Source organism: Calonectris borealis, chromosome 9 (genome assembly GCF_964195595.1).
Source record: "Calonectris borealis chromosome 9, bCalBor7.hap1.2, whole genome shotgun sequence".
Lineage (NCBI taxonomy): Eukaryota > Metazoa > Chordata > Aves > Procellariiformes > Procellariidae > Calonectris > Calonectris borealis.
The window spans coordinates 10,432,680-10,721,037 of NC_134320.1; the positions used below are offsets into that span (position 1 = coordinate 10,432,680).

Here is a 288,358-nt window from a genome sequence, read left to right on the forward strand (position 1 = left end):
TTTCATAAGTATGTAGCATAAATAAGGTACTCCGAAGGGTACACATCTATTTGCTGATGATTTGCATCATGCCTAAAGTTAATAAAAATAGATATGAATGAAGCTGGAAAAAATCCAATCTTTTCTTATGCACCCATTCACCGAAGGAGCATTTGTTAATGCTCTTTCCCAATACAATATCAGGTAATAACAGCAAACGGCAGCTACTAATACAGCCTATATGATAAAGAGGAATAGAGTGTCTCAATTTCTTTTAAGAAATTAAATCTCTCTATATATGCTTATATATTAAGTACCATATATAAGCATATAAGCCAAAAACATTATATATTGTGAAAATCTGCAGGAAGTCTAATTAACAGTAAGTTTACCAGTACAAGAAACTGGTGACCTGCAATATACAAAGCAAGTTGGTGGTATCACAATGATGATTTTTCAGAAATCAAAAGGCATTTAATAATACTGGCTTCTTCTAAGTAGATCGCACAAGTTTTTACAATGCAATAACATTTTCTCCCTAGAGGCATAAAATGACTTCCTGAAAGTATTTGACCATGCCTGTAGTAAAACAAAGATGCATTATGCACAAGCACTGCTCCTACTGCTAGCCACAACAAAAAAGCCAAAGACTGAATAGGAATGAAAATTATCATTGTCAATCGTAAGGAAAGCATAGAGGGTGAAAGTATGGTGAAGTTGCTGCAGACTATAGCGGGTCAGAACATACTGCTCTTTTCAAGCCATGCTGTTCAGAAGGCTGTTGTGAAAGAGAAAAGTTTTCACATATGACAGCCTTTTGAAGACTAGATGTAGGGCTTTAAGTCCCTTTTTGGCCTGACTCATTATGAACCACACAGAGCTCAATTTTCTATGCACCTCCAAGTCAAAAAAGGTCTTGACTAAAGATTTTTTGTAACCATACCATTCAAAACAATGCTTAACAGTTTCTATTTTCGTTTCAAAGAAAAAGAAATGGATATAAAAAAATATTAAAAGCACTTTAAAAGGAAACACAATTGTTATCCCAGTCCTCTATAAGAGTTAAATCTTCAGACCTGCTTCATGAATTTTTGGGTGCTTTCATTTCCCCGCAAGTGGCTTGAAAATCCCACTCTGTTTACAACTATAAATCTGTCACCTTTCATAAGCACTAAATTCACTTTAAAAATAATTATAAAGAATGCTGTCACAAGACAGGCAGCAATATGTCCCACATGTCATAAAAACTGATCAGCCAATTTTTAAGCAGCATGGACAGGCATGAGCCAAAATGCTTGATTAAAATGTTCTACATCTCTCTCAGAGACAAATTCCTCATCCCCAAGACCCTTTCACAGAAAAAAGTCTTTTTCTGAGAACCTGCCTTACAGCAAGAGTACTGAATAGGATTCAAAGGAAGACATTTTGCACATTGTGATACCCATGATCTTTTTGTCTTTTTGCAAAGGTAAAGTTACGGTTTAAGAGAATGAATTCCAAGTCTAATACAATAATTTATTCTGTCTGTATGGTGCATGAGGGGATTCTCTTTCGACATGTTTCCTTTAAGAGGCCTTCCTGTATAAATAAATAACAACTGGAAACATTCCCCTTAAGTGCTTTGTGTTTATATACTTGTAAAAGAAGGTTACTGACTACATGAGTAACTAGAATCTTCAGGTAAGTTGCTATGTGTGAAATGCTTTGACAAGCCTATTGCTTCTGTCATCAGGTGAATAGTAAGTTTACACTCTTCATAACTCCATTCAAAGAAACTCACACTTTGTCAATAGAAAGGAAGTGGACTTGCCCAGTTTGAGCCTAAAGTGAGAGTCCTGACCATCGCATCTCAGGCTGTCCAAACCCCTTTATATCAGCAATAATTCCTGTTGTCCACAATAATAGTTTTTTTTATTAGCACATGGAAAACATACTATTCTTGAGGTTCCCGTTATGCTATATTTGTCATTTATACCTAATCATTTCTGTTACAGCTGCTTAAAAAAATATGTGCTACAGAGCCAAAAAAACCCCTATTTTTACTTAAACTAGTGCTCCACATTTTCAATTTCCCCAAGAAATCAAGACAAAGTAACAAGCTTGTTCCCTTTCACTCATGATTACCAAACCTTTCAATTGCATTTATTGCAACTTCTGCATTTTTAAACACATTGAAATACTGACTCCGCAGTCCAGCCCACAGCTGCTTACAGGAAAGCAGCGTTACATCTGAAGCAGAAAACAAAGCTAATCTTCTCCACCTTAACCTCTATGGAGAAGCCAAGCAAGTGGGGTTCTCAAAAAAAGGAGGTCAGAATCATCCATTATGCCACCAAAAACAGTATAAAAATACATAAAAGAACGGTTACTGCAACACCAATGGGAAGGAAACATGAAAACAATTGCACAGCCCTAGCCTGTATTCTTTTGTCAATGAATATCCTCAAACGGTCCCAAGAAATGAAGCAGAAAAAACCCTTAGAGAAATATAACACTCATTAAGCAACTCCATTTTCAGTAGCGAGTGAGGGGCTGTCGCAAGTGAATTGTTCTTTGTATTCACTCTTGGGACATTCACCACCTGTTCATTTCCTCCTTCTTTAAGCCAGAGGAAGGCTTGGAGTCACTATAAAAGCAGCAGCCTACTGGTATTACAGCCTGCAGCCATACAACCTCAAGCTGTGATCCCATAAACCGCGCGGGGTGAGGCTGGGTCACGGCAGGCCATGGCCAGGGAAGTCCCCGCCAGCAGCAGGCGATGCTCACTGCCCAGTCGACTCAGGCCTGCAGAAGAGGTGCGCAACAGCCAGGCCTTGGGTCTGGGTACCCGTGAACACTCCCAGCTGCCCCCACAAAAGCGGAAATTACCAGCCAGTACCTAGCTGGCACCTTTGTGCAGCCATTACAAAGCGCGCATGTGAAGCCATGGCTAATGGGCACGCAAACGCACAGACTCCTCACAAACAGGCCTCAGCTATCCCATGGTGTTTTTCAGAGGGAGAGACACGACAATTCTGCTGCCTGCGCACCCAGCTAACTGCACACTGCCGAATGAAAACTCCTGCTTCCAAGTGTCTTTTACCGATCGCTTTCCTTTTTTCCCAAGGCCTGCTCTGCACTGGTAAATACCTCTGCTTCCAGGTCTCCTGTTTCCACCCTGTTCTCACACACGACACAGCGGCAGGGACACTGAATTGGGAGGAACGGCATACGTACCTAAAAGCTTCTCCATTTCTTTCAGGTCATTAGTTTAATCAGAGTCACAACCTCTCTGCAAACCTTGTCTCCCTGATTCCCACACACGCTTCCTGCTTCTCAGTGATAGCTCCCGCTGGACGTGGAGCCCCTTGCAAACAGACAAGCAGCAACACAGGACCGTCGTCTTCCCCATCAGCCGGGCCCTGCAAGCTACACCCAGCTACAACCTCTCCCCAGCCAAGGGCTGTAGGCAGGAATGAGACCGCCCAGGCTGAGGCAGGGCTCGGCGCACGTGTAAGTAGGGTCCCCGCACAAGGCAGCGGCAGCTCCTTACCTGGCTTTTCCTCAGGCAGAATCTCCCGAGGAGGGTGCTCGGCCAGCGCCCGTCCCGCCCTGAGGCGGAGACCCGCGCAGCGAACAGCTGCCACGGCCCGGCGAGGCGAGGCGAGGCGAGGCGACGCCGGCAGCCCGTGCCCCGCTTCCCGCCGCCGCGTGCCCGCCCGTCGCGGGCGGAGCGGCACTTACCACCTCGCTCCTGCCCGGCGCAGGCACAGCCGCACCCCTGCAGGGGCAGGGCCAGCGCCGGGGCCGCCTCTTGCGGGCCGCGCAGCTGCCCTGAGAGTTTAAGCGCCGATGGCTGAAAAGATGGCAGCTGGCGGCGTGAGGCGGGCTGCGGCGGGTTGCTTGAGGCGTGGAGGTAGGTTGGGGCGCCGGGCTGGGGTGTCGGTAGGGCTTGGGGGTGGCTGGAGAGGCTTGTCCGGCTTGAAAGCCGTCGAGGTGTGGCGAGAGGGTGGCCTGTGGCGCACGGAGCGGGGCTGTTCAGGGCTACTGGAGGCTTGGAGGGAAAGCCCCGCGCGGGGCGGGTGCTGCGGCGGGCGCTCTTCTGAGGGGGCGCGGCCGGGCGGTGGTGTCCTCCAGCCAGGGTTTGCTGGAGTCGGCATTACTGTGTGCCTCCCAGTTTACTCTGTCCTGTTTGGTACGTCTTACGTTTACACAAGTAGCGTGTTTGGGGGAGGGAGAGGCTTGCGATGAAAAATCCCTGCACCCAGACCAGCAGAATAGCACTGGTGCTGGGATAGCTTCAGGTATGGAAGTGCAAATAGTTGCCACTTTACAGGAAGCGCTTTTGCTGGTCCAAACTCTAACCTGCTTTTCTGGACTGTGGTTTTTGGTAGTTTTTAGGATCAAAAGATTCGGTTTAGATGCTAGCAATTTCCTTTTGTTGGAAGAGACTCCACCCTCTTTCATGAGAAACCATTTTGTGCTTGATGAGCATTCAGGGATGAATGTGCTGTCTTTTATACTGTCAACGTGATCACCTTTTTTGTGTGTGTGCTGCTCTGTCTTTCACTTTTTTCCGTGCAGCACATCATTATTCCCGCTGCCGTTCAGCCTGTCGCCTGAGTAGCGGGCAGCGGGCCCGGGGCGCGGGCAGTGGGTGGAGGCCGAGGCCTGCCACCAGAGCTGGGGCTTTGCTCTCAGGAACGGCCTCTTCTCCTCGCTGGCAGTGGCTCACGGCAGGGGACCCTGGAATAAGGTGTTAGCAGCTTTTGTGAAAGAGCGTCTCTGACGGCTTTAACCGTGGGTTTTGCAATTTGTTAGTTTTCCCTTGTAAGACTTCAGAGTACCTGGGGGGTCTGGACAACATCACTGCTTATTGCTCTCACTCTGGTGTCTCGAGAAGCAGTGGGAAGTCTGTGATATTATTGTCCTTTCAACTTGTTCTTCATGTGTCCTTGACACACACATCTCTGGTTTTGCCAGGAAGGACATGATACCAAATAAGCTTAAAAAAAAAATAAAAAAAGTTGTAAGGGGGAGTAGGTTATGTCTAGGGTTTTTTTCTTCCTTCTCTCTGATTCTGATGGGCAGGAAAATGGCTTTCTATTGACTACAAAGGGAATTTGCTTCATCCTGTGGGATGAAGTAGAATAATCAAGCTTTAAAGTGAGTTTGGACTAGAATTAAGGATTTGACCTTCTTTGAGAAAACATAAAGGAAGACCACAGCACCTACATTTCCTGGGTCAGAAGCAATTTCCTTATGTAAAGGTCTTTGTAAGGGAACATGTCTCCCAAGCCTCTTACAAGTCCAAACTTTTGCACTGCATCCGCATCCCTGACGGTGACTTGCCTGGGAAGGATCCAGGATAGGTATTCTTATGCTCTAATTAAGCTAAGTGCTTAAACAAACTGTTTCTAATCCTGTATTTATCATACTGACCTGAGGCCTTCATGGAGATGCTTAGTGAAAACATTGCCAGTTTTCTACACTGTGCTTCTTTTTCAGTAGTTCTGAACATCATGCTGTGTTTCTCTTGCCTCAGGTCTGTGAATTACTCATTGTAAACACCATTTTTCTGTCCATTTTTTCCCTTTGGTGCCCTGCCCTTCTTCTTTTCAATATTTCTCAAAGACCATGCTGCTATGTGTTACTGCATTTTATAAAAAACAGCAGTAGTCATTGCTGGCTGAAATACCAGGTAAATCTTGAAAAGGGACCAGAAATCCAGACTGGAGTAAGACATCAAATCGGTTTGCTGTAGGTCACAGAGGTTTAATGAGGAAATTGCCTGTCCGATACAAAAAGATAGAGCAGAAGTGTACCATCTGGAGGTGACATGCTGGTGAGCATGCATTTGTGCATTACATTTAAATGGGAGCAGGAGGGAAATGCCGAAATGCACTATTTAGGGAGCAGCAGGGGGCCCGGTCCTCCCACCTCTCCAGATGCAGAGCTCCCTCTGGAAGCTGATGAGGGAGCATCTTGGAGAGCAGATCCTAACTGTGTGAATTCCTTTTTCCTGCCTTTTCTCTGACTTCACTATTCAGAAATTTCTGTTACTGCTTTTCATGCTGTGTCATAGACCTAGTGTCTGACACTTCATGTCAAGGCCAAATTCTCAGTCTTGAGAGGCTACCATCAAAAACAGGTGTGAAAGGGTGAAAGGCTGGGGAAGGTGAGAACTTCAGAGGTGCTTTTTGTGGTTCAGCTGTGTTGTCTTTGTATTTATGAACACACCCATACTGTTTCTTTAAATCTGTAGCAGGAGGTGGGCAGATTTGATGTAGGAGCAAGTGAGATTGAAATTTTGCAGTGAAAAAGAGGAAACCTGACTTCCCAGAGGAGGCCATTTCCAAACTTTTGCTGTGTAAGCTTGTTGCTATGATATACTTTCCGGAGCCGAGCGCCCGGAACCTTCTCAATTCTTGTTGCTCTGGAATAATTCGTAATTGTGCCTCAAAAAATTTATAAAATATGGGTAAGTTGGACACTTTCCATGATTGGAAAAATATCAGGAGAAAAAGAGACTGGTTGGCCGTATTGTTCCATTGCTTTCCTGAATATTAAATTTCATTAAAGAGGATCTATGGGTTAATGCTCTCAGGGTACAGTCCATGCCACTGGAGGAAAATTCTCCAGAGTAGTTTAAGCCTAAAATTCAAGTTAGAGTTTCAAGGAGAGTCTTGGTAGCCAAAGAGTTCAACTCCCCTTTTTTTTTTTTTTTTGAGGCACTGCAACATAATGATAGGCAAAGGGCTTAGGAGTAAGGCTTTGGCTGTTGGGCTGCAGTCTATTTTTGTTTTTTTTGTATGTGGTGCTGTTACTGTTGGCATGATTTCCTTGCTCAGCAGCTCAGGTTGAGATGCATTATGGGTAAATGAAGATGAAGAGCTGGAGTTAAGAATTGAAAAGACCTTTGTTTCCTCAGAGACCACCCTTTAAAGGTTGATGAGGTTGGAGCCAAAGGCAGGACATAGGCAGGACCTGTGAAGCCAATACAGCTGTCAACTGAAGTAGTAACAGTAAGAGAATTAATTTCACTAGATGAAGTTGGCAGTTGTTCTCTCCAGTAAATTGCAAGTCATTGAAATGTTTTGGTAGTGCAGCCAAATTTATTTTCAGCGTATGTTGCATATTTTTTCTGCAGTTTCTATATTCCTTTCATGTTTGTACTGAGTTTCAAATGAGAAAACTACTCTTCATTCTGAAGGAATAAATATCTTCTAATTAATAAATGATAGCCATAATGTATTAACCTTAAAGTATACTTTATGTGTGACATGCTAATGCAGTGTACTGTAATTGGTAATATATGGATTCATCAGACTACACTGACCCTTACAAGCTATCTGGCCATGTCTATCGGTAGAAAATGAAAAATAAATCATGCAAGAGGAACCCTTTTTCAGAGTTCAAATGCAGAATATACTGTAGAGATATATATATTTATAAAAAAGCCTTGCACTGATTAATTGCTTCTTCTTTGTTTATATAATACATCCTCTTAAACAAGTTTCAGGAATACAGGAGTATAACATTATTAACACATGCAATGTAAATGTTTTCTGTTGGACTCTTGTAGTGCTCTGAGTATGTGAAATACTTGACCTTTATAGAGTAACATGCTTATGCTTTTCCAACTGGCAGATAAATGGTGAAGTGAAACTCAGGAATCCCTTGGTCACTGGAGTTTCTTCCTGGCTTTTTAAAGCCTAGAGGGGTAGAATGAATCTCTGCCCTGTGCTGCTTTCAATCTTTCACTCTGATTGTGAGTTGGCATCCTCAGAGTTTCATCTCTTCTCATTTGAAGAGCTTGCCAGTCTGTTATTGTTCCTGCATCCACTGTGAGTTATCCTCCCTAAAGTCCAATGACTGGAAGGTTGGAAATTGCAGAGACCTAGCAGCTCACAGTAAGAAGTGCTGCATTCCAGACCCACATTTTGAACTTTTTCCTTTTTAGACAGGTGGTCGTGGACTGACATACTTAGTTTCAGAACAGCCAAATACTCTTGTTTCCAGCTTCGTTCACTCTGATCCTTTACTGGATCCTTTTCAAGCTTATACAATCTTCTCTGGATTTTTGCTGCCCAGTTAGCCTCCCTGTTACCAGCTGTAGTTACAGCACTCTGCTTTGGGACTTCTGAAGAAACATACAAGATGTTGTATCCTTGAAGGCTGCATGAACTGACACAAACAGGGTGATGTTATGAGCTCTACAAGCACTGTTTTTCCTCCGGAGATGTAAATGACCCCTCTGTGATAGTTGACCTATACCAGGGCAGGAAATAACATAATGTAACGCCTTTTTGTTTCCAAGGGATAGTATTGAGAGTTTGAGGAGGTTTTTGCTTGGCAGGTATAGTTTTCTTAAATCTGGCACTGGAAATATAGAGTTTCTTACAATGGGACAGATATAGCAAGAATAGCAAGTCAGTACATTTCCATGTATTTGTGTATGTTACTCTAAATTACATCTTGTTCTAAAACCCTGTTTAAAGAAATATCAAAGTGTAATTTTCTTTTTTTTTTGCTAGGTGTGCACTGTTTTACATTACACAGCTGGTAAGTTTAGGAGAGAAGCATTCTTGTCCTCATCAGAGACATCAGATAGGTATGGGAAGACAGGAGTCATATTCTGTGCAGATGTGTATCACTTTTGAAATCACATATGCAGGTATCATGCTTGCAATGTGAAGGGGATATATTCATCTCTAATGAATATGGCTCTAAGGCTGCAATTAAAACTCTGACTTGTGTTCATTTCTATTAACCGCTTCAGCTGTGCTGTTGTTGTTCCTAATAGGCAATAATACTTAAAATGACGTTAGGAAATCTGAAGCATGCTGCATTTGCAATTGCTTGCTTTAAAGTAAATTTTGCTTCATTGTAAGTGTCCAATGTGATTATGTGGGAGTCACTGCTGATAATGGAATGCTTAGAGCTGTTATGAAATAGGAGCTAATCAGCTTTAAGGAACAGATTCATGGTGAGATAGTAAAATATTTTCCTGTTCTGGCCAACTAAAGAAGTTTCATTTAGCGATAATGATCAAAAGAATCATTTTGAAAAGATTTTTAAACCAAATGAACTTGGAAAAAAGCTGCTGAGAAGAAGTTCATGTAAATTCTTTCATCTGTAAGGTTCAGAGCAACCTCTAGGTCAATCACTTTGCAGTAATTTGCAGAAATATAAATGCCTTAATTAAGCAAGCTTTAAATAAAAAGGGGAGCTAGAAATTGTTGGCTTTAATGTATTTATACATCTATACTTTTCAGCAGTTCGGGGGGAAAAAAGTGTGTTAATTTCAAGAGTCAAAATGAGATTGCCATTATATCCTCAAAATTTCTGTAGAAATTTTCACAAATTCATCTGCTTCATAACTGCTGCCACATGGTGTTAGTATAACTAGCTAACCTAATGGAAGCAGATACTCTTATCTGAGGCAATTTAATCAATCCTTATGATTGTTATCAAATATAATGTTTTCAAGGGACCATGTATTAGCCCAGATTGTACACTGATGGGCAAGCAATTGCCTAATGGAATATGTTGCATACATTTAGTAAGTGAAAGGAATGATCCCAGCTGGGACCAAGATGTAAGTCTTAGATGTTTCAGGTGAGTGCTTTGTCTGTTAAATGAAGCCACTAAGAAATAGTACTACAAAATATACAACTAGTTACTGTTTACAATTTCTTTTTACTTTAAAAGATAAATACTCAGGAGTACTGTTCTGCCCTGATTTTTTTGATTGCTAGACTATCTTAAATACCTCCCTTCTCAATTCTCTTACCCCACAAACTGGCAAAGGTCCTGGAATAATTGTGGAGGATGTTTGAATCTAAAGCATGAGCTTAGATCTAGATATAAAAGTTCACAGAGCAGCAAGATAACCAGATAACCAGGCTGCTATTCTCATGGTGTTTGCGAGAATATAAATGAACTGAGGTGTTGTGGGTGAATGTGTTCTTGTAAAACAAACAATCCTCCCCGCCGCCCTGAAGTTCTGAAGCAGCCTTTGCTACAGATAGAGGAATATGTAACCAGCATGGGCTATTGGACACAAACGTTCACTGCCAACTGTGCTACATACCTTCAATTGTTCGTTGAAGTGCCATATTACAGGCAGCAAAGCAAATATTTGGACCTCTACTGTGTCATCTCTGCAATGAGGAGCCAGATCATCCTGTTTTATGGTCCTATTTGACTCCATGTAAGCTAACAATATCATCGGAAATGTAATAGACTGGGTCTTCTCAAAATCTGTAATGATGCTGTGGGGATGTATAACTCAGTAGCTACAGTGAAGTGTAAAATGCATCCTTTCTTTTCTGTTCATATAGGTCTAAATCACATTCCCTGATTTGAATACGTTTGAGATCCCTTCTGGTGTCTTTTTTTAAAGGACTCCATGAAGCTTCCAAATTTCAACACCTGTGTCAGCAGTCAGCATCGATTTACTTGAGATCTAAATGCAACTCCAGAACAGTGATTTATTTTTCTGTATTTGGGGGAGAAGGGAGGAGGAGGAAACTGCGCTGCTTTATGGCTTCGGTCAAAAGAGGCCGATGTTGTGCCCTAGCCAGGTGGGGTCCTGCGCCTTTTCTTGGTTAAAGCCGGCCAAGGTCTGTAGTTGGCAGAAGCCACAGAAGTACTGTAGTTAACATCACTTCCAGTCACTTTTCATTTTCTATTTTGAAAGACCTCTCATAAGCGGGTTGAAAGGGGAAGATTTTCAGTGCAAGGCTTGAATTCACATGTCCCTGCTAGGATACTTTCACCCCCTTGCAGTTGATGGTCTTCAGGCCTCCACCACAGCAATATGAAGTGATTAGGCAGTGTGAATGAGCCAAGTTTGTCCTCTGGTAAATCTTCTATAAAGCTTCTGGTTCTTGCCCAATGGGAAAATCAAAGCTGTTTTTATGTTTGAGGCTTCTGCATGGATGCCACTTTGTTGACTTAACTAGTCTGGTTGTATACACAAATGTAATTAATTGACTCCGATGGACTCTTCTCTCAATTTGAACAGTGTATACCCAGAGTTACTCCCCTCTGGAGAACAGAAGTGATAGAAAATAAATGCAGTATTTCCTTTTTGTGATTATCCCAGAATATGGTTTATAACTCTTAGAACTGCCAGCCCTGGCCTTATCACTTCATGTGTCCTCACCGTCTGCTCAGGGTTCTATTGGCAAAGAACTGAAGCTAATTGGTGCTTAATATCAATCGAACAGTAATAATGAACGAAAAGTCATTACTAAGGCTGATGTGAATTAGTAGTAAAGCTATTGTGGCAACAGCTATTACTGCTGTTTACTTGGTTGTCTGGACCATTGGCTTCCGATATAAAGTGGGCTATTTGTGTAAACGACCTATTTACAAGAATGGTAATTTCCCACACAACATTAAAAAGGGAACCAGTGAGCAATGATGACACGTCTGCCAGATTCACCCAAGCTCACCCAGGTGATGCTGTATATAAGAAGAAAAAGGCAGATTAATGATCAAATACAGAATGGGGAAAAATTGGGTAGGCAGCAGTACTGCTGAAAATACTCGTTAGCAGACCACCAACTGAACATAAAGCTTCAGTACCATGCTGCTGCTTGAAAAAGGCAAATAAATTGCTGTTGGGTGAATGAATAGGGTCATCATATGCAAGACATTATTACAGTCCTGGAAGTTCTCTTTTGGGAGCCGTGTTTTGAGAAAGATGTAGACAAAAACTCTAGCTCTCTGTTTTATCGTTGTTCTCTTTTAGATAACACAAGCTATGAGGAGAAGTTGAGGTGATTAATTTACAGCATGTGAAAGTTTGTTGTAAACAGAAAAGTGACCTGTTATTCTCTGTCTCCCACTGAGAGCAGAGTAAGGAGTTGTTAGCTGAATTTTCAGGCTGGAGTAGGTTTCACAAGGAGATGGTCTGTGCTCCATCATTGGAAGCCTTTAATGATAGGTTAAAAGCACCTGTGTGGGTTGGATTATGCATCCCTCTCTTGACTTGGAGCAGGGCAATGGATGACATAGCTTTTCTAGGCATATTTTCTGTGAATCATGTGGCATGTGGAATCTTTTAATGTGATGATCTTAATGAATTGTTCGTGCAGGTTTTCAAATCTTAGTTATAATTTTATTAAAATAGACTTCAGGATTAAGAAGCATCCTGGGTTTCCTCCCAAAGATTAGATCTCTTTGACACAAACAGAAAAAAACAGTCCAGATTTTGCATTATCTACACTTTGATTTCTGGCTTCATTGCCTGAGCAGATGTGATCAGTCCCATCTCAGTATGCTGCAAGGAGAATAATGGTGATTGCAACTCTCTGTTGAGGTACTCAGAATATTTCTCATTCAGGGCTTAAATTAGTTTGAAATTGTGTGTAAAATTAGTGCATGTTATGCTTATGTACAGCTGAAGGCATGTTAATTGAATGAGCAAGAAGATTTGATCCTATATATTTGTTATTATTGTGGTTTTTTTCCTCAACTCAGCAAATATGAACGGAATAAATCCTGTCCTGTTAAAATCTGGAAAGTACACACACTGACTTCAGGTGCACCAGGATTTCAAAGTCACTTCCTCCCTCATATAAATGCTAAAATCTTGAGAGCTAAATTTAGCCTAAGGCATTTTTATGTTTTTTAAAGCTGGGAAGATCTATAAACTCCTAAAATAGCAACTTCTTTTGGTACTGATGACACAGTAGTTCCATAATATTGTTGCTGTAAAATCCAAGATTTTTTTAGGAGAAAAATTACAGAAAGTAAAAATACACAAATTCTAGTAAGTGTTTTAACAGAAATAAGAGAGTTTGTTGATTTCAGCATGTTAACTGAAATATAGGATTTTTGTTCTCTTTCTAAACAGAACTCTGCCATGACATCCAGAAATACTTCCCATTAATCATTTTGTTAAGGCTTTGCCAGCATCTAAATCTTGCCACAACTGGAAAAAATCAGTACCCAAAAAGAAATGGAAATCAGAAGCACTGCAATAGCAATATATGATGTGTTGAGCATTCAAAACGCTGAGCTATTGTCAAAGGTCTAAAAGGCAGGGTGGCCAGCAAACGAGCTGGTGTGCCAGGCTGTCACCGAAGAGCCCTGACAAAAGTAGCTTGCTGCTTGATTAAATTGGTACAGCACAAAAACGTGTGGAGATCAGAAAAGCTGGTTTTTGTGTCTGCATACAGAGCCCAGATGCTCACCTCCTTTGTCGCATAGGGCTGTTAGCATGCTTTTGTATGGGGTGGCAACGGGGCTGGGGAAGGCCATGGTGAGAAAATGGGAAGTGCCTGAGAGCCTCTGCCGCTCCGTGGAGTAGGAGGAGATGTTACGGACCAAGCCCCTTCAAAAGTATGGCTTGAGTTGCATGTCTTTTTTCCTTGGAAATACTGAGCACTGCACAACCACCAGAAACACCTTTTGGGTCAATAATTCGGTCTTTAAGGATCAGGGATCCAGTTGAGCAAAATACTGGAGTTTTTCCCTTGCCTCCTAATCCCCTCTAAATCATTACAGCCTTAAATGTTTGTTGAAACTTGTGTTGAATCTGGACAAAAATACATCCTTTTAAGTATTCATCTAGTTTTTCATGGAGTGAGTTTTGTTTTGCTATGCTGCAGCTTGTTTCAGTCCTTCCTAAATGATCAGTGTAAGCTGTGACTGTCTCTTTGCTTTGGATTTCTGCAGCACCAAGCACAGTGCAGGCACTCTATACAACATCACACCTTGGATGACCCTGAAAAGCAAATACTCGTGTGTATGAGCAATGGTTTTCATTTCTTCTCAGTTCATATTAAATTTCATACATGCTTTGATATCTTAGTAGTAACCTCTTTGCAAAGTTCTATATGGAAATACCTACTGAAAGAATATTTCTATTTTCTTTGTCCTCTCACCTGACACCTTTTTGAGAGAAGAGGTACAGCCATAGTGCTTAGATTGCTATGGGAGATTGGGTGCCTAGCAAGCCTTCTAGGTTCTCACAATGTTGGTGTTTGGAAGAGTTTGTAAAATCTCTAGGTGCCTACATTTCCACTTACAAGCTTAGTGTTTCTTAAGGATTTTCAAGGGCGGTGGCTAGTAAAATAGTAAGAAAGAGCAATCTGCAGAGTTGGGGGGGGGGGAACCCACCCCCAGAAAACCAAACCCACCTCATATCTGTTTTTCTAGTAAATGCAAAAACTGGCCAGAAATTCTGTTGCTCTTGACCAGGACTGAATTGGAAGTAACAGCTTGGTGTTGAAAGCATTTATATCTTATTACTTGTCCTTTGAGTTGTGCAGTTCTTCTGCCATCAGGGTTTCACAAAAGCAAACCTTTCAAAGCAAATAAATAAATAAAATCCCAGCTGACAAGCTAGTATAAATGGTATGAAACAGAAGGGTAAATGGGGAAAAAAAAGTCTGATTTGACATAAACAAATTAGAGCTGTTGACAGTGTGGGTGATTTTGAGAAGTGCAGTTCCATTAAATTCACAGATATGAATCCTAACAAATAACAAGCCATGGTAATTTATATAAACAAGGAAAGGAAGTAATGACTGGATGTGGAAATCTAACAAGATTTTGGTGGTTAGTACAGCAGGAAACATTGTGGCAGTACCGATAGCGACAGCTGAGAGCCCCTGCCCTGATGAGGCAGTGCTAATGTGCAGTGCCCCACTGGAAAGGGTCACAAGACTGTGGCGGTGTGAGAAGGTTGGAGGAATGACTGTAGTTCTGTCTTTCACACTTCTTATATCAAAAATAGAAAGCACATTTAATCAGCATGGTTAGATTGTGAAGTCACATAAAAACTGAGGTCTCTTGGTGCTGTGCTGTAGACTAATGTTTGGGTGCAGATGTCTCCAAGGCTAATTCAAGCTAGCAGAACCCCTGTACAAGCAGTAGGTCTGTGGTTTGTTTGTTGCCTGGAACTCCTTTTCATTCATCCAGCATTTTATCTGCTTTACGCTGAAGTTTCCATGCAGGTATGCAGTGCTTGTGCAGTGTGAATGGTCAATATCACATACAACCTACTGGTTCCTGCCTGCAGGCACCTCATGAAGTTCGTATCCCTCTGTTCTTATTTTAGAAGGAGCTTTTTTTCACCTTTCATTGAGGGTTCTTAATGGACAAACCTATTAAAAATTCAAAGCACTGTATTTATTTAGATAAAAGCTGTTAATTATAAATGTCCAGCCATATGGCCATTAAGACTAACATTTAGTAGGATAAAGAGGGAATGAATATTTTAGATAATAAAGAACTGGTTTAGAAAATAGAAACTTTCTTGATGTTATGTTTCATGTAGGTTTAACAATGGAATGGTGGTTGGTAGCCTGCAGTGGTTCACACTAAAGAACTTGGTTTTCTTTTCTTTTATATTTCCAATAACTTGCTATGGAAGAGTATCTATTAAAAAAAAGCAACCACAAAAGAAATGCCTCAAGGAAAGCCAGATGGCTGAATATTGGCATCTGAAATGAAAATAAAATATTCAGCCATACATATGTGCCTTAAATACACTTAGCTGCAGTCCTTTGTTTATGAGCCAGACTCTCTTCTCTATTGCTTTTGCATTAGTAATTTTGAACTTGTTTTGCATATGTTTTAGTAGATCAAAGTTGAGCAAAAATGTGGTTAAGGAAATTCTTGTGCTTATTGGTTCTAGTCCCAAATCAAACATACAAGGTCAGGTTTTGGCCAGATATCATACACTGAAGTAGTGGAGGTTATTTTGGACATGAGAAGAAATGAGTTTGTTTCTGTATTTGTACGTCTCAGTCTGGCAGGTTTTTTTTAAAGTGCTAAATGTGGACAGGGATATCATTAGCAACTTTTTGAAAGTGTCGCAGCATTTCCTGATAACACTGCCGTTGCATGTAGTTTTGCTTATACTGAAAATCTTTCAACTTCATCTGTAGCAGTGGTGTCCTTGTTGCCTGGAACCATGTTGTGCAAAATGAGCATCAGTTCAGGAAAGCACGTGTGTAGATAAGCAGACACCACCAAGAACTGAAAAGCATAGTGGAGACATGAAAACTCAGTTCTTCTGTAGAAGCCTAGCCAACTCCTGGAGCAATCTACAAAATTCCCTGCAGGTATCCAGCATTTTTCATCTGATATTTAAAAGGATAACCATTGTATTGTTACTGCATTGCCAACCCCCTGCTCTCGTGGAAAAACTTCCTTTTAATATTTCTTGTACTTTATTGTCCTAATAGTCAGGACACACATTTGAAGGCAGTGATTGAAGACTAGGGTATCATTAATTACTGCCGTCAAAAATGCAATTTTGGAAAATGGGTCCATCAAACATCCAGTGTTGTGAAAAGTGCCTAAACAGAACTTGCCATTTCCTTTGTATTGTCTTGGTTCAAAAGGCCCTCGATAGAAATGTGCATGGTGTATATTTCTCTGAGTTGGGTGAGAAAGCTGAAGAGATTACAGTTTGTTCCACTCACACCTGTTTACTTTTTGCCTATCTCCATCTCCATTTGGAGATGAAGTTGTGAGCTCTGTTTTTTGTGTAATCCTAGCCAGGACTTGCTTGCAGAGTCACTTTGCTACTGTCAGAAACTTGTCACTCCTTCCTGTCTTGAGACTAATAAATAAGTTTAAAGTACCAAACTGTTGGTCCTTGAGATTCAAAATGTGGGAAGAAAATTATATGGTGTAAATTAAAACTGGCATGGATTACTGTTGTGTGTCCCTCTGCGCAGTCGCTTTCAGGCTTTCTTAGCACGTTCACCTTTTAGCCGATCTGCTCAAGAGTGCTATGAACTTTTGTGGCATGTGAGACAGTGTAAATTCCATTTTGGCAAGTCAGTGTATCTAAGGAAGGCTGTGAGTGGGTGCAGTTCTATATACCTTGCTCCTGTTGATGTAGAGAGCAAAGAAGGCATGATCAGAAATGAGATGTGACGGGGGCTGGACTGGTGCCTTTCCATCAGGTCTTCACTGTCAGAGTTGCTGCCTACAGCAATATATTTTTAGAGCAGTTATATATTACAGCAATGCTAGATAGCACTTTGGGTCTGAAGGAAGATCAGGAAAGTGAAAAACTGATTAAGGTTTATTGTAAAATTGCGAAATCTCTGTGAAGACATGGAAGATCTGATTCTTGTTCTTCAGTACAAGAATGATTCACAACTCTGAGAAAATATTTGGAAAGAAAGAGGCCCATCTAACAGCTTTAGATTTATGCTTCAAATAGATAAAGGGTTATTAAAAATTGTTCAACTTTGAAACTACTTTTAAATCAGCATAAACAGAGTTTTCTCTAGCTCTTAGTTCTTAACCTGCTGCCAGTTGTCTCACCCAGCAGCAGTAGCCAGCAGAGATTTCCAGAAGTGTTCTGTAGTCACGAATGCCACTTGTCCAGTAAATGAATGGGAAGTTCAGTTTAAGTTTGTATCTGACACCTGACTGACAGAAACACCTAGTACAAGGTCAGACATCTGACCTACTATGTCAAGTTTGAAATATTAATGAACAGCAGAATTATAGATGTTAAGAGTGTTCAAATATTGGTAGTATTTAATAACTGTGTGACTTAATTCAGCCACTAGACATTTTGGTCTATTCTGGTTACCTCTAGCTGCAGAAGCCATGTACAATTACTGAATATATAAAATAAAATGAAAAAGACTGGATTCTGCTGCTGGGACAACAGAAGATAAAGAAAAGCTGTTGTTACAGGTGTTACCATAGGTTAGGGAAACTGTACTACACATACTTGAAGTTCCACAGATAATTAGATTAGGTGCCCTCTGAGCAACACTACTCCAAATAATAAACAACTCTTATTTGTCCAAGGAATCTGAAGCTCCTTGGGTGAAGGCAGCAATTTGGGATAATTTTGTGCCACAGCTAAGGTCTTGTTTCTGGGTTGGCAGGTTACAGTTCTGAAGGGTCTTTCTTGAATCCAGTAAAAGCACCTGTCTGATCTGAGACAAGCTCAGACTAGATTAATTTCTATAGGAATCATTGTAGTCCTAATGTTGGCAGTGATCATACTACCCTTCATGATGAGTGCTTGTACTCTGCATGGGGTGTAGCACAGTGTGTCTGTTAGCAGCCTCATCCTTTTCTCAATCCCTTTTGATTTAAGAGTTTCTCTCGGGGATCTGCTGGAAGAGTAGAGTTCTTCCTACCTAGCCTGTCACAAAAAAAAACTGACCAAAACCTGGGTCCAGCAGAGAGACCCCCTCACTTTCCTAGTGGTACCCTTTCTTTCTTCCAAGCCTCTGCAATTTGTTCCACAACAAGAATGAAAAATCTCCAGGAAGGTTATTAGGAATGTCTCGCTGTTCCTTATGTTTTGGTTTATTGTACAGGTGAAGGAGAACCTCAAGAGGTTATCTGCAAGATCAGCAGTGGAGGGTCATGTAGAGAGTTATATTCCAATATACACTCTTCTGCTCCTCGTGGAATATGCAGTTAAGGCAGTGAGTGAGTCTCCTTGAGGGCTGAGCAAGGTGGTCAGGCTCAGCAGAAACAAAGCTCTTAAGATCGTCATAGAATCACAGAATAGTTTGAATTGGAAGGGACCTTTAAAGATTATCTAGTCCAACGCCCCTGCCGTGGGCAGAGACATCTTCAACCAGATCAGGTTGCAGATAAAAGCAGAAGACTAACAGGAACTGCCAGATACAATAGTTAGAGCCATTCATTCTTCATCCTAATGAAGGACCCACTTCATCCTTTATCCTTCACTCTAAACATAGTCAAGGTTTGTTCATTTTGGGCTGGGCTGTAACTGAGGCTTCTAAGTTTCAGTTACAGTACTACTAAGTCTTCACAAGGGAAGACAACCATTACTGAGCTTCTGTGTCAAAAAGCAAATGAGGGGCAGCGCAAAGAGGAGGAAGGCTAAAGGAAGGACTCTCAGTCTGCTTGGAAATGTCTTCTCTATACAGGGAGAACTATTCCAGAGCATAGTAGTCAGCCATCTGGGATATTTACATCACGAATTAATTATTCCTCTACACACAGAAGAGACAACTGATCTCCCTACCTGCTGCACCACAGTATTTCACTTCAAAGCAGGTAAAATAGCATCCAACTTCAGTTAGATTTTAGTCCTTTAACATCTCATTTGGGGGAGGGATTTATTGGGGGGCAGGTGTTTTGTTTTTAAACTTTGTATTACTGCATAACTTAATTTAAAATGACTAAATCAAAACAAGAGAATCATCTTCAAGATGTGGACGGACAGTCATTTCTTTTCTGAAGGAGGACACTAAGCATCACTCTTTCAGAATGATTTCAAGTTATTTTAGTTGTACATGTTATTTTCAGCTTCATAGCTCTCCAAGTAGTTTGCAAAGATCCTTTTCAGTAGAGATTAGTTTAGCATTTTTCAAACATACAGATTTCCCTGTGAATAACAATTAAGTTCTGAGGTCCTCAGTACTTGAAAAAGTACATTAGTTACACACGCCTGCTGTTCCGTGACCATTCTTCAATAGCAGCCTGCGCAACATTGGTATGATCCAGACAGTCCATGCAGTTAACTCGAAAAATTCCTTCCTGTTTACAAATCACACCAGCTTGGTCAACCCACCACCACTTCATGTCAAGAATAGTATCATGAATGGCATCAGTCAGTGTTTGAACATTTTCAAACATCATTCCTCGGCAGTGCTCATGGAAGTTAAGATGGGGATCCCAGGATTTTGCACATGATAGAAGATGCTTTGTGCTAGAGTGCAAAGGGACATGTGTTTCATCCCTGTTAGGATGCCTGTGAGATGATTGTCGTATGCCTGTATGCCGACTAGGGGGTTTAAGGTGTTATAATGGATATTCAAATCATGCATTATTGTTCAGAGGGAAGGAAGCTTAGTGGGAAATCCATAGCAGGGAAAGGATTTCTGTGCTCTTCAGGTGAGTCAACGCTATCATGATCCATACAAGTTGATTTGGGTCAGTCACATTAGACTGTTTACTGCGCTTAGGGAGCAGAGTATGGTAGGAACTCCACATCAAACACTGATGTCCATGTATCATCCCATGTATAGCTTTTTAAGTGGCTAGTAGTAGTACTTGAGTACATCGTACTGACCAGCAGTAGAATAAAAGGGGCTTTCTCGAGTTGGCTGTTAATATTTCTGCATTAATCCATCATGTAACTTTCAGTTCATTTCCACTGCTCAGGTTTAATCTAGATGCAGAGTTTTTTGCTGTATTCCTCCGTTTGTTGAGACCATTTTTTGGGAATCTTCTTGTATTCTCATTTATATTTGGAAAACCCTTCCACTTTAGCAGATGTACATGCATTCAGTGACTATCTTATTTAATGTGAAAGTCAGTCTATTTCAAAGCATGTGTCCCTTATTATTTGGAATGACATCTTTGTAACCATAAAAATTGGGAGCTGGACACATAATCTGCACTGGTTACGTTAACCTTTATCACACTGACCTTCATCAGCTAGAGATCAGGAAACAGTCAAGTCTGTTTTCAATCCTTTGTGTCACCCTCCCAGTTAATGTGTTTTAAATTGTACAGCAACATTTACTGTTTAAACAAAAATCCCTTAACCCATGTCTGTCTGTATTGCCTTTTTTTCTCCTCCCTTGAAGCTATTTGCAATTAAGCCTCAGTAAAATATGAAGCATCAGAAATGTTAAACTATCTTGGCAATGAAGGAGCATGAAACAGATGAATAATGAGAAGCAGAAGGTAAGAAGCAGTAATGCCGCTTTCATTCTGGCAGAGACTTCACATCACCTTTTACTATTTCATATCCTATTTATGAGTCAGAGGAATGATTAAGAAAAAAATAATCCCACCAAAGAATAGTCCTGAGATTTGTTTAAATTATGGAAATGAGAAACTTCAAGGCCTCTTTTGCTAAAGATTAAGAAGTGTCCATCTGAGATTGCCAGTGCACTTTAACTTAGAGAGGTGTGGGGGTAAAGGAAGGAGAGGGGGAGACTCTCATGTATTTTTCTTGGATGTGCCCATTTTGAGCAGTGCATGAGTATAGCTGACAAAACATCATAAGCTTCTTCCTTTTTATTTCTTCCCAGATGCTGGCCTGGGATAATTCTGTGTTCATGGATAACGCACATTTGTGATAAATATAAAAGCAAAGCTCAGTGAACAATGAGTATGAGGTCACAGGGATCTGGAGACTTCCCAGCTTTCTTAGCCCTTGCATTATTTTTCTATGTGAGAAAAACATGTTGGAGCTATAGAACTCGATGGACCTGTTTCTCTTCTTGTTTACACAATTTTTTTAGGGATTTCTCTCCTTTGCTTTCAGTGAAATTTGCTGATCATTCTCACTACTGCGAGAGATTTGAGCCCTGTGGTGTTTGGCAACTTATAAAGGCTCACAAAATTTTCTGGTTTGTCTGGATAACAAAGATCCTAGCCACTATTTTGGGGGTGCTCCTATACATGAATATGTGGTATTATTAATTTTGTGCTATTTACTTAGCCTTGCTTTTAACAATCTGGAAAGCAGGAATAAAAATCCTATTAAATATTTCTGCATGGCGCGCTGAAGTGGACAGAGAAGCAGTGAGAGAGAAACGTGGAGGCATTAGATCTGACTTCTCAACACTATGGACAATTGGGGTAGTGCAGAGATATTCAGCAAAACTTTCTGGAGGACAAACAATCTAAAGGTATAATGCAGAGGACCAAAAGCAACAGGGTAGTCTTATGCAGAGGAAGATGTAATCACTTGATAAGTTCCTCAAGGTGTTTGAAGGATGTAGCACAATGCTGATCACTCATGCAGAGTGCTGAAACTTGATGTCGTCCTCTTCCTACCAGTTAAGCATGGCATGGGATTAGCTTTGTGTCTTTATTCTTTACAGCATGCTGTGGCATTGAGGAGATAATTGGGACTTAGTTTGATCCAAGTGCCATGTTTACTGTGAATGGCTATATAGCAGCCTAGAAGGTTTCTGGTGATCTTTGTAATAGAAGACGTGGGAGCCCTAAAAGAGTCCCTTAAATTGTGTGGTAGTAGGCTTGATAATTTGTCATGGACCCTAAAGCTGGTGTTTCAAGGGTCTGAGTTCCCCTATTGCTTGCCACTAATCTGGCAGGTTTCTGTCATAAAAAATTCAGTGCCCATTGCCAGTTGTTTGCATAGCTTACAGTAGGGCAATAACTTTTGAATTTTCCGTGCCCAGGAAGGCTTTTTTATTTTGACTGCATGTTACAGTTTGAGTAACTGGAATATGGGAGACCTATGTAATGGAACCTTTTTAAGAGCTATGCTATTGCTGCTGTTCTTGGGTTAGAGTAGAAGCAAAACCTTCCTCCCCTCCCCTGCTTTTTTTTTTTCTTTAGAAGAGAATTTTGGCAAAACATTCATTTATTTGAATTTCTCTTTGGTCACTAGAAGGCCTTGAAATAGTACTAATATGAGATTCTCCTGATAATGGAGGAAAATTATTGCCATTACATTCCTGCAAAATGTGTAAGTTGGGATGAAATTTCCGTTAAGAAAAGCATACTCTGAGTCTTGAATCAGAATTGATCTATGTAGATTTGTAGGTAGAGGCACGCAATGCCATCTGTTTTGAAAGGATTTTGGATGCTTAATCTAGATTTAAAAAAAGGGCTAAATATCACAGTCTAATTTGTGGACTGTGCTGCTTATTTAAGAATTGGTTTTGATCTCTTAATGGTCCAAAATGGTTAATGGCATCTGAGAATAAAAAGCTCAAACACCTGTAACTTCTGCCCACTGCTCCGCAGTCACCATCTTTATTTTAAGTGAAAGATGTCCCTCGGACGTGGTTTTGTCCTGATCAAGAGATTTTTCTGGCTTCCCATGCTTCACTTAAGTTGGATCTGATTGCGTTTTTAATTAAATGCTTTTTCAGTTGGAAAACGTTGATTCATGGAAGCCAAAACATTTTGCGGAAATGTGCTGATTTGTAATTTCTTTCATCAGGGTGACTGTCTGGCTTTCAAAAAAGATTCTATTTTGGATTTTAGAAACCAGAAATAAGTTCAGGCAAACCACAAGTCTACTTCACGTGGTTCCTTTTGATCATCTTTCCCAGGGATTACAGAAAGGATTAATTATTTAAGGTTAATGTCTAGTCTTTGAAATGTCTCATTGCTGTGTTTAGGTGACATCTGTTCTGTCTCAAGTCAACAAATACTCCAAACTGTGCTTTCCCAGCCCTCTCCCCTCCCTTTCCAGGGCAGAAGCTTAATCTCTTCTTTCCTTTTACAAATTGCATATCAAGAAAGGTGGGAAAACTGAGTCAAGTGTGCAATAACATGAACTCTGCATTTCACTTCCAGCCTGTTAGCACACTCCTTCTGGAAATGTTGGTGCCTCCTTACACTTTTTTTTTTAGCTTAGAAAGAGAGTGAGGCAGGGCCATTTCCCACTTAGCAAGTTTCCCATATGGAATCTCTCCTTGATCTGATTCGGTTTCATGCCCCCTTAACATTCATTTGACCTTTCACTTGTTCTCGCAAATAAGGTTGTGTTGCAGTTTCTTCATACCTGGATGGGTAACAGCAGTTGCATCAAATTTTTATTCTTAATGCCACCTACAGTTTATTCATCCCACACTCACAATAAATAAAATGCCACTGATAGCAGGAAAAAAGTCTGAATCCTATTCAGAGTTTATCTTTGGCTCTATGCATGATGGAGTCAATAGAAACATCCTTTTTTTTCCTTCCTCCCCCCTCCCCCCCCACTCCTCCTTCCATAGCCTATGTCTTAGTTGTTTGGTAGGTTTTTGCTTTGAAATATTTCCAAAAAATAAGCGTAACTGGCCTTTAATGTGTAAACTCAAGGCAGACAAGGTTGTTCCCACTTACTTCTCGTGTTTACCCTGAAACAATGCTAGACACCATTACTGATACTATGTGTAATGCCAAGTATGTATGAAAAAAATAATTTACTTTTCTTATTGGTATGGCTGGGCAAAAAGCTAGTTGGTGTTTTGGGGCTGTTCTACAAACAGATGATTGATCTACAGAAATATGTAATTCTGTGGTTGGCCTTTAGTGGTGCCAGGCCCATTTTCCAGGAAATTGAGGACGTTCCGTTTTACAGGAGTTGGAAGATGTGAACTGTAACTTCCATTGCACTGTTGCTTATTATTTTCTGGATAAGATTAGTTTAGCAAGTACTTGATGCAGTTGAGATGATAAAGAAAAACACTTTAATGTTAAAGACAAATAATAGAATTCTTAAATATAGATTGAGCAAATTTGGTATTACAAATGTACAAAAGGCCTGATCTTACAAGCAGTTCTGTCTGTTTCTGACTTCACGAACTGGAGTAACCTCATGAATTCAAGGAACTGTAAATTCAACCAGTCTCTAAAACTAAGGACATCTTTGCAGGACTGCCAGAAAGCAGTATTTCTGGCACTTATGTATGTGGTGGCATTGGTTTGTATACCTACAGCCTTGAATATGAAAAACATAGTTTTTCCAACCAGTGTTTTATCAGCTGTAATATATAAAATGTGAGTCATTTTCAGTTGGTCTAATTAGAGTTTGCAAATAGTACTTCCAAACAAAAGCCAGTCACACTGTATTAAACACTTAACTCTGGTGAGCAGAGTGCAGTTTTTGTTTCTGAAGGGTAGACTGTGTACAGGATGTGTTTAATTGGTTTTCATCAGAGCTATGGATCCTCTATTTGAGGATTATAAACAAGCCAGGAAAACCTGGCATAGCTGAATTGCTGTGTGCAAGCTCAGTGCTCAAAATGGTGCCAAGGTGCATATGGATACCAAACAATACGACTGTAAATTTACTGAGAAATCTTGTGGTGAAATTAAGGGTTAAACTATAGCTTAGGATTCATGTTGTATACTTCTCCCTTTTTCCATCTGGGTATCGGCTACAGAGTTCTTATTCTCCCTAGTATGCTAGCACTTTAACTGAGGATGGTTGATGATAAGCATACTATAAAATGCTTAACTGTATTTTGAGAGTTGAAAGGACTAACAAATGCAATATATATGAATGTGATACATTTGTAATGAATTTGACACACACAAAAATACATTACAGTAGTGTGGAGAGTGTGGTTTGACCATAAGGATGCCAGGGGATCTTAAGCTATTAAGGCTGAAGCTTTGTCCTTAATTCACGCTGTCATTTCTAGATACTACAGTACATGGCACCAAAAGTAACCCACTGTCTCACATCTAGTGTAAAAAAAAAAAAAAGGATGGTATAATGTGAAGTATATTGGGCAGAAGGAATCTGCTGTGAAGAGAGCTTCACTCTACAATTTTCACAGTGTATATTTAGGATAGGTCTTTTCAATTACTTGGGTTTTTTTGTACATAAAGTATTTGTAACACTGAAAAAAAATTGTCCTGCAAAATTATTCAGTGTAGCTGGAGTACAGAGTATTTAGAATGATACATTAGAAAACAGGTACTTAGGAGAATGTAATGGCTCAAGATAACAGAAATCTGTATTTTGCCTCATTTGAGCTGTGTATATGCATTCTGTAAATCCATAGAGGTATATTCAAGGTGATTAGCTAGGATTTAGTTCTGTGTGGGAGCAGGGGGAAAAGGTCTAATGGAAATGTTGACAGACCATTAACTAGAGTATCACTAATGGGTGCTATAATAGATAGAGATATTTTTAATTGTAAAGGGGTTAATTGGTATTCCTCATTTGCATTCCTTTCTTCCTGAGTGGTGGCAATTTGAGCTCATCCGTTGATAGGAATGGCTATTATACTGAGAAAATATAAAGGATCACAATATTTTCTCCAAGAAAATAAGCAGGAGGGAAAACCAGAAATATGTTAACTGACATATGATGATTAGCCAGCTATAGCTGTGGAGAAGACTGGTTTTCCTAAGGGTTTATTTAGGGAGTGCCTGCAGGAAATTATTGTTTCCATAGTAAATAGAAGACTTTGATTTTTTTTTTTTTTTTAATGGCTTTATATCTGAGCACGGGAAAAATAGCTCACATTGGTCAAAGTGTTTACCATGACTTACATGTTGTTGCAAACTTCAACCCTTTTCTCTGTGGAGACAAGGATTTCCTGAGTGTGAGAGAGGAGCTACTGCTTCTTCCTTTTGCTCAATGTGAGGTGGTGAGGGAAGTGTTTACACAGCCTATATCTAGACACCCAGACACCTAAAATGAGGCTTATCTCCCTAAATTGATGGGAACAAATGGGGCTTCTGCTCCCCATTGCCCTCATGGGAGCTTAATTGGTCCATGACCAGAGGAACTGGTCAGCTGATGCCAACCGAGGCTACCAGGTTACCTCTCGCCTTGTCACCAGCCTGTTCTGTCGAAAAGGTATTCGCCTCATGCTTTTTAACCTTGGATCATTGCGCAGGGTTTAAGCCAGGAGCAGCTAGCTAATGGGGGCTGGAGGAGCCTGGCCACGTGCTGCTGGGGCAAGCTGCTGGCAGCAACTTTTGACTGTGTGACAGCCAGTCTCCATCGTCTGCCCACAGCTCTCCACGCTTGGATTGGGCTCCAGGGGCTGATCGTTTCCTAACGCTGGCCGCCTGCAGACCCTAAGGAAGCTTAGAGCCTACCCAGTACCGTACGTAGTTACTGCCTCTCTGAGTGTGGCTCATTCATTTGGATGATACGAACAGCACGAGGTCACCAGCCTCCCTTGCCACTTAACACCCCACTCCCCCCACCCCAAAGCCTTCCTCTTCCACCAAAGGTCAATGTTTCTTCAACTGTAGAGTTAATGAGACAATCTTTTTCTTGTTAAGAAAAGTAAACAAAGAAACAAACACACATCCATGCCCTCAGTTTCTTCTTTGCTGCTGTGGCTGTCTCTTTTTTTTGGCTTGGTTGCCTTCCCCACATTCTCAAATTTCTTTCTTTTTTTTTTTTTGCCTATTGCTCCTCCATTTTTTTTCCCTAGCCTTTACCGAGCTGTGCATGCTTTCTGTAGGGGTCTAACAGCTTTTTCATCCAAACTTCACTTGCTCTCCTGTCCCGTCCTGAAGTGTGTAGCAACATGTATTTCATGCAGATTTTTATTAAGTACTGAAACCAAACATTTGAAAAATACATTATATAGTTACGTTGCTTATAAAGCTTATGCATATTTTACTGAACAAATAGCATCTTTTAGTTTCTTTATAAAGTTAACTCCTTAATGAATTTAGCCAACAGCAACAATTTACTCTCAAATACCGTCTTAATGTACACAGCAGAACTATATTATTGGAGGAATTTGCCAGTTTTTCAGTCCTGAAGTACAAACTCCAATTTCTTCTGAGTCTTTCCAGTCTTTAAGTATTTACCATGCCTTTATTTAGTGGCCCAGATGCTTTTTTGGTGGAAGTGAGCAACTCTGACTTTCCCCATCTTTGCGCATTTCCTAACTATATAGGACTGACTTAGCTGTAGTGCTGGAAAAAAATTGTAGATTATATTAATGAGTGCAGATAGGAGACTTCAAATTTCAAGAATGTTTCTCAACTCCCATTCCTAGACCTCTTGCTCTAGACTTCATCGTGGGTCGCTTTTACAGATTTTGTGCTCTGTGGGCTTCCAGGCACTTTTTTTGCAGAGTTCAGAAATGCCGTGGAGCTCACTGGAGCTCCTTGTTCATAGCTGAGTCTCTGAGTGGCTTGGATGAAAGCAAGAAGTTGGCTGCTCCTGAATGAGACCCAACTGGCCTGCCTTCCATCTGCTGGGCCGCGCTGGCTCTCTGCTGCCTACTGGTTACATAGGCAGGGTGGTCCTCTCACAAATAATAACATCCATGTGGTGCCAAAATCCCAGGCTAGTTCTCAGCTTGATCGGTTTCCCAATCTGCTTCGCCACACGGCCAAGCAGCATTTGTGCCAGTATAAGGCCAGAGGAGTAGCTGGGGGTGGGAGGAAAGCAGAGCTGCATTCTTGATTCAGTTTTTTTAGCTGCAGTGCTGGCTTACACAAATTTGAAATGCCTGGAGATTGTCGAGTGCTCTGGTAAAGCACTTTGCGGCTTATATACATGGTCACATTTGTATACTGTGTACATACCCTTCTCTGCCTGCCTTAAAGTAATCGAGTGGTTGCATGTGCTTGTCAGAGTTGTGCAGTTTCTAGGGCAGGGAGGGCTGCCTGTCAGCTCTCCGACTGCCTGCAGGATTTTCTTTGCTCCTGTAGGCTTCAGCAGGCCAAGTCTCAGTGCAAGAGCTTTGGCATGTGTGCTGCTTGGGCACTGGAGTCATTCAGATAGAAGCTTAAAGCACACTAGTGTCTGTAGCATAAGGACTTTTCACTTTAAAAGTCACCGACCACTTTGGCAGGGGTACCATTCTCACGCTGTGAAGTGCCCTCTGCATTGTGTAGTGCAAGGAAGTGATTTGGTTGAAAAGAACACCCTCCTCTTTGTTTTTTTGGATTCCCCCTCATTCCCACCCAAAATTATTTCTGTTCTGGATCATTTCCATGACCCAGTTCCCTGCAAGGCCACACAAATGGGAATAAGCAGCAGGGTGGGGGGGTGACAAGCAAGCTTAAACTTTATACTCCATAGGTTAAAGAGTGCTTCTTTGGGGCTAGAAAATCAAGACTGCTATAGCAGAAATAGAGCATAGTGTGCGTGCAACCATACTGACACAGCTGAATTTATTCCTGAATAATAAAACCACCTACTAACCTCTGTATGAGCTATACAGTAAAAGCACAGTTTTGCTAGTACAACTGCATCTATGTTGGAGGATTTTGCCAGTATCCACTATGCTATAAATACAGATGTCTGTATTTGGGATGTGACCACAGAAATGTATCTTTACCAGCTTTAATTGATTTTAGCTAGGAGCTAACTGGCTCCAGAAGAACTACTTATAGCTTAACATTTCTCTTGAAAATGTACCATTTAGTAATTAATGGGTTTGGAAAGCAGCCAGAATCTTTCAATCTAATCCAGTTTAAGAAAAAAGAATCAATTGACTCTTTTTTTGAATGGTAAATATAATGAAATATTTTACAACAAATCATGGTTAAAAATAGCCCAGTTGCACCAGCTGTCATGTAGGATAAATCACTTGCATCAGGACATGATCTTTGTGATTTGTGGTCTATGCAAATAAGTGCAGGGTTTTGCTCCACATTTTGTATTCAGGCAAAGTTCCCTGTGGACTTCAATGGGAATTTTGCCTAAGCAATAACAGCAAAATTGGTCCCATGTGAAAAAAATTGATCACTGGGGAAAATTAAGAGATTTTTCTTAAAGGCACAGATGGCAGTTAAGCATTTAACTTTAATTGGTTTTTTACATGAGTGGGGACCCCTCTACTGTTGTACCTTTAGAAGAATCCTCGTCAGTACTCTGAAAAGAGAAATGTGTGTGATGGTTGTGGATAGTCAGTTGCTGGGAGGGATAGAGCCAGTGTGCTCCAGGGATGTGAAAGGGTGCTACAGAGGGATGTGAAATAGCTGAAACAAATGCCAAGATGGAGCAATGAGAGCTTCCTTTACTCTTGCTGTGTGTGTAGTTTTACTTGTTGTGGAAGCACTGTATGTGTGAGGAGGGAGAGAGGGGCAAAAGGAGCCAAATACGGCTGGGAGAAGGAGCAACCGCGGAACTTCCAGGGTTTTAAGAATGCTTAAGGGGAAAAGACATGAATGTTAAAGCTTATCTGGGGCATGCAATGAAATAATTTAGGAAAAGTGGCCTCGAAGGCTCAATTTAGTATTTCAGCGTATCATGTTGAAAACTAATTGCAAATAGATCATTAGGTTTTCACTTTGCTTAGCATGATCATAAGTGGATACTAAGAGCATGAACAAACCAAATGTGAGAAAGTTGCTTAAGGTCAAGGTTATGGTGAGCACTGTGCTTGGTTTTGGATGTAGTTTGTTTTCTATGCATTTTCCTCGAATTAACCTGCTGCCATTTTAAAATGTTTATTAACTCAGGTTTAAATCCAAATAAAAATCTAAGCAGCTTTTTTCATGCATGCACACTTGGTGCTAAAGGCATATCACTGTGATTGCCAAACCAAGATTTAGGATGCAGCACAGGTAACATTCTGATTGAAAATTTCACTTGCCTCACTCATACATGAGAATGATGATAGTCTCTGTGAGGAAACTATTGTTTTATCATGAAATTAAGACTTAGTTCTAACGGTTGGGACTGATTAAAACCAGGTACCAGGTGTTGGAGTCAAGAAATGCCAAATGCAAGTGCTGGAAAGGTTAAGGATAGTAGCAAGGCCTAGGTTAAGAGATGTGGCCAGAGATCAGGCAAGGAATCCATACTGCAAGGGGCATGAAGTGGCTAGAGCAATTGCAGACTGGCAGCAATAGAATCTAAGAATCAGGACTAAGCACAGAGGAGACAGGAAAAAGTAATTGAAGCTAAGGAGGCAGGTTGAAGGAGAAAGACGTAAACCAGGTTTAGCTTAGCTTAGCCAAGGGACATGTTAATCAGCCAAAGCCAGCATCTTGATGGCCTTGTATTTGTAAGTGTGGGTAAACTGCCAAGCCTTAGCTTCCCCTATGAGATGAGTCTGGCTTGGTAAGCCTTTGGTCTTGGCAAAATCTGACTGATAGGAACTGTGTCTCATTTTGTTGCTGCATGGCCAGGTCTTGTTCAGTAGCCTCTCTCTTCCCATTCACTGGGATGCAGAGTTTGGGTACAGGGATGTAGGTTCATACCACACTCCCCTTGGTTAGGTGTCAGGAATTTCCAGGTTTAAGTTCTCCACTTCTGGTTTTGATTTCAGGTTTTTTAGCTCTTATGGAGTCTCCATTCATGGAAGTCTTCATCTATGGCCTGGAGGTCAGATATAAAAATCTGTCATGGGACTGCTTTCTCAGGAGAAGCTTTAGATGACCTGGGGGATGGTGCATTCAAAGTGAAGAAACCTGTCCTTTTTGACTCTCGTAAATAACTACATAAAGGTCCCTGCATCAAGTCAGGTATTTCCAGGTTCAGACTTTGAAACAATGGAGTTTCCTTTTCTTGGAGAGCCTTACTTCTCCATTCACCAACCAAGCAGAAACTGAGTCAATGGCACTGAACTCTAATCCATTTGTCCTCAAGTTTCCCTTACTTCAGGGACAGGCAGACAGTCTTTCTCAGTCACTAAGTGGCCAGTTAGCATCTTAAATTGAATATTCTCTTTCTCTTGAAAGCCCTTTGTCTCTCGGCTGCCTGCAGTCTTCAGGCCTTGCAAATCTACTTGTCTCTGAGCCTGAAAGGGCTTGTCATCCACTTGGCAAAGAAGCGTCCTGCAGAGGTCTGCCTTCTCCCTATTATATAGCGTGTGCTTCCAGCCTACTTCCAGCATGGCCAGGCAGAGGCTGTGGTATCCCGCAACTATTGTAAGACTGAGTAGTTGCCAGCGTGCATTTCCACAGCAGATTGTTCATCTCCTGTTTTCTCAGTGTGCAAATGCCAACCACAGGTCAAGTGACATCCCTCCCTGTCTTTATGTGTATGTACACACACACACATAATATAAATACACATAAATAGACAAATAAAATGGATTTATCTGTGTGCTATGTAATGAAGCCTTGCACAAGTTTTTAAGAAATTCAAAGCAAGTGCAAATAATCTACATCTGCCAGAATTCTGTGTGGTTGTAAACTCCAGGAAGGATATGGAGCAAAGGAGATGGGGAGAGGGGGTTGACAGCTACTATGAGGGATGAATGGTTCTCCACTGCTAGCTGTCTGGAGACCAGGAAGCCAGGTATAGACCTCTGCAACGTGAGAACACAGGTAGTAATTTGTGGTTGTGCATATATTTGTACTGATTGGGCCTCTTTTATAACTAAGGAGTGAAAGCCAGTCAGCTTCATTAAGGTTGTCATTAAACATGTTTAAAGATGATCATAGCACTGTTCTGTAAGAAACTTGGGGAAAAAAGCCGCAAAACAGGTTACCTGAGTTTTGATCCAGCCCTTCTGCCATCCACACAGAAAGTCCCATGACTGATTCTGTAGGTGCTGTTTCCTGGGTTGATGCTATCTGTCTGTGGAGGCAGATGAGAGACTTGTCTGTGCTTTAACCAGGAGTGGAACTGCCAGCCTTGCAGAGGTCACAGTATTTCCCCCAGTGCCCTTCCCACAGTGCTACTGGAAGGAAAAATTGACATTTCCTGATGGAGTTACAGTCCCCAGGAACCTTGGTGCAAGAATGATAAGATGTGGAAGCTGCCAAAAGGTGCAATAACATAGTAGTCTGGAAGATGATTGTATCTGGGTTAGTTCAATTACTGGGATGAGCCATGTGGTGAAGACATAGCCAAGTGTTTCATGTTTATGGATTAAAATTTGTAGTTCTTCAAATTGCTTATGAAGTTAGTGATTTAACCCCAGTCGGCAGCTATGCACCACACAGCTGCTTGCTCACCCTCACCCCACCCACCCCACGCACCCCCGGTGGGATGGGGGAGAGAATCGGAAGGGCAGAAGTAAGAAAACTCATGGGTTGAGATAAGAACAGTTTAATACTTGAAATAAAATAATAATAATAACAGCAGCAACAATAACAAAAGAGAAAGAGAGAGGAAAAAAACCCAGGAAAAAGAAGTGATGCAACCACTCACCACCCGCTGACCGATGCCCAGCCAGTCCCTGAGCAGCGATCACTGTCCGCCAGCCAACTCCCCCCCAGCTTGTATACTGAGCATGACATCATATGATATGGAATATCCTTTGGTCAGTTTGGGTTAGCTGTCTTGGCTATGCTCCCTCCCAGCTTCTTGTGCACCTGGCAGAGCATGGGAAGCTGAAAAGTCCTTCATAGTGTAAACACCACTTAGCAACAACTAAAACATCAGCAACATTATTCTCATACTAAATCCAATATAACACTATACTAGCTACTAGGAAGAAAATTAACTCTATCCCAGCTGAAACCAGGACAAAGTTGTAATGACTTTACAGTGGTATCTTTGTTAAAGTAACACGGAAAGAAACCTGACTGGGAATTTCTCTGTTTTCAGTGCATGACTTGGGGCAGAGATGGGGAAGGTCTTAAATTCTGGAGGAATATTGGAAATAAGAGGCTATTCTGTGACAGAAATCTCCAGTTGATGGAAATCAAAGAATTCCACAGTTACTGCACAGTCACAGCTCTTCTTAAGGTATTCTTTAAGGAAGGAAAAAATCAGAAGCAGAACTGTGGGCTAGCCTCTGGGCTAGGGAAAGAACTCTCCTTCCAGGACCGCCTCCAGTTCTTCTACACTGTAGGTACTTCCTTTCCAGATCTTTTTCCCTGACAAAAAGAAAAACCCTCCACATCTTCAAACCCTGTTCTTCTGCCTTTGTAACCCTTCTTAAAGCATGCTTTTGAAATGGTCTCTTGGAGATGTCATGTGGAAGCTTCACTGCCCTGTTTCTCAGGGTTGCAAGAGGTGTGCTGGGACATGCACTGTTACAGTGAGCAGTGAGTGAGTTACTAGTGAGCATGAGAGAAAGTTTTAGGAGCGGGCTTTTTTCAGACTACGGTTCCAATGTTAGTATTGGCCACTGCTGCATGAAGGAGGTCACCATGTTTTGCAGTGTGTCTAGGTGGCTATCTTGAGTGCTCTTGAATGTGAGGTAATATTGATATTCCAGTTGGGGGTAGTAAATCTGCAGGAAGTTCTCCTGCACTCTGTAGGCGAGGTCTTATTTGTGTATTAGCACTGCTTTTCATGTCAACATGTGTTACTTTGAAAGGACTTTATTCCATGACCATAATTTCTGTTATTAGTTTTAGAAATTAATTCAACTGTTTTTGTGACATCAGAATCAAGATTTATGCAAGAGAAAAATATGCCTGTTACTTAAGAAAGGAGGAAGAATGAAGTGGCGTTTAACAATGGGGTAACGCATTCTGCGCACATTCAGACATCTCCCCTTTTACTGGCTTTTGCGCAGGGAGTGAATGCTTTTGCTTTGTGTCCAGGCTGCAGGTTTGGGGGAGAGAAAGCAAAACTGCACATATTCTGCAAGGAGGAGCTATACCACAGATAGATCCAGTTCAGAAAAAAGGAAATGTTTTCTTCCAAACCATTACATTCACAAATTCTGGATGAGCATAAACCTGTGTAGTTTCACCCTGAATGCTTTTCAAACAGAATGCTTCTTTCCAGAGCGCGCATCTCATATCAATGCAAGTAAAAGAGCGTAAATATCACGCTCGTTCTGTCCGAGTAGCATAGTTTTGTTCTCGTGCAATGGGAGCAGGTGGTGGGAGGTTGTTTTGATGAGGTGAAGAAGCTCCTCCCCTCTTTCCCCGAGCAGCAGTCTGATCTGCGTCAGCAGTAATTGTGTGCCTTGCACTGCTTTTCAGTGAGGGTGAGTGCAAAAGATACATCAATATGAGGTATCAAACTGAGGCTTAGATGTTCCTTTTAAGTGGCTGCTCATTTCCTTGAGCCATAACACGGGCTAAAGGTTAACTTACACATTCTCCGTGGAAGAACAATTTCTTTTTTGGGAAGGGAGAAGAAGGAGGGGGGGGAGGGCGTTGTTTCATATTCTTTCCTACCTATAGACTAAATGCTCTTCATGCAGATTTTTTTTTTTTTCCACTGGATTATTTGCTAATCAGACTTCAGTGCAGTGGAGATAAGAGACTGTTGCCTAGCTAGGAGGCTCTGCCGAGCGCCCGAGCCCCTGGAGCCGAGGACCGAAGCAGCTGCCGCTCTCCGGCTCCCGGCGCCTCCGCTCCCGCCTTCTGGCCGCCTTCAATGGGCCTGGCGCGGGGGAGCTGTCCGAGGTGCTAGGATGCCGGCTGCGCGGGGGGTCAGGGCAGCCGGATTGCAGCAGGAGAGGAGCCCCACAGTCCTGCTGGCACCCGAAGGTAGGCTTGCTCTTTGTTTGAGAATCCCTGATTAATCAACAGCAGCATCCACAGACTAAGGCAGCTGGAGAGAGCAAGCCTGCCTGTAGTCACGGGGGAGAGAGAGAGAAAGAGACGATGCCACAAGCTAGACTGCCTCAGACCTTCTGTATCTAAGTGGCAATGAGAGAGCGAGCGTCTTTCCTGCTGCAAGAAGCCATTTGGATAGGATGTTTTCTATTCCTTATATTCCTTTCTTTTTGTCTCCACAGAACATATTCAAATGAGGCACCTTAGAAATCTCTGTGTTAGTGCATATGATGGTGCTGTAATCTTCTATGTTGTAAAGTGGGTAAAAATCATCCAGTTTCTTCTCTGCTGGACCTCAAAGCAGGGTGTTGTTTATACCCTCCCATTATCCGTACCCTCTCTTCTCTGAATGTGGATTTAAAGAAGCAAGCACCTGTCTTCTCTTGCCACTGCATTTTTTAAAAACCAAACTTTCCATACCATTTTGATCGTATGTTAAGAAGATCTGTAACGTAACACACTGACTTACAGTGATGTCGAATTCTACAATCTGGGCAATTTTGCCAACAAGATTTAATGCACTTTAACTGAAGAAAACACTGAGCCTAACTGCAAGTCTGTTTCTTATGGTGCTGAACTATCCCTTCCGACTGCACTGAGATAACCACAGGAAAGGGCTTTTACAGGCAAAAGTCACCTTTGATTATTGCACTTAGCAGTCCCCGTGGACTTAAATTTTGGTACGTACATATTTTAATACATTATATGAGCATGCTAATAAAATACAGTGCTAATTAGAATGAAAAAAAAATTACAAAATGAAATAATGAGTAGTCAGAATGCATAATGATGAAGTTGCATGTATTTTTAGGAGGTATTAATCAAGCCATTGCTAAACTAAAAGCTGAAGTCTATTTGACTGTTTTTGTGTACTTCACATGTTGATTGTGCTTGTAATAGAGACACTTTGCAGCTGGATTTTTTTTGTTTGTAAAAAGCACTGTGAAATAATTAAAACATTCTTTGCTATTTTCTGATGAATAAATTGAAATAATTCCTAACATCTCTGTTAGTTACTTATCAGACCTGCTGCATCATTAATATTTTACAGTATCTTAACATGATGCTGTGGTAGTGAAATCTCCATTTCATTTTCTTAAGGAGGAGGAAAAAAAATACATACATCAGCAAGAAGCTCATTCTTTCTTCTGAGTTCAAATGCACTCCTGTTTGCATACAGAATGTGTGTGTATATGTCTGTGTGTTGTATGGTTTTATTTCTTCTTGTTGTTCATAAGTCTTCCGCATAATATTGGGATGATAAAATGTCATAATTGCACTTAAGTGCTGGCCATTCTGAATCTAGATTTGTAATTGTCCAACATCCGTGTGGTTAGGAGGAAGCATTATTTTCCTCAGGGGATAAAAGTGATAAAAGTGTTGCTGTATTGCAAAGTAAACAACAGCTCTTTACATTCTGGAGTCATAGTGGAGTCATTGTTGCAAAGACCTTTCCCCTTTACAAAAGGCACTAGCAAGGGAGCCAAAATTCAAGGCTCAGGGTATTTTTTTAGTTCTTAAAACTACAGGGAGCATAACTTTCCCCTATGAAGGGTGGGGACGTCTATAGAAATGGACTATTCCTTTAAACACATGCAGTAGCATTCTTATTCTACTGAAGGAGCCACTTTTAACCTCTTTAAGTGAAGGGCTTAGCACTACTTAGCTTCAGTGATTTCACCCAGGTGCTAGAGCTCATGCTGTGCAGTATAATGAGGACAAGGTATATAATCTGTAATCCCAGTCAAAATACAAAGTATATTTTGTACTTCCAAATGAGTGTAGTTGTTCTTTTTCTTTAAATATCTGCATAAAAATTGTCAATACGTAGTAGGAAACTTGCAACCTATTTTAGAAGGTTTTTCCTCTTTGACATTAGAATTTAATATATCACTGTGTATGAAAACAGTAATGCCAGCTCATTGTTAAGAATGAGCAGGGAATGCAACTCTAAAAAGCATGTCTTAGCAATTTGTCCCATCACATGGGTATTTCAAAGCTCACTTGGTATAAGGCACAGTTACGATACGAGACAGAGTTCTGCAAAGTACTTTCTAGTATATTTTTCCATCACTGAATTTTTCTTGGTTGCAGTGAAAGTATTCTTTGTACACCCAATACTGTTAGGTCTTTATTAGTGCTGCTGTGGTCAGCAGTTTGTGAAAATTGGATATGGCTGGCCTGTCTACTTTGCTTTTACTGCCTTGCAAGCAACTAGAATGCAACAGCTCAAACTCAAGGGTTGAATGGCTGATTAGCATCCTTGATTTGTGCAGAATCCTTCTGATATACTGAATTTACTGGAGGGAATTAACAGGTAATGTGAAAGCAGATGTGCTCTCAAAGAGAGGAGGCAGTATTTGGAGGGGAGACAGACAGGAGTGGAGAGGTGTGTAGACCTTTATAAATTAGGGGTTGGACCAGGACTTTGGGCAACCCCACTCTTGTGTTTCCAAGCTCTGTTCTCCTATGTTAAAATTTAAAAAAAAAAAAAATATCCTTCTGGTTTGGAAGAAGGCAATCAGTGCCTTTGTCATTCAAAAAGCTCCTTCAGTTTAATGTCAGCATTGCCAATTTTCAGTGCAGCACAGCTGCAGCTTATGGCTGTCAAGCATGCTGAAAAGCACTGATATTTTGGGGATCCTCATGTGAATAAGAGGGAGAACTGCATGTCTGAATATTAATGTATAGCATTGCTTTGATACTGTGATATTGGGTTGATTACTCCTCATATTCTGAATTCAATATTTTTGCACACTGATCATATGAAAAGGAGGTACTTTGGGGTTTGACCAAGAATGCTGTATGTTTGGCATCAGAGCAAATAGTTAAATTAGAAGTAAGGTATGCAACAGTCTTGTGAAGCACAATGCATTATTCTCCTATAAAAATTGTGTCTGAATCAATACAAAGAGCTTGAATTTAGTTATGTAAATATTTCTAGGCAAACCAGTAAGGGGACTGCTTGCCCTTGCCAGTAAACCAGATGCACTGGCAGGGAGGAGAAAAAAAAAAATCTTGCTTGCTTTACTCCTCCCATGCTGACAGCTGATTGCATGGGCCACGACAGTGCGAGCTGCTCTGTGCTCCTTTGCCAATGTCCCTCTGATTTGGGGATACCTGGAGAGGCAGGTGCTGGTGAGCATGATTGTTTGGTGGTGTTTTTTTTTTTATTTTCTTTCTTCTCAGTGAGGTTTCACATAGTGTTAGTTTGACCTTTAAGAGTCAAAGTGAGCATGTTGGAGAACTTTCTTTGTGTCCTTGCATTCAGGTGAATTTCCAAAAATGTGTGTGTTCAGTGAACACTCGCAACAAAGTTCCTCCAATCGATTTCTGTTGACTTCTCAGTATGTTGGCTTCAATAGCTGAAATCCAGGGCTTTTCCTCCTCCCCACTGTCTCCTCCGGTTCCTTCACAATGAGGAGGGGAAGAGAAAGGAGTGTCAAAAGAATTTCCCTAACAGAGCAACTCCCAGTTAAAATTTTCCAGGGCTGCTTAGTTTCAGAAAAGAAAATGCACTGAAAACAATTGGATTGCAAATACACAGGTGATTCTGTATGGTCCTCATTAGCAGCTAACAAAATACCTGACCACAGTGTGCATGTTAGGGGTACCAAAAGGGTGATGCCTCACCTACAGCTTACATTACTTATTAAATAACTTGCATTTGCATATTTTTAATCAAATATAAATGTACTCAAACAGAACACTTGCTTGTACTTGTATCTGCCCTGGCAGATGGTTAGGAATTGCTCACTGCCTGAGTTTCCCAGTCAGCAGAACCTTTGATCAGTGCTGTCCACACGTTTTTCCAAGGAGGGCGACAAGCAAGGAATGCATGGGACTCCATGGGCCACATGTATTGGTTGCAGCCTATTGCAGTTATAAAGCAGATTTATTAAAGTAACGTAGTATCTCTGAAGTGGCATTAATACCTGTAAATAAAATTAGTCCTAGTGTGCTGTAGAAGGAATACTAATACTGTAAAAATGTTTACAGTAATTAGTTAAGCTTTTTGCCCCAGCTGCTTGCATTTTTATTCCCTGTTTAAGCGTAGCATGCACAACTGTCCAATATTAGTAAATGCAATGAGGCTGTAAAATACCGTGCATGCAGGAGATACACAGGTTTTGATCCAGAAAATGCTTGCTACTTGTATAGATGCTTTTCAGAATTGGTGCCACAATTGCTGATTCAAGGTTTTGAAATATCTGGGAGTCCCCCAACCCCCTCCAGGAGTACCCCAAACTGAATTTGGTGTCATAAGCATGCAAGCATCAACAGTCACAGGAGGAATTCAGTAGCTACAGTTATTCAGTATTGCTGCAGGATTGGACCCCTGTTAGGACAAAGAATATATCTTGATCTATTTATTAAATATCGTGTAAATTGTTGTCATTCTGCATGAGTTTAGTAATAGAAAACATCAGTGACAAACCAGTATATAAAGTATCTGGTCATTGCATGCAGCAGAATAAAGGCTTTTTATTTCAGGCTTTTTGGAATTGGAATGACTTTATTCTCTTGTATGAAAAATAAATATCATAATAAAAGGAGATTCATTATATCCTTAAGTGTCAGTTCATTTTTGACCTCCAAAAAGAAAGGGAAACAAGGAGGAAAAAAAATGCTGTATTGTTGTCATAAAAGAGAGTGTGAAGCAGATCAAGTTCTATATGTCTCGGGGAAAAATGGATCAGAACTGCATTTATCGAAAGCCTGCTTGAAGTTATCTTCAGTATGAAATTTCATATTATATTTCAAGTGTAAAATCTGGAGAAATCAATGGCAAAAATTGCCATTGAGGTCGCTAGGGTGGGGTTTCTCTGTTGTGCAGATTTATCTGAATTTAATTCAACATATGCAGAAACTAGGCTTTACTAGAAGTCCAAAATGGAAGATATAGTGAAATAGCCATCTACTGGGGAAATGGCCCAGACTTTAACTATTAAAAAGCAGGTACCGTTTGAGAAGTTTGGAGACAGTGGAGTTAGAGCCATCTATGCTGTTAGCATTGTTTTTAATCAGGTAGGCTTCATGCTGTAGACAGAGACTCCCGGGAAGGGGCTATGGTATCTGGACTTACTTTTCTTAATCAGAAAGGTTAGGAATTGGTCTAAAATGATGTCTACTGAAGCATCAGTAACATTGATAGTCTGTTTAGCTTATTGTTAGCTTTCCAATGCACTTCTTTGCAGATACTATGCCACTTATGGTGAATATATAGAATGGCTCAATGCATATTCCAACCCAGTGGAGTTCTAGCCACTTCCAATGTGAAAGCTGTGTGAAATTGCATGCATGCATGTTGGGCTGCACTAAGACCTCCTTCACAGGTTTTACCCTGCAGAGACTGGTAGGAAATACCTATACCCATGCCTGAAAATACTTTAATTTCAATTTAGTGACCCTGAATAGAGCCTTATGCTCATGTTCAGGCTTTGTTGATAGAAAAGGTTGTCTTGGGAGGTAGAAGAAGTGATAGGAGCAGACCCTTTGCATCCTCTGAATCTATGACTTTAACATTCAGGTTACCATTGTACAGAAATAATTTTGATATAGAGACACAGAGAACAAAGGAAAAAAATTATTGGTGTGATTTTTAAGTAATAACTGCCTGAAACCAGCTGCTTGTTGCCATTGCTACTTCAAGTGATCAAAAACAGGGAAAAAAAATTAAAGGGTGGAAAAATATTTCTCTTTTCTTTTCATCCCTTGCAGATTGCTTACTCCGTGGATGTAAAAGCATTTTGTTCTCATGTTCAGGGCTGTGCCTGAAGGTCCAGAGTGGGTTGCTAGAATCTATAAGAGCTCTTAATTTATTTATTTTAGAATCAGTGCCTACCCTGATCAGAATTTTGCTTGTCCAGCAGTGTAATAAAGATTAGAAATATGGCAGTGTATTAGGAAATGGAGGAAAGATTTTTCTCACTGATTACACAGGGACTCTGCCCCTAAAATCTGTGTGCAGACAGGATACTCGTTGCCTATTCAATAAGATCACTTCAGTGCTGGCATGGTTCTCGGGCTGATTCCAAGAAGTCACACCATCCTTCTTCAGGGAAGGGAGGGATGCTCTAGTGGTGAAGAAGCAAACATGCCTTAGAGAGCTGAGTTCAGCTGCCAGGTCTGCTAGTGTGTCACTCAGTCACTCTCTGCATCGACTCCTTGTTTCTAAGATGAGGACCCCCCTCGCAGGGCTGTGTGAGGACAATGCCACTCAAGATCGTAATGTCTCAGGACCTTACAGTAATCAGTCTTTAAAATAAGAAGATGGCACAATTCTCTTTTATGAAAGTTCTATGTTACTTGTTTAATATGTAGTTAATCCAGTTGTATAGAATTTAGATAGCCAGTATGTTTCTTGAAATTATACCTTGCCTTTAGTCACCTGTAGTATTTACTGATGTGTCTATACATCAGAGTTCTCGTGACTCCCAGGGTGTCTGCTGCTGAGTGGAGAACCTTTGGGGCCTTTCTGAGAGCTTTTAGGTTGCCTGCCATGGAGCCAGGAGTGACCTAGGGATCTGAGCGTGTCTGTGCTCCATGCTGCTTACCTGGAGGTGCTGTAAATCCAAGTGTCTGTCATACCTGTGGAAGAAATATGGAAGCTTGGAGAATTCAAGGGCTTTAGAGTTCTGCAGGTCCCATCTCAGCTGGGATTTCTTGTCTGCTCTTGGAGCTTCAAGCTAACAAGCTGTTGAGCAACAAATGACCAGGGCTTATGGGCTCATATGTATGTGACTGAGAAATATAGGAAACTATTTCACAGTATTTCTTTCCAGATTTTGAACCTGAAGAAAATTTTGAACTTTTTTGTTCCAAAAAGTGGAACAGTATTTTTCACCTGAACTTTGGAATATCCTGCAGAATAGGAATGTGTCTGGTGATTTGCTCTGGTGCAGCTTTATCTAAATTGCAAAAAGCACCTGTTGTCCTGGGATGGAAGCCTTTTCAGTCCAATTCAAACTGAGATCCAGGGAGGTCAGTGTCGTTGCAACTGAAGGGCGTTAGGAAAAGGGAAGAGGTGGGAAGAAACCTTTTTGGGATTTGAACAGTGTATAACTCGATGGATCTGCGTCGCTTGAAAGAAGAGACTCTTGGTTTTTATCTCCTCTTGTCTCGAGTAATGTTGTTCTGGGTTCTGAATTGCTTTGTGTATTATCCTTTAGACAGGACAAAGTCTGAAAAATTGTCTCTTACAGAGATGTTAATTACAATTGACACAATCTCGTTGTCATAAACCATAAGCTATTTTCCTACTGATTAAGGTATTATGTGTTTTTCAACCTGCAGGAAACGTTGCTTTCCTTTGTTCATTATCTCCTGCAAGATGATGAGTTCTAATCAGGAGGAGGTCACTTTGGGCGCTTTTCTCCAGTATATTGAAGATATGGGGATGAAGGCCTATGATGGCTTGGTTATACAGAATGCATCAGACATTGCTCGAGAGAATGATCGCATGAGGAATGAAACAAACCTGGCTTACTTGAAAGAAAAGAGTGAAAAACGCCGAAAACAAGAAGAAGCAATAAAACGGTAAATATTTTGATAAAAAGATGACTGGTCTGGCAGAGTGAATGAACAGTAAGGGGCTTAGTCTCAGATATGGTAAATATGTGTAGACCAGTTGATTTCTAAGCAGCTTGCTGGTAAAAGCAGTACAGACCATTGGCCCATGTCGGGCTGCTAGTTGCACGTGTTTTACATTGTGTAGACCTCCCTCAATCGAAGAGAGTATTCCCATCCAAATGTATTCAGTTTGAGCATGTGTGGCATCTTCAGAAGGTGTGATCTGTAACAAGCAGTTTAGGTGTTTGGAATAGGAGATGTAGATCTAACGGAAAGTAGGTCCTCATCCACTCAGTGCTTTTAGATGGACAGTATGTACTTCGTGCAAAGATATGTTGGTGTGTGAGCTCTTGCAAGACAGGGACAGCCTCACAGATCAAAATAGACTCTCCTTGAGCTGATGTTTTAAATCTTAACTTTTCAAAGCTCTCTAATTGCTGTCTGAGGTTTTACAAAAAAAAGTGTCTGTTATTTATGATTTCCTCACCATTCTGCATGCTCTGAAGTCAGTAAAAATATTGCAATCATTTAAAGGAAAATGGATCAATCCCCTGATGGGCAGAACCCTGTAATGGCTCTTCTTGAACAATTCCATTGATTTTAATTGACAATTAATGAGAGGAGCACTCACATGACCTGGCCTCTTGTGCCAATGGATGGCAATGAAATCTTTGCAGCCTCTTGGAAAGGAAAAGAAGTTTGAATGGGATAGATATAAATATTTATTATACATACATTTGCATATAAAAAAATTGCATTTTCTTGAGGAGAGGGACAAATTGTGTAATACAGGTAAATCATCCATCCAAATGCTAAACTTTTATATGCAAATGGTTGGCTTGAGCACAAACTGATAGGTCCTTTGAATTTTTCCTCCCAGCGTGAATCTTCTGTATTTCAGTTTAAGTGATTAAATTTTATGCTATGTCTTGGGTACTGTACATCCAGGTATAACAGCCATGCTGTGCTGTGAACATTCCAGTAATGCCTCGGTAGTCTGGTAATTTTGATGGAATGTTTAAAGCAAAAGAGCAGCACATACAGTTTGACTGAGGAGGGAGAAGCAGCAACGTAAAGCAAAATTATGGCTGCTTTACGTTCCAGGAAGTAGAATTTTTTGGATTGTCACTAATTTGGCTGGGGGAATAAGACTAATGTGAAATTAAGGTGAATAATGAGAGCCATGCAATGTGTATTTTGCCACCTTCTGGACTATTATCTTGTCAGCTCAACTTTTGGGTGATGTTTAGGGGGCTTCAAACTATTGGGGAGTCAAAGGCATAGGCTGCTTGTAGCAGGAGCTATACTATGCACAAATTCATGAGAGAAAATGTTTTCCCTTGCAGCAGATTAATGTAGGAGGGGTTTTTTTCTTTGTTTTGATTTATGCTGGATACGCATTTTGTTTCATTCTTGCCATGTTTGTTTAGTGTTCATCTCTTTCTTTTGATTACTGAATACCTACATAAACTGCAAAATTTCCAAGAGGAAAGGGTAGGGAGACCCACGTAAAAATATTTCTTAATATGATGGAGAGGGAAGTTAAGTTGTAGGTACATGAAGCAGAGGAAGAATTTGAATCTGTCTCACCTGCTAAGTGAGCGCGTACAAAAGTGCTAGTCAATAAATTGCTAGTTAAAGTAGTGAGATGAAGAGTGCTTTCTCATCTTACATTGCTGGCTCTTCCCTGCTGAGGAAAATAATAAAAAATAATAAAAGAAAATTTGTAAATATTTTGCATTTATTGAAACGTCACTATTTGATTAATTTAGAATTGGCTGGAAAAATAAATTCCTCAGTCCTTGTGGCAACTTCTTCATTTGATGATAAGCTATGTTAAACTGCTAATGTATACAGATTTATTTAGAATATGGTCTTCAGAGTTGACAGCTAATTAGGCTGTGCTCTGGCTAACCTGTTTACATGCTCTTTAGTTGTGTGACCATAAAGGTCACTAAGTGCCAGAACAGATTTTGTTATGAATAAGTTTCTTGGGGCATGACAGAGTAAGTTGTGGAGCTACCTGGTTCTTTATAGTCCTCTAGCCAAGCTTCTCTACCTAATTTGAATGGCGGTAACAGTATTTTATACCTTGTGGTTGGTTTGTGTGGTTTTATTTATTGATCTTGGCAAAGTGATTTGATGAAGAGCTCTGGATAAGTGCAGATGATTTAGGGCTGAGCCAAATCATGAAACTCTTGCTCATGCTAAACTGAGATAACTGAGAACAGTGCTGTGCTCTGTTCAGAGTCAGATACAGAGTCAGAAGACACAAGGAAGGTTACCAGCAAGGTAGTGGGTTTATCAGAGGAACAGCATGTATATGTATGTGGATTGGAGGCATCAACATTTCTCGGATATAGTGCTCTTCTGTGGGAAACCATGTTTGCGGTGGTTCCCACTTGGCTTATCTCAGTAGCATTGAGGGGGTAAACAATATCCGTCTGAGGAAACAAAGTAGGAAAAACACCTTAGAAAATCTTGGAAAATGCTGTCTTTGAGTCTTTTTCTCTTTTTCCTGTGTAAACTTGGAGAGGGAAAATGAGATATTTGTGATCAACCCTTGATTAGGAAAACTAAAAGCAATGGCAGACCAAGGGAGAACATCTGACTTGACTAAAGGAAGCATGATGTCTGAAGTCACTTAGGCTGATCGCAATTGAGTCTGCTCCCTGTAGGAACCTCCAGAGATTCATCCAAGATCATGTTGTCTATTGAAACACAGCAGTCAGGAAAGGTAAAGTAGGATTATTGATTTCTTCTTTGTTCTATACTATTTTCCTTATATCTTTACCTTATCTTGGTGGGTATTTATATTATCCCTAATTCATGGTAGCGTGGCCTAGATAGCAAGTGGTGCACATGTGCAGTGATAACAGTGCTACCAGTCTGGAGACTACCAACAGCTGAAAACAATCTCCTTAGCAACAAGGGAGTCATCCCCTGTGATTAACTGCAGGTACATTCTGAGCAGGAGAGGGGGTTCCAGCAAACACTCTCCTTTTGCTTGTGGGAATCAAAATAAAGCAGCTGTAAGTCTTTGGTACCTACTGGAAAATTAACTAATAAACTGATTATTGAATTTTTGAAAGGCTATTCAATTTTAGTGTTCAGATGGTCTCTTTTAGAAGAAGGCTGATCTTCTATATTAACAACATAGTTATGAGTAATTTATTATCTAATAAAGTGGTGATATTCATACACAACACTACTTGGAAGCAGCTGTTATTTACCTAAATTATCTCATAACCATGCTGAATGACTTAAAAGTTCATTGAAATGCATTAGTCTGCGCAGTTTGGAAACAAGATCTGAAAAATGACCTAAAAAAAAAAACGCTGTTTGATTGTGCGTTTTGCCTTCCTAAGGATACATTGTATTGTGTTTCTTCAGTAGCACTGGTGTACCTTCAGTGTGATTGCTATCTCATCGTGTGTGGTTCTGATAGGTTAATTGTGGGGAAAAATGTATAGATCTATTGTATATTGCAGGGGATAAAACACATCGTATTGGATTGGGAAAAAAAGCAACTAGTCTTTGTCTGATCTTGCTGGGCTGAGTCAGCTGATCTGATCTGAATTTCTGACCTAATTTTAGTATGGTACTTAGTGATCATGCAGAGAAAATAAGGTTAATGTGCTGATCAGTAGCTGACAGTAAGCCACAATAAATATGTTAGTGTGTGTGTGTGTATATATATATGGCCTAATTTTCAGACCTTTTTTCTTCCATCTTTTATTTGTCTGGTCTCACTGCTTGATCATTCACTACTTGTCTGTTCAGGTGGCTCTGTCCAGACCAAGAGAACATACTGGCATATTGCCCACAGAGCTTATAAATTGCAAATAAAGTTATGAAGCAGTATCATTTTCACTGGCAATAAAGTTGCAGTACTGCGAGATGTACATTTGCCATGATATAATAGCTGCCGTAGGCAGTGTTTCTGGGAACAGAAGGTAGATTTGCCTCAGCTGTTACGGGTGCCAGGGAAAAGGTGAGTATTCTGAGTTTACATAGGACATCTGTTAGAATCAGCAGTTGCATTGTGACTCATCCGTAATTGAAATACATATATTTAGGTACTTCATCTCTATTACACATAGTCTTGTATGGATACTTCACCAGTGCTTTTTTTTTGGTTGTATAAATACAAAATCTTGGTAAGAAACAAATAATGAACCCTCCTTCTCGGAAGGCTGAGGCACATTGCATTAATCATAGGGAGTGGCTGGGGTTGTACACTTGCACAGGAGATGTATGCTTTCAAAGTTTTGGCTTCTAGTTTTTAGGTGTCATTTAAGCTACTGTTTCTGTTGGGGATGTTGTCATTTTGATTTGAACACTATGAAGATGTGACTGCTCTGGTGTAAAGCTGACGGTGTTAGTGGGCATGAATTTCTACCTGCCAAATCCTGGACTTAGCCATCAAAATACTTATTTCTACTTCTAATGGTTTCCCTTACTTGTAGCTCATTCCCAGCACCTGAATGGCTCTGTGGAAAGTCTTGTTTCTGCTTGTCGAGGGAAGTATCCAGACAGATGCTGTCAAGAGGAGGAGCTTTTAGGAGCACTGTTCTGTGCTAAAGCTAGCAGAAATGGGCCAGCCAGCCAGTGGCAGAGTTAAGCTCTTGTAATAAAGAAGGAATTGTAATGAACAGCTGTGATCCTAACCTCTCCTTCCTTTGGCAAATCAAATATTGAAGACTAACTCATCGGCAAAAGTAAGATCGTATTTTTCTCTTGCTCTCTATTTTTTTTTTTTAAGGTTGTGGAAGTAATTGAATTCAGGTATTATCTATCTGTAGTTTTCTGTAGTTTCTGTCCGTAGGTTCCTTCATAAACAAGACATAAGTTATGTGTCCTTCAGCTAAAAGTTAAGTGTTATCAAGCATGGGTGACAGCAAGCAAATATAAAAATATTTCTATGCATGGGATTATTCACTGCCAAAAGCTCCGTTCAGATGAGAAAATATGTGTAACCTTAGAGTATATAGACATGTTGAGGTGTTTCTACCAAAAGATTTCTACCAGAATCAAAAATACCCTAAGTAAAATAATTTCATTATGAACTTACCGTTTATAATAATGTCTTGAAATCAGAAAAATACTTTATGTAAAAGAATGTTTAAAGTACTGTTTCTTCTTTTTCTGAACATTTATCTGTAGTTGAAATTTTGTGTAGTGAACTACACATTTCTAAATTTGCAGGAATACTTATGCTTACTAGATTACAATATGATTGCAGCCAGACCTCAAGAAAAATGTGGAGCAAGTGCAATAAATATTTCAGATCATGGTGAGGGGCTCGGCTGAAGTACCTGCAAGCACATTATTGAGATGTTACAAATTACAAGCTTGTGAACTTCTTGTTATTGGTTAGGTGTGTCAGTGTGGGTTTTTGTGGGGTTTTGTTTGGTTTTTTTTAATTCAAATCTAAGTTCACTTGGTGAATGTGATTTTTGGATATGAGGTCAGTGATACGTGCTCCTTTAATCAAAGGGTATATGTTATGAGGAAGCTTAACTGTGGCACTGGTTGTTTTCCTTATCTTCCTCCTGGACATATTGCATACTCATTTCACCCTAGATTAAATTGTTGCTGTGATACTACCTTTATGGTGGAAATGGCCGATGAGATGTGATAAGAGACAAATTTTAGTATGACGTCAAAACCTTTTTCTCATGAAAATACCATAGGGTCTCTTTTGAAGTTGGGTTGACATAGAAAGAGTAGCACTGGTAGGTTGGGGTTTTTTTTTATAAAGAATACTTAAATATATACTTTTTTTATAAAGAATACTGGTTGTGCAGTCAGTGACCTCCAAATGTATTTTTGTTGCATTTATAAGTAAACAGATGTGATGATCTAGCCAACAAATCCTCCCTTCCAAATGCTCATATCCATATGGCCGCCTGTATTATTGCCACACAAAATAAACAACAGACACAATGCAAACTATATTACATTGCTGTTGCTCGTATTCTGAGAAGTTTTATTTTAGGACAGTCATGCAACAAATGTCATTTAAAATTTACCATAGAGACTGATAGTCTGCTTTGGTAATCCCAAGTACCAAAGAAATAAAGCAGAAATCATTATCACTTTGGTATCTAAATCTTGATGTTATTTTCAATAAATCTTGCATTATTTTAGGGCTTCTGCCTACAACTTTTACTCTTTTTTGGGGAAGTTGTATGATCTTTTCCCCTTCATCATTTCACAAATTGCTCAGATGTATACTGGCCCACCATGTAAGTGAATGAATTTTTGCTCAGGATTCATTTGCTATATTTAAAAGCATAATTGGAAGTGTGGGGTCATAGAGAGCCCAGAGGACTTCTAAATGGGTTACAGACCCCTTTTCTTCTTGTAAAAATTCAGTCTAAGTGGCTCTGTGCTATTGGTATTCACAGGCTGTCTGACCACCTGTGTAAATGAGAGAACTGGCCTTGCTCCAATTCCATTTGGGCGCGTGTTCCCATACAAGCTACAGGCTGGTGCCTCCTCGGCAGACTGAGTCATTCTGGAGGAGGTCTGCTGTACCACTGGGGGACAGTCCTTGACATACCATTGCTGAAAGATGCTGAAAGATCTTAATGTCCAGGTTTTCAGTCATTCGTTCCCATTCTACTTCTATTTCTAGGTTTTTTCTCACTATCTCTTTATTACTCTTTAACTATAGGGTGTGGGATTGTAATTTTAACCTGATAGTTAAAATTATCCAGCACTGCCTCTAACCAAAAAGCCCCCCCTTAGCAAGACAGAGATGCATGTAGAACTGTGGGGAAGTAGATATTTTGCACAACCCTCTAGGGTTCTGTTGATGCTGCTATTTCTAGTCAAAGGTTTGCATTTGCTTGGAAAATATCTTCAAGTATATTATGGAATTGCATAGAGTAGAGCAGAAATTAAAAACTGTTATTGTGAAGACTGGTTTTAAAAAAAGGAAGACTGTTTTGAAGCATGCCCAGATAGAGTCTTTACAACAAATCTAGGTTGGACTTCATTAATGGAGAAATACATTCAGTAAAACAGCACAATTAATATGCCATGCAACATTAATGAAGTCTAGCCCAGGACTGCTGGCAAAATTGAAGCATTGATCTGTTCTGTTTCAAGGCTTCCAGTAACCAAAAAGTACTCCATGCTGAAGTTCACTGACACCTGACAAATGTTGTAATTGCCTGTGACCTGAATTAAGAACTCATGTTACAACCTGACGGACAGATACGTGTACAGAAGACATGCAGAAAGTAGTCTCATGACTCATTAAGTAGCAAAATTGCAGCTAGCCACACTCCTACACGTGCGCACATGCAGGTTCAGCCACATGGACTTTGGAAATTCTGCCAAAACTGTCTGTAATAAACACTGGGGACACCAGTCCGAGAACCCAGCAGAACTGAAGGTCTGTGCTAGCATTAGAATAATACAAGTGAATCTTTCTGTGCCTTCAGGAAAATCCATTGTTTAACAATACCTGTTCATAAAGTTGAAGAAAAACAAACATGTTCTTTGAGCGAAACAGCTCACTGCGTTGCTCTTTCCAGGGCCATAAATCACAGCTGTATTTTGCTGTCATTAGTAATAATAAAGATTACTTCATGCCCCACCCAGCTGGCAGGCATTTGTTCCCTTTGCATATTCTTCTTCTCAGCACTCTTCTGACAGGCTATACATGCTTTTATTTATTCATTTATTTTCCTCCACAGGAAAGCACAAACATAGTATGATGCTTGATAATTTAATTGGGATGTTTATTTTCTTAGCCTGAAGAAGAGAGTCTGCTCTTGGGTATACTCCTGAAAGCAGAGAATGTCAATACAGACTACCTCTGCAACAAAAGCATCTGGTGATGGGCATCTTGTTGCCGAGTTATGCTAGATCAGTGGCTAAAATTTGTATGAAAACAGGAATGTGCATGTGCACTGATTAGATTTTTATGCAATTGGATTAAAATGGGAGTAAGGAGAGATTAGAGAAGAAATGGATCGCAGAGACATTACTAGCTGTAAGTTTTATAGTTAATTTGAGACTCCTTTTATTTTTCCTTCTGGCTTTCCACTCTAATTAGACTTGTAATTCCAAGTGAAGTCAGTTTAAAAATATTAAACAAACAAACAAACAAAAAACAAACAAAAAAAACCCCAAACAAACAAAAAACCAAAACCACAAACAAAACAAAACAAACAAACAAAAAACCCCACCATGTGGAGCGTGTCCTCAGCACAGGGCCTTCATCAACCATACAGAGCCAGCAGCCGTCTCCGGTGCCGAGAGGCCGTGGCGGAGCTGGCCGGGGTGGGGGCCGCTCAGCCCTGGGCAGCCCCCGCTCAGCCGGGGGTTGCGGTGCCGCTGTGCTCCCCGTGCGAGCTGCCGGGAGCCCGCAAATGAGCAAAGTGAGCTTGTTTGGTCCCACAGAAGGCAGTCGTAAGTGGAATTGGTTTTTATTTTACTTTTTATTGCACGTACCCAAGGACCCCGAATGGAAATTAGATTCCTCTGAAACGCTAACCCAGTGCAGGCAGGCAGCACAAAGACAGCTTCACAGCATGAGCTGGAATTGTACCCAACAGGTGACTAAAGGGACAGCTGAAGAGTTAGGGGACCGCTCATTTCCTTCCCTGTATTAGTACAGCAAAGAATAAACTGAAGTGTATCCCCAGTGGTTGTGATGAATTACATCCAGCAGTACTCTCTGAAAGCTGGAGAGAAACAAACGCTTCCAATAGACTCCAGCAGATGCTTCTGGAACGTGTCAAGATTGAGAGGGCCACAGCCAGCTAAAACCCACAGACATATTCCTGCCAACAAGCGTGTTACTTGACAAAATTGTAACATTTTAAAAGATCAAAAATGAGAGTAACTGTAGGGTTTACCATAAATTAATAAGATTTACCTGAATTTAATCCATTTCTCCTTTTGGTGGATTATATAGGGCGTATCTCACCAGTAGATCCTCTGCTAGCTGAGGGCACTTTAGTTATTAAGTTGAGATCACATGTTAGGAGCCATTAAGTGAATTGCTTTGTACAGCCTTTCCCTGAATGCTAGGGCAAATGCAGTATTTCATACCCTTAGCTAATTTCATGCTGTAATTTAATTTCTGAAACATACTTTTAATTGAATCTTTAAAGACAAAAGGAAACTGCTGAGTCCTTTAGTATTGCAAAAGAGATTGTTTAAAAATGTAGCCCATCTAGAGAATAATCTTCTATAATTAAATGTAAAGTTTGTTTTGCTTCTCTGCATGCAGCTATGGAGAAGCAAATTCCTGCTGTCTGCAGAAAGCTCAGGGCTGAAAGAGAGGTATTGGGGAATGTGAGAAGTTATTATCTTATGCTCAGCTTTGTAACTCTGACATAAGACAATCCTGCAGCCCTCCACAATGTGCAAGTCTGAATAAGTAAACAAAGAGAGGCTAATTAAAAAATTAGTCTGCTAACTCCAAAATCACATTAATAGGAGCTCTGACTACGGATCTCATTTTTCTAATTTTTGGTAATGAGATGAACTTGAGAGAGATGTCAACAATTTTGTCATAAACAAAACTGAGTAGCACAACAGAATCAGTTATTTGCATCTTGAAACCGCATCCAGTATTTTAGTGGTTACATTTTGATATTCATCTTCCATAAGCAGAGAGATTCAAGGTAGTTTCAGTAAAAGTCCATATAATCTGTTATGCAATTTCGTTACGGGAGAAACATCTTGATTGGTTCAGTAGTGATGCAGGTCTTCAATTTTATGGGCATCTGATTAAAAATAATAACAATCAATGCTAAATGCAGCCTGCTGTAATGCAGAGGAAATCCTGGAGCGTTGCTTTGTGTTTTGGTATTCTGATTCCTTTAAATCAGCAAGTGATTTGCAATGGAGACTTTCCCTTTTTTTGCTGTTGGAGAAAAACCTATGATATACAGTGGAAGTGAGATGTGTATCGGGACATGAAAAATGTAAGTAGACTAAGAAGCATAAGGTTGAAAAAGAGAAGGATCTGAAATTAACCCATGAAGCCCCAACATAGTATTTTCTAATAAAGGGAAAGAACAAAAGCAACTTCTTGTTCTTTCTGTGCTGGGAGAGCTCTGCACTTCCAGATGTCTTGAGTTGGTAGTAATTGCAGGCATGAATGGTGCCATTGGTTTTGAGACCAGCCCCATGTAAGTGATGGAAGAGTTTGGAAGCCAGTGTAGGGGTGGGGGGAATCCATTTGGCTTCCACTCAAATTTAATTTTTATTTAGTTTTCTTGCTGGAAGGAAATACTGAGAATCCATTGTCTTTTCAATACAGGTTAGCTCTTTTCAAGCACTTCTTCGAAAAGCACAGAGACAAAGGGCTAACTTTTATTAAAAATTCCAGTTGCATTGAGGTCTCCCTGCTTTTAAATAATTGCTCAGAGGCTCAGGCACTCACTCTTTATGGTTAGGCTCCTTGTAATTTTTTGCTTGAAGGTTGTTCTGTAGTATCAGAAATTATTTCAGGTCTTGGCTATCTTTTCTCTTGGACCAGTAGCACACATGAGAATCACCTGAACATGTATTAAACACTGAAGGACAAGGTATGCCAAAGGTCTTTGGGCATTTCATGGTAGATCCTTGGCACCATAGTGAGATTCCTAAAAGGGCAGGAACAGTGTGCCTCGCTGGAACTGACCTCAGTCAGGTAAAACAGTCCTATGGCTGCCCCTACAGGAGCAGAATCGTCTCTATAAACCTGGCTTTAGGTTGCAAGTAGCTCCAGCCGTATCCTGTAACCGTGTTAGGAATGGCAGCCTGTACGATACAGGTCTTCATCAGCCTGTTGTATTAGCAAGCTGCTTAATTTTAGTATCAGATGTTAAAACTCTGATGATATGTTTTCTACCTCAGTGTCAGGAATCTCTTGTGTTGACTGTCTGCCTGTGGATTACCACATTAAAAAAAGCAATGACTGAATTTTAGAGTTGGTTTGACATGTTTTTTGTTATTTCAGTGGAACAGTTGTCGCCCGTTCCTTTCTCTACCAGTTATACATGGTGTTTTGAGGGCTGAAGCAGAAATGCAATTTTCTGTGTATTTAAATGGAAAAGTATACTGAAATTCATGTACTGCAACATATGCCAGATATACAGCTGCTTTCAACGACTGAACTGATAGCGTTTGTGTTACATAGCTATTGTTTTGAGATTAAAAGTTTTTAATCAGCATATCACAAATACCATAAAAGATAATTTAAATTGTTTCAGCTTTACAGCTGAACTGTTAGGCTAAGCAAAGCGCAGCTTTTTTTTTCCTAGGAAATCATATTCCTGCATTGTTAATCTAAATCCTGCTACGTCTGTGATGAAGCAGATCAAGAACTGCATATGTACTTGCCATGGCAACCCCTGTATCACATGACACACGCTAGTTCAGCCAAAGAGCTTCATGGCTTATTAAACAGGCACGCGCGGACCCGGGCACACACCATTTTGCCATGTGACTGCTCTAGCCCTGTCAGCTATTTAAGGGGAAACTGTATTGGAGCATCACAGTGTTTTCATCAGCATCATCTTGCCCGAGTTCCTTCCTCTCCTCTTAGATTCTGTGTTGAGTTTTTAGAAAAATGGATGAAGGTTGACAAGACTCTGCTTATAAGTATTTTCTTTTGTTTGTCTTTCATTTGGAAAAAATCTATGTGCGAAGATAAAATAGCGGGGGTTTTTTTAATTCATTTTTTTTAAATTAGAAATTAAGGGGCTCTTTGGTGCAGTTGAGTGAACAATATACTGCTTTTTTGGACACATTTGCTGCTCTCACCTCCTGTGGGCTTTTACTAGATTTCAGGAGAGTAAATGAGGACAGAGCAAAAAAAACCCTGGTCCATTCCAGTATCGACAAACCATTCCCAAAACATTTACCAGAAAACACCTTTGCTTCTTGCTGCTTAACACACTTCCTCTTAGACATGATGATGATAATGACTGTGAACTCCTCACCCAGCAAAATGTAGCCTGATACAAATTTTTCCTAACTTTGCTTGTTTAAGAGAAGTTGTGTGGCACTTGATTAGCCCATCTGAGGGGTTGCAACCTCAAGGGAATGAGTGGTGGTGAGCAAAGACAAGTTAAGAGGTGGGGCTGGAGTTGAGCAAGTATGTCTGTCTGCACCTTAATGTCCCCGAAGGGAAGCAGAACAGCAGAAATGCAGTCTTGCCCTGATTCCATTGCTAAAGGGCAGGTGCACTGTATGCTGCTGCTGGTGTCATCTCTGCTGCCCACGGGCACTGTTCTTGAGGAGCAGCACACTTGTATACTCAGAGATGAGCTGCTGGAAGGATGATTCTTTACCAGAACAACACGCAATGGAGAGGAATCCCTTTCCCATTTTGTTTGCCTTTCCTCTATCGGATGCCTGACTGAAGTGGCACGGTTTTTCTTTCTCATCTAGTTGGAACCTGAGGTTTTTGTGGCAAGCACTTAATTTGAGCCCAGATACATCGCCAGGTGCCTGACTAAAATGGAGAACAGCACTGCACAGCAACAAAACATTGTGAAAATACTGTATTAGTCTTAATTGGTAATTGCCCCCCAAAAACCCTAGGTTATTTAGTCTCCTATGTTTGCTGTGCAGATGCAATTTACCAAGAGTTACGGGGAGACCAACTCTTAAGTCCATGTGCTGAAATTAATAATTTTTGTGATTTATGTTGTTGCTTTTGAACTTCAAGAAAATCTGTTTTCAATGTCCGGTTCCAGTCTGTCAGATTTTCATCTTCATTTCCCAAGTAATCAGTCAAGGTGCAAATACTTACAATTAATGCTATTCAGTGAGAGACCGATGGTTTCTTGTGTTCTGTTTCAAATGAGTTTATTGTTTGGTTACCATTTTGGAGATGATCCACGATAAGGGAGCAATAACCTGCTTTGGGAATTAATTCAGAGAGGTACGTGCACATAAATTGACCATTAAACAGAGAAGCAGTTTTATGTTTGTTATTAGGGACACAGATAAGAAAGGTGCTCTCTTCTGAAGTGTGTATCTGTGCATCTCTGCCAGCGATTGTACAAGGATTCTAATGCAAAATCAGCGTTTGAGTAAGGAGACATTTTAAGATGGTGTGTAATAAAAGGTCTTTTGGAAGGATAAGGTATCTTAGGTTACTGTTTTAATTGTATTTGATGACAGTTCTGATTTTTCAGCATCTTTGACTACTGTGTGATTAATACCTGCTCTGATACTATTAAGAGGGAAGGAGAACTTAGAGATCATTTCTTTCCTCGGCGGGCACTGAACAAAGGCCCTGCCCACTCCACTGAAATGTGGTGAAGATTTTTGCAACCGCTCCTAGCAGTCTGCTGCCGCTGATAGTCCTAGGTCGGCAGAAGCGGAGTAGTGGCAGCAATATTTCCCCTTTCGTGTGCAGTGGAAGAACTGGCTTTTCAGAATTCCTTCATGCCTACAAGTGGGATTGCATTTTCAAAAGACATTACCAAAATCAAATCTTTTCTGAAAAAACTGGCCCAAACCTTTCTTCTATCCCAGAATTTCAGATTTCATTTCTTCAATTAAATAATCGGGAGTTTTGCTATGCAAAGGTTTGTATTTAAACCACAAGTTTTTGTATTGTGTTTGTTTGCAATTACAGCAGTGGAAAAGGCTATTTAGGCTCATGACAAAATATTTTGACTAGCTTCTTTCTACTTACGCATTTGTTTGTCCTCAGTATATGTTTATTGTGAATTGTCTTCCCAAGAGATTATAATAAACAAGATGGTAGCTTTCACTAGCTGATCTTTGCTGTCATTTAATGATGGGCTGATCCAGGAGGTTCTGTACAAAAGGGGTTTGTCAGACTGGGTTTAAAATTTGTGGAAATAATGTCATTACCAAAATACATCAGAAAAAAAAGCCCAATAACTTCATTGCAAGACAGTTAAGGTTGCTAAGAGACGGAATGTAATTACCTGCCAATTTGTTTACCATTCCCAAACACTTAGAAGGGTGAGAGCTGTGGGTTGCCCTGAATTCTAAGCTATGAGCAAAATAAGCCAAATGCATTTTGTTGTCAAATGCAGTTTTAAGAAGGGCATTTGAAAATGACTAGAGTGCTTTAAGTTTGACCTGTGTTTTCTTTCTAAATGTACAATACCAGTTATTTTCATTTCCCTCTCACTCCTGAAATCTACACACATTGCATGTATTTTAACTGATAATACAGAAAATATGAAAAAATGAAATATATATAAACATATGATTTTTCTAGTAAAAGACTTACAGCTACGCTTTCTTGAAAATGATACGTTCTTACTTTAATAGTAGCAGTGTTCAGTGTTCCTGTATTATGATTCCATTATTGATGTATGCTAATGTTAATTTAAGGTTGACCAGCATGAGTCATTGACTCATTTTATGTTTCTTTTTCTGAAATGTTTCGTGTTGTGCTTGCACTTTGAGATAAGTACTGCAATTTATTTTGGGTGCAAACTAAGTTTGTGCCACAATGGAGTTTACATTTCTCTGTGTCACTGTGGCTATTATCTAGACAGTATAAGATTTATGCCATCCTAAGCTATTCATTTTCTTGGTTTTAAGGGCATGCATCTGGTAAGTTAAGTACAGGCAGTAAAAAGAGAGAAGCAGAGGTTTCTCTGTTTTCAGAATGGTAACATCTTCCATTGCTTTTTCTTTAATGGAAATAAAGATTCATTTTTAGCTGATGTGAAACACTAGCTGTAAAATTGAAGAACTCACCACAATACTGAAGGAATAAGTACTTCTGATCAGCCTAATAGTAAGCTCAAATCCTAAATGGTATTTAGGCAGTAGCTCTGACATTGTAGTGCTAAAGTATGTCCATACTGCATTACTGTTTTGTGGGACGTTGCTCAGGGATGGTTGGGGCAGAGGGTTGTCCTGGAGTCTGGTCTTTGGCCTCTGCACCTTGCCCCAGTGAGGGCTCTGAATCCTTCCGTTCACTGAAGTTCATCAGGACGGACGAAAATAGATGTTTTCACCAAGCTTCAGCATAGCCAAACTGCAGGTCACTTCTCCAGAACATTTGTCCCAGAAACACTTTACCTGCCAAGAACTTTTTTTGTAGATGTGCCTCCTAACCACCTCTTCAGGGAAGCACATCAGAGTTTTAGGGAGATATTATCAGCCCCTCAATGTCACTCTAGCTCATTCTCTGATCCTTGTGCCTGCAAAAGGAGTCTTGGTTAAGTTCTGATGAAACATCTTTTGAAGACTGCATCAGAAAAAACAGCTGTAGGCACATTGGCCTGTTTCACAGATGATCATTCTTTTAACTTCCACTGGTAGCAATCCAACAGTGGAAGTCGGCATTGGGTAGCCAAAGGACTAAGTCCCAGCTGCCCTGTTAAAAATGACACCTGCTGACTGCTCTGGAAAGCTGTCTCCTAGGCCATAGGAGCACAGAAAGGGCTTTCTGGTGGTTGCTCCTTTTCATTTTGGGGTCCCAGTGATCCACTGTTGGCTCCCATGTGTAACATAGACAAAATGGCATGCTGCCTTAAGAAAAGGAGCTGAGCCTTTGCCGCTGAAGGGGAGAGGGCAAAGCTTTGTCGCTGGGTGATCTCTTTTGACTGCAGCATCACCACTCATGGGCTGTGTCTGGATGCAGAAAGCCCTAAGAGTAAGGAGATGCCATTCCATGAAGGGGTTTGCGGCAACTTTTTTTTTGTTGTTGTTGTGTGTTGAATTTTTTTCTACTCCACACTAAACGTGTAGTCAGGGGGAAAAAAAAAAATCATTTAAATAATATTCCTTTACACATTTCAATGTCCAGATGCACAATTGTCAAGATGAGAAAGAATTGAATCTGAAACTTTTCCCCCTCTTTCAACAGCAGTCTGAATCTCCTAACTTTTTTTCTCTTTTTCATTTTTCAGAATCACTTTGGGGTGTTCTTTGAGAGCAAATGAAATGCAGTGACAAAAAGCAGAAAGGGAGGTTGGTTATTTTCAACCTTTTTTGCCCCTTTCATGCAAATGAGGGGGAAGAAAAGCTTTTTTCAGAATTAATGGCAAGGTCATAAGAACTGCTATTTATTGTAGATCTCATATTATAAAGTGCTTTGTAAAAGACTGGGATAAACACTCCAGTGATGTTGTTGACACTCTGAATAAGGTGATGCTACGTGTACCTTGCTGTTTCTTTGCCACACAGCTTTTCCTACACTATTTCCAATTTTGCTGTCTGTAATCACCAACTCTCCACCCTCATCTTGCAATATGGAGATAACATAAGTAAAATCGAAAAAAGGAACTAAATGTCTTTGACACTGAAATTCTTGGAATGACTGATGCAAAAGGGTCTTTCCCTTGCATGTTTTCTGTTTTGAGATATTGGTGATAATCGTGCCTTTTATAATTTTATTATGAGGACCAGCCATTTTAGTTGATACTTATTTGCAAAAGAGACCTTAAATTTTTTTTATGGAATATATGGCTGTATATATTTTTATTTAATTAAAGAAATGCAAATAATTGTTCCATGCACATTAGCAGTTAGTTTACAGATATGCGTGTTAACTACAGTAGTCTAGTTCATGAGATAATGCATAATTTAAGTAGCGTCGTCTTCTAGCGTGTCCCCTAGTGCTGTACACCGTCATGCTAAACCTCCTACTGCAAGGTCAATTCCATGTTTAAATGGAATAGTACGTCTTCTGTGTTGGTTAAAATAAATAATATTTTGCCATTACTTTTTTGTATCATTTAAAAAAAATCTTTTATCCTTCAGTATGTTCATTTATAACATGATATTTTGCATTAAGACAGAATAAAATGCTTCTGGTTTTGCTGGAAAAAGCTGTCAGTATACCTGATGGCCTTTAATATGCTGGACTCTTTTGGTAATTAGTTGTATCTGTTTGGTTTCACAAAGTTGCACTAACCTGTGTTGAGCGTTTCTATGGCTTCTGGTCAAATTCCGCATGATCTGCAGAGGTGCTTTCCTGAGCTCAAGCCTTCGTGCTCACTGTATCTGACAGTCATTCTTCTGAGTACATTAAGTTTTACTGGGCAGAGCAACCACAAGCTGCTCCGTACTTGCATTTACTGCTTAGGCAGTAGCCGGTTTGTATATAAATAGTGTTGCGGTGCCTCTTGCTCCCCGAGCCAGAAAGGAGGGGGGCCAGGGGACTGCAGGAGGCAGGGAGACGGTGTCACGAGGAGGTGGCTTGGGTGGAGCTGCAAGTCCCATCTGAGCATGAACTCGGGGCACAAGACAGAGCTGTTTTTCTCAGTGCGATAGCCACCCTTTTGCACCTGTGTGCACAGAAGAGAGCTGCTGTCACCTAGCATGGGCCTGCAGCCCCCGAGGAAGGGGATTTGTACAAATAAGAAAGTAACTGCAGGAGCTTTCTTTGGATGCTTATTAACTGTGTTTAGAACAGGAGTTGCAAATAAGTCCAGGTGTCTGTCGGAGGCCACTAGGTTTTACTTTAACTACGTAAAAATATCTTCTGCAGGAGTTGGGGGTTTTGTTGTGGTTGGAACAGAACTCTGACTACCTACAGTAGTGTTCGTACACAGGTTGTACACAGTCATCTTTACTTTGTTTAACATGATGGCTCTCAGCGTGTTAGCCTTTGAAGACATTGAATTCAGCTACCATGTAAAAGGAAAAGAAACTCAAATCTGCTTGTTGTATAAAGGACCGGTATTCACAGAAGGTTACGGCTTGTTCAAATTCTGTTCTTTTATGCTTTGATACCTGATGGAAAGCTGAAGATGAGAACATTAGGGAATCCAGCTGAGGGTAGGTAAATGCCTCTTGTGCTCACCTAGTGGAGTTCTAGGTGATGAGCAAAAATGCAAGTGCCGCTTTCCATTTCAGATCCATTTGGTCTTTCTGGCTGGTGTAGATTTCAAAGTAATGGATTCATGGCCTTGATTTTTACAGTAACAATAATATTTCCCAAATGTAATCAGAGATCTTAGGGAAGGTGATTATGTTTTCCTGTACTGTGATACAACAAGAACACAGTATTTTAGTTCTTCAAAACAAATACTGCTTGAAACACTTCTTACAGTGTCTGAATTAGTCCAGTGACTTTACAAGTCATAAGCAGAGCCAAATACTGGAGCAGGAAATTGCATGTGAAGACAATTCCATTTTGAAGCCAACATATCAAGAAAATATATGCTGAATAAAGTAGCGGATTCCTCGGATTGAGCTCTGCTTCTTTATCACGGCTCCTTCTGAAGTCAATGACAGGAAGCATTCCTATTAACATATCCACTCTGCTTCACTTACAGGCCCTAAAGTTTGCCCAAACTCACCAGCAGCGTGGTGCATCATTACAGATGGCTAGACCAGCCCTCTGCCCAAATTAGTGTCCGGAGACCATTTGCTTTCCTCCTGTTGATAAAGGAGGAAAGATTGGGTTAGTGGCAACTGATATATGCCTGTATGTTGCAGTGCAGGCACAAGGTTGTGAAGGCTGGGCTAATTTTTCTCTTCTTCTCTTAGTTTCTTGTTTGTCTGAAAAATTATCTTCTGTCAGCCTATCTGCTGCTTGTTTATCAGTCCTGAAAAGTGGATTAGGCCCATGGGTATTCTTGTCAACTATGGCAAAAATATTGCATAATGTTGCTTTTTCCATTCCTTTTTTTTTTTTTTTTTTATTCACACCCCCTGCTTTACACTGCTTCAGCTGACCTCATTCTAATCTGAACAGCACAGCAAGAGCATGCTGATAGTTAGGAACTGTGTGCTTTGAAAGCTGCGGGTAGAGATCCCCACAACTTTTCCTTCTCACTGAACAGAGCTCAAGAATGATGAGAAGAGGGTGGTTTGAAGAAGATTACATCAAAGCAAGGCAAAGAAACACATAGGAGAAATCATGCAAAAGTAAAAATATTTCAAGTGTTTGGAATTCTCCTGGTCCACTATCACCAAATGTAGCAAATAATAACCTAGCATCTATTGTCTTTCTGTGCTTTATCACTCTACAGATCATTAGTTAATATTGTCTGCCATGAGAAATCTTTTTCTCAAGTCCACATTTTTCATGTTTTTCTCCTACAAAACGAATTGTGATCAATTGAAAAAGTGTTAAGTAGACTTTAAAAATTCTGTTCTGTAGGAAATTCTACATCTTCCAAATTTTTCTTTCAAACTAAAACCAAAAGGAGTTTTTTTTTTCCCTGTGAAGTGAATTTAAAAGGCAAGGTCCACGTTTTTCTTTTTCTAGATGTAATTTTAAAATACTGAAATTAAAGGTCACTTCATGTTGAAACATCTACATCTTAAAAACTTCAAATGTCACCACTGAATACTGATTCACTGGATATGCTCACTTTTAAGTTGCTGTTTTTCAGCATAAAACACTATCAAAACTGGCATAGGCTGCAGAAAGTCTTGTTTGCAGCAAAATCCTTCATAATTTTCTCACATAAGTATCCTGTCAGAAGATTCCATATAAGCTGTGGTACAAATGTGTGAGTGATACTTTGGAGATAAAAAAAAAAGAAACCACCACCACCACTGAAAACATTCATTCTGCTTGCTTAAAATGATCACCTGTATTTGTTCTCCCTGCAAGGCAGCACAGCTGTTAATCTGCCAGATCACTTTGATGCTTGTTCTGTCCTGTGGGTTTGCTGTGGTTCCTATGCTGTTGACAGCAAAAAAATGTGACCGTAGTAGGCTTTCAGTGAAGTGCATAAGGGGCAATTGAGCAGCATTTCTTAGACTGATCCAATACAAAAGTCTAGAGGCAGCAAAAGGGGGCCTGAATTAGTGTACACCTAGCAGACTAAGATCTGTGAAGGCCAACAGTGGTTGATCCATGTTTATTTCAATGTGCTTTATGAACCAGCAGTGATACAAGGTGCCGTTTGTTTCATAGTACTTGTTACCAGTCTCGTGAAAGAAACTCTCCACCACCAGAGCCAATGAAGTAGAAATCGGAGAACAAAGAGAGCCAGCAGAGGAACTGAAATGCTCAGCTGTTTCCTGCCAAAACAAAAGGAACAGAGTGGTCAGATATGATTATGTGCTGTTGGCGATTTGCAGTCCCACAACCCACCCTTTCCATTTCTTGGTTTGGGAACTAGAAGTCCTTTCTCCCATGTCCTCTGTAGTTTACGCAAACCTTCTATCAGCTTTCAGCAAAGAAGAAAAGGTAAGGTCTCTACAAAATGACCACAGAAAAGTAACACATAAAGATTAATTTAGGTGTATTCTTGCAATATAATCTTTCTCTAGCAAATTACAGTGCTAGGCTGTGCATTGAAGAAGGCCTTTTGATTTCATTGGAAGAGCAAATTGAACTTTTGTTTCACTTAAAACATTTAATTTTCTATGCTTTGCCTTTTTTTCCTCACTTAAGTCCAAGACTGTTAATATTACTGTTATTATTTGCACACCTGACTGTTCATTTTTCCCATTTTTTGGTCAGGTAGATCAAAGCAGGAGAGCAGATGTACACATGAAGAAAACTGAGGTGCTTGTTTGCTAATGGTAGCCATTTCCTAGACAGGCTGTTTTTGGGCAATCCCAGTACTTCAAGAGACCTGCAGCCTGGACTGCAAAGATTAGACTCCACCCGTAAAAGTCAAAACATGGCAAATATTCCATGTTTAGTGTCCCTGTGAACTGATTGTTGTGTTGACAGTTTTATGTGTGTTGCAGTTCCAGTGAGTGCAAGGTTATACAGTACTCAGCAGTCACCTTTTGGTTTGTGAAGTTGGGCCTCTGTTGGCTTTGCAAACCATAGCTGCGTTCATGAGCAGATGGTGCTCAGATTCAGCCATTTTCAGGTTTAATTTTGCACTGTATCCCAATGTAAATGCCTCCACCTATATAACCCAGGTGTTAAAGTTGTAACAGAAGGTGCCTGGATGAGCAGGATTGTCTGAACGTTTACTGTGTGTTTGTAAGTAACTTAGTGTTAGAATTTGCAAGGGGATGCAAGTCTCAGTATGGTGCAGGCTTGCCAGAGCTTTTGGTTTAAAAGGCTGCAGTAGCCTTAGGGTAGCTGAGGTGAGTGGAACTTGTTCAGAAGGGTGAGCATGAAATGACAGCTTGAGAAAGAAATATACTGCCTGCTATTTTTCTCTCCTTCTCCATGAAGTCAAAACATTAATCTTTTTTTAATTTGAACTAAAACAGGTTTCAGGGTGGTTGATCAAAATTGATTCTTTGCTTCCTCAGTGGTGTCTTCAATTTGCAAGAATTTTCAGTTTCTTCGTTGTGGTTATGAGACCACAGGATATAAAGATATCTAATCTTGCTGTTTTACCACTGCGTTTTTTTAAAGTTTGGGATATTTATTAGAACCAGTCAAATACCAGCAGAAGTAATTTGATGAATAATTTGTTTGACAAGCAGTGGCAAAGTTCCTTAGATGATTCATACTTTCCAATTGCCTCACCTAAAGCTTTGTAGTTGCTTTGCTTTCACTGCTATGTCCTCGTTTGTCTCTGCAATACTTTCTGCTGAAAGTGATGCAAATCACTTTTCCCAGTTCTTTTCATCTCTCTCTCTATGTGCGCAAGAAACAGTGAAACATATCCTAATCTGAGCATTTTTGAGCCTGTGGTGGCCAAGGCTTTTACAGCATGCACTCAGACTGCACTCTGAGCCCACTGATTTGAACATAGAAGGGGAACATGAGATCCAGTTGTGCATTCTTTTGAACAAATGTTCCTTATAAGCTGATGAAGCATTCAGGAGCGAATTGAGCTTAATCTTAAAAGTAGCCAGTTTTCTCCCACTGGAGTTGTAGAACCTCATTGCATAGATGATTAAAAATTTAGTTTTCAGCCTGGAGTAGAGGTTTCTGGAGTAGAGTTTTCAGTCTCTGGCATTTCCCTTTTTTTTTTTTTTTTTTTTTTTTAAAATTTATTAAGTGCCTCAAAGCAACAGAAGGAGAGAGGTCTTCTCAACAAGGCATGATCTGTGACCATTTTTCTTAAGATGGAGTTTCCACTTCTTGTAAGAGCTGTGTTGCTATTCATTTAGGTTCTTTATGCCTACTCGTGAAGGAAACGGTTAAGACAGTTTAGTCTTTATCCTCTTCCTTGCAGACTGATGCTTTTGATAGGCTTTTTGTTGCTTTTTAATGTGAATGTGTGATGGGTCTGTGGTCAGTCATACTATACCCACACTGGAAAAAAAACCTGGGTGGTCAAAAACCCTCACAATTTTGTACTTATAATGAAGGCTTGTATGTCTGTTCTCCTAATTGCCTCAAGTGAACCATTTCCTGACCATGCTAATAATACATCCTATTACAATAACCACGTGTCAATCATATTAGAATACCTGTTGATTGGGATGGTAGTTGTAAACAAAAAGAGAATGAAGCACCTCTGCAGAATATGTTAAATTTGCTTCCACTTTGATTTCATTGTATTTGTCCAGATGAGAAGCCAGAAATCGATTCCATCTGTTTCCAAGAATCTTTAATTAATACCTTCTTCCACTTTTCCTAAACCCGCAATTTGTCCTGAAGCAGTGAGGGCTAACATCAGATCTAATGCAGCTTGCTTTATTTACTGGAGTAAGATTTGGGAATTTGGGATGAACTAATTCTTGAAGTTTATTTGCAATAAACCATTGGTGAAATGCTATTTTTTCATCTCTGTATGATTTATTTGTGAGTGGCCTGTTGCATTTTGATGCTATTAAAGTAAGAATGCTGATGTAGGGATCCTGATTCAGCTCCTATTCATTATTCATTTGTACTCCAAATAAATAGTTCAGTACTTGCTGCTTGCTATAACCATCATGCTGCTGAAACTGTCAGAGATTGCAGTAAGCAAAACAAAAGGTCAGGGCACTCCAGGTCTTTTAGCAATACTGCAGCAATCCTTCCTTACAATTGCATAAGCAAGCAACAAATACAGTACAATCAAGTTGCCTTTCTCATCTCAGCACTGCGTGATCATTAGTGGCTTTCCACCATGTGGAGTTGTTCCACCCCAAGGGAGATGAAATCCCACCTGAGAAGTTGTTCCTTCTTAAGCTGATGCATACGCCAGCTGTTTCATGTCTCCTTTCTTTGAAGGTGTGACAGGCTGTGAAGGAACAACCGAAGTGGCTGCTGACATCGCGTGCGATGGCTAGCAGGCTCTCTGCATCCTGGTGTTCACTCAGCAAATCAAGAGCATTAAATTAAGGCAGTAGGCCCCGCATGCCATTTGACAGTAATGGTGTGTTCAACCCGCTGCTGCCTGTACATTAGAGGGATTACTCATAAAATCACAATGCTTTTTGAAAGGATGTTCCCTGACTCGCCCTCAGCCAAGTTTTTCCTGGCTCTGTGGGGATGCTTGGGAAAAGAGGACACTGAGAGGAGTCTCATTCTGCCTCGCGACGGCTGTGAAAGGGCCAGAGATAAGCAGTGCCTGAGATCTGGAGGGATGCAGTGATAGCACCTCCTGTGTGCCTCTGGCACCAAAAAGGAATTGGACCAAGAGGAGCATCTTGCTCTTCTGATTTTTATGAGCATGATGGAGATCTTTCTTCTTACTGCAGTTTTTTTTACAGCTTTCTGTAAACTTTCGGTGCGATCAAAGCGAACAGGCTAGCTAGACTTTGGGTCTGATCCAGTAGGACAGTTTCTATGTACCGGTGCTACCTAGCATGTGGAAGTCTTTTGTATATACCAATAAATTACTTTCAGATTCCTTGGTTAAATTGGCTATAGAGCAAAATTTTCAAGAGGCTATGTTATAAACTGTCAAGGTTGAGTTAATTTCCTAGGCATTTTAAAATACTTCAAAATTAAATATTTTAAATTTCTGGTCATGTTCATTCACTTGCTGTGGTTGTTTTAGTTATTCTTTCTCTCCCAGACAATTCACTCAAAAATAATGACTCCTTTTAAAGGTAATGTGATTGGCAGGACTATTCCTAGTCTATAAAGTATTCTGTGATAGGTAATTTCCAGCCATATTCTCTTTGCGGACTTGGGATTGATAGGGTAGGTGCCAAACTGTCACGTTACAGCCTTTGGTAATTAAAATATAGGATGGCATTAGTTTTGATTCTGGATAATTACTTTGTTTTCAGCAAAGCTTTGACAGATAATATTATGGAGGGTTTCCAGAAATTTGGTTTAAAAAGCTCTTCTCATGCCACAGAAAGCAGAGATTATATTTTGCAGGTAGGGCTATTTGGAAACCAGTTGGTACCATTTAATGTAAGAGATGGTTGAGTGATTTGTGGAAAATAAGGTTATCTGACAAATTCAGCCCACATTTCAGTTCATAAATCATTCATAAGCTGATCGTGATTTCCACAATGCATTCATTATTCATAAGTGCTCACTGAATAATTTGTGCAAACAAATTTCAGCCTATAGAGTACCTGTGAGTTGTTTTGTGTGTGCTATTCTTAGTATGTGATCATGGTGTTTGGTTTTATTTTCTTATTGTATGCAACTTTTAACTCAGAGGGTAGTTGATAACATTGAATAGTTCCCAAAGCAAATGGGCATTAAAGGCATTAAACCCGTTTTCCTTTCTCTCTCCCCTCTTTACCAGCTTCCTCTATTCTCACTATGAACTACTTAGAGAAGGGACTAGGTCTGATTGTGGCTGTGCTGTACATACGATGGGGCCATGGTGGCATGTGAGGGATGCTGGAGACAGCAGCACTGGGGTGTCCTGCCTACAGGTCCTTTCACTTAGCTTCTGTGGCAGTGGTGTGGTGTGTCCTGTGTACCTCCTGAGTCATGCTCATTTAATTTTTTTTCTTCATCATTTTAAGCTGAAAGCTGCTGGCTCAGAGGCCATTGATCATTTCAGGAGTCTCAAACTGTTTTCCTTTCTTTGTCTTGCCATGCTTGTTTTTAACAATGGAAAACCTCTAAATAAAATGGAGGGTACCATTCCTTGATTGAGGATTCTGAGACAAAATTCAGAAGACATTTAATTCCATTGGTCTATAGGAAAACAACTGGAAACAAGTTTTCAGTTTTCTCTTCATTAGAGAAAGTAGATGAGTTATGAAAATGAGTTGATAAGGTATTCCTTAAGCAGCTGTTGAGATGTAAATTTTGAAGCAACAAACCTTTTTATCAGTAGTTTGGGTTAACAGACTGTTAATCCTGGTCAAAGTGATACTGAGCTGTTTTATTGTGAGGGGAAAGTAGTTACTGCTACTGCTAGTTACATCTGTATGTTTAATGTCCCAGGTTTTTTGTTATTGTGGGCATCAGATGTCCTGTGCACCAGACATCTGGAGTGATAAGCAAACCCCATCTTTTGTGTATAGACACATAGGTACACGTGGTAGAGTCTTGGAGTTACTAATATCCATCTTGATGAGAAAAACAGCCACACACATCCTAATTATTCCTGTTTGGAAAGCAATAAATACTAAGGTTGTCTGATATTTGTACAACTGCACCACCCAGAAGCTCTAAGGAAGATTAAAAACAGCCTCACGCTTCATGCTAGAAGGCATTTCTGAAGGCCTGGGCATTGAGTACGGTTTATGAGAAAATCTGAGTCACTGGCTATTTGAGATTGTGTTTGGATGCTAGAATGAAATCGGAGAGAAAGGATACAGCCCAGAACTCCTGTGAGATGTGTGACGTTGTTCAAGTTGCATTCCTCAGCCAGTGTCTCTGTTTCTATGTAGTATTTGTATGTCGAGAGGAGAGTCTGGACAAGTTGTTCAGGAGGTTGATGCCTCTAACCTACTAGGATGAAAGTTGGAGACTTTCAGATACCAGGTAAAGGTGTAATTTTGTGATGACAATACCTACTTGGTGTCAGACCACAACATGGTGACCTGTTACCATCATTGCATCAGACAGCAATTCTTGCCGATCTGTTTAGAAATAGTTCCCTTATTTACACCTGCTGGTTCTTCACTGGGAAGGAGAGTAGAAATGAGCATCCCCATTGCCATCATTGGCCGTTAGCCCAGTTTCTGAATTAGAAACATGTCCCATATGTGAGGTTAGGCATTGAACCTTGGTGTTTGGCCTTCAGTCATAATTCCCTAAATCCCGACAGCTCTCAAAAATTTGGGAAAATTTAACTGAAGATCTAATTCTGGATTCAAATTCCACTTCCTATTAGATGGTCTCATAAGCTTTGCCAGTCTCTGAGCCACAGAAACGAAGCTGTGTTTTCCAAGTAAGATGCAACCAGTTGTTCTGCTGGAGTGGGATTGGACAGTTATGAGAATTATTTTCTCATGTTTAGAAGTAAGCCTTCCAAGGTAGGAACAGAGCACACTTGAAGCAGTATGTTTACAGAGAAGAAATTTCTGTTGTGCCTCCAAGTAAAAGGGTTGTGTGAAGGAAGAAAAGGGCAGGTAGAACTTCTTAAGCCAGTTTTGCTGCCAAAACTAATGCTTCCTAAAGCTGCACCCTCAACTGTAAAATGACGAATAATGTACCACCTTTTGTAGTACTGATTTTGTTTGAAACAAAAAAGCAAGCATCTATATTAAAGGACTCATCTTTTACAAGCCCTCAGTTCACCTTCAATACTTTAATAAGTACCACTAATAATGATTACAGTTGAAGAGACGCCATTATGCCATATGCCCTTTCATTGGTCTCTAGGGAGCATTTGCAAATACACAGAGATAAATGTAAGTTATTGCTATGATAATGAAACCATGTGTGTCATATGGCACATAGAAATTATATACTATTTAATAAAAAAGCTTGCTTTATTTAATTAAGCAACATTTCATTTGAAAACATGTATAGGCATTTATCTTGTATATAAGATTAAATAAATATGTGTCATGGAAAGGGCCAAAATTCTCTAAGCAGTAGCTGAAGATTACTTGATCAGGTCTGGAGACCTCAAGAAAAGGTATCACTTTTTTTATGTCCTCTTACATATTGTGCCTAAATGATCTTTCCCTTCTCCCTCTGCTTTACTGGGTACTAATCAGCTGTGTAATTGAATTGGCAACACTTTCATTGCTTAGGTTACCAGTCCATATTTTTTACTAAATTCAGCCATCCTTATGTCTAAAAAATATATGAGCTTTTGAACAGAGAAATTCACAGCTGGAGATTTTCAATCACTCAGTAAATAACAGAGACAGTGGAATTAATTTCATTTCTTCTTCATGTTCTTGCTCTAGATTTTCTTTCTTTTCTAAAGATTTGGTTTAAAGTTTATAGTTTGCCTATTGAGAATACACATTTCTAAAGGATTTCAGTAGAAGGAAAAAATGCTGTCAGTGTACTCTGCCTTCCCTGATCAAGAAGTTATCCATCTAAAATGTATCCTTTTTTGTTTTGCCAGATTTGATCAGCTCAAGACACTTGCGGAATCTTCCCACCTACTCTTAAATATTTTCATAGCTGAAAAAGAGAATCTTTCTGTAGCTAGCAGGAGGGGTATACCTGCCTACCCCAAACCAGAATATCCTCCTTAAAACAAGAAATCCCTAATGAAAGAACATCGGGTCCTAATCCTGGAGAGGGAAGAAGGAATCACTATTTGGCTAAAAATTAGATTCTAACTATGCATGAGCTGAATAAAGTAGGAATTGGTTAATTGACACTGACACAAAGAATTGCAGAAAACAACCCAGGGCTAGCTCTTGCTGCATCCAGTTGATGGAAGGATTCTCACCCACTGAAATAGAAACAGCATCAAATTCCAAATAACACATTTTAGCTGCTGTTTGTTTGGGTTTTTGTGATCTTTCTTTCTTTTCTCTATTCCTGACAACCTAGCTGTCAGGAAACTAACCTGCTATTTAATCTAATGATGTGTTTACATTTATTAATCATTTTGAATATATATCTTCCTCAATGTGACATTCTTCCCCCTTGTCTCCTCCCCCAGATCTAAGCTGGCAGCATTCAAAGTGATGAGTTATCTTTCTTCCTTTTTCACTTGAGAAAGTGGCGCAGAAGTTAAAGCACTTCAAAGAGATTGTTATGTCTCCGTAGCTATTGTATAATTAAACAACAACTTCCCCATACCAACGTACATTCTCCTTGATCTTTAAGTACGAAAACAAAAAGAAGAGGCATCTCCTATGTTTCTCTCATCTAACAGATGAGTATTAGCTTTTCACCTTTCTGCTATAAACTGGCTTGGCTTTGTTGGAAAGAAGCTGAACTAGGGCAAAAAGATTTGCGTGCTGCTTTAGCAGACTACTAATATAATCTCTACCAATTGATTAAATTGTGTGGATGTGTGATTAATGATAGCTTGTTCAAATGTGACCTTTTAAATATAGGACAGGATGTGTGCAATGACTTGCAAGATTTAATGTGGAGTTTTAAGCTACGGACAAGGGGACACTTTGCTTGTCCCTTTTGCTCAGCATGTCTCAAATAGGTTTTAGCTGTAGCAAATTAGGTAGAGCTAGATGAAATGAGAGCCACGTCCAGCTGAATTATCCAACTTAAAACTGCTTTAGCATGCTATTTTTAGATTTAAATATTCCTGCTTCATGGTGGGAGATGCCAAAGTTAATCTGCTTATGAAGATTCAGACTTTTAAAGTTTCCACATGGGGTCTGTTCAAGAAGAAAATAGATTTTCTGGTTTTTTTAAATTTTAAACAAATTTAACTTTGGTTTTTTAATTTAGCTGGAGGAAGCAAATTGCTATCCAGGATTGCTGCCATTTTGGTATGGTAGATAAATCCTTACCGAGCCAAATTTTTAAGCATGCAAATTCACCTTGTGCCACCGATTTTGATGAAGGTACAGGATTTTTGCCATCAGCCAAGGAATTCGCTTCTCTGGAATCAGTCAGTGCGAGTGGTAGGAGAGGGGACAGGATGACATGACACCAGACACTCCTTATTTTTAGCTGTTTCCACAATAAAAGCCTGATCAAAGGTATTTTAAAATATCTCTCCTATTACTGTAAATGACAGTAGACTGACTGTATGGAACACTAAAAGTCAACTCAAATGAGACAGGTGACAGCATTTTACTTGGTTTCAGACTCACTGCGGTATGGTTTCATGAAAGCATCTTCTAAAAGCTAGTTTATGTTTGAGCTCTAATTCATAGTTATATATAACATTATGATAACTATTAGTGTTGCTGATCTACGGTAGAGGGCTGAATGGGCAAATAGCTTTTCCTATAGTCTGGAACTGAATGTTACTAGCCTGGCTGCAATCCCAGCTGGCTGGTTAAAGAAATGTGTCAAGGGATCACAGGAATATAGACATCAGTGGTGCGTTTGGAATTAAAGCTTGCTCTGAGCTCTTGATTCCTTTGCTCTCCTTAAAGATTTCCAGCACAGTGCAATGTGGGTAACTCTTTTTAGCACAAAGCACCTGTCCAAGCAAGTGTCTGAAGTATGGTTTCAGATGAGTTTTCTCTAAGGAAAATATTTGTCTTTAAATCTTTTCAGCTCTAATTAGGCCCACATACCTACATTTCATGTCTGTAATTCATGAGCTGTAATTGTTAACGTTTGCACAGAGGAGCGAACGAGGAGCTGCCATGGCTGCTTTGTAAAATGCAAGCAAGCAGAATCCAGCGGTCAGGCCCAGTCAGTTTTAATGACTGACTGACTGGTTCTTGTGAAAAAGGATGCAGCTCCACTGCATTTGGAGCCTGCTTCAAATAACTATACCTTCTTTTCAGAACTGGGGATTGAAAACTCTTCCTCCCTTCAGGATTAGACTGCTTTGTGGCAGCACTGCCAGGGAAAAGGCTGCTGCAGGCCAGGAGAAGCTCGGGGAAGGGCTGTGCTTGGGGGAGGTTCTGCAGCCACACGGCAGAGGTGCCTTGGCTTCCCTCCCAATCCATGAGGTAGTTACCAAAAGCACAAGGCTAGGCTAGCAGCTTAGGATAACAGCTACAGAAATAAGGAAGGGAGGGAGGAGAAGTAGTTGTAGCTGGCTGGGTAGAGGAGAACCAATTCATCTCTTGGCTCTGGTCCCGCTGTGCCCCAGTCCTGCCTGTCCTGCTGGTGCAGCAGGTAGATGTGGGTGTGATGGAGTTGTCTCATCCCCCCTTTTCTTCTTCCCTTGAGGCAGTAGGAGCTGCTTGCTAATATGCCCGTGGCAGAGAGGATGGATCTTAGCTCATTATGCTGTGGATCCAAGCACAAAGGAGAACACTTCATTTCTTCTCTTTGTGGGTTTGCTTGTTGTGAATGAATGGACTGAAATGATTCTTTCTGCAGAGAATGGGTATGTGGGAGGTACGTGTGTTTCTGTCTCCAGGCAATAGCTACCTTGCTTCTGGAATTGTTCTTTTGGCCTGATTTTTCACCTTGCCCGGCTATCACTGTAAGTCAAGACATAGTTTCAGAGATTGAATTATACTACTGAAATGTTACTGATGTGTTAAACTGGTGTGAAATCAGAGTCTAGCTACTCATGTCAGCTCCCTGGGAGTACAGAAGGAGCTGCACGCTTCGTTCCAACAGAAAGAGTCACTGCATGCAAATCCATACCTTGTCTGAGACTTCAGCAAGGACTTCACTGTCCTCAGGTGAGGTACATTAATCTCTGCTAGTTAACCAAAACCACAAGTCTATTGCATCAGCTTTTATTTACCAGAGTTAACATGGAGTTTATTCTCTGGGGTTATTACTGTCACTCATTATTAAAAGTCTAATTAATGCTGCTGAGTCTTTATTATTGGTTTAGAATTAATTTCTTATTTCCCACTTCATGAATGTTAGCTGTGTAAAAATAAAGGCTTTAATTAATTGACTGAGTTAACTTTTCCAATATACATCAGTCCTATTCCTTCCCACACATGTATCCAGAAGGGCAGAATAAAAGTGACATATGGTAAAAGGAAGCAGAATGTCTAAACTCAGGTCATTAAAGTGGTAATAATAAAAGCTTCACCAAATGGAAAATACTACCAGTCTACTCCAAACTGTCTTGATCAACATTCAATTCATTTTTATTGTTTATAGTGTTAATTATTTTTTGAAAAAAATTCCGTATAAATTTAATTCATAGCATAGTTGTTAAATTGTAAATAACTGAAACTGCTGAAGCATTTCCTCTAATAAAATTGTAATTGGCCTTTTAAAGTAACTACACTAATAAATTCCCCTTCTCCCTCCTCCTCATACTGAACAAAGCAGAGATCATTAGGTGCCATAAGTCAGTGTCGTTCCTTTAGTCCTGTGAAGTTTTGCTAGCCTACACCAGCTGAGAATCTGGCCCAAAGCAGGGCTGAGACAAGGGAAGAGAAACATCATCTACAAGATATTTGTGTATAGGATTGTTACTCTGGGGGAATGCTTTGCCACTTACAGAGGAGCACAACAGGGCATTAAAATTATTTATACTCATTGAGATGTTTTACACACAGTGATAGAAATTTGGAGTTAAAAATATGGTTCTGTTTTGCCGTTGCTGCTAGTTACATATTAAACTGATTCTCTTAACATACTAAACAAATGATAGCTGGAATGCACCACTTCTCAGTATATCTGAAGTACCTATATGTTGGCTGTTGTTGTAGCACCTCTGCACCTTCTGTTCCATAGTGTACCTGATCTCAACAGTGTGGTTGTAAAATGGGGCAAAAACCTAGATTCATCCCATTTTAGTCCCATGGCTTGAATCACCAGAACTACGTGTTTGAACTGGCTGGACATCTGCTGTGGAAGGACAAGAGCCTTCAAAGGGTGAATGCTTTCATAAATGATGATATGAATGATTGAGCCAGGCTGCTCAGGCAATGTGTCGTGAAGTAGAGAGATGAATGGAGGTCTTCCAAATTCTGAATGGCCTGTGACTTTAGGAATGTCCTCTCCTTCGCAGCAAACTTAGAGATACTGTTCTAATATTTTGTTCTTACGCCCTATGCCATTTCTGATAGCAGCCTTGCCTAGAGATCATTTATTTCTTAAATCACCTTGGATAAAGTAGGTTTTTTGTGCACAAGACTCACAAGAGTGCTTCAGGTTTCTCTGCTTACTACTGTCAATATATTTCTGGGTTTTGGATGTGAAGCTTCTCTCTCGCTGGTTAGTGTATTTCCAGGTCGCTTCATTTGCAGATTCTGCATTAAATATTGAGGCTTGTACGTGCAACCTTTGCAGTTTTGCATGTGTACAGAAGGTTTTATACATGGCAATACACAATTTCAAGTGCAGTGATCCCATTTTTTTGGGTTTATACCTACAGATTTGGTGTACCTTTGCATTCATACAGCAGGTATGTGATATTCTGGCATCAATTTGCCCTGCACGGGAGTGTGGCAGAAGCCCCAGGGAGGAGCACAGTCCTGGAACTTGACTCTGGCTTCGGGTGCTGGGTTGTGCAAGCACATATCCATGTTTCTCCGCAGGATGCAGGGCAAGGCTCTCCCCCTTACTGCCAGCAGCCCCCCCAGCCTCCATAGTCCCTTTAAGGTCTAGAGAAAGGAAGCCACCCAAGATGTCATTTAATGATACTGTTGTCTCCCAGTTGTACACGGAGAACTATTGGTCCTGTTACAGATCTGGGAGTGTGTACACACACCAGAAATTGGCGCTTACGTGTCAGATTGCAAGAAACCTGCACTGGTGACTAATTATCCTGAGTCTGCAGGGTGGCTTGCTGATTCCCTGTAAATAGCACTTAGCCTAGTCTCAACCTGTTAAAAGCGTATGACGATTAACGTTTTTTTCCCAAGTATTTCATTTTGACAGCACTATAAACCAAAGCACTTCTATGCGTCTTTCTTTGCTGAATTATTTATTTGAATGTAGATATGAATCATTCTTTATTGCGGAATACAGTGCAGTCAGGCCCTAGTACTAAAACATCAGTGCTAATTAGCTGGAAATAAAATTGTCAAAAATACTTGATCCTAATTAGGGTCTTTTTAATGTTTATACACTGTGGACTTGATCTTCCTCCCAATGACTGTGTAAATCTGGAATACTTCCATGGATTCTAGTATGGTATTCATGCAAATAAGATAACTTTATGGCTTGTTCTTATGGTTATTATATGCTGTTAACTAAATAGAAAGCCGTTCAAACTTTAAATTGTTTAAGTAAAATCTGTCCACATGTTTCGAGCTGCGTATCTAAAGCATAGAAATTTTAGCAGCTATGCAATTCAAGTATAGGTCTGACCATACTCTGAAAAATAACTACATACTCTTATCTATTTTACATAGGAATATGCATTGATAATTAACTGACTCCTTTTTATATTAGCTGGAATTGTTCAGTTCGTATGGCTAAAGTGTTAGAGTTGATCTGCACAACAAGCGATGCTGAGTCATACGTGTTTAAAGTTATTCAGGTCCTCTGAGGTTTCCCCATGATGTTCTTTTTACCACTCTGTCTCCTTCTCTTTGAAATCCATTATCTGTCTGTCTTTTTCTTAAGTGAAGCTCAGCTACTTATCGATGTAATTCCTCAGCTATTCCCCATCCATTTTCCCAATCTCCATGTTCATCAAAACACTCAATCCTATAATACTGCCTCAGCTTTGTACTTCTGTCCCAAGAGTTTTCTAGAATAACCTTTTGAGGGTTGGGCCCAAAACCAAGATTTAACCAGATGTGAAATAGGTTTGGATTTAGTATTTTACTTCATGTCTTCGCAATCGAGAGAAAGTTTAGATTTGTATCTGAACCTCATTGAACTTTGAAATAGGTCACATTTAGTGAACTTGTAGGATCTCCTCCTTGACAAGCAGGAATTTTTGAATCCTGAGTTGTCTCTCATTGACTCCTAGTCAATCTTCCCGGGACCTCCAGAGGCACTTCTGCAATTCCTCCAGTCCAGGCTTTCTATGCTGTAGGCTATTCTCTCTAAGGTCCATGCCCTGTACTTTATAAGCGTAAAGACGAAAAAAAGTGTATATTCTTTGTTTTTCTGAAATGAAAGTGGACTTAAAAAATCATAACTGCTTTTTGTTAAGAGTTAAATTCAAATGCAGTTATGCCAAAACAACATGGTTGCGAACTGTTTATTTTTGCAGCTACATAAGTAGAAGCTAAAAATAGAAGACATTTTTTTACAGCAAATAATTGACATGTTATTTTTCTCCTTTATAAATTGCTTAAGGGGGCCTATGATTTTATTCATATATTTATAAATTTGTTATAACTGTTTGGATAATTCTGTAGCTAATACTTGAGCTGTTAAATACTTTATGAACAATTTATTTTGAGGATTTTTAATTTGGAATTCAGGGGTTATCAGTAGCTGGTTTCCTGAGTTCATGACTAGCTCTGGGTTCTTGCTTTTTCATGGTGTGTAGGATGAGTATTGGGTCCCTGTGTGGGACCTTTAAAGGCAATTGCAGTAGAAAAGAAATAATAGTGACTTTAACTGGGCTAATTTAGCAGTGCAGCATATTAGGTTTCTGGTATGACCATCCCTCTTTGAATCTTGCTGTTTGGGAGTATTCTTTAATGTTTAGCCCTAAATTGAGCCAGGTCTGAACCGATCCCAGATCAGGGTGAATGTACCCTCTTACCTCAGACATTTACTCGGGGATTTGCTCACCCCAGGATCTCTTAGCTCAGGTAAGAATAGAAACTGCTTTGCTATTTAGCTGAGAATTAAATTAGAGAGGTCTTCTGAAGAAATGGATCGCTTCTTTTCCATATGGGTCCTGAATGAATACCCAGACGAGACTGTTTCCCTGTGCCAGCCTCCCTTGCTGTCCTGAGTTCTGCTTCATGGGGGCTTGAGCCGGGTTCTGTCCTGCTGCAGCCCCATTAGCACAATCTGGAGAGGACATCTAGGGAGTGCACAGATGTATAGTGACATCAATATTTTATATATTGATGGAATATGATCCAATAAATGGAGAGATTGCATTTATCACCTGTCTGAGGAGGCTGAGTAGGAAACACAGGAGATGCCCAGGAAAGGACCGTTCAGCGTGCTTTAGGTTGTATCTCATTTCATTCCAGAAACTCCAACTCAGTCAATTCTGCTGTATTTAAGATGACTGTAATGAGGGATGTAATGTCTCTGTGAATTATCTGAAAATCTTTTAAAAGCTCTGTCACTATTCTTTCCCTTGAGATTAAAGACTAATCTTGGATATTTGCCATCTAGAAATCTACCTAATTACCTGAGGTTATATGCTGGTCAGTGAGAGATACTTTATGAAGGACAGGGGAATTGTTCTAGTGTTTGAAAAGTCAGTAATTGGGCACATCATTCCCCTGGAGATTGGTTTGAGGAGAAGGAGCTAGGAAGTCCTGATGTCCTAACAGGAAACTCCTATTTTATGAGATGAGCCATCTCCTGAAGTGGGTCATCTCCCCACCCCTGGGACTTTCCCACAAAGTGGCTGGGTTGCATGAGGACTTCAGACTGGGCAGAAGACAAGGCTCAAAGCATGTATTGCTGCATCCAAGAAAGTCAGTGGCTGTTCATAGATCCAAAGGTATTTCCCCTAGTTACAAAGCAAAATTCCCTTTCTAGTCTAGTGAGTAAAAAGTATAAGGATACTACCAGCCCTTCCCCTCACAGAGACAGTCTCATGCACTACTGCAGCAGCTCTGCAGCCCCGTTTGCTTCATCGCTTTCCCTGTCTTTTCCAGGCTGCACTGGACTCTACTCCCTGACCAGCTCCCAACTCCTCCAGAGCATTTTAACTTGCAAAACATAGTTGCTCATATGGAGCAAGTACTTTTGTCATTCCTTGGAGATCCATTCTCTCTGTTTGGCTTTTCTCATCGACATTGCTCACTGGCTAGTTCTCCTGGGTCTCATATTGTGCAGACTGGAAGGAAGGGGTCTCGTTTGGTCAAAAGCAAGATGAGGGCTGTGGCTTGTGTTTGCAGGCTTGAGTGAGTTATTGCTCCCAGCTGTCCTCCTTACCTTCCTGTTGGAGATGGCTAAATGAGATGTATCCCCTCCCTAATCACTGCAGTATGCAATCAGACCTCATGTTGATATGCTGGGCTTTACAAGACAGTTGGACTACTGCTTGATCTCTCTGCTGTGGGATCAGACATGAGGAGGATAGTCACTTCGTAGTGCCAGCTGAATTTGCTTTTCATCCCAAGTCAGAACCCACTTGCCTTGGGGGAATGGGATGAGGAACAGAGTTCCAGCTAGATGGAGAGCAGTAAGAGCCCAACCTTGCCCTGATTTGGCATTAGTCCTTCAATGGGAAGGCCTCACAATGGTTGATACCCATTGTGAGAATTGTGAGGTGATTAATAGTTACTGAAGACGGTTTGTTTCTCCCACTGAGCTCTTTTTAAATTTGTGCTGTGAAGCCTGCTCAGCAGTGTAGTATAGAAGCAGAATAAATAGTCTTTTACTTAGATCATACTCTACTAATGTAGTCTTTTTCCTGACCAGCTCAGGCCAGCAGTAATACGGATGCTTCAAACCAGGATCACCCAGCTTCTGGCCATCCCTGGGCCAACAGCTCTTCAGGTTGACCTTGAAGTAGAGACAGTTAAAGTGCTGTCTGCAATAGCACTAGAAAGCCTTTAAAGCCCCGTGGCCTGGGTCTGGCTTGGAGCTTATTGGTAGCCTGCACTCGCAGGCTGATCGGTAGGCACTCCCTGCTTATACTTGTTTAGCCAACATTACCAGGAACATTATTATTCTCCAGTTTCTTTCCACTGATGAGGAAATATTTTATTAGTAACTTTCTATCCTAAGCAAGAGCAGCAAGGGAAGCCCACAGTGGAAGCCAAAATTCAGACTTAATTCAGAGAGTAAAATCCTAGTGCTGTTGAACTTGGAGGTAGAATACATCATTGGTGCAAGGTGCTCACATTCATGGTGCTCAGATCCAGGACAAACATAGTACAGGCTCGGGAAAGGACGGCAATCTTAATTCCTTCTCACATGATGTAAGTTTAAATTGGGTCCCTAGGTATAGTTCAATAATAAATATGTAATAAACTCCTGAACTTTTGAAAGTTTTCCCTGAAAAGTTATAAAATATGCCAAGTGTTGCCTGAGAGACTGAAATGGATTCTTTACAGTCGTGTTTACCCAGTAGATCATACGTGTTTGGTAAATATGTTAAATCCTTTATTAGGGTTACCCAAAAGGGTTATTTTGTTCTAGCAAAATCAATATTTAGGCAGGTTTAAGCTACTTAAATTTTTTTTTTTTTTCCAAGGCACTGGAATGGCTTATTGCGCTTTAGTCTATCCTAAAAGAACACATTTAGGAAGTATTTTTAAGTACTTTGAAGAAATATTATGACACTTTGTTGACAAGGTAACTCCATCTAGACAGCAACATGAGGAAAAACTGGAAAGACAGGGATTACTTGACTTGGAAAAAAGAGTAAAGAACATTCTTCTAACATACTTCCATGACTCTCCTCTGAGCTGAAACTGATGGATAGAAAGTTATAAGGGTTGTGGATTTTGATGCTTTTTACATCTTCTCCTAGGATCACGAGTTCTACCAATGCATGATGTTAATACTAAGTACTACTTTTTGTGTGTTGTGCACAATAATGCTTTATTAAGTGTTGGGAAAATAGGCAGTTGCTTGATGGTTTCTGCTAAGTAATATTTTATATCATGCTTCTAGAAAGTAATTTTCTCCTTGGAAGTTGCTAAAACACAGCTTATCAAGCCTTGGTTTTATTTTTAAGCTATAGAAAACTGTTTAAAACATAGTTGCTATCCAAAAACTTTCCATCTCAACATGGCAAGTGCGTATAGCAAAAATAAATTGATTTTCAAACTGAATTGGCTGAACCATATTTCACACATTATAAGGTGCATAAACACATACTAGTAGAAAAGACTTGGCCTTGAAAATACTTTGCTTATATACATAGGAATCTACAGGATGAGGTTCTTCATTTATTGCATAAGATGGCCAACACAGAATTGGAGGAATTTCTTTATAGTAATTAAACAAATTACCTGAGAGAGAATGTAGATGTTAATTTTAACATTTCATTTAATACTTCCCTGGGTCTTCTGTATCTAAGTAAACTGGAACTGGGATTTTTGTTTGAATCATTGAAATACTCCCACTTGTTGTTTGTTCTCAGTGGTAGTATCACACTCCTGTCCCATGTTTTTAGGGTAAAATAGAACGTCCAAGTTAATGATCAGACTTTTATTTCTATCACAGAAAATAATTATTTGACTTCAGCCATCTTGTAAACATCCTGGTGCATAGGAATCAAGCAGAGAAATACATGACATCTTTATTGATTTATACATACAGTGACATTTACAGTGTGTGGTTGCAACATACAGTTTGATCTGAGCATGGATATAAGTTCAAGAATAAACAAAATGGCAAAACTGGAATTCAAGGAAGTGATCACAGACTGAATCTTCTAAATTAGTTCTAACTCATTTTGCATGTTGTTCAACTTAAATCATCAGATCATATTTCTATATCAAAATGGCAATTTTTGTTTCGGAAAGCTGCTTGCTGTAGATGAGAGTTTTGTGAGGGAATGAAGGTCACCACAAAAAACTCAGCAGTTACATGATATGGTATCTGAAACACTGGCATGATTTCCCTACTCCAAACAAATTTTGAAGTATATCATTGCTGTGCCAGCAATGAGAGCCATGTCAGCAGATATAAATCCAAACTTTGGATTTGTTTGTGAATTCAGGACTCTCATCAAGTCACGTGCAAAGGTGGGCCTATATCAAAATAGAGTAGGTAAGTATATTTGATTCTGGTGTAGATCAAACATGTTGCGTGCTCCTGTACCATCAATGGGCTTTACCAAATACAATGCAAAATCTTATATCTGAGTTGGACCTGAGCATTATAACATCTACTCAAATAGTGTCATTGGATTGTCATTGTACTCGTGGTCACTTTGGTGATTCTGGAGACATACAGAAGGCAAACATGGTTTTATGCCTTTATTTAGTAGTGGAGTTGAGAGTTAGAAGAGGGTTTGCTCTCTTCAACAGATGGGGTTTATATCCAGTCCAGAGAGAGAACAAATGTCCTCCTATATGGAACATTGCCAGTTTGAATCTTGATGAAAGGGTTAGTGCCTTTGGATCTGGGCCCTGGAAATGGCTGATTTAATACTATGTCTTTTATCATTTATCTTGGCAGTTGATGTTTTACCAGTGGCACCATGTGTTTATATACAGGGTTATCCAAAGAGAAGAATAAACGGAATGAGGGATGCCCATGACTTGTGTAGGTCATGTTGTTGTAGTAATGTATTCCCAGTGCCAAACTGGACAGCTACTTCCCCTAAAACCTCTGTCTGTCATCAGTTTGTATTTCAATTTCCCTGCAGTGTATTTGGACTGTGTTTTAGGCCACATATTTTTAAAGTGGCTATTGGTAATTTCAAAAGCTTTTACTATCTCCACTTCACCAGACTTTGATACCAAGGCCGGTGGATTAGAAGAGCTGGAAGCCATATCCAGTAGCACTTCCACGGACAATGTCTTCTGCAGGCGGCGTGCTGCTTTTTGAAACACCCCCATGGTTAACCTCTTAAGACTGTTATTTGTGAAAGAGAGAACTGAATATGACTGTCACATCTTGAGGTCTGACTTTTGACAGCTCTGCTCTTCATTTCCAACCAAGGAATTACTGTTGTTTATTCCTTTCTCAAAGAGATTCAAGTGGACTGGAAATAGGCTGAGGATGGATCACTGCAGAGTCTCTCCTTGTATGGCTTCTCTTCACCTGCCATCATGAGGCTAAAGGTGCTGTTGCTACCAGCTCATCTTTGTTTTAAGTCCTCCATGAATGACATGTTAGGCTGCTGGGAAAATATTACAACCAAAGTACAGTCCCAAGAGCTCCCTCTGAGTTTACCAGATGAAGTATTCTAAATTTAATGGGCAACTGAAATCGTATTCATGGCTTTCACTGTAGCATATTTTCAGTTAAAGGGATCTCATTGCAGGATATGTGTCACAGGAAAACATAGATTTTTGCATTGCTTTATTAGAAAGCATTGGACTGTCCCCATTTAAATGTACTGTACTAGGGATGTTATTGTTAACTGTGCATTGACACAGTATATTGTGTGAGTGATCCAAGTTTTAATGGCTTTATACTCTCCGTCAACATGATGTATCATAATTGCTTTTTTGGACCAGTTACAAGCTGAGCGTAAATATTTAGTATTAATGAATTCAGGTTTATTATGTGTAAGTGTATCTGCAGTGCAGCAAATATGCATCCATCCATGAAGCATCTTAGCATGCTCAGGGCAGGACTTCCCCTTTCTTTCTCATCTTCCTGCTTATCTGCCTTCTGAAAGGCACAATAACCTACCTGTGTTTTTCTCCAGTTGTTGCTGGTCCCCTCAGCCTTGGCACTTCACCACGTTTACTGGACACATCTCTTGCATTTCTGTCTGTCATGTCTTTTGTTATGAGCAGATTGCCCAAATAGTCAAATCCATTCACAGGTTGCTAGCCGAGGGCTATTCATATTAACAACATGAGGTACTTTATTTTATCCTTTTTGTATATATCTTGTATTTTACATATCATCAGACTTTTGCTTCTCCTGCCAGCATGCTGGGAAGCTTTGGAAAGCAACCTGGGAAAGAATGAAATGACAGCTGTAGGTAAGCCAAAAGCACATTCTGCCCTTGCTTTCCAGGTCTGAGGCGTCACTGCAAACCCCTTCCGTGCTCTCAGGCCAAAGGCTTGACCTTCTCCTGAGAGACTGCCATTGTCAATTGTGTCAAAGGAGAGTGAGTTGGGGGGGTCTTCGTCGTGTCAACAGCTTCTTCCTGAATTAAAGTGATCTGTGATGGCTTGTGATGCACCCCTCTCTGAAGGCTCTGGGGCTGTGTTCTGGCATGCTGCACTGCATTCAGACCAGTATTTGTTGTGTATTTCAGAGGTGAAATTCTAACCACTAGAGAAAAGCAGAAGCACGACAGAGGGGACGGGTGGTTCTGGGTTTGAGGTTGCAGCCTGGGAATTATGGGATGTGGGTTCAGGCTTTTGCTCGGCTGTATGTTCTGCATCATCTTCCAACCTTTGAAATGGGGCAATAGCAGTTATCCCACAGAGATAAGTAAGCGATTAGGAGATGCTCAGTCTCAGTCTATGAGACTATATAAATATGCAAGGCAGCTGTACAGACTGAACCACGCTTTCTCAGTGGGTCTTCTGAAGTTCTTGCCATCCTCCTGCCGCGCGGCTCCGTCTGTAGGCCTTGCTCCTCTTTGTCAAAACAAACTGCATCTACCTGTGTAGACTCAAGGGTGGTCCCTGCTTTCCTCAGTGCTCCTCATGCTCTTCCTTTCCTCTTGTCCCTAGATTAAGATCAAGGGTTGTAAAGCGTTGTCGGAAGAACAGGCATACAGCTGACTTCAGCTGTGGTGGTGCTGGACGTTTGCACAGCAGCTCCCTCAGTGTGTAGCATGGAGAGCACAGGGCGATTGGTGGTCCTGCAGTGCAGGGGGCATACAGAAGGGGGAAGAAAGGATTGTGAAAAGATGAGACTAAAATCAAAGGCTGAGAGAAATGAGAAAGAGAGCAGTGGATGTTTCTCTCCAGGAAGTCCTCGTGAATCTTTAGGTTTCCTGCTGCCTTCTCACATTTTATAAATGGACTGAACAGAGAGTTTATATTCCTAAACCTAACGAGATGCTGCTAGTCTTCTGTGAAATTGTTTGGATACCTAGTGATAAGCTAATACTTAGTAGCAGTTTTCCCCCTCGTGACAGTGTGAGTCCTAAATACCCAGTTTTATTTGATGTCTTTTGTAATAAGGCAGATGATCTTCTCGTTAAGGCGTGACTGGAGTGGAGCCAGGCTCCCTCTGCACTGCCTTGCTAGTCTGACGAGGTGCTCCTCATCTGTTACAGCTCTTGGGGGACAAGAGTCTTCTGGGGGCCAGGGCTGGCTGTGATGGTGCTGCCTGATGGACACACGCCCACCTGCCTGCCTCAGGAGATGGTGTAGATAAAATAAATGCGGGGGAAGGGGAAAGAGGGTGTTGAGGCCACCTTGTTCCAGTAGGGTAGCTGGCCAGTGGCTTGGTCTGCTTCTCTCAGTCCCGAGCCTCTGTTGGCCTGTGGCTTTAATCTTTGGTAACCAAAGAGAACACACGGTTCTTCTGCAACAGTTGTATAATTGCTCTGGGTCTGAGATGCCTGTCCTGTGGTTAATAATGTACACATATTTCACAGAACTGCCCAGAAAGTGGTAGGCATTTTTGGAGATTGGGATGACTACATCTCTAATGCCAGCAATAAAATTGCCATTTATATTAAAAGCCCCAGAGTGCTTAAAATTTAGTTGGAAGTCGTAGATGAGACATTGCTTAATTTTCTCCTGCCCTTGCAAAATCACAGTCAATTTTTGCTGCTGCTTTTAATAATAAATTGGGGAAAATGTGCATGCTGTAAACCTTTTAGCTATGATTATTTAAACTCAGTTTTCTTTCTTTTTCCTTTTTTTTTCTCTCTTTCTCCCCCCCTTTTTTCTCTCTTTCTCCCCCCCTTTTTTCTCTCTTTCTCCCCCCCTTTTTTCTCTCTTTCTCCCCCCCTTTTTTCTCTCTTTCTCCCCCCCTTTTTTCTCTCTTTCTCCCCCCCTTTTTTCTCTTTCTCTCCCCCTTTTTTCTCTTCCCCCCCCTTTTTTCTCTCTTTCTCCCCCCCTTTTTTCTCTCTTTCTCCCCCCCTTTTCTCTCTCTTCCCCCCCTTTTTTCTCTCTTTCTCCCCCCCTTTTTCCTCTCTTTCTCCCCCCTTTTTTCTCTTTCTCCCCCCTTTTTTCTCTTTCTCCCCCCTTTTTTCTCTTTCTCCCCCCTTTTTTCTTTCTCCCCCCTTTTTTCTCTTTCTCCCCCCTTTTTTCTCTTTCTCCCCCCTTTTTTCTTTCTCCCCCCCTTTTTTCTCTCTTTCTCCCCCCCTTTTTTTCTCTCTCTCTCCCCCCCTTTTCTCTCTCTCTCCCCCCTTTTCCTCTCCCCCCCCCTTTTCCTCTCCCCCCCCCTTTTCCTCTCCCCCCCCCTTTTCCTCTCCCCCCCCCTTTTCCTCTCCCCCCCCCTTTTCCTCTCCCCCCCCCTTTTCCTCTCTCCCCCCCTTTCCTCTCTCCCCCCCTTTCCTCTCTCCCCCCCTTTCCTCTCTCCCCCCCTTTCCTCTCTCCCCCCCTTTCCTCTCTCCCCCCCTTTCCTCTCTCCCCCCCTTTCCTCTCTCCCCCCCTTTCCTCTCTCCCCCCCTTTCCTCTCTCCCCCCCTTTCCTCTCTCCCCCCCTTTCCTCTCTCCCCCCCTTTCCTCTCTCCCCCCCTTTCCTCTCTCCCCCCCTTTCCTCTCTCCCCCCCTTTCCTCTCCCCCCCCCTTTTTCCCCTCTCTCCCCCCCTTTTTCCCCTCTCTCCCCCCCTTTTTCCCCTCTCTCCCCCCCTTTTTCCCCTCTCTCCCCCCCTTTTTCCCCTCTCTCCCCCCCTTTTTCCCCTCTCCCCCCCTTTTTCCCCTCTCTCCCCCCCTTTTTCCCCTCTCTCCCCCCCTTTTTCCCCTCTCTCCCCCCCTTTTTCCCCTCTCTCCCCCCCTTTTTCCCCTCTCTCCCCCCCTTTTTCCCCTCTCTCCCCCCCTTTTTCCCCTCTCTCCCCCCCTTTTTCCCCTCTCTCCCCCCCTTCCCCCCCCTTTTTTTCTCTCTTTCTCCCCCCCCTCCTTTTTCCTCTCTTTCTTCCCCCCCTTTTTTCTCTTTTCATTTAAGTGTTAGTAAATAACTTTAACATGAGTTTTTTAAAAAGTGGAGACAAGTAATAAGGCCTGTTTTGGATAGCTTGGAGGCCCAGCTGTTAGCTGATGGAAGGCCTTTCTCATGTAATCTCTTGTAATTTGCTTAACATTGCTAATATTTTATAGTCATAACTGCAGTGGAATAAGAACTCTACAATTCTGTAGGGAACTCAGCTCTCAAATTGCATATAAAACCTCTGTGTTGCCAGAGCTTGCTGTAGGTTCAACTCACTGAGCTGCTCAGTGGTTTTATTAGCAATATTAACTAAGATCATGTGTACACCTGTTCTTGGAAATTTTAAAGTTGCTTTGGAGAATTCCAAAGTGGGTTTCCATTGTGAAAGAGTCATCGGAACAAGCTTGTATTGCTAGTTCCCATATATCCCTCTCATATGTCTAGAAAGAAACTCTCCAACTTATTTTGCCCATTGACCTTCTAGTCACTTTAAAGCCCAGTGGAGGCAAGCTTCTTTGAGGGTCTAGAATTACTTATTTTTTGTTCAGCCTTTCAAGTATAAAGTTAAAACTGTATAGATTAATTTCCCTTTGCCTTAATACAACAAGATTCAGAGTCTATCAAACACATCACTGCAAGCTCACCGTAATAATAATCTGAGCTTATAGACCACTCAGCCTGAAAATAATTTGAAAGGTGCTAGAATTAGTTTCTTGCAGGAACATTTTCTGTCACAGAAATTCTAATGAGCAGGAAATGGACAGACTTGGCAAGGACCATAGTAATAATAAAACACATTAGGAATGGAAGCTAACAAAAAAATAGAAAATGCAAAACAAGAAGGATCAACATTGGTCATTATTCCCAAAGAATACCCATGGAGTTATTAAATTACATATTGGAGCATTGTCATGGGAAAATGGCACTCGTTGAGACTGAAGCTTTCTGCATAAGATGTGTAAATTGTATGTGTGAGAGGTATATGCATGTGTGTAACTCTGTCTCTAAAGGAAATTTTGGGGAGCTTGAGTCTCAAGAACTTTATTTTGTGGGTGATTTAGTCCCTGATGCGTCTCTTAATTACCTTGCACGTTGCAGTTAAAAGGTAGGACAGAGGAACAGTCCTGAGGTGACCAAGTGAGTGGGGAGACCTGTCTGACTCGCGCTCCTCCTTGCTGAGCCACAAGACGCAGCAGGGCAGAGAGTCCTTCTCCCCAGGGACAACCTTAGCCATTTGTCCAGCCATTCATGTGCACTATAGTCTTGACTTGTATGAAAAAAAGGTGACATTTGTTTATTTCCATAGAAAATAGAACTGTTTGTTGATACCCAGCTCTAACCCTGTAGTCCTGACAGAGCGTAAAAAGTATTAGTGGGAAGGGTCCAAGCCTGGCTTTGACAAAGGATGTGATGTGACCGTCTGTGATAGTGGGACAGAGGGGACTGGGGAATGTAGTCCTGCTCAGGTTTCTCAGTTCTGTAGTGTTTTTTCCAAACTTGAGACATCATGTCGAATTTGACCCTCTGGTCTCAAAAGCAAGATGCTACTGATTGGATCAGCTTAGATGTTTGCTTCCTACAAGCCTGCCTCTATGACAGCTTCATGACTTTGCAATCAGGCACTTCCCAGCTGAAATAGGTAGTCAGTTCATATTCTGACAACTGATATAAACCTTTTGTGGAAGTAATATCGATGTCTTTTAAATGGGATCTTTAACTGCTCTCATTGTACATCAGTATTAATACAGGAATTCAGTCTTTCATTTCCTGACTGTATTCCTGTTTTGTTTCATCATTTAAAAAAAAAAAAATCCATAGACTTTCTTTTTTCTTTTCAGTTCATCAGCCAAATTTAATGTTTATGTCATGAGAGTGAAAAATGCAGGAAAATAGTTGATTTCTAGCTGTCATTCCTATACTATTTGTGGTGTGTGCAAGTGGAGAGGTCTAATAACAGACTTAGGGATATGTCTGGCTTTCCTTTTTTGGGTATGCATTACTCAATTCTGCTGGAAGTGAGGAATAAATTAGTGCTGTTCATTTTCCTATAATTTGAAGCAATCCATTTTCTCCTAGCCTGAAATTCAGGTTATTTCCCAATCCCATTGTGTTCAGAACAAGAAGGGAACACTCATCTGTTCAGTCCTAAAAAAGAAAATTCAAATTCAGCTTTAACATGTCTCTTTGCTGATGTGGGCTTTCTTTGACGCACATTGATTGTCTGTCATACTCTGTAAATCAAAGTTATATATCTACATGCCCCATACTACTACTGCTGAAAAAGGATCTAATTGTTTCTCTATTTAGCTTGAAGGGCAATAAACACAGATTAATAAGCATATGCATAAATAACTCATGTATTATGAGAGATTATAATTTTCATTTATTATCATCTGCATTTCAAGAATTATAGATGCTAGCATCTACTAGACAACCCAGTTTTGTCACTTTCACAGTAGGGAATCTCTCTCTGGGAGATATTTTCTTTCCTTGACGCTGTTCTTTCATGAGCCCCCTTGAAGTTGATCTGGGTCTTGAATCAAAGCTATCCTAAAGATTTTACTGAATACACCTGTGAAGTATGAACTCCCTTTTAATATCTGAGGGTTGGTTAAAAACTTCAGCTTGGATCACTCACAAACATCTGCAAAGCTCCATAGTTTTGTCTTCCCAAGTTTTTTCTCTAGTGTCTTGCAATCCTTAGATTGTGTTTAGTTTTCCCTTCCAAAATCCAACAGCAGGATTACAAAAGAGCCTTGGCTCTCATTTTAAGAGTGTGTTGTTACTCGTGGATATAAAGCAAAACTTGAAAACATGACCACAGGTAACCATATAACTCAAAACCCGCAATGGGAAATAGTTTTACCCTTTATCTCCATACAGATTGTAGAAGGCACTTTTTAGAGCTGCAGTAATGTGATTGTGCTGCTTCTATCTTTTCTTATGTCTAATCATCTGCTTTTGTTGTAAAGCAATGCATCCGCTGGCTAAATAATTAGGTGCTGATAGGCTTTATTTAACAATTGTTATCTTTCACTTCTTACTGAGTAAAAAATAAAATACTAAGAGATTCTAGAGACCAGAATAATGGTCATCACCAGAAACGTTAACATTTCTGAATGCCGTTCTAGGTAGCCTAGAAAACCATTTCACAGAAGTGTGTGTGTGAAGTCCAGGGCGGTTCATCCTTCGAACTCAGTAGCCCTTTACTGCATTTAGTAAGTGAGTGACAGTGCCTATTAAAAGATATGTTGCCATAAGCTCTCTGTAGGACTTGAAAGCCTGCCTGATCCAGTACTATACATAATGGCCCAAATGTTTGAGTCAAGGCTGCTCTGGTTTAAGGTTTTATCGTGAGATCATCTTGAAGGAATTTTTTTTTGGCTGAGCATTACAAAACTTGAAATCCTGGGATAGCCAGTGCAGTAAGCCTGCACGGATAGCCCTTTGTGTTGCCTAGTCTGCAGACTAGCTGGTTTGGGCTGCAGTGCTTGATGCATATATACAAGGTATGTAACCCAGTCCCTTGCTGGCTTAAGTTGTTTTGAGGTAGACTGCTGCCTGCAATGTAGCATTGGGAGATGGAAAAACAGTTCGTGCTATGTCAGGGTTACGGTTTCTAGATAGACTTTTCGTAGGGGCTTAAGTGACCTAGAAATGTACATATACTAAAATTTACTACCAGCAGCTTTGCAGATTTTAATAGTAATTCTTAGTGCAAAGAAAAGCAGCAACACATTGGTTTTGGTTTGTCATCTTTTTGTAAAATGAGGTCCAGACTTTTTGTAACCCCAGTTGCCACAGCTCACCACCTCAATGCACAGAAAGCACTATTTCTTGCAAGCTCAGATACTTCCAACATGCCACTCAATGAATGACAGCTTCAAAGAGTTACCTGAGGAATAAAGGGAGTTTATACCCTTTTAATATGAACAGCAGTGAGCTGATCACCTCTCATGCAGGGAACTAAACCCGTATGTTCCCCACTTAATTTACCATTATACCATTGAATGCAGGTTACAAGGGTGTTTGCTCTTTGTTTTAATGTTTTAACTCCCTAAAAATCCTCACACAGATTTTCACAGCTTGGAAAACATACTGTTGCTTTAGCAAAATTTCATCTCACTGCAGCTTCGTGGGCTTTAGTGATGATCCTTTGGGCAATGTAAGTATATATCACCAAAGGAGCATTTAAGTACTACCTTCCTTCAATGTCAGAGCTTGTTGGATGTAGTTTTTGCTCAACTATTTGGCAAAAAGCTAATCCTGCAAGAAAAAAACACCCACAACACAGCAGTGACCAAAAAATAATAATTAGCTGAACATCCCCATTTGCAAAAGTAATTCTGAGAGTGACGAAAATCAGCATGTGCTGATTTTTGGTAGCTTTGGCAGTTTATTGGCAGCTTTTATTGTAGCCGGTTGTCTCTGGTGTTAAATTCCCATCTATGTAGAGACCTTTTGGTAGTCTGCTAGCGTTACTGGATCTGGCCCATTAGCTCTGTGCATGGATACAGAGCAGAAAAGAATTTCTGTACTTTGCATTTGGACAATTCACCTTGATTTCTAAAGGGAATGCATGGACATGCCATGAACGTATTGGAAGACTTAAGTGTGGAATTGGTTCAGGGGCACTCTGGATACATATATGCATAGGACAAGCTATACTTTTGCTGGCTAGTCTCTTTCAGTGTCCTGACTGAAATCACTAAGCCTTAACCACCTATATGCTCATTACACTTGCTTTTCACACACTCTGACAAGCAATATTAAATCAACTGTGTTTCTGAAAATATGTCCTTTTTTATTTATTTCTCTGAACAAATAACCAGTTTCTGACAACCCTGGCTAAGAAACGGACATCCATCAAGACACGGAAAGAGTTGTTTTATATTATTATTTCTAAATTTAGGTGTGAAGCACATTAATATTCTGTTGTGGCAATAATGGTCACTTTGCTGTGGATAAAAAAGTGATATAAGCAGAGAGATTTTCAAAGCGACTTTGTATCTTAGTGAGCAAGCCTCTCCAGGCTTTGATGCTGAGAGCTGTCGATAATTATGTACAGGATTTCGTGTGGTTTTATTTACCAGATTGAGACTGTCCAGGGAAGAAGGGAAGAGAGAGACCAGTGTACATGTCTGTGTGGAGTGATTTCCTTTCCTGCAAAAATTTATCACACCTGTGAGAAATGTTCCACTTAGTTTTGGGAGTCTTTGTTGCATTTTGCAAGGCACAGACAGATATTCATGCTGTCCAGTTAAATCACAAAGTGGTGATCAACAAATGAGCTGAAACCTTCCCTCTAGAAGTCAGAAGGAACAGAAAGATGGTAATATGTATACTCAATAGCACAAGGTTAGTAATGCTAGCTGTAAACTCAAGGCAATGGACTCCAGCAGGGCTGTTCTAGTGCAAAAACGGATTTTCTGGTGATGATTTCTATGGGTTCCAGCACCTGTGACAGTAAGGTGATGTATCCTGCAGAACGTTTAAGTAGTTAGGGTGGGGTAAGCTGCAGTAAGTTAAATTTTTTTTGTTTCCTGTGCAAAGACCAGTTCAGCACACAGAAACATTGTAAGTGCGGAAAATACCCAAGTAAGCCTTGCGCTGTTTTGTAGGAACTTGCACTGTGCATTCTCCTTAAATAAAAATTTAAAAATACAATTTGTAGATTAAAATTGATTTAGTCCCATTTAAATTGCTAATGTGCAGATGCTTTTTTAGTAACCACAAACTGACCCTGAATATCTATGCAAGCAGTACTTAAAATTGTATCTGGAATATTTGGATATATGCCTGTTCAAGAGAATGCAAATCCCTGAGTTTTGCCGTGTGCTGAGATGTCTGGAAGCAAAATTGCCCTATTTGAATATAACAGATCTGGAGTGGTGAGCTGCCAAAAGACAAGCATTTGCATAAAACTGTCCCTTCAGTGGAGCCTGCATCCCTGTCGCATCCCTACTGTGACTGCGCTACTGAGACCTCCTCCCAGGCTCTGTACGCCAGGCAGTGCCTCCCCCTTTCTTAGCTACTCTCATGGCATTTATAAAAGAAAACGGAAAGACAAGCCAGCCCAGGGAATATATTTTGAAGTGAGAGTTATGAATGACAATATTATCAGAAGAATTATGTGAATAACTGGAGTTTTAGGGCATAGCTGAACAAAAAAAAATCTGTATGTTTTGCTATGGTTCACACTGAAGTGGAATTTTTGAGGGGTTTTCCTCCAAAACGAAATGTTCTTCTTCCTGTTCACTGCCAGGTCAGGATTGAACTCCGTTCTCTTTGGGGCTGGAGGCCGTAGGAAGCATTTATTTAAAACCTTAATTTCCTTGTATTTGAGCTTGAATTTTAAAAGGAAAGTAGAGTCATGTTTGCTCGAGGGACTCAGAAGAGCATCTGTACAATCACTGTTTGGAATAAGCCTGAATCTGGAAAGGTTAGACACAGTGTAGTATCTCGGCAGGCACAGCACACTTGGTTTACAAATCGCCGTTCTTAGAGTGTCGGCACGTTTCATTCATTTGTCCAGGTTTGAACTTTTCCCAGCATCTGATCCACGAAAAGGCTTTTTTACTTTTTACAGATTTTCCTTCCATTACAACTCTTCGACTCAAAACCAAAGAAACATTTCATTACAAAAATCCACAAAAATTATTTTATATGTTAATTTATTCCCGTATCTCATTGAAATATTTACTTAGCCACAGTTGCTCAGGCAGAGTCGAGTCTGCGCCATGTAGTTTTCCACTAAATGTGACCAAAACACAGCCTTGTTCTAGCACCAGCCATTTTTGACAGGATGCAAAACCTCACTCTATTAACGCGAACATGCATTTGCACTCAGTTTAAACATCGCATATGGTTGATGTCTAATTCTAGGTGACTCGGAACATATGAGCTTTCATTTACTGGCTTTTAGCTGTGCATCTCCCATGCAAAATTAAAAATATCTGTAGTCATATAAAAGCAGAGTGCTTTTCACTCCTGCCTGTTAAATGTGCTCTGTATTCACAACTTACAAACCTTCCCATATGCATCAGCTAGTCACCAGTCATACGTGGGGCTGGAGCACTGGAGACCCGGGCCCCAGATACAGTAGCAAGTGTTGGTCCTCTGAGGGAAGCAACATCAGGCCGTTGTGGATGTTCAGCCCAACATACTTTTTGTTAGTCCCCGGTTTAAGCAGCAGCCTACTAAAGATAGAAGGAATGCCAGTGGAAATGAGAAGTAGTACCTGCACTTCTGTTCAAACTCATGAAATACAGTTTTGTTAAGCTCTCTGTGGATTAGAAAGATCCTTACTCCTCAGTTACTCCTTTCCAAGCTGTCTAGCTTATGTTAGATTTGTTGTAAAAATAGCATACATAGTTTTTATTTATCAATGTTTCTTATAAAGTGTTTCGGGGTTGTTTCTTTGTTTTGATTTTGATTTTTTTTTTTTTCCAAAACCCCAACTATTGCTAGCATTTTCAACCTTTTGCGTTATAAAAATAGTTGACTGTGGAGCATAGCAGGTCATTAGGTTATCTGGCATCTTATGGAAAACTTGCTGTGGACAGTCTTGGTTAGTTTTGCTTTTAGCATCCATTGTTGCTCACCAGGGACTCAGTTAATCTTGCAGAGCAGCCACAACACGTGGTGGTTCGGTTTGATCTGGAGAAGCTTCTGCATGCAAGATTCAGTCCTGTCATGGATGGCAGGAGCCAGACTCAACAGCAGCACAGCCTTAGGGGTCTGCTAAATGTATAGGTTGGCTTGAAGAACTGATTTCCTGGAAATAATCTAGTGTCAGACTACTTACAGGGCACACCTCTGCAAGTGTATTGCCTAGAACAGATTCACAAGTGACAAGCAATTTCTGCAAGGCTTCCTAGTTATTCCAGTGCGATAATGCAGGTACACGAAGAGGATAATGCAGGTACATGAAGAGGGAGTGTCAGCTCATTGCATGTTTGCAGGATCAAACCCTGGGCGTGTGGGTTTGACAGGTGTGATAAAAGAATAAATGTTATTTTATAGCACTAATGTATTCTGTGTCCTGAGAGGCCTGACTTCTTAAGCAGCACCTGATCTCCTACCTCAACAGCAGAGGCATATGGCAGAGGTAAGATGTTTGATGTGCACAGACGTGTCAGTTGCTCACTTTAGATAGTCCTCCAAGTGCACAAAATGACTCTAAATTTGACCTTTGTCATGATTCATTTGCACTTTGGCCTGTATCTAAAAGGATGGTAGTATTATCCTCTGGATCTTGATGTAAGTCATTTGGAGTCTTTCAGAAGAGTAATGCAGAAAAAAATCATGTATGTATGTTCCTTGGGAATAAGGAGGGGGACCTCTGAAGTGTGATTTTTTAAAAAAAAAAAAAGTGTGTAACTTGTGTGTTTAATTTCTATAATAAAAATGGTGTAGATTTGTGTAAAACCATACTTACAGTGCAGTTCCTGAATCCATGATTGTGATCCTGCCCTTCTTTCTTCAGTATTACATTTCATGGTCTGCTGAAATCATGTTTAGGGGGATAAAAATAGTATATCTTCTGTTTTTTGGCATCCAACCTCTAATTTACAAATATAATTTATGCTAATCTTGAAAGTGCTTCTCAGATACAAAGTAAAATGTGTCATCCTTAGTATATGTGTGTATAATTTATTCTGATGGGGAATAGACATTTCAAAGCCATTTCAGCCCTTTATACTCAGAACATTTGATATGAGCAGGGGAGCTGGGTGTTAGAGTAAGGAAGTAGTTAAAATAACAGTAGCTATTCTCTTAATCCAAAAAAGGTAGAGGCACCAAAGGATGAACTGCTGTTTCCTCAGTCAAGCCAGCTCATACACAATCCTTGAGTTTTTTTATTCCTTTTGTGTTTTTGCTGATGATTAGTCATTTTTATGATGAACTTATAAAAATCTTCCTACATGATCACAGTTAATTTTTTGTGACTTCTCTTTTCTTCAGACTCTGACTCAGATGGCTTCCCTGATGGATTAGATGCATGTCACGGGGGGGTAGCACTGCGTGGGCTTGCAGCTCCCTAGAGGGAAGAGGCCGGCCATCCATGTGCATTGTTTGCCCTGCAGTTCATTGTTCTCCCCATTTCTGCAGAGGAGCCTGCAGAGACTTCGAGCTCAGTTTCTGGCAGCTAACAAACCAGTATCCGTGACTGAGTCTTCCTCACGCACAAGGGGAGTGAGCAGCTGCTATTGAAATGGCTTCTCTTGGTTTTCTGGAATTTCAACACTCAGAGAAGGACGGTGACCTGCTGTGGTCCCAGACTGGGATGTATCACAGCAAAGAAATGGCAAAATGCCTTCAAAGATGCCACGTCACCAGTAGAGTACATTCCCCTTTCTCCTGCTTAGGAGGTCAAGTCTCGTAATCAGGTGTGGTTCCCCTTTTGAACTTCTGGGTAGCAAGTCAGAAAATCTCATGTGAGGGAGCACAGGAAGAAAAACAGAAACCATACAAAGATGAGGAGAACTACCAAGTGGTTCTTGGTGCCTGAGGCATGAAACTAATCCATTGTAAGACTGAACTGATAAGAGAATTTCTGGATTAAAACCAAGAACAAGGGTAGATAGATGGCTGGCAAGAAAACGTAGCTCTAGGGTATTCTGACTTTATGGGACTTAGATATTCCCAAGAATTTTCCTACTCCTTACAGCTGCACTGAGGGATTTAATATTCCACATTGTTTATAGTTAAAGCAGTAACACCAAATAAAACAAAAGTTTTCACACAACTATTAATTTGTTTTCCAGGAATTAATTAAGTTTCTGCCTGGACCAAGTAATGAAACTTCACAGCAAATTAAAACTATTATTTGCAATGCTAAGTAGGAACAATGCAAATTAAAAAGACCACACCAATTGAGGCAGGCAGTCTCTGGATACTTTTTCTTTGCCATGTATTTTTCAGCAATGTGATGAGAAGTTCTTTTTCTTAGTTTTCTAACTTAACAACTTGAAAATATATTCCTAGTCAATAGGAACATTATGACTCATGGCAAAGCAAGGTGGAAATTACCTTGCCTGTGCTCTGTCCATTTAGAGTATTTTCTGTGTTCATTTTTAATGTTTAGCCTTCCTCTATAACTTGCCTTCTTGTGATGTGTAATAAAATGAATAATATAAAAGACTTTCCCCTCTGTAGTTCTTCAAACATGTAAACATTTCAGTTATTCTGTGCTGTAGCTTGGTCAATGCTCCAATGTCTACTTGATAGAATAGAGCAGGCAGAGCACAGCAAGCTGAGCTGTGATGTGTCCAGGACTGCGATGGTTACAGCTTACGTGCAGGCAGGCTGATACCGCAGGTGGGAACAGCAAGGTCAGTATGGTTCTATGCGAGCCTAGTTCTGACCTCAGAACTATCTCAACTGACAGATAAAACCTGTGTTGGAGATATAACAAGACTCATCAGATCCATCAGTTGGAGCCCTTGTTCATATTTTAGAAATGAAAGCTGAAATCCACTATTACTGATTTAAGGCAGATGCAACCGTTCTGGTATTTGTTGTAATGATTCAATGCCAGCCCTGTGTGGAAGAGGGAGAGGGATGGGAAGCTCGCTTACCTTCCAGTGCACCCAAGGAGGGAGCGTATAATCTGGCAGCACTCGATAGTCTACATTGGACTTGTTAGGTGGGCTTTGGAGAAGCCCTGTAACATGTTTTTGAAAAGAGAGCTGCTTCAGAACACTCTTCTTAAGGGTGTCTGGAGCCAACCTCGCTGCACTGCCCTTTTTCCATCCACTGCAGCATCAGTCACTAGACCTAGGCAAACGCCAAAGTGCATTTTCAGCACAAAGTCAGCTTTGCTGTAAGTGTGTAACATGAGTGATCGTATGACTAATTTTGTTATATAATTCACGTCTTTCTCTGTAGACAAATGTCTTGCGTTTTTAACGGTTATTTGAACGCTGTACATAATTCTTTGTCAGAGAAGCAGTTGAACCTGGCCAAGTTCAAATTGAAACTTCCCAGAGGAATAATCCAAATCTGTATTTCCATATATATTAATAAACTCTGTAATACTTGCAGCAGCTCACATAATACAGTTTTGAAATGAGATAGAACTCATTATCAGTACAATGAGGAGCACAAGCTCTTTTCTGTCAGAAATAATGGAGTGAGATCTACACAATTATTTTCCCTTGCTGTCTTTGTAGTCATTTATGCAGCAAGGTGCGTATAAATCTTTCTTGGCCTGTTGTGCTGTAGCGGGACATACACCAGCCCCAGCCAACTCCTGTGGTTGCAAGCAGGAGGAGTATATAAACAAATCCTTTAATTCTGTCTGGTTTCATGATGTAACATCAGCAGCACTGTGCATAGCAAAGCTGCGTTGCACGAGTCCAAATGGAGCTTCAGCGTGCTGCTGCCTGAGGGTAGGGGATGCCACATTTGAAATCTGCTGTCCTGCTTTTGTACTTGTAGTCTGGGTATGAGTCTGGAGTGACTCCTTTCTCTTTGCACCACGGTGGATTTCAGACTGTGTTACTGAGGTGTGAATTTGGCACTCCACCCTATGTTACGCTTGCACTTACTTGTCAAGCTCTGCCAGGAAACACCCGCTGCCCGAAGCTCAGGAGTCGCTACCAGCATAAGTAACAAACCTCAGCTTTTTGTGATCCTGGTCGATGACCAGGGTCCAGGACCAAGAATTACAGGCTAGTCTTCTTCATCTTGGGGTTTACAGTGCCTAACCATCAGCTGAAGGTTGGCTCCTACGCTCAAAGAGAAATGGACTCTCTTTTAAACGTGGCTGAAAAGAGGGAAATGGTGTCCTGCTGTTTTTGTTTAGTAGCCGAGCAGAGGATGTAGAAAAGCAAGACTAGATCTCCTTCAGCCATGAAGCAGAACAGCAATATCTGTTGCCATCTGTACCTGCAACCTCTTTCTGACCTGTCTGTAGGCGGTTTATTCTGGAGTAAGTGTGGGAAGCAGGTGAGACAGGTTTTCATCCATGATGTTGAAAGAAACTCAGTAAAGAATGAAAAAATTATGGAAAGGGAAGGAAAAAGAAAGGACATTATTTAATTGTTTAATGAGATAGTGCATTTAGACACTGGACTTGTATTTTGAAAGTTTTTATTTCTGGAATACAAGACGCAGCAGTTTGGAAAAAAAAACCATGCTTCGTATAAACGCAGTTCTGTGTATTCTTAGGAAAAGGGTGAAACCTATCACCTCAGTGGAATTTGTGCAAGTCCATCCAGAACAGAATCTGCCTTATAGTGTGTGGTTTAAACACCTCCATGCAGCAGTGAAGTAAATGCACAGATTAAATAGTGTAATCTGATAAAAATTTTAATATCAGAGACATGACGAACTGAAATTTTGTTTACTAAATGTGATTTATCCAGTGGATTTAAGGAAGGAAGCAGACTCCCCACCTGCATTCTTCAGCATGTTTGGATAGTAATCTTCTTTAAATAATGTGACAGGCCCTTTTTGTAGTCCAGCGTCAGAGGATTATATTATTTTCAGAACAATTTATGAAGGATTAGTAGAGGCATAGTTAATCATTTAAATTAACCACAGGTTTTTTATTAATCTTCAAATTAATGACTTCTACCTCTTGATCTTTCTGGCGGCAAATCCCTCTGGAATTGATGCCAATTAGGATTCGGTAATAACTTGGTTATGAACATGGACTAGTGTGTGCATATGCGTGGCATGCATGTGTGCACTTGTGTGTACATGTGTGGGTAGGTGTCAGTGCCCCTGGAGAGTTAGACCTGTTGAGTTGTTACCAATTTGGAAAGTGGACCTCTCCACTAGTGGAAATTAAATAAAAAAGCAAGGACAGTAGTAAGCAAACCAAGGTTCAGCTTTATCATACACAAAGTTGTGCGTTGCACGGTGCCAATCTGATGCTTTTAGGACAATTAGATACAGCTAGTATATTACTACAATGAAGATGGGGACAGTATCAGGGAACAAAGAGACCTTACTCTTCACGTGAACCGTTGAGAAATGTTCTTGTCTTTTAAAGAAGGAAATGTGTTCCAGCACCAAATAAACTGCACCAGCCCAAGGCAACATCAAATAGGAAACTTAGAGAGGAGCAGACTGACCCTGCTTAGAGCTTCACTCTGTGTGAAGGGGAAACAGGACGTAATTAGGGCTTTCCGGGACGTCACAGTTCTCATACTGACATTTCTACATGCCCACAGTGGTACCATTTCAAACCTCCTTGCAAACAGACCCATGTTGACCTGTGTGTGTTGCTGAGTTTCTTTGCATGGTCACTGAATTGCCGTAATTGAAATGTGCTTAGGTTTACAGTATAGGCATCAGTAAGAGCTGGTTTTCAGAACTGATGAGCATGCATGAGTATAGCAGGAATACCAGGTTTTCAGTCCTGCCCTCCACAGTACAATGTAGTACTTGGTATGACAGCACTTGTTTCAACTGAGTTTTCCGTCTTCTATACCCGTGTTTCTGAATGGTTGGAGATTATTTTTTTCCTGGTGTCCCACAGCGCATTGCCTTTTCATCTCCTACGCTTGTATCTTATTAGTCTGATGCTGCTCATGTTGCAGCTTCTTGTGGATTTGATGAGATGTTAATGTTCAGTTTCCTATATCCAAGTAATTTTTAGAGCATTTCTTTCTCTTACCATTCTTTAATCTGAAGGGAAATGATTGATTGGACCCCAAGAGCCTTGTTTCCCAAGGTATGTGAATGTCTGTAGTCAAAAATGAGTGCAAGGGAGTGCGGATCAATACATGATGTTGCATTTCTAAAGCAGTATTCTTTGCCCTACTTGCAGTCTTTTGTCTTCCTGAAAACTCAGTTCTGACTTCCCATGTTTGAAATTTGTTCTATAGACAATTTCTAGCCACTAGATACACTAGCTGTATCTAATTGTCCTAAAAGCATCAGATTGGCACCGTGCAATGCACAACTTTGTGTATGATAAAGCTGAACCTTGGTTTGCTTACTACTGTCCTTGCTTTTTTATTTAATTTCCACTAGTGGAGAGGTCCACTTTCCAATGCTATGAAACCTGAACAAAAGCTTTTCTCAATTTCTTCTTGTAAAATTTTAAGTGAGTGCATAGCGGTATATCTACGTTTCAGTTGTTGGCAACTTATGTTGAAAAATAGACTACTCTAGTCTAGTAGTCATCCTGGTGTAAGAAAAGAAAAGAGCATTGCTTGTTTCCAAATTCAAAAGTACAATCTACTCATCACAGGCAGAACTGAGACCCTGGTTCCAGGTACAGTTCAGGCAAAGGTGGATCATTTACTTATACGTGTGTTTTCTCTTACAGCATAGGTGGAGAAGTAGTGAGAGGAAATGAAGGAAGCTACGTGGGGAAACATTTCCGCATGGGATTTATGACAATGCCTGCTCCTCAGGACCGACTGCCACATCCTTGCTCCAGTGGCTTTACCGTGAGATCCCAGTCTCTTCATTCTGTTGGAGGAACCGATGATGAAAGTAGCAGCTCTCGTAAGCAGCCGCCTCCAAAACCTAAGCGAGACCCCAACACCAAACTGAGCACCTCATCTGAAACAGTCAACACTGGAACAACAAGTAAAAGTGGGAAACTACCGGACAGGACTGAAGGTAAATGCTATAATTCTTTGGAAAAAAGGGTTTTGGTGACCCAGTGTTAAGATTATCCAGTTGATAATCTTGCATTTAAGAATTAAGTGTGTTTTCCCATCTGTGTAACAGTGCCAGCACAGGTATCCTAGATCACTGTTCTCCAAATTTTGGACCAGTGGGTAATTGCCAACCTTTGACATTTCTCACAGAACGGTACCGCTTATATGACCTGGTTATATACTGAGGAATGAGTTGAATTTACTCAAAATGAAGGGAAAAAGAGATTGCTATCAGGTGGCATGTAGGACAATGTTATCTGCACGCCAGCCCAGGACCACTCATCGTATCACTAGCACTGTGCAAACCACAGCTTTGGAAAGGGTCCTCCTCAACAAAGAAGTGAAGGACAGAAATTATTAAAAAGAATACTGCGTGGCCCTGAAACTCTACAGCAAGGAAATATCGTCCAAGGGTAAAAATTGTACCCGAGATGATATATTGCATTGCCCAAAGCTTCTGTTTGCATATAAGTCTACGTTTTCTCTTTCCATTCCTCTGAGTTACATTTCAGCTAATGCAACTTTCAAAAGAAAATAGACAAATGTGTTGAATAAGGATATCGCTTCCTTACTCTGAACTACTAAAGATGAGCTAACGCTATAGGGATCTTCTCCTTCCTTTCTTCCATGCTGGAAATGCATTTTGTGCAGCAGTAGGACCAGCTATACTCCCTGCTAGGAGAGATCAGGATGACTGTGCTTCACAGTGTGAACCGTAAGAAGGAACCCTTAGGGACAAATGGTTTTGATCAGTGCTGGTCTTTCCCACTGCTGTGTTACATATCGGTTTTGACATCCCATGCAGTATGTTGTGCTCTTAGTGTGTATTCCTTTTGCTCCTTGTTGTGGCCAGAAATACTTTTTAGTTACATTCATGCTACAACGCCTTTTAAGCAAATCTGATTTTAAAAAGTCTTCAGTGATAACAAAGATGCAAAGAAATGTATAATTCAACTGGTGGCATGTATGTCTATGATTGCGAGGTTGAACACAAACACTGAACAAAACTGTAGATTTATTTATGCTGTTGTTGGTAGTTATTTTGCATGATGTTTACCATTACTTCCATAGCATGTCCTCTACAGTGACCATTACATCAACTCCACTGAACACACTAACATGGCAAATCCAAGCATTAAGTAGCTGCCCTTACTGAAAGCAGTTTACCACAATTTTACTGCACCAAAGCCCACACAGAAACCATTCAGATTTGTGCCACAGATGGATTTAAAAACTTATATCAGAAAGTCTTTCAAGTCTTTCATTTAATACAAAAAGAGACTGCATAGCACAAACTTCTCAGTCTGATGTGCTCTGAGGTGAAAGGCAGGAGCTCTTAAGTTACTCAGTTCTTTTAAAAACATATTATATTTTGAAATATTTTTATAATTCTTTAATATATATTAGCACTCTTTCTTCCTCAGTCTGCACAACCAGAATTACCAAGGCTAAATGAAGTTTGTTTTGCAGACAGGGCAGTAAGATAGGCACTAACGTTTTCTATTGCGTTTAATGAATATTCCTGCAAGCGTGCATTGAGTCACACAGTATATTGTGCTCTTCAATATAGCTGACCTTGGCATTATCTCTAGGATGATTAGGAATGAGGTCTGTTTTACATCTATCCCCCAGCCCTTTTCCTCATTTACTGAGAAGCAAGAGACTTTGACAGCCTTAAAGTAGCAATAATAATAATGATAGCGATAATTGAAATACATCCAAGTATTTTGCCAATCTCACAGAAGTTATGGCAGACTCCTTAAGCAGTCTGTATCCTCATGAAACTAGACCTTCTTCAGCGTTATTATTATGGAAGATTCTGAAAATTTTGCTTCCTTTCCCTGATCTCCTCCGGCCATCTGATGTTTGACACCAAGGACGTAATATGTAGTCATGTCCCTTCCGACAGATTTCAAAGTTTGAAATCATTGACATTTCTGTTTCCAAGGCCAAGTACCACTTTGCCTCCTCCCACTCTGTGCAGTGATCTATCCTATCACATGATGGTTATGAGTGGCACGCGTGGTATTGTAGCAGTGTTCACTTTGGATAATCTGTATGACAACGGTACTACTACACCATAGTACTAAGTATTGCAGAGCGCCTCGGATTCATTATTATACTAAAGAGCTGAATATTCATAGCAAGATCTCTGGAAAGAACTGGTGAATGAGTAATACTCCATCACTAGCATAAAAGGTAATACCTAAATGTTACCTTTTAGTGTGACTAAATGCCTTCATGGAATATTGAGAATCTCTGTGACACTTAATATATGACCTGTATTATATTAATTCTGCTGGTTTATATGTAGTGCAGCAGTGGGCACTTTTAGACTATCATGAAGAAGTTCCTGGAGATTTTGAGTTGATAGAACCCTTTAACCATACCATTGTTTTCATGTGTTCAGAATATCTGCCCTGTTTGTATGTGTCTGGTTTTATATGTGCCAGACTTATAGGGGTTTCACCAAAGAGTTTGATACATAGAAAGTAAGACCAGATTGTAGGGTTTTTTTGAAGTAAGCAGTCAAATTTTAAAGTCTGAGATGATGTACTCAAGGGTGGTACAATATGGTGTTTGGATGAACAAACTGGATTTCTAAAATGCTTTGCTGTCACCAGGAGAGGCTTTGTTATCGCCCGTGCATTCCAAGGTAACATGTTTGGTGTGATGAAAGAATTTTCACAGTCATCCTCTGGCTAGCATAGGAATGTTTATATAAAAACTGTGGTCATACATTGATGAGGACATCTAAAGATGAGCAGAACCAGATGAAAATCAAAGTTCACTATCTGCAATATTGATTTGATACAAATATTAAACCAGCTTTGTCCCAGAATATGAAATTATTACTGTTGCTCTACAATTAATTCCCAGCAAATTTATTATCTGAAATTGTGCCTAGCTCAAAGAAACCTGTGAAGCTCTGATTCTGCCAGTCTGTTTTTTATGTGCAAGTGGTTAAGTTTTTCCGTATCTAGTAGTTCTCATTCTAGTAGCAGTCTTTGAATTCAAGAAATTGCAAACCTGTATCTTTCCAATTTCAGGTGAGATAGTCCCTAGGATACAATATTCACATTCTCCTAGGGATGTCTTTGGAAGCTCAAGTCCAAGAACACACAGGTCTAACTTTCAGTAACTGTTGTCCATATTATCCCCAAATATTTGCATATGCATGTCTCACACATTTGCCTGTGCTTGTGGTATTTGCAGGCTGAATGGCTACAGCTTTTTCTAGGAACTATGGAAAACAATGATGAAAAACCCCATTGTTTCTCCATTGAGTATTGTGGAATCTCTACAAAGAAGTTGTCACAAAATTGTTCCCAGCTCATTTTTTTTATGGCAATCCAGAATAATTCAGACTATAATGTCTATTGTCTGACCCTGTGGCTACTTTGAAAAGGAATTTGCTACATTTCCTAGGCAACCAGGGACAGCCTCACCACTCATTTTTATTAAACATGTTTACTTTTTGCTTTTTGATAATGATCCAGTTTATACAAACAAAAGCAGTTACCAATGGTAAATTTTATTCTTTTTCTGATCGTGGTAAAGTGAAAATATTGAATCCATCCCATAATAATAACTACCATAACATTAGATTATGTTTTGAATATGAGTCTGACTTTACTGCAGAATTAAGTGGCAGAAGAAATTTGGTCAGGAGCTTGAAAGACCTTTTCCTCCTGAAGCACAAATAGCATCAGTGACAGCCACACTGGCTCTGTACACTTCTCCTATAAGTGCTCTTGCTCCCAAATTTGTGGGAGGCTGAGAATCTTCTTTTAAGTTGCGATGACACATATTAACCCTGTCTCATTGTGCAGCAGCGTGATAACACTTCGGTTTGTGTGTTTCATCCCAGTCTACCTTGGCTCTGCCTGAAAGAGCACTCGCCAGCCTGAAGGCCTCATTCTCCTTAACTTTAATTTTGTTGCTGTGTTTCCACACTTTTGTGTCCCTTCTTACGCTTCAATATGCCTTTTTTACTCTTCTGGCTACCTCTTATATGCACCCACTGAACGCCTTCCACCCAATGCGTTTCTCCTCCCTGACAGATTTCTAGAAAGTTGTTTTTAAAAAACGTGGGCTGTCTTTTCTGCAGAGTTTTCAATCTCTGGTAGGAACAGCAAACAAATGTAGCTGTGCCCCATACATCACATGTTGGAAGTGAGAAGTGAACTGAAAAGGGTAATTTTAAATAATATTTCAGCATGGAAGGCATATCTAATCTTGATTCTGAAAGGCTCTTTATTGAGAAAATGCAGGAGTTTAATTAATTGATGTACTTTCGGTGCCCAATCTTACAGAAAAAGGAATTAATAAAATAGCGTAATTGGTGAATATAACCAGCCTCAAGCAGTGTTTTTTGATATCATCACTGCATGTCCACAAGAAAGGTTTACAGATCTGCTGCAGTGCAAACATAAATGAAGAGGTATAAGTGAATTGCATTTTGAAAGTTAACTTTTTGTTAAAATTCTGTTTAGTAATATGGATGATGACTACATTATAGAAATATATGCACATAAAATATATATAATATAACGTAATTTATGTATACATAATATACACATTTACGTATAATGAAAATGCAAGTTGTGTGTGCTTGCATGTACATACAAACGTGCACACAAATGCAAGTTAAAACTCAAAGTAGCGTTTTCAAAATGCTGTTCATGGTTGTAATTCTGCTGCTGCCAGAGCCCATGGGAAGTTTAGGTGTGACAGGTGAAAATGCTTGCAAGGATCCCCACCTCTCGAACCCAATCAATTTGTTTAGTGTTTTCCCGCTGAGTGTCGTGTGTGGAAGAAGATATCCTTCTTGCTGCTTTCTAAGCCCATGCATGGAAGCCTCTCTCTGTTGCGCAGCAATCTCTAAAGGTGGGCAACTTGTAAGGAAAATTTCCTCTGGAGAAAAGCAATTACAGTAACTGTAACTGGGGTTGCAGTCCAGCTGGTCTCTGTTATAAATCTAGTTTTCTGTCAGCTAGACTGGTGACTCTGCATTGTAAACCTGCACTTTTGCTACTCTCATTAAACAGAACTTGGATTAAAGGGATTTAGCACTTTTGCTGGTTTTGCGTGGTGCTGGTTTCCTTTTATTTCCTATCTTAGCGAATAATGTATTTAACCTGAACTTTGAAATAGTGTCCTCTGCGGTAACCATGTCATGTCCTTCCTTATAGCCAGATCTTATTCAAGCATCTTTTTATCCATGTCTACTAAAGGAAGAAATATCACTAATGAGCCCTATTCAGACCCTAACGAGTCTAAAGGGACTGACAGATGAGTTCTGGTGGGTATAGCTATGGGCAGTTTAAGATGCTACTGCTCCTGGGCTATCTGCTTGGCCTCCTGCCAGACGTGACAAGCCATGCTGACATAGCAGAATGCAATATTTTAGGGATGCGTCTTTGAGACACGGGTGTTGCTGCACCACCTTGCTGCTGGGCAGGAGCTGGGCAGGGGAGTGGGGCGGGCAGGTCTGGTGAGAAGCATCCTGCAGCGAAGTCTGTCAGAGCCCTGCGCAGCAAGCACGAGACTCGTGCGGATCGCTCTTAGCGAGGGCCAGTTGTCCCTGTGGCCTGCGATGCTGGGGTGTGGGTCTGAGAACAGGGGAAGGGCAGGCTGCGGGGCTGTGGCAGGACGGGGTGTGCTACCTCTGGAGGTCCGGCCTCCGAGGTGTCCTCCCAGGACATGGGCTCCTCAGCCGGGTGCTCAGCTGGAGCCCCCGTCTCTCATTGTGCCTGAGAGGCCTGAGTGCTTGCATGTTGTGCGTTGTATGGTTTTTAGCTCCTTTTCCTCTTTCTTACAGCCTGCTCTGTATTTTAAGCACAGCATTTTGACCCATGAAAAGCTGCAGCTAGTGTTCACGTTAGCTATATAGGTAGAATGCAAGCCGGTATTCAGCCATGTGTAAAGCAGTGTCTGTTTTCCTTCACATACCTTAATCTGATTCTTGATCTCAGTGCTACATTACCTATTGTTTTTTGTACATTGTAATGTATGTCTTGCAGACTGTGAGGCTTGAGAGGGCTTAACTTGAAACTGTGCACATTGGGAGAAGGCAGCTGGCAATGATGGAGGGGAAAAGTCAAAGCCAGTGTCAGAAAACACATGTCCTGTTGTCAGTAGAGTGAGGTGGAGTTGGCTCTTAACTACCATACATGACTCCAGAGAACTGCCCTGCATGGCCAGGTGGCACGGGGATGGATACGGTGCCTTCAGCAGCACTAGGGCAATACTGAAAACCTAGCACTCCTTTCCCTTTGTTCAGCCCCGCATCTTGGCAGCCTCCTTGCTGCCGCAGTGGTTAAAAGGCTGGAGGGCAGCGCTGACCTGACTGTGCTGTGGGGCTCTGCCCAGCAGTGCCTCTGCTCTGCGTTTGGCCCCTTTGGTTGCTGAAGCAGCTTGTTCCCACTGACCTGCGCTCTAGCAGGAAGGACGTGGCAAAGATTTCTGTCTATTCTGTAGCATTTAATAGCTTAGAGATTTTCGAAGGCTTTGCTTTGCGGGGGGTGGTGGTGGTAGTTTTTCAGTGTTTTGGGGTTTGGTTTTCTTTGCTTTTGCTGAGATTTCAGTTTGCCTGTCCCTGCAGCGAGTTGGTTTTCAGATTGCAGCTCCCAGAGCTGGCTTACTTTCCTCTGTGCATACCACCTCCTCCAGCCCTTCATCTTTTCAGGTCTGTTTTCTGGTCCCTCAGATAAGGGAGGGCAAGGGGGAAGGAAGGAATGAAAGCAGCAGTCTTATAGCTGTTATAATAGCTTTCTGCGTAGAGCAGTGCACACAATGTGATTTTTGGAGGGATTTATAAACAAGTTTTGAAGCCACAGAGGGAGTATGTTCTTACCCTCAAGGCACATATGCATACTCGTTAACGTTAATGGAGGCTGCAAGCATTGAACAGAAAATAGACCATGCAGTGGTAAAAGACATGAAGATCTAGTTACACACTTGGGAATTGCGTTGTGCCCAAGACTTGGCAGTTGGTACTTTAGCTATGTTATGCTAGTCTATCCTGTATACTTAGTGTCTTTTTTTTTCTTTTTAATTTAACAAAGTTGTTTTATGTATTCCTCACCGCTCTTTTCACATTTGGATATTGCTCATTTTCTGAGAGACGCTGCACCTGTGTAAAAAAGCACAAAATTAAATGTGCAGCCCCCCTGCAGTACAAATATCTCTCTGCTCTCAAGGGTGATGGAAGCTGTGATGTTCTTGATAATGGAAAAGCCTTAATAATGTGAGTTTAGGGAGTGTTGTGCTGATTTACCAGATTGACTGCAAATGCAGCCAGTCCAGGAGGAGGCTGCCTGCCCTAAGTTGAGGCTAGTAAGCTCTGCTAAACACTTGTGATTCCTGCTGAGCATGTGGGCTTTTCTGCACTGTGTACCCCAGTGCTCCAGGGCTCAGGAGACTTTATAAGCCTGGTTGCAACCCCAGGCCCAAACTGTGCTTGTGAATTCTCGCCATTCTGCCCTGGAATTAGCAAACCATCTAGGACCTGTTGGGTATAATGCAGACATGCTGAGTAGGAGACTTTCTCCAGGCTGCTGCCATCCTGAGGTCCACTGACTGTATAGGGTCACCGCAGTCCCTGGACACGCCAGCAAGGCAAGGAAACATGAGCCACTTATTCGTGCAGTCAGCTGGGATCTAGGAGAGAGTATTAGCATGGGTTTCACATCATATTGTCGTGGTTTAACCTGGCAGGCAGCCAAATACCACGCAGCCGCTCACTCACTCCCCCCACCCCCAGCGGGACGGGGAGAGAATCGGAAGGGTAAGAGTGAGAAAAACTCGTGGGTTGAGATAAAGACAGTTTAATAGAACAGGGAAAAAGAAGGGAAAATAATAATGATAATGATAATGATAAAATATACAAAATGAGTGATGCACAATGCAATTGCTCACCACCCGCGCTGACCGATAACCAAGTAGCGATCGGTACTTCCTGGATCACGCCTACCATTCATATACTGAGCATGACGTCACATGGTACGGAATACCCCATTAGCCAGCTGGGCTGGCTGTCCTGATTATGTTCCCTCCCATCTTGTGTACCTAGCTCAGTCAGTAGGCACGGGAGCTGTCCTTGGACTAGGAGGGCACTTAGCAACAACTGAAAACATCAGTGTGTTATCAACATTCTTCTCATACTAAATCCAAAACACAGCACTAGGAAGAAATTTAACCCTATCCCAGCCGAAACCAGGACAGTATCCACCCCTTATTCCATACCATTTACGTCGTGCTTAGGTCTCACATCTTTTTTAATACATTTCAATTAACCACCACTATCTTTCTTTATATATACACACATATATATATATGCATGCACAGATATCATTCCCTCGGTCTATGGACTATCCCTCTAAAATGTCCACTGAGTTCATTTAGTCCATGACTTTGGGCTCCATCTGTTATAACAGTCTTTCAGGGCCGAAGAGATGGTGTGCGGTGTTGGGCCGTTGCATCCTGAAGCCAGTTCTCATTTTGGTACTGCTGCGCTCGTCCAGTTCTATCATCGTTGCACTTCGCTCGGTTTCATTGGAGTTAGTTCATTCTTCACTAATCTGGGTGATTTTCACTGCTATACCACTGCTATATCATAGAAATAGAGACGACATACAATATCATGTAACAGTTGACATCAAAATTCAGTTCATTGGCTATTTTCACCCAAAATCAAATCCCCTTGAGGTACACACCGGACCTCCCCATCCTTTCGCATCACCCACCAAGTGTACCCAGGTCCTTGAGCAAAAGCAATCCCACGGATGGGTTTTCCCTTGCCAGAGGCAGGAGTAACCCAGACTGTCTTCCCCAGCATATTTCTCATATGCACGACAGGGACTTTATCTCCATCTACAGTACGTAAGAGTCTTGATTGGGCAGGGCCAGCTCGATTGGCAGATCCCCTGGTATTGACTAACCAGGTGGCCTTTGCTAAATGTGTGTCCCAATGCTTGAATGTCCCACCACCCATTGCTCTCAGCGTAGTTTTTAGCAGTCCATTGTATCGTTCGATTTTCCCGGAGGCTGGTGCATGGTAGGGGATGTGATAGACCCACTCAATGCCGTGCTCTTTGGCCCAGGTGTCTATGAGGGCGTTTCGGAAGTGAGTCCCGTTGTCTGACTCAATTCTTTCTGGGGTGCCATGTCGCCACAGGACTTGCTTTTCAAGGCCCAGGATGGTGTTCCGGGCAGTGGCATGGGGCACAGGGTATGTTTCTAGCCAGCCGGTGGTTGCTTCCACCATGGTGAGCACATAGCGCTTGCCGTGCCGGGTTTGTGGGAGTGTGATGTAATCAATCTGCCAGGCCTCCCCATATTTATATTTCAACCATCGTCCCCCATACCAAAGAGGCTTTACTCGCTTGGCTTGTTTGATTGCAGCGCACGTTTCACACTCATGGATAACCTGTGCAATAGCGTCCATGGTTAAGTCCACCCCTCGATCACGAGCCCATCTATATGTTGCATCTCTTCCTTGATGGCCTGAGGCGTCATGGGCCCACCGAGCTATAAATAGTTCACCCTTATGTTGCCAGTCCAAATCCACCTGAGCCACTTCAATCTTAGCAGCCTGGTCCACCTGCTCGTTATTTTGATGTTCCTCAGTGGCCCGACTCTTGGGTACGTGAGCATCTACGTGACGTACTTTTACAGTCAGGTTCTCTACCCGGGCAGCAATATCTTGCCACAATGCGGCAGCCCAGATGGGTTTACCTCTGCGCTGCCAGTTGTTCTGCTTCCATTGCTGCAACCACCCCCACAGGGCATTTGCCACCATCCATGAGTCAGTATAGAGATAAAGTACTGGCCATTTTTCTCGTTTGGCAATGTCCAAGGCCAGCTGGATGGCTTTCACCTCTGCAAACTGGCTCGATTCACCTTCTCCTTCAGCGGTTTCTGCAACTTGGCGTATAGGACTCCATACAGCAGCTTTCCATCTCCGATGTTTTCCCACAAGGCGACAGGACCCATCAGTGAACAGGGCATATTGCTTCTCGTTTTCTGGTAGTTTATTATACAGTGGGGCCTCTTCAGCACGTGTCACCTCCTCCTCTGGGGATATGTCAAAATCTTTGCCTTCTGGCCAGTTCGTGATCACCTCCAAGATTCCTGGGCGACTGGGGTTTCCTATTCGGGCCCGTTGTGTGATCAGTGCGACCCACTTACTCCACGTAGCATCGGTTGCATGATGTGTAGAGGGGACCCTCCCTTTGAACATCCAGCCCAGCACCGGCAGTCGGGGTGCCAGGAGGAGCTGTGCTTCAGTGCCAACCACTTCCGAAGCAGCTTGAACCCCTTCATATGCTGCCAATATCTCCTTCTCAGTTGGAGTGTAGCGGGCCTCGGATCCTCTGTATCCCCGACTCCAGAACCCTAAGGGTCGACCTCGAGTCTCCCCTGGTGCTTTCTGCCAGAGGCTCCAGGTAGGACCATTCTCCCCGGCTGCGGTGTAGAGCACATTCTTTACATCTTGTCCTGCCCGGACTGGCCCAAGGGCTACTGCATGAACTATCTCCTGTTTAATTTGTTCAAAGGCTTGTCGTTGCTCAGGGCCCCATTTGAAGTCGTTCTTCTTCCTGGTCACTTGATAGAGAGGGCTTACGATCTGACTGTAATTTGGAATATGCATTCTCCAAAAACCCACAACGCCTAAGAAAGCTTGCGTTTCCTTTTTGTTAGTTGGTGGAGACATGGCTGTTATTTTATTGATCACATCTGTTGGGATCTGACGACGTCCATCTTGCCATTTTATTCCTAAAAACTGGATCTCCTGTGCAGGTCCCTTGACCTTACTTTGTTTTATGGCAAAACCAGATTTCAGAAGGATTTGAATTATTTTCTTCCCTTTCTCAAAAACTTCTTCTGCTGTGTTGCCCCATACGATGATGTCATCAATGTACTGCAGGTGTTCTGGAGCCTCACCCTGTTCCAGTGCGGTGTGGATCAGTCCATGGCAAATGGTAGGGCTGTGTTTCCACCCCTGGGGCAGTCGGTTCCAGGTGTACTGGACGCCCCTCCAAGTGAAAGCAAACTGTGGCCTGCACTCTGCTGCCAAAGGGATGGAGAAGAAGGCATTAGCAATGTCAATGGTGGCGTACCACTTGGCTGCCTTTGACTCCAGTTCGTATTGAAGTTCCAGCATGTCCGGCACGGCAGCACTCAGTGGCGGCGTGACTTCGTTCAGGCCACGGTAGTCTACTGTTAGCCTCCACTCTCCATTAGACTTTCGCACTGGCCATATGGGACTGTTGAAGGGTGAGCGAGTCTTGCTGATCACTCCTTGGCTCTCCAGTCGACGAATCAGCTCATGGATGGGGATCAGAGAGTCTCGGTTGGTGCGGTATTGCCGCCGGTGCACTGTTGTGGTAGCGATTGGTACCTGTTGTTCTTCAACCCTCAGCAACCCCACAACAGAAGGATCCTGTGAGAGACCGGGCAAGGTGGACAGCTGTTTAATTTCCTCCGTCTCCAGGGCAGCTATACCAAAAGCCCACCGGTACCCTTTTGGGTCCTTAAAATACCCTCTCCTGAGGTAGTCTATGCCAAGGATGCACGGAGCCTCTGGGCCAGTCACAATGGGGTGCTTCTGCCACTCATTCCCAGTCAGGCTCACTTCGGCCTCCAATACAGTTAACTCTTGGGATCCCCCTGTCACTCCAGAAATACAAATGGGTTCTGCCCCTTTATGGTTTGATGGCATCAGGGTGCACTGTGCACCGGTGTCTACTAGAGCCTTATACTCCTGTGGGTCTGATGTGCCAGGCCATCGAATCCACACAGTCCAGTAAACCCGGTTGTCCCTTTCCTCCACCTGGCTGGAGGCAGGGCCCCTCTAGTTCTGGTCATAGTATCCATCTCTCACTTCTTGCAAACGTGAGTCAAGAATTCCTTCATTACAATCCAAAGTAAGATCAGCCCTTCTACTCTGCCTGGGGAACTGTTCACTGGAAACTGGACCGTCGTGAGACAGGTTTTTCCTGACAACTGGAGCAGCATTTTTCCTGGGAGAACCCCCTTGTGTGATTGTTTTTCCTTGCAACTCACGTACACGTGCCTCTAGGATGAAGGTAGGTTTTCCATCCCACTGCCTCATGTCCTCTCCGTGGTCACGCAGGTAAAACCACAGGGTGCCCCGTGGTGTGTACTTTCGATATCCTCTCTCTTGAGGAGAAAAACGCTGACTCCTAATGGCTGAGATACTGGTCCGTACAGGTGGAGAATAAGACATATCCTCTTTGAGTTGCTGGACCTCCCGGGACAGTTTCTCCACAGCCGAGACAAGGGAGGAGGAGATAGTTTCTTCGAAATCCCGAAGTCTGCTAACCACCTCATCCACCGTTGGTGCTTCTTCCTCTTTCCAGCACAGTACTGCCAACGAACTGGCATACGATGCTGGTGCGCTCCGTACCAACTTCCGCCACATGGGTCGCGTGCACTGGACGTCATCTGGATCTTTGGGTGTTCGGGGGTCATCCAGGTCACTATAAACCACCTCCAGCACGCCTAGTTCTCTCAGGTACTGGATACCTCTCTCCATAGTGGTCCATTTGCCTAGGCGATATATAACATCTTCCTTGAAGGGATACCTTTCCTTCACGCCTGACAGCAGTCGCCTCCAGAGGCTGAGGACCTGTGTCCCTTTTCCAATTGCTTTGTCAATACCTGCTTCCCTAGCAAGGGATCCCAGCTGTTTGGCTTCCTTCCCCTCCAATTCCAGGCTACTGGCCCCATTATCCCAGCATCGGAGCAGCCAGGTAACAATATGCTCGCCTGGACGACGGCCGAAATCTTTCCGCATATCTCGCAACTCATTCAGGGATAAGGATCGGGTGGTTTCCGTCTCGTTTATGAGTTCTTCCTCTTCCTCCTCCCCTCCTCGTGATGGCCCTGCTTTTCCATCATCCTTTTCTACACGACCTGACTTCCGCTTCAAAGATTTCTTCTTCTGTACAGGGGCGATGGATACCAGCGACGGTTGGTCCTCTGGTTCAGCTGTAGTACCCGTCGCGAGGGTTTGGGTAGCTGCAGTGCCTGTCGCGGGGGTTGGAGTATTTGTAGTGACTGTTGCCGGGGTTTGAGTGGCTGCAGTGCCTGTTGCAGGGGTTGGAGTAACTGTAGTGACTGTTGCCGGGGTCTGAGTAGCCATAGTGGTTGTTGTGGGGGTTGAAGTAGCCACGGTGCCTGTCACTGGGGTTTGAGTAGCCACAGTGGTTGTCGTGCGGGTTGAAGGAGCTACAGTGCCTGTCGTGGGGGTTTGAGTAGTCACTGTATCTGTTGCTGGGGTTGATCTCTGGACAGTATTCCTGAAGAGTTGTTTAACTCTAAACAAGGCCTGAACCACATTCAGAAGACATAGCAATATGATCATGCTTGTTTGAACATCCCAAGGATATTCAAAATTCTCAGGGAATATTGTGGACGTCTTCATGAAGAGGATAGAAGAAAAAGGAGTTTCTGAAGATATGGAGGGGAAGGTGAACAAGTGGGAGAAAGTGTCCCATCTTGTCTCCCCCCTAAATTCATCCTCTGAGGTGAAGACGTAAGAAGTGTAATTATTAATAGTTTCCAAAAGATAGCTCCCAAAGAACAGGAATGATGGCAGTGCTGAGTACAGGCTCGTGACCAATAATTTTATCATAACATAAAGCCAGGTCACACAGTATAGCAAAGCAATGACCTTAATCCATTTCCCAGAGATGACCAACCCCACATAAAAACTGATAATCAGCAGTATAGACAGCCAGTAAGGTGCTACATACCAAAACTGCAAGAACAGATCAAAAAACTCTGAGAGCAAATAAATCAACATTGTGAACATCGAGTACTAAACTGATATAACGAATGCTTATAACAAATTTGTTTTAACCCGTTCGGGTCAGATGTGTCGTCATCTCAACCCTTCGAGCCCCACGTTGGGCGCCAAAAAGGACTGTCGTGGTTTAACCTGGCAGGCAGCCAAATACCACGCAGCCGCTCACTCACTCCCCCCACCCCCAGCGGGACGGGGAGAGAATCGGAAGGGTAAGAGTGAGAAAAACTCGTGGGTTGAGATAAAGACAGTTTAATAGAACAGGGAAAAAGAAGGGAAAATAATAATGATAATGATAATGATAAAATATACAAAATGAGTGATGCACAATGCAATTGCTCACCACCCGCGCTGACCGATAACCAAGTAGCGATCGGTACTTCCTGGATCACGCCTACCCTTCATATACTGAGCATGACGTCACATGGTACGGAATACCTCATTAGCCAGCTGGGCTGGCTGTCCTGATTATGTTCCCTCCCATCTTGTGTACCTAGCTCAGTCAGTAGGCACGGGAGCTGTCCTTGGACTAGGAGGGCACTTAGCAACAACTGAAAACATCAGTGTGTTATCAACATTCTTCTCATACTAAATCCAAAACACAGCACTAGGAAGAAATTTAACCCTATCCCAGCCGAAACCAGGACACATATGAAAGTCACTGGGCTGCTTTTAGAGCCAACCCAGCCCTGGAAGTACTTCAGCTGTGCTCTTGAGGTGTCTGAATCAATAATCTTTACCAGAAAGACCACAATGAAGAGAGAGACTCTGAAGAAAGCTATCACGTGGGTGCTGTTGTCCACTGCATGGTTAATCTGCAACTTTGATAGACAGCCCCTATGTAACTGGAAGGTTATAGTGTCAATAAATCCGTTCATTATCATCAGGTCACTGTATGTCAAGCCTGGAATACTGCTAGAAAAAAATGTAAGTCATCATATTTGTGACTGTTTTTCATTTTTTATTTTGTTTATACCTCAGGGAACCATAATACTGGGCCTTCTCAGCATTTCCACCTGTGAGCTGAAATTGTATTAAATGAATACTATGAAAGGTATAGTAGTATTAAAGGATCTTGCGTTATTTTGCATCACTGAATGGCTCTGAAATCAGGGCCAGGAGAGGAGGGCAGGAGAAATCCAGGTAATTCTCTTGCCTCATTTTGACAGCCCTTAAGAATTTGTTAAGTAAAACAAAATGCCCATGAAACCACAAAAAATAACTATTTTGGAATACTCATACTACACTTCTGTTTTCCATACTGTCTTCAGCATTGTCTGTTAAACACATTGTGGACAAATGAGTAAGGGCTTGAGGGATCAGACTGAAATCCTGAAGTCCCTATTTACTCTCAGAGCTGGTCTGTGATAATAGAGATGTCTGGCAAAACTCATTTGGAATTAAAGGAAAAAACATGAAACAGCAGCACTTTTTATTCCACAGCAAATACATTGGATTTCAGCCTCTTCATCTTACCTTATTGTTAACTGGTGCCTTAATTCTGTTCTCACTTAAACAACCAAATGAAACAAATCCTTACGGAGTGAAGCATGACTGAGCTCCCAAAGCATTTCCCACCAAGGAGTTGATACTGGGGGGGCCAAGTGCCCTACACTCACGTTGGCTTAACTGGGAATGCACAGTGCTTAGCAGAATCACACCCCAAGAGATTTAAGTCTGGCTCCAGGTGAGATCCTGTCATGGCTATCCTCTGTTTCATTGGTAATTTCTTTCTAATGACTGAATATAGTAGTCTTGTTTGGTGCACTGGTTTGCTGCTTTCGTCTCTTCCACTTGGCTTAATTCTGGATGACATCAAGCAATATATGCCTGACATGCTACAACTGTGTTTGGCACTTCATGCTTTTCAATTCGTATGTGTGCAAATGGTGCTGTGTTGGGATAACGTGCACAGCAGTGACAGCTCAACAGAGCACAGCTTCCTTTTTGCAGTGCCATCAGCTTGCCTGGAGGTCACAGTGTACCAGCCTGGGCTTTTCATAGATGCATGAAGGAAAAAAAAACCAAGCACACAAAAATTTTTGTGCTAATTTTAGTGGCCATAACTTTGAACAGCTGGCATGTCAAACAAGAAGCACATCCCCCAAAGTCCAGCGTGATTTGGAGCTGGCTGCTGGTTCAGGGTGAGGGGAGGCTTAGATGTGGGAAGTAAAAAGCTGGAGCATGGTGTACTTGATATCATCAAGAGGCATAGCTTAATACCCATTTCCAGTGCAGTGGTATAATATTTGCCATGGCTTCCATCATTTCTCTGAAGTAATCATGAATAATACTCTACCTTCAAATTCACAACCAGCTTGCATGTAACAATTGAATAATTCTAGCTCCTCTTATGCTTAGTAGTAAAACAAAACCAATACTGCAAGTACAGGACTCTCTGAGCATAAACATGCCTGGAAAAACTCAGGTCTCTGTTGGGAGCAGTATAACCTTTGGGTTGTTGGCCCTAACAGTGCTTTGTGGGATGAAGAAGATTCCTGGCGTTTTCCCCTCCATGCATGACTGCAAAGGGAGCTGTCTCCCATTTCCTCTTGGTAGAATACCGAAGGATGGCTTGGCTATAAATCTTGCCTTAGGATCAGTCTGATGATGCCACAAGTCTCCTCAATGGGGAAAGTTTTAATGGGGTTAGGTTTTTGCTTATGACAATGGAAGTCTCTTAATACTTGGATTCTGGTGAATAAAATGGTAAGTAACCCTTTGATTAAAAGAAAAAAAAACACATCCAAAAAAAGCAAACATACAAATGTGTACCAAGCACAAACTTGAAGCTATACCACTAGTGTGGATTCAAAAACTTGATAATATGTCTAGCCTGTTTATTTTCTTAAATATGAGTTTTTGCAAACAAAAGCATGGAAGCTCAAGGTGTTCTATGTTCTGAATTATTTGTTATTTTCTGTTAAAGATGAGACAATTTTTACAGCTGTTGTGGGTAAATATCTGCAGTGACTAATTGCTATAAGATCCCAGTCCTGCAAATACATGCTTGCATGTGAGTAAGTGTTATGCCAAATGGAGACTTTTATAAATAATACTAACTATCTCCCAGTGATGCAAGTGGAGGAACAGGGCTCTTCACAGCTCCACCACTGGCTCGGATGACCTTGAGCATTTCACTTGGCTCTCAGTGTCCCAGATTCCTCCTTCGTAAAATAGAGACAGTGATGAGGGCTTTGTTTTGTGAGGTAGTTTGCAATCAACTTATGATCAGAGTATTTCTGCTCACAGTCAAAACTTGGGCTAATGGGACATGTGTGAGTGTTTTTGTGAACAGCACTGTAGAAAGAGGCTTCTGAGCGGAGAAGGGAATACACGAAAAAGACTGTCCTTGCTTAATGTGAAATTCCAGACATCTGGCAGGGTTTCATTTGTGAACTCAGGGCAGTCACAGTGGAAACGAGGACTTCAAGCAGCTTCTCAGCATAGGAATGGCTCAAGTTCCCTTTCCCAACCTCCTGTGGGTATCACTGATGCTGCAGTGCATGAATAAGGCTGGCAAAATCTGGGCTGCCATTATGGTCCAGCTCTGTGAAATGCTGAATGCCATCGGTTTACAGCGCAGACAGTCCCAGGGGATGGTAGGTAACAACCCACCTCGGAGCTTAGGCTGTTCTGTGCTGTCCTGTACCAAAAGCTGTGCCTCAGTGGCATGGATGAATTCCTGCAAAGAGCTTTGCTTCTGAGCAACAGCAAAACGAAGCAGGCTGTATACACTGGGTTATAGCAATAGCTTCTGGTTTCCTGTGGTGGTGCAAATGGTCAAAGCGTGGGTGCATCCCTACTGACATTGGGAGTAGTTCAGTCTTCATGGGGAACTTCAACAGCTGCAAGAGAGAATAAAAAGGAACATTTCTTGCAATGAAAACTTGCTTGGCAAAGGAAAGGATAAGATATGTTATCTGGGAAAGCCAACTGGGATAACAGTTTCAGCAGTCACTGGCTTTTCAGTGGCAAAACCAGCATTGGCTTGTCCCTACACCCATGCCATTGCGTTCTGCGCTTAGTTGAACCATTAGGGCTGGCTTAGGGGCTGTGCTGTAAGGTTGGGTGGGTCCAAATTATAAGTAAATGGGAAGGAGAAGGGAAAAATGGAAGGGAAGGAGAAAAAGGGGAAGAGAAGAGGGAGGGAGTGCTGTGTGTGTGCTCACTGCAAACAGTGTGGGAGAGACAAGGAAATAATAACACAGTTCATTCACATAAAGAGCTTTTGGGAGCAAATGATGATCTTGGCTCTCTGTCTCCAATCGTACTCTGGTAGTTTATGCCTGCTTCTTCCCTTAGATATTGGCTAAGGTCTTTTAGCCTGTGAATAGTGCTCTTGCTTTAATTGCCTTTCATTTACCTCAGCTTTCCAAACATTTTTGCTAGAGAGCTCTACTTTTCCTCATTGCTCCATCTTCTGTCTTCTGCTTCTTGGTCTTTTTTCCCTTTTTTGCAGGGTGCTAGTTTTTAATCAAATCTCTTTCCTGTTCCCACTAGTTCTGCCTGTGAGTTGAGCTGAACAGGTTCTGCAGTCGTGGGTGAGGTAGGAACAGCTTCTGGCAGCAATTCCTCTGTTCCTTTTTGTGCTCCATCTTTGTCTTTTCATCCTCCGTCTCCCTTCTCAGGTGGCACAAGGAGGTTAAGCCTAGCATCTGAAACAGGAGAGGGCTCTCCCGAAGCTTGTCTGGAACTGCATACAACACTGTCAAAATGGTACTGTACACTGCAGCCATATCAGGTGAATTTATGGTGATTAGGCCCGGCTGCATGACCCTTATAGATCAACACTATTACAGGCTGTACTAGTTTCAGTAGACCACTCTGCAAATAAATGCAAGATGAAATGATAGATTCCAGGCGCACAGAGAAGCTCTGAGTGGGAGGCAGCTGATAACGTGTGGCTTGTCTGTAATTTTGTTAACACTTTATTTAGAGTGGAGGAGGAGAGCGGAGTCACCCCTATGGAGATGGAAGTAACATGAATAGCTGTGAGGCTCCTTTCCTAAAGCTGATTACACAGAGTATTTTGGTAACGCTCAGCCTCTGTCCACAGAGCTGTTACATCTCCAGGCGCTGCTGCCTGCCTGTGAGCTGCTCTGACAACCCTCTGGCCCCTTCAGCTATCATCATATTCACCCAAAAGGTGCTCAGTGACAACCTGCAGGAACTGCTTCTGCAGGGTCACCTTGTGTCCTTTTGGTAGAGGCACGAGTGCCCCTTTAGATGGACTCTTTGTCATTGGGGCTTATTTGCTTTCTGGATGCTCCTGCTGCGGTGCCTCATTTGACCCCTGCGATCAACCTTGTGCTTTGTTTTGAAATGTGAGCTCCATGGTGGAAGCGCCTGCCGGCTGTGTCATCCAGCAGCAGCAAGAGGCTTTTTATACAATGGCCTCAAGGAAAAGAATTGTGCAAAGCCCACAAAATTTCTGGGGGAGAGGAGGTTAGTGAAGTCTGTTGGTTCCTTGTCACTGGTGGGAGACACTGAGGAAGTGCAGCACCATTTGTGGGGCTGCCATGCCTGTGGAATAGTGGGACACTACGTTTCATGTTGGAGTCCCCAAGAGGTCAGTATTATGCACAATATCACCTCAGTAAGTCTGACAGCTTGATTTAATGGGCTGCAATTATTTTAGAAGCTCAGCAAACAGATTGCTATTTATGTAAGCAAATAATGGATTTGACCTACTTATTTTATCTGTAAGTAGAAGATAGGCATTACTGTGGATCTAAAAAATGAAGAGTCTCAGATCTCCGGACAAATTATTCAAGTCTTTGCATATATAGTCACCACTAGCATTCTGGACAGGATGTTTGTGAACCACAGCAACAATTAAATCAAGTGAGCAAGTACAAACTATTTTTCTAGATAAATGAAGTAGGTGAGCTAAACTTACTTTTTCATTAAGCATTTGCTCTTTCTCTAGCTTGATTTCCTTCTTTCCCTGTAAATCATTTCAGAGTCTACTATTTGGGTGCAGGTTTTAGAAACCACCCAGAACCAAGAACTCTTGCAGAGCTCAGTTTCATTCAGTGTCTCTATGAGTACTGGGTCAGAAAGCCTCTGTACCGTATCTTCTCCAAGAAGCTCATGAAAGTCCAGCAAGTGATTTCCCACACCATCTCCCTCAGCTACGATAGCTAGTAATCAATAGCAGTGTCGTTCCTGTGAAGCCAGGAGTTGCATTCAGACTGGAGTATGCCTTTGTTTCCATGAGCATTGCCAAATGATACCACAGGGGCCTTCAGTGCCCTTTGGGCAGCAGATAATATATGAATAAGCAGCTCAGCCCTCAAAGGCTTACTGGTATCATAGTGGTGTCCACTACGCACCAAGCTCATATGACGTAGGTGTCTAAGGCACGTGTCGGTGGGATTTAGCTCTTCACACATACCTAGAAGCATCCCTTTCTGAGCAGAAGAGATCTTCTCTTTCTGCAGGTCAATGCTGCTGCGCTTGCAGTCACCACGCAGCACAGCCGGTAGAAACTCAGTCAGACAAAATGCAGAGCCTCGCCATCTTCTGTGTGATATTCGGGGAATGCGAGATGGGTAGCTACCGAGAGGGAGAGGGGGCAGCTAGCGCAGGATGACAGCTATATGAGAACTGGGCTCTAATAGGCACCGCAACGAAGATGCTGGGTGGGGGGTGGCGGGGGCTGATGTCGCCCATCGTTCTCGGTGTGAAATGCAGTCAGTTTGTGGGTAGCTGTAAGAATAGAGCGATAACAGTTAATTTGCAGTAAAACAGCGAAAGCTGTTCAGGTTTCATCTCCAAGATGACAGTAAAGATACCATAAATGTTGCTTTAAAACTGAAGGGCTTTACTCATGTTGCTGATCTGTGGCTGTTTTTCCATACTCTGTTCCATACCATGTTTAACTCTTCAGTGCGCCAGCTCTGTATAGGTTCCTGCAGTAGGGCACTAGAGACACCAACAAACAAGCACATATGCTTTGTAAATTAATTTCTCTGCAAGCATGATTCAGTAGTTCTATTTGCACACTCTTCATGTAATTCATCTAATGATGCTTGTGATTGATAAATTCCTCTGCCAATTGTCTTTTTATATCCTTTCTATATTCCTTTCTATATTCCTTCAGATTATATAGTTACAGAATTTTTTATTGTTACTGTTGCACTGGCTGCAAAATCTGTTTCGCATATGCAGACTGCAGGCTATCCGAAACAGAACAAACCAGCACTTCAGCAATGTTGGTTGCATGTGTGGGCAGTGTGAGGATCCTTTATTCATATTCCCACTTCCCCAGTAATCCTCCCACCTCAGAGCCTGCTTCCACTGGAACTGCTGTAACTTACACCCATGTAATGCCATAGATCTTGGCCCCTTGTGTCTGGGCATATTAGTTCAAGGATATTTTTCTAAATGGATACTCGGAAATCATTGCAACCTAAAATAAGTTACTGTGAGATTTTTTGTTTGCCTCCATTTCCACTCAGTTCATCAGTTTTCCTGTAAAAGGGAGCATGATTCAAATTGACTTTTCTTTTCTTACTTATCCAAAATCTTGCCTTTTCTGCCTTTCCAGGGCTGTGCCAACTGACAATAACTTTTAGCTTCAGTGAATAGTACAGAAAGGCTTGATTGCAAATAATTTGTAATTATTTCTCAAACACTCTCTTTTCTTTTTTTCTTTGCCTATTCAATGTTATCTGGAAAAATCAGGCACATCAATTACTCATTCTTTAAAAGAACTAGGATGTGAAGTTCAAAATATATGAAAGCATGAGGCTGGGCATTCAGAAGGAGGCTTAGTCACTTTGTAATTTTCTGAAAGCTTTTGGAGATCTTTTCACAGTGGGAAAGGGTAATAAGCAGAGCTCAGTGTGTCAGGCGGGTGCATAGAGAAGTGGAGGGCTATGGAGGAGAAAACCTGGAAGCCAGTCTGCTCTGGAGCATGGCACTTCGGGGAGGGACTCTCTCCAGCATGCCGATACTCCAAAGTTTTTGAAATGTCCTGGCATCCCTGGGTCTGCCCTTGTCTTGATAATGCAGAGCAAAGGACCTGCAGCCCCTGCCGTGCTGGGAGGAGGCTCTGGTGGCAGGGCAGTTAGTGCATTAGGCCGGTTTTTGTGAATCCCAGGCAGGTATGGCTACCTTGGCATATACAGCGTGTCAGGAGCCCTGGTGCTGGGGCTGAGAATCCAGTTTTGTGGCCCAGCTACACAGCCCTAAGCTGAATCTGGCAGCAGCATGTCTCCAACCATGGTGCCTATCAGTTGCAGTAGTTGTATTGTTGGATTAACGCAGAACTGAATTTAACTGCAGGGCCCGATTCTGCTCTCTGTTATACTGGTGTTTAATTCTGGAATATCACTACTGAAGCCACTAGGTTTCCACCACTTTGAATGAGAGCAGAAATCAATCATTTTAAAAGCTGAAAGAAGTTGTAGCCAAAACAAAGGGACCTGAGTACTTTCGAAGAAGTCTCCTTAATCATAGCCTTGAGACATCCGAGTAGCACGTCAGTATTGTTTTATGATACTGTCTTTTAGTCCTTTCATTTTCAGTATAGTTTTGTCCTCTTTAAATGCCCAAATAATTTCCAGTAAGAGCTAATAGATTCAGGAGAGGGAAGAAATATGTACTGCATGAAATCACTGTGCTGAAATCACCTATTTCTTGCAAAGCTGTTTGAATAAATCAAATGGTTCTTTTATTCCTTCCATGATCTTTCCCTCTTTGCTTTTTCCTACTAGCATCTTTTAGAAAAGGAAAAGGTAACCTGCAGGGAAAGGACTTGTGTCCGTGAGGACAATGCTATTTTGAAAGCCATTTTTTTTCGTGACAGACTTACTGAAGTAACTCTGATCTTACTTCAACCTAGTGATGATGTTTCTATAGTCATTTGCTAAGGTGTACCTTTGTGTGTATATTTTATGGCTGTTCACACTGTAGGAAAATTTGCCTTCACAAATTCCTTGGAGAAGAAAAGATGCATGTTCAACACTGCATGTCTCCAACAGATACATTTAAATTTCCTTTTGTTTTCTACTGTTGCTTTCCAATGATGGGAACCACTGTGCAAGGATTGATATAAACAAATCAATTAAAATAAAGACCTTGCATAAAATACCTTAGAGCCTAAACTGGCGAAAGATAGATGGTGAAAAGTGGCATTAAAGGGTAAAATGTGGCCTGTGACAAAGAGATGAATTAAACTCAGGTCTCCTGAGTGCCGATCTTTTGCACAGTTCAGAGGACTGTGCCTTTTTAAATTCAGTTTCACTGAGAATATTCAAACTTCATCTACAGAGATAATGAAATCCAAGCCAATATAAGCACTGGTGCACAAATGCACTTAAGACCATGTGCAACTTTGAACAAGCAGTTCATTTCATTAAAGCCAGTGGGGTTACTCATAGTCTTGAACTTACACACACACGCACACCGACACACATATACATATAGGTTCTGTGCTACCCTAGAGCTGGATTTTCTCTGTTGAATTCTGTGATGTAAATCAGAATCTGTGCATCTTTGATTCAGTATCCAGCACATTCAGGGTTTAATTAAAGAAATTCTATTTCCTTTCACTCCTGGAGGCTCTTTTTGATAGAGGTACCCCTCAAAATGCAGCAAGATTAATTCCTTCTGCATTTAAAGTAACATTTTTAAGAATTTTAAAAATTTTTAGGCCCCAAATCATTCCTTCATTTAGAAAGAAATTGAATGCTCTAGCCTCTTGTAGAAATTGAAAGGGAGGAATTTTCCTGTTATATATTTTTTTTTCTGTTTGTTACGGTGAACAGCACAATAAATCGGCTTGGTCTCTGAACTGCAAAAGCTGGTAAACACCCAAAGGACAATAGAAAACAACAAAATTCATTTTAGCTTTTACACTTTTCACTCATTCCTTATACAGTGAGCAAATAACAAAAAACAATCTGATAACACATTTTCATATTTCAGTCTCTCCTTAAAGAGTAAAAATATACTTCAGAAGGATAAGGTGACCAGAAGCATTCTGTATTTCCAAAATTAACTATGAAAGGCAGATTATCTGGGCATGTCTGAAAGCTATGCGTAACCTTTGCGCTACAAATATCTCATTTCAAAAATGTCATATTCTGCTTATTCAGTAGGGCTTCCATAAGGCTATTTTAAGCACTGTGCTTCTTGCTTCTAGATGAGACCTGAAGTTATTACAGCCTGCGTGTTTTGTTTCACTTGCAGATTATTAGAGCTAGATAATTGCTTGGTAGCAGGATGACGAGAGTTCCTGCCCAAGCAGTGTAGACTCCGTGAAGTTCAGTTTTGTTTGCAAGGATCATCATGCCTCCAGTTGATCAGCTGTGGTAGTTTGGGCGGTTCTGATGCAAAACAGGAGCGGCTAGCAGAGCACCCCGAGCTCCCGCAGCCGGGGCAGCTCCTGTGAGGGCAGGGGACGGTGTGGCCGCTGCTGAGCTGTCTGCCTCTGAGCAGCTCCGGTCCGCTCGAACTCCTCGCAGACCTGGCCGTCTCTGGCGTTTGTGTGTGTCTGTAATCGAAGCACTCGCAAGAGCTTTGTGGTGTGTTCTGACGTGGCTGCTTCTGGGAAATTGCACCTGGCAGGGAGAGAAATAGTCCTCGCGTCCATTTCTTCCGTGTAGCTTTGGATCGGGCCCCCTGTGCTCTGACGTAGGAGTGGCGGCGTCGCAAGGCAAGTTACTGGCAACAGTTGCACCAAGGACATAGTAATCCATGTTGAAAAGCACTTAATTACTCCATGTTTAGAGCAGACAACACTGCAGTATGTGTATCACCACTATGTCAGCATGGTTTGCTTTTCATAGGAGTTTATGTTCCCAGCAGGCACCGAATGCTTTTTCTGCCTGATAAATGTCAAGTACTTAAAGCAATCTTGCCTGTTCCTCTCTGGAGATTGCCAAATAATCTCCTTTCATTGGCTATGGGATCTTGCCAGGGCTTCTGCATTCATGCATGTTTATCCCTGCCAAATGTTGGTAACACAGGAACTGTACAAATACTCCCTGCTCCTTTCATTAGCTTTGCACAGCTCTGTTCGGTTGCAGGATTCCTGTTTTCTTCTGTTATTCTGGGCTGGAGTGGTAGTTCATGATCCATATTCCATTAGTGGGTGTGCCGTAGAGTTCAGCCCTTGCTATGGAGTTGTGCTTCAGAGTAGCAACCTTTGTTAAATAAACATGATAAGCATCTTGCATCATCGCCTTCTTGAAGCTAATTCAGTTTGCCTCCTGAATGCCCCACTGCAGCTGAGGGGAGTTCCCCATAGGTGTTGAGCAGTCCCTCTGTTCCTAGTCACGATAAAAAAATTCCTTTGCTATCTACCCTATCCATTTACCTGTGTATTTTCTCTAGGAAGTCTTATGGCACCAAATGTTCCTGCTCCGTGTAGCATATAGGAGGTACCTCTGTATCTTTACAAGGTTTATAAAATACTTAAAGCATTTGGTTTTAAATTTTAGTTTGAGAAGTCCAGTTTGTCAAGGAGGGAAAAAGATCTCAGTAACATACCACCTCCTGGAAATAGATGCTTTAATAAAATAAACTGTGGCAGAGGAAAAAAATGCTTTTAATAGAAAATGGAAAGTAAATCTTTCACTTTGTCATGTTTTACCCTGTGTATCATACAGCAAGACTGGGTCATTTGACCTTTTTGTTGATAATGTCACCAAGATATTTTAGGCTAATGCTGCATATCATACAGTGGCAGATGAGAATGCTGTGTGTCACTGCGGTACTTAATTTCAACCCATGCAAAAATACTTTACAAGACTAGACGGCAGAATGTCAATCATTTTTCCATGACATTTCTCATTTCCTTGTCTGTAATGTAATAACTTGTGAATCTTGTATGTGCAAAAACACAACGTCTAAGGACAGGTTTAGACCACGTGGCAGAAACTCATGAATTGGATAAAAACTGTGAAAATGGAAGGAGTGAAGAGGCAAAATATGCTATTTCTAGCAATTTGTTTGAAAACACAGTACTCTTAATCACTTTTAGCTATTTTTAGGTAAGAATATCAGTTAACGCTAGCCTTGAATGACCTCCAGCACAAGAGCATCTTTTGATTCCTCTGTCCGTCACTAACATCTCTCCAGATAAAGGTATGGAAGAGTGGGGATATGGCACAGGAGATGTAGAAGACAGCATAGGGAACGGGTCTGAGGATGGCAGAGGAGCGGGAAAGATTTGTATCTCAGGTATCCATTAAGGATGGTAGCATGATGCACAGGGAACTGAGACGCCTCTGTAAACAAAATACACAATTTTCAAATGCAGCAAAGTCCGTAATCCTTTAGCCAGTTTGAAGTAGAGTTCAGGTCCTGGGCAACATGTTCAGAAAGGATCAGGCAGTTTGTGCCAGTCTCATTGACTGTCTCTTCATTTTAATGACACCAATCTGAAGAACAATGCCTTTGCCAGTTGTAAACCAGATTAACAGAGGTGTGGAGAGAGGATTGAGATCAAGTTTATGTCAGCAGAATGTGTATGAACATAATATACAATTAAGAGACTAAACAGAAAGGAAATAATGATTTAGCTGGAAGCACGGCAATTTGCTAGTATTGTCAAATATATTAGGAGTAATATTTTCTGCAAAGCCCAAATGATTCTGGTAGCCTACATCTCATTCCCAAAGGTCTATCCTAATACATTCAAGAAAATTCATAGACTCATAGAATACTAGGTTGGAAGGGATCTCAAGGATCATCTGGTCCAACCTTTCTTGGCAAAAGCACAGTCTAGACAAGATGGCCCAGCACCCTGTCCAGCTGAATCTTAAATGTGTCTTAAAATGCTGGGGAATCCACCGCTTCCCTGGGGAGATTATTCCAATGGCTGATTGTTCTCATTGTGAAAAATTTTCATCATGTGTCCAATCGGAATCTCCCCAGCAGTAACTTGTACCCATTATCCCTCGTCTTTTCCATGTGACCCCTTGTAAAAAGGGAGTCTCCATCTTCTTTGTAGCCACCCTTTAAATACTGGAACATGGTGATAAGGTTTCCCCCAAGCCTTCTTTTCTCAAGGCTGAACAAACCCAGTTCTCTCAGCCTTTCCTCATATGGCAGGCTTCCCAGGCCTTTGATCATCTTTGTGGCCCTTCTCTGGGCCCTCTCCAGCCTGTCCACATCTTTTTTGCATAGCGGGGACCAAAACTGAATACAGTATTCCAGGTGTGGCCTGACAAGTGCTGAGTAGAGTGGGATAATGACTTCTTTATCTCTGCTGGTGATGCCCTTGTTGATGCAACCCAGCATCCTGTTGGCTTTCTTTGCTGCAGCAGCACATTGTTCACTCATATTGAGCTTCTTGTCCAGCAGGACCCCCAGAACCCTTTCCACAGAACTGCTTCCCAGCCAGGTAAATCCCAGCCTGTGCTGTACTCCTGGATTATGTTTTCCCAGGTGCAAGACCCTACATTTGTCCTTGTTGAACGTCATAACGTTCTTGTTAGCCCACTCTTCCAGCCTATCCAGGTCTTCCTGCAGGATGGCTCTCCCTTACGATGTGTCCGCTTCCCCACTCAGTTTCGTATCTGTCCTGGTTTTGGCTGGGATAGGGTTAAATTTCTTCCTAGCGCTGTGTTTTGGATTTAGTAGAGAAGAATGTTGATAACACACTGATGTTTTCAGTTGTTGCTAAGTACCCTCCTAGTCCAAGGATAGGTCCCATGCCTACTGACTGAGCTAGGTACACAAGATGGGAGGGAACATAATCAGGACAGCCAGCCCAGCTGGCCAACGGGGTATTCCATACCATGTGACGTCATGCTCAGTATATGAATCGTAGGCGTGATCCAGGAAGTAGCGATCGCTACTTGGTTATCGGTCAGTGTGGGTGGTGAGCAATTGCATTGTGCATCACTCATTTTCTATCATTATTATTATTATTTTCCCTTTTCTGTTTTATTAAACTGTCTTTATCTCAACCCACGAGTTTTTCTCACTCTTACCCTTCCGATTCTGTCCCCTCCCCACTGGGGACAGTATCATCAGCAAACTTCGTCAGGGTACACTTGATCCCATCATCCAGATCACTTACGAAGATATTAAACAGCGCTGGGCCCAATATCGATCCTGGGGAGACCCCACTTGTGACAGGTTGCCAGTTTGAAAAGGAGCTATTTACCACCACCCTCTGGGTGCAGCCTGTCAGCCAGTTCCCCACCCACTGCACAGACCACTTCTCTAGACCATAACACATCAGTTTCTCTAGGAGGAGGTGGTGGGACACCATATCGAAAGCCTTGGAGAAATCCAGGCAGACAATGTCCACCGCTCACCCCACATCAACCGAGCATGTTACTTTGTCGTAGAAGCCAATCAGGTTTGTGAAGCACGGTTTGCCCTTGGTGAATCCGTGCTGCCTTTTCCCAATCACGTGCTTCATTTGACTTGTGATAGCCCCCAGGAGGATTTGTTCCATAACTTACCCAGGGACTGAAGTAATTCTGATGGACCTATAATTTCCTGGATCCTCCTTTAAGCCCTTCTTGTAGGTGGGGGTGACATTGTGGAGATTGGCCTCAAAGATTATGGAGAGTGGCCTCGCAATGACGACAGCCAGCTCTCTTAACACCCTCGGGTCAGGGCCTCTCGATTTGTAGGGGTCAAGCTCCTGTAGTAGTTCACATACCAACTCTTCCTTCACTGCCGGTGGGTCTGTGTTTGCATCAACCTGCATTTTTGTTCCCAAGGCCTGGGGCCCAACAGTGCTGGTAAAGACAGAGTGAAGAAAGTGCTGAGAAACCTGCCTTTTCAGCGTTATTGGTGACTACTTCACCTCTCCTGTTTAACAGCGGGCCAATATTTTCCTTCTGTTTCTTCTTGTTGTTTATGTACCTGAAGAACCCTTTCTTGTAGTTTTTGACATCTCTGGCCAATTTCAATTTGAGCTGAGCTTTTGCTTTTCTAACTGCATCTCTGCACTCCCTGGTAATGCCCTTGTAGTTCTCAACGGGTATTCGTTCGCTTTTCCATCTCTGGTACGCTTCTTGCTTGGTTTTGAGCAGACTCAGAAGCTCGCAGTCAAGCCCAGGGGGTCTCTTGCTCCACCTACTTCCCTTACCTTTAAAGGCAATGAACTGTTTTTGTGCTTCCAGGAGAGCATTCTTGAAAAACTCCCAGCACTCACTAGCTCCTTTATCCTCCATGGAAGCTTCCCACAGAATCCCTCCCAACTGAGCTCTGAGCGAGCTGAAGTTTGCTTTTTTAAAATCTAAAACCTTTGTCTTAGTACTAACCTTCAGCGTGCTCAGCAGGACCCCAAACTCCACAATACTGTGATCACTGGAGCCAAGGCTATCACTAACCGAGACACTACAAAGCAGGTTTTCTTGGTTTGTGAGTAGCATGTCCAGCAGCGCCTCATTCCTGGTTGGCACATCTAACATTTGTCCTCTACGCATTCCAGGATGACGTGAGCTGCTGTGTTGTTCTTCCAACAAATGTCTGGGTAGTTGAAGTCACCCATAAGAACCAGGTTCTGTTGACCTGAAGCTTGCTTAAGTGACCCAAATACTGCTTCGTTGGCTTTACCGTCTTGGTTTGGAGGTCGGTAGCAGATGCCTACGGTAAGATCCCCCTTGGAGACAACCCCTCTGATCTTGACCCAGAGGCATTCGATAAGACTTCCACAATCGCCATGGTTGACTTCTATACATTCAAGGTTCTCCTTAACATAGAGCACAACTCCTCCTCCTGTCTGTCTTTACGAAACAGCCTATAGCCATCCATCGCGATCCTCTAGTCATGTGAGTTGTCCCACCATGTTTCAGTTATTCCTATGATATCATAACTTTCTGACTGGGAACAGAACTCCAGTTCCTCTTGTTTGTTCCCCAGGCTGTATGCATTGGTATACACACACTTGAGGTGGTTGGTCTTCTGGTTCTCATCTTGGGAGGCAGCTAAGGAACATTTGTTGCTACTCTGGTTGACCTGGCTTATTCCCTGGTTGGTTGCAGTGGCGTGAGTGTTGCCACTTTGGACCCCACTCCCCGAGTCCTTCAGTTTAAAGCCCACCTGGCCAAGTTGGCCAGCCTGCTGCCAAAGATTCCCTTGCCTCTTCTAGACGGGTGGATCCCATCCCTCCCTAACAGGCTATAGTCATCGAAGAACGTCCCATTGTCATAAAAGCCAAAACCCTCATGACGGCACCAGCCACGAAGCCAGAAGTTGATTTGCATTATACATCTTCTTCTGGCTGCACCCTTTCCTGTGGCTGCACCAAAAATTAATTTCGGTTAGTTAAAAAGACAAATTTAAAGTGCATTAGGATATATGCACATATTGAAAGACTATCAAGCTACCAAATACTCTTATCTGTGGTAGCTTTTGCATGTCCCTAGCCGCTGCAAAGTGGAACACATTAATTGGAACCTTCGTGAAAGCATGTCATTTTTTGAGGTTGTTTTGGTTTTTTTTTTTAATTTTTGCTTTGTTGTACATTAGTTATACATTAAGCTTAAACAAATGCTGTTGATGAAGAGTGGTTTCATTACTTCATATATGTACACACACATATGTTCACAGCTCCTTATTCCTAAACAAAACCAGAATCTTGTTTAACATCTGCCTTTATTGCTATGCCTTGTAAGAACTGAAGAGAGGTTATGTAGCAGATCAAAGCAGATAACCCCATGTTTGAATCCTCCTCTGATGCTGACCAAATGACGTCAGTAAGGTGCTGTAATGCAGGCGTCTTCCAGCCCTGAGCCGGCGTCCTCGCAGACTGTCAAAATACTGTCTTTCAGGGGGCAGAGCAGTGCCTCGCTGCTGGCTTTAGTAATATGTTTGAGGCTGTTTCTAAAAGAGGGTTTTTAACTCCATGAGCGCTGCCTGCCTGGTTTAACACTAGAAGTTTGCTGGCTGTTTTCTGATGGGTCAGCAGAAGGTGTCTGGAAATTTCTCTGAGCACTGAGTTTGCAGTGGCAGATCTGTAGCAGTGAACTGCAAGGAGCAGCAAAGTTTGGTAACACAGGAAATTCTAAACTGGCCCGTAGTTTAGGATTTTTTTAAAATTGGGAAACTTACCAATGAGGTATTGAGGCTTTCAATGCAAGAACTACTTACTCTATAGGAATAAAAATTAGGTTTAGTGTATGAGGTAAATTTTGTTTCTGAATAAGTTTGTTGAGTCTGCTTAGGATAAAAACTGACTTCACCGAAACATTTAATGAGGCATTTTATTAACCCCAACATTTGATGAGATGTTTTATTAACTATTTATGCAAAGTGAAAAAAATGCAATTTCCATGAGTTTGTTTATTGTTTAATTCATAAAGGGTAATTTCTAAGAAACTCTTGACCTCTCATTTCAAACAAATTTCATCACAATGTTTTGTTTTATAATGTCAATGACAAAATGGTCTATTGTTTCTAGAAGTAACCTGTTTGGGAAGGATCTGAATCTGTGAAATGCTTTGTTCCTCCTAGACTTCACTGAAGTCTCGTTAATTTATAGGATAGAGTCCAGATAAATTATTAGGATTATCCCAACAGCAAATTTTACAGTGTTTGTATGTGAGTGTTTTCTTTCTCAGTCAGTGCTGAGAGAATTGTTGTGCTTTATGCAAGAAGTTACTATAAATAAAAAGGTCTTGATTCATCACTGTCATTCCAGTATGAATGTCTAGGATATTAACTGTTGCAGCCATAAGGAGTTCATTTGGATACTCAGTTTTATGTCTTTGGCAACTCTTTGGGTCTTTAAAATCCCACAGTGATACTTGAAAAGCATAATATTTAAAAATGGAAGCCCCCTGTCCAAAGAGTTTGGGAGAAAACAGATGTTCTCAGAGGAAGGGAAGTGCTTACTAGCTACTTAATGCTGGAGTGTCATAGCGTTCTGGGGGAAGATTAGGAGTGTTTTGAATAGGGTGTTATTTTTATAGTGTTCTACTGATGTAATACCAGAGAAAACCAGCAACGGGCTGGTCCCAGGAAATCCATTTCAGAATTATGACACTGTAACAGAGATACTATGGTTGACAAAGTGTGTTACATACTTCTGATGAATTTATATTTTGTTCTGTTTTCAGTGTCAGCCAAACCAAGACCTCACAGTGATGAATACACAAAGAAGATTCCACCTCCTAAGCCGAAACGAAATCCAAACACTCAGCTAAGCACATCTTTTGATGAAACATATATCAAAAAGCACGGCCCTATGAAGACAACACTCACTAGGGATGCCTCTTTATCGCAGGTCAGCAGTCCTGCCCCAGACACAGAGGAAGAAGAGCCTGTTTATATTGAAATGGTTGGGAATATTCTCAGAGACTTCAAAAAAGACGAGGATGACCAAAGCGAAGCAGTCTATGAGGAGATGAAATACCCTATATTTGATGATGTAGGCCAAGATTCAAAATGTCAATGTGAATATGACCATCACACTTGTTCTTCTCAGTGTGCTACTCCCACAGTGCCTGACCTAGATTTCACCAAGTCTTCAGTGCCATCTACTCCCAAGGGCTTGCTTTGTGATATACCCCCACCATTTCCAAATCTGCTTTCTCACAGACCTCCACTGCTGGTGTTCCCACCAGCACCAGTGCAGTGTTCCCCGAATTCTGACGAGTCTCCTCTAACTCCACTAGAGGTCACAAAGCTTCCTGTTTTAGAAAATGTGTCTTACATCAAACAACAAGCTGGAGCTTCTCCATCTTCACTGCCACCTCATACACCAGGCCATCAAAAACTGGAGAAAGACCAGACAGTATCTCATGGAACTAGCACCCCTGGGCACACCTCCTCACCTCCTCATCCTTCTACCTTATACAGAACACAGTCTCCACATGGTTATCCTAAAAGTCACTCTGCCTCACCTTCTCCTGTCAGTATGGGTAGGTCTCTTACGCCCTTAAGCCTCAAAAGACCTCCACCTTATGACTCTGTACATTCAGGAAGTCTCTCAAGAAGCTCTCCATCAGTGCCTCATTCTACAGCCAGAAACACGTTGCAAGAAGGAGGAAAGATGGTAAATGCCTCAATCAGTACCTATGGGTCATCATCTCAGAGTGGTTCCCGTTCTCGGACACCCACCAGTCCTCTGGAGGAATTAACCAGCCTCTTTACCTCAGGACGAAGTCTCCTGAGGAAGTCCTCCAGTGGCAGAAGATCTAAGGAACCTGCAGAAAGTAAGTTCTTGATGTAATTTTTCCTTACTCTTCCTTGTATAAACATAGAATCATAGAATAGTTTGAGTGGGAACGGACCTTTAAAGGTCACCTAGTCCAACCCGCCTGCCTTGGGCAGGGACATCTTCAACTAGATCAGGTTGCTCAGAGCCCCGTCCAACCTGACCTGGAATGTTTCCAGGGATGGGGCATCTTTAGATGATATATAATAAGATATAATAATATCTTTCACTATATTTTACTAAATCAAACGCTTGCAAAAATCAAATACCTCAGAAATCTGAATTCCTTATATAAATTTCTTTTAATGGGAAGAAAAGTGATTATTGTTAAAATTGCTTTAGTCTTCATATTGTTATATTTTTTTAAGATTTTTAAGTATGCATACTGCACTACGGAAGTACAATTCATGGCTTGGTCTTGCAAAAGGAGTCAGTTTTCATTAACTTTTCCACAGTTGTAAGGGTCCTATATGAGTTGGGATCTTCCCACCATGTCACATCCTTTCTTTCTTGGTGGATGCTGAGACACAGTAATTGTCCAAGCAGCTTGTAGCAAAATAACCAAACAGTAGGGTTTTTTTGGCAAAGATCCATTGATCGCCCTTAACTTCGCTAGTGATCACGGCATGTATGATGGCAACCAAAGGTACCAGCTTAAACCATTCCTCTCCTTCCCACTGCCTCCTTCCGTACTGTGCCACAGTATCTCTCTTTCAGCTGTGCTAGTGTGACTGATCAGGAGGCCATACTGTGAATCAGTCTGAAAACCAACATGACCTATAACGCATTACCCACACACAGAGAAAAGCACAGGACGAAGTTGAGCAGGAAAACCTTAAGCCAGTATTGACTTTTCATATGCTGTATCATAAAATTGTTGTCCCATATGCATTCAGGTTTACACAATGTACACCTATTTCTGAGCTAGTGAAATATGGAAACTCGTAATTAAATCAGCAGGAGTCACAGGTGTGAGTGAAAGCAGAACCGCCACCAGTATTTCTGTTGAAAAAACGTTCCTGTTCAGTGATGCCAAAGACAACGTCTTGCAGTGGAAGGCAGCCATAACACCTTTTGTCAGAGTGCAAAGCGGGCTCAGTACGCTTTCTGCTCCAACTTCAGTAAAATCAGTTTATGACTTTGAATTCTTGACACCTGCTGAACGGAAAAGCTCTCTTTGGAGAACAGCTGATCTCATGTTTGTGTAAGTGCTATATTATACCTATTTGGCAGATGTAACATATTATATACGATGTGATAAACTACGCTGGTTTATACCTGATAAAGGAAGGTGTGCTGGTTTCCAGGCTACCATATTGCCACAGAAGAGAAGTGAATTCTGCACTGCCTTTCTGGTTGTGTTTGTGCCGCGCTGTTACATCGCTCATTGCAGCGTGGTCACGTCACTTCGGGGCACGCTCAGGGGGCTCACAAGAACACCCCCTCTGGGTTTTCATGGGCAGAGGTTGCCTGCCTCGCACCTCTCAGCTGAGTGAGTACACGCAAACGTGTAAGTATGGAGGAGCTTGGTGGCAATGGTTTGGGTTGGCGTACAAAGCATTCCGCCTGATTCATGGACTCCACTGCCCCAACCTCAGCAGTTTTATTCTTATTTGTCTCTGTGCAAATCAGGAATAATGACTCTGAAATCAGAAGGTGGAGGTGAGAATGGAGTTAGCAGGATACTGAGAATATGAGTTGGTGCAGCAGTTTGCTTAATTTGGCTTTAATATTTTTGTGGCTTACAATCATAAATACTGTTTCATGAAAGTCTTAGCTCCATGATTCAGTAGGGTTTCAGTAAGTGATTACAGTAATAAAAATACAGTAATGCCGGATTTGTGTGCTGGATGGAAGTAAGTTTGTACCTAAAAGGCAAGACGATTCTTGTAATTGGGAACAATTATGAGGGATGTGATGTGACATTTATAAATAATTGCAGTGAAGTTGTAGGGAGATTTTAGCAAAGTGCAGACAATATTGAACTTTATTAAACACGCTTCTTATTCATAAGTGAGCAGAAATCCCCTGTAAATCTCACACTACACCAGATCTACCTGGTGAGCTTAGTAAGTTGGACGGTTGTATGCTCACCGATGTAGGCAGAAATACCAGGTTTGGAACCTATAGAAACTCCTGCAGCAAATATGGCAAGTCCTGGCAAATTTCAGCAAATCTGTGTTGCTGTCTCCTACCTACCTCCAGAAAGATTCTCTATATTCCACTTGACTGAAATTGAATGCAGACCTTTCAAGGGACTTTTCACTGATAAATTTAAAATAAATCTTGCCCTGCAGATCCGGTACCAAGAACAGCTTTCTTCTTGGCCTCTCAAGGAGCATTCTTCTTGCTCCTTAGGAAGTAGAAATGTGCTCCTTATTGGTCACGAATGGTAAGACAAGAGAGGAATGAAATGGAAACAGTGTTCATTTACTTTAAGGACAAAATATTCATGTTATAAATAGGCACCAGTGGTGAAAAGACTCCGGAGTGCAGCTGTGTTGAGTAAATGAACAGACTGCCCATCTAATCTGATTGTAATTTGTCTGGTATTTACAGTATGACTTAATCCTGTGGGATTACTGCACTGAGCAAGAACCAGGTTTGTGCTCAGATATTACGGAGGTAGAAGACTTTCTAAGATTTATAGAAAAAACATAGAGGTCTAGCATTTTATGTCTTGCAATTCTACATTAAAATGATCCACCATAAATAATCTAAATTATGGGATTTGAACACAGAATCTGACCAGACTGTCACATTTACATGCCGTGATTATACATAGCGATAGATAGTGTAGACTGGACTAATCATGTGATCTGTTAAAGAAATCTTGCTCTTGCAAATCACACTGGAAGCCTAAGGCACTCATACAGTTCTGGATTTTTTTTTTAAGCTGTGGGAGAGCAAATGCGTAGCATAGGACTAGCTGGGACTGCCATGGTTTTATAGTTGTCACTTCAGTGTAATTTGCTCTCAGCATACAGAAAGATTTCCAGAATCTAGAGGATAATAAACACACACACACACAAAAAAAGAAGTTATGTGACTCTTACGAAATCATGCTCCGAAACTAAGAATATTTGCTTCTAAAATATAAAATTATTCTGAGCACATCTCAAGCAACTTTCTCATTGAATCCTCCAAGACTTAGCCCTCTGTGACTTCTCTGGAGCTCTCACTGCCATATGCTAGTAAAAAAAAAATAGCACAACACTAAATTTTATATTCAGCTGAGTGTATTTGGAAAATATTGCAGCAGTTACAGAGAAAATTCGCTTCCATCTTTATTGTTATTACTGCAACTGACTTTGTGGAAATTTGGCATCTGAGTCCAAACTCAGAATGTATTCGCTGGCTTTTAATTTGTGGCATTTTTGAGCAGGTTTCTTTTTGAGGAGGGGGACTGCACAAACCTTATTTCCAGTCAACAGCATTAATACACAAGCAAAGCTGCCCTTGTAGCCTTTCTGTATCTTCTTTACTCTTCTGCCATTTTTCCTTTTTTATCCCCCTCCATTTTATTCCTATAGAGTTCACTGGAATTGCATGAGTGGGGAATTGGGATAAATCAGTGATACTAAGGAGACTGTCACCTCAGGGCCACGTTTTCTGAGGATATGAGCTTCCGTAGAAGCCCCAGACACGTTGCTGAATGCACTCGGCATCCACTGGCTGCAGCTGTGATGTGCGTATCTGGATTTTATAAGCAGCTTGCTTATTGTGCTGTGTTCTTCTAAAAATCCTCTTGTGTGCTGTTAGTATCTTAAATATGCATTACAGCACAATTATGAAGGTGGGGAGAAAAGAACAAAGAAAAATAAATTGTAAGGCCAAATCAGAAATGAAAAAATTGGTGGAAGATGATCACAAAGAAAGGCAGAAAGATGGGGAGAACTCCTATGGAAAACTGAAGAAGGATGTAGAGCATGAAAAATGTGAAACAGTGGAAAAGATAGATATTATTAATTGTCATTGACTGTTCTTAACTCTGCGGGATAACATCACACACATAGTGTGCCTTAACAGTTGGCAGACCCCTGTGAAATACGACGTCGGTCCTCAGAGGTTAGAGGGAAACTAAAGGTGCCAACACTGCCTGGTGTTCTTGGGCTGCTGCAGTGTCCTTTTCTAATACAAGTTGGGAGGTGTTTAAGTATGACTGCTCAATCCAGCTGTGTTGAATGACACATTCCCTTTGCTTTTAGCATATGTACTGAGTGTCTGTGTTACCCATGTCCTTCAGTAAAGAGGGAATGATGGAGGGAAAGAGGGAGGGAATGGTCTTCAGTTTTTCTGGAGCTGTATTTGCTGCCTCTGTCTTATCTGCACCATAGAAACACACTGTACTCTCTAAAAATATAGAACTGAAGTCATGTGCCTATAGGCGTACCCACATCCTAAAAAAGCAAAACAGAGAAGCTGCTAGTGTGCGTCTGAACTGCACTCACTTCAAGGCAGTACATTTTTTCTGGGTGAAATGGTCCTGTAAACCCTTGCTAGGACCAGCCCTTTCTGTCTGTGTATTGGTTGTTTCCATTTGTTAAGGCTTCAGTTTCCTCCTAATTTCCTGGGAACTTCGCGCCTGTTTTGAGCAAGTATTGCAAATATTCATCCTAATGAACTGCACAACATAATAGTTACCTCTGCTGTGTGCCCTGACTGTGCACGAGGTGTGAGATCAGGACACGCGATGCACAGCAGCTCATTGCTCTTTTCCTTAGCTGCTCTGCAGCTTCGTAGCTGCTTTGGCTTTTGCCTACAGAGTGTTTCACTCTTCAGCTTCTAGTCACATATAGGGAGGAAATTTGTGAACGTGCTACTTAGAAAATTCAGTTAAAGTGATTGAAAATTGGGATAATTATTAACATTTCCTGTTCCTGGCTGGTACCTGCTGCATTAGGAATCTAAAACATTTTATTATAAGCTGTCAAATAGTGTGGGGAGGGGTGCAGAAGTGGCTCAACTTGTTAAAAAGGAGCTCATGCTGATTTCAAGCAGCTGAGACCTTCCCATGAAGAAATCATGGAGTTAGAGTGGAAATTTTTACTTTTTTTTTTTTCCCCCCTTTCTTTCAATGCTGGTGCTTTCCAGGGAGCTAGAAAGCAGCTTTGGGTTCGCTGTTAGATAGAACAGTATGTTGGAAAAGAGAGTTTGGGAAATGGGTCAAGTGCAAATTCACCCCACATGGGTCTGTTGGTTGTTTAACCTCCACTTCTGTGCATTAAATGCAGGATGAGGGACATAGACAGGGCAGGATTTCAGCTTATGTATTTCTAATGGAGTTAGGATGAAAAATGCTGGTCTAAGGAGGGTGGATTTGGTATTCCACTGAACTGTATGCCACTCATTTGGATACCTGCTCAGCCCCTGGTATTCTGAAGAGGAAGAGCTTGCCGGCAAGACTAGGCTGGCCGTAAAAGGTTTTATAGTTACTCCGCTACAGACCCTTGCTCAACTACTGCATAGCTGAGAGTCAGTATCAGAGACTGAAATTTGGAAGCCTACGTCATTTCCAACCTCTAGGTTAATATATTTTCTGTAGTTTTATTTAAAGGGATGTCAGCCTAATTCTCCAGCCCTTTTCTGCATTGTAGCAATTGATTGCATGCAGTATGAATGCTATGTTCAGTCTAATGAGATAGCTACAGCTTTACAGAAATAATACTGCATAACTGAAGTTACTCCTGGCTCAATGTAGCCAGAGGTGTATTGGCTTCTCCGTCACAGGTGAAGCAGCTGTTTCACTAGAAGTTAGCTTTTCTAGTCTGATGACCCATGATATGTATGAGATTAGACGAGGTGATCACAGCAGTCACGTCTTGTTTGACAGTCCTGAAAGCAGATCTGAAAGAAAAGACTTAGAGAAGGGAGCCGGGCGAAGTGCCAGAGGAAAAGGAATAGAGGGTAGGAGTACACCAGCTTTGAAGAGAATGGCACTTGTTCACCACTGGAAGGATACGGTCTTACCACAGTTAATTGCATTTAGTTAAACCTTGAAGAAGGCTCTGTCCTTGCCTGTCAATTACTATCTATCGAGATATAAGCAAGCTAAGGAGTCGCAGCATCAGAAGTACCTTCCTCAAGTGCTCACTTGTGAGTGCATATTCAGGGCAAGAGCTGTGTACACCTGCACACACAAAGGTCATGAGCTCTCTGGTTTGCTGGTGTCAGTCAGGTCTCTCAAACTCTGCCCTTCACTAAGGGACGTGCCTGTTGGGGTGAGTGTGCCATGTTGTGAGACAGAACTGAAAATGACGGAAGTGTAAACATGGGAATGACCAGATGTGGTCAGCATCCTTCAGGAACCAAGCTTTTGGGGAAAAAAAAATTCGTTTTGCAATTGAGTGGTCTTGAGTGCTACTTCAGCCATACCTATTGTTGTCCTTCACCAGTAATCCTTAGATCCCCTAGCGAAAAGAGGTGGGCGTTGAACTAAGTATTTTGATCCAGATCAGCTATCCTGGCCAGCTGGAGCCTCTTACTTGTTGAAGCTGACATGTGTTCCCCGATTAACAATCACAGGAAATAATTGGAAAGAAAAATCATAACGTGACAGTAAGGTCATTCAGCTAAGCATACAAAAGGTACGAAACCAACGTTTCACCTTGGTTTTCTCTAAGTGGGAAAGAGTGAGCTGAGAAGCAAAGGTACAAAGAAGAAATGTGTGAAAGGATGCACGGCAGCTCGGTGGCAGCTTGCAGGCCCCAGGGTGCTATTCCCCTGCCGTAGCTACGCCATTGCTGCCTCGCTTTGCATTGCATGCCAGTAATTCCGTTCGTTCTCAGCACGAAGGATAATGCCAGGTTTGAGAACTTGTTTCGAATGGATAAATCAGTAGGTACCCGTTCCTTGATTGAAATGCACGCTATGTCGTTTGTTGTCTTGCTGCTTTCACACAAAAGCGAGTATGTCTATTTTAAGGGCATTTAGTCGTTCAAGTCACTAACGGGTGAGATGTCCCCTCCATTTTTAAGATGAAGGAATGTCTTTGTTACATGCAGTTATTAAAATAGAAAACACGCGTTTTGAGATGATACGCAATGGTTTTGCTAATTGATACCATGACATTGTCTCCTCTTCTAATTCAGCAATTTAGGCTCATCAGAAAATCAGGTCCTCCTGGGATTGTGACGGTATACAGAAGCATTGAAGAAGACATAATTTCATAAATAATTGCTCATTTTTTTCTGGAAACAGCTGCTGTTTCTGATTGATGTATACGGATTTATTTATTCCTTCTCTTTATATTACTTGACTGCTTGATAGAATTTCTGGTTAGCAATTTAATCAAAATTTCTTTTTATGAAGAAGAAGTAAACTTGTAAGGGGTAGAAAAACTTTAATAGAGATAAAGCTATTCTCTTTTTGTTAGATTTCAAGTAAAAGGCAGTTTCAGGCAAAGGACTGAAAAAGACATTTTCTCTTTAGGTTTAATGTACAGGAAGATGTGAGTTGTCTGGAAGTTGTTAAAGGAAAATAATGCCTTCAATTCAGTTACTGGCACCTATTTCACTGTGTTGTGAATAAGGAAAGTAACATGTGCTGCACTTAAGGATGTGGATAATGATAATAGGTTCTGAGTTTTAAGTGCCATTGATTTCCCCCCCCCCTCGAACAGCGCTTTCTAAGCCGGAGAAATATCTTGACCTTTAGGCCAAATCCTCAGCTTCTTATTTGAAATCGGGAGAGCTACTCCAGTTTACACCATCTGTGTCTCTGGCTTCAAGAAAATAAATGTGTCCTTTGTGACTAGAGCAGCTTGTATTCAAAATGGTGTAGTCGTACAGCGGGATGGTGAATCGGAGAGCTTATTGTCTTTTGGTTTAAAACAGGACCACACAATTTACGACCAATTTATGAGCGCTCAGTAAAAATGCTAAGAAATGCTTAATCTGGTGATGTTTTCCGTAAGTATATATTGCCTTCAACGAAACTGCTAAATACAATTCCTTAAAATTTCTCACCGTGTTTTTTAGGGAAGGCGGTAATAGTGCAGGGTATCAGGGTCCTCCTTTTGTGAAAGCACTAAGGAAAAAAAAAGAAGATAGGAATCGAACTACCTTGATTTAAAGGAATGGTGCAGTTTTATTTACTCTACTCAGGAAGTTGGTGCAGCCGCATCGAATGACGCCGGCCAGGCTGGCCGTGCCAGAGGTTTGAGAGGACGAGCCCAGGGGGCGGCGGCTGTGGCACCCGCGGTGGGTGTCTGTCCCAACCCCCTGCTCTCATCGGCATCCTCCTCCCTGGGGCTTCTGGGTTTGATAAGGAGCCATGCTTTATTTCTGGCTGCTACAAGAGTGAATGGTTGTACTGACCATAGACATGTTTAAACTTTACACCCTATAGAGCTGTTAGGGGATTGTCTGATTATCTCTAACCTGGTGCCAGTTGGAGATAATTTATTTGAAAATAATATGGAGCCTCTTGCTGGAGGAAGTGTCTGGCGTCACCTTTGGTTTATAGGACTTTTGCAGAGTATCTTACTAAAACCATATCATGTGTTGCAGCAGTTGGAGAGTTAGCAGTTTTAAGCAGGAATTGCAGTTCAGATGTGAAGAAGATACCTGTGCGTGTTAGCTGTATGAAAGGGAGAAAGCAAGTTCATGGGAGTGTAGATCAAACCCGTGGCTGGGGACTGTAGTGCATCTTTTGGTGGGTCGGCTTGGCTGGCTGGCTGAAGCGATGACTTTCAGGGTGGGACCAGCTGGTGCTCCTGCCTTTGGCTTTGGCGGCACGGGGCTCCTTTTTCAAGGCAGCTGCTAGATCTTTCAGAACTTGGCTTTTTAATCGAGCACTGGACCCTGAATTGCATTTTTTCTAAGTTAAGAATCAGATTTTCTTCACATTAGGATTCAAGTGCATTTTTGTTTTTTAAATCCTAAAAGTAAAACTAGAGACCATTAGTAGGACGGCCTACATTTATTGTGTTTGTTTTTAGGAAGCACAATGTTCATAAAGCGCTTTGAACCACATTTGACATGTTCCACAAGTATATAGAGATAGCACTTAAGTCTGTTTTGCTTTAAACTAAATCACAGGTAAGGAGATCACAGTTTTGTTCAGGAAAAATAACCAAAGTCCCCCAGACCATACCACCACCAAGACAAGGACTGTGAGCTTTAGGAAAGTGAAATACTGTGCAAGTTTCAAAGAGAGCAGAACATAACAGTTTCCCCAGAATTTATCATGAGCAAAAAAAAAATTTTGCAAATGAAAATCTGCTTTTTTTTCCAAAAACTGGAATATCTACATCATAGCCAGAGGAGCTGCTCGAGATCGTTGTTAAATGAAAGTCTTTTGCATGCCAGCTTATGATCTGAAACGTGGTTTCATGATCTCGTGAGCTGCTGTCATTGCATCTTTACAAGAGATGGAGTTTAATTAAATGCTTTATCTGTACTTACAGTGACAGACCTCTAGCTGTAGTAGCTATGCGATTTTAAGAGAAGATGGTGGGAACTTTGGGGAGAATAAAGGGAAGAACAAGGTTTCCTCCCTCAGTTCTAAAATCCTCCGATACTTCTGACTGCTGTTTCTCCTCTTGATGCTTCTTAAAATGCCTTTACCTTACTGATCCGTGTAACAAAGACTGACAATTTCTTGGGCTAAGTGGTTTATATATCAATTTTCAAAAAACATACTTTTTCTGGCATGTCTGATTTGAGCTCACTGGCAGAGTGAGCGCAATTCTTAAACCTCATCATTAAAGGCCTTGAAGTATGAGATAAGATATACTTCAGGGGATCCCATTATAAATTATGGCAAGAGGGGCCCTCTCCTTGTCTTAGGCTGCTGTTCCTTGCAAAACCACTCTGCAAACCAAGGCACTTAGGTGTCCAGAATGTAGCGGTGAATAATATGAAGACTAAGAAAAAATAGTGGATGATAGTGGATGACCGCATGATACGCTACACATTTTTGTCAGTGTATTATCTAATCTACTCATAATATTCTGATAAAAAGTTTTAGACTCTTAACTGAGAAAAGGTGGATATGCTTCTCCTTAAGTTTTCTCTGGACATTCCAGGTGTCTTTCAGTAACAAGAGAAATCAAAGCGTTAGAAATAGCTTTATTTGGGTTATACACATAACATTGATTCAAATATTGAACCATGAAACTGTAGGGGTGTACAAACATGCTAGGTATAGATAAGGTGAGAAGTACAGGAATGTTGAGGAAATAATTGTCAGGATAATAATGCATATTAAAAAATTAGGTTCATTTACATTCAATTTTATGTGAAGGTTCAGGTTACTTTTACTCCTCTGAACAGAATTATCCATCCCTAATAATTATTTTTTTGTTAAAACAGTAACATGCAATTAGCACTTTATCTGGCATTTAAGAATGAGTAAGAACTATTGTTCTTGTAACTACTCAGATGAAAAAGAGAAACTGCGTGTTTAATTTGCTGGAGATGGAAATTACTTCATATTTTTGTGTGTGACTTAAATTCATAACTCAAAAAGTACCTTCTTCCAGGAAAGCTATAGCTATTTTACTGCTCGGGCAACGTTTGTGTAATTTATATTTAATTTATATGTGCTGTAACACATACAGAGACAGTTATGCCAGCCATGCTAGCTGCTCTGCACACTTGTGAAAGCAATAATAGTAACGTCTTACAAGCACAGGCATCGGCCGGAGCTGTATAAGGCCATCTGCAATTCTACTTATTTTCTCAGGATCTGAAGTCTGTGCTGTCGTGGCTTGTTGCTTAGCTAGCAAGAGTAAAACCAGTTCACAAAATGAAACCTCTAATTAGAAAGTGGGGAAGGCCTAAAATTATTGACTATGTTAAAAAGCATAGAAAGACAGGATGACATATGGCTTTCATTCTGTAATCGGGAGAAACCTTGAATGTTAACTTGCAGAGCAAATAGTGCCTGGGACCCTGACCCAGCTAGACTTGGCACAGAGGCTGCATAGAAAAGCCGATATGCTTGTGCCTGGCTTTGTAAAACTGAGAACAAAGTTCAGGTAGGGCCAATGTTAAGACAATGTCAGGATTCCCTTTTACTGGTAACGTATTGTGGTAGAAGGAGAGCTGTACAAATGGGACACTTGTGCTAATAATGAAAGGCAAATTTTCTCATTCTTTAATGGAGTCAGTAAAGAGAAAAGCATTAATAAAAATGTTTTTCATAAAGGTAGTAAAAATATAGATGAAATAGCCAGGAAAGAATTCGTTTTCACTCCAACTTTCTAATTGATTTTTTAATGTGAAAATATGAGAGTGAGGCTTTCGGTCCCCAGTTTTCACAACCCGTGACCACTGCTATATCTGCATTTTTCTGACTAACAACAGATTCTCATTTACTACTGAATCTGGATGAAGGCATACACTTTTGAAGAAATGAAAGTGGTCAAACAATGGGAAAACCCTGCATTCAGACTGCTTATAGAGTTCAAAGGCTGTTTTTCAGCAGAAAACTTGAGCAAAAAAATGTTGACAAGTTTAATATAGTCAGTACTTCTATGAAAGATTGATATTTCTGAAGTGAAGCTTTGAAACTTAAGGTCATGAACTTTCTACAAAAACATTTTTCTTAAAGTGTCTGTATATTTTACCTTTTTTGGCTCACCCTTGCCTTCTGATTTCTTGCCATACTGTGCTAGGACATGTGCAGTGCCCATCAAACCGTCGTTTCCTCATCCAAACATGAAAGCTGTATAATTAAGAACATGAATAACAGAATGAGCGTGCAGTGAAATGAACAGGGTTGGGAAGGAAAGCAATTAAGTAAGAGTAGGCACCATCTTCTCTTCAAATCGAATCCTAGTAACAGTTGGGCAACCTTTTACAGTCACTGATTTCCACAGTTTAATTGCATGTTTCATCTAAGAGTGTTCGACCAGTGTTGAGTTTAGGATGGGGATGGCAGCGTATGCTTGTGTTGCATATGCGTGTCACTCACAGTCCAAGGCTAGTGTCAGTGATACCAACAGAGGAAGGCGGGGGAGAGAAGAAAGTTTCACAAGGCAGCCACATTCAGACTTTTCAAACTAGTCATCTTCCATCTGCTCCTACTTAAATCCTATTTGCTGCACACAGACATAGACCATGTACGTACCCATCTACAGATATGAAATTTTTGTGCACGCGTTTAGTTTTTTGACTGAAAGGTCAGCCTGGATTATCAACAGGAGATCTGGGTGCACGGACTATGTAAGAGAAATGTTTGCAGCTCACCAGTATCAACTATGTTATACATTCATATGAACCCGTGTAGCTGGCTAGCCCCAAATAATAACTGCTGGAACGAACACCCTTGCTCTGTTGAAGTCAATGGCAGAATTCCCTTTGACTTGCTGTACTTAGTTTTTTGCCCAAGAAGGCACTGGGAAACACAGAGGCTTCTGCTGAGGTTCTCCTAAGTGCAAGTCACCAATTCCCAACATTGCCAGCTCTGAAAGGAAGATAAAAGAAAAATCTGCAGTGAATATCAGAGAATAAAGCGTTCTGCTTAATTATGTAATTGTGACTGGTCCGAGGTAAATAGCAAACTGATTACTAGAGTGCCAAAAGAACATCCTTTCCAAGAATGCTGTTTGGTTTAATGGTGAGAGTCCCAGGACATTGCTTTATATTTGCTTTGCTAATACGTCTGTACAATGCATATCTTCCAGATGTGGCCTTTTCAGTCAAAGGATCAGGTTGTGAGGTGATCTGCAGCAGAATAGGCACACCTGAAAGATCAAGCGCAGTATTGGAAGAAATCATTAAGAAATAATGATGGCCCTGTTGGAAACAGGACATTTATATTGTCATCACTTCTATAATATATGCCAAAATATAATCATCTTGGATCAAATGGCTCTCCTTATGTAAAACTAAAACCAGGTTTTCCTGTATTTCAGTCAATCATCAATATACAAGAGGATTTTTCCTTTTACTCTAGGACATCAAACAATGTTAAGTGTATGTCTTACCATGCAGAATTTTTAAAACTTCATCTTTTAAGTGACTGATAATGCCAGCTGAAGTTTATTGAAACTTAATGAATTCTATTCTATTCTATTCTATTCTATTCTATTCTATTCTATTCTATTTTTTCAGCCAGATTATAAGACTCATGATTTTCATCAAATATTTTTATTCTAAAGCTTTAGATGATCTTTTGGTATAAATCTATCCCTTCTTTTGTTAGTCTTCAATTAATTGCAGTGGGGTTTTTTTCTTTTCCTATCTTGTTTTCCTAGCCAGGATTGCCTACGTAGCAACTTTGGGATAGCCACAGAAAATCAACCAAACGCATTTCTTCAGCAATCCCTCTTTCCCCTCCCTTTGCTGTCTGTAGCAGGCAGATGTGATCTTTGCAGGTCTGCAGCAGGCAGATGTGATCTCCACTGGATTTCACCGTATAAAACAAACCAAACCAAACCCTACACTGCTCACAGAAACGTGTGCTCAGAGAACACCAAGAAGCATTTCAGCCATGTCTCCTTAAATGCTACATGGTTTGTGAGACTCTTTCAGGCTTTCTATTGATTTTGCATGGAACTAGGTCAGAGCTGCTTTTAATTGAACAAGCTGGCTGCTCCAACTCTCACTTAACTGTAAAAAAGGGGTATTAAAAATTGATATGCAAAGCAAACTTCTGCTTAATTAGCAAGCAGATGAAGTCAGAATAGACATACCACCATAGTTAATAAAGATGAGGAAATGCCTTTCATTGACAGTATAATATACTCCTATTTTTGGGGAAAAAGGCTTAAGCACTGAGCATTATCTGTGTTGTTTGCATGTGGTATTAATAGCCTATTAGCTTTCTTTGGGAGAGGTTGGGATAAATTTACAGCTGTGCAGATCAGACAAACCACCACACATCAAGAAAGGCATTAAAAGGCAGCTCTAATTTTTAAATGTGTAATAAAGGTAGCTAAAAATCCCTGGTGTGCAGAAAGAAGAAACTGTGGGATTCCTTCAAAGACTTAGTATTGCTCTACATCCGATGTCCATGGAAGTGTCAGTCTGTAGCGGATAGGCGCATGCTGCTGCCGTGCTGGCAGTGTTACATGGGACACTGCTGGGGCTGTGCCTGGCCTTTACCCTGGCCAGGACGCTGGGTTAGACGGGGCTCGCTGAGCAGAGCTGCTGCCAGCTCGGCAGCTCTGCCCCAGGTACGAGGGTAGGAGCTGAAGCCTGGGACGTGCCTCTGGTAGCTCTGATCATCACACACGCGTGCTGGCTGCAGTCTAATCCCGCGTCTCCACTACTCCTGGTGGCCAGGGGTGCCCTTGGGGATGCTCTGCGCTCCTGCTCCCTCAGCCAGGTCCGTGCCTGCCTTGCGGCTGTAGAGGCGAGGTCCGACATGTCGGGGCTGGAGGAGATCAGGAGTTCTGATTCACATCTAAAGCCCATCCCAAGTGACTTACTTTGCTTTACGCCTGTATGCATATGCTGAGTTTTAGACCCTGTGAGTAGTACAATTTAATTCCCACAGTATGCGAGTTCTGCCTAGAGCAATGTATTATTTATTTAGGTTTATTACAAACACAGAAAAAAAGAATAATGAATAACGCATGGATGATTAGCTTACACATTTCAGCTCACAGCTGAGAGATAGCAGAGAGCAACCCTCATTTTAAGTTCCTTAAAACAATTGCTTTTCTTTCTTCCCCCAAAAACCCCAAGCTGTAATAAAGGTTCTGCTGTTTATCACTTAGCATTACACTAAGGAGCCAACCAGGACCTGAAATTAATTTGTGCTTAAGAGCAGAGTGGCAGACCAGCCAGAGTATATAGTCATTTGAATGATAGCTTTTCAGGTAAGATGTTTTCCGTAGCTGTATTTTGCAGTTTGCTTTGGTCCAAGTTACAGCTGACTCACTCAGTTTGCTTCGCACTTTCTTTAGCATTTATGAGTTTTCCAGTACCACAGCTCACGTGCCAGCTATGCCTAGCGTGCAGCTATTAGGCGATCTTTCATAGAAGGAAAATCGTACATGTCAATTATTTATAAAATATGTTCTCTCTAAGAGATTTTAGCCACCATCTTATTCTTGAAATGGAAAAGCCTGAGATTCAGGTGAAATAAGTAAGAAAAATGCATATCTTTGAATATTGAAATACAATGACACCTGGAAGTGCTTGAAATATTTGAATGTCTTTATGGCAGTTCAACCAACTGTATCCATAAATATTTAAAGCAGTGAATTATTTCTTGAAATTTACATTTTTATGTACTATTTTGGCTTACGAATTATTGAACAATAAAGATGCTTTCCATAATAATTTCAGCTTTCAAAATACAGCACTTGACTGTGAAAAGATTTGCCTGTGGCCAATATATGACTGAGTGAGCTCCCAACATAACACTGAGCTTCAATATCTCCTAACTCCAAATTAAGGTTTTTAACAACATGAGGTAACTTAGATCCCATCTGTGTTTCTGCACTTCTCAAATAAAAAATTTAAAAAAAAAAGCTGTGCAGCAGCTACTGTTACCTTTCAGCAGAAAATATATATGACTTAGACTTACATTAGAGTTCACGTTTTCAGTATGGGATCACTTGGATAAAGTGGCCATTTAAATCCTGCTGTAGCTTTTATAAAGAGTTATCCTGTTTAAAATATACTGGTTTGATTTTCAGTTGATGATAAGGTCACCACCCCATAGGTGACCATAGCCGGCCGCTACAGGCGTGTTCTGTTTTCTGCCAATGGCTCGTGTCTGACTGCAGGAGCAAAAACGCAAAGCAATGAATGTGCTTTTATGAGACACGATAATTTGTGCCACTGAGCTTGTTCCGTGGAGCTGCATTTGCAGCAGGGAGTAGTTGACAGTATAAAAACATCCAAGTGAGTGGGACAGTCAACAAAAGGTCCCAGTAATGCCCTGTCACCTGGGAAGGGAGCGTTCTGCGTTTCTGGAGCTATCCCAGGCTGAGATACTCTTTCAGTCGAGCAAGAACTAGCACAGTGATTTTTTTTTATTGAATTAGAGTATGATTCCCATAGACATTTATTAAGGAAGCTGAAATTATTCTAAAATCCTCCCTAAAATATTTAAGCAAAAGTAAGGCATTAATTTTTTTTTTTTTCCATTTTTTATGTATTCGCAAGCGAGCAGGAAAGTAATATTACAGAAAACTATATAAAACACTGACACGTTGTTTTTCTGACTGTGTATCAATGTTACTGATAGAGATCACCAAATAATAATGATTCAGGCTCTGTGATAGGTTGCATGACATTATAATCTGATTCAATCTGCTTTTCATTTTTAGGATATATTACTTTTCAGATAAACTGAGAACTGAAAATCCCCAAGAAAGGATAGTGGAATGTAAATTTACGAAGTCTAGACAGCCAGCTGAAAACTGATTTTCTACACCTTATAAAGAAGTAGACTATAAGCCAAATCTTTATTTAGTCTGAATATTTCCATAGTTTCCAGCTGGTTGCAGAGAACTGCTGTGCTTTGATTCAGCTGATAATAAAACTAAGAACGCACAAATCATTTTTATCAGGCAACAAGTACAAATGCTTCTCTGTTAAGTAAACTGAAGTGGATAAATTCTTAGCTCCACACTCAACCAGAGTGTTTCCACTGCAACTAAGGGGTGACTGCATGAGCCTGTGAAATTTCAAGGGGTGGTGTTCAAGTAGCGTCAATGAGGCGCACGCAGAGAAGGTTTTCACTAAGGTAATCACAGCATTTCCAGTAGCAGCTGAATGATATAGGAAACTAAATCTATTGAATGATGCATTAAGTTGGTAGGGCACTTGCAGGGCCAGATTCTGACTTTTTTAAAGCATATTCTACTCTTTTGGCTTTCTCTTCATTTTGCTGGAAAGGAAGAGCTGCAATCTAGACAGCATCTTGTGTTGGTGGGAAAGAGGATTGTGTGCATTTCCAAAGAATTTTGAAACTTTGTTCGCATCTTTCCTTTTCCCAGATAAGTAGTATCTTAAAGAAGTGAGTGTTATTGGTGTAAAGAAAAAATTCAGATATGATTGCATGTATCTGTTATGTGAAAAAGTACATCATTATTTCTGATAGATCAATGCTCAGAAAAAATGTAAGAGCATTTTTATTGATAACTGAAGCAGTTCAGATCTAGTTATAATTTGGGCTCTACATCCCTTTGCACGGCTCTTTGTATTAGCAAGTCTCTCTACGCAGTCACAGACAGAGCTGTGTTACAGACATTTCGTAGCGAAGGTCCCTGAAAGGCAGATGTCATGTTATATTGATACAGACTGTTATTCAACCTTGTACCCTGCTGGGGTTACCAACTAGGAAAAACAAACAGTTTGGATTTTTATTACAGTGCCTTTTTGCATACATTAAAGTAGGTAAGTGACCTAAAAGTCCAAGGAAGAGGTTTGCTTTTTGAAGGTCTTTGTCACATAAAATGTCACTGAATCCTATTTACGAGACTTGCTAAACTGGGGTCATTTTATCGGTTTCTCATGGAGTGTTACTACTGTGAGTAATTAAAAAAAAAATCTTGAAAGTTGTGGTATGATACCCTTAACATTAATTTTTACTATTAACTGATAGTAATTCATGAAATACGCTAATGATTACATATTGCATTGCATATCCAGTTAGATATTTTTACATGTTTCCTATATGACGTTTCATTGAGGAAACTTCAGGCTGACTGTGTTGTGACTCATCAAGTTCATCTGCAGACTGGAATGTCAAAAAACTCAAAACAACATGAGATTTTGTTACTGTTGTGCATGGGTGGGGTCTGTACCATACCATATAGATCTGCATCTTGCACTGTTTGCTGTAGCGAGGGTAAACAGTGTGTGGGTTTTTGAGCCACAGACAAATTAAAGTGGTTTGAATGTGGTGCTTTTTCTGGGACTGTATCATCTGAGTGGCAGTTCCTGTTGGATAGTCCCAGTTCCTGGCCATGGGTATAATTGGGAGAGGAAGTGGCTGCTGAGACAGATTTTGCCATTGCATCTCTGGAGGTCCTGCACAGCGAGGCCGCTGCCGTTCCGCATGGGTCCCCTGGGCAGCTCCTGCCTGCGAATGGCTCCTGGCGTTTTCCTTTTGCTTGGCTCTCCCAAATCTTGTAATGTCTCTTGTAGCCACAAAAAGATTTTGAGATAGGACTCAAGGGAAGATTGTCCACCTCTATCAAATGTGAATTCCAAGACTGTAGATACATACAGAAGTTAAGGTATATCAGGGGTTTGATTTATAAATCTGAATGACTAGAACTGAAAGTATCACGTAAGGATGTCTTTTGGCTTAAATATGAGGTATAAAATTCCAAACTCAAAGGGATTTTTTTCTTTTACTAAAAGGAGGCAACAAGCTTTGAATAACTCACTAGCACAGTAATTAGCTGTTACAACTAAAAGCAATCTAATGTTTCTTCTGTATCTAGTTTTTCGTGTGAATTTTTCACAGCTACAGATGGAAAAGATCAGGAATGAATTGTTTCTCCATGCATTGCTCAACCTGCAAGAAAAGAAATGATGGTCTTGAGAAAAGAACAGAAAATCACCAGCCGTGAAGAAAGCAGACATCACTGCTTCACTTGAAAAATCATTCAATTGTTTTTTGAATTTCTCCTTCTTATACTGACTCATGGTGTTGCAAGCAGAAAGTCATTTTCTGACTTCAAGGATTTTCCAACCAAGTGAAATTTTATTCCCTAGGTTATGGTGCTGGGCACACCCAAAATATTAACACTGGACAGTTTTGTGGATTGTGTGCTTTTTATTAGAGCTTATGAGGAGTACAGATATGTTGCTTACACAATATTGGTTTAGGAGAGAGGTTCCTTAAAGTGCCTGAAGAAGAACTTGTTCCCAATGAAATGACAGCTGAAAAGAATTCAAGCATTTCCATAAATTGTTAATAAAAGCATAATTTGGTAGGATACCATTTTCAAAAATATTTTCCTGGCATATAAAAGTTGTAACAGAAAAGTTACATTTTATCTATCTGCTGCATTGTGTATGGTTTTAATAATTAAAAGGTGTATTGAAACCTATATAAACTATAGGTTTTAGGCCTAGACGGTAAAATCGTGATATAAATTGCCCTTAAAAGATTTATGATTGATATATATAGAATATTGAGCAAAAGATTGTTATGTGATGTGGGTAATTAGCAGACAATTATAACGAAATGTGCACTTGTGTATTTCCTAGAACCACTAGATGAGCTGAAGATCAGAAGTCACAGCACTGAACCACTACCAAAGCTGGAAAACAAAGAGCGGGGAGGCCATCACGGGACAGCTTCCTCCAGGGAGCCAGGGAAAGCTCAGGAATGGGATGGAACGCCAGGCCCGCCTGTGGTGTCCAGCAGGCTGGGGAGATCCTCTGTCAGTCCTACCATGTTGGCTGGAAGCAACAGCTCAGGTACGTCAAGTAGCAGAGCAGGGAAGATCTCATGAATCTCCTTATGAGCTGAAGGATCTCTAAAGATACACAGATGTAGGTAAGCATCTGGATTCTTTGGACTTCCAAATATCTTCTAGAATCTGCCCTGCCCATTGACTGCTGCACTAATAAGCATTGTGCTGTCTGCTTGTCCTCTGTACTGGAACAGGATTGGGATGGTGGCAGGTAATATAAGCACGTAAACATGCTGTTCATCTATTTTAAAAGAAGTAAGGAATTCCACTTGACATTGAAAAGGGACACTATGGCAAAGACACTCCCAGGATGGCACCTCAGAGTTCATAAATTCAGATATCACATACAGTAACAAAAACACACTGTGCAGAAACAAGGCTGTCTTATTGATATGCACAGTGAGTGGACACAGGCAGCCTTTGCTATATGCTTCTACATAAATTTCTAGAAAAGTGACTATGGATTTTAGAAGTCTCAAATTCATACCTATCCATTTTATTAATCGAATTTTATATATATAAAATTGTGAATTGCCATAAACCATGAAAGATAATGCAGCCTTGTTTATAAATTGACTAAGACAAACAGAACCGATACATGAATGGACATCTATAAACAGATATGTATAGCTCTGGCATAAGCACTGCATTTTACTTTTTAAGATTTGACAGTTCTCTTAAAAGAGTAACTTCATTGCTTACTGGTTGGATTGTGAAAAATATCCACTTTAAAAACAGTTGGCGTATATAGTACTGGAGCCTCATGGTCAATGTTCAGTAAGCACAAGACCATGAATGAGCTTCTCAAACAAGAAATTATTCCTGCACGGGAGATCTGCTGGGCAGGCAGTGGCACAGATGAGTCTTTACAGTGCCGAGCTAGCAGAGGTGCTCACCCCTCACCCAGGGCATCGCTTCGCTGGGTGATAATGGGACTCACATTTTCCCTGCATTGCTGGATATGACACCTGAAACTCAGAGTATAACTTGAATAGGCTTTGCTGATGTGACGAATCATTTGCAGCAATCGTATAGTCCAGCTTTTCTTGCTACGGACTCCCCAAATAGTCCTTCCTGGGGCAGCAAAAGTGTCTTTTCTGCAAATCGCGTGACTCTAGCACAAGTTATTTGGCTGTTACTGCCTTTTGCTTACTTGTCTGTTCTCACAAAGCATCCTGGTAGGTAGGAATTTTCCAGATTAGCTCATAGCTTTGTTAAAAATTCTGTTCCCAGTGCATTAGAGCGTCATCTGTGCTAATGCAGGTAAAAGGGTGGGTTTAAAGGTACCACATCAAAGTATCAGGACATCTGATAATTAGACTAAAGGTGTGTACCAACCTTTTCAGTTCTGCAAGATGACAGTATGGAGCAGAATGGAAGAGAAATGAAAATTAAAGAGTAAGTTCTTAGCAAAATATAGCACTTCTGCCCAACCTTCCTGCATCAGTTTTATTTTAAAGAGTTGGTTGATCTCCAAAAGCAGACAAAACATGTTGGCCTCAATCTTCATTTGGCATCAGCAAACTGTAATAGTTGTTGAATCATGGCTTGATTTAGTTAACTGTGACTTTGTCTTACATAGACTGTCAAAGAAAAATTATGGAAATATTTTATTGGCTGAATTTTGACTCCTTTTTATGATTAAAATCTGAGAGCTCATTATGATTTTTCTTTCCCCACAGTTTTTATGACATTTCATTTGATGAATGTTGCCTCTCATCTGCCATGAATATTCTTTCCCCTGTGTCTCTAGCTGTTGCCCAAGCAACATGTTTTACCTTTAATCGGTGGGGCATTGCATTCAAAATGCTGTACACAGTTCTCAGTGAACTTGTACATGAACTGTAACAGTTCATTCTTCGCAATTAAATTAGAACTGTAACAGAGTGCAAGAAGAGAGATTTAATACATCTGTATGGATACAAATGCTTTCTGGAGTCAAGGAGATAAAGCAATTCTGTGCTAGGAATTTAGAACTTAGATTTACCACAGGACCAAATAAAATCAGGGCAGTCCCCAGTACAGTCGTCATTGCTGTTGCTCTCTTTCCAACATCATAGATAAGAGAAAAAAGGCCACTTTTTTTTGTACGGAGATGTCCTTGAAACACCACAGTTTGCTGCCTACCTCCTAGTTCACACTGGTACAGGCATTTATTAGGGCAGTGTTGGAATAATTTAAAGAAAATGGGGTTTGCTTTGCTGTAAAACAGAAAGGATGTGAAAGGACTTCTCATGTGTGCTCAACAGGCAGCTCTGCTGAGGCACAGATTAACTAGGAACTGGAGTGGTCTGAGTGAATACCTGAGTGAGAGCACTGATTTTTTTGTGGGTTTTCCCCATCTCTGCACCTGCTAGTAAGATCAGAGGGGGAATGAGCCATCTCCGAACAGAATCTTGAGCTTTCTGGTCATTTTGTTCAAATGAGCCTGGCCTGTCAGGTGCACATGGGTGTCACTGTCTCTAATGCCTGATTATTCTCTCATCTGTCACATAATTTGTCAAGGCCACTCTTCTGTTTCTTGGCATCCTATCGTTTCTTATGGAAGGCAGTGTAAGTGGTTTGGGGGCATGCTGGCATTTAGGAAAGTCAGTGCCATTGTCGTGAGCAGCCAAACGAGATCTGTGCAACAGAAGGCTGTGATAACTTCACTCCAGGAGCTTTGAAGAGTATTTTCTGGAATGTTGCTGCTTTTTTACTAACTGCAACCATGAAGCATTTTGCATTGCCACCTGCTGCTAGAGACAGGCACTGCGCTGCCTTTTAAATCTCAGATACTCTGTTGTTGTGTCCTGTTTTTGAATCACCATCAGCTTGTCACTCAGCCAGCCCATTAGTATTCTAGCTGAAAACATTGTAAATAATCAGGAAGGGAATAAATGCCCACCCTTCATTGGAATTATTGGCTAGCATTGTGGATTTGCAAAAGTAATGAATAGTTCAAGCTCTTTGGGAATGGAGCCTGCGAAGCCCAAGGTGCAAGACGCATTCACTGGTACAAGAAGGGAGTAGCGGCAAAGTACCAGTTCATACTAGCTACGGCTGCTTCACCGTACTCCCACCAACGCCTAAATTTTCTCCTCTCAGGCAATATCAGAGTATCACTGTGCTACTAAATCCGCAAGGATTCTCCAAGTGAAGGCAACTTGATGCTGGAGGTATATGTTACTGGGCAGCCTGCCTGACAAGGTCCAGCCCAGGATGTGATGCTTCCAGACCTTGCCTACATCGGTCATCCATATTCTCCGCACACAACCTCTCCCCTAGCAGCGCCTGTCACCTAAAGTAAAACGAGTAGTACTGGGAGCTGTACACTAAGGGCATCAAGCCGGTGCACCGTGAGCCAGCTGTGTGATCTCCAGGATGTAGGATCTCACAGTCACAGAGCCTGACTGTAGACGTGCATGCTGCTCTCTGCAGCAGTGGCGTTACAGCTATTTGGAACAATGCACAGTTGTCCTTTTGATCCAGAGCCCCAAGATTGATAGTAGCCCATGCCAGAAGCTTTGGAGAAAAATAGCAAGAAATTTTAAGGGAAAAACATTGCCAGTAAGACGTGATTATTCCTTACCTCATTGCCTTAGTCATTGACATAGACCTGAGACATGACAGTTCAGAACAAATCTTAATTTAAAACATATCCCGTCTAATACAGACATGGGTTTTCTCATTACCTGACTTGGTTTTGAGACCTGCTATGCTTTTGACCTATGGATATCTAGTAACACTTGAGTTCCACAGGTTCAGTGTTTGCTTTGTGAAAACAGTACAGTTTGACATGCTGCTGTGCTATTTCAGCACTAAGTGGCTTCTGCAGGTGAAGTCCTAAATACTTTTTTTTAAGTGACAGAATACTATATAGTTTATTCCACCTTAAGGTTTCATAATTTCAAGTTATGTTTCAGCTTACTCATCTCTTTTTAGGAGACCAACATGGCCAGGCCAGTATAATGATAATAGGTACGATTCATTTTTCCAGAATGCATGTTTTCTTTTTCTTCCTTTTTTTTCTTTTTTTGCATGTGATTACTTTCAGCCTGTCACATCGCCTTGTTTAATTCAAAACGTGCTTCTTGGCAGCTGTAGCAAATAAGCAATATTTCTCTTTTCATGTGCAAAGAAGCGACTGTGACAGGATAAGAAGCTTCTCCAATGTAAGTGACAGCCAGAGTATTTTTTTGAATTAAGAGTAGGATAGGCAGAATGAAGCCTTCCTTGGATGAATAAAAGAACTCTTCCCATTAAGATCCAAAAATAATAATCATGCAGAGCTGTTGTATTTCTGGAGAATATAGAAAACCATAGCACATTGGTTTAAAACTGATTGAAAATATTTCCATAAAATCTTGTCGCATTTCAGCACTCTGCTTTATTGAGCAAAATCCAACAACACCCCCTGCCCCAAATGCAACCAGCCAAGCCTCTACATCTTTAGTTACGATGACAGCACTTGCACTTTTGGAAAAAGGTCATTTATGTGAGTGCTTAAATACATAATTAAGTACACAATTTTAAGGCAATCCTATTTGTGATTGGAAAGCCTGTATTTCTGCGTTGGATAGTCTCTCCTAAAATTCTCATCCTTAATGCCGTCCTTTGGGGCTGTCTGCTTGCTTATGTCCATGTGTAATCCTACTGGCATCGTCAGGACTCAGCTTAAACCTGAGAGTCCAGTAATGCTGGTCCCATTGTAGCTGACTACGTGTGTGGGTTTACTTCATGCTGAGGTGGCTGTGGTCCCAACCACTAGCATTTTGAGGAGTGTTGTGGCTGCTGTGGGGGACGTAACAGGGGACTGAGACACAGCTGACCCGCTGTCCCCTACTAGCATTACACTGCATCTGCACCTGGCTCCTGGAGTGGTTCAGGCACTTAGTGAGCAGTGCGTTTTTCGTAATATGGCACAGTGTGAGGGATGCATCATTTGAAGCTGTGCAAAATAATACCACCGAAGTTTCATCGGTTAAATATAGCAACTGAATCTTATGAACATTTTCGTGCATAACGTAACTAAATATGTTATGCAGCTCTCTAGCTACTCCAAACAATCTGCTGAATTCAAACCTCATGCTGCCCATTGATTGCAACAGGCATCTCTAATGGCTACTCTAGTGCACTGCATCCCCTGGCCCCAATCCAGGAAGGCACTTAGACATATGCCTGCGAATTCCCTAGCTTGGCAGTAGGCTGTTAGCCCTTGTCAGCATTTGAGTGGCTTACAGTAGTGTCAAAAGGCTCTTAGCTGTGGATGCAGAGAGGGTCCTATGTTTGGAGTGGAGTCTCTGGAACCCTCTTTCAGGCAGGTTTGATTTAGAACCAGAGGATCCACCCACACAGTGAAGCACAGTGCAGAGATGGGGTGCCATGCTAGTTTTATCAGTATGGAGCTAGATGTATTTTAGCTTGCGTTATCATGGACCCTGAGCAAATGGGTCCTCCTCAGAGGACAGATATCTACAGAGCCTTCCCTATGTGCTTGTCAGGCTGGCTGACAAAACTCTGCTCCACACCATGCATTACTGTCAGAAAGGGGACTTCTCAAAAAGTCTCAAGACTACTCATTTCAGATGTTAATACTGAGCTGTCTCAGTATTGTCCACATGAGATAAACATGAATTAAACACTAGAAACCGTCTCTGAGATTTGCTGGCAGAAGTTGTTCTTCCTTCAAGATTCTCAGCAGTAAATAGGAAAACCCATTTTCATTCCAGAACCAGAATCGGTATCAATATGCAGGCCTTGCAGACAAGCTGAAACAATCATTTAAAACATGAAAACCAATAGGTAAAGATACTGAAAGTGACTGGACAGTGGACATAATTATGCAAGAAGACCTCTTACTACTTTTTAGATAGCCCAAAGCAGAAGTTATTATTTGAAGTGATCAAAATCCAGTTAGCCTCAGTACAGTAAATAAGCTGTCCACAGCTGAAAAATAATGTGCTTTAGAATACAGAGCAGTGAGTTGGGCATCACTTATGCAACAGACCATTTATGGATATTTTTTTCCCCACAGTAGTGAGTGCAGTGTGAAGATGTTACTCAGAGCACTAATTACAGTAGAATAGAGTATTTATTTGGTCTAAAAATATTCCCACTGAGACCAATGGAATGGCTATAAAAAAAAACCAACATTTCCCTTTCACTGCATAACCCAACTTCCTGAACTTAAAAAAAAAAGCTAGATGGAGCTGTCTCTGAAGCCACTTTTGGTGAGGATCAGCATGGAAATCGCAATAGTTTCCTTAATACCGTAACATATATTACAGGGAGATAAAGGAACTAATACTTCATCTGTGTGTGATAAGTTTTATTTCTTTGATGCCAGATGAAAGGAATCTCTTTGGCAAGGAAACGGTAATCTCTTGATGTTGCACATATATCCAAATTGGAAATTATGACACTGCTCTCTACTTTCCCAAAGCAAAGAAAACAATTCAGAAGCAATGGCAGACAGTGCCTTGGAGTTTTTTACACGCTGGGTGTGTGATCCTGCTTGTCACAGCAAAAACAGTCTCTATTTAGCAGTAGGGAAAAAAAACTAAAAAAACCCCAATTCTTGTCCTCTCTGAAACCCCAGCAAAATTCCAGGAGGGAACAGACATGAGATCCATTATTGCATCTATATTACTGAAAGAAACAGTCAGAAATCTGGCACAGAACAGTGTGAAATCAGAAGAAAAACAAATTTAATCAAACCTTCAGAATAACTGCCCAAGTCCAAAAAAAGCAAAACAACAGATTATGTACAAAATGCAAGGTTATGGGGGAGATCAGTCTGCCCCTTTCTGCATGCTTATTGCTCTGTTGACTCGTGGTATGTTTACAGACTGACTAGGAATGAGTGAATTGAATAATGCGTTCGTCAAACAGCATAAATATTTTTGCTGCTCAGCCAGCTGGATGTTAACCAACCTATTAATATTTAGTTGATGAATATTCACCCATACTGATGCTTTCATTGGTCTAAGTGCTCCAGCTTAAGTGGATAGCTCTTCTCCATACCCTATTGAATTCTGAAACATCCGAGGAAAATAAGCATTTAAGGTGATAATGAAAAAGCATCAGTGAGATTCGAAGAACACATTTCAGTACGTTGCTGGTAGGTGGCGAAATGGGCCAGCTGTCCTCAAGTTTCCAAGATGTGCCAAGTGACCTCAAGGACGTGCTAGTGATGGACATCTTACTCCTTTCAAACAATGGCCCAACCAGTGGGTAGTGATGGTACTAGAGATCCACATAGGAAATAGAGATATTAGTATAAAACAAACACAGACAAAGTAGCAGTGTAAATGAGGCATGAGGAAATACATTTCAGAGAGAGACAAGCAAAAGATATGTGAGAAAACATGTGCTTCAAAGGCAAACTTGCTAAACCAGGATTGCACGAGGCATAGGTCCTTCCTCTCTTCTTGAAAACATGGATTGAATAGGAGAAATTCTTTAAACCCATTGTAAGGAGGCATGGTATTATTATAATTACTTGTTATGCATGGTAAAGCGGTACTATCAATGCTAAAATTGAGAGTCTGTTATTGTACAAAGTGTGTCTGCTGAGTGCAAATGTCCTTGGTCTCAGTGTTTGCCCACGAAACAGAAAAGACAGGTGCAGGGTTGGGAGGAACGCTTATAAAACATGAGGAGAATGAACACATTCATCTGAGCCAAAAGTCTTGGCTTGAGAGATGTTTCCTCAGCCACAAACAGGAAATGTAGGGACAGATATTTTTCTTGGGCAGAAACAGGCAGACCCTTTTGTCAGGAAAAGACAGTTTCTTCTAGACTAGATGTGGGGTGTTGAACACTGGGGTAGCACACTGGTGTCAGCGTGGCTCAGACACAAAAACCTTCAACCATGACTCCTGAGCTGCATGGCCATCTTCGTGTCGATATGTTAACAGTAGTAACCTGCGCTGGAAATCAATGGGGAGCCTTCTGAGAAATGCCTCCATGTACGACAGCAGAAGGAAAATGAAATAACTGTAATTTCTGTGCAGTTCTCTGGAGTAGAGCTTTTTCTCAAGGCAACCTCTACTTCTGTAATCGCCCTGATTCTGGGGAACTGACTTCAGAATTTGCCACTGTTGATGTTCTGATTTCTCTTCTTTCTGTCTCTCAATTCACTGCCATTAACATCAGATTTCCAAGTATTTTTGGTGTCATTCCAAATCCCCAAGTGCGACAGCATACTCACCATTTTTATACGCTTCCATCCTTCATTTTCTGGCATTTCATGCTTTCCCTCCGCGCAATTGGTCTTTGGGCTACCATCTCCCTCGGCTCTGGGATGGAGAGATGAAACCAGCAGCGGCTGTAACTCCCTTAATCACCACTGTATTTGATGAGGAGTAGAAAGAGGTGCTGGGGGGGGTGGGCAACAAGAAAGTTTCCTTTGTATGCTTCCTGTCTGTCTGCTGTTTTATGCTCTATACTTCAGCTTCAGAGTTGCTAGAGGAGAGGAAAGAGGCCAGGATGGGTTCTGTCTTAATCCCCCTTCTTCTGATCTCAACTTCTGTTCATGATTCAGCCAAGCGCCCAAGATTTTAACTAGAAACCAAGCCTGGAGTCTCTGTTTCAAGGGAATCCTGGGTCCACCATGTTTCAGTTTACTGCAGCAGTAACCCACCTCCTGTTCACTGGTGTATTTTCTTCTCTCTTCCTTCGCAGAACCTAAAGCAAGTTGCAGATTAGGTCGGTCTGCGTCCACATCAGGTGTGCCTCCTCCATCCGTTACTCCGCTCAGGCAAGCCAGTGATCTTCAGCCGAGCCAGGTACCATCGTTAGCCAATCGTGAATGACTTCATGTGCTGCAACATGCCAAATGTTTCTCACCTCTGTGTCTGTCATTTGTTACAGTAAATGATTTTTTTGGTTTTTGTCTTTATTTTCTGTGCGTGTGTGTGCGCATCTCTCATTGGCAATGAAATTCCACTGACCACAGCCAGTAGAATTTTCTTTGCTCTTAATTCCTTGTATCCTTTTCTGTCTTCATTCTGTAATATAAATGTAGTAAAACTGTACTGTATGAATTGGCTGGGGTTTTTATTTTTTCATGTTTTCTGTACTTTTTTACTGTCTTTAAAATTTATCAAACTTTGATAAATTTAATCTCTGTTTTTATGTAAATTTCTTTAAATGTCTTGTCTAAAGCACTTGCACCAATGTTTGTCAATGACTTGTACATACCTGACTTCTGCCCAGTTGTACTTTAATATTTGTGCCAGTCTCACATTTGTTTTGAGCTTAATGCATGATTGTATTACACTGTGATTTATCACTGTCCTGAACACTGCTCTTACAGCAAGTTATTTTGTTTAGTTAAGGCAGCTAGACTCTCTTCAGCTATAGGCCATATAATGCTTACAGGACTATTAAATAGTCCACTGTAGTTATATTTATTGTATATTGTTAGGAATCAAAAAACAAATCAAAGGGGTAACATCTCCTTGTATCTTAAACAGAGATACTTTTTTTTTTTCCTCATCAAAAACAAAAATGCCACATAGACCCTTGAGAAATAAATAAGAATGTTTGGGTTTGGCAAATTTCTCCGATCGTGAGAAAATGGAAAAGAAATAAAGACATGGGAAACCTATACTTACTTTTATTTTATATGCTAATACTGATATTGTATCATTTTGCTGCGCAGACCTGTATTATTAGTTTGACAGAACTAACTGCTGAGAGTAGCAATTGAGAGAAGAGGTTTCACTTAAACATAACGTGAATGCCTTCTGTCAAGCTCAAAGCACTCCAGTATTGTATCACTTGTGTGTATGTATAGGCCTACACATCACTGTGTATGTGTGTGGGTATATATATGCACAGAGACATAAACATATATGTATATATGTGCACATACATATATGTGCGCACACACACAAACACCCTTATTTAGATGGTGAATTTTCGATTGGCTTTCAGGGAATTAGTCCCCATAATCCTGTTGAATTTCAATGAGATTTGAGTGGAAAACTCCCTGAAGATTGCTTTGCAATAATCACGTATTTGAGTTGTTTGTAGTTTGGTGAGTTGCTTGTAGGTCTTGACCAAAATAGAGACCAGAAAAGGAAGGTTGATTTACTCAATCCAGACAGCCAACTACTTGTAAGGAAGGTTATATTTGGGTAGCCTAATCCATACAGGTTAAAATTCTTTAACCTGCAAAACTGACACTATTGTATTAGTTCTGAGTCCTGCTGGACAAAATGTCTAACAGAACCTTGCACATTTTTAAAGCATATTTTACATAAGAAAATCAAATCCATAATGGAGATTCAAAATGACAGCCTATTTAAATACCTCGCCAAGTTTCCTTGCTCTAAGGAAGAAATGAGGGTAATTGTACTTCCAAAGGTTTTGAATGTCCCAGTGTTCATGTAGTATATGATTTTTGATTAAATGGGTCTTACAGCAGACATAATGCTTTGCTGGTTACTCAGTGGCAAAAGCACCTTGGGTGTTTTGAAGGGATTTTAGTCTCTCAGTTTATATTAAGAACTAAACAATAAGCCTTGAAAGCAGAAGCTGAGGTGATGGAAGAGATAATGAGCCTCTTAGATGGTGCAGCCAGGGTTCACTGAAACTGTGGAGGAAAAATCCACCTCACTTCATACAGAAGAAAGGAACAAAGATGATAAGAGGAATTTTCAAGTGACTATAGAGGGTGATCTTGTTAATTGAATAATGTATGGTATGGACACGGCTTCATGAAAAACAAGAAAAACTAGTAAAAGCTTTCTCTCTCTGTAAGTCTTCCCTTCAAGCTGTCAATCTCTTACTGTCCATCTATTAAGTTGTCATTTATTATGATGGCATAATTTTTTAAAGGTGTGGGTTTGACCCTGATTTCATGGAATGATGAAAGTCTTAATATCTCCATGGCAGATACAAACATTACTTTGATTGTGTTCTTTATACACCTATTCTATCTTAATGTGCAAATAATCTATGACAAGTGAAATGTGTTTGGAAATGGCTGGGTTGTTAGCCCATTCTGAATCTGACAGATTGTGGCATACAGGGTATTTATTTTCGTGTGCTGTGGCTATTGATTGTATTGATACTGGTTTCCTTAACCACATCGTAATCAGCAGTTAGACTTTCCAAAAGATTAAGAGGATGCATCCTGTTATCCACCTCAGTGTTGATGAGACAGGCACAGCTAACATTCATACAGGGATACAAGATCTGGGAAAGGGCAGATTACTGTTAATCGGTTTTCTCAAATCTTCATGGATCCCAAACTGATGTTTTTCAAAATGTTTAACTTTGGAAAAAAATCAGATTTGCAACTGAGCTCTCAAGGCCCATCATTTTTAATACAGAATCATTCAAGGAAGTGGTGAGGATGCTTAGTAATTAAAAATAGGTCTGATCTAAGGAAACCTAAATTATAATTCCAGTCAAATATTGGCTAATTATGTAACTATTGACATTTAACTCCCCTATGCCTTATTTTCTTTTTTCTTTATTGGTGTAGGAACTGTGAGGATTAACTAGTTAATATTTACAGAACATATTTATGGTGTATTGATGGTAGGCATTATAGTGATCACTTATAAATAAAAAGAAAGAGCTTACAAGCAGAGATGAATTATGTGGCTGGTCTCTGATGGAGAACGCTTTAAAATTCTGTAGTGTAGTGGCAGCGGCAGTTACCAATACTCTGAGCCAGACAGAGAGCATGCCGTTCTGTACTTGCTTCTGGTAAATGGAGAGGGCATTTTGAAAGAGCTGGTTGCAGGAGGTAACCTTGGATGAAGTTGTGAATTGACTCAATTTAAACTGAAAGATAATCGTAAGTTTATCGTGGAACTGAAGTTACTGATTGTGTAAGGACAAAGTTTAAGAAATTAAGGAAGTAGCAGAGGAAGTCATGTGGAGAGCTTAGAACTGTAATATAGCAGAAGCATGGAATATATTTGAGCTGCAAAAGTGGCATATAGCTATATTTCCTAAATACATATCTTTAATATAAATATCCTAAAGAGAGGAGTGTAAGTAGCAGAGAAGTGTTCTAGATATCACAGAACGTAATGCCTTGTAAAGGTTCTCCAGTGTTAGCAGAGAGCTTACAGGGAATGGAAAAATGTTCTAGAAAGTACAGTAAGTTATGTCTTAGAGGTACGAAATGTGTGAATAAAATTAGAAATAGTGAAAGCCCATCTGAGTTTGGCCTTTACGTGGAAATGAAAACAAGTACCAGCTGTTTGTAGCCATCCAAGTGGACAGAGAACAGTAGAAGTTAACCACCATTTGAGGTTTATAAAGTAGAATAAACATGGTACAAGGATCCTCAATAAATAACTCATCACCCATACTGCTGGAGCCTCTGTGCTGGTCCCTGAGACTTCTGTAGCAGGCTGCTCAGTCATATCAGGGGACCCCCATAGTGAACAAAATTGTTCACTTGCGTAAAGCAAGCAGGATTTGGAGTCACAGGTATCACTGCGATACAGTGATATTTCCCGGCATCCTATCATTCTCCACATCTTCACCTCAGGGTAACAAAGGATTACACTCTATTGATGGACTGAAAAATCCCTGTCGCATACAGGGTGCATGTGCACTGAGCATGTCTGTCACAAAAGGAAGAAAACGTTTCAAGCAACCTGCACTGTGGAAGTCCCTCTGCTGGAGAGCAGAGCATCTCGCATCCGTAGTTTTAATGTACATAAAATCATCGCTAGGTCACTGCCAAGCTTCTCCAAAACAGTCTTCAGCACACCAAAAAACCACTGGTTTCCATTTTAAGAAATAGGAGCCAATATAACTATCTCTAGACTTTTTGCTGCAAATGAATTTTGCAAAGTGAAGTTTCTTTTCATGAAGATGTAGACAGCTATTGGAAAATAACATGTACTAAGCTGCATAGCAGCACAGCAGTGCATGTTTATAACAAAGATCCACGATCTGAAGGAAAATATACCCTTTGAAAACAAAACTCCTGATAGTTACAATGTGGTATTTCAGCTTTTCTGCAAAGCAGAACCTATTTTTTACCAAACTTTTTAGCAGGGCCTGCTGCGATAGGACAAGGGGGAATGGTTTTAAACTAAAAGAGGGTAGATTTAGACCAGCTATAAGGAAGACATTTTTTACAATGAGGGTGGTGAAACACTGGCACAGGTTGCCCAGAGAGGTGGTAGATGCCCCATCCCTGGAAACATTCAAGGTCAGGTTGGACGGGGCTCTGAGCCACCTGATCTAGTTGAAGCTGTCCCTGCCCATGGCAGGTGGGTTGGACTAGATGACCTTCAAAGGTCCCTTCCCACCCAAACTATTCTATGATTCTATTTTCAGACAGATTTCCACAAAATTGTGTACCTTATCTGCAAATGTGCAGCCTCTCTTCGTGCTGCCTGGTAGTTACTTGCTCTTCAGTGGGAAGACAGCACTGTCCTTTACTGTTGCCTCCTTGAGGTATGCTATCTTAATTCTGAAGGTTTGCATGCCTCTTAAGATCTGGTGTCTTCTTGTAGGGAGGACCGGGCAGTGATAACTAGCTCCAATTTTAGCATGGAAAGAAGATTTAAACTTTACAGTGATGATCAAAGTAAAATCAAGAAGCCATGCTGAGATTAGAAGGAATAACTCAGAGGAGGGAATGAAAATACATGGACAGCTATGAATTAAGGAGTTTCAACTTGCATTGAAGGAATGAAGGAAAAGCTAGAAAATATATCAGAATCAACACTGAAATTTTTTGTGGCTTATTTTTTCCAAAAAATGCAGCTCAGTTCATTACTTGGATGGTATCTGCCTGAGCCCCCAGCATGTTGAGACAGCATTTTTCTTCCCCCATATGACCCCATCAGTGAACACGACACAGAAGGCCCACGTGATGGACAAACTAACCATTACCTTCCACAATTGAGGATATCTTTCAATTATTTTATGATTTACCTGAATATAATACAGCAAAGGGGAAAGGCCTCCCATTCACAGAATGGACTTGACCATGTAATTATTGTCTTGCACCAAATGAAGAGAATCCATCAATAGTTTATTTGAGTATGTATCTTTGATAGGCAAGAATTTCAGATACAGGTTGGCTCCTTAAATTCGTATTTAGGTAGCAAATAATAAAACAGACTGGTAGAAGGACCGAGTGTACTCTTTAGCTGAGATCTATCCTACCTCTGAGATGTCTAAATCAGGGGTATAATACAGCTTCCCTGTGGGTTATATGAACAGAGGCGCCTACAGGTGCCTAGCTAAACCCTCAGTGACCATGTAGAGCTGCATGTCTATTACCTCAGATAACCTAATTTAACCATCTCTGTCAGTTGTGCAAAGCTAGCTGGGATCATTCCTGCTCTGTGCATGTTAGAGGCTTCTGGACATTTACCACTGAACAGATAACAGTCGTCAAAATTTCCATGGCTAGGTAATAGACATTTATACCTTTTCAGACTTAATCCACAGGTGCTGAGTGTTAGGGAGAAGCTATATGGATGATACGGCTGGGTCCTACCTACAGCTAGTCTTTGAAATGACATACTTTTGGCATCTTCCCTCCTGCCAGGCTTCGTAGTCAGACTTGCTAGCAGCACCCATGGGCGAGCAGCAACCTGAAGTGGTGTTGGGGTGGGTGGGCTGGCTCTGGGTTTTGGTGTTTGACCTCACTAAGGGAGCTGGTTTAAGGAAATGGAAATCCAAGCTGTGCAGAGTCCTGAAAGCAAGAGATCAGGATTTTCCAGCGTAGTTTTCTAATGTATTAATGTAGGTAGGGAAGTAGAAAGCAGATTTTCTACTTTAAATATGCAACCGGGAGGGGTTTTGTCATCGTATTTATTTCCATTTGGTCTGAGGTAGGTGTGATGCACGCTGTTTTATGTTCAGCAAGAACATGAGAAAATACCCTCTTTATTGTTTGGGTCTGTGCCGGAGAAGTCCTGGACGAAAATGCACTTTAACAACTGTTCTAAATGAACAGTTTGGAAAACCCAAAAAGATTAGGAAAAGCTTTATTTTTCCCAGAGCCAGGAACACCAAGCAGGGTGCCCGCCTGGGGCGGCGCTGCCGTTTCGGCGGGCTGGCAGCCGCCCCGCAGGCCGGCGGGACTGGGCTGAGGTGGGGAAGCGGACGGGAGGCCTCGGACAGCTCGGTTCTGCGTGCGGTCGGACTTGCCTGCGGTTTGTATCGCTGCTGTTCCGAGCAGGCGGATTACGTCCCTCCTCCGAGAGGGAGCCCGGCCCCGGGCCCGCCCCGGCCCCGGGCCCGCCCCGGCCCCGCTCGGCGAGCCCGTGGCGCCGCCTGGCGGCCGCATCCCGCGCCACGCCCCCCCGCGGGTGCCCGTGCCGGCCGGCGGGGCGCGCCGCTCCCCGCTCGAGGTGCGCGGGGGCTGCCGGGGAAGCGGCTCCCCGCGGAGCGGAGCGGAACGGGAGGGTTTCCCCGAGGGCCCTGCCCTTCTGCCCGGCTTGCGGGCCTCCTGCTTGACACTGCCAAGTGACAAAGCCCTGCACAGCTTAGGGAAAGATAAATCCTGTAGGAACCGCACCCCAACTTTCTAGGAGATAAATAATTTATTTTAAGGAGAGTGGTTTCAATGTGTTGGGGTTTTTTCTTTCCCTGCTGGCTGGAATCATAAGTGCTGCATCAAATAATTGCAAGAACCTTATGCAGAAATCGTTGTAAGCCATGTTCCTTGCTGGTACTTGCACACCCGCAGAAGGGTGGCTGCACTCTCGCTGGCTGCCATCCCAGCACCACGCACATCAGCTGGCATTGGGGGGAGGGAGGAGGCTTACACCAGCCCAGCCTCACCTGTTAAATCCTAAATTCTTCCACACAGCAGCTTAGATAACGTTTTGTTTAAGACTCAACATTTAGGTGCTAACCGAAATGCAATTAAAACAAACACATTTTATCATGCAAAAAAATTCTAGCATTAAAACTGATGTGAGGCCTTATCTTCAGGGCAACTATTATTTAATTTTGTACTCTAGCTGAAAAATCCCAAACACATATTCTAATTGTTCCATTTTAAAACAATGATGGAAGGGAGATACAACAAAGAAAAAGCTGAGATATATATCTAGCAGCTCTCCACATGCATTCTTAGAGCAATACCCTGTAGTTTAAATGCAGTATAAGCTCATTGTGAGAAATTTACAAAACTTTAGAGAAATAATTTAGAGTTGAATTTTGACAAGTACTGAATACTCTTCAGCAATGCAGCTAAGTATTTGTCTCATGCCTAAGTTCATGAATAACTCTGTACTAGGTCAACTAAATATCATAAGCCCAGCTCTTAATGTCTCTAGCCTTACTTGTGTATACAAAGCATATGATAGTTCTTGTATGCCTTGTAAGCATTGTGTTTGCCCTGTAATTAATGAATGAAAGAAGGGTAAATTGTTACTATTATGGCTATAATTATTTTTGAAGGCACCTAGACAAAGTACTTCCCCAACGAACTGATATTATCATGCTTTAGTTGGCAAATGTGCATCTGAAAGCGTATGGGCTCTATGCTACTCTGTGAGCATAAACAAAGCATCTGTGCTCTTCTATTACTCTCAGCTTAAAGTTGCCATTTTCCCCAGCAATAGTGTACAAGAGTTCAAAGCAGTCAGTAAACACCCTGCAGTTGTCAGGCATCGTAGAGGGCTGGGTTCCTGACTGCTGCATTTAGTGAATTCTGCTGCTGAAAAATGAGCACCTATAAATTAAGATCTGCTGTTCCGTATCTGATCACAGCAGTCTTTTTTTAACTTCCATTATATGAAAGAAATACAGTTATTGCAGGTAGGTGGAGAACTCTGTAGACTGAAGTACTCTTTTATCCAGTTTGAATACTAGGGAAATGGTAACAAAAAAAAAAAGCGTGCTAGTAAGAGAATTCGTATCTGCTACATAGCATAGACCTGTGTCATCGCTCAGTACTGTAAATCTTTGCTAGATACACTCCTTGACGAATCACAGTCTGAAACCAGCATCAAACTCTAGTGATTCTGCTTTTGTAGTTCTAGTAATGCAGAAGGATTTGCAATGAAAGAATCAACTTCTGTCGTACTTGCTCTCTGGGCCAAAGGGAAAAAAAGATCCCCCTGGCTGCTGGTTAAAGATCTCAGGGGAGATGCAGTCCCGAATTCCTATTCAAAAGGAATATCTAACTACTGTGCTAATTGCCACTCTGGTATGATTTTCTCTGTCCCTCTTTTTTCCTCTAATTTTCAAAAGTTTTGAGTCTATTGTGTATTTTGGATGTAGAATAGCAAAACATATGAAACAATTCAGGGGGTGGTGGCAATCATTTTCTTCTTCTCCCTGTGTGTAAATGCCAAGTGTTCCCCTTCAGCCAGTGCAATGCCTCTGAGATCTCTGTCTCTGTGCTCCTGGAGCCAAGATTATGGTTGTTCCTTTTTGATACTTGATCTTTTTCTTCATTCAAAATGTATGTCCACAGTGTGGGAGCAGTCCCACGCCTCTCGCTCTGTAATCAGAGTCTCATGGGGTTTTGGTCTGGACTTTCTATACACTATGTATGGCTTTGGATGGTAGCTTCTATTTTTGCCTGTGAAGCTATTCCCTGAAAGGGACTTAATTACTCCTTATGTTTAACCATCACCTCTAATAAGGCTTGGGATAGTCACTGGATCCAAAACCTGCTTAATGTTGGCCACTAGGATCTACCACAGTAATGTTTGTGGTGGTGTCTAAGAGTCATAGTCATAAATAAGGTTCCCGTGTTGGTAGACAATGCGTGTAGAACAAAGACTGTCCTTACCCCAAGGATTTGTAAGCTAAGTGTAATAGATGAGAAAGTAAGCAGTTGCAGATGGGAGTAGATTGGTAAGTATGTGACTGTCAGGAATTGCTTAAGTTTCGGTTTATGTGAAACTAGAAAGTGCAAAAACTATTTGGGGTGCAATCTACTGTATCTTTGACAGTGATTTTAATTAGTTTTACATGCCAATAATACAATGAAATGCATTTGAATGTCTAAAACCGGAAAACCAGGTAAATTTTACTAGGAACATTTTACAAATGATATCTCTCTCTTAAATGGCCCTCTCATGAAGAAGTCCTGCTCCTCCAGTGGGAAGTCTTTAGTGTCTGTGTAGGCAAAACCAAATGAGTGTAGACATAGACGGAATTTTGTGGATGCTGGTTTTGCAAATAGCTGGGAGGAGGAAACTCCTCTGGGTCCTACCTGGGAGGATGGACAGGCGTGGAAGAACTCGTGGTGGGGTACAGAGGGAAACCCCTGGCACAAGCACTTCACTGATGGGACATGGGACGACTTTTCCCTTGAGGTGATGTCTGGATTTGACCAGCGTGTGGCCTGAGTGTATTTGAAAATCTGAATCATCCAGAGCCATAGGATTTTGCCTTCTTGTTCAGGCTGACTGTTCAAAAGAGTCAGGGATGAGTCATCACACTGACTGTCACCACCCAGAAAGAAGTGCCGGGGCATGAGCTGTGTCCTGAAGTGTCACACAGCCTTCTGGGGAGTTTGCACTGCTAAAAATCTGTGAGAGTTTGCATTTCCGAGTGTGTTTTTGTGCCTTTATAAAGTGCAGCAGAGCCCTATGCCCACAAGAGGGAGCGGTTGGATTACTTTACACAATTCTTTTTTTTCCTGCAAGGACAAATATCTTGCACACACGAAGGCAAAATTCTGCTGTTGTCAGTCCAGCTAAATAACGCTGTCAACATTTTGGATGAGAGCAACAAGAAGAATGTTAATGCTTTAGGGAAGGCTCCACATTGCATTGTGTTGAGTTTCGGCTTGAATCTGGTCTTACATAATCAGTGCATGGGTCCAGAGCAGTGCAAATTGTTTCTAAATATACAAACTGCAAATAGAGAACGCTTATTAAAAAATAAAGACAGAAAAGAAAACGCAAACCTTGAAGTGGATGGAATTGCCACATCCATCATCCCTCACCTCCAAGGCACGCCTGACTGATTGGCATGAGAAGCAAATGTGCCAAAGCCGTTTTCTGTTGGCAGACAGCCCTGCTGTTGCTGTCCCAACATCTTTTCTTCAGCATTCAGCTGGGCTGGTCATGCAGCAGAAGCAGGTCACTGCATTGCTGGGTCCTAGTTTGCCAGGACTCTGATTTAAGAGCATGAGAGAGTGCGTGCTCGGTGGTCCTTGCGCCACCAAAGTGGCTTCTGATTCCCGACACGGGGGAAGCTAGGCAGAGGTGGATCTGAGCTGTCGCGGTGGGTCCTAAGGCCCAAGCATGGCTTTGGTGGCTCTCCTTCTCCATACCACTCAATAGCATGGGTTTTAGGCACAAAAAAGGCGTGGCAGGGAGAAGCAGTGACGGGTGAAAGCAGGTCAGCTGTAGGAAAAGTAATGCCACAGGAAGAGGGTATCAGAGGTGGGAACAGAGTGACCAGTCTCTGAGCACCAGACCTAGAGTCTGTCTTCATACCTTTCCTCACCCTCAAGTGCCGGCTTGGCTGCTGCTATTTCAGCTGTGATGGAAGAGAGTGGGAGGAAGAATATTCCGTTCCGTTACTCTTGTCTCTTCTTGTTCTTGCACGGGCTTTGTAAGCTTGCCAGTGGAGTACAGAAAGAGGCTTGTTCCCTCACAGAAGTTGTTGAAACTTTTAAAATGCAACAATATTCTGACAAAGAATGAAATACAGCATTTATGAGGGTTTTCACTTCCCGCTCAATATTTTTTTTACTGTTTTACCTAGTTGTTTCTCAGATTGGGAGTTACAATTTCTTTAAAAGGCATAGGACAGGCATGAGAAGATCTCATCTGCATGGTCTGTGGTTGCAGGGGGTTGTTATGTTGTGCCTGTTTTTTGATAGAGTTGGGATGGTGTGTTTCAGTACTTTGAAAAATAGTCTTAGCTCAACAGAGAAATTTATGGGGACAGATGCCACAGCCAATGCAGCACAACGTAGGTGGTTGTTCCCTGGGGGGTGAGGTACCCTCCAGAGCCCCTGGAAGTTGGTGAGAAGTTGGTGAGAACTGTGTGCCTCTGGAGCCCGAGGGCTTGGACATGGGGGCAACAGCGAAGATCTTTCTTTTGAGAAGAACTTGTACACGGGTTTGTAGAATGTAATATGACATACATAGAAACTAGTAACTAATATTTCCAATAAAAGACGCAGGTCAATGAGATGGGGAGATAAACGCCTTGAAAGTCTTACGGCGTCATTCAACAAGTGTTCCTAAGCTGTAACTCTTGCAGCTTATAAAACACTGAATCAGTGAGATCACTGTCCTGTCCTGCCTACAACAAGAAACTAAAAATTATTTGGAAGTTCTTCGTCTCATTTTTAGCTGCTCTTACAGCATTGTACACAGTTCTACCAAAAATAGATAACAACTTACAGTAATACTAAACAAATATATAAGGTAATTTATGTGAAATAATTTTAGTCCAAACATCAGTAAGTTGCCTAAAAAGGAATTTAATTTGGTAGCATTCCTTCCTCTTCAGGGAATCTCTCTTTAAGGCATTTCTCATAAATTTACTTATTCTCTTCTAAAACTTGTAAATTCACTTCAAAACTTGTTCTGAGACTTTTGTGTGCAAACAATTACTTTAGTCACATTAAGAAGGATGCAGTACCAGAACAATAGCAATTGCTAAGTTTATTTCAAATGGTCTTGCAACCACTATTGAAGACATTGTGCCTTGGTTAAAAAAAAATTCAAAAAAAACCCCAGAAGCATGCAATTTCCTTTTTTTTCCCCCCTTTTCTGTGTGTATTTATGTTTAACTCAGGGCAAGAATTTTGTAATATTCGTAAAGGAAAAAATAGAAATAAAAGTGGCATGAATTCATGAAAGCATGGGTTTATATATAGTCATTCTCTGTAAATGAACCAAACATTCTGTATTCTAGGTAGAACAACCTTATTTGTCTGCTCATATGCATTTCAGTTACCTCCATGCACTCCCACTTGTCTTACCTTTTTTGTATATGAACTGAATGTATTGTACCATGTTTCTGTTCGAACCTTGTGTGCCTGATGCATAAAACACGACACGGAACAGCAAGGTCTTCCCCACCGTCTGCATTAAGTCATAAACCATCCAAGCTTTGTTCTCATGGTTGTCACCATTTCACCAGAATCTTTCGGTGTTTGTATAGCCTTATACAGTATATTGCACTTACTGTACCTGTATAGTATCTTGTCTGTATACTGTATGCACATAAATATGTATATTCACTCATGTATGTATGTATAGTATGTTTATATATCTCTGTATATGTATGTGTGTTTGTTCATAGTCTTTCACTAGAAATGTGTGGCTATTCATATACATTATGTGTATGCCAATTATAAAAAAGTATGAATGCCAGCACCCACTTTTGATAACCTACTTTTATTCTCATTTTGTCTTGTTAAACAATGAAAATAAAAATGTCATGTATTTTAAATGAGAACTTTAAAAGATTATTATTTTTACTAATTTTAAGGTTCTTCAGAAAAATTATTTGAACAGATCCAAAATTGCAAAGATATTTGTGTTTCTCATGACCGTTTTCTGTGGTTGAAAAATGTTTGGTAACAGCCCGCACTGTGCAGTTTTGTTTCTTTGTACTTTACGCTGGTCAAGTGCTTCTAGGTTTAGAAATGCCCTTAAGCAGCTGGACTCTGATGCTGCAAATGCCAAGTCAGACTTGCAATAAACCTAGGGGGTGACCCATGACATCTTGCACATATAAATACTGGATATAGAAGGGCCTTAGGCTAGAAAGAAAAGTTTCTCCAGTGCAGGTGAGCCTTAGGAATGGGTGAAAATATCATACTTTATGAGTTGATTTTATGGGAATGTTACAGACGCTATTTGTCAGACCTCTTACGCTTTGCAGTCCACAGTAACATATAATTGCCAATTGATTAGGCGTTTATTAAGACACCTAACAATCATTTATTAGCCCTTTGTAAAATTATTCTTAATCACTACACAACTGTATGTAGGCTCAGTTATCTGGCCTTGAGGCAGCAAAGCATTGGCTTACCTTAAATAGCAAAATATCCCTGTAAATCAAGGGGACAACCGATACATACTTTCCAGTTGAGCATGTGTTTAAGTTATTCAATGAATTGGAGCTTCAGTGATAATCATCTCTGTTTCTCTATGAGACCTAGGAGTGATAAATTTGCTTTCTTTACAGTTAATTTTATCGTTGTATTAGCTTGTCCAGCCAGACCAGTCTCAGTGCGTAGTAAGTTACTGCAGCAGAGTGGCAGCAGCTACTCAGAAAAATCTCAGAAGACAGATCTTTATGCAGGAAATACTAAGGAACTTGTAGGATGACAGAGCCACTGCTAGGAAGAGCCTTCACCCCAACTAAAATCGCGTAATAGAAAATCCTTTTCATTTTTTAATTTAAAGTTGCAGGGTTAAATTCTGACCTCGCTCACGTCAACAGCAAATTCCCATTTCACTCATAAGCTATAACTGGAATGTCCAAGGAATACTTTTCCTCAACAAAAAATAGGATGGGGAAAGGATAGATTCCACTAACGGAGCTCGGTGTTTATGGGACAACGGCCTGATCTTAAGCCTTTGCAAGTCAGTGGCAATTAGTGGACTCTTGGGTTCACTTGGCCCATCTCTTTTTTTACAGTCTGGAAAAGCACATTTACTATCTGGGGTTTATAATTACAATTGTATGATTCACAACAGGAAAGAATAAAAGTGAGAAAATACAATAACAATATGCATTTTTAAAATTAATATTGGTCAGATAATGGCTCTTGCTTGATTTCAGCGCCAAACTTTAAAACACAAACATAATCAGAGAAAAACAGCACTTTTTGCTGGTTGACAATTTGTTTGCTTATGTTACAGGTGATACGTGTGTATAGGTTAACATGAAGCTGAATGTTTCATTTGCCATGCATTGTCATTAACCATTCCTTTTAAGATCGATATTTAAATTTCCTCCCTGCTCTGGAGATCTGAACTTGAATTCAACCCATGCTGCTGTCGTAGGCTAAGTCGAGTTTGCCTGGTCACTCCATGCGTGGGAGCCTGCGAGCAAAGCCCTGGTTCAGCAGACTGGTGCTTGGTTCAGCAGACTGGTGCTTGTGGTTTGGTGCGTTGCAGTCTTCTCAGTGAGTTCATGCTGAATCAGTGTCACACGCTGTATCAGCCAGTGCCATCCTTTTGGAGATTGCCTTTTAAACAGAAAACCAGAAACAAGGTACACGGAACTGCTGCACCCAATGAATCCCATCATCTAAGGCATGCGGATGCCAGTCTTAGTTTCTTGCCTGTATCTCAGCTATTCTGTGTGTCAGGAAATCACGTCTGTATTAGATTTGGGTACTATATTGTTTAGCAATTCCTGATATAAATGAAATTGCATGATGTTGCTGTGAGGGTAGAGCAGATGTGGTATCTCATACTAAGGCAGGTTCTTACATGTTTGGATTCTTTAGAAACTCTCAGTACAGTTTATAACACCAGTAACTGTTCATTAACTGCATTTCAAACTGGAGTTAGAAATTAATCGTAAATGGAGATCTCTGTCTTTTAATCATGTTTTTATGCATTGTTAAAAAGGAAGATGTGACTACCTACAAGAATATGATCATCTCTGTACATTCAGTGTTGTTTTCAGTCATGCTTTCCTAAACTTCTTCCCCCATACAATCAGTATAATACTTGAGAAATGGCATTTCATCTAAGAAAATGATCATTGGCTCAATTTCACCACCAAAAAAGGAGAAATGTAAGAGCATATTTCAAAATTTCTCATCTGTAAAGCAACTTCACAGTCTGTAACTGAGATATTTGTGTATTTAGATCACCTGCTACAAAACAAGAGGAATTGAAGGCACCAGTCCTTTCAGTGCTGAGGCATTCTCCCTCCATATATTATTTGGATAATTTTTTTTTGTTTTTTAATTTGAAAATTATTCGTGTGACCATTTTCTTGAAAATGCTAAAGAAATATCAAGACTTAGGGGCTTTGCTGGTAACCTGGTGTGGTAAGGTTTTTCAGCGATCACAGCAATAAAGGTTAGTTAAATCTTGAGTTCTAGTACTGACTTCAATAGGAAGAGTCCTGAAGCTCATGTATGTGTTTTTAGCTTGGAAAAAAATGAGGTCCTATAAAATGAGGAAACTAATGGAGTTTGTGTGTCCCCACTTGTCACATTTTTGTAACTTGAGGATTGGCCTCGATGTCTACTTTCTGGTAGGTCTTGTTTCGACTCATTTTCATTCTTCCATATTCAATTTTTGGGTCCTTCTTGGCCTCTGGTGGGTGACCAGAAGCAATATCTAGAGCATGCACCCTGCTGCCTTCAGCTCCCTCATACATGAGAGCTTTTGCAGTCCACAGGGGTTGGATCCGGAGGAGGAAAGGGTCTTGCCCACCAGCAGCTCTCCCTGCTCCATGCCACCTCTTAACGCAAAGGGGGACGGGCTGTTCATCCTAGTATGAGATTTAGAATCTGGCAGTTTTTCAAAACTACCATGATTTAGAGTAAGAAACACTAATTACAGGTGTGTTGTACTGCGGATGTGGTTACTCAGTCATAGGCAGGGCCAGCTGTAGTGGTCATTGAGGTCACTGCCTCAAACTATCCTGCTGTTTTAAGGTTGGTTCCTGAGCAGTTAAGGCACACACGCAACGGAGCAGCAACCTCCAGCAAGAGGAAGAGGTGGGGAGACAGGGTTAGTAACCTCTCAAGGAAATCCAGGACATTACAGTGTTACCCTGCAGATGCTGTACTGCCAAATGCAGTTAGCAGATCTCTGTATCACTGAACTATAGCAAAGTATTCTGTCCTTTGTCCCTCCTGTGATCGACCTAATACAGTATTGAATTTTCCTTTCTATTTTACAGTGAACAACAGGATGTATCATGGTGGGTTGCTTGCGTTCTGCATTTATTGCTTAGCAAAGGCATAGATTAAGCTTTGATTTTTCATGAGTGATCTCAATAGGAATGCACTTTGTGATGATCTACTGCATAAATGAGATGCATGAGACAATTTTACACAATATCCCTAATATGAGTTACTTTACAGGCTCTTATTTTAAACATACTAGCATTTACAGGATGTGTTAACTAACAGTAGATCAAGCAGTACATTTCAGACAGTTGTTTGGTGTTAAAAAAAAAAAAGCTTAGATAGAAGAATACATGTTTCCAAATAAGATGATAATACAAGGTCAGGAAGATCTATAGCTAGACTGATTGCCAGTATAAAAACAGAAAGCAGGACAGTGAATTTATCATTAAAGTTTGCTTTATTGATAGCCTCAGCAATAATCTGAGGGTTACCGGAAAAGTCGAGGCATAGGAGTATGTGCAGGGCTGGTTCTGTATAAAGTAACTGTGACATTTAGTAATAGGAAGCAATGAATCATGAAACTGGAGGTCTGGAATCAGAGGTGCTGAAGGTTTACTAACCATTTGCTAATTTAATTTTATGCTAAGTATTAATTGCTCATAATCTTGAATCTTTGGGAATTCCTGGAGTTCCAAAGATACTTATCAGTTGTTTTTAAGTGGTGGATTAGTCAGGCCGTAGAGCACAAGACAATGTAATAAGTCTTTTAGTGATTCCTGTGTTTGAAAAAAGATGTCCAACGATACTGCATCATATAATTACATTAAGTGGTAGAACAGTTTTTACAGAGACTCTAGTTTTCATTTTTTCTGTAGTAGTATCATTTGTAAGGAAACATATTTCCAGAAGTTTAGAAATTTAGAATAATGTAAATCAAAACATCAAACACAGCAATTCAAATGTTACAATAGCTCTAAAATGTGATGCATGTACAGTTTCGTAAGTTGAAATAGCAGGTGTCAGTGAATTTTTTTAATATTAAACATACAGGCTAAGATTGCAAAATGCTCCTTCCCACTCAACTATTTTGTCAAAATTAAGATTAGTGTGCTGGGGGAATTCTTTTCCAAATGCTTAGAGGGAAAATAGAGATGTTACTTGTGTCCCTTAAAAAGAAGACTTTGTGACAGGCCGGAAAGGGTAGTTTGTGTAGCGTTTGGCACGTTGCGTGTGCTTGTGCTTGTGATGCGAGTATGTGAATGCATGGGATCATTCTAATGTGGTTGCTAGCATCGTAGAACACCTTCTAGAAGACACCTCAGTCACTTCTAGAGAAGAATTGGCAGTTATGTTATCCAGTGTCCCTGGGGAGCGTTACCATGCACTACGAATTGCATGGAGAGTGTCTGCTTTCACAGCTCACCTTGCACATCCTGCGTGTTCCTGAACATACTGTTACTTTTAATCACCTTTGTATTAATAATCAATTGTTGTTTTGAATTTAACAGTAACAGGAGAACGGGTTAGCAGTACAGAGTTAAATGAACGACTAACTATCCTGGGCCAAATTACGCTGTCTCTCATGTCAATATTATTCCAGAGTACCTCTGTCAGAGAGAAAGAAAGGACTGCAGATTTAGCCTGTAGTTCTACCCTCACTTACCACCTTTTGCAGCCATTGGAAGTAACAACATTCAACTGCAGTGCAATGGTTATAGCTAAAGAAATGGTTAGCAAAAGAAATCTTGTCCAACGTAATTTTCCAAGTGCTCTTCTGAAGGCTTTTTAAATCATTTGAGGGTTTTTTTACTATTTGTTTGAACAAACTGTAGTCAAATTCTTGGACCCATGAAGTCAGCCGGTGCATTCCTGTTGGCTTCAAATGGGTGAGGATCTCGCTGCTCAGATTTTCTGAAACTTGATTCTGGCTGAACTGCTGCCTTGGACAACTCCCCTTTTGCGAACATGTGCTAAGAGGACCTCCATGTCAAGCTAAGAGTATCAGATAGCAGATCATGAAGTAACTGTTGCTACTTAACATAGCCCTCCACCACTTGCACCCGTGGCACACGACTGCCTTCTAGGAGTGGGATTTCACACCCTCCCGAGTGGAAATACCTTACCCGGCCAGATGGCTGGGACCCATCTGCACCAGAGAAAGTGCCGTCAAGAGTTTCAGTGGCAAAGAGAGTTTGGAAACCCCTGTCTGAGAACAGGCAAGAGAGAGGGAGTACCTTTTCCTCCCAGAGGATGGTAAGTGGCTTTCAGAAAGCCTTTCTTCTTCACTTACTGTAGCCTGCCAAAACAAACCAGCATGCTTGGCTCTGCTGAATGATGTGTACCACTGCACACAGACTGCACTGTTAGAGATCGCTTTGTTTACAGATCCAGGAGACATTTCTAATAATCTCCTCCAAATGTTGCTGATATTTTTTGTTTCATTATATTTTGCGTTGGTTTGTTATATCACTTTGTCATAGCCTCACGTCAGCTGTTGGGCTTTCGTTTTATCTGTGATATGCAGTTGTCACAAAGAAAAGGGTGTTTGTACGTGACATCCATGATCACATACGTGTGATGTGGTTTTCCCCATCCTTCTTGTAAATGAAGAGTCAGCCCCTCTGCCCATCCAGCAGGAGAGGGAGACACTCACAAGGGCCAGAAGAGAACAGCATCTTCCTCAGCCCCATAACCTCTACAATTTCAGCACAGTAAGAGGGAACCTATAGTACTAGGAAAAAATTAGGGAAGCACCACTGAATCGTGGAGCGCTCTTATGGCCCAGAGCTTCCAATTTCACCTCAAACAAATCAGCAGCATTAAAAATAGGCAAACCAAGAATTTACGAGCCAAGTTGTTATGAGGAGAAACAGCTGAATGGGATATGGTGTTGTCTCATGTAAAATATAGTGGAAAATATTTTTTTACGTCATCGAAAGTTCATACAGCACAAAAAATCCCCCAACTCATAGAAGTGTCCAGAGCATGAAATATCGGGTGGTCAATGCAAATGTTAGAAAAGCTTCCTCAAAAATGAGTTAAAATTGGCAGCATTTTCTAACTTTGTGACTAGTAATAGAGCTGCCTAGAATATTTCAAATATTTCTTCTCCCCCATGGCATTTTTAGCAGCACATATTTTCACAGGCACTCCTGTGAAAATTACGGTGCACCTTTCAATGATAGGTTTCCTGAAACGCCTCTCAGCACCGGGAATTAGCATGACTTTGTCCTACCTACACTTCACCCCTCTGGCCTGACTTTGAGGGAGCAGAATCGCTCCCGGCACTTGCTCTTCTCTTGTCCCGGCACAGGCAGGAGCGCAGGGCGCCTGCCTGCCCCGTGTGCGGAGCGCGTCATTAAAGGTACATGGGGCTTGGTTTGAGACAAGAGGATATGAGTGGGACTTATGTAGCACATATGTCTTTTTACCAGGAGAGAGCATTATCTACCTATGTATTTGTGTAGCTATTTATCTGTTACACATAAGCAAGTAAAATTTATCACGCCTAAGAGAGTCCCAGGCCTGGTGCTGAGGATTTTTCACTCTGTATTTTCAGTCCTGCTCCCAGATTTTTCTTTTCACACCCCTCGTGTTTTTCATTTGGAAAGGCTATGCTACATGGGATCGTTTGGTTTGTATATAACTTAGAGGTATTGCCATATTTTTTTCAGTAGCATACATGTGTTCAGTAACTTAGACAGACCTGCTTGTGCACTGTACTGATGCACTTCACTGGTGCTCCTTATGGTGAAAGTCCAGTTCCTGAAGGGCCAGAAGGTCTTATCTTATATTGTGAATAGTCACCAACAAAAAGATACAAGATGTTTGCTACACCTGGTGACCACAGCTAGCAGGTGTGCAGGTGTGCAGAGTTGTATCCGTCACCTGCTTAATCGTATTGTTGGAGAATATTTTCTTCTTTTTCCATCTGTAACTATTACTCTCTTTGCCAAACCAAACTATCCTGCTTAGTTAAGAACAGGGAAAGAACTATGTTCATTTACATTTCTTTTTCTTGCTTTAAACACTCACATTTTGAGCACTTTTGTGAATCTGCTGGTGCAGGCTGCCACAGCACAGCGCGGGCTGGAGCTGCGCCGGCATCATTCTGTGGGCAGCGGTGGGGGTGCCCGGGGCCGGGGCAGAGCCCGTGCCAGGGCAATAGAAAACAGAAATAGTCTGCTGTGACACCAGGGGGTTCCTGGCAGCGTGAGTCATTGTCTCTTCCCCAAAGCCTGTTTTGAGTTTTCCCTGGGTTTATGAGCTTTTCTCAGTAAATTCTGATGTGGCAGAGAGCTACAGCGTGTACTGACCTCTGGCCCCAGGTCCTGTCCTCTAAGAGCGATTGAACTGTAGATGTTCTGCCTGTCAAACCCCTGCTCCAAGACAGTTCTGTGATCTAGCTCAGGGCAATCTAATTTAAGCAATACATATGTTTGTAAGCCATCAGGACTGCTACTTACCTTTCTGGAATAATTCAAAATTTCAGTCCTGTGAGGTAAGAAGAAATGAAGACAGGCCTACTGCTAATGGAGGCACCTGCGCACAATAATATACTGGTTGCGCTTTGCAGAGAAGGGAACTAGTTTTTCTAGTTTGTTTCTCAGATCTTCATAAAGCTTTAAAATACTCACCAGAAGAGATATTTTTTTACTTAGAAAGATTTTCTTAGACAAAACATTTTGCATTGTTTTGAGGATATGTAGAGTTGTTGGTTTTTCTTAGTTGAAAGCGGTTTTATAATACTACTTCTTGTTCCATAGAACATAGAACCTGCGAGTATGTAACAGATCTTAATAAAATTCACTTCCAATGTTTTGGGAATAAAAATATCAGAAAAATAAGGGCAGATAGTAAAAGTAAGGTGGCAAGATAGGCTGGTTTCTCCTAAGGCCTTTCAAGAAAGCTGGTGATTAAAACTGTATAGAAGAATTCAGTTTTGAATAGTGGAAGAAGTTTCTTACTTTTTGTTGTTGATGTTCAAGTTTTGACCAAGCATTTGCTTTAAAGAAGATTTTTGAAAAAAACTAGAGAATAATGAATAATCAAAGGGTTAGTGTGTTTACCAGGAATTCGTGAGACATCCTCATTTACACTTGTGCTCAGTCACGATCAGGTGAGAGAATTTATCCAACAACTCTACGTTCCTGTACGGCTTCTACACACCTGGTTATCACACATCTTTTACTGCCTGCTTAGGAGCAAGGATTTGAGCCTACCTCCAACACCTCCTAGGTGAATGTCCAAAGTTCTGGGCCTTTGGCTGGTGTTTTCCTTCACTCTCTTGCTCTGATTTTGAAAAAAGATTATGTCTTAGACCCCAGATAATTTAATGAGTAAAAATTCCATCAAAACAAAAATTGATGTGCAATCAGCAAATTTTATAATTCAAAGGAGATTATGTGACATAGCACCTGATACACATCGTGGAGTCTCCACGAGATCCCTCCTTACAATCCTAACATTACCTGCTGGCTCTTTCTTCCCTTTTCAGTAAGAACAGGCTTTGGGCCAAGACTCTTGGTCAAAACCAACTTTGCTTCTCCTGTGCTGTGTCTCGTTGGCTGTTACCTCCAGTGCTGATGCGTTTTTGTGCCTGTCTGCCTACATCCACATCTGCAGCCAAGCTCTGACATGCTGCAGTATGTGTACTGTTCTTCACGTGCAATGGGATCTTTCAGGAACGGGAGAGCTGTGTGACTGTATAATGTTATGAATGCTCTACTTTTTTCCATAAATTAAGTTTTAACATCATTATTTTTTGTGCCTCTCACACTGAACAAATCCCTTGTTATGATATAGCAGGGATATTAACAACCTGGAGCATGACCAGAGGAGCAGGCTGAAGCCAGAAAGGAGGCAGGATATGAAAAAAATTAGTACTGGAACTAAGCGTGAGCGCCATCAGTTCAATCACAGGAAGGATTAGGCCTAAGTCCGCAGCGTTAAACACATTAGCTTTAAACAACTCAGTAGCCCTACTGAAGTCTTTGAGGGTTACTGCTGTGATTAAACAGCTGGGTTGAGTGCTGGCTTGTGAGCCTTAGCGCCTGTAATTTGTCTAGGACACCCTGAAAATTTAGTTAATGCTCTTTGGGATTTTGTATTAGCAACATGGTTATTGTCATATCTGTAGTTCATTGACCTACAAGCTGGTGATTTCCTCTTAGGTCTGTCTTGCAACTTCAAGAGGCATGCACCCTTGTTCAGTACATTTTTATTTTGTGCACATTAATACTAGAACTGGCCAAAACTATCAAATAAAGCCCTTTAACATTTGTTCTCACTTTTAAGCTTTTTCCCCCAAGCCTTTCAACATCATATGTGTTCACTTAGTCTATTTTAGCAAATGGCTTTGCACATACCAGTTCTGCACGTTCATGCTGCACATACCATTACCTGAATGTAGTTACAGGAGAGGAACGTACCATGTGGATGGTACATTTGAGAAGATGCTGGTGTGAAGGACTTAGGCATCAAACAGAAATAACATTAAGAAAATCACAAGTAGTCTTGAAAATCTGTGTCTGGGAAAGTGGAAAAACTCAAATTCTTCATAATAATTATTCACTAACTGCAACGCAGTATGGTGGCCATTATAAAAAAGGGTTTTGGAGCTGCCTACACTCGGGTTTATTTTAGGGGCTGTTTTGCAGGGGGTGGCAGAGTGTCTGTGTAACTGATACATTCTGCAACACCATTTCTATCTTTGGGAAGTTGCAACTGGTATTTTAGAGCTTAGCATGTCAAAATCCTGCTTCAGTCCCCTTGAATCCCATGAAGGAGATTAGCGACCAGAAGACACTGTGTTGGCAACGGCACTGCATGTAGTACAGGGGCGAGAGTGGGGGTGACGTGGATGTAACACCCTCACAGTGACTGTTGTACGTGCTGCGGATGGTGCTTGTGATGCATGGTGACCGGAGCACGCAGCGTACCTTAAGAATTTGGTATTGGCACGTGCTCTGTTTACTTACATGATGGGTTATAAACGAGAAGGTGTTTCCCGATGCCTAAAAGAGGAAACCCACACTCAAGCACCGTTGTCATCAAATCTAGCCCAGAAGCTGGTGTGCAGCTGTGTGTTGTGAATGTTTCTTGTCATGAACTGTGTGCAGACTGTGTCCCTGTCCTGCCCCACGTAGGAGGACACAGCCAAAATGAAGACACTGCTGCGTAAGTACTAACCCGTCACTGATGAGTAGAGTGGCAGGAAATCTGCCTCAGGTAGAGCCTCGTCCAAAGACCTGCGAAGTCGAGCCGAGGGGCGGGGAGGAGTATCTCTGGTTCAGTCGGTGAGTTTTGGACCAGGCCTGGGCACCCAAAGAGAGAAAGTCTCACGGCCGTGGCGGATGACATGCCTCGTACCTGCCTGCACCGCAGTAAACGTTAGATCGTTCCTGAAATGAAAAATAAATATTCGATTAGGAAAAGCAGGCACAGCAGGCTTCCAGATGACTTTTAGCTGAGCCATTCAGGAGGGGACACTGCAGATACGTTACCTGTGTAATTCTAAATTCGTAAGAATATTCCAGAACAAAACTCATATTGTGGTTTAAACTTCTTCTACTCAAAGTACTATCTAACGTATAAGGTAAGCATGGTTTTGTTTCAGTATAAAGAAAGGTAATTCTGTCTGAAGTTCTTTTATCCTGTGTCACCCCTTAAAAACTTTTTTTTTACAAAGACACTTGAAAAAATACGCACATTTCTGTGTTCTGTTTATTTTTCTGCTCACGTTTATTCCTTTTGCTTTGTTTCCTGCTATGAATCTGAACATTTTCTCTATCTACTTATCAATAAATGCTAAATACGCTTCAAGCTGACCACAAAAACTACCGAGATCAATGGAAGTTTCTGTACTGGCTTCTAAGAAGACCAGTCCCTGGTTCTAGAAACCTGGTGTATGCACACGCTTGGCATTCTAAGATTTGTGAACGAAAGGCATCTGCATTATTAAATGTACTCAAATACTCTTAATAATAAACATACATTTCCTTCATGAATCATAAAACGTTGCCAAAGCATTACTGTACATGTGCATTTTCATGACAAGATCGGAGATGTACTTGGACAGCCCCTGCGAATGTATGGCGTGCGTTTACTTACATGCAAATCCTTAATTTATGACTACTGTGGAAAATAAATGTTGGGAGACTCACGGCATCACTTCAAATTTGCAAAGTAAGTGTTGAGAGGAAGTTTTCTGATTTGCAGGTATACAGTGTGTCATCCAAATACAATGAGCCCTTTCAGGGGAGTTTAGTCTTAGCAATTTCGGTTCCAATCAAAAGCCTTTGAAGACACACACATTTTCAATCATGTGAGCACCCCACTGAACTCAAATGAAGCCACATTCTCAGGCTTCAGAGGGGCTGTGACATGTACTTACAACTAAACATATGCTAACCTCCTTTTTTGGATCAGGATCATGTTTTCAAATATTCTACATGCATGAAAACATGGAGTTTCTAAACTCTTGGTGCCTTCCAGTTAATGAAATATCATCACAGAATAGGATAGGTTAATCCATATAATTTGCATGGAGTTCATTAAATCATTTTAAAAAAATTAAACACAGAGTTATATTTAGCTTGATACTCAGAAGTGTTAACACCATGCTTTTAATGTGACAGATTGGATTTGGAAAGCAATATAAAACACGGGTTTCAGTGTATAGAATTTTTTATTTCCACAACTTAAGGATGTTGTTAAGATCCATGTGCCTTTTTAAGATCTGTTCCATCATTTAAAATCCAACCAGTGCTAGTTTGCTGAAAACATTTATCTTTATTAGCTTTCAGTGCTCTGGAGAAGTTAAAACGGGATCTTTTATTACCCTTTTTTTTCTTAAAGTAGTAGTTAGAAGTAAAGGCTGACTTTTTTTCTGTTGTTGGCATGAAGATTTTTTGTTCATCAAACAAAGTAGTGTTTCAAGTAAGAGTAGCGTTAACCTTGCAAAGAAACAACATATTCAATCTGTGACCAAATAGTTATTTGTGTGCTTTTTTTCTTCTGTCTTTTCCTTCTTTTCTTTCTCCCCCTGCCCCCCCCCAATAGGTGACATGCATGCAGTGGTTGCAAGGGGACCATACGATGCTGGATATGATTGAGAAAAAACGTTGCCTCTGCAAAGAAATAAAAGCTCGACAGAAATCAGAAAAAGGACTCTGCAAACAGGACAGCATGCCTATTTTGCCGAGTTGGAAAAAGAATACCGGGACCAAGAAATACAGCCCTCCTCCTTATTCCAAACAACAAACTGTTTTCTGGGACACTGCAATTTGACAGGCGTGTGGAGGATGCCCTCTCCACTGTGTTGCACCGTGCACAGGTAGCCTGCTTTCTTAATCAGGCAAAGGCTCTAAACTAAGACTTACCTGCAGGTGGTGAACTTCCTAGGAAAAAAACACACCGATACAGTGCTCACCTGTCAATCAAGAACGAGATTTAAGTTTCCGACTGGATTAAGGCATACATATTTATCCAGGATTTTTTTGGATCCAGAAGATATAAAAATGTAAATATTTCACCAATATATTGAAAACACCCAAACTAATACACTGTTTAAATATATATATATAAAAATTCAAAAATTTATGAAGAATTTTACTATATAATGTTACTGTTATACTGTTTTATTACCTATTTTCTATGTGGTATTCTAATGTTCCCCCCCACCGCCACCATTTTATTTCTCTTACCTGCCTAGATTTGGCCTCTGTACAAAAGCATGTGGTTGTACCTTTTGTTGAACAGGACAATGTACAAAACAACTCGGTGCTAGGGCTGTAGAAGTTACCTAGAGTCGTACTCGTTAGATGTCCTTAGCTTTGGGGGGGAGGGCTGGACAAAGGAGAGAGTTTTGGTGGGAAACAGCAAAATCATAAGCAATGCAAATAAAAGTGCTCAATGTGGATGCCCAAGTTGCATTTAAAATATGAATTGTTCTGCATCGGTTTTCCCATAAAGTTAATCAGATAAATTGCCCTCAGTTTTATATGAGTCAGTTACTAAAATTATTTGGCCAAGAAATCAAATTTTCCGCAGAAAAGCCTGCAACAGAAACTCTTCCTTCATTGTATTCAGCTGACTAGCAGAGACCATGGTTCACTGTGACTAAGCATTGTACAGCCCGTGAGGGAGAGACCCAGTCGCTTGGCAGGTTAAGGCAGTGGCACTGCAGCCACCGTTCCTGTCCACATTTGTCTTTGGTCCAGAAAATAAATGCGACAAAATCTGTTTACATGTTTATTGTTTTTAAATCCAGCAACACATCCTTACTTTACGCTGTGTCAGATTTCCTTGTGTTATTTATAAAGGCTGGAATTCAGACCCCTTGAAAGCCAGTAGGGAAATCCCTCTTGATTTCATGCGGTTTTGAAGCAGAGGCCCACGTAACACGTTCTCCCGGGTGTGCCGTTTCTTCTTCCTGGCTGCTTCTGTAATTGGCTTGCAATCCTGTATTATATTACACCCATTTTAACAGAATATTATGTCATGACCAAAGAATTATGACCTCCTGGTTTTAACGGGAGAAAGAGATGGCTTATACTGATTATGAGGGTGAAATCCGTGCGGTGAAATATCTTCCAAAAGGATCTGTTGAGAACGAGGGAAACTTGTACTGCTTTGGAGTAGGGGAAAAAAGATCTATGGCATATATTTTGTATATTTAAATTTCTATCTATGTGTCTGAAGTTTGGTAGCACAAAAGTCCCTCTTTAAAACAATCATTTTAATATTATATTCGCTGAGAAGAAAAGTGTGTTGTTTGAAACTTCTTGTTATATTGGCTTTTCTTTGAAATTATATTGACAGCATTGCCACAGCTGTAATTGCTGATCAAAAAAAACCAAAAATAACAAATTTTAGAAGGTTTTTGTAATCTATATTGCTAAAGTTTGAGTTTGAGTAATGCTTTATCAGTAGTAGTTTCTTTTCAGCCTCTGAAAATAAAGTTTTAAAATATTTTATAACTAATTAACTGATGTATATTTTGATGTCCAAACTGAGTTTTCTGTAAAAGATAAAGTGTGTGTTTATATGTGTGTATGTATATTAGCATTATTGTATATGTATATATGCATATGTGTACACACATATATATGTATATATGCATGTATCTCTCTATATATACTCATAGATGTGTGCATACGTATATACCCACATACATTAAATACTGGTGTGTGTTATGAATATACAGCGGCTGGAATGGGTACGCAATTGAAATGCAGATTTAAAGAGCCCCTCACAGCCGAAATGACAGAAGACATGAAAAAACCCAGAGGCTGTGAAGGAATCTTTGAATACATGTTACATCCAAAAGACACCAACTGTATATTCTGCTTATTCTCTTTTTTTTAAAGAAAGAAAATGGCAGAAGAAAAACTCCAGAGATCTCGCAAAGTTCCAGAATCTGCTGGAAAGAAGACGACTTGTTGGTCGTGAGAAATCTGTTGAGATAACAGGTTCATTATTCAGAAAGTGTTTATGCTTTGTCTTCCTTGTTATGTGGCAAGAGAAGAATTTTTCATAACCATGTATGAAATACTTAGCTCAACCTTTTCCCCCAACTGCACTAAGTCTCTAAGGACAAAACGCAAGCCGGCATTCAGTCAGTCTTGATACTCCTCCTCTGCACTGGTTTCTTCCTGGAGCAATGACTTTAAAAACCCTACTACCGAAGCATCGACTTTGCAGTCCAGACCCGTGGGTACGCACGGGCGCTGCAGTGCCCGGCCCTTTGGGGGAAGGCAAACGTTAATGTAAACAGTTACGTGTTTAATAGTGTTTGTTCGTATTGTGTCCTTTTCATATCGATATGTAATAGGAGTAATGATCAGGGAATTGAAGCATTCTTGTCCTAAGCAGGCTTGCTTGTACACTTAGCCCACCGTAAAACCACTCCTTGTTTTGCTTTGATTGCTCAACACTCTTCATGTTGTCCTTCCTAAATAACTGCCCACGTGCTTCCAGACCTCCATTGTATCCCATGGAAACAATGGCTTTTTGTTTTAAAGTGCGACAGTACATGAAAAAGTAAAATATAACTTAGCACTTACCTTCAAAGCACTTTAGAAATGTGAACTAAACCTCACGCTTGCGAGAATCATTTTACAGAGGAGGGAAGAGAGGCTCAGGTGGAGTAGTTTCCAAAGGTCACAGACAGAGCCAGAGCAAGACATACGCCACCGTCCTGTCCCGTGACTGCTGGCCCACCCCATCGCTCGAGTGAAAGGTGCATCGTACTGCCGAGAGCGTGCCGTCAAAACGCTGTTAAACATTTTCTGCATCACCTATTGTCTCAGCAGTTTCTGTGTCACAGGGTGAATGACAGTGCTTAGTTACACACGGTCATTAAAGCTGTAGTCTGTATAAATATGCAATCTGTATATACGTACAGATCACATATATACACACACTTACGGAGACTGTATATATGAAATTGTTTGGTATGCACTTATTTTGCTTTAAACTCCTGAAGTTAAACATTATAGTGTAGCAATTTGTGTAAAGTGCACTGTGATTTCAAGAAAGCACAGTAAAGTCACAGGTCTTGTTATTCTTGCACTAAAAATGTGTTTACGTATATTAGCCAATGTATGTCTACTTTATTGCTCCTTTTGACAAATTAAAGCAAATGGTATAAAATGGTATGGGGTTTTTTTGTTTGGGTTGTTTATTTTTAAGTGGACAACGGCACTATGTTTTTAAATGACAGGGTTTTTAAATAAAATGAAATCATTCTGTGTTCATTCCAATGTAATACATTTACCAATATCTTGAAATTGAATGTCATGTTGCTTTTTTTCATATTTCATTAGAAATTGTCAGGTATGTGCCTGAGATTGTGTAGGAGTAAGGAGTAGCTAGAGGCTAACTGTAATCATATATTATTAGCCGTTTCTATATACACAGTATAAATACATATTAATTTTCTTTTCATTTTTGTACTTGATTTTTTTAGGTAAGATGTAATTAAATGTACTTTGATACTTCTGAAGTAATAAGATGTTGTTTGAAGATCAATTCTGCTTTCTTTAGTGCATTGACAATATTTTACAATAATTTAGTGCTTATTTATTTGTGCTCCGGTGTAATTATAATAAAAAGCAATAGTTTAAAATATTTGGCTGTTCATTTTCATTTGATGGTTTCAGCTTAGAGCTGGTTATTCACTAGGGATTAGCCAGAGATTCCTGGGAAGAAAAGTCAAGTCTTAGATGTATATTTATAACATTCCCTAGCCACATTTTTAATTGCATCATTTGTTGGAGGAAATGAATGAATTGCTTTAATAGGTTAATATTTGCAGGTCATGCCTGGTTGCATCTAATGCCGTGAGTGCCATCCTCAACTAAATGCTTAGAATAAGATTTCTCTCAAGAGCAGACAGAAATTTTTCTGTAAGTACTTTTCACAGTTTGGGATGGAAGATGCTCACTTCAAAGACCCCCCTTCAAAGATCTCTGCAGAATATCCACGAATAGGAGAGGGACCCATCACGCTTTCCATAAAGCTCTAAAAAAATCTGCTTAAAAGTCAGTATAATCTCCTGTGTTTCCAGACAGAAGCTTTACTCCCATTGGGATGTAAAACCTAGTCCTTACAGAGGAATTCCACAGTGGGATGAGGGAACAGGACAGGGGCCGTGGGGGAAGAAAAGGACCTGTACAACCTTGCAAATTATACTGACCTTCCAGTGCTCAATTTTTCAACACTTTGTGGTTTTTGTTGAAGTTTTGTAGCCTGGATTCTGTTATTGAGAGAACCTCCCCGCTAATTTTTTTAAGACGACATTTTGTAATTTAAAAAGATTTCCAAGCGCAAGTAAGCAAGTAGTTAATAAAGAACCCAGTAGGAAACAGTAAAGTTCTTGCTATAGCACTGAGACCAAATTTTCCTCCCTTCATGGAAAAAGCTGCCTTTAATATGCAAAAAGGTACTATCTGTGTTTGTATGGATCCGTATGCAGAAGTGAACCACTGGGAATCTTTTGGTTGTCTTCTGCAGCAGCTGGCTCTGAGTCAGGTTGCAGATGATCCAAAAAGTGCTTTCCAAGTGCTTCCCTGCCGCAGGAGCAGCGTGCTTTCCCCGAGGCACAGCCTCTCTCTCCTCAGCAGCAACCCCATTGCCAGGGCCCATATAATGGCTGAAGAGCTTCGCTATGTCTTTATGCTCCTCTTCCTCTCCCCCGGCCCCGGCATGGATGTTTGAGAGTGACTTGTCCTCCAAAGCAGACTCCAGGCTTTTGTCCCAGGCTCCATTTCATAGGGAAATCCTATAGGGATGACTAGAGATGAACAGAACAGGGATTTCTCCAGACCTAAACGAGGAAAAGAGATTCTGTCAGTTTAAGAGTCAGGTTATTGTCTGTACTCTTCAGTGGGACCGTTCATGAAGTCCTGTGTCCTAGCTCATTTCTAAAGACTTTCCAGGATGACTTCCAACATCCACCTCACCCCCCATGCCTGACCGCTGCTGGAGACAGCAGCACCTGAACCAGAGGGGGAACAAAAGGGGAGGATTGCCAAATGCAGCAGGGAGCATAAATTTGGGGCAAATTCAGATTTTTCCCTATTTGAAATATGTGTATTTGCTTTCTTTGCCACTGCAGAAACACTTGCTTTGTGCCTTTGTTTCTTAAACAGAAGAGATTTAAATTAAAAGGAGACAAGACCATAAAAAGCAATGGTTGAGTTTTACGCCTGTATTTGCTCTGAGTTTATTTAAAAGTGGAAAGGTGCCTGCAGTGCTCTGTCTTGGGTCTCTGCTCCTTTTGCATTTCAAAAACCGTCACAGTAACACTGGCTGGAGTTAATGCTGTTTCTCCGCCGCAGTCATTCAGAGTGACCTTAGCTGGTGCCAGAGTGGCTGCGAAGCAATTAAAGCACACAGGGGCCTGTCTTGCTTAGGAACAAGTAACCTGCCCTGAGCAAAGCGGAGAAGTCGAGCAGCCGTTAGAGGAGAGATGGGCCAACATCTCTCAGATCTACAGCCAGCCCTGACAGAGCTGGCAAGGGAACCGCAGGAAACTAAATAAAATTTACAAAAACGAAAGACAACTGAAAAGAAACACTGCTCAAAGGCAAGACTGAACACATTTGGCATTTATTTTCTAAACCTGCCAACATCTCTTTTATGGTGCGGTTTTGCCTTTAAAACAAAATTACACACCTGTCACCTTTTAATTGAGATTTTTGGCACTAGGGTGGGTGGTGGTTTTAGTGTTCTCCCCACCGGTGGCATATTTTCATCTTCCTTTGTCCCTTTCTCTCTTTCTGTCTCAATCCTCTCTTTCTTGATGTGCTTTGTGAAATATATTTGTAGGTACAATGAGAGTTCCCCTGTTGTCCTTTGTTCCTGTTAAGGTGCTCTCCCTCCCCTGTTCTCAGCTGGCTCTACGCTCTCTAACGCTCACGAAAACGTACAAAGAGAGCAAGAGCAGGAACCACCATTGATTTTATTTTAGAGGATAGCATTTATCAATGCTGTTCTCAGTGTATACTCAGCAAGTTTCATGGAGGGATTCAGAAGTGGCTAAAAAGAGTTGATAAAACACAGAGGTAAGAAGCTGCAGACTGGACCACGGCTGCAGTTGGTGGGCAGCAAAGCCAGGGCTGATGCCCATGTTTCTCCTGGGCCCAAACATCCTCGACCCAAACCCAACTTCGGGTGGAGGAACTGCAAGAGTGGCGCTAGGGGAGAGGTTCTCTGGCTGCAGCTGGCAGGACATCAGCATGGGCCAGGAGGAAATTAAATTATATGTATTAAAATTAAAGACAAATTTTCCCATAAATCTTCTCCCTTCAGGTTTCACCTCTGTCTGCGTATCTCCTGCACCACGAGCAGCCCATAGCAATGGCTCAGGAGGGGCTCTGCCTACCTCCCCGACCCCCAAGGAAGCCAGCAGAGTCGTCCAGGAGTTTCGCCTTCCTCCGGCAAGGTACCGGTGCAGACTTGGCGCCTTCCTGCAGCCTGCCTTGGCTCCTGGGCTGGGGGCAGTGACACAGAGAGAGGGAGTGGGGGTGGCAAAACCGCTGGGAGCTCACAGCAGCCCCCGAGGAGCTCCGGCACGTGGGCGCTGGGGCACCGGGAGGAGGCTGCGGAGGGCAAATAGTCCAGAAAAATGTCCGACTGTGCTGCTGAGGGAGAAAGCAGCTTGTGAGAAGGGAATGGGCTGATGTGAGGAGCGGAAAACTCCTGTCACACCCAAGGGCCAAGCCAGCCCTCCTGAGCACACGTGGAGAAGTGGGCGATGTCCCTGTCCCAGCTGGGAGCAGAGGGACAGGGGAAGAGGGACTCCAGAGACAGGCCGAAACTGCAGTATCATCGGTCAAGTTTTGGGGAGAGGACAGGCTCCTGGGGTCTGATGGCTGGGGGAGCTGTATTGCTTTTGATCTCTGGAGGCCAGCAGCGCTGCGTCTGCTTCTGGCACAACTGGGCCTCTAATTCAGCAGCCTCACTTGATCAAAATCCAGCAATAATACCTGACTAGACCTTTATACCAAGAGATACAGTATGAATTTAAAAGAGAAAATAAAAAAAAGAGATAAACCCTTGGTCTCCCACAGCCTCCTGGTAGCTATGGCCGAACCCAGAAGGCTTCAAGCCTGCAAAGCCCCGGTGTGAGGGCAGAGGCTGGTGGGCCACTGGCTGCCTCACCTCCATGCCTGCTCCGAGGGGCCAGGCAGGCGGTGGGAGGCAGCTGTAGCCGGAATGCCGCCTCCCTGCCCATCCCCATGCGGCCACAGGGGGATCTCGTTTGGAGGAGAATGGGGGGAGCAGCTCGCAGTCCCCGGGCTGATGGCCCTGCCAGGAGGGCCGGGTCCCTGTGCCACCTTGCATGCTGAGGGTTGGGCTGCACGCCCCACAGGTGAGAGAGAATGGCAGTTGGGTTGGGGAAAGAGAAATGACTGGGAATTTGGCGGTAAACGCTAAACTTTAGTCTGTGGTACAAGGAAGCCCCTGAGGCCAGGCCGCAGTGCCCCTGCAGTGAGCTGGGTCGTTTCTGCGTTTTCCAGGTGGGGCCCATTTCCCAAACGAGGCGCGGTGGCAGCTTGGCTGCACTGGCCCCTGCTCGCTCTTGGGCTTTCCCGCCACTTTTGCAGCCGATGCCCTCCACCCCTCAGTATCTGGATCTCCCTGAGGGAGCTGTATCCAGCACGGCTGCGCTGCCCAGCCGCCACGGGGGAGCCTTCCTCAGGGTTCAGCATCCGAGAGGTCACCCCATTCCTTTGGAGAGCTCCCTGGCACGGCAGGGGTGGGCAGAAACTGCTGGAACTCGCTGAGGTGAGGCAGCAGCCAGATCTCTGGTCTCCAGCTGGCCTGACCAGCACTTTGCCAGGTCACAGCTTGGCCAGTCCAGCGCTTGTCACGGGCTGAGCTCCTCAGGCTTCTCCAGTGCTGCCTCTTGCTCAGGTGCACCTGTGGGCTTTGGGCTGGCAGGCTTCATGTTGGGTCAGTCATGCCTGCCATAACCTCCCTGCCGTGCTCTCATTTCAGAGGAGCACAGCAGCATGGCGGTGCCCGGGGGGACGGAGCCCATGGCTGGCCGGGGCGGCAGCAGGCAGAGCACTGTGGGTTGTCTCAGAGGCGCCGCTCGGGACGAGGGGAGGTCATGGGGACGGAGCTCTCCAGCACATGTGACACCCACCATAAGGTAATCTCCTCTGAACATTTTTTTCGTAACCATTTTTTGGTAACACCACATAAAGGCTCCTGTTTGGTGAAGCAGCAGGAAGTGCCCTGGCTGTTAGTGCCCTGGAGGAGAGGAGCCTGCACGTCCTCAGCAATCACTCTTAATTGAATGTTTCTGGGCCTACTCCCTATGACCTTATACTTTGTTTAGACATTAATACCTCTGCAAAGTGAGTGTTAAGTGGTGCTGTTAGTGTCTGTAACGTTTTTACATCCACTTGAGGAGTGTAAATGATTCTACAAGGTGCAGGGCAGTGGAAAATCAGCCTTCCCCCAGCTCCAGCTGGCTGGGGAAATTCAAAATAACTCCCATGGAATCCGGCTCCCACCAAAGAGCTCTTTTCTTTACCAAGTTCTTCAGGTTTTTTTTTACTGTTCTTGTAAACACAACAACTGAATCTCTAGTGTGTTTATTTTTGCAGTTTAAAGAGGCTGAGATGTCCTTGGCCGAGCAGGTGGAGGCGTTCACTTTCTGCCTGGCTTTTAGGTCCATCGGCGTTTGAGAATTTTGTCACAATTTCTGCTGAAGTATGTGGCCCATCCAAGAAGTCTGAAACCAGCACTTTTTTTTCCTGGCTCTTACCCTGTGTGTGAGATGTGGTGACACAAGTTGTATATGGAATAAGCTGACAGGATGAGTTATTTCCTGTGGTACATGTTTGACTGGCCAGGTACTGAGTAGTATGCTAGTAAGCTCCAGGAGGGATGGTGGCACCCCAGTGTCCACTGCAGGTGGCTGTGGCAATCTGGAGTGTGCTGGTACACGCTGTGTCATTGAGAACAATGGGATTGGGGGGTGGAGCCATGATCACCTCTCCATGCAAAATTTTGTCATGATTAATTCATGGCAGGCTGCACAGTTGTATCTGCCCAGGTCTGTGCCATCACCTCCTGGATGCTGGTTTCTGGGGTAGGCAGGAGCAAATGCTGTTCTAGACTGATGTGAAGATCAAGAGGTTTCAGAAAGTATAGACACAAGCCCTCTCTTGTGTGTTTTCCAAGGACTTTAAGCAAGTCAAGCAGGAATAAAAACTATAGACTGGCTCAGAAGAATGAGTGCACCAGAGGAAAACATTTGGTCCTCCCAGTATACACTGTTGCTGTGCTGTTTTAACCACATAAAATGTGGCAGTGTTGCTTCATCCTCTGAACTGTTTCAGTTACAATTTCCACACTCACCATCAGTAAGACTTCCCTGCTGTGCTTTGGCCATCTCTCTCCCTGACCACGATGACAGAACATCTGGCCTAACTTCCTGAAAGTTATCTCATCTTGTGGTACCACAGAATAAGAGAGGAAATTTCCAAACTAACTGAGATCCAACCTGTTCAGGGTACTCAAGATCGCAAGCAATGCCATCAGCCTCAACAAAAACTAGACTTCAACTCCTTGGGCAGCAGCAATCAGCAGGGGCAAACTTGCAGTACTGTACACAGGGTCAAAGGATTGGAAATCAGCACCTAGAAGGGTAATTTAAGCTTACCTAAGCCCCTGAATATCCCATGTTGAACATCTTGCAGCACTCTTTTGGGTTTGCAGCATTACTGTGAGGCGCGGAAAGGTGGTGTCCTTTGAGGGAAAGCCCAGCCAGGCATCTCAACAGAACACCAGGTCAGAGGCTGCCCTGCCACCGCACACGCTCCTGTGCGCATGTGTGTGTCTTCATGCGCGACCAGGATATTGCTGTAAGCCCTTCAAAAACAGGTACTGCACATAGTTACCACAGTCAATGCTGGAATGATCTTGCCGACAGTTGTGCCAGGGATTTAGTGCTATGGACTGACAGGGACTGTGAATTTGACCAGTTATCACGTGTTTTTCCTTGTACTTTTGCTGGCATTTCATTTACCCTAGGAAGTTCCCCTCTGTTTCATCACTTATGTCTATTTTTGTAGACATAGAGAGAAGTACAAGTCTCCAGTACACTGTCTGAATAATACTCTGAATGTATGTCTGAGAAATGCTGAAAACCTTTCATAATAACATTTTTTGAAATGAACTAAATAACACTTCAGAATTTTTTTTGCAAAAAGTTTCAGATTCCTTTACTTTCCATCTGGTTCGGGAATTCAAACACACGTGATATTTTGAGACTTGGTATGAAAAAGAAATTTCAAATTTTGACAAGTTTTAATCCAAGTAAGCATAATCTAAGCATAATCTCCCCTTCAGGAACAGAGAAAAGCAAACTTGAGCTCAGGCTTTCTGAACTTCCATAAGAAGTGCTTGCTTACTGCAAGATTTCCACAGAGATACTATCGCTTATGTTAACAGACTTCTACCACATATAAATCACATTTCTGTCCTTCTCTCTCTGAGAATGAATATGTAGTGCTTTTTGCTCAGGTTTTTCTTTCTCTGTATGTCCACAAGATAAATGAATGCTCTGTCAAGTGAGGTTAGTGGGTTAGGGGAGGGAAGGATTGTTTAGCATCGTGGTATGGTGAAATATAGCACTTAATGTACATATTCTGTTAGCTCAAGGTGTGTCTTAGGAAAGTTTTATATTGTTTCCATGACAAACTAATAGGAAATCAGACAAAATGCTGACTTGGGATTTTTGCTAGTGACAAAGTGTCCTCTGTCCTTCAAACTGTATCTCCACTGAAGAGCACTAGATAATACAACCGAGAAGAATAATTAATGGTACATTTATTGCTGTGCTAGCATAGAGAAATACCCTTTTAGATTTACCCTGGACTGAGAATATTTTATACACCTTTGATTTATCTTTGGGTAGGCTGTTATTGGCTGTCTGATACCATCAAAGGTAAATCAAAGCCTTAATGAGGGCCCAGTGTCAACCTGTCCCACCGTATTTCAGAGAATATTTTAAAACTTTGGAGATCTTAGCCTTGAGTACTCCCTTACCCGTCCTCCCCCTTTTTAAACCTAGTCCCATTTTCTACAATGTGCACCTTAAAGATGCTTTCCAGATTCCTGCTATTAGCTAGTTTGCTCTGTTTTTTTTGGTTTGCGTTTTTTGGGGGGTTGTGGGTTTAAGTTTCGTGGTATATTTCTATACTCCTGACACTCTCCTGTAAACTTTTAAAATAATAATAAATTAGTTTGCCCTGACAAGGAACAGACATATCACATATTACATATATATTCACGTATGTATGTATACCTTAAAAACAAAATGGATACCAAATTCCAAATGCTTCTGAACAAGAACAAGAAAATGGGGTGATTTGCCTTTTTGGCGTTCAGGTCTTTCACATTAAGAAGGTCTCATACTATGTTATGACAGGTCCAGCCTGGAATCCTAATCTGAAGATGTCATTTACTTTGCCATAGATTTAGGCACTTATTTACTTAGGCATGTGAGTAACTTTCCTCTGGAGAATACAACATTAACTTCAGAGGGGGAAAGAAATGTCATTACATGCTCTTGCAGAATCCAGCCAGCAGTGTATACTTTAGTTTAACAAATTATAATTGTTTTAAAAGAAAATAGTTTTCAGTGTCACATTTGTCATGTGTTATTTGATTGATGTAATTCTGCAATGGAATGTGAAACTTCAAGATAGGGTCTTCTTTTACAAACTCTGAGGAGCATTAAGCTCTAGTGTATCTAATTAATGCTTTAAATATTCGTTCCTATCAGTTTAATCTTTATCTATCTCTGTGCTGCCTTGTTATCTAATATTAACTGCTCATTGAAATTGATTGTTTCTGGCCTTTTCAACCGTTGATTGTTCTTTCACGGCTGAACATTTTAAAATAACACTATTGATTTTTCTTACATTATAGCCCCCCTCATAACTCCTAACTAGAGTGTGTCATTGTGGCCTAAGAACATGTGGGGACACTTACCATTGCTGAATTTACAATGAAAAATATATGTTCAGTGCAATATTCATCCAAGCATCAGGATCTTAAGACAGTCAATTCTATGATTCTATCTTAAAACAATGTTTTGGTTTATTTTCTTTAAAAAATGGCAAAAATATTTACTCACAAATATGAAATAGTGTGACACAGATCCTAGAATGTGCTAACTGGAATATCTTGGGTCTCCACAAGCCTCTCATTTACTGAGTTTCCACAGTTTCATGGGATCAAAGAATAATTTCTGTTCTCCCTTCTGCTGCAAAAAAGCTCTCATACTCGCAGGTCTTACCTCTGTTGGGACCATGTGCCTCCTTCATGCTCTCCATCATCTCTTCTGGCTTTTCCATAGTCATCTATGTCTGAAACAAGAGGCCTCACAATCACCACAGTCTGCTATTATGAAAAATGTCTTGTGACCATCAAAAAATTATTATATCTGTCATTTTAGCACTTCGTAAAAAACAAAGTATTCCATGTCTTCCTAATCTTGTAGACATAGTGAAAAGAAGATAGAGAACAACTGCATAGCTAATTGATGTCAGATGATTATTCCTGCCATACTTACTGAAGCAAATGACCTTTTGAAAATACAGTCAGTTTACAAGCAGAGAGGTGCCCACAACAGTTTTGAAGAAACAGACAGCTAAGTGTGTACAGTGGATAGGGAATCGATACCATCTCTTGCACCTCTGATGGCCCAGAGCACTCGCCATGTGCTTGGAGATGACTGTCAGGCTTGTAGAGTAATCACTGGTGGCTGTGCAGGAAAGGAGGTTCGCATCTGCTCCAGGCTGGAGTGATTAACAGTAGAATGATAAATTGTCAGGCTTATAATTCCTTTTGTGTTCTGATACTGCTGCATCACTCACCCTGGCTTTAAGGAAAATATTCATTGGATTGCTTTCCATTTTCATTGGGGGAAGAGGGACAATTTTAACTACAGAATGAAATACTATGTGGCCAAAAAAACTTCTTTCCATATTATAAATGTTACGACATACCAGGAAGATACACGCAAAGAATAGGAACTACAGTTGATCAGAAAATTCTTGCCAGAAGTCTTTTGCCTAGATATCTTTTTTTGTTGATATAAAAAAAAGATAAAATTCTGGTTTTGTTTAAAAGTATGAAGCAATTCTTGAATGTTGGTGCGTCCTATGATTTATTTTGCAAGTGAATGTTTCTTCCATTTTAAAATGCATTTTTAACATTAAGTAGGTTTTATATGTTAATAAAAAACTTAAGGAAAAATCAACATTTTGGTGCTATTCCTGAAGTTTAGGACTCGGGAGTAGGAAAGACTAGAAACCTTGTTCCTTTTGGAAGCAAGTTTCAAAATGATTGCATGATCTGCAAAGCCAAAAAATTTGATAGGAATTCGGAGCAGCAGAGCATGACATACTGACACATAAACACTAGGACAGTGGCCACAGTGTGGTCTTTCAGAAGAGCTGGCTGTGGGCATAGTGTCAATGGACAATATGAATATTAAGAAAACCCTAAAACAAGCCCTCAGAATCATGAAAAGTGGTTGTCTCTGCAAGCACACAAAATGATGTGACTCTAAAAATGAATGCAGAAACAAATACTACATGTCGTGGCCTGTTCTGTAAGATAGAAATTCTTTTTATGCAAGGGAGAGAGGTCATCTTTGTCAGAGAGTCAGTTAGCTCCTTTCACTGTATTATTTCCACCTTTCAACTCAAGATGCATTTCTGACTCTGATCTAATGGTCTCTAGAAGGCAGATGATTAATACAGATACATGACTAATCCAGAGATCATGCTGTGATGGTTATGAGAAGAGTTTGATTAAAGTCTTTGCCCGAAAAGTAACTGAGATCTCTGCAGATTAGATAGTGCACCCAAAGAAATCTATACATAATTATTTCCATGTGTTAGGAAGGTTGAAAATATTTGCATGAAAAAAAGGTCTTTCCTTTTATGTCATAGATATTGAGAGTATTTTGTTGGTTTTATTCTGGAGAGGATTCTCACAAGTGCATAGAGAGGAATCACCCAAGTGAGCATATTAATTTAAACGCCATACACCTGTAGACAACGTTGCTGTCCTTTCCTAAATAGCTATCATTGCATCCCAGCTGGCAATGGCCCTTTGCTAATATTCCTGGCCTATTGCAACATCCATGGTTCTGTTTGTATATATGTGTGTGGTGTCAGAGCCGTAGGGACACATTTTCCTTAATGGCCCTGATCAGCCTCGCCAGGACTCTCCACCCCCATCACACACACATCTGCCCATGGGCCCAGGAGCCCCATTTAAGCTCAGCCCAGGGGCATTGGTCCCTTCCTGAGCAATACGGTAGCAGTGGTCTTCAGCTCTGCCACAGTCCTATCCTGTTGATCTGGACTCCAGCCTTGAGGCTGATGTCCTGACTGGCCTGGCCTTGCACCCGCCTTGCCGCTATGGACTTGCCTGGTGATCTGAATTGTTGGCTGCACCCCAGCCTGCCTTGCTTTCACTCATCTCATCATTGGGAACTTAATATTTCAAGGGATGAACAGGAATATATAGAAAAAGACAAAATCGGGTAGAAGAAAATTTAATGCAGCAATCTGAACAACCACAGAAGAGAGAAGATAAGGCACTGAAAAATTTTTGGCCTGACCCAGAAAATGTGAAATATTGAAGAATAGACTGAATGTGGTCTAGTGGAGGAATGTCGTGGTTTAGCCCCAGTCAGCAACCAAGCATCACACAGCGGCTCACTCCCCCTCCCAGCCCCCCAGGTGGGACGGGGGAGAGAATCGGAAGGGCAAAAGTAAGAAAACTTGTGGGTTGAGACAAGAACAGTTTAATGATTGAAATAAAATAATAATAATAATAAATTGTAATGAAAAGGAAAACAACTAAAAAGAGAGAGAGAAACAAAACCCAGGAAAAACAAGTGATGCCCAGCCAGTCCCTGAGCAGTGACCACTGCCCCCTGGCCAACTCCCCCCCAGTTTATATACTGAGCATGACGTCATATGGTATGGAATATCCCTTTGGCCAGTTTGGGTCCGCTGTCCCGGCTATGCTCCCTCCCAGCTTCTTGTGCACCTCCTCGCTGGCAAAGCATGGGAAGCTGAAAACTCCTTGACTTAGTATAAGCACTGCTTAGCAACAACTGAAACATCAGTGTGTTATCTCATTATTCTCATGCTAAATCCAAAACACAGCACTATACCAGCTACTAGGAGGAAAATTAACTCTATCCCAGCCAAAACCAGGACAAGGAAGTAAAGCTAAAAGGGAGAAAACAAACATTTACCAGTGTCGTAATTAATGCAGTTTAATAACACCAGGAAAACAGCCAAAGATACTGTTACAATTTAAGGCTGACACAAAGAAACTTGGCATAATTAGTAAAAAACCAAACCCTGCAGGCATTAACTGAGTAAATGGGGAAGGATTTTCAGGTGTTTTGAGCACCTGCATCACCTATATTGATGCCTGGCCCTTGTGAAACAGCTTTCAAGATTACGATATCCTGGACTCATCAAGGCATGTTGTGGATACAAATATTTTTACTCTGAAAACAAAACACAGTTTTGGGATAATGTTTTCTGTTTTTGAAAACTTGGTCCATTATTGCCAATGTTTGGTTTGGTGCAGGAGATGGTTGCACCAAGGCAATGCTGTTAGCACCCAGCATGAGACATGATCCCTGGACCTTGGGTCCCAGCTATGGATCTTTTGCCCTTAAGATGTTCCTCACTAGCTTCAGAAGGTTGGAAATGGTTATGGGGTCTATTGGGTTTTGTATCAGCTATTAAAATTAAAATGTTGTTGTTAGGTTGTCCTGTGGTAAGTGAGCTGCTCTGGTTTATCGATTGCTTGCAAGGCACTGTCAGACACTTCCTTCGTGTGCACACATTGGAGAGAAACTGCATTGGAAGTAGTGGTCATTGCATCAGGTCACATAGGCTCACCAGTCCATGGACTAAGGCTTAGCAACAAAGACCACTGAGAAAATATTGTCATGAAGTCTTATCTCAGTGAAAGAGTTTCTTTGTATTATTTCAGTGAAGACTGCTTAGCATCATCTGAGCAAGTCTTTAAACCTTTTTCCATACAGCTGTTGTCCAAACTAACAAAATATCATGGAAGGCAAACGTCAATTACATAGAAAGCCTCCTGAGCTTGGACTGTATTAACTCCTTGTATTTTCCTGATGACTGTGTGAATCTCTGGCCCTTCTTTGTAAAGGGGTGAACTTTTAATTTTTTTATTTCAACAGCATGCAGTGCAGCAAGACCTTCGGTCATGAGCAGGGCTCCTGGTCAGATCGATTTTGGGCAAGTTACTGAAGCAGGCCTGGAAACCACTGTTGTCCCTGGGCTACTAACACCAAATCAAATTCCCTGCATACTTGTGGCAGCGATAGCAGGAGAGAAGTCTCACTTGATACGAAGCTGCAGACAGGGGGCTGGCTGCAGGCATCGAGCCAGAGGATGCATGTGTACAGCGAGGCTAGGTCAGGGCGGCACACAACTGTGAGGTGCTTTGCTGGTGGTGGGTGGATGCTCGTGAAGCCTTCCTTAGTAATCTTTTAAATACCCTGGATTTAATTTTGGTGTCAGGCTGCTTGTTTCTGCTGAGAACAGTTTACGGCAGAGTTGTGTGTTTACAGAGAACTGTTAGGCTGCCCTTTAAAGTGTTTAAATAATATTGTATCAACATGGTGCAGACTGATATGTATCTTAGCAACCGTGTCAAGCTCACGATGGGCTAAAAATCCAAATGGGAATCAAACAATCTGGAGCCTTAGAGCTTAGAAAGCTGAGAATAAGGAGAAAATTACAAGGTTATTCTGGGCCCAACTGATGCTCTCCTTCAGCTTCACACTGTGCTAATTGTAGGTTAACAAGTACCTTGAAACTGTAATTAAAATGAGAGATACGCACAGTATCTCCAAAAATTATTACCATAAAAAATGGTGTTTCAAGGCAAGAAAAAAAATTGAAATAACAGAAGTGCAATTGAAGTTTGAAAGGTGGTAAAGTCTATAATGAAGCAAAATACACTTGGCTGTTTTTATTTACACTTTACTCGTCAGTTGGTCCTTAACTCTGGAAAACTCTGTATTTCAATACAAGGTTGAATGCTGTATGTTTACCCCAAGTGCTATGTGAGCAAGAATAGAGGTGCAGCTCCCTCCATAAGCATAAGCAAATAGACATCATCTACTGTGCTGTTACAAAAAGACATGTAGCTCTGAGCTGTGCAGAAACCAGCACCATAGAGAGTTTGCAGGCCTCTTGTTCTCAGGCAGGTTAAGTGGGTCACAAATTGCCCCAGAGCTAGCAACAGTCTTTTGGCATCACATTTTGATGATCTACATTCATGGTCACCCTGTTTATTGTTCAGGATCATTCCTGAACATACTGTGTGAGCAATTCTTTTTGACTTCAAGAGACTGAATTGGTACTGTCTGTAGTACCTGATATGGGTCTGCAATGTCTCTTACATTAGGGAATAAAGTTTCCTCCATAAAGCACATTTCAGCTTTCAAAATGTGTCATGCAAGAGTTGTTCAAATTTCCCATTTATACAAAGATCTATGACTCAACTAATGGTTTGTATGAAGCCGATATTTAAAGGCATTATTAGCTAAGTCTATTAAGTACCTTGAGGATGATTATAGGTCTGAGAGTTTCTAGCTGTCAGTACTTCATCAGGACTTTAACTCATCAGATGTCTCTGCTAAAATTCTTACAAGGCAGGATTGTGCCTCCTTTGTTCATCTTTTTCCTTTGCAAGAACAGATTTTAGTAGTTCTCATTGATTCCTACAGGAATGGCAAAAATTTTCTACAAGGAATAGTGTGTACAATCTCTTCAAAGATCACAGATCCATAAAGTATCTTATTAACCAGGTGATACCATGTCTTAGCTTCAGACTAATTCATAAGCTCATTTGCACTTTTGCAAAGCTTCCTAGTTTAGGGTAGTCTTTCCAGAGGTGTTTATGAGACAAGATAACCATAGTTTCCAAACAAAACACATAGCAAACTGGGTGCAGGGTGGACTTTTTATGGGGTTTGATCTATTTCTTTTTTTTTTTTTTTCATTACTTAGCCAAATTAAATTCACATAGAATTGCAGGCATTTATTCTGCATTAACTACTTGGTAAAGCCAGGACAGGTGAGTTTTCAAATGATGCAGTGGACAAAGGACTGTCTATTGCATAGTAGCTATACTGTGGAATGAGGGAAATAAAGACATTTTGCATTTTCTTGTTCTTCACCTAGATAGAGATGACTGATAATGCAGTACTTGCAACTAATCACAAATATTTTTCTGACTGAATCTTTAAAAGCACATTTATCTAAAGAAGTGAAGCTGATTTGTTTGTATGTCATGGATTTTATGGTACATTTTCAATACAGTTCTTAAAAAATATACTGAAATAAAAGAGAGACTAAGGCAGAATGAAGGAATAATAATGGCCCAAACTGAAACTGATACGAAGTTTGTTTTAGATGTTCATAGTTATGATGTTACAGTTCTTGAATGTGCTGAGCAAATCACAGCAGTAAGTACCAGGGAGTCTCAAGAAAGAGTATGGGCCCCTGAGGAGGTTCCAGCTGGGCTTTGAGAAGAGATGCACTGTGTGAGAACAAAGCATTCAGTTTGGTACACGGAGATTAAAGGATCAATTTGGTTAGATGGAGCAAGAATACAGAGTTATTAAAGTTAAAAGGATCTTGAACTTGATTCACCACGTGCGGAGGAAGCGTAAGGGGGTTGTGTGGCTATGCTGCTTGTTGTACCGTGTGAACCTCTGAAGAGTGTAGATCCCACCTAATCTTTAGTTACTTTGTCCTTCCCAGTTCTTGTGTCATGTCTGAGATGTGAGATTTTACTGACTCTGTATGCTCAGTAACTGAATCTCCCAGCTGATGACTTGAACCTTTCTCAGGAAACACAACGGACAGTCTAAGCATCTCTGAATTTTAAGACACTGAGAGCATTTCACCATATGAGGTTGAGAACTTCTTGAAGATCTCAACAGCTCCAGATGAGCAACTGGAATACTGGAGTATTGGAAAGAGCAGCAGAGATGGGAAAGAACAGTAACTCCAACATTCAGAAAGGAAGCTTATTTTTAAGAGTTATTCCTTTGGAAGCGGTTAATTTTTACTAAAAAGGTAAAGTATGAAGATCTAAATAGAAAGCAGTGGAGTGATTTCTCAAGAGCTAATACTCTGTTTCTAACAAATATTTAAAAAATTTACTGTGAAATCAATTTTGTCATATGATAAAATCACATGGATCTCTTCCATCATGCAAATTCTCTGAAATGAAATGCCCTTTTTGGTGAAATAACTTTTTTTTTTCCATGGGAAAATGATGATTTTACAGGAAAGAAAATATTTTCTCCTCAGGAAAACTTTGCCTGAAGAGAGAAAATGAAACCGAGAAGCTTTTTTCCTCTGAGTATCTTGCTGGAAGATGAAGATGCTAGTACCCTGCAGCCTCACTGCCCCTTCCGCAGCCAGCCAAGGGAGGCAATATATATCTGGGAGCTTGGCTTCTCTCTGTCAGCCTAGGCTGTTCATGTCAATTTTATTCCTGTGAAATGACCAAGATCCTTTCCAGCAGACAGCAGGAAGAGAAAATTCATTATGGTTCTTCCAAAACAATTATTTTTTCCTAGAATTCCCTTTCCATAGAGCAAAAAACCATGCTTCTAAGTTTTTGCCCCCTCCTAGAAGGGAATAAAACTTTTAAAACTCTATCACCTTTTGAAGGAATGGATGTGACTTTCCCAACTATTCTACTTGAGACATTTACTGGATGTTAGTCCAACACAAGCAACACGTGGGAAGTGCTATGTGGTGAGAAGGAGCATTGTGTCCAGTGCAAGTGAAACACTGACATTTCGGTGGCCCTGGCCACAGGATCAAAGATGTTCCAGGATGAAGGAGGCTGCCTACAAGGGCTATAATCTCCAGTGGAGCTTCACAAACAGTATTGTGTTAAATTTTGAGAGCTGTCTAGTGAAATTCCTTTTGTTAGCCAATCCCTGTTTTTTTTCCATCTGTTCTCCCCTGCTTATCTTTTCCGCTGCTTTATCTTCCCTTTTCTTCTGTCACCTTTCTCATTATGTATCACCCCCTACTTTTCTTTCCATAGAAATTTCCTTCTTGGGGGTGGGGGACAAGGAATCTGTTGTATTCAATCCCGTTTCCTCCTGATAACAGTATTTTTAACCTTCATGATATCTTTCAAGATACTTTCAAGATATAACAGAAGAAAAGAACTAGACAGTGACACCAGTATTCCTCTGGCACAGTAAAAAAAAGAAACAAAATGGCACAGCTTTAACGTTTATGCCAAGGATAATTACAACACCACCATGCTCTGTCTTAATAATAATATTCACTTCTCTCTGAATGGCAAGGCAGTAATATGAATACAATTCTATGAAATGTCTATTTTTTTCTTTACCTAAAATATTGTGGTTAAGGGTTTGGTGCTTTTTGCTCTTGCTAACTTGCTCCCTATTTTGGAATTAACAGTGTTGATTCCTCTGAATTGATGTTTACCCAATACTTTTGAAATGATTAACAAGTTCTTGGGCCTCAAATGAGAGTAGATCAGACTTTGCTTGAGAAATTCTGAAAGAATTATGGTACGTACACATTTGTCTAAACCTGCCTGCACACCTGCTCAGCATTTGCTTTAAGTCTGCCTGCAATTTTAAATGAAAATTTCTGGTGATTGCCTGTAAAATAATGATTTCGTGAGCAGTATTTCTGTTTCAGCAGAATTCCATAGTATTTTGTAATAGTAACTTTTACCATCAGAAAAAAGTAACCACATCTATTTTCAACCAGGCTGTGTGAGAGAAAAAAAAAATAGTGTAGTTGGCAATCCTTTCTTCTGCTTTTAGATACTTCTAGTGAGAGAGAGGTGCAGTTTTCTGTAGCCCATGATGCACTAAAATGACTTCAAGGGCTTCAAAGAAATATTAATTCCCATTTCAACACTTGTGTTTGAGCACAGATCACAGTTCTGAAAGAGCTTTTATATCTTGCCCCTCAGTTACACTATTTGACACTTGAGGTACTGTGTAGAACTCAGTTATTCTATTACAGGAGAATGTGTTTGTTTATCTTTTCTAACTACTCTCCTTAAGCAAAATTGCTTTTTGTGTCCATTTCAGGTTTTTTTTTAGAATAATGGCACTTTAAATGACTGTTCTTCTCCCAGATGTTGTTTAACATTCAGCTTCCATCTTTTGGTTTGAATCGTGTTGCAATGTTCTCATTTGTTTTGAGATTAGCTATGGTTACAATATTTGGCTTCAGCTTTTTGAACACTTTGGGGTTAAATAGTATTTAAATCCAAGATTAATCATGCTGGTTTTTGCCATTAAAGAAAGAGTTCCATCTGTTAAATTTAAAGTTTCTTTGGGTTGAGTAATTTCAAATATTAAAAGCAAGGCATTTAAGCTTGGGCTTGTTTAAATTCTCTCTATTGTTTGAAATCAAAACTCTTCTACTTCCTTTATACTTCCTGTCAAATCACAATACAATATTTAGAAGAATGTTTTGTCCAATTCCATTAGTCACAAAGATATAACTAGATGACATTCTACTTTTTCATTCAGCACCTGGAAAACTTTCATTTAAACCTGCCAAAATATAAAATTTGTCATTCTTCCTGAAATGTTTCACATGCAGACAAACATGCAACAGCAACACAGTTCTGCTATCCTTTTGGTTACCACTTTGTTCATGCCTGGTTACTGGACAGCCTGTGCCTGAGTAATGGGAAGTACGTGCTTATAAAACACTTCTGAACCTCTCTCACCAGCAACACTTGGGCTGATGCTTCCAAACAGAAATTACAACAGGAACACAGGCCTCCCTCATTTCATGGAGGCTAAGATGTGACTAGATATTGTTCTTGTCTCTGTCTCTTATCTCTAGGTTGTCAACAAAACCACTGAGCCCTTCACCCTGGGGAGTACTGCAAGCACACAAGAAGCCATGCTGAATGCTGGTGAGCCTCTTTGTAGAGGCAAGGATTAGCTGTCATGATTAATGATCTCAAAAGCTAGCTTTTATTTATTTACTTTATAGCAGCTTATGAGAAAATAACCCTCTTGGTTTTGTTTTGATTTTTTTGTTGAGAGGAAGTTGGATTGGGGGTTCCTGTTACGCAGTTATTTTACAATGCATTTTGTATCAATTTTCTCTGAAAACAGTAAAATCTGCCTGAAGCAGATTTCTATAAATCATGGTTATGTATTTATTGGGAAAAATTTCCAAGTGTTTTTGCAGAAACTGGAAAACTTCGCCTTGAATTAAGTCTATGACCAATCAATGTCTTCTCTGACAATATCTGTTGAAGGCAGTATTTCAGGAAGGAGAAAATATGTGGTACAATACCACTACCTTTTCCTCCTCAACGTTAACCTCCCTTCATGTTTTTCTCTCATTCAGTTAGGGGGTTTTAAGTCCCTGCAAGTGAGAAATATCCATGACTAGAAGTGTTCCCCCCTTTTTTTAGGCTTCCCTCAGCATATGGGTATTTTTTCCTTTTTATCCTTATTTTAGACTTGTTATTTTACCTCCCCTCTCTCTTTCTTTCTCACATACTAAGGGATTAAAAAAAGAGGAGTAGTAGCTGAATTCCTGAGAGCTGAGATTTCAAGAGTGTATTTGATTCCTATAATGCGGAGTACTTTCATCTCCAATTAAAAGGAATAATGAAGGCATCTGTTTTAAACACAAGTTCAGTCACCAAATGATTTCATTTTACCTGTGCTACTGTGGTTTAAAATTTTCATACAGCACTGGATCTAATGGAAATTCTCTTCTGAATGACTAGGAACTGAGTCTTAAGATGCTGAAGTTTAAAATAATAAAAAATATAATTTAAAAAAATAATTGCAAACTAAGGCATGGCTCATGTAAAATTTTCTGCTTCTTTTTAAAAGCTGCTAGTTATTTAGGAAAAAGGTGAGGAAACTTCATTCACTATTGCATAAAAACTCTTTCTGTATCTTGTAACGGATTTTTAGCATCTAATATACAAACAGGCAATAAAGTACTACATTACTCTGACCAAGTTCAAGAATCAGTCAAAATGAATGTGTTCTCTTTGTGGACTTCAAGCAATACAAATATATATATTCTTTTTTCTGTGCAACAGAGCAAATGCCAGGACATGCGCGGGCATAAACTAAGGCAAGCTGGATGAACTATGTGTATCCCAGAAAAAAGAAAAAAGTTTAACAGCTTAATTTAAAAAAAAAATCAACGCAAAAATTAATCTATTAATCCCTTTCCTTAAGGTCATGGAGTTTTACAGAAACTACATAAGGCTGTAGTTACCACAATGTTCTTATACCAAATGTGTTATATATCAGCACCAAAAAAATTTAAGGTTACAAGATAGATATTATTACTCAGCGAAGAAGCATTTTAAGAAAAATGCATAGCCACATAATGATTTTAAAACTAGTAATCAGTTTTGTCTGCCCTCTCAAAGTGGGTAGGTAGTCTTTGATGAGTTTCATTATTTGTCTGTTAAAGAGGAACATAGTGCTTAAAAAAGAGAAAAATTATATACAGTAAAATTTAATGTGAGTGGGGGTGTTGTAAAACTTCTTTCAGAGGAAAGTAGAGCAAGCATGAACCTAAACTGTTCAAATGCACTGCAGTGTGACTTGTTGCTCCTACTGATACTGGTTGAGCAATATTAGCTTAAAAAAAAAAAAAAAAAAAAGGAAAAAGGATTCAAAGCATTTTAACACCTTTTTACTACTACCAGGGCCAGTAAGTCAAGTCAGCAACTTGAAGTCCAGAACAGAGAGGCACATGGCCAGGCACAGAGGCAAAGCAGCTCAGGCAAGGACGAGGCAGAGGGTTTGAGATTAAAAGCAGCAAAGCAAAGATTAAAAGAGCAAAGGGGGAAAGGTCCCCAGTGAAGCATCTCTCAGTTGCCTCACACAGATTTTTTCCCACCTGCCTGAGATGGGTTACAGCTACCCCATATCATAGCTGGCCTTGAGCACAGGTACCAAAACACCTTAGAGGTGCACAGGATACCTTGACAATTAGCAAGAAATAATCTTCTGCATTGGTCAGGCTGTGACAACATCAGAAGACAGCCTATATCACCTTTGTTTCCAAAAAGCAAGTTCTTGCTCATGCATGCGGTCCCATCAAGGTCCCACCACCTCTGCAGCTCCTAATCTATGACTGAAAAGGTGTGATTGTACCTTTTTTTTTTTCCTCCAACCTTAATGGGAAAATACATATCAGCTCACTAGAGCATGCTCTTTGCTTGTTTTTGTGGTTCTGTCATTCCAGACTGTCCCAGGTTTCATGGGTGAAGGCTGTTGAAGTGCTAAGAACATTTGTAAATAAGCATGGATTACAACAAGTTTTGGCAGATTTGCTGTCATTCGTGCACGTACCTTGTTTTGGTGATTGCTGTTGTGTTTTGATTTACTTTTTTAATGAGGAAGGAGGAAGTATGCTGGCTGTGTGCACACCTGCTACGCGCCACAGGCATGTGTGGGACCAGCTAGCCTGTGGAAATGCCTTCCTGTCTTTGGGAGTAACAAGCAGAATTTCCAGTCTTAGGCTGACTATTGAAAAACCTGGGTTAAGTCTAAGGAGCCTCTCATCTCGGGGAGCAGAAGCTGAAAGAAAGGAATGGCCAGAGGGAATAAGCCTCACTCCAAAGATTTAATCATTCTGTTTCAGGAGATCTCAGCTTGCAAACATGGGCATTTGGGTGATTTAGAGTAAAGGAGCCATTATTAGCAATTGATTGGATTTATTGTTTTCTTTCCAATTGCTACTTATTTCAGTCTTCTGGAATCAACCAGTCAATTTTGGAGTATATTTACTTCTTGATTAAAAAAAAAAAAGAAGTGACAAAATAATGGTTTTGAGAAAAATGTTTTTTCTAAATCATTTCCAGAAGCCTCAGTATTAAAATCAAACCGCAGCTATACATAAAAAGTATTTCTTCTTTGCTATTTCAAATGTGCTCAAAAACTCTTTTTGCAAGCCTTTAACTGTTGCTAGTTCACAAGACCATGTTTTGCCAAAGCGACTTACAGTAGTTAACTTAATGCCAGCCCCAGTTTCTGGAATGGAAACACAGGAGAATATTCATAAATAAATTACACTTACCCTCCATTAAGCACTTGATAAATTAAGTCCCAGGTTCACAAGGGTATTTAAAGACAGAATTCACACTTGCCCAATTCTCTGAGGGAAAGTGAAACAAATGGGAGTTAAGTGCCTATTGAGAAGTTCCGGATCTGGGCCTGAGTGAAAAAAGCTTAGCTTAATTTGCCTTAGAGCTCTGCATTTTTCTATCCCATACCAATAACAAGATTATATTTTTAGTGTTCATATGTGGAAATTTGGCATCATGCCATTGTTTACTACTGAAGTTTAGTACTGACCAGTGAAGGGAAATGCAAGTCATGCTGCCATTGGGACTATATTTATAGAGTGTAAAACTAAATTTTAAATACTGTTTTGGTTTTGCTCAGGCCTGATCATGCAAGGTGCTTGATGGATCATAGCAGAATTTGCTTCCTCAAATCTTCCAGACCACTGTAAGTCTAATGCCCATTAAAATGTGACATAACCAGGAATACAAAAAATACAACTGGAAGTGATAAAAGTGAGATAAGTTAATTTCTTTTTGATAACTATGTTAATGCAATTTTGTTGTGGTTAACAAAAACTAGGGGACATTTTCTTATTCTAATTTCACAGTCTTCAACAATAGGCAGCCTGACTAACAGAATTTGACCTAGCTGGTGAAACAGAACCAGTGCCTTGACCCCAGCAATCCAAGAATGACAGAAAAACTGCCTTAGGAGGGCAGGGAAAGGTTCCCTGATCTGGAAGCTTTTCCAGGCAGGTTAAAACCAGTGTGGTCACTTCCATGCTATACTTTGCATTGCTATTTATGGATGGCTAGTGTACAACTGTCACCACCACCAGCAAAATGACTTTCTTCAGAGGCTGAAGTGCTCTTAACTGATCCCAGACTCAGATGTAAAGTTGTATATATATGATTGTGATAGGTATGTGTTTGTGTAAACATGGTGAAGAATTGCCTTTGTTTATCCTTCCTCTTAGCAGTTTTGCTAAATATGCTCTACAAAAGTGGAGCTACAAAGCCGGTATCTCAATTTCTGGGAAACGGTGGCATTGTACCTGTTTGCCTCAACTTTTGGATGAACTCATTTCACATAGATTAAATATTAGGATAGATTTGATCTCACGGTCAAATTTTCATAGAAGCTGGGTAAAGACAATGGATACACTACTGGATATAGTCAAAGCAACCTCTATAGCAACTGAGGTCTGCCTTAGATGTCTTCCACTGTTTGCTTTTCATTGTATTAGAACTGATTGATCCCAGAGTACAGATGGATTCCTGAGCTCTGGAGGTTAGTTGCATACCAATATTACCCTGGCATCATATCAGGAAAATAATCAACATTTCAGTTCTTTATTTTTTTTTCTTAGCAGTTTTTTCCCTGGGTTTGAGAGAATCCATCTGCTATAGCCTTAATTTCTATTGTTTTGTGGCTTATCTGACAAAGCTGATTTTTGCATCTTTATGTACTGTCTGGCTCACTGGAATGAAACTCAATATGAATCACAACAAAGAAAATACAGTTGGGTTTCTCTGTTATAGATAAAACTATTCAGTTCCTTAGGGACTAACAGAATGTTTCTTCTTGTGCTATACTTACCTTTTAGCGAGCTTGGTTTTTTTCTGTTATAAACTACTATTCTTACATGTGCTGTTAATAAATTGTTTTGAGGGGTACTGGAGGGAAGAGAAAAAGGTGGGGACCTAGTATTCTTTTTTTTTCCCTACATAAGCCTAAATATTTCTATATTTATAGAATATAAAGTATTGGCAATTTTAGGTTTTGAATGATTTTACATTCTCAAAATACTCAGGATTAAAAAGATGCTAACTAAAAATGCTGCATTAAGAGAACTTCACTGCATAGTTACACACTCAAAAATCAGGAAATGGTAGCATTAAGGTTTTGGGTCTGATTTTAAATGTGCTGCCTTTGTATTGTGATGACAATACAATCTTTAGATTGTAATAACAGACTGCATTTAGTACTGCTATTATATCTTATAGGCTCATATCTGACAGCGTAAAACACATATCTAAACTAGAAAACAACACTTCTATTTTGTTTTTTAAAAAAATAATCTGGCATTTTCATGTTCCATCTTGAATAGTCTGAGAATTTTCAAAATCCTGGGAAAAAACCTGAGCATGACAGAGGAGCCCTTCCCTTGCAAGGTTGGTTATCTGGCAGTGAGGGCATCCCTTGGCACCTTACCTCTCAGCTGTTGATGAACAGTTACATCATGGACCTAAAAAATCTCAGACAAAGTATTGTTGCAATCACCTGTGCAATTCAGGATAAAAAAAGGTGCAGTTAGAAAAATTCAGGAATGATCTTTCAGAATTGTCAGTGTTGTATATGGTACCTGCCATTATAACTGCAGCATTTGCCAAGGCTAGCCACAAAATGTCCAACATAAGCACGGTTTCTGCCTGCACTTAGAAATGAAGATACCTGTGATACATGGTTGATAACAGTTTACAAATGATAAATTTTACTTCGTCTTCTGTTTCTTATGCTATCAAAGGATCCGTAGAGTTATGTTCTAATAAAGCTTGGGCTTTGTGTGTTCAGAGATGACAGATGTTTAAGGCATTATCAGTATTCTGGGCCAGATCTTCGTGGTTATATTTTCTGTCTCTTGTATAGTTCAAGGGGCAGTCATGGAGTGAGAAATTTCTTTAAGTCACTTCTGCACCATTTTGGTCCAGGGAAAGATGCCGTGTTTAAATTGCATTTAAACCCTGGCCATTAATGCTGCTACATTGCTGTTCCAGCACAGGGTCATAGGCTTCTTTCCTTTCCTGTGGCTACATGCATGTTAGCTGCCAGGAGTCCCTCGGAAAGCACCTACATCCACCTGCTTAGAGCAGCTTTACTTAACCACATACTACCCATATTCACTGTAATACCTCACTATGCCGTGAAAACAGGCTACCAAATAAATAAACTTGACTTGTTCTTTTACACAGGCTGTATTTAACTCCCTCTTTTTCCTGAGCACAGATCAGAAGGAAGTCACTTAAAACCAGTGAAAAAAGGTGAAATGAAATAGGCTTGAGGTAGGTCTTGCACAGTACAAAATACACCTTTTTACTATGCACCTTTGGGGGCTGCAGTAAATATGTTAAATTTAATGTGGTGTTTTGACAAGCTGAGAGCAGTCTGCTGCATTTTTTGTCTCTGATCATTTAAGACTGTATCATATCTGAACTTCTACTTTCATTAAGATCTGCTATTATTACTCCAGGGATGTGAAAGCCAAAGAACAGTTTTTATCATAGGGTTGTTTTAAATAAATATTTGTTTTGATGTGGCTGTTTTCTTTTGCCTGACTAATCTCACCAACTGTTTAGCATCTTCTCCCATGATAAACCAGTTGGTGCCAAATAGTAAATGAGGAGGATGCTGAGTTTTGGGGCAGAACGCATTCAGTTCAGCTAAAGATTTTATTGCTGGGGAGGGAGAAATTGCTATTCATGAGAGAAAATCAGGGTCTTAATTCATGGGTGGCACATGCAATGAAAACCTGGCAAGTCTACAAGGGCATATTTGCCACGTCCCTGGTGTTCAGAGCTGGCATATTTATAGCATGTGATGACAGAAGCAGAGGGAGTAACAAGGTCTACTGGATTTGCAAGCCAGCATGGGATGTCCATGCAGTATTGGTGAGCAGAAGTGGAAGACAAGGAAAAGTGATCTTGTTACAGTGAGTTTATTTGGCAGACTTTCTCCCTCTCCACCTTTCTCCAACCTACTTCACACTGTCCCTCGACCTTGTCTTAATCTCTCATTTCTCCCGTTCTTTCTTCCCATATGAATAATCAATCAGTCAAATGGATAATCTGCTGTAGACAGATCATAATCTCTCAAGGAAAGCCTAGAAGTGGGAAGCTGAGATGTGTAGGAAGAAATCTGTTGTCCAGAATACCCTCTGGTCAAGTCGTGAAAGAGACTAACAACTGCTGAAATATATTTTGCTGCATTTGCTGTTACTGTGTTTAGACACTCCTTCTTCTCACACGCATTTTCTTGGCTAATCCTTAGCTTCCAAAGAACTTCCTGTATAGTTTCAAGCTGTGGGGATATACACAGTCTCCTTCCATGGGATGCCTCTGCAGAAGCCAAAGTATGTCCAATCGCTCTCCAAACAGTGTGGTGGGAGCAGCCTTTCTGAAGGATGTAAACTGTGGCAAAGTAGAATGACTCAGCCATAGTTTTAACCACTAAAGATCATGTAGCAACATTTTTTCAGACAAGAAAAATGCTAGAGAGTAAATCAGATGAGTTTTTAAACCACATAGCAGAATGAAAGTGGTGGTTATGATACAAGCTGTTTTATCACCCTAGCAATTTTCCAGTGGTCTCAACTATAATTTTAGTAAATCCAGCTGTGGCGTTTAGTAAAAAAAGAGGTTTGGGGTTGGTTTGGGGTTTTTGGTTTGGCTTTTTTAGGTTTTGTTTTCTTTAATTGACTGAGTTTTCACATACTGTAAAAGGTCAGGCATGAATGGGAAAGGTTGATTCATTTCTCTCAGAGCTCTACCTGCCTCTTTAAAAGCTATATTTTGTTGCTACTTTGGCCTGAACTTGGCAATTTATCTCTAACCATCTGTATCTTGTGGTCTAAATCAGCCTTATTCCAACATACAGAGGCAGGATTGGCATCTTTGAACTAGAGACATAAAAAGTAGCAAGGTTGTTCTTTTATAATCCCAGAGCATACTTTTTACAAGTCGTCTCTCTAATTGTGGTGAACATGATGGCCATCCTCCCTTCAAAGTACTCTTACAGGGAGCACATCTTTTTATTTCTGGCTGGGAAATGAGAGGGATGGCCTGGCAGGAGCAGCATTGCTGGAACTCACCCTTCCCTGCCAGCGGTGGCTCCCAGATGTTTGTAAGATCATTTCTGAAGCCATGATAGTCTAAAAGTATAAGGGAGGCAAGATCTGTGGGCAGAGTTAATAGTTTTTATTAGATTGATATTCTTGGAAAAAGACAGGCTCTCAGGCACTCAGCCTGTCTTCATGTCTGAAATTGTGTTCTGCACAGCCTGCCATGGGCTGATGGGCTGAGTGCCTGCAAGCTACTCTGCTTTTTTCCAGCTTTTTTTCTGTTCTTCTAATCAAGGCTATTACCTCTTCCTACAAATGCTGACTCGACTGTCAGATAATGTTGGGCCTTCAGCAGGTGGCAGAAGCTAAACTGGTCTGGATTACTTAATCACAAACCTGAGGTGGAACAAATTAGAGCTGGCCCATACTGAAATGGGTGTGAGCGTGTTTCTATCCACTTGAGTAAGCCTAGGATTTATTTCTCACTGTAAACTCTGCCTATGATGATGACCCTCCAGGGTGACAGAAATTGAAATTCAAAGAACGAGGTCATTAAGCAATATGAACATAGAGAGGTTTGCTAACACAATCCTTAGCTGCCTGCATACTTTTTACATTTTTTTTTACCCTTCCTTGACACATTGTTTTACAGCAGGTCCCTTAGTCAATTCCTTGCTCAATCATACCATGGCTGAACAATGACGAAGAGTGTTACAGGAGTAATGACTTGAGCATCCTTCTCTTAAAGCTCCTAATAGTTTAATCAACACCTACTAGAAACAACAATATGCATATTACCATGACTTCTTAACTTCTGCATATGAATATATGAATATAAAAACCAAAGTATACTTGACAAGTGCAGATGGTATCATTTTTATTGCCTGTTCTTAGTCTAATTTTTTTTTCCCAGATGATTTTTTTTCTGAACAACAAAGTATAATGAGATTAATTTATATTGCTAATGTCTCTAATTTGGCTCTGCAGCAACTTTGTAGTGTCAGTTGCCAGGTGTTTCTGCTCATGGTCAACCACTCCTCACTCTGGTGTATAACCCTTAGGAGGTGAGAAGGAAGTTTCCTGGAAGGTATTAGTTTCCTGGGTTCTTGTTTGTGCCTGTTAAAAGGCCTCTCACTCATTATCAAATGAGTCATGCAATCCTGTTGAATTACAGTATATGCACCTGTAAAATGTTCTGCCAGATAAAACAGATTCTCTCAAGTATAACTGAATGTATCAATGTTAAAGTCAGCTTTGGCTGTGATAGGGTGAAAAGCTTTACATCATGTGCAACGTTTATTTAAGTGCATCCACAGCTTGTCACTAAATTAACCACACCCAGGTGTGATAAAAGTGCCAATCGCAGCACCTGAGTCTCCCTTGGAAACTTGGAGCTGGTCTTCTTAAGGGCAATGAGGCTCAGCTGTTCTGGGAGTGTTGTCTTCACCCAGTCATGTGCACAGAAAAAGCTGTGGGAGTGCACGAGGCTGCTTTTGGCTTGGTGCGAGAGTGCAGCCAATGTGGGTGCCTTAGAGGTGAGGAGGTCTGTGAAAGGAGGCTGGGAAATGGTTGCAGTATAACTTAGAAGAATGACATATTATAGAGGTGCTTCTCTCTAATGTGGTAAGTTAAAAATCTCCTGCTGCATTGCTAAGACAGCCTTCCTTCTGCTTTCAGGGAGGGCAGCAGATGTGGATTGAGAACCAAGTCATTTTTTCCAGAGCAAGGGAGACTTGCTACAGAGTACCTGCAAAACTGAGAGTGAAGGTAAGTCAGAGAACCTTTGAAGTGGCTCACTTTAGGCACTTAAGATTCCTATCTAAAAAGCCAGTATTATATATAAATGTACTTTGGATTTAGTGTTCATTGGAATGTCTTTTCCTCAGAATATCAGTGATATATGAAGTCTTCTAGGGAAACAATTTTCATCCGTTGCCTGCGCTTCTCAGAAGGACCCAGCCTATTTTTATTTTTCTTGCACCTTTCTGGTTTATTTTGGTTTAGGCCCTTCCATACTCAGTTCGGAATGCAAAGAACTCTGAAGCCATATGTTTTTAGTTAAGGTGTGTCCATTTAACAGTACGTATAAAAAATTTAACAGAAAATTCAAGAAATTCCTGTGCTTGAAATGGGGGGGAGGGGGAAGAAAAAAAAAGTAGTGGTGAAAAACAAATTTATTCTATGGAATGTTCTGATAGTCCTTCAAAAAGAAGAGCGTCTCTAAAACCTTAAGTTTATGTATTATTAACAGAAATAAGCTCTGAAAAGTAACCTTTGAACCTTCATTATCTAACCATGTGAGTATAACATGGTAATTCAGAAAACTGGTGTAGTTGAAGTGAATTACTAATGTTACAGCTGTTTATACCATCAGTGATCTCAACTGTGTGGGTTCTTCCATAGCTCCTTTCATCAAGACTTAATCTGTGATTTATAACTCATAGTAATGAATCAGACTTTTGGTGGTTTCCACATTGCATCTGGAGGAAGTGTTACTTTGTGGGCTAAAACCTTATTTACAACATTAGTAAATCCTAAGAGTGACTTAATAATTTTATCTAGTTTAGCATAGGACTGGGCCTCTCTAGTTGCTTCCATGTAGCTTCTCACAGTACATATTAATATGGGGCAAACTCTCTTGTTAAAAAGAAATTTTACAGAAATTTGGAAGAATTTTTTTGATATGTCAAGCTTTATATTACTCTTTTCTGTTGGTTCTAGCTTTATAGATGGACTTAATCTTTTGTAAGTTTCTATAGATTATTACAACTTGTCTAAAAAAATTAAATGTTATGAAATTTAAGTATTTTTTTTTACTATCACGACTTGGTGTAATTTTTATGGGTCTTGTTTTTAAGCTCTGGGTTAAAGTAATTAAATTTTACAAAAGTCCTCATTGCAAAAGCAGAGCATCTAGCAGTTTTCATGCTATAAGTATCAGTACAACTTGCACTGAAAAACCTTTAGATAAAGACATGGTTCAGTCTGCTTGCTTATGTTCCTCGGCTGCATATTAGTCTAACAGGCAGGAAAAATGAACCCGCCTTCTGTCTCCACCAGCGACTCACTCTTCTGCCTCTGCTCCTTAATTTCCTGTCTTACCATAGAACGGTAAGAATGACACTTTGCCCTGCTTTGTAAAATATCATCAGATATCTGAATGCAAGTCTTCTGTATGAGCTGACATTGCTTTCTAATGCTTCATATGTATATGCATAAGAACAAGCCACTAGAAGTAAAAACAGCTAAATTCTGTAGGATGTAACACATGGAAACTCAAGAGTCACGCTCTTATGTTTTACTGTCACCTGGTAAAACTTCTGCATAAGTCTGAAGAAGTGATGACTGACTGAATTATCTTCTATTTCAAAATTCCTCGGTAATTCTGGAAAAGACACAAGTTCATTGAGATTCCTACGGTAAAAGAGAGAAGCTTAGAACTGCAGAAGTGACAAACATAGAGACGCTATCAGCACAAAATAACTGACTTGAAAGACATTAATAGAGCAAATAGGTAGGATTAAGAACACTAATATTAGGTCGTTCTGAAGGAAGTACTCAAACAACAAATTTGCTCTTGCTAATGAGCGCAGGCCACTTCCAGTCACAAGATCAAGATTGTATTGATGTGTTTGGCCCTTTTATTTTAAAACATGTATGGAGGCTGCCAAATGCTGGGTTTGACATGACCACATTCTGTTTTTTGGTGCATGAATGAATAATAGAATAGGAAATGTGAATGTTAAACCAAGCTCAAAACTACAGCGGAGAAATGAACAACATAGCAGAAAGATAATACAAATGAGATCTCTAACAGCTAAATCACTGGCTGGTAAACACAGTTCCTGGTGCTATGCTAACCTCCACAGTAACTTTATGCTTATGTTTCTTCACCTGGAGCAGAGAGGGCCAGAGCAGGGGGGAACATTAGGTCCCTTTTGTACTGATCCCTTATAGTTTCACCTAGATGTCTAATGGGCTGCCAGTAGCACTGCTGAAACTGTATTTCAGAAAGGCAGAGGCACCTGCTAGAGCAGGTCTTTACCCTATATATTTCCCAGTCCCCTGTACACAGGGATACTCTTTAGTAGAAAGCCAAAATCCATGATATTTGTGCAATGCATTAAAAATGAAGAAACGCCTTGCCAATTCTGGTGCCTGAGGCATGGGTTTCATCAAACATATCATCTTCACAGTGTGCCTACCTTCCAATTGTTAATGCTCATAATTAAGTCACCCAGATTTTTAATGAGAGCCTTGAACTTAAGTGCCCTGGATCTTGATCTAGTATTATTTCAGTCTTAGAACAGAAATCCCCTAACCCCGTTTGCTCTAGTATTTACCTTATCAATTAAAGAAGAAACCACCTTGGGTGGCCATAAATCTGGAAAGTGATATTATGTTAAGGCTGTAATGTAGGCAATAAGACAACATGCCTCAATGCATATTAGGAGTTTGGATAGCCAAAGCATGCAGAAGTAGTATGTCACAACTTGCTGAATACCTTTGGTTTGTCCTCAGTGATTCTCTAGTGCTTTTTTTTTTTTCCCAAAGGCAATACAGTCGCCTTGGATCCTGAAGTCCAAGTTACAAAATGTAAAGAAGAGTTAGTATCAAACAGTTGTTGTTAATCAGACAGTATGAATATTTTATAAATTTTGAGTTGAATTTTTCTCTCTGCTTCTATGAGGCTAACGCCTCCTGTGTCCATGAAGTACACATACAACTATTTTTTTCAGAAGTAGTCGCTGAGCCTCACACACTGTAGCTGGGTACAGTAATTGGTTTGGCCTAGGCAGAGAACTGGTGCACAGGCCAAAGGAAGACCTTCTGCATTTTTAAAAAAAATTCTCCCCATTTTAAAAAAAAAAAGCCAATTCAGCTGGAATAGATATACACACACATATGTGTGTACATAAATAAATGCATGTATATGCACACACAATGCATAATCAGCTCAAGAGAAATCAGTGAGCTCCCCAATAGAAGCAGAGAGAAAAAAAAGTGGAAAGTAGGGTACACAAATCTGTGGGGAATTGAGAAGTGACTGCTTTCTTCAGTTTCCTGGGACTTATCTTGACATAGAAACAGAAGAGATCCTGGCTCAAGCTAAGGAACGGGTTAGTGGGTGCTGTTTGGAAAGCTTGTTCCCACGTATAAACTTTCAGAAGTTTTGGGGCTTATTTAACTGTCTGCCACTTCTAAATAGCATTAAGTAGAACTAATTACTTGTTCATATTTATTTATTTTCCAACAATACAGACCTCACTGGCAAACAACTTCTTTCCTCTCAAAACTGACTTTGTAAGTGTGGGTAAAAAATGTCAAAAGTTTGTGGTTTTGTTGTTAAGGGGATTTTTTTAGGGTTCTGGGAACTGAAATGCAGCCTAAAGCTAAAAATGACACGCCCAAATATGAAGTTTAGATAAAATCGGACATTCTAAAAATACTTGAAGTTGGTCTCGCTTCTGTTAAGTAAAGGATAGTTACAAGAAATTCTTGTGTTTGATAACAAACTGAATCCTGACTTCAGTCATGTTCAGTATTAGACTTGGGCGCAATATCACTTAATCCTGATGAAATAAAAATGCAACAAACTTTTCTTTACTGAGTTGAGAAAGAAACAAAGAAAATTATATTGATACTGAAAAAATCAGGCAGTAGGTTAAGCAGTAACTATTAATGCTGAATGTTTTTAAATCCAGGATCATGTATTTTTCATCCTGTCAGTGGGAACTGCATACCAAGATATCTATATGCATCTTTAATTGCTTATATATTTTCAATTACTCTAATGTTATAAAGCTATTCTATTTAAGTAATTTGTCCTAGTTTTGTGAGGACACGTGGTTGCGAGCATTTGTTCACTAAGCACGAGCATCCATGTAGTAAGAAACAGTCATCTTGGACATGTTGAATTGACATGGCCCCTTTTGGTATGAAATTTCAGAAAGAATGTATTAGAAATAAGAACAAGCTCACAGAACTACAAAATTAATTAGAGTACAAGGACATGCTGTATGTTGAAAGACGTCTACTTGGTCTATTAGTTTCTCCAAGTGAAGGTTAAGATGTGACTTACAGTAGTCAAGTGTCTTTACAGAGAAAACTAATAGATAGCTCTTGCATTGAGATGGAAAAAGCATAGAGAAATCCAATGGCAAAAAGTGAAGCTATGTAAATTCAGACTACAGATAAGGCAGTCTCTTATCAGTAAGGGTTATTCATCACTGGAACAACTTACCTAGGCATGTAATGGTTTCACCTCTACTTAGAGTATTTAAGGTATGACTGAAGATCTTTCTAAAAGAGGTGCTATAACTCAAACACAAATTATGGTTTTGAAGCATAAATTATTGGGTGAGGTTCATTGGCCTGTGTTATGCAGGAGGTCAGACTACACTGTCATAATGGTCCCTTTTGGCCTTACTATCTATGACTAAGTAGCTGCCAGCAGGATTATGTGGAGGTATAAATCCGTCTTAGATGAATATCCCTATTGAGCTTGATGAATTTTGTAATACACTTTATGGATCAGGCAAACAAAATAGTGTCCATGAGCACTTGACTGGCACCGCATGTAGGAAAAACTTAGTCTTGTGGACTTTCTAAACCCCTCCTGTAGTCAATCCCAATTCCTTAGAACAGTAATGGTAGGAAAATACCTCTGTTATTATCAGCCTTGTTTGTTTAATTCCACTGAACCATCTAGTGAAATCCTAGTGAAGCTGCTGGCATATTTACAGCTATCTGCTAAACTATTGCAGGATGATGGAATCTAAAGGACAGCTTACAATATCAGCAAAAACACTAGATGTTATATGCAGGCAAATGTAATGAATTAACTGACATCAGTTACAATTGATTGTTAGTGTAATAGCCCAAATTTGCAGGTACTTTAATAATGGGTAATGCATAAATATCCTTACTGAAATCAACTGGGCTATTCACATTGTCTAGTAACTTCCAGGAGCCTTGTTTCTTATCCTATCTAAATAACTAAAAGATCAGACTTATATAAGCTTGTACAGATTTTGCCATGTGTTTAACAGCCTATCTCATCAGACTCCCAACACTGGTATAAAAAATTCCAGTACTCTAGTGGTAATGCTTCTGAAATCAGAGCTCAATTGTATCTGTATTTTATTGTAAACAAGGAGTATAAGGAATACTCTTAATGCATGATAGAGCAACAGATTTCGCCAGCTAAAGATACAGAGGTCTCTTTAGTGAAAGAATTGTTGGCCTTGAGTGTGACTTTTTTTTAAAAAAAAAGATCTCAAAGGACATCATGTTCTCTTCAAGGTCAAACTGACATAAGCAAAAAAAGTCTAGAGGAGTTACAGAAAAAACCTATTGTGCTCTCTGTACAGACTCCTTAAAGGAGCATGCCAGGTTTGACATCATGGAATTCAAAACAAAATCTGACTCTTATTAACTGTAATTAAAACATGTTATTTGTGTCAGCTAAGTACATAATGCCCTTAAAAGATCATTATCTTGGGATCTGTCAAGGTTGAACTGTCTCTATAGCAAAATCTGAGAGCATATTTCAAAACTTATTAGTTCCCACTGAAAACTCATTAAATTCTAGTAATCCAACACTTCCTGATTGTCAAATTCCACTTAAAATAGGTATTTATTTCTCTAAAATTATTATAATCTCTCCAGCAGGAGTAGTATGCTCTGGTTTAATTTGTGACTAGCTTAACTCTGTATTTGAGGGTACAGAACAGTCTTAGTTTAGTATGTTCCTCTAAGGGTGGATATAAACAAACTTCCCAAGAAAGCTGGTGTGGCCCTAGCTGTCCCTCCTCAGCAGGGTGATGTTAGTGAGTGCTGTGGACCCTGGCAGAGTTTGCTTCCTTTTCTCCGTGATGCCTGCAAGATGGAACCCAGTGTTGGGCAGTGGAGGAGGCAGGAATGGGGTTACCATGCTCGCCTGTGAAAGCAGAGACAGCAGCAGTTGCCATTCCCGAGGGCATGCTGTAAGCCCTTCTGCTGCACCATGCATGTAGCAGGTATGGTCCTTGGTACCTCAGGGTGTGGCTGGGGACAAACAAGGTTCAGAGGCAGGCAGGGCTAGCTTTGTGCCTTGAGGACTGCCTTGGCTGCTGGACATCTGCACAGCCTGGATGAGTCCCTGCCAGTGTTTGCATTGTGCTCAAATAGCATTTCTCTACAGGAGAGAGAAACCTGGAGAAACCCAAATGGGCAGCACCAGTAACACCACAGGTGGGATGAGGTATGATAGTGCCTGACCATTGCATTGTGCCTGTGGGTACTCAAGGGTGCATTTGACCTGTTCTTGACTTGACTGTTGCAGGTGTGAGTAGCTTCTAACATGGTTCCCATTGTTACCTGGCTTGGTTTTATAAAATAAACAAGGGTAAAATTATTTAGTCCTAAATAAATCCTGGTTCTTCAGGCTGATCTGTAATCTGGAGCTGAGACCAATTTATATCTGTTTAAGGCCAATTCTGAGTGCATTCCTAGCACACTTTTCTTTCACTTCCTTCAAGAACTGTTGTGAATTTTTCTGTAATTAATGTAAAAGCAGTAACTACATTGCTAGATGGTGTTCAAATGTTCTTGAAAAGCTTAGGAACAGAGACCAATTCCTGCAGCAATGTTAGAACATTGGACAGGGTTTTTTATTGAAAAACACAGTGTATTCTTGGATTGGACTGTGGCATGCTCATTTATTTCATGATGGAACGTGGCATTTGAGAATGGAGACCAGTGCTGCAAAAGACAGGTTTCCTAATTAACTCTCATGTCTAAACCCTACAGTAGGATCCTAGTCATGGCTTGTGGCAGCACTCTAATGTGTAGGGTTGGCATGCTAAAGTTGTCTATGGGAACAGTCAGAAAAATAGTTTTACTGTGGATGACCCCTTTTGCTGTAGGAAGGAAATGATCAGTAAGTCTCAAGTCAATAAGAAGAACGTACAGGTGGCTGTATGTTCTTAAATTACTCTCATGGCACTCTCGAAGTTTTCAGTGAAAACTTTTTCAATGAAAAGAGTCTCTTTCCTATTTTCTTTTAAAATCCTGGTTAAGCATTGCAAGAATTGTAACAACTTAAAGGATTGAAATCATATTTGAAAAGCTGGCTAATGTGGATTTGATATCTTTTCATGTAACTAAAATAGTTACCTGCAGATAGTGACAAGTGTTCAGAAATATAAACCAGATTGAGGCAAACATAGCATCATTGTGGGATTTGAGGTAAATAGAATGACATTTGGCATAAATGAGCTATTTCTAGAAAAAGCAATTATTCAGCCTCTTTTTCTAATACTTTTTTATTAAACTCATTCTTATAGGTGGAAAAAATCTGTGCACAGTATATAATCATTCTCAGAAAAGACTATATCACAAGTGTATTTAGTAATGCTTATTGTTGCATTACGCATTTGGAGGACAAATGGTCCTTTGTAATGTTTCCACAACATCTAGCGCAGCAAGACAGGGCAAGTTTGCAATGTTAATGTGAATGAAGGTGAAAGGCATTATTGAAGAAAAAATTACTTGATCAGTGAGTATATGATCCTTGGTACCACACTTAATTATGTTCATGATCACTTCCTTACCTGTTTTATGGAGAGATGGAGGGGGGAGGAACAGTTACATTTTCTCTTCCAAAATGGTTGTCAAGCAGGTAATCATATTGTCTCTTGTTACTGTCTAACTTCTGCCGTAATAGCGCTCAGTGCCCACTTTAAAGAAATAAATCAAATGCATGGGTTAGTTTAGCATCTTGAATGATAAAGTCCCTGACAAAATAAGGACTGAAATGAAATGTAATGCAAACTAGTTTAAGAAACAATCTGTAGAAACACACTTACAGCCACTGAAGCCAAGGGCAGCATATCAGTTTTATCTCTGCAGAAAGAAGATCAGGCAGCTAGTCTTTAGATGCAGAAGGTTAATTTTACATTACTGTGGTTATGTAGAAATTTGGTGAGAAAGGTTTGAGCTGCCAATTTAAACAGAACAGATATCCAAAAGATGTCATTGTTACTTTATTTACTACATTTAAAAACAGTTCAACGCTGTTTGCTTGATGACTGAGAAGGAATGTTCCCGCTTAGCATCCATACCCATGTGTACAATTTATCTCTAGATTAATGTTTGGAGGAATAAATCTTCTCATTTGAAAATTAAGTATAAATTAAGCTAAAAGTCATGATTTTTTAAAAAATTTCCTATTTAGCAAATGTTTTGATGTTGAGTCCAGTGTTGCATAACTGGGCAGCAGGAAGAAAAAAGTATTACCCACATCCACTTTTATTTCACCTCAAACTTTTTTTCCATCAGGAGTGAAACTTGTGGCATTCCTATACAGCCTGAGTAATTGGGCTGCATTGTGCAATCAGAACACTGTATGGCTGTAACTGGGACAGAAGGTAATTGCTTATACAGCTTTTAGAGAGGTTGTAAGGACAAAGAAAGTCTGTCTTGAAAGGACTTCACAAGACTGCAGGTTAGCATTTTCGGGAAGGGATGACAAGAGCAAGGAACATGGTCTTTTTCTTTAAATATAAATGAAAAATACACATTTAAAGAAATACACTAGTGAGAATTTTGTTTCTTTTCTAAACTCAATTAACTATGCAATCTGATTAGGCTCTTTCAAAAGCTGTTTCATCGAGGCATGTGCATCTTCATACTTCAAAGTACTGAAGTCTTGCTTGGATGATTTGGGTTCCTTAGTTTTTGTCTCCTAAATGCTAAAGTCCTGTTTGAAAATGGAATATAGGTATGATGTGGGAATTATCTGCAAATTCTACTTGTGATACTTAGAAGACAATGAGTTTTTATTATTTTTTGCATGATCATTGTTTTTAAAACTATGTTTTGTAGCAGCTGGTGAGTGTTAGTTTCTTTCTTTGTCCAGACAGGACATTGTGTGTGCATATGTCCCATAAATCACGTGTTCCAGCTCTGATATCCGTCTACTTAATAGTTAGTAATTTTCATATAAAGATAATTTCTACCAGAACATCTCCTGGCAGTGTCTTAGTATCCTAATTATTCTTCAGATGAATTTGAGGGTTGCGTGAATATACACTATGAATAGAAAAACAATGGCCATGGAAAGTTCTGAGGAAAAGAGGTGAAGGGGGTAATGGAGGTAATTTCCGAGGAAAACTTTTGACTATTTGGGGTGGGGGTGGGGTGTAAATCTTGCCTGAAAAGCAGGAACTGGTCATCTGGGAGGTGTCATATGAGCTTCTCAAGTTCCTATTTCTGGGCTTACTGTCATATGGGATGCAATTTCCCTACAAAATGGAGGCAAGTGGTATCCATCCCATAAACCAGATGACACTGCAGCCATTTTAGAATAATTTTAAAATGTTTGGCTGAAATCTGGACACTGTCAATGTATACAAAATACTTTGTAGAGTACAGGTTTGTTTCACACAAAAAAAGGCAAGCAAAGCGCAGTTTTCAATAAAAAATAATTTTTTAAAAATTTATTTTGCTAAACATAAGCAAATTATGGTACAAATTACTACAAAAACTCTACACATGTTATCAGGTATAAACAGCAGCATTTAACTTCCATTGCATACTTATCTATTGAAGATTAATTTTATGGCTTTTGTGTCTGATTCATTGGGATGGTCTAATATGGTAGTGTTTACTATGAAATTACTTGTTCTGGTAGAACCATTAAAACAATGCATGCCAGAGTTTCTCATCACTTTATAATGACTTCTTTGGTCTGAAGGACAGAGCTTATGTTCTTTTCCTTCTGAAGTAGCTCACAAGGCAAGAGCTGAAATGTTTTGTATAATTAGACCAAACAGAAGTCAATATGGGGAGAGAGGAATCTCTCTCATGAGAATATTGTATCAAATAACCTGCTTCACACTGAGTTTAAAAACATCAAATCTGAGTAATGTTAAATTCAGTAAAGGTGCTGCTAGTTATATACATGTGTCTGTTAAAAGCTGCCTCAGTAAAATGGCTTAGGTCATTTAAGAAAAATGGAACGGATGTAGTCCAAAAAAACCAAAGATATGACAGGCTGTGGGTGAATAGCTAGAGCCAATTCCGATTCTTGGATACGCTTGTGACTTCTGGTCATGCACATCAGGGAGTAGAATTTGGGCCAAATAGAAAGTATTTAATTAGAAAATTTGATATAGAGAGGTATGAAAATAAGAAAAGAACAGCTGGCAAATACATTCTGTAAAACAAATTGAGAATGACGTTGAAGACAATGCACTTGAACAAAAAACCTGAATTCTTGCATTCATTTCTTGAGTCTGTTTTTTAAAGGAAATTTGAGCACAGGGGAAAAATAATATACCTTTAAACACTTTGAGGAGGAGGGTGATGTCATTATTGCGATTCAGCTATCAGTATAGCTGATTCAAATATCAAGCTTCCAGGATGTTAAGTGCACTGTGAGAATAGGCCTACAGGAGAGGAAGAAGTCAAGAAGAAATTGGAAATAGAAAACAAAAGTCTGATATGTAAATGGTTTGCACAGACTACTTATTATAATAGCAGGCATTCATTGCTTAACAGCAATAAAATACAGCCAGTATTGTTACAAATTGTTATAAATCTTGAGGGTAGGCTGAAAAGGAAGATCAGTCAGCTGACAGTGGTATATAAAATGGTTTGAACAATGATTGTTGGAGAGGTCAACGAACCTGACAATATTAAAAAGGGAAGAAGAGCCAAGGAGTGAAAAGGATTAGTGCGAAGATGCCCTATTTTTGTCAACCAATGAGGCTACATAAATCACTTATTTTTGGTCACTTTCATAGAGAATTTAGCAGTCAGTGCTTTAGGACAAAATGGAAGATTGTTACTCTTGATTGGCCTCCTAGTGTTTAAACACCTTCTGAAAATCAGAGTAGATCTATGTTTTGATTGTTCTTTCCATGCTTTTAACCAAGAAGGCAAAATAGCCCCAAGGAAATACGAAGAGATTGACTATCATTGATTCAGTACAATTGTGCAGAGCAGTAGCATCTCTTATTAGACCAACTTATTCAGTATACAGGGATGTCCTATTTTGAGCAATTTGCAAAGTGAGGTTATTCTGTTGCTCTGCTGCACTTGCAACCAGTGGACTTGGACATATTGCAATGAATCCGTCCTGAAGTCTAGCAGCAACTACATAAGTGAAAGGAAGTTCCGCTTGCCTGACTTGTTACATTTCCCTACTTTATTGTCCTCCTTTGGCACACTAAGTGCTAAAGATACATCCTCACAGATAACTTGTGCTGGTCTCCACATGTCTTACACAAGGGCTGAAGCATGTCCCAAGTAAGTCTAGACAACATCTGATCATGTATCAGACTCCTGCCTTCTGCTGACAGTCACTGACTACTTGGGAATAAAATGCGCTATTGTATTCATGTATAGAACAGATCCTGTATTTGTAATTTGTCTGCTAGGAGACTAGTGCCTGATACCTGTTAAAGCCATTCCTTGTCCTAGAAGCATTTATCCCTTCGCTATCTTCAAAGTCAATTCCTTGGGAAAATGGAGCACTAGTATTTCTTTCTGAGGTATTCCACTAATTTACTGCTTAACCAGTAGATGGGTTTGTGCATCATGAAGGATATATGTGGCATTCATTCAACTCCTTGCTGTTGGTAAGCAAAGGGGATGGATGTTGTATGCATCCTCTGGTTGGTCTAGAGGAAAAAGAACACGCTCATGCTTAGGAACACTCCAAGTTTAAAGCCTGAAGTTGGATTCCTCTTGCCACATGGAGGCATAGAACAGAACTTCTGAGCTTTCTGTGCTTCCCCCCAAGAACCGGGCTCCCACAGCCTCCTGGGAGAAACTCAATAGTATTCACAAAGCCTCTCTTTTGCGAACTGTTTTCTTATAATCTTCTCAAAGTGATTAAGTTATGTATTTTCTAAAACTATTATTTGAAGCTGAAATGGTGCTATTTTTTCGTTTTTAATATGCAACCGTTTAGTTGGACAATTTCATGGAGGAAAGGTGCATAACCATTAAAATGACTGGATCAAAGAGAAAGGGAGAAATTAATATGAAGTAGGGATGTGTGTGTTGGGTTTTTTTGGTTTTGTTGTTTTTTTTTTTTTTTAAATACTGTATGATAATCTTTTCATTATGACTCTTGAAAGACTCTTATAGACTCTTGAAACTTTGCCATAATGTGAAGGCGTAATTGAAGAGGTTAAGGGATTTGCCTGAATGAGAAGGAAATTCAAATTACTGAAGGTTAAAAACAAGAGGCAGATTCATGGAATATTTTTTATTGCTATTTGAATAATTTTAAATAAAATGTGGGTGTTCAAAAATTATAGCACCTACTTCATACATCCTTTTGACCTGGCTGAATCCAAAACATCCCTATTGGATTAGGTTAATGGTCCCTCTGAACTAATATCTTGCCTTTGACAGCAGCCAGCCAGCAGCAGATGCTGAGGCAAGGAATATAAAAATAGGGCAAACATATAATACATATAATGATCCTTGGTGTAGACTATAGTTTTCAGCAATCTGTAGTCTTCTTAAGAGTAAGACTTCATTTGCAGCAATGTTTTTAATAGCCCTTTGAGGCTTTTTTCTATGAACTTGTATAAATGATGTAGAAGGTAATGCTAGGTTTTTTTCCTCTGTTGGCATTCAATGCTTCAGATAGTGGTGTTTTGCAACTTTAGCTGCATTGCATAGAAAAGGTGCTGCTTTTATTTTTATTTCTGAGCTTACCACTCAGTATTTTCATGGTTAACTCCTAGTAGTCGGGCGTTAACTTTATCCACCCCTTCCATATTTGAAAGTCCCGTTACATCCATGGCACTCTCTTCCAGCTGTTCCACCAGAGTCTTAAATTGTTTAATCTCTCTTCACATGGAAGCTGTTATGGATTTCTCAGATTATCCTCATCACTCTTTTCTAGTCTTTTTCCCTCTTCTGAGGTGAGGTGACAGTAACTACACAAAGTATATCAAGGAGTGGCTGCACCATAGATTAGCATAGCAATGCAATAGCATTTTCTGTTCAGGTTCATCACACTTCTAGTCATGCTTTCACATTCTTTTGCCTTCTTGAGTGCTCCTGAGCATCAAGCTGCATTTTCCAGACAACTATCTTCATAGAATCCAATGTAACTTTCATGTTATAGCTAATTAAGGAATGATGAATTCTAATGTATTTAGGGTTTTTTTTCTTGCATAGGCCATTTTACTTTGAATTTCACTTGTGACTTTATTGCATGTTTGATATCATGAAATCCTTTCTGCAATTTTTCAGTCATTTTGATACCTGGAGAATGTGCTGGTTTTGGCTGGGATAGAGTTAATTTTCTTTATAGTAGCTAGTATAAGGGTATGTTTTGGATTTGTGCTGAAAACAGTGTTGATAATACAGGGGTGTTTTCATTACTGCTGAGCAGTGCTTATACAGAGTCAAGGCCTTTTCTGCTTCTCACCCCACCAGCGAGTAGGCTGGGACACAGCTGGGACAGCTGACCCCAACTGACCAAAGGGATATCCCATGCCATATGACGTCATGCTGAGCATATAAAGTTGGGGGAAGAAGAAGAAGGAAGGGGGGGGCCGTTTGGAGTGATGGCGTTTGTCTTCCCAAGTAACCGTTACGTGTGATGGAGCCCTGCTTTCCTGGAGATGGCTGAACACCTGCCTGCTGGTGGGAAGTAATGAATGAACTCCTTGTTTTGCTTTGCTTGCACGCACGTGGCTTTTGCTTTACCTGTGAAACTGTCTTTACCTCAACCCACGAGTTTTATCCTTCCAATTCTCTCCCCCATCCCATGTGGGGGGTGTGAGCAAGTGGCTGTGTGGTGCTTAGTTGCTGTCTGGGGTTAAACCACAACCCCTGCTCAATTATTTTGTAGAGTAACTTTTCTTACTCTTGAACAAGTTTTTTCCTGAGAGCATTTTGTGTAGATTCTCTGGCAGTTCAGTTTCCTTTAAAGCCCTTAATGCTTCTTGCAGTTTCAAGAGTACTGTGAGATGATGTCTTGATATGTCGCTTGCTGAATACCATCTTCAGGTAACTCTTAGATTTGGACAATATGCTATCCCCTTGTAAAAAGCATTCTTGGCTCTTGCCCATTACATTAGTGTGTCAACTAATTTTATCCTGTATTATTGTTTCAACCACTTGGACACATGCCGAAAATTAGATTTCCTATTCTGGATATTTCTGGGTCCTGCCTGGAGCCTTTCTGAAAACTGGTGTCCTGCTACTGTTTCTGGTTGTAGTGTGGATTTAGGTGACAGGTGAGGAGCAACAAGGTGTTGTTGCTGTACCATCCACATTAGTTAAGCATTGAATCTTACCTCAGTAATTCAGCATAAAGGAATTGGCACTTAAGCTTCTTTTGCAAGGTAGAATGCGATGGGGGAAAACTAAGTGTCTTTGGGATTTCCAGCCTTCTTACCTTACTTCTGTTGCCCCTCTCCATTCACTGGTGGGCTTTGCTACAGCTTTTGCATACTAATATTTGTTTAAGCTGAAGTGCAGCACTTTAAAGACACTCCCCATCCCCCCCATCCCCCCAAGCCATACAGGAGGACTGAGAACCAGTATAGTGTGCAGACAACAGAGACAAGCAGTGCATCAGCAGGCCTTGATGTTCAGAGTAGGAACAAACTGAAAGGATGGAGACATGGAGTCTAGTGATGACTTTATTTGCATGGGAATGGTTATTTCTGTAAGTCACCTGAATATGAATTTTCATGCTTTCAGACAGCGCATGTATTTTATAGTTTTTTTGCTTATAGAACTTAAAGCATAGGTCACATGCATTTTTTTAAACCTCAGGAACATGATTTTGTTGCCCTTGGATTTTTTTTTTTAGCATTTTCGCATTCAAAGTCGCATGCTCACCCTTTAAGTAACCCTTCCTCTGGTTCGTTAAGAAATCTCTGCTTTATTTCTTTCTTGAATCAAGTTTTCAAATGTTGAAGTCTTATAGACAAGCTCAGATGTCACTGCAAAGCACTGTAAAAAGGATCACCAAAATGGTCACTGCGTTTTACCACTCTGCTAAACGTCCAGTAGCAGAATAATATTTCCCCTGTGAGCACCTGGAATTTGAGTTGTTGCTCTTAGGGAGTAAGTGAATTTTCAGCAGGTGGAGCTCCATTTATATTTGTTACCTCCATGAAAATTGAAATTGGAAAGTCATCACCTTTACAAAGGTATAATTTCTTTAATTTGTCTGTCAGCATATATACCTGCATTGTATTAACCAATGTCAATTTTCCATGGTTTCTACACACAACTTTAACTAGTTAAACTAATTGGCAAGTAATAAGTCTTATCTGTGTTAGTGTTTTCTTGTGACTATCTTACCTCATTTGGTAGTGGAAAAAAAGTTAATGACTAATAGTCTTAATATGACTTGTGAAGGTGGAAACTTAGCAGCATCTGTTTTTAATCCTAGATTTTGCAGTGGGAAAAACTTGCTTTGAGCTGTGGCTTTTGGCAGGGTAGGATGCCTCCCTAATACAGATGTAACTCAATCGAATTAAACTCAGGAGGAAAATAGTTGCATTTGCAAATTCAGATTAGGTGATGGCTCTTTGTTGTCAGGCTGGCACGGGAGTTAACAGCAACTTACTGTTGCAGACAGCAACTCCTGACACGCATGGTCCAGAGACACTCTCCCTTCTTTGCTACTCTTTGTTTTCTTAGCCAGTAGCACTTGGCAGGAGGTCAAACGCTGGTGGCATGCAGTCCCCTCAGTTGCAGCAAGGAGCAATGCAGCAGCCAGCCTCTCCAAAGAACTGAGCCACGACAGTGCCCTGGGCATGTGCTGGCCTCCTCGGGAGGAAGATTTTGTGCAGAGCATGAAATCTTACTTGTGAAAAAACCCAGCTTTGGGTACCTTTGGAATGTCCCTGGCCCCAGCTGAATTCTCACTTCTCAAGTTAAGATCTGTGCACTACAAAAATCAAAAGGCCATGGCACTGAATGCCTAGTCAGAGTCCATGGTGTGGAGTGGAAATCTGGTTATTGGGTTTCTGTGGAAAACCCACTTAAAGATGTGAAAAACTGAAAAGAAATCACTCGGGGGGGGAGGGGAAGAAAAGAGCAAAGTAAGGAAGTTGTTTTTTTTAATAGGCTTATTAAATCTGATTCTGTAATTAAAAACTTACATAGTTGAGAAATGAAGGGGGAGATACCTTCCCCTGCTTTGTTTTTTTCCTACTAGCATAACCCTGTTGGAAGGAAAGTCCAAGTGCTGGGAGACTTTTTGCATATTGCTTTAAGGGAGTAAGTTGATCTACTAGAATTTGACCATCAAAATGGCTGCAACTGACTTTAGATTTAGGGAAAAAAAATGCTTAACAAAGAGCAGAGCTGTGACATGCATGCAGCTCTTCTGGAGAAGTGATCCTGACTTGCTTAAGAAACACATAGACATGGTGGATCCAACCTTTCAGAAAAGCTGAAAAACACCAGTTGCCTTATGTTAACTTTAACTTCCCGATTGCCCAGCTCTAAAGGTGCCAAGACTGGCACTGTCTGTAGCTTAGTTACCTGTAAAGTCTGTTTTGCCGCAACCTCTGTGGATGTTCATGGTATTGCATCAGGTCCTTCAGCAAGATCCTTAACCTAGTAACCATAACTAGATTTACTATTTTATCTGTACAACTGTGCAAATACTAGAAAACAGTGTTTGCAGCAGCTCTTGTTGACTGGTACTGGTGATGCTGCTTACTTCAGAAGTTTTGAGTAATCCAAAGCGGGAGCAGAAACAATGTCATGGTATGTATACAGCACACTTAGCTATACCTATGTTTATTTGGCTAACAAATGGGTTTTGTTTACAAACTACTTGAGGAGCTGTAAATATGAAGCATACATAAAATGAGCCTGCCTTTCTAGAAGAGATTAAAATGATGGAAGAATTCATTGAAAGACAATGTGATCAGCTTTGATAGTTAATAATAAAAGGTGGTATGATAGCTCCAGTATGTAAGGTACCAGCTGAAACCTGCCTCGTAAGGTTGATATGTTGATACTTCAGAACTAAATTATTTTCAGTAAAAAAAAAGTTTGAGCCAGATTTATCTCAGTTGAGGTCTATAGTTGAGCATTCAACCAGAGAGAAGATACACAGAGCCCTTCTCTTGCCCTTCCATCCTCAAACTCTAAAGGATTAAAGTAATCTCTCCTATGTTAGTGAGCTAGAGAACATGAAGCTGTTGGTATTTTCCTTGCTCCCCCTTCTTGACGTCCCAGGGGAAAGCATGCTCTTTACAGAAATAAGGCACTTCAGTTCTGGCAGTTCCCCTCCTGCCTCTCTCCTGAACACTTAAGCTCTTATGAGCCATACTTGGTCCCACAAAGAATTCAAAGGTAAAATTAAAGCTTATCAGGCATAATGTTTCCTTTAATGTACTTGGAAACACCTACCTTTATGTAGTGTAGCCAGCATTGTTACTCTTGCTTTATACTTCTGCAACTGAGAGAACTGTGCATTTTACTTTCTTTTAAATTTTGTTTTACATAAGCTGTAAAAGTACAAGCAGATCTTAAGTGAAAATTCCTGCCTGGGATGCTGGGAAAACTGAAGTGTTCTTTAGTATGCAGATTGTTAAATAACTACACTAAAAAAAAAAAAGGTACTTTGTTTATAATCAGGCATGTTTTACAAATAACTGTTGAGAACAGGTTTTCAGAAAAAAACCTATAACTAATCGGCAGCAATATTTTCAGTTGCATAGTCCATTTTGGTTTTGGCCATATTACTGCCATTTCGCTAGGAAATAATCTGTGTTTAAAAATTTGTTCCAGTTCAGCCCATGTTTACGTATGTACAATTCTCTATCAGCAGTCAGTTGTAATTTACACAAGTTCAAAGTGAGTTTAGATGCTAAGATGAAAATACTGCCTGTAAATAGAAGAATTAACCTCTGTCAGCTAGGTCATTACTTTCTAAATCTGTTCTATTTTGGAGCATTGTCTTTTTCAGTCTTATAAATCAGTTCTTAGTTGTACTGCTTAATATATATTTTATGTAATAATTATTTGGGCTAAATACTGTTTGTCTTATTGTGTCAACATAAGATGCTGCTTGGACCACCTAGGATCTATAAAAACACTCTCTTCTTTTGAATTAATTGGGTGCAGCTGAAGGTACAATTTGATCCAGTGGGATCTTTGCTGAGCTCCAATTATTTTAACTTGCAACTTGTGAACTAAATCATCAGGACATGCATGAACTAACTACAATGTAGATTTTAAAAGATCCATTTTATTCTGTTTCTTAAGCTAAAGCTCTAATTTCTAATATTTAATAGAACCAATTAATTAGGAAATGTATTGAGAGATAAATGGCCATGCCGAAGATGTGCAGTGTCCTTCAAATGGAAATCTTATGTACACACAGATGTAAGATACTTGTATACTGTTCGTATATACATAACGTTATCCCCCTGCTCTTCTGAATGAATTCCCAGCTCTTTGTAGACATCAGCTACAAGTTCAAAGCAGCAACTATGGCTTTGAAAGTAACGCTTGGCATATGAAAACTCTATGCTAGGTCTGCTCTTGAATGTTACAAGCTCTCAGGGCAGCACCCTCAGGAAATAGTATGAGGCTAAGAGTGGACAAGCTACCCTAGACTATCTGGGCAGAAACTATACTGTGGTTAAATATTAACCTTCCTTATGGTGGCTGTATTTAGCATTGTTTAGTTTTCTTCCCTTCTGATGACAAGTGAAAGATTTGACTTCAGTCTGAATCACACTCCTACATACAATATCCTGTGCTGCCTGGATGATACTTAAGTCTTTTTCACTTACAAATAGTTGCATGATTCAAGGCTAATTTTATACTAAAAATCCCAACTTTTCTGGGAGCTCCCCCCTTAACCCCCCCCAACATTACGACTGAAAGTATAGTTTCATAAGTAAATTAACTGATATTCTGTCTAGAATTCACAGATTCATTTTACCTATAGCATGGTGTGCCAAGAAAACTTTGAATTAAACTGGATTAGTCTGGAGTGATGCAAAAGATCTTGTCCCCACTTGCACAAGTCAATCAGCAAGCCCCCAGTTAAACAGTGTTATAGCTGTGCAAGTAGAAATCCATGTGTTTCAACAGGAAAAGCAGAACTTGGTTTTGTGTTCTTCAGTGAAGATAGAGAGTCCAAACCTACCGTGAGTGAAGGCCAAAGCAAGAGGGTTGTGGGGTTTTTTGTTGGTTTTGGTTTTTTTTGTTTGTGGTGGTTTTTTTTATTGGAGTCATGCACATTCAAAGCCCTGGAAGTACGGCCATGTGTTTCTATGTAAAATGTTTCCCTGTGCAATAATGGCAAAGGTCTGAAAACTAATAAAAAATTCACTTAAAAGAATAAAGCAAAAAAGGCATCTCACAACCACGATTTGTACATTGCCAAATTGTCCCTGGACACATGATGCAAAAATCATATGTGAATCTGTTGGGGGGAGCTTAGAGACTTCTGTTTTCGTAAATAAATTAACCGTGTGCAATACAGTTCCGTGGTGAACTTTACCTTTGAATTTTTAACATATTAGCATTCATCATAGCATTTATACATGTGGGACCATAGCTCTTGATACTAACAAGGATAGAGAGCTCCAGTTGTTCTAAGCAAGGAGCTATTTTGCAGCACACAAAACCTATGGCTAATGCAAGAAGCAGGGCAGAGCTGAAGGCCCATTAGACACCTAGCATCTGAGGGTGGGAAATGGGGAGGCAGCTGGAGCGGTTTCAGAAATGTACTGTCACCTCCTTCCTGCAAAATATCCTGCTTCATGGCTGGCTGATAAAGGGGTGGAAAAAATTGTTGGCGAATGAATGTGAACAGTTAAAAGCTCATCTTGAGTCAATTTCTATTATAAGTCTCTCTTTCCTACACAAGCATCTCCAGTATAACAGCTCCACAGAGCTAGCCCAGGGCTGTGCTGCAACAGAGGCCCTTTGCCTTGGGTGAGGGAGCAGAATCCAGCTCCCTTTTGTGCCACACTCTTGTCAGCTTGTTATGCTCCCCCGGGACAGGGCCTGGCCTCTGGTGAGATCAAATCAGGCAAAACAATAAAAAAAAAAAAGAGGGTGAGCTATTGATACGACCGACCCTCTTCCCAATCTGCAGCCCTGGGATGCCCCACTATCCCCTTGTGCAAAGAGTTTACTAATACTTGGATGCTTCTTAAAATTGGCACAGTGAATTCTTCAAGACATGCCTGATTGCTAGCTGTCATATACTTCTGTAATAAAGCAAACATTACTAGGCACTTCAGCCAACAAAAATCTGATGTTAAAATAATAATGCAAAAAAGCTGGATTTGGCAGAGCATTTACGTGCATAAATCCAAAAGATCTGATTTTGCAAAAGTTTTGTTTTCTTCAAATGATAATATTTTTGGCATGTGAAGTTTGATTGTTTCATAAGGCCATAAGGGTCTACTGTGGCTACCTAGGCCAGCCTCTTACATAAGGCGCAACACAACTTCACAGAAATTGCTGCAACTCCTCTCACCTGTGATTGAGGTTGCATTTTCATTTTAGAGTAATAGCCAGTGTAGAACCCTGACCCTGCTGAAGTCTTTAGAAATAAGATTACAGCCTTGGCCTTCATAAAGGCAGAGCTTTTTCAGAGAGGCTTAGGGAACTCAAAAGTTAGACATTGAAGGCTCCTGGCTCTTTGAAACTTTAATCTTCCAGTCTCACATGTGGGATATACATGATTACGTCATTTATGTAATGGTTCCTATAATAATTTCCCCGTAGAAAAATTACCTTATTTTCCAATAGAAAAAAATCAAGCTGCATTTTGTATTTTTATAAGCTCATATTGGAGCCCTCAACTGTCAGATGCTTTCACTGAGTATATGGGCTTGGGAGCACTGACCAAGCTGCCTTACTACGCTTGGGTCATCCTCTTGGAAATCATGGTGCCAAGGCATCATGCAGGACAGCTGCGACTTTTCTCATGCTTTCCTAAGAAAATCTCTCTATCATTTCTGTCCTATATGATACAAAGTCCTGGATACAGCCCAAACCAAGTACTAATCGCATAGTTCATAAAACAAGTGGGAATGAAGAACCATCAGGGTATAAAGCAAAAAAGAAGTTAAGTGATGCAAGAAACTTGATTGTCTCTAATAATTTAAGGTTCTGGAATTCACTTAAACTCAAGTAAGTTGGCTATAGTGTACTCATGGGTCCCCATTAGTGTCTTATGACAGATATAAGGACCCTGAATATCCTCTCTCTGTACCCATGAGTACTACATGTCTCCTTGATCAACTATTGTAGTTCCATTAAAATATTTTAACTTCACTGTTGGGGACTCTTGATCACATTGTGTCTTGCTACAGCTGTCAAATCACCCAGTTCTTTTCTGTTTCAAGGTTATCATTCCTCCCAGTGAATATGGAAGGTGTTTAAGGACTGGTAGTTGCAACTGGTATAATTTGTCTCTGGAAGACTGAGAAGTGGTGATGCTCTGTTGGTAAAATTCTGACTTGTTATATAGAATTTTCCCTAACAAGCCTGATTGATCATGTCATGGTACCAGCAACATCTCACTTGAAAGCAGGCAATAACGTTATTAAAATAACATGATTTGCAGTTACTGATAATTGCTGTAATCACAATTGTTCTTCCCAGAGTAAGATAAACCCTAATTTTAAATCTTTTTATGATAAACTCTAAGTCTTTTTTTATACTTTTTCTCTTGCTTTTCCTGGCGTCTGTCAGGAAATAGCTGTTCCACTTTATAAAGCAATTTTACTTTGAAGTATCAGATTACTGTATATAATCTGCTAAGAAAACCAATTGTTTCACAATAACAGCTAGCCTTTTATAATACAGGGAAGACACCTTTATAGTTATTATGGATATAAATCTTGTTGAGACTGGCAACTGCTTTACATTTGTCAGAAGTAGAGCACTGGATCCTAGAAGGAATAAATATGGAGAAAATGCCTTTAGGTTTAAAAGTGAATCCTTAAAAAAAAAAAAAAGACAAGACGTGACATCTTGATGCAACTGGAAATAATGCAAAAATGTCCACAGACTGCAATGCAGTAAAGACTTTCCAGACTTCAAGATTTGTGTGCACACACAAACATGCATGTGCATATATGTTAATTTGTGCATGAATTCATCTAAAGACACTAGGTAGTGTCCTCAAGAAACTGTGTGTCATAGCAAATATAAAAAAAAAAAATTCCATAAAATTGTTTAGTATTACTAAAGATTTTCATTCTTTAATTGTCACTAAGCTATCTCTCATTCAGGAATATTTCTCATATTTATTGGATTGTGCAGAGTAAGAAAGGATGGTTCTGAGAATGCAGGTGTCCTAGAACTAGCGTATATTCTAAAAAAACAGCCAACAATTTTGACATAGAAAGAAATGGCTGTGAAAGCACTACTATCAGGGGTACAATTCAGAATAAATTATTCATTTGTCTGTAGCATATAATCTGCTTTATTCAGAAAAAATGTGCGCAGTGTAATTTTCCAGTGTAAAATAAGCTTTTTAGTGACCCGTTAGTATCTATGAATTTAAATGGACACTTTTACAATTGTGTTTTTCTAATAAAATTATAAGTATAGCCCAAAAGAGGGGCTATACTTAGTTAGTGACTCTTCAAGTGTGAGGGATGCATAGCGGAAAATAAAATAAAAGTGACAGACTTTTCTGCTGTAGGGTAGTCGTAATTCATGTGGGTCTTGCACAGTTCTACTCTACCTAAAAACTAATAGGCTGAAATTTTCCTGGGCACTGAATTAATAAATTACATGGGATTTCTAGCCACAGTGAGTTTGGCCCGAGGAGACGAAGACAAACCTCATACTTATCTCAGTGTTCGCCCAATACAAAAGCTACAGAAAATGTACAATCATGGCTATAAATTGCAAATCTTCCCATAGAGAATATGTCTTTCTCTATCACTGGATCACAGCTGAAACTGGCTACAGTGTTTATATAAAAAAACCATCCAAAAATATTTAGGAAGTAAATTCCTCTTGATTTACCAGGGAAAGTCACTGAGATGCAAATGTGAGAATAATTTAATATAGTGCATCAGTGACTGCCCAAGAATCAGACACGAGAAAAAGAGAGGATCATTCAGTTTTTGCAATACCTTACTAGTCAAGGTGTTCTTTCAAATCACTTTCCAGTTATTTCTGCAGGTAGGATATTTGAGAGCCTGATAGTGTCACAGGAGGACTGGTGTTTGACTGCTGCTTGCATTTGTTGAGGCAACTCCTCTGCTCACTTATGCATTGGCATGCTCTGTCTTCTATTTAAAAAAAAAAAAAAAAAAAAAAACAAAACCAAAAACCACAAAAAGACCCAAACCCTGAATGATTTTCATCTTGAATCTTAGGAATAGAATGGCAAAAAAGCAACAAAATAGAGCTGCTCTGTGGGTTGCAGAACTAAAGAAATCTGGTGTCCTGTATCTGTCTCCCACGTGGATTATCTGATGCGTAACAAGGAGTAAGCTCAGTTTGCCACGTAGCCTTCACTGGGCACTGATAGGGTCTCTCTCTGCCACCCATCTCCTTGTTTTTACTGAATTCGTAGAAACTCAATGTCTTTGGGCTCTCTTTTGAAATTGTCCAGTGGGTACAAAGTTACTGGGGTAGACTGACATGCTTATACACACAGCATGATTGCATAAATCCTGTTCCCCTAGGAAACCAATCTAAAAAACTGCATTCCTAACAATCCGTATAGAGCAAGCCCCAGGCCCACTGAAGTCTGGTGGGAGTCTTACCATTTGGTTTCAGTGGGATCCAGATTTAGTTGCAGAACTCTATACTTAGTTGGAGTGGTTCTGTCCTTTGGTATTGACAGATGTGTAAGACATTTAATACCATGACACTAGCTAGCTCAAAGTTTAATTAATTTCGTATGTGAAATCAGTTTGGCCTTTTCTTAGATCCACAAAAACAGTATTAAAGATGGGCAGTCAGACCCCAGTTCACTGCTGCCTCACAACATGGACCGCGATGTATAGCAGAAGAGGGAGCCTCTAGGAGTAAGAGGGACCTGTGTTTAGATGTACTTGGTGGCTCTATTCAGGACACGTTTTTCAACTGTGCAATGCTAAATATGAAACTGTGTTGCATACTGACATATATTGTGGCTTAGAAATTAAAAATAGTGGAAGCAGCAGCAGGATTGATTTGGGTACCTTGAAAAAGGAAAATTCCCAGTGCAGTTTGAGACATGTGGTATCAAGAATGGGGGTCAGAGTGGAGATGCAATGGAGGACCTCAGGCAGACCTGCAGCTTTCTGGAACAGCAGTGTGGAGGCCAGGCAGGCTACTCTGGGTACCTAGCTGGCGCTAGAAGCTTGTTGTCAGGCAAATAAACCAGTAACCACTAATGATTCATACTTTTGCATACAGAGGTCTGAAGACAACAAAAGTGTTTTTACAAATATATTAATGACAAAAAGAGAGCCAAGGAGAATCTTCATCCTTTATTGGATGCGGGGGGATTCGCATTGCCACTGAGGATGAGGAAAAGGCTGAGGTACTTAATGCCTTCTTTGCTTCAGTTTTAATAGTCAGAGCAGTTATCCTCAGGGTATTCAGCCCCCTGAGCTGGAAGACAGGGATGGCGAGCAGGATAAACCCCCCATAATCCAAAAGGAAGCAGTTAATGACCTGCTACACCATCTGGATGCTCACAAGTCTATGGGGCCGGATGGGAGCCACCTGAGGGTACTGAGGGAGCTGGCGGAGGAGCTTGCCAAGCTGCTCTCCATCATTTATCAGCAGTCCTGGTTAGCAGGGGAGGTCCCGGATGACTGGAGGCTTGCCAATGCTACACCCATCTGCAAAAAGGGCCGGAAGGAGGATCCGGGGAACTACAGGCCTGTCAGCCTGACCTCGGTGCTGGGGAAGATTATGGAGCGGTTCATCTTGAGGGTGCTCACAAGCCATGTGCGGGAGGGGATCAGGCCCAGCCAGCACGGGTTCATGGAAGGCAGGTCGTGCTTGACCAACCTGATCTCCTTCTAGGACCAGATGACCCGCCTCGTGGATGAGGGAAAGGCTGTGGATGTGGTCTACTTGGACTTCAGTAAAGCCTTTGACACTGTCTCCCACAGCGTTCTCCTAGAGAAGCTGGCGGCTCACAGCTTAGACAGGTGCACTCTTCGCTGGGTAAAAAACTGGCTGGACGGCCGAGCCCAGAGAGTTGCGGTGAGTGAAGTTAAATCCAGTTGGCAGCCGGTCACAAGCGGTGTTTCCCAGGGCTCAGTTTTGGGGCCGGTTCTGTTTAATATCTTTATCAATGATCTGGATGAGGGGATCGAGTGCTCCCTCAGTAAGTTTGCAGACGACACCAAGTTGGGCGGGAGTGTTGATCTGCTGGAGGGTAGGAAGGCTCTGCAGAGGGACCTGGACAGGCTGGATCGATGGGCTGCGGCCAATTGTATGAGGTTCAACAAGGCCAAGTGCCGGGTCCTGCACTTGGGCCACAACAACCCCAGGCAACGGTACAGGCTTGGGGAAGAGTGGCTGGAAAGCTGCCCAGAGGAAAAGGACCTGGGGGTGCTGATTGACAGCCGGCTGAACATGAGCTGGCAGTGTGCCCAGGTGGCCAAGAAGGCCAATGGCATCCTGGCCTGTATCAGAAACAGTGTGGCCAGCAGGAGTAGGGAGGTGATCGTGCCCCTGTACTCGGCACTGGTGAGGCCGCACCTCGAATCCTGTGTTCAGTTCTGGGCCCCTCACTACAAGAAGGACATGGAGGTGTTGGAGCGTGTCCAGAGAAGGGCAATGAAGCTGGTGAAGGGTCTAAAACACAAGTCTTCTGAGGAGCAGCTGAGGGAACTGGGGTTGTTTAGCCTGGAGAAGAGGAGGCTGAGGGGAGACCTCATCACGCTCTACAACTACCTGAAAGGAGGTTGTAGTGAGGTGGGTGTTAGTCTCTTCTGCCAAGTAACAAGCGATAGGACAAGAGGAAATGGCCTCAAGTTGCGCCAAGGGAGGTTTAGATTGGACATAAGGAGAAATTTCTTTACTGAAAGAGTGGTCAGGCCTTGGACCAGGCTGCCCAGGGAAGTGGTTGAGTCGCCATCCCTGGAAGTATTTAAAAGACGTGTAGATGAGGCGCTTAGGGACATGGTTTAGTGGGCGTGGTGGTGTTGGGTTGACGGTTGGACTCGATGATCTTGGAGGTCTTTTCCAACCTTAATGATTCTATAAGATTGTATTTGCAGCTCTCTTTACTCTTTTCGCTCATAGCCAATTCAAGAGTAAAGGAAAGAACTTGCAGCATAAAAGAGAAATACAAAGGCAACATTGTGATATATTATTTTCATTCAGGAATTATAGCCCTCTTTTATTCATAGAAAAGGTTGGAACAAATAAAATTTACTATCTTTTGTTGTATTTGGAAAGGAAAAGAGTCTTCTCTCTTGAAACAGAATTGGAGTGAGAATCAAGAGCTCTCCTCTGTCTGAAATTTGAGTGTCGAGCCAGTCTGAATTCAAGAGTTTTGATCAAGGGCTATTGATAGCTCATCCAGCTTTGCAGGCCATTTTCCTGTCTGAAAGTCTAACTTCAAGCTGTTTCTCCGCCATAGAAACCTAAATGGGGGGTCCTGGTCCTCTGTTCACTTCAGTAGAAGTGCCTTCCCCAAAGACTTTAATGTGGCAAGCTTGCATGGCAGCGATGAACACCCCTCAGGCTCACTGGCTTTACATAGGGACTTACAGAAAAAGTCCTGTAGTTGATTTTAATGAAAGTAGACCCAGTTCCTCCTGGATGTTGACTGTCAGCAGACTTAGCATCAGTAGAGATTTTGGCAATGTTTTACTCCAGTTAGGAGTGCAAAAACTCCCTTGTTATGCTTGGCCTGTTTGTCCCAAATGGAGAGTAAGAGAGAATGAATGAGACAGAGCTGAAGCATTAAGACATACTGAATACGTACTGTGGCAAAGAGGAAGCAAACCCTCAGAGCTTGAAAAACTCTTCCAGCTCTGAAGAGCTCTAGAGTATTGAGGACAGCATCTCTTCGGGACTGTGTTCCTCATCTGGTGGCCAGAGGCCTTGGTCAGGTCGTTGGGCTCAAGACAGGATTTGGTGTGGTGCATGTCCCCTCCATACTGTGTGGAGGAGGGAAGGGAGGATTCTGGCTTTGTTCTCCTTTCTTCCCCCTCCTGTTCTAAACCAACATCTTTTGTGGCAGGATATTTTGCTGCTTGCAATCCAGCAGCATCTCTTGGTGGCCACTCACCTCCAGCTGCTGTGCAGAACAAGGGCTTCACCACCAGCTCCTTGGACTGAGGGTGCTGTGATGCAAGGGCTGAGTCTTGCCCATTCCTCTTGCTTCCACACAGCCGTGCTCCTCTCAGAGACATTATATTGTGTTCTGTGAGGAAGATGAAGCCCTAAATACAAATACAAAAATACACCCTAAATCAGAAATTAAAAGCATCAATGTTTTTAATGTGGGGATAGGATTTGGGAGGAGGAAGGACCCAGTCTTTGGAGCAGGAGGCACAGTGAGAGGAAAGCTGTGAATATCATGTACAAAAGGACAAAAGTGGTGCCTGTGTGAGTGGGCTTAAAAGGCGGTGGAAGGAGGCTATCTCCTGCATGTAGCTCATAACAAAAAAACCCCAACCCTTTGAAATCCCCGTGGGCACTTGTGTAACAATATAGCACATCATACTTGTTGGCAGGTCCCAGCAGTGGTTTTTAGCTGGCTGTTGAGTTCATGTTTCAGTGTGGCTGTCCTTCTGGGGCTCTGTGTGTCTCCACCACATCTGCTGAGTCTCAGTCACCCTGTAATTCTCCAGGTCAGACCTCATGTATGCATGGAGTGCTGGGTGCTCTCAGTGGTTTCCCAGAGCCTGCCAGTTCCATTGTGGGTACTTATCACAGTGCTGCTGCAGACAATACGCACCATGTTAGTTTTGGCTTCGTCTGTGTCTTGGGTACAAAAATACAGTCGTCATCTCATGTCTAGGAGCTTTGCTTGTGTTTCCATCGTGGCCTTTTGTATTACGGCACTTTTGCCAGAGTCCTTTGCTTTGACTCAGCCTTGAGTCAGGCTTTGGTCAGCCTTTTGCCTTTCTGCTCTAGCAATTCCCTGAAAGCATCTACATTGTGGGATATCTTACTATGGCGAGGCTGAGTATGTGTCTTTAGCAAGTGCAGTCAGGTCTAAGAACTATGCACGGATCCATGAAGTAACCCAGAGACAGACATGTGTCCTAGAGCAGATATATAAACTTGATATGTTGATTTCTGTAGGGCTACTGATAATTAAACAGAAAGTGCATCTAGCCAAGGCAACCTCAACACACTGGAGACATAAAAATATCAAGGCAGCTTAGTACAGAGTGAGTTACTAAGTAAAGGGCTAGGGCCACATGAACTCCACAGGGAATGGGCTCCCAGCAAAATGGATTAATGTCTGCTCGAAGGAGGGATGCTTAGTGTAGCCTGAGGTACTAAATCACTTTGAAAGCCAGTCTGATGTACGCACCAGCTACTGTAAAGCAAGCTAACCACAGTTAAAGTGGTTCAACAACCCAATGTAGACATGGCCTAAAGCAGTGCAATAAAATTCCCTTCTTTTCTAGGCCATTTGTGGTTGTGTTGGCAGGTAATATAATCCTGGAGGTGGAAAAATTGCTGTATTACCAACAGAAATTGGGAGGGGAAGTCAGTTAACAATATTGCTAGCATTTTTATCACAGAATCAGCAATTACAATACAATTGTCTGGTTCCGGAAAAATCAAAGTGTGGACACACAGCCTTAACCCCAGGAATACGCCATCCCTGAGAGCAAAGAATTTCTTATTATTAGCATGTGAGACATTTTTTCATAATACATTTTCCAAAGGGTTATTCAGACCTATGGAGTGAAACCTGAGTCCCTTGTTTCTCACTATATACCTTATTTTTCAACATATTTCAGCACTAGCTATCTACATTTGGGAGAAATAACTTCATATATTTCAACACTATATATTTATAGCTTCATAAGACTTCTAAGTGGAACTTTAATAGCTTATTTCATTTTATGTTTTTAGTTTCATGATGCCTCCTGCAGGATTGTATTTTTAATTGCTTGTGCAGTTCCCTGACGGGTTCGATGTCAGAATTGTTTGTCATTACAATAAATTAATTAAATGATTGCTATTAATGATTATATAATGCAAGGGGGAAAAGGCATTTCTCAGCCTGGGGCACAGAGGACTAGGGATGCAGATGGTTCTGGTGTGGTAGCTGAAGACTCCCTGTTTTGCCAAGATGGAGCTAACACATTCTCCTCTACTCCATCTTCAAACAGTAAGGGGGATCATTAGGTTTTGGCAACTTTACAGGGTGTTCAGGACATTTGCTCTCCTCATTCAGAACCTCCAGATAGTTGTGAATATCATAAAAAACAAAGAACTTGGCCTAGGAAAAATAATCCATGTCCTACAAACTTGTGATTTATCGTTGTGAGGCAAACACTGAATGCCTTTTGTCTCTTATTTTCACACTTGAAAGTTAAAATGAGGATACCACAATTTATACCTTCACTTGAGTGTAACAACCATGTCCTGCCTGTATAATCTTCCATGTTATCAGCTAACTGTATTTCTAGCAGACTCCAAAATTTATTTATAATTTTTTCATTTAATCTAGTTCAGTTATCTTTGAAAGACTACATACCAGCAAGTCAAGCATAGTACCTGCTCTGAAGCGGTCCCTGAAGCATTGATCTAGCTCAGTGCATTGAGTTATCCATGCCAAAAAGGCTTGATGTCTAATGCACTCTCTGCGGAAATGGAGCCAGAGAACAGTCTCTCATCATTACAGATATGCAAAATATTGGCATTGGGCTTGTAGCATCTAAATCCCACTAGTTTTCTTTAGAGACTTGAAAGCCTAGTCCAGCAGAATGGTTCACTGACTTTTCAACAAAGTAAGGGCAATTTGGGTAATACCACTGGTCATTTAAACTAAATTTAACTTTGTTTTCTTAAAAATGAGACTTGAAGTGGATCAAGGAAAAGGAGGAAGGGAGCAGAGGAGAACCATAGTCACCTAAACTAAGTGGTGTGTACAAGCTGCCTGTTATTCCTACAAAGTTAGTGTATGCTGGAGTGAGAAATGAGGGCACATTTTGTTTCAGCTGTGCAGTGGGAAATTATGAGCCTTTATTTGTGATCAAGACCAACTGTTGCTTCAGTCAGGAAATACTGTACTGAGTAATCCTAAGGAAAACATACCACTGTTTTTCCATTTAATTTTATATGAAAATGAAATTTAAAACTTTGCCAGATTCTGCAAGAAATAGCTCTAAAATAATAAAAAAACCTGAGCTGATGGCTGCCTGCCAGGTACACCACTTCCGTTGATCCATCACTAGAAGACCTTCTGTGATCACATAAGCTCATCTGCTATTAACGTTTCTAACCTGAGGTGTTTCATATTAAGTGGTTTCCATAATAACAAAACAGTCATTGAAGTGATTTCTTAAGAGTCTGGGGAGAAAAAAACACTGATAATTACAGTATTTGAGGTTAATTACTTGGGGCTTGCTTCCCTGCAAATGGTATACATTTTGTACTCTCTAAGTATGTGCATAAATGGTGCAGCTTGTGAACTTAACAAAGCTAAACTCCTTCCTTCTGATTTATATTTTCAATACACTCTCAGACTCATATAAAAAAAAAGTCTGCTAGGCTAGAAGAGAGCCAGAAGACAATGACTGAAAAAAATTAACAAGCAACCAAAAGCAAGAGGACAAAAATCCTGCCAGCTTTACAGAGCTGATGGAGAGAAAGGATGGATGAGCCTTAATTCCTTATATGCTTTAGACTCTGCACTGAGCCTGATGTGGTAATACATCCTGACGTACTAGACACAGTAGTATCTATAATATGGGAAAAATCTTCTTCTGCCAGTGGTCTGTATTAGTTAAAGGAGAGGCTGGTTCAAGCTGCCTTATGATCTTTCCATCGGCTCTTTGGGACAGTAGTGAACTTTTTTGGTTTTGGATATTATTTCAAACAAGGGGAGCTCCCAGTATGAATCCTGAGATAGGAGCAGTCTGGTAGAAGTTGGAGGCAGTTGGTTGTGCTTCAGTGTAACATTCGTCACAGATGTGGGAGAAATAAGCTTGAATAGAAAATATAAGCCAAGTCATGGATATGTTTCATTTTATACCCTGTAAGTTGTATGCAGCTTGTATTACAGAATTAAGTGGGTATGCATAGGTTTACTCATGATTGTGGCCTTACCTCTGTTCTAAAGCTTAACTGTGGTACAGTTTTCTTGTACATTTACCTGTACGTTACAATAAATTGGATAAGCAAGCTCATCAGGCAGTATTAATAAATTCTTCTCCTGGAGTCCATCATCAGCATGGCATTGAGTCTGACCCCTTGGGGCTCTCTTGCCTGTTTTTAAATTCCCTTCTGTATTTTCACATTTGGACCATCTAGTCTTAGTGATTCATTGGTTTAGCAGTTCTGCAGGTTGCTTTTGAATCATGTTTGTAAGGAATAAGATGATCCACCAGGAAGAAGCATACAGCAAAACTGCAGCCAGAGGCAGCTTCCCATGTGAGACAGTCAACCTGCAGATGAGCTGCACCCTCCTGGCAGACTGCAGTTTTCTGTTCACATGAGATGTTCTCTGTGATAAAGGACATTGTCTTCAGGAGAGAGACATCCCTAGCCTTTTAAAAAGTCCAAGTAACTTAGGCACCCTTGCATCTGAAATGCCAGAGCCACAGATGCCAGCCAGTTATGTCCTGGTGCTTGCCAGCTATGTCGGAAGAGAAAGCAGTGTACTTCTGTGATTTGGGTGCCCAGCCTGGCCCTCAAGCGCTTCCCTGTTACCCAGGGGAAAGTTGAACTGGCTGGGCTGCAAAACCCTGGACCTGCCATGCTTACTAAAGAGCTTCACCCCAGGAGACTGTCTGTTGTTCCTAGCTAGGTGATATATGAATAACATCAGGATTTTACTGCCTGCTGTATTCACAGGACCTTAAGTTAGTGCACAGTTTTAAAGAAAGGTTATGAGTAGCAGCCAATGAAATGGTGTGATCCTATTCTCACTTTTATGTAGGTGATCAAATTTTAAAATAGGTACATTCAGGCAAGTGACTACAGCAACTAAATGCTTTCTTGCTTGACAAATGTGTGTGGCTTTGAAATGGGATCTCTGAATTTCAGTGACAAAGGGTGCTTGCTGTTTGGTTTTAATTGTTGCTTCTGACCAGCCAACTAATGGGAGAACTAAGCTTTTTTTCCAGTCGTCTAAGGATGTTCTGGTTGAAGTTCAGGTGAAGACTTGTTTTCCTTGATTTACTGGGAGCTGTACATGAACAGTTACTATTGCGTGTCCCATTTGCTGATGGGCAGAATAAGCAATTTTCAAAGAGTTGTTGAGTTGAAACAGGAAGCAGACAAGATGGGAGCTTGTTTCCCTGCAGACTGAGCATTTGCATATGGAAGTGAAATGGACCAGAAGCATTGAACCCACATTATCAGAATTTGACACTGTTTCACAGCTGTAGGGCTGGATAACCCTGTGGGTGATCTGACTCTAGCTACATTTACATTCACGGTTCATCTACTGAAATCAATAGACTTTAATATAATTTAAACTCAAATCACTGCCAAAGAGATCAGACTCAGGCCCTATGGTTTCTACATACCTCTAGAGAGTCTGGCTGAGCCCATTTTTCCATGGACTTTTGCCTCATATAACCCCATTACCTTCACTAGGACCACACAAATGTAATTCAGTGAAAAGTTGGCACCATGTTTCCTGAAATTCAGTCTGTGAACTCGAGTTTCTGGGTGGATAGGCACATACTGCAATTCCTTTTCTAAAGATTGCATGTAATTCATCATGAAAACAGAAGACCTCTCTTTTCCCAATGGTATTTATGATCCTCTGACCCTTTTACACGGGAATATGAGTTTGCTTTGGTGTCACTACTTAAAAACTTTCCTTCCCCACACTGGTATGCACATTTTGTGTCTTTTAAAAAATAGCTAGATGTACTAGCACAACTGAAGAAGGCGTTTGTTTGTTTGTTTTACCAAAATTACTAAGTTTGTTGCTTCTTCAGTGTGTTTGATACTCACTTAGGAGATGAAAACTAGATCACCTCAGTTCTAATGATGATCAACTGTATTTGCCCTTCCATTGCCCTACAGCTAACAATACAGTGTAGTTAAATATTTATTTATCAGGCTTTTGTCATCAAAGTAACACATTTATAGTGATTCTAATCCACAAAAAGTGCTACTTCGTTCCATAGCTCTGCACAACAAAACAAATATATTTATTTCAACCAGCACAATATATATTTGGAAGCAATTATTACAGTGTCACAAACAAACATCACTTAGCAGCTGATTACTTGCATATTACATAGATTAAATGAGGATATACCCAGCATAATCTATTTTATTTTTCTCTCATTTTCCTAGCGGAATGCAAGGTCCTAACAGAAAGTACTTCAGACTTTTGCACTGTGGGAAGCCAAATAATTTTACCTTTGTCTAGCTACATAGATTTTTCACAACTGCTCTCCCTTTGTTGTTTTTGCAGGTGCAAAGTTGCACCTGCCTATTTCCCTGCCAAAGAGTGTGGGGGGTTGGGTTGGGTTTTTTTCCTCTAACTCACCAGTGTGACAGTAGAGCCCTTTGCACTAACTGTTGCCCCTTCTTGGTGGGCACAGGAAGGGAGTGCTCAGCTGAAGGATCTCCCTCCATCCCTGAGAAAGGCAGGTGCTGCTACCTGCTCCTCAGGCTGGCAGTCAGCACATAGACCCAGGAACTACCCCAGTGTGGTAATGTGCCCAGGCTGCTCTGGGTGGCAAAAAGAAGCAACCCACATGAAAATCAGCTATCAGCAAGTGTTAATCCACATGGAGATGTGAATAGGTAAAAAGGTGTTATGTCCCACAAAAACAGACTCTGAAGTTTGCTGAAAGTATGGATAGTCACATCCACTGATAAGAAAGTGTATGATTGAAAAGAATAGACAAGCAAATATGGCAGTCTATGTCATGGACAAAATAAGGCAGAACAGGGCTTCAGAGGATCTGATTGCATTTTCATTTTGGGTGCAGGCAATTTCACTAAGGAAAAATTTTCTTCACACCTTGTTGATGCAAGGGGGTACCATCCGCTGGGACCTTCCAGCTTGTTAACGATAGGGAGCCCTTGCATTGCTTGAAGAGATCAGAAATTTCACCAGTCCCTTGTACAGGGCTGACTTTTTCTCAGTTTACAGATGAAGCCTATTGGCTTAAGGTGGCTAGATTTCACATTTGAGAAACACTTATAACCACACAATTTTTGGTGACTACTCTCTGTGGCTTTCCAGGGGTTTGGGCGCTGGCAGAAATCCAAGCATAGGCAAGGTGGTTCTGAGTGGCTTATTGAAGTGATATATCACAGGACCCTTGGGATCACATGTTTTGGCTACATGAGAATAAGTGCATATTTTCCAGTTGCGTATTTCATTCTTGAAACATTTCTATCATATTTGTAGCCCCACAAAATCAAAAGTTTGGAGACAGAAAGAAATGCTGCAGTTTTGTTGTTTCGAATCTTTAAGCTGCACAGAGTCTGTTTCTGTGGTCCTGGTTCAGTTACCTAGGAAACAGCTGTAGGATGGAATTTATTTATTCTGTCTGAATAAGTGTCTGTGATATATACATGAGGCTTATCCTGCTTGTGCCTGTGGAAAAATCAGTGAATGCTTTTATTGCTATTAGGCTGATAACCGGTATCTTCAACTACATGAGGGCAATTATTGGCACTATTTAAATGGTTAACAAAAATCCTCTGTAATTCCCAAAAGCAAAGGGTGAAGGAAGAACTGTTCAAATATATTATCAAGCATTTATGATGTTGGGTCAGAGAGGGAAGCCACAGGAGACCACAGCTGTCTGAAGCAAATGGGGACCAGAGTCCACCTGGCCCCTTCCACAGAAGATAGCGGCATGCATCTGGAGCATGCTGTGAGCCAGGCGGAGGGCTGCGACGGCTCACCAAAGCCGGAGCTACGGAGAGGAACAGACGTGGGCTCAGATCTCCTCTTCCAAATCACACCCCAGTAGCCAAGATAGTGTGTTTGTGAACTCGGTCAGCCCTGTCCCTAGGAGCCCCAGTAAAACACCAGCTTTTGCAGGAGAGGATCAGGCAGAAGTCCATGTGCTCTCATATCCCGATTTTGTTAGCTGTTACTGTACAGCACAGGGTAGTGACCCACTTATGGGCTGATGTACAGGCAAACTCCCATCTTTCACCTTTGTCCATGCATCCTCACCACCCCTTTCCATGCACAGCGTCATGCCACGTGAAAAGCCTGTGTTTCCAGGCTAGAAGACATTTTATGATTCATTCCAGCTCCCAGTGGGAACCATCGCTCTGTTGGCTCCTTGCCCTCATCTATTTCATTTATTTTTTTGACAAGAACACAGTGTTTTCCCAGAGTGGCTATCCCAATATGCCCTGTGAACTTGGGGAAGGGAGAGAAGATCACGAGCCTGTTCCTTATCCCATCCTTCCTTGCTTCGCTGAAGCTCCCAATCATGATGACCTTCATGTGGACAACCTCCACCCTCAGTGTGCCAGCATCACACAGCAGTACTCACACGCAGTGTGTGTCCAGCCTGACATATGCTGATGTAGGTTTCATGTTTTATACTACAGGGAAAAGTTAAATAGCAGACAGATTACAGCCCAGGCTTCATACAGGTTTTTTAAAATGGTCATTCAGTCCAGGAAGGGCTCTTCCAGCTCCCAAGGGTGACTGTGTGTGTAGCTGAGATGCCCATGTGTGGGGTTGGAACAATGCGGCTAAGTGAGGTTTTTCACTTCTGTTTCCCATTGCAATTGCTGTAATGGGTATGAAGGCAGAGCATCTGCGTCTACTTTTGGTTGTTGGTGTAGCTGTGGCTGCACTGGACACCAGCAATTTCTAAATCAGGGTAGTTTCAGCTGGATTTGGGACTCTGAGTCCCTGGGGCTGAAGCTACACCCCCCACTTCACAGCCTAGGCAGCCCTGCTGACATTGCACCCTGTAATCAGCTGCAAGCGCTGGGCCCGCAGTAGAGGTCAGGCTTTTGGCTGCATTACTTTAGCCAGCATGTTGAGAAGAAAATCTCATATTTCAGTAGGGTTCAGTTAGATGGCACAGGAAATATTGCGTGAATAGAAATGTTTTCAAAGAAATTTAGCAATTTTAATCATAAATAAGCCTTTGATGACTACCCACTCTAAACTCTCCCACAGGGTGCACCAGGTGCACCCGTATTCTAAGATCACCCCAGCTGTGTTTTAGATTGGTGACTTTTATCCTCCTTTCATAAGCTGTGTTGTGATGCTGCTACTGCTAAGTGCAAAGAAGGCTGCTTGCTCTGCTCTGATTTATGCACCGTGTAGTTCTGGTTTTAATAGGATTAAGCAAGAGGGAAGGAAAGGCAAAATGTGGCCATTTGTTGTATTTACTGTGTGTGTATCTTTATTGTAGCGTTTTGGTATTTCATCCAAAGATCATAAAGTGCTTTACAAAGACGGTAAAATTATGAGCCGTACTTTATGGGTGGTAAAACTGACTCCAGTTAAGAGAATTTCCCAGTGTCACACAGAGAGTCAAGAGCAGGAAGAGATTCCAAGTTTTTTTTAACTCTACACTCCCTCCTTTAATTGGTATATTATTTATCATAATTAATATAGGCTTTTCTTGATACTACATTAGCATAAAACAATCCAAACCACTCTCAGAAATCACTTTTAAAAGCAGAGGAAACTGTTAAACTCATAGCGTGAGCATACAGGAAATTAAAGCATTTAAGAGATTTATGAATTTAACAGATGGCAATCTCTCAGTTCTTGCTACATATGATGCTACGAGTTTTTTAGGATATTTATTTGAGAGGAATTCATTACACTACTAGTGTGGAGTATTCTTAAGAAAATCTTGCTTTTGCCTCTAGATGGCTCACCTGGAACTGCCATTGCAAAAATGTTATCCAAAAAGGAATTCCTACAATATATTCTCATGCTATAATGGCTTGCTTTTCCAGCAGCAATGGAGAGTCAATCATATAAGTGTATTATATCTGTGTAAAAACATTCTGCCAAATTGTTTTGCCGTTGTAAGAACAAGAATAACAGATTAGGGACAGAGCAGATTTATGAGTAAAGTAACTTTCTACTAGTCATTATCATGAGTCACATCCTAAAATATCTTAGGGAGGGCTGTCTTTCTGACTATAATAAACACTTTCCAGGTGCAATCCTTGCTGTGGGGTAGGTGATGTGTTAGGCAGTGATCGCATTGTAATCTGTCTATTGTATTTCTGCCCTGTAAATAAGAAATGCCATTTTTCTCGGGGGAGTAGGGTGCAGACTACTGTATGTAGTCCTAAGATTTCAAATTATATAAAAATAATCATGAATAATCTGTGTTTAACCTAGTAGAAATTAAAAAATACAAAAGCACTTGGGGAAAGGGCTAACAAGTTTTACTTCTCTTACTAAGCAATATGGTTCATACAGATTTGTAGAAGTCCAGGTTAAAGTATATATTTCTTATTATGTCCATAACAATTCACAAAGAAATGAAAAAGGACAGCTGGTGGCTGAGAACACAGTGAAACCCACCCAGCTTCCATGAGCAGAATTCAGAAAGGGCTGTCTGCGCACTGAAGCTCACAGGTTTTGTGTTGTGAGAACTGCAGTGTTTAGGAGAGTCCTGTCACAGCCTGCAGATACTGTGAATTCGATTTAGAGTGCTCAGGGGACACAAAACCATACAAGCAACACAGAAATGAGTGTCCTGTTCTTGGGGCTCCCATGTACCTCACTGAAGTGTGAAATGACTTCCCCAATATTTTTATTTTATATGCTATGCATTTTTGAGTTTTTTTCAATGGTTTCTTTAGGGCGAGATAAAAATCAACAGGAAAACCGCCTACGTCACACCATTCTTCTGACTGCAATGGAGACTGTATTTATCCTTCATCTGCCAAACAGGAGCAGCCCCCTTTTTCTCAGCGGCGCCCCGCGCCGTTCCCGCTTGCGCATTCCACCTTTGTTCTGTGGGAGGAACTCCCCTTGACGTCGATATGTATTCCACACACCAGGCGAGTGCAGAGCTGGCGATCGACAGCCTCTGTGCTGCAGACTGGGGAGAAGAATATTTCTCCAGATCGTTCCTTGCATTTTAATAGTCCTGAGAAAATAGAAATCTCAATTTTCTGGAACGGAGAGAGTAAATAAAGGAATAAAAGAAGGGTCAGGTAATGAAGTAAGGATTAAACTAATGTGATTTTTTTTTTTTTTTGTAATTCTACTATTTAGTCACAACAGCATCTGAGCAATACATTAAATGTTAAGAATGTAGCCTCAGATTGCACAGATGAGACAGAGAGATTCACCAGACGCTGTAAATGAACTGAGACATACAAAGATCATGACACATGCCCAGACTTATAGCGAACTGGGAACAGGACTGAAATGTCTTGCAAAGTCTCTCCTGCCTCTCTGGTGCATGATTTTTGAGGAGAATTTTGTTAATATATAGTCAAAACTTAAAAAAAAAAAAAAAAAAAAAAAAAATCAGAACAATACTTCTTACTGAAACCTGACTCCATCTCAGCCAAATTGCTTTTTTTTTTTTTAAAGCTAGTAATAGAAAGGTAATCTCCAAAATTAAGTCTTAAAAAGATGTTAAAAAGAGGTTGTGCCTGAATAGCTACTATGAACTTTGATAAATATGTATCCTTTGAAACAACATGAATTTCTCAGGGTGGTCCCATGATGTATATCTGTGTGTGCCTGTGTGTACCTCCTGGTCACAAGTCGTTTTCCACATGTGCAGAAATCTCACCTTCTTTCCTCAGATTCTGGACTACCAAGCTCCTCTACTCATTGACATTCATCTCAAAAAACTTAACTGTCACCTCTACCTCAACAAAGGGACATTATACGCATTTCCCCCCCGCACACATTTGAGTCCACAGTCCACAATACGAAAGATGCTAGATTTTTGTGCCTCTCAAATGAGATGATGAAAAACACCACCCAGAAATGGCTCTGCTGGTTTTTTCCTGGTAGGAACTTCACTGAGATGTGAACTGCAGAGCTCACTTAATCTTTGTGGTCTTTTCTACTTGCTCGGGTCTGTAAGTTACAGGAGGTAGGCTCCAACTGGAAGAGCGACGTGTTTAGGAGAGGCCATTTATTAGAAGAAATTCTACCTCTTCCTCCACTCCCCCAGCACACATCAAACCCGAAATCAACCCAACCCTACTGCTCCTTCAAGAATTCGTCACATTTCAGCAGAACTGGCAAACCCAGCTCAAGAAGAGCCCAGAGCTACATTAACACAGAAACCAAATATGTGCTGTTGGGTTGCCGTGTGGAAGGGAGGGTCCCTTTAGGTCAAGAGCAAGGGCAACAGCTGAGCAGAGATGTGGCTGCCTGCACTGTCGCTACTGTGCCTTTTGTATGTACATAAAACTTTGGTTTCCAGGGGTTTGCAGGCACAAACATCCCCTGACACCCAAACAAATAATCAGAAATAAATAACTCATGAAGCTGTTGATAATAAAGCCAGAGAATGGCCATTCATAGAAATATGCACTACATCACTCCTGACTGCATGGTGATTCATCACCATTTCCCTTTTCTCGCCTTTTACTCTTTCGATTATTTTTGCTCAGGGATCCCTTAAACACTTTCCCCCTAATTTTAGATATGTTTTAGTTTGAAATGCTAGATCTTGGAAAAAGCTCTTTTCATAGGAGCATTTCCTATAAGTAGGTCACTGCATTAAAGGGGTTAGACGTGCAGCCTTTGCTGACAAGATACTTTGCTTTCTAAAGCACTTAATGTTGCTTTACAAAAAAAGAAAGGAAGAAAAAAAAAAAGAAAGAAAATATACCCATTTGTTGACCTTTGTCTGGTGCTGGGTAAAGTGCCTTTCTGACCAGCTCAAGAGAGAGACATTAAACCAGTGATGTATAGAACTATATTTATACTCTGAATAAATAGACTAAAAATATCCCTTCAAACAGGGTAAGCTGTAATTTTAAATTGTAGCACTTCTAAAGAGCTTTCGCTGATATCAGGCACTCCCAGGCTCCAAGCAGAAGAGCACTGCATTTTAATCAAATAACTGTGAAACCATTGCCACAAAATTGCAACCAAAATGTTTGTGTAATGTTATGTAGCTACGGAAACAAACTTGGGCTTCTCGAATTACCTTATTAACTGGTTCATAGCAATGGGCTCATCGCAGGGTTTTGGCAGAGTTGCATGGTAGGCTGTGCAATTTCTCCCCTCGTCTCAAAGACAAGTAAACCCATGTAGATTCAAGAATGGGCAGGCATGAAGTGATATCGAGGCTTTATTAACTTCAGGCTGATTAAGGACAGAAAAAATTCCTACTTTACCATTAACAGCTGCGACTGGTAAATCAAAGGTTCTTGAATGCATGCAAATACCACATGGTGTTTATAACAGTATTTCTCAAATATTTTATTATATAATCTTTCTTTTCAGACTCACTTCATTTCAGTTCTAGCTACTTGGGGTGGAAGTGAAGATACAATCTTTTGGTTACTCTGTATTATGCACCTCAGAAAGCATGACACTGAAGTTACTAGATTTTTTTTTTTAAAAATAAGAATTACATTTAAAATTATCTAGTTACAGAGGATTTCTTGTGTTCTTCCCTACTAAGCTCTATTTAGGCTTTGTCAGGAACTACTGATATCTAGGAGTGCTCAGGGATCAGGAGGTCCCTCCACCCTTTGCGTTCTCCTCCACCCCCTCAAATTTTTGGTGACAAAACACCAAAAGTATTTGTGTGGACTGCACTCTTTTGCCTTACAGTCTCCCTAAAACAGGACAGTTTACTACGGAGTATTCATTTGTTCTGTAAAAAAAAAAGCAAATATTAAATGAGATATAAATTTTCTGCTGGCGATAACACAGGGCTATATTTTAGATGAAAGCCACTCTTTCTGTACCAATAAGCAGTTATCAAAAGCTAAATATTCTGTAATTCAGTCATGCTGGAGATGAGTTTCAATATTATTCTGTCATTTTTTTTTTCTTTTTAATCTGATATAAAATGTCATCAGTATCTATTGAAATCTTTCTATATGGAGGTGGAAGGCAGAAGAAAATTGCATGTTGGTGAGAGAATAATTTTGCACAGTGTTTATTTAATGAATCTGTATTTGGGATGAAGAATATCCAGGCTATAGAGTGGTGGCCATGGTGGTGCTCCCACAGGCACATGGGGAAGGGTAGCAAGGTCCCAGCTCTGCCTGGCTGGCTCCCAGTGGGGTTTGTCTTGGCTCAGAGCTGGAGGGGCCTGGCAGCTTTCGATGATCAGGGACTGCCTCTTGTTTCTAAGCTTCCAAGAGAAGCACCAAGCATGGGTAACTCACGTCACAGAGCAAGCTATGAAATGCAAAGCAACCCTCAGGCTTATTTTCAGTCCTTTGTTTTCATTGTTCTCTGGAGGTTGTCTTTCTGCTACTTGCAAAGGCTGGTTTGGATGTAGCTGGTTGAACTCTCTTTACGACCAACTCACCTTGTGATACCTTGCTAAGTCATCTGCTTTCAACAGACAGAGGTAGTAACATGCAGCGTCTTTACCAGAGACAATTCTTCAGGTAAATGAGGTACCTGAGGGTCACCAGGCTCCTCTCTCCACTCCTGTCCTCAGAGGACTGTGTTCATGTCATCCCTTCTGCTGTAGCCTTAAGCAAATGTCAGAGAAAAAGTGCTTGGTTATACTTATTTCCTATCTCAAGAGAGTAGGGAGTAGTACAGAAACTTTCTCTCTTTCTCTCCCAGCAATATGAATATCAAATATCACAGAAAGCCTCTGGAAAGCAGGGTATACCTGGGGAGCTCTGGGGAAAGCAAGCTTCTGCAGAGGCTCTGCAGATGGGGAGGCAGGAGAAACTCTTTGCAAGAGCATCACAAAGGCATCCAACAAACTATCTATTAGCTGCAGCCCTAACAATTGCACTCTGAACTCATGTTGTGGGTATCTGACAGATACCATAGTACATGTTGTCTCTTTACACCTGCCAAGCCTGCCAAGGAAGGCAGACTTAGGGAGGATTATGAGTGAATCCAATACAGGGGATCAGGCAAGCCTGGTCTGGGACAAGGGCTCATGTATTCAATGCCCAGATCTGCCTGCGCTCCCAGCCAGGCCAGAGGAAGGTCAGGAAGGTGGGTGCACTGCGAGGACATTGCCGTTTGCCCGCAGGCAGCTGAGAAGGGAGCCATGTAGTGAGAAATGAAAGCAAAAGTTAGGGTAGCTGCAATAAGACCTGAGATGGCCAGTACACTTGCCCAGCAAGGTTTAAATCTCTGTACTCTCCTTTGTAAATCTGTTTTTCTCATTTCTGCCAGCAGTGAGAATCAACCATAGTTTATATTTAAATTTGGAAGAAACTAAACATTTGCTCTTGGGTGGGAGTCAGAGAAGCTGAAGATGCATGTTGCTCTAAACCCAATGTAAGAGGTTTCAGCACAGTGCTGATACCAAAGTCCAGCAGTGCTGATAAAGGCCCATCAACTTCAGCATGCTTTGAATATGAATGTGCTCTAATTATAAATAATTGCCTCCTTCACTTTAGACGTGGAAATCTAATAAGTGGGTCATGATCCAGAAACAGTGTGAGAAAAAGGAATTGTTCATGATAGTTAGAAAGGACTTGAGTTTATGGTCTTCACAAACTCATATTGACCAGTCATAAAACTACAGCCCCTAAAAAATGTGTAAGCCTGCCAATTTCATATGGAAAATATGAAGACTTAGACATTAACATGAAGACTGTTTAGTGAAGCTGAAGTTAAGCATTAATGCCAAATCAAATCGTTCAAATTCTGAGTCAAGTTCCCAAAAAGTAAGAGATTGTCTTTTTTCTTTTTTTTTTTTTTTAACATAACGATGCAAGAGGTTGTTGTCTTCTGATTATGGAGTCTAAAATTCAGATTTTCAAGCTTTCTCTGCAGCCATGGGAACCAGAAGCATATCTTTTCAAATGTGTAGTCTGAGATTCTCATCACAAATCCAGGATTTTAGACCTTAAAGAAAACATGAAATTTTGTCAGGTTTATGATAAAATCACAAGAGCTGGCAGTGCTGCTTAAGCCTGCATTTTCTCAGCTTTCCTATGAACACAAATTACAGGATGTTCCTAAGGTTTTCCTGGAAAGGAGAACTGTGCCAGGAGAATGCTGTGCCATTTACAATGGTAATATTCAGACTGATTGTAATTTCAAACTTGGTTGTTAGTCTCAATAAATAAAATAGTTAAAGTCTGGTTTTTTTGGAAGATTTAAATATCCACAATTGCGATTGACTTCAGAAAGGATTTTGGTTGTTGGTCCCTCTAAAAATCACACACAGACCAACTGGTTTTTTTTAAATAAGGACATCAGAATAACTGTACTGAATCAGACCAAAAGTCTCTCTAGCCCATTTTCTATTTCTGACAGCAGTCAATAACCTCACTGAGAGAGAGCAGGGCAGGCACACTTCAGTGATGCACTTTTCCAGCCTCCAGAAACAAGCAAATCAGGAACTTTCTGAGCCACAAACATCACCAACACATTTTACAGCCCCCGATGGATTGTTCTTATATCGGAATCCTTGTAAACTTTAAGTATCTTGTATTGCACATTGTGTGAAGAACCTGCTTTGGTGTTCTGAGCAGGCAAAAAGATGATCTGTCTCTATCACAGAAGGCATGTCAAGATTCACAGGTTCCTCTGCTAACTCTCCTGCAGCTATGTGGTGAAGATCATTTAAGCAGATACTAATTTTTCACACACATGGGTTGGATTCCCTTTGGACCAGAGGATGATTAGAGTTGTCACACCTTCCGCGTGGTATTTAAAATCACATCTGTATCTTCAGCAGCCATGCTCATCTTCCTTCCCACATGTCTGCTCTCTATTATATTGGCGTCTAGAAATGCTTACCAGATGCAAGCACAGTATGTACCAAGAAAGAAAAGAATTACCTAGCAAATTCTGTAAGAGAGAACCAAATGCAATTCTTTCTTGGACTTATCCACCCCAGAAATTCTGGAGACAGATGCCTTAAAGTAAAACTAGGGTACTTCTTACTTATGAAACAGTAAGTTGGTGCTGTTTTACAAATTAGAAAAACAGGAAGAAATTGGAGATAAGCAGCAGCTACCTCTCCCTAGAGATGTTTGAATATTGTTTGCCAGCCTTACAGCCTCTGATGAGTCTCTTCAGCAGGATTCCTTGTGAATATCCACCATAACGCCAGCCTTTTGGCTATATTCACCCAACTCTTCCAAGACACGAATATATATAAAAGACAGCTGATTACAAAATTAAGTGCCAGGATACATTTTTTTCTTAAGAAATCCCATTTCTGAGCAGTTTTAGTCTCTAAGAGAGGCATCCTCAAATGGCATTCCTCCTCTATGCCCGGCCAAGGAGCAAATCTTGCCTGGAGCCCACAAAGCTCTTGGGCAGGAGGAGCTTCCTGTGCTCCTGCAGAAGAGATGCCCTTCTTCCCATTCCCTCGGGGAGCAGTGACAGCAAGCTGTCACTGTTCACAGCATGGAAACAGGCTGGGATGGCTGTACTGGGCTGAGCACATCTCTGAAAATTGGTGGATCTCAATAAAACTACTGAACAGGCCTTGGTAAAAGTTAAGTAGTGTTGCTCCCAGGTGATGGAGGGATGGCATCTCCCAGTCCTGTGCCATCAGCTGTCTTGTGCTTTAGACTTTCTTTTCTTGACAGCTTTCCCTTCAGTCAAAGGCAAGCATCCATCATGACTGGTGTGGGTAGATTTGTGACACCTCAAATGAAGCACTGATTGTCCTTCAAGGCCCTCTATGCACCCGGTAGAGAAGACTCCTCCAAAGGATGCCTCAGAGCAGCAGCCTAAAGTCAGGGATATCATCCCCAATAGCCATGGCTCCTCAGTGTCAGAAGCCAACATTTGACTCACTCTTAGGAAAAAAGCACAGCTGATCCTATTGATTAAAAGTAAGAAGCCATCTTATAGCGGAAACATCATTAACGGGCTGTGAGCATGGTGCTGCTGTAACCTACTACGACCCCACCTCTGTGCAAGTTACAGCCAGTTTAGGAGAACTTACTTTAAAAATGAGTACAGTCTGTAGGATATAGGCTGAGGAGCCAGGGCCGTGTCATTCCCAGATGACAATACAGAAATTGATGTAAACTTTCAAAATCCTTTTGCAAGGACTAAAGAGAATAATTTCTGTGAGTAGCTTGACTTCCAGTTTTCATCAGTGCCTGTGAACATAAGGGAGGGGTCTGAGTATTTAACAGATCCTGCTAGCATTTTATTCATGACAGAAAGTAAGGGTTTGTAATGTAGACAGACGATACCTTCTAACGTAGTCACTCTGGGACATTTGATCACGTTATTCTCGGTGTTCCATTTTGTTCTAGAGGCTGGACTTATGTGGAGGTGAGAGAAATCGTTGTTTGCAATGAAAGCTTGATTGCTTAGGACTAGAGCTCAGGAAGGTCATGGATTTGCATGTTAAAGATGCAAATTTGCAGCTTCTCTTGGCATTTGTTTACAATAGGATTGTTGCTTCTTTTCCTATGTTTGTTGAAAACTACAAAGCTACCTAAGTTATTACCCTCCCTTTACCCCTGTCATACTGTGATTATCTCTTTTGAAAGATTTGAATGAAGAAAATCTTCGAAACAACATTGCATGTAGATACTTTTTGCTCTGGGCTTTGGGAAACATCCTTCAGCTCCTCTCTGAGACTGATATATTTTTAGTATCACATGCTGTTTTCAGCAGCCACCACCACCACACCGTGCACCTAGCAAAATGTAATTACCTAGTCTGTGAATCCTGCACAGGATAGGAGTCAGACACTGTGAAGACACTGGCATTTCTTGTACTGCACAGTATCTGAATTTTAAGTATGAACAGAAAATGTCACCAGAGAAGCTGTGTGTCTAGTGTCTCAGCTATCTACATAGGCTACATGAGATTATTTTGGATTCTTTCTTGAATTTATGTACTCATGCTACCTCCTTTGGAGTGAAGTGTTAATCTTGGTTATGATTCTTAGCCTCAAATTATAGAGCTTATATTTCTTAAAATCTGGAAAACACATTGCTATAGATATATTTAAGTATGAATTAGATATCTGTAAATGGATAACAAAGAGGCAAAGTCCACTACTGAAATTAAATTTTTAAATGCAGTGGCTAGTAACAATTTTTTTTACAGCATTTATTCCTCCTCATCAGGCCTCTGTGAAAAAAGACACAAAATGCATGGGGAGAAATTCCCAGTTCTAGGATTTCACAGAAAAAGTATAAAACATCAGAAGAGCAATGAATTATTTATTAAAAACAAAATTGAATTTTCAGTTCCTGCAATTTCCAGCAAAAGATAAGATAGAAAATGGTATAATTTAAAAAAAAAAAAAAAAAGAACCTGATGTGTATTAATCAACTTTTTTCTTTCAATATTGATGTCTGCCTTAGGCACAGATCCTCTAAACACTTACTGTGATTTTAACTTCAAGCATAAAACCAGTCACAAAATCCCTCTAATGGGATTATTCACATGCTTACAGTTAGGAACACAAATATGTTTCCAGGCCCATACATCTTCTGAAAAAGAGAATTCCAGGCCTTAAATGAAGACTATATTTCCTCTTGTACAGCTGAGGCAATTAGTGCTAGATTGCTGTTCTGGGGAAACCATCTATAGAGTTATTTCCAATATCATTCAAATTGTAGGTCTTATTTTGCTTGTTCTGTGGTCCTTCATGAATATTACCATATGATAAGAGTGTTGCACATGAATGTCAGTAAGAAAATGGCGTGGCCAGAAAAATTAGCTTTGCTTGTCTGTAGCTCTGTGCTGCAAAAAAAGCACATCCATCTCATTAGTGCATAAGAAATTGGTAACTTAGACACTGTCCAAAAGCAATTCTAAATATCATTTTTCTGTGTGTGCCAATCGGGTGGTTAACAGTGTGAGAGCTCTAAATCAGCACAAAATGTTATTTCCAGTGAGAAATACTTAGAAAGTCCCTTGCTTATGACTGCTTTGAGGCTACGACTAGTGAGTGCAACCACTGGCAAATTAAAAAGAGACTGAATTAAAAAGGGAGGCTTTACTTCTCGCTTAAGAGCCAGCACTCAGTTTGGGAGTTGCTCTATATTGGGGTTCCAAACAAGAGACCCTAAAGCTTAGGTTTAAGACCCGCATGGTGCCATCATGCGTGATGAAGTTTTTAGCAGAACATTTCCACAATTCCTGAATTTCCGCATAGTGTTTTCCAGCACAATTTCTGATTCTGAAGGGCAAAAAATAGAGATACCTAGAAGCTAATGTTGTCAAGTAAAAGCCAGTCATAATCTTCCCTTGTGGGTGAGACGAACTCACAGTATCATCTGTTGACTTACATTTTATACTAAGTTGGAAAGTTACAGGGTGTGACAGTGATGCTGGAAGAGGACACCAATGTGATCTAAGGAATATTTTCATTTGTCAGTCACAGCTTGCTTCAAGAAATCACCATCAAAGAAGGGAAAGCTGAAATTGCTACTGCTTTTTAGTGGAGAGCACCGGCCTGTAAAGTTGTACATGAAAGGCAGTAACATAAGACTTTTCCCCAGGCTTTTTGCCTATATTGCTTCCTCCTGGTTGTGCAAGGCGGCTCCCTGCCTGGCGTCCTGCCTCCCATCAGAGATGCCTGCCCTGTGGGGAGCCCGGCGCTCAGGTGTGGGGTCTGGTCCCTGTGGGGAGGAGGGAACCTGAAGGGCTCTTTGGTGATGGCATCCACATATTTTGCTGAGACTCCTTACATATTTTTTTCATTACCTTTTTCTTACATGACTGCCCTAAGCATATTAGAAAATTTGTTCTCTGGGAAAAAATTCTACAGGATTGAAAGAGTTTTCTTTATAGTGGAGCTGGAATGGAAGAAATTTCCTAACTCTTGCCCATTTAAAGTATTCAAAGGTCTCTCTGAATATTTTACTTTCAGTCATAGCAATACAAACGATCGGTCCTATTTCTCAGATCATTGATTAAATATATAAGCATAATAGCTTGATTGGATCACTTTTTGCTATTTATCACATAACATTTGATTATTAATTACCTATAACTTACTTTCTCTGAAAATAAATAAATTGAATTGAGTTAGTACTTGTTAATAACTACAACTGGGACAAAAACATTATTTTGGAATTTAGGTAAGTGTTGCATTACACACTCACTGGGTCTTGACACAATGCATATAGAGCAATATTTCATATTCTATGATGGGACTGGTCAGTTTGTTTAGGAAAGGACAGAAAACAACAAACCGAGTGGGTATTTCCCTATCATCTCCATGAAGGTTTCTATTTAAGCACTACATTTCTTTCTTTTTGTATTTCTTCTAAACGATTCTCCAAATCAAAAGTTTCATTACTCTGATAAATGTGTTTTTCCACCTGAGGAAGGTTTTTCCTCTTCCAGTCTGCGTTTTATGTGGTTGGTTGTTACTGAGACCTGCACAATGACTTAATCAATACAAAGTACACTCTAGGCAATGAGAGACCACAAGAAAGTGCAGCATCGTTAAACTGAATTACATACAAGCACTTAAGGAGACAAATAAGTATTTTGTTACTATAAAGCTTCATTTTTTATAGGTATGATGATTGAAAATATTTACAAAGCATGCATGGCACAGTGGTGGCAGAGGAAGAAGGCTGAGGAAAGTGCTCTAGTTGAATGGCAGCAAACTTCTGCTGCATATTGAAAAATGGGTTGGGAGCTGAAAACCGGAGCTCTCCTCCTGGTGTGTCCACAGAGCCACTGAGACACAGCTGGCTCGCAGAGCTCTCCTGACAAGCAGCCCCAGCTTGGGGCTGAGGAGGAAGCAGCCGCTCAAACACTGAGCAAGAAATGCAGTTCCCCTCTGGTGTAAACTCACAGATGAGGAATTGAATGTTGGTCACCAAGGAGAAGTGCACAGGTCCCCAGGGACACCTTACAGACAGATAAGTAATTTCTACTTTAAATACACAATTGCCGCCTCCTGTTTTCTCTATTTATTTCTAAAGAGCTCTTATTTAGCTATTGAATATTAATAGCTGTGATGATTTCTATTGAACTAATTTGAAAAAGTCATCAACTCTTCTGTAAAAAGTTGCTTGTCTGATTTCCAACATCCTCCTAATCAAGTTTTCCTTTCCTGTTACTTAAAAAAAATTAGGTAAATCATTCATCCAAAATTCACATGACAGAGCATGCATGTATCATCCTTCCTCATCTGTCTGTCTTTCTGCCAGGATTGTATATGAACACCTTCCTTATAAAAGTGAGGAGCAATACTGAAATCCCTACTTCAGTTGATGTAGTCTTTGGCTCATCTCCCTTTGTGGGAGATTAGCCTTCTGCTCAAGCTAGGATCATATATTTAATCTCTATGGTTTGCAGCTGGCATAATTATTTAGAGCAACAAAATACTGAGTAACTTTCAAGATAATCTTAAACAAAGCACAAAGCTTTTCTGTGAACTAGAGCTTGCTTTCATCTTTAAGGTTGCATAGCTGAAGAAGAAAGATGTCTTTGTAAATAAGAAAAGTCACCTAACAACAAAAAATGTTTTATTCTAGCCCTCTTCTCCTCTGCAAAAATATGTGGGCAATGGCTTACATATGTGCTGAGAACACACTTGAATTCCTGATGCAAAGAAATCAAATGCCTATTTGTAAAAGGATCAGGGATGTGTCTATTTTGCTAACTGCATGTAAACCACTCTGTCCTGTTTGTGCAGAGAGAGCAATTGCATGTTGGAACCGTACATCTGCACTGCTTGCGAATTTATACAGGCAGATCCTTAATGGGAATTGAATGGCTGGATAAGATTTTTGGGTGAGTTTTTCAAAACTGTTTAGCATTGGCTTAACTTTGCTTCAGTTGACAGAAATCCAAGAATTCATTATTGATTTACAGGAGACCAAATTAGGCTTGTGATGAATGCTTTGGAAAACACTTTTTTTTCTTGGTCATCACACACATTCAAATAGTGATCCAAAACCAACTAGTAGCCTAAAGTGTGTTGAAAGATGTGGCTATGCGCATGGGTCTGGACTCTCCTCTTCACTTCTGCCGATTAAACTGCATTATGATTAGCTACAAAATTTTTCTTCTCATCAGTTAATGACCCTACACCACACTCCCAGTTCCTTTCAAGCTACCTTCCTGGTGAAGCAGCAATCACTGGCATGAAGTCTGAGCAAACCTACAAAACCATGGATTCATTAGGGGGAGGAGTGGAGCTAAATGGATTTTATCCCCTCGTTAGCACTGGCGTAATACACCTACTCCTGGGAAAACTCCTCAACACATTTATTTACTCCCAGCCTAGAACTAGAGCTAGTCAAGGAGTGTGCAGGAGATTTCCTAGTTGCAGAAATCTTACACACAGTTTATAAAGAGCCACAGAAAGCAAATTCTTCTGCTGCCTGCATAGCTGCCTGTGCCCTGGATCTTGCAGGCCCCAGCCTAAATGATTACAAAGCTCTGGCCATAACTGAATGCTTGCTTATACATACAGCCATATACTTTAGAAGACATACACCTAAATACTTTTTTGATTATAAGGAACTTGATATAAACAACTATAGTTGCTGTACTATTGGTAGTTAACCAACAGGGAGGAGAAGTGATCTGCATTGGTCTCCCATGACACAAGAGGTGGCCCATAAAACAAACTCTTAAGATACAATTCTTGCTGTGAAAATGTTTGGGTGCTCTCTAACTAGAGAATGCAGCACAAGAAGGAATGAAATGCACTTTGTGTATAAATGCAAGCACAATTGTCATTACCTATCAGCCTCACAAGTTATGGCATTTGTCTTTTTTCAGCTTAATTTGTAAAAGTGAGCTGGCTTAACAATATGATCTGAAAGATCTACGATGTATTAGAGCTGTCAACATTGCTAAATATCAGAATTAGAATGAAGTGACTTAGTTTCCTTAAATTATGAAGGCAGAGAGGCTCCAAGACGGTTTTGTTATTAAAAAATCCTCCTTTTTATCTGAACTTTGGTTTTCTATTCTGTTTCTGCCACTTTGAAATGGGTGAGGCATGGTGAGAAAGAGGACAGGACAGGTCCCATTCAAGTAGGCGCTCTGCTGGTCGATGCAAAAAGGAATTTGTGTCAAGGTCATGAGAAAGGTCAATGACCTAATTTGTTTTCCTGCTCTCAGCAGAGCGCTTCATGTGCTCCAGAAAGAGGGGAGAAAAAGGCTCAGCTCTTATGGGCAATGTTCTAGCACTATGAATAAAGCGCTCAGTGTCATCCACCAAACCATTGTGCAGAAAGTCTCTCCTTTTCTACAGCAATGAATACGACATGCCCTCAGATCTCACTGCAGCCACTACCATTAATCGCTCACAAGCAATATGATGCGCGGAAAGACTATGGTTCCACAAGGAAGCTTGGTCCACAAAATGCCTGTTTAGCAACTTACTTTCTCAGTACATTATTCATATCTGGATATGACCTGATCTAGGTAAAGTGCGTGTACTTAAACAGGGCAACACTATGAAAACACCTCTCAGTTCTAGAGGAATTTGCTGTCATTTAGACTGAGGAAGAGAGGGAACACCTCAAGGATCTCCTAAAATTCTTTAGAATTTGTACATGTGCCTTCTGTAAATCTAGCCTAATGTAAACAAAAGTGGCTCAGTCTGCAACTCAGTAGTTCTTCAGGTTTAAGATCAGTTGCACACAGCAGCTAAAAAGAAGGCTTAGCACTGTCAGCCCGCCAGATATTCAGACACCAGGATTAACCCTCACTACATGGACTTACTACACTCCCATGCTTGAATAGCATTAGAGTTGAGGTGAAAAGTAAGAAAATGCCCAAATCCTCCAGTATTCAGATTGTAGGCAATATTTCTGCCTGCTCTGAGATGGGGTTATTGCTTTCCCAGCACATTCTCCCTCAGGAAGGAGTCCGGGTTTAGCACTATCCTGCATCCATATATCCCTGAAGTGCACAACGGTGGGAGAACGGTAGATCACATAAAGTGTAAAACCCCCTTTCTGTGCTTCAGAGCAGATTCTGGCAACTTTTCAGTGCTGGTTGGCCAGACAGTGATTTTCCTTCCCAGTTCAGGGACTGAACCTACGAGTAGAAAGCCAGTGGGAGCTAGGACATGCTTCTCCTCTGTGGGCACTCACTGCTGCATAAGGAAGGAGCTGCCCACCCACACCAGCTTGGGGTGCCCAGCTGGGGATGCCCAGCTCCCAGCCTTGCCACATGCCACCTGCGACAGGCATTGCTGACCCCCATGCCAGAGCCCTGCCCAGCTCCCAGGGCGCCTGCCTTTCCTCCTTGCCCTCGCACAGCAGTAACACCTGATCTCAATCCCAGGGAGACAGCTTTGGAAGCAGGAGTTGCCCCAGGAAGCACAAAAGGTTTATTTTAAATATATGATGAAAGAAAAACTAGCAGCATTTTTTCTAGTGTGAGAAGAAATGTCTCAAGAAAAGAGGTTTTGTTGTCTGCTAAAGCATTGGCCTGTCTCCCTCTAAGGCTTGGCTGGCATCAGACAGAGGCGCCATGGGTAAGGAATTAATTGAGGTGGTTCATCTCAACCCCAATAGAAAGTAGATTGCATTCATTTTTTTTTTAATGTACATGAAATTTGTTCAGCTTATCCTGTTTGGTAAACCAGACTTAGCAAAGAAACTTAGCAAGGACTTGGCTAAAAAGTGACACTTTCAGTTCAATGGAGTCTTGAGTACACCGGTGCAGCAAGCCTGGTTGTATGTTTCTTTATGCTCAAACATTTCAAGACCTTTTTTTTTTCCCTTTTGGCTAGCGTTTCTTCCTCCAGTTAGATATATCTTTGCAGATTTATCGTCCTAGGACCATCACTCATAGCATTGTATAGAAGTTTGGTTTTAAACTTCTTTAAACAAACTTGCATAGAAGCATTGTTTTTTAAAGTCAGTCATTTCCATAGATATCAGAAAGCTGACTGAGAAACCATTAGCATCAAGCACTTAAAATAACCTTTCTTTAGTGCACTCATTAAGCCTTCAGTTCCTTTAATTGTATATATTATATTAGCATGTGAATGTGTGGTTGTGCCCTTCATTTCTTCATGAACTTTTTCGTAACTCTGTAATGTTTTTCATTTCTTTGTTCCTCTTGGAAGGAAAATAGTAAGCTGCAAAGAAGTGGTATGAAATAGATTAAAACGTCACATGAAGGGATTGCATGAAATCCTGCATGCAGTTTGCTTTTAGTTTTCTAAAGGTGTAGTTACTAAGGTGTTCCCTAAGTATTAGGTAGTGCTGAACTGGATTGAGCTAAAACAATTCAAGGTGGCAAGTATCTGCTCTTGAAACATATGGCTGAAGGCAATGAAGCTCCTGAGGGCCAGTTCTATTATCAGTCCTGGAAGGCCTGGGAGTCAGAAAGGCTCAGGAGTGCCAGCCCTGAAAGGAGGAGGGCTGGGTGTCTTCAGGAACTGCCCTCGTTGGGGAAGGTTCCCCTGCTCAGGAGGCTGGAGACCCTTGGCAGGGATCGCTCAATAGCCGATAGAGAAAAGCCCCTAGGGTGCACAAAGGGAGGGAACAGCACCTTCCATCACAGAGTGGGTCACAAACCTGGGAAAATTAGCTAGCGGTTCAAGGCAGGTCTTTGGCAACTCAGGCTAATTAGAAATGTGGTGCTTGACTTTGCTGTTAGACGCCCCAGCTTTTGCCATTTTAGAGACATGCTTTTCTCTAGTATCAGTATTGCTCACAGTCTGCTTCTCAAATCTGGGGTTGTTTGCCATCTGTGAGATTACGTATTTATGTAGATAGATTAAATAGCTCGCTCTGACACACTGCTTCCATTTCTATTGTGCTAATTTATAAATTCACATGGTTACAACGTTCTCTAATTCAGTGTTAAGAATAACATCTTTAGACACAGACATTAGTAATATTAACTCCTGCCTCCCCAAGTATGGCAAGCAACTATTAGTAGCATTAGTATTCTATCAGCACACATTTCACAGAGAATGAAATTCACTTAAATTAGAGCTGACTGAAAAAGGTAATACATGCATTAAATATTAATATAGTTTTCTCATGAAAATATTCAGAGGACACACAGAATTGTCATTTAGCTTTCCCTACTGTTTGTGGAATATCTGTGATCATAATTTTCTTCCATTCATTCCTTATTTAATGAATTGATTATGAATATTTGAAAGTTAAGCTGTGCTGCTCAGTTGTTATTCATCAGAGAAGTCACACAGTACTTTTTACATATTCAAGCATTTATGAAGCAGATCCTCACATGCGCCGGTTTAAAATTTTGTTTCCACAAATTCTCTGTGATGCAGCTTTGAAACTTCTGTTTCATTTGAACACAAATGACTTCTAAAAGTGATAGGATTGTGCATTTGGGGGTGAATTCAGCAACATAGATTCTACCAGTTGCAAACGTCCACATGCAGGACTGACCTAATAAAACAGTAGGACAGTAATAGAAATGGGTATCTTCCAAAGTGGCTGCTTGTGTTTACAAGTGGAATTATACTCTGGTTTTTAGCAAATCTAGGGAGAGATTTATCTCAAATAACTATAGCACCTTCAAAGGGTTATTCATTGCACCCTCTCTTAGACATCTCTGGATGTATCAGCCTCTTTGCAGTGCGTAGTGAGGCAGCACAGACAACCAGCTTAGACACGCCATTTTTAGATAGCTAATGCTGGGTGAAATGCATGTAGCTGAACAGTGCAAGTTTCAAATGTTGCACTGCTTGGGTGTTGCATCCCTTGCAACCCAAAAGTGAAGCCAGTTTTGAAAAGTACTGCTTGATAGAGATATAATTATCAGCACCCGCTTCTCTGTTTTTTGTGTTAAATTGGAGCTCTTAGGGAGTTTATTTATTTATTAACTGAGGCTTTCAAGTTCAAATGAAGCCATTTCTGTGTACGCTCTAATTTAATTCTGTGTGATACTAAACACTACTTATTACACTTGTTCAAACTATTCCAGACTCATTATCTAAAAGTATTGGAATGACTTGCAAAATTTGAACCTATGGAAAAAATAGTGTGCTGCTTTTTTTGCCTTTGAAAAAAATCTGAACTTGCTATATATTCAAACTGAGCAACAGGGCTTCTGACTTGACCAAGCAACTCCAAATTCAAGATATTTTAAAGTCTCATAGAGCCTCTCATGAACTCTAGAAGGAGTAGCAAATAATATTTAATCAATGCTGAAAGAGATATAATGGGAAGTAAGCTCTACGACGTCTCAGAATATTATTGCATGAGGTTTTCAAGCACTGTTATCTTCAGGAGCACTTGAAACATTCATGTATTTAGGCAACTGATAATTCTGGACTGCCTCCCAAAATAATATTGGATTTTTCATTTAAGGCTTTCAAAGCAGCACAGAGTACTCGCTCCCAGAACATCCAACATCTGTAAGGCAATTTAGGCTAACAACCCAAAAATGGAGGCACCGCTAGCCAATATTAAAAATGTAGATCTTAGCTACATTGCAAAGAATCTGATGAATTGTAGCACAGCGCACACCAAGATTCCAAGCACTGATCTTTTTTTTAGAACAGATGTAGCCTCATGCTGTTGAATCTTCATATTCAAATAGACACATGAGAAATGCATAGCATTTAACACATTCCTTCAGAGCAGTAACTCCAAGGGAGAGCTAAAATAACTAGCATTATTTCTCTGACTGTTAACAAAAATAAATTCATACTGCATATCTTTGTCTATCTCTCAGTACAGTATAACACGTTTATAGGGCCTCCCTGCTTGTTTCCTTCGAAGAATATGCAGTAAAATGCTTTCATTTGCAGTGTGGGCAATTGCAAGGACTGTCCACCTGCAGATCAGGGATTCTCTATGCTGTACAAACAAGGCACAAGGACATGCTGTCTAAATGGGATGAAGCAGATAGGCACTGTGTTTGAGCTTCACACTACTGTTCCTTTTAATAAGCATTTAATTTTCTGTACAGCATTGGGATCTGCAACATGGCTTTAATAGTAACACAGAGCTGAAAATGTGACAAGGACTTTACAGACATTAGCAAGATGCATTCTGGGTCCCAAAGGGCTTTCAGCTTCGCTAGCTGATATAGCAGCTTCAGGATAAGCATCAAAAGAAAGGCAGCCAGCCTGTCATCTATCCCGATCACCACTCTGTTTTGTTGAACTCTGTATTCTGATTCATTCCTTGTATTTAAATTGGGAAATCCTACTAACAATCATTGCCACTTTCTTCACTGATTTTGATGCCTTCTTTTAAAGGCAAGCCAATACTGAAGGGCTGGCCAGCTGGTGAACTAGGTGATGATAACTCCTCCAGAAATAATGATTTCATGAGCTGCAGAAACAGCATGAAAGTCCTTTTCAGAAACATGAAAATGTTTAAAAGGGACCATCTTACAATTTTTTCCATTAAAAAAAAGTCTCTGGCTTTCAGCATTAGACAGCCAAACTGTAACTATTAATCTGATAAATTCCCAATTCCCGTCTCTATTTATTGCAGAGCTAGGAGAGACATCGGCTTTTGCAGAATTTATCAACTATTCACAAGTGTTAATGTTTGCAAAGTTGCTAGGTTGGGCTATGCATCTGCACAGCTATTTGGAGAGAGATAAAGGCAACTTTAAAAAAAAATGCCCTCTCTGCTATGATATTATTAGATGCTCTATGGGTGGGTTCTCGCTTGTCTAAGGTTATTCCATTCCAAAGATCTTATGTGTTGTCCTTAAGATACTACTGTCCTCGGAATCAGAGAGATGACAGCAGACCATTGTTTCCGAAGTTAAACATATAGTATTGCTTCTCAGCTTCCTATGCCCCTCTTTTTCTTTACATCTCTCATTTCTGAGGGAATTTCTGGTAATTTCAAGCCTGCTTAATATAATTGGCCAGAGAACAACAGTTCCTTCTATGATAACTTTAAAAGTCTCAAATTCTTTTTGTTCCACCCTGGAACACACAAAATATGGTCTTTGGAAAATATCACAAAACAGAACTGTTGCATTTGTCTATTTTAAATTGGAAAAACAAAATCACATTTTTTGAGTCACTGTTTTTCCTTTTCTCTCTCTGGTTGGAAATGACCTGCACCACAGGAATATTCACATTTAAAACTTGTTGAATCTGTACTTATTCAGAAATTTTTGTGCTTTGACAATGCAGACTAATCCATGGAAATATATTTAGTTGGAAATTTCGGGCTATTTCTTTTGTTTCAACATTGGGGAAGGTCTGGTTACGGGGAAGGACTTCTGATATTTGCTGATGCATCTGCAAAGTGTGAGCTCTCTCTCTGATTTATTCATCAATTTTTACTGCAAAGTCATTGTGCCACAGATGATTATATCATCCTGCCACTTACGGCAGTCCAGGACTCTTCAGAAAGAGCCTTTCCCTAGAAGTTAACTGGGAAAGTGTTAGCTTATTCATTCGTCTTGGTGTAATGCGTGCACGTGCCACTCCTCACCAGATTAGAAATGAGAAATGAGATTAGAACTTTTTCAGAACTCACTATATTCTGTGATTTCTCTCCTGTTTGCTGCCTGAATGTGGGCTCTCCAGGCCACGTACTTGGTTGTCTCGCTTGTGCAGATTGCTGGCTCTGTGTGGGGTCTGTGCACTCCCTGAGGGGATCTGAGTGCTGCTGGCTTTGTGATACCACCAGAACTGTTGGAGCAGGTGTCCTCCTCCAGCTCTTTCTGCCCCCACGTTTTCTGCTCCAAAAGCTGAGCGCACCTTCCTCCTTCCACCTCATCAGATGCCCCCCAACCACCCCCCAGCAGCACAAATGGCTAATCAGGCCCTCATACACAGGTCAGCTTGCAGAAGGCACCTGTACTGCTGCTGTCGCCATTCCCAATCCAAGCAGCAGTCCCAGGCCTCAGACTGACAGGGGAGCTAAAGGGTTGACATATAAGCACAGTTGTACTCTGTGCTACGATATGACCCTGCCTTTCCATTTGCCAGCGTTTTCATTCTGACCTTTCCATTGCTGGCACATCTCGCGGGCCCAGAGTAGCTCCCTGGACAGGTGGTTTAAATGCTACTCACAACTTGTTTCTCCACGTGTGGTTGTGAGGCTTTTGTTTGCGTGTTTGCTTAGCGCTAACATTAGAAGAGGTTGCAAAGGCAAGTTCTAAAATAAATCTTTCTGAGTGTATTTACTATGCATGGCAAATTTACATACTTCTATATAATGAGGTGTGGGAGCTTTGCAGCACTTCCCTAGGACATGTAAACTCTGCCTCAAAATAGTGACATGTATAAATAAATGTATACTCATAAAACTGCATTGATGCTCATTGATCCTGTTACACCAAAGATTTACATGGCAGCCTACTGTGTTTCTGTCCTGGTGGTTGTAATTCTTGCATAATTTCTGCCAGTCACCTGACCTCAGTGTTTTAGTCTTGCTTGAAAAAGGGGTGGGAACTTGGCCTCATTGACGTCAGTGGTAAAACCCCCATTAAGTTCACCAAGAGAAGTTTTTCTTGGCCCTTTTATATAGCTCTAAATGAGGGGTTTGTATATGTGTCTTCAGCAAAGCAGGCTTTTGCATCTCTAAAGAGAGCTGTGTTGCAAAGACAGCACAATGAGAGACGCTACCCACTGTAAATTATATAAGGGGACTAAAAGGCGATGGCACAGAGGCTTCTAAAGAGAGGCAAAGTGTGAGGGCTGTTGTGCTGAAGTTTGTAGCACATACGGGGTTCAGCCCAGGGCCTGACCACACAGCTTTCTCCCTGCTTGTGTGAATGATCTTCACCAACAGCAGGAGTGACTCATCAGGTCTTTGCTAAGGTCACTGATTTTGGAGAATGCAGTTAATGCAACTCTGACAGTTTCCCGAGAGATCCTAGATGGCAGATTTATTGGTTAATTTTAATTGTGCAAATTCACAAACCCTATAAACAAATGCAAACCTCTCCTCTGCTGCACAGAGAATAATGCAACCAGAAGCCACTTCTCTAATGCAGGGTCTTCAGAGGCAACAAATGTGTCTTTTGGTTTCAGCTGCAAACGCTGGTCTTCCACCAGGCCCTGTTGTTGCCTAAAACACACTGCCCTGCAAGCAAGACAAGGCATTAGGCAAATGTACTGTGGTAAACAGGTCTCTAACTGCAGATCCGACCTTGCAGACTTGAGAAGAAGTTCACAAATGAAAGCTGCAGGAAGCCTCTCATATGGCTAGTGCATCAACATAAATATCTGACATCTTTCTTATTTATCATTGGGCTATTCCTACATGGTGTCAATAAGAAGTTGTTCTAAATTACCTGAAAAGTGCAACAGATGAAGACTTTATTATGCATTCACTGGGAAAAAAGAAAAGATGGCACTGAACTATCTGATGAGCGAGAAAAGAGAAGATAACGTCTGTGATTCCTTCTTACAAGAAATGGCTTTGTACTGTAGTATATTTCAGGAGGGACAGGTTATAAAGAGAGCAAAATAAGCAAATGTTCAAGCACAGATGATGTCTTTGTGGCAGAACCCAGTCTATAGAAATATTGAGAACACGTGACCAAGTTAAAAATGTTTATTCCTACTCTTCATGTCATGGATTTTCTCTAATATTACTAGAAGAATCCAAAAGTAGGTGACAAATATGGTTTAATATGTAGAATATGTTATTGCTGCAGAGATGTATTTTGCTTAGATACATTACTTAACTAAATGGGCAAGCGATTGCATTATGGAAATACTATGACTGAATGGCTACGGATACTCACTATGTTCACTGCTTCATCTTCAGATATCTATGTGCAATTTAACTGCAAGACCTTTCAAGCTTGACAGAACAAAAGCCATTACTTGGAGGCACTGCCAAAGGGAACTGTGGAGTCCTAAAATTTTGTAACCATACTTTGAGGTCCTCGAGCTTTAGTTACAGAAAATGGAATTCAGCTCAGAGGCAAATGTGTGTGGAAGTGCACAGGCTCTGTAGTTTGCACCATGCCCTGACTGAAGAGGTTTACTGCAAGAGACAACACAACTCGTGGCAGCAAGATGCCAAGGTTCTCCCTCACATAAAGAGGCAAACAACCATGATTTTTCCTTTTACACATTTAATATTAGGTAATAACAAGCAGTCATGAAATAATCTTAAATAGATCCTACTGAGGGATTTTCCTAATGCAGAGTCCATGCCCCATGCACACACTTTGTCAGTGCAGCCAGTATTTGCAAAAGTCCTGGTATGACTCCAAAGGAGCGACCTTTGCAGGGAAGAGCTGGAGAGGCAGCGAGGGCCCAGGGCCTGTCTACATGGCCAAAGCAGCTCAGGATTCACTGCCTAATCTGAGCACTCAGACAACATCAGGTCTAAAGGCTTCCTTCAGTTAATCTTGCGCAGAGCCACATATCTTGCAGGGTCTGTAGTGGTTTTCTTAAGAGAACTGAGGCTGAAGGGCTAAACTTCTTTTTTCATCTAGGGATTTTTATCCCAATCTTGACAGATAAAACCTCATAGTTAAGGGCTCGCTAGCTGCCTGTTTTAAAAGAGCTTCTGGAACTTTTAATAGATGCGATTGTTCCTCAGAACTGTTAAAAACAACTCTGTAGACTACAAAACACAGCTCTGCATTGCCTAAGGCTGGAGGTAGCTACCACAGGTACTTCAGCCAGCTGGGAGATGAAAGACATAGCTCACAGCAGCAGTCAGTGCTATAAAGGGTTGCCCCAAACTTAACAGAATAGAAAATATAAGAAGAATATAAATAGAACTAAAATTTAGCTGTCAGTAGTATGTGAGGATGATTGCTCAACTGATTATGAAATGCCATAACTTCTTAACCTCATGAGTTGCTTCATAAAGACTTAATGGGGGGAAAATTCTGTTTTCAGAAATTAGTTTGCTGAATATTTTTGTACAATGTGTGTTAAAAGCCAAAAATATTGACAGGCATCACTGGGGTGAGGCAGAGTACCAAAAACCACGTCAGGAAACAAATACTTGGAAGATGATGGGAAATATATTTGGGCCAATTTGCTTTTTATTTATACCAGTAAATGTAGGGGTTAACTCCAATCAATACTGGCATTGGAATTATAAAGACAGAAAACTAATGGGAGAGAAATTAATTGATTGAAGCTTTTATGCCTGCTTTTCCTGATGCAGGAAGGTAAAAAGAAAACAAGTTTTCAGAAATAAAAATAGAAATATGAAATTATGATATAAATTAAAATCCAGAGAAGATTGGCCAGAAAAATGTTAGACTTAAATGAGCATTAAAACAGCACCAGCTTGTTCCTGGGGATCTTGTGCTATTTATTGCATGGTTTGCTAATGAAAGGTGCCAGACTCACTCCTCTTACTGTATAACAACACACCAAGGGGTTCTGGATAGAATACAGGATGATACTAGGGTGTCTCAGAAGCATAGGCAAAGCCAAATAATGCCATCTGGTAGCCAGGTTTTAGTGAGTAAACGCAAAAGCTGGCGGAAGGTTATGACAAGCACACCAAAGCTTAATAATGCAGAGACATTAATCCTTTCTCCCCTGCCTGATTACCCCAGCAGAAAGTCTGCACCAGCCTGTTCTCAGTAAATGATTCAATTTACCTTTTTTTTTTTTTTCCTGGGCATGCTTGTACAGCATTTAGCATGTTTTCAGCATTGCCCAAATAATAAATTAACAACCAAATAAAAAGAAAATCTATTACCTTGAACTTCCCAAGGTACAATCTGTGCCTAGAATTAATTTTACGCAGGCAAACTGTACTCTTAAGCAAAAAAGGAAAAAAAAAAGTGTCTTCTCCAAGAAGTTTCACCAGGTATAAATATGGCATAAACAAGTGTGGTTTTCCTCATGATTGTTAGATGCAGTTCACTCCTCATGGCTACAGGATTATCAAAAAGTTTTACCTAAGTCTTTGCACTCCGACATGCCTGAAGGCCAGTGGAAAGGCAGTAGTACTTGCAGATCCCTACTCCCAGAAGATGCTAACCAAGTACTTTGAATACTAGGATCCCTTATCATGCCCTGTGCTGGATCACTCCCATCACCACAGGTTCTTCACAGCATCAAGATCAGAGTGAAGACAGCTTGTGCAGATGCTCATCCTACTTTAAGGGCATCATCTTGTGCCTGACATAGGAGGGTCAGGACAGGGTTTCCTTCCAAAGAGCTCCGGGAGAACAAGATCTTTTTGACTCTGGTGCAAATAGTACAGAATATTGGCTGCGATAAAGGATCTATTAACTGTCTTGCTCCAAACCATCCATGCCATCCAGGGCTGACCCTGAGCATATGGTACCTGTACTGCTATAGAGAGCCCACAATCCCTTCCCCCTCTGCATTCAAGCCCATCTTGCTTCCCATGCACTGGCCACATGCCACTTTGCCAAGCTGCCCCTCTGCTCTCAGTTGCCATTTGGCTGGTACGTGCCGTCTCCAAGCTGCCTGACATGCACAGCCAGGGCAGGGACTAACCTGAGCTGAAAGGCAGGCGATCCTCCCAGAGACAGCTCATCCTCCAGGGATGGAGAGTCATGGTGAGCCGGTCTGTGTTTTGGGAAGAATAAAAGCATGTCTTAACTTGTACTGTCAACGAAGGAAAAAAACGACTATGCTGTGGGTTGAAGAGTTCTGGCCTCTGTTAATGAGCAGATAAGATGCAGTGTTTTTAGGTGAAAACCTAAATCTATAGTGGTTGCCTCTGAAACTGGGGGTGGCCACAGAGAGTTCTGCCAGGGAAGATGCCTGCATGTTGTTCTCCATCAAAGACTGCTAGACCACCTCCACCAATGGCTGCTGAAGAAGGAGACTGAGCCCTCAAGGGAACAACTACATTCTCAAGATTCACCCCTCTGGAACATGAACCCAGTGTATGCAAGAAATGCAGATCCCTAGCAGAGACATCACCCACTGCACTTTTTTTAAGGATCAAACTATAAACTAATGAACTCTTTGGTAGATGTGGAGGCATCAAAGCTGGTGGATGGGCTGTGAGATCATGTAATGGAAAACTGGGAGACAGATCATGAATCATTCAGCGTACAGAGATGGTGCCTACCTATGCCAAGATTATTACCCTCTGCAGCCTGTAGAAGCCTGAACAAATAAATATAAATTGTCCACAGTATCCACAGAGAAATGAAAATAGGTGATGGAATAGTGATATACATACTAGGATAGCCATATGTCCTTTAAATGTCCCCTCTGGCTTGCTGGATAATGCCCTTATGAATACTTGTAATTAGTGGTAAGAACTGAGCTGAACAGAGACAGAAAATCATTTTGAGCTGGGCCCTGGTTTTTAAAAAAGGAAGGGCTGATGCACCTGCCTGGAGTACGTGTGCTCGATTTGGGCACACGCAGCGGGCAGAGCAAGCCAGGCGGGTGCCCATCCCAAGGGCTCAGGGTCCAATTTCAGCATGTGCCCGGTGGCTGTGAGCTGGGCTTGCTTTGGCCGCTCATCCTGAGGGCTCAGAGCGCTTGGCAGGGCTCAGGACCTGTGCTGCTCTGCTAACAGCACTCACACTTGGCACATTGGAAAGTTCATCAGCCAGGCCTGAAATTCTGTGTACGGACGTAAGACACTGGGAAAAGGGAACTCTAGAATATGAAACTCTAACAATTTTGTACAAAATACGCCCTTTCAGCCAGCAGCAAACTGAGCCAATGTCCATGGCCCAGTGCTTATTAATGCAATCCTCTGGAATAGGCGAGTACAAAATAACTTTTTTCTGCATCAGTCTGCCAAGCTCATTTAAAGCAACCAGTACCCTTGCAACTTCTTGCAGGTCGTGGTTGTTGTTGGTTGAGAAGTCACTTGGAATGAGAACATCCTCAGTGCTTTTTATTGTAGGAAAAATTTTACAGAGAAGTGCCCAAGCAAGGCCAGTTTGGACCCTGCAATTAATTTGGCTAGAACACCATTCATCTTTAGGGATAGCTACCCCAGTTGCCATTAAAAGGCCAAGGGAAGTAAGGCTGAAAACTCAGTTTCAGTTGATTACATGGAGCAGTGAGCTGAAGGCTGAATAAAAGCTCAGATGTTGAAGGTTAAGCAGCATGAAGCAGGCTTCGGTTTGAAAAAGCTTAGGTCAGATTTCAAGAGGTGGTACCATAGTGTTCGATTTGGAAATCATGCAACACTGAACTGAAACAGAACAGAAACCTCTCTCAGAGAACATACATCATTCAAATATTTCTGGCATTTTTATTGATAACCTGTAAATACAAATAAGCTTGTTCTGGAGTGTCGTAAGGTATTCAATAGGTGCTAAGTCAATTGTGTTCCAGAGGAACGCATGGAAAGAGGAACCTATGGAAAGCCTCTCATCTTCTGCCGGCATAGTTGAGGGACTCCTGCATGGGTAAGTTTCCTTGGCACATGTTTTTTGATCCGTCTAGCACAATATATGCAAATCTGCCCAGCTAGGATATTCTTCCTCCCCTCCATACTTGTATACTCTCCACGCTAGCTAATGTTCAAATGAGGAGTGCTCCTGCAGTGGCCTGTTTGTCAGTAAGCTCAGCTCTGCAGCGTAAACCCCTGTAGATTCATGAAGATAAGTACAGCTTTCACCCCTCTGTCCTCCCTTTAGGCCTCTATCCAGCTTGCCTTGTCCTTTTGTGCCTATTTCATCTGACTGTCTTAGACAAGTGTGACAGAGACTCCTGACATTATTGCCCAGTGCCCTGGTCATGTGTTGCTCTGAAAACACTGAAGAAGAAATCGGATGGTCGAGGTGCTTTCAGCTCAGCAGAAACCCTGGAGCCCTCCAGGAAATATTTCAGTGAAGCTGAGGTGACGGGTGGAAAAAGGCAGCAAGGCTGGGGAGGGAAGAAAGACATATTTTTTGTTATTTTAAACACATGTACTTGTCTTGATTCATAATGGGAATTTGGGTGGGAAGCACAGCTGGGAGGACAGAGGGAGAGGCTTGTTTTTATTATGAAAATATGTGCTAATTGTGGCTCAAAGCAGGGAGGGTGGGTGGGACAGTGTATGATGGAGAAGCCACCTGCAGTGGAGGTGGGGAAGGAAGAGAAAAAGGGCAAAAGGATACTACGTTTCATATCCATCAATTGAAAATATACCTATTTCTTCTCTACTGACTGAACACCAGCTAGCCAGGCAGCCTCAGAGCACTGAGTAACTCAGATTCAGCTCTGCTTCTGGCAACAGCTTTTATGGCTCGGTTCTAGCACCTTTTATTTAGACTTGTGTGAACAATTGTTTTTGGGTGGAATGAAATGTTTCAGTTGACCCAAAACTGACATTTGTTTTCACTCAGTCTTCTAAAAAGCATATTCTTTCCCTTTCAGGCATCAATTTGTATTATGTTTGTGTTTGTTTAAACCCAAATAGTGGAAATGCAGAGAGGCATGATTTATACATGCAAGAAATTGGAAAAAGTTCTCTTCTTTCTCAGCAATGAAAAATCCAGGAATGTTCACATCACTCTCCCATGTTGTAAGAGAACTCTATTTGCGCCTTTTACTTTCTGAGAAGCTTTTAACCCCCAGGCTATGGGTGATTCTGAGCGCCAGGGTATCTGCCTAGGCCTCTGTATTAAACGCCTGACTATGTATTGGTATTGACGCTGACAAGGAGTCAGGCACCCAGTTGCTCCACACGTCGGGTAAATGTCCAAATGCTCTTTTTCTCAATGGCTACAGTAGAGCTCCATAGAATAGCTTCATCAGGAGAGATCCATAGCATGGTGTTAATTAATCTCAAACTATTTGGCAGAGATAGTTCAGGCAGCAACTCAAAGAGCGTTATTTGAATTAAAAGACTAATTGCTGCTGGTCTATTTTTTGGAGCCTTACTTTATTAATACCCAGAACATAAATGTAGGTCACTAGCACAGTGTTACTGGGGGCCTCAGATGCAAACCTGTTGAGATGTGCTGGAGGGGTTTTACCACAAATGCCAGGAGATAGATCTTGTTTTGCCGTAAACCATATAAACGCCAATGGGGCCGGTACCTCTTCTGAAATAGTAAGAGAAGCTCCACTGCTTCTAACTACTATTCTAGTTTCCTCTTAACTTGAATGATTCAGCCCTGCTCCTCTGGAAATGGCTTTTGGGCCACTGACTCTCAAGAGGAAGTACAGCAGGATTTTTTTTCGTTTTGTTTCTTTTAAGTCTTGTGGGTAGCTAAAAAAGCAGAAGGGCTCATAATTCCCATTGAGTACCTTCTGCTTTCACCTTTGAAAAATCCTCCTGTGATCCTAACTGCGTTGTTTAGGTGTCTAATACCTTTGAAATCTACTCCTAAAAGACTTCATCCTCTATGTAGCAAAGTGCAATATTTTATGCCTGGCTGAATGAGAAAAAGGCACATTGAAGAGCAGATGAAAAGTAAAATTTGGGTTGCTACTTGCTCAGTTCCAAGAACCAAGAGGCAGTTTTGGTGAGGGAGGAAAGAAGGAAGGGAAAAAAGTTAGGGATATACTGATATAGTCTGAGTCTACGGCCAAGTTTTTCCTACTCTCCCACTCAAACAAGTTCTCATTGTCTAGTGCTTTATGTGAATTATCATTAACCACAACCTGACTGCTCTATTCTGCTTACCCAGCAAGCACACTTAACAGCCTCTGACAACATTCATAACTTGCCTATGTCTACTGGGATAATTTCAGTATGAAAAACACTACATAAAAATCAAACTCTTCTCCAGTTCTTCTGACACTGTCATGAAAACACAGTAAGCAGATAGATATAGCTAGGGTTAATACACAAAGTCTCACAGACAAAACATTTTTCTTAGGCACCACGAAATGTTCTGCTAATTTTTTTGTTCTTCACACCCGAAAGTTGGCCAGGAGGTGCTCTTGAGTAGAGCTTTACAGTGAGCTTCACTGAGGTCTGCAGTGAAAAAAAGCTCCTAAGGGACCATGCATGAAGCAATATAGAGGGTGAGTCAATTAGAAAATCATCTGTGTCATGTGATGCAGGAAGTTCTGTGGCTGGTATATATACTACAGTTTTCCCATAAATAGAAGTGAGGAAATTGTTGCTCTAAAACTTGAATGTGTAGCTAATTTGAGTGTGATCTCACGGAGGGTTGTTGCGGAGTTCCTATTTGTTACTATGTGGTGATTAAGCATAGCCTGTACATCTGAAACTCTTTGTCTATTCATTCCGCTTTTAGACTTGCAGCAGCAGATGCCATACCAATTCACAACAGAAGATGATTCAAGCAGAGATTTCTCTCTATTTTGGGGATTTGCAAAGGCTTCCTCAGCCCTCATAATTCTGCTCATTAATTCCTTGACTGCTGTCATAAATCTTGCATTTTGATAACTCACTCATTAGCCCAGACAAGCAACATGCAACCCTTAGCAGAGCTCAGGACCCATCTTCCATATAGCAGATAGAAAGCAACAAAATATCTGGCTTCTTCACTGGAAATTTAAGCCTAATACACTTTGCTTTTCACTGCCCAGAAAAAAAGGTTGATGCTTGGATTTCCTCAGTTCTTTTTTTCAGTTAGGCTGCATTTTACCCTGGTGTACTTTCATTTCACTTAATGAGAGTTACGGTTTTCCAGTGAACAGAGAATCATTAATCATACATTGTATCTTCAAACAAAATCCACAGACACTTTTCTTATTCTAAAGGAAACCCCTCCTTCCTCCTCTGAAGTCCATATTTCAAAAAAGGTTTCCCACTACTCAGAGACTAACCAGTGACTGGAAAACTGTGTCTCCAAAGGCCAGGGACTCAAGAAAATAAATAATTAGACTGCCACCAGCTGTTTAAGTTAAAAGTGATGTAACTGTTGAGATTTGTGCTTCCATACACACAAACAAGATAAGAAATAGTCAGGAAGGGATTTTTCGTAAGTACCAAATTATTTGAGTACTTAAATAAGAATTTTTAGTCAAGAAAACACATATACAAAAATATTTTCCAGCATGAATAAATGTTAAAAGTTTGATCTTTGGTGTATAATCTGTAGCAGACATACAAAAACTGGTAGGAATTTATGAGGTTATTTCATTTTAAATTGTAATGCATGTATGATGAGAATATGGTTAACTGGAAATACTAATAGTATCAGTAAAGGCCAGCTCTTTCAGAGTACTGAAAAGCAAGTGCTAACCTATTTGTCTACTGCTTTGCAATCAAAATTTCAAGTGCAAAACTGCACAATCTTTTTCTGGAATCTTGACATTACAATGAACTTATTTTTCTCATATCTATTCAGAGAGGAAAACGAAAACAGTTTTCTCTACATCCTTTAAAGGATGTAAGTCCTTACATCCTTTAAAGTCTTCCTAAACCTCAAAGTCACTGTCCAAAAGGACTGATTTAAAAGGGGCACACAGTGAGCAAGGCCTTAATTGTCAAGCTGCAAGTGAACAAGTTATTTGCATGCTACCAGTTATATGCTATTGTCAGTTTTTCCATTCGCTGTGACAAGGAACATGCTTTGATTTGGACACTTTTGGTCTGGGCCACAGCCATGTTATCTGTTCCACTGGTGTTAATGTATGTAGCTAAATGATTGCTATTGCACCAAAATTTTTAACAATGATGAGGCTCAGGATGAAATTATATAATGAGTTACTCCCCAAAAAGTGCTGGGGGTGGCTTTTGAGGGTTTCCAAACCACGTATCAAGTGATGTTTATGTACACACACCGTAGTGATCCACTTGGAAATCCAAACCTTGATAATAGAAGTCCACCTTTTACCCTTTTCTTTCAGGTCAAGTGAAAGTACTGCTGAAAGTATTGGGGAACAACTTGTTTTCTCAATAGAAATTATATGACCCCCCCCGCCTTCCTCAGGCTCTTTCCATGTCTTAGATTTTATGACTGACAAAATAATGACAGCTGCATCCTTTCTAATTTCTTAAAGGAATGCAGCTAACACTTCCCAGAAGGACAAACAGCCAGAGTTGAGGGGAGCTGGGAAGAGAAAGAGCTTGCATGGTTCAGTAAAACAAGCAGTGTAAAAGCTTCCTGAAAATATTCAACTTAAATATAATTACTAAAACAGCTTTGAAAGGAGGGAGTTAAATTACTGTGTGTGACTGTGATCATTCTCCTAGTTTAAATTACTCCGGTACAAATGAAATGAAATAGGACCTGGACTCTGCTAATTAACTACCCTACCCACAGATGATCACAATATGTGCCATGTAAGATCCCTGCAAAAGCAAAGTTTATACACCTAGAAATGACAAGT

At 40.9% G+C, this 288,358-nt stretch overlaps 1 protein-coding gene across 1 annotated transcript; it reads left to right on the plus strand.

Annotated features, from left to right (window-relative positions):
* The first annotated feature begins 34,191 nt into the window (after positions 1-34,191).
* Positions 34,192-186,834, plus strand: NYAP2 (neuronal tyrosine-phosphorylated phosphoinositide-3-kinase adaptor 2). Its single transcript, XM_075157627.1, has 8 exons — positions 34,192-34,713; positions 34,965-35,462; positions 42,079-42,321; positions 100,127-100,425; positions 132,348-133,445; positions 152,584-152,796; positions 161,460-161,563; positions 186,607-186,834. Exons 3-8 carry the CDS (start codon positions 42,116-42,118, stop codon positions 186,832-186,834), a joined length of 2,148 nt encoding a protein of 715 aa, XP_075013728.1. The 5' UTR covers positions 34,192-34,713; positions 34,965-35,462; positions 42,079-42,115.
* The last annotated feature ends 101,524 nt before the right edge of the window (positions 186,835-288,358 follow it).

Coding starts and splice junctions, on each gene's coding strand:
- NYAP2 (XM_075157627.1), top strand. CDS start 42,116: ATGATGAGTTCTAATCAGGAGGAGGTCACTTTGGGCGCTTTTCTCCAG. Junction 42,322..100,126: donor CAAGAAGAAGCAATAAAACG/GTAAATATTTTG, acceptor TTTCTCTTACAG/CATAGGTGGAGAAGTAGTGA. Junction 133,446..152,583: donor ATCTAAGGAACCTGCAGAAA/GTAAGTTCTTGA, acceptor TGTATTTCCTAG/AACCACTAGATGAGCTGAAG.